At 39.1% G+C, this 279,859-nt stretch overlaps 3 protein-coding genes across 3 annotated transcripts; 2 read left to right on the top strand and 1 right to left on the bottom strand.

Moving 5' to 3' along the window:
• The first annotated feature begins 20,412 nt into the window (after nucleotides 1–20,412).
• LOC137259279 (adenosine 5'-monophosphoramidase HINT1-like) lies at nucleotides 20,413–34,701 on the top strand. Its single transcript, XM_067796913.1, has 3 exons — nucleotides 20,413–20,683; nucleotides 30,816–30,920; nucleotides 34,387–34,701. The coding sequence occupies exons 1-3, from the start codon at nucleotides 20,576–20,578 to the stop codon at nucleotides 34,549–34,551; spliced, it is 378 nt and encodes a 125-aa protein (XP_067653014.1). The 5' UTR covers nucleotides 20,413–20,575; the 3' UTR covers nucleotides 34,552–34,701.
• Nucleotides 34,702–55,042: 20,341 nt separating this feature from the next.
• Nucleotides 55,043–194,317, top strand: LOC137259814 (testis-expressed protein 9-like). Its single transcript, XM_067797431.1, has 12 exons — nucleotides 55,043–55,097; nucleotides 69,780–69,886; nucleotides 70,268–70,331; nucleotides 83,672–83,739; nucleotides 107,764–107,812; nucleotides 116,803–116,876; nucleotides 117,706–117,878; nucleotides 119,286–119,368; nucleotides 121,122–121,295; nucleotides 138,921–139,055; nucleotides 157,048–157,182; nucleotides 194,118–194,317. Exons 1-12 carry the CDS (start codon nucleotides 55,044–55,046, stop codon nucleotides 194,190–194,192), a joined length of 1,191 nt encoding a protein of 396 aa, XP_067653532.1. The 5' UTR covers nucleotide 55,043; the 3' UTR covers nucleotides 194,193–194,317.
• Nucleotides 194,221–250,208, bottom strand: LOC137259815 (uncharacterized). The gene is made up of 6 exons (XM_067797432.1): nucleotides 249,990–250,208; nucleotides 212,186–212,296; nucleotides 208,689–208,767; nucleotides 206,629–206,799; nucleotides 195,275–195,366; nucleotides 194,221–194,320 (listed from the first exon to the last, which is right to left on the bottom strand). Exons 1-6 carry the CDS (start codon nucleotides 250,137–250,139, stop codon nucleotides 194,270–194,272), a joined length of 654 nt encoding a protein of 217 aa, XP_067653533.1. The 5' UTR covers nucleotides 250,140–250,208; the 3' UTR covers nucleotides 194,221–194,269.
• Nucleotides 250,209–279,859: the final 29,651 nt, after the last annotated feature.

Below are 279,859 nucleotides of genomic sequence, written 5' to 3'. Positions count from 1 at the left end.
AAGATGATATCTTGATATCAAGATGTTCAAAGGAGGTGTAAACATTGGGAGATGTACCCGAATGCACACATGAACCGTTTCTATGGATCACAGCAACACCACCGCCCCTTCCTGTCCGGGCTACATGTTTACATGAATAGCCATTTGCTGTCATATCAGATACTAGACCCTCATCACCACTATCATACAGACATGTTTCAGTCAGAAACAGTATATCCAGATTTTCATCTAGGATCAAGTCTGCAATATCATTGGTTTTGTTTCTCACTGACTGAGAGTTCAACAGGGCATCACGAATGTGCTTACAAGCAGGCTTTGGATGAACAATTATCAAATTCGATTTGTTGACACAAAAAAACATTGAGAAATGTGTATTGTGAGCAAGTGCTTGGCAGATCAAGTGTTTTTAAAACCAATTTTTTTTAGCTTGGGTGATACTGTTTTAAGTATACATATTTTCAGATGAATCTTAATGTGAATGTTCTTATAAGGTATAAGGAATGTTCTTATAATTCTACAGGTTTCATACTTTTGTTTATCAGCAACTAATTTACTATTGTTTGTATTAAATTAGAGAGTTGTACATAAAATGGTCTGTATTCCACATGCACCTCACTTCCACCATGGATAACCAAGTAGAGCATGTTATGTCGCAGAGAGGTGTCAAGAAGGTTCATTTCAGGGGATATCGGTATATTAGACACAAAGATCTGAAGAATGGAGTTGTCAGCTACCACCAGTGTGGTCCTGCATGAACACACACACGCGCCTGACCAGATCTTATCAGAGGTGTGTTGTATTGTGTACACACATGCGTAAGTGATAAAAATAAATAAAATAAATAAATAAAATACACACATCTTCAATTTTTCATGGAATTTAGATTTATAATACAATTATACTTTATCATTTTGTTATTTTAGCTGCAGAAAACCAGGGCGTTCATCAAGGAAAAGGCAGAGACTTCAGAGGAAACTGCACAACAGATCCTGACTGCAGCAGCCATGTCAGCATCAGACGGTGCCAGTGCCATGGCGTCCGCTGTACCCAGCCTGTGTCGAAATGTACGACGTCAGAGGCGGAGAGTTGATGGATTACTTCCTGAACCTACGACTCCAGCCACTATGATCATCCCAGACAAGTACAAGTTGACTGGAGCAGGAGATACCTTCCCTCAGTTTGACGGTGGAGAAGACAATCCCAACCGCATCTTGATCTTCTCTATGGCACGAAATCTCGACCTTTTGTCAAGATCATCTCATTGGTTTGCTGATGGACCTTTTAAGACTGTACCTGACTTGTATTATCAGCTCTTCACGATCCACTACATGACAGCTGATGCTGTTGTACCATGTGTGTCTGCGCTTTTGCCAAACAAACAGGAGGTGACGTACAGGGAAGTGTTTTCCCGAGTGAAGGACCTTAGGGATTGTACTCCTGTTTCATTCTTGCTGGACTACGAGAGAGCCATCTGAATTGCAGCTGCGACAGAGTTTCCAGATGTTGACATCAAGGGATGGTTTTACCATTTGAGCCAGAATGTCTACAGGCGGATACAGTTCAGGTCTGCAAGCAGATTATTCAACATCAACTGAACTCCAAACTCTGTCAAGAATGATTCCAGCCTTAGCGTTCATTCCAGAAGACGACTCCCCCAACAGACGGTGTCTAGACTTCTTGCAAAGTGTTGCCCACAATATTTAAATGTAGAGAACTTGAGGTCACGATACATGCAAACATGGCAATATCATGGCAAACATGGCAAACATAATATCAGTATGTCAAGAAGAAGGCAATAGTTCATGTTTGTTTTATATGGAATATTGTTGGGGTACATATGTTAAAATAAATAAATGTTGAAACTGAACTATGTTCTTCATGCTACTTTTATTCATCGAATATAGTACTTCTATTGTACACCGGGTTTGCTATCAGTTTCCTGAGCTTATCTTCCTCATTCGACCTGACTAGCTTCACACTGACATGTTTTCGTAAATTCTCCATCGCTTTACCAAATACAGAGTTGTTCATGAGTTTGTACAGATTTTTCTCGAAGTCGTTAGTGGCCAACTTTCTCAAGTTTGTGTTCGTGTTCATCCTGATGTATGGGTCCAACCATGGGCTTTGATTGAAATTCAGTATTCTATGTACTTTAGGCAGCTTCATACCCAGCAGTGGACACACCTGTAAATTACGACAGCTAACTATACACCTGGAAATTAATCAAGCAACACCCCAATTTTTTCTATTGGAGCAACTTTGAAGTGTTCTGACAATCAAAATATGCCGGGTTGATATAGTTTGACACTTTTTTATTCAACAGACGATCTCTGACAAACAACTTAAAGGGAAAAAGTATCAAGACTTTGCTTTATTGCAACGAAATCCAAATTCTTACAACTGTCTTAAATTCATGAAAAAATGGACACAATTTACTATTCATCCACAGACGTTGTTGTCAGGTGTATTAACACAAATGTCACATGGAAAGAAAGAACAGTCATCTGAGAGTCTGCACACCGACTTTCATCAATATCTAGTGTGTCCTCCCTGCGCACGCACCACCGATTCCAGACGCCTCCTCATTCCTTGGATGAGTCTCCGGATCTGATTCTGGGGGATCCTGTTCCACTCCTCATGCAGGGCAGCCGTCAATTCGTTGAGATTATGGACTGGTGGGTCTCTCTGCCTCACACGACGGCCAATAAAGTCCCACAAATGTTCAATGGGGTTGAGGTCAGGGCTCATGGCAGGCCATGGAATTCTGTCAATTGCATTTTGCCGCAAAAAATCATTTACAGCATGCGCCCTGTGAGGTCTAGCATTGTCGTCCATAAATATGGGTCTCGTTGCCAGAGGATGGTTCTCAAAATGAGGTACCACAGCCCTGTCAAGAACCTCCTGTTGGTAACGAACACCGTTAAGGTTGCCACGGATGGTAATGATATCCAACTTGCAGTTCATGGAAATGCACCCCCATACCATAACGGAACCTCCCCCAAAGGCCACAGTCTCCTGGATGTTCCGTGGAGCCATTGCTGTGTTCCTCTGCCTCCAGACCCGAGTACGACCGTCCACCATGTGCAGCAAGAACCGGCTCTCATCTGAGAAATGGACCTTCCTCCAAGAGGCAATGTTCCAGTGCAAACGGTCATTACACCAGGCCAGTCGGGCTGCCTTATGGGCTGGAGACAGTCTGGGTCGCTTGATTGGCCTCCTTGCCCGGTATCCTGCAGCTTTCAGACGATTCCGAACAGTCCTGTTCGAGATGGGTCTCCCTGGAAGCCACTCCTGTCTCAACCGAGAGCTCGAGTCGAAGGACCTGCGCCGTACAAGTCTCAGTAAAGCTCTGTCCTCCCGGACTGTGGTCTTCCTGGGTCTTCCTGGTCTAGGCAGGTCTTTAACTTCATTAGTGGCCCGGTATTTTTTCAAAAGTTTTGAAATTATGGAATGATGTCGTCCGATTTGAGTCCCGATTTGTCTTAGAGACATACCAGCATTCCTCATGCCGATTATTTGCCAACGAGTGGCCTCTGATAATTTCCTACGTGCCATGACATTGAAATGAATGAAAAACCGAATGCAATCGACAACCTGCGCTTGTAAACACCCCAGGGAAAAAGTGCATTTTTCGAAAGTTGAGGTTAAAGCAATGCACGTGCTCTGTGCAAGCTTCACGCGCGTCATATCAACCCATGAAAAGCTCATGCTGTATGTCAATACATCAAAATTGAATAATCAATCATCAAAATTACTTCGTTAAACTTTGTTAAGTTTTTATGTGTCTTTGAATTTGGTGTTGCTTAATTAATTTCCATATGTATATATACATTCTTTTATTCATCAAATTCAGTACCAATTTTTCTACATTTGCTGGTGGACCATACATTAGATTATCATTCAGACATCCAGTTGCGATTAACCCTCAACCGTTCGGGTGTTAGTGGGTAACTATTGTGAGACTGATGTAATTCTACTGGGTATAGTCCACTTCGAATACATAACCCTCATTTGAATCCGGAGCTATACTCATCACATCCCCCATAACTCCCGACTGGACCCATTCGAATCTCCCTGTCGGTAGATATTGACCCATAGCCCAGCCATATAGGTTGTTAGCATCCAGGTATAGTAGGTGGTTTGAAGGCTTATTAGACTTCAACATACTTGTTGTTAGCTTTAGCATAACATTTTGATACCATAGAAATACCACTGTGTAACTCTTTCTCAACAAACAGATGCATATCGTAATCCTATTTTCTTAAGGCATCCCACGATAGCCCAGGGCTGGAATAATACCATGCAGGGTCCAAACTATATTGCTTTGAACATGTTTTCCTGAATATCTCAAACACATCTGCCAGCAACAACACATCCGTTTTCAAATATAAATCATAATAATGACTTAGATTCTTACAGCCTAGTTGTTCCCACACATTTTTTGCGTGTTCGCAATCGTCTTGTGAGACAGACGTGTCTGACAGTTTGCTATAGAAGCAGTCAATGGGAGGTAACTCTGTCTCATTAAACTTATACCAGTCGTCCACATATTCATACGGGTAAATACCCTTACGTAGCAGCAAAGCTCTAGTTTTCTCTTCTGTTAGTCTTCTGAGTTATTTGCCTTGGCCAAACTGTCTAGCGATGACAACAGAAACTGAACACCATCTATAAATCCCAACCCGTTTAGCAAAAAATCATATCTCTCCATATTGTTTGGGATACAGGATATGTTGCCTTCTACCTTTGAAATAGCTTGCATAATTAAGTGTGAATCATTCCCTCATAAATTGTGAAACACCACTGGGATATGAATAAGCTTTAGATTACACTGATTGTGAGGCGCATCTCTGTATTTCCCTGTCACATGACAGGAGGACCACATACCCAAACCCACACGCCTCTTGTTCTTGATTTTTCTGAGTGAAGCTTTTATCAGGGGATGGAGCCACCGTATTGATTGGTTTAATGATAGCTTCGAAGTCGGCGTAGATAATGTATGGTACTGGCATCTGCTTTTTTTGGCTGATAAACTTCAAGATATTGTTGTTTTCAGTCAGCATATCTACCCGTATTTGCTGTCTCCCCTACACCTCAACAATCATCCCTGTGTGAATCCAGCAGATTGGCCCTAGAAAATCCGTGAAGGCACCTTTCACAAAAGTGTTTCTTTTCCCTGTGTTTTGACTGGCTGTACACCAAGCGACTGAAATGTGTTATCGGTATGTAGTGGTATTGTTCACCTTCCTGTATTAGAAATATATTAGTTGTTTTTCTACCCTCCTTATACAATAAAGGACTTATCCTGTAGACTATATGTTTATTCCCTTCATGCCCGAATAATACTTATAGCCAAATCTGGATTCTTGTTTTTCTATTTTTGTGCACTGGGAGCTTGGGGTTGGTTCATCTATACCATCCCAAATAATGTCATCATCTTCCGGATAACTGGAAAGTCAGCATGGATTTATCTTAGCTGGAAATTTTATAACCCTTAACAACATCTTCATACAATTTTCCCCTTGAATATGTGGAATATTAATCGTAGCATGTTTGTCTGTGAAATGTTTAGGAGTTGTGATTACACGATGCCATTTAGAAAGTGGTCAAATGCAACATATGTCATATTTGGGATTTCACTTTCTCAGTAAAGTACAAATTCTAGTACTTCTTTTGGTTGAGTCCCAGTACTTCTAGTCTAGTACTTCTTTTGGGTTAGGCGGCTGACTTTGTGTGCTGGCGATTAGGTGCCTGACTCTGAGGGTGCGGGTTCGAATCCCGGATGGGACTCAACCAAAAGAAGTACTAGAATTTGTACTTTACTGAGAAAGTGAAATCCCAAATATGACATATGTTGTTTAGGAGTTGGTAATGATTTCCCTCCTTTCAATGGTTTATAGTTTGCTATATCCAGGTAGATCATAATTATTATCTCAACAACCCAACCAATTAGTGTAACCTTCTAGTGTTCTCTAATTTTTTTCGATTGACCTGTCAATAGAAGAGTTGATAGTATATGGTTGTGTTGTAACTTCCTGATTACTTCTTAAGTAAACAACAGTGTAATCAGTAGCACCATCCATCTGTTGTTTCTCTAGTGTCATCTTTAATGTTAGTTAAAATTTAATACCTCTTAAATCATTAAGTTCTTCATTCACTTTACCAAATACCAATTGTTTTATATCTTGAAACTCTATGTTTCTTTGAACTTCCATCTTCCACCCTCTCAAATATTTTCCGATAGCACGCTCAGTAGGCGTGAATTGTAATTCTATAGGAGCTTGTTCCTTTAGTAATTCAATAAGCTCAGACTTCCTCCTTGAGCACTTGCCTTTTTAAATTTTTTGTAGTAGGAAGTTTTTGATAGCTTAGCCCTAATAAAGTTAGTAATTCAGACTTCCTCATATGAGAATACCACCCGTTTCAACTCACGTCTGGTAGCCATGTCACAGGGTTCATACCATATGTGAACCATTTCTCTAATTGGTTGTCACTTTATCGATTGCGCGTGCACTGTGTGACCCAGCCCTCAGCCAGACAGTATCGATTGATTCACATTTAGACATTTGTTTAGTCTAGTGAATAGGCCAGCCCACAGCGCAGTCGGCTGCTCACTGTGGGCTTGTGTGAAGGGAGACGGGTTGTGTCTTTTTGTTTCGGAGTTTTTTGAAAGGGGGTCTAGATCTATGTTATTGATAAGTATAAGGCTTATAGTTGAAGTGATTTAGAAACCCCATTGTTTATAGTACTCACTTTGACACATGGACGGATACCTCCATTGTCATCTGCAAGTTCGGCACAGTTCCGATGACAATGGACATATCCGATGTGGTCAAACATTGCATCCAATCATCCATTGATGACGTTTTGGAATGGATGCTCAGTAAACTGAAATTGAACACTGAAAAAACTGAACTTATGCCAGTTGGTGTACCTGACCGTCTAAAACTCATTAAAGATGAGTCAGCCGTGGTAGGAGAGAGTGATATTCCCTTCCAGCCTTGTGTGAAGTACCAAGGAGTGCACCTAGATCAATCACTAACTCTCCATAACCACATCACCAGTGTATCACGTGCTTGCGTCCTTGAGATGCTTCGACCATATCTCACTGAAGATTCAGCAGTCAGTCTTGTAAGTTGCTTTTGTCATTTCAAGGTTGGACTACTGCAATTCAGTTTCCTTTGGTCTCCATCTGGTCTCTTACACAATGTATATTGCTTACAAAAGATATTTGCTTGCTATAACACACTTTCACAAATCCCAATCATGAAATAGATGAGTATTGCAAATGCACTTATAATATAATCTCTGTGTTATTGCACCTGAATAGATTATGAAAGATGACCAGAAGGTGAAGAACTCGCTATTGCTACATGTAGAATATACATTGTATTTTGTGATTTCATAGTATTTTGCTATCTCCCTTCCTACATGGTTAAAATATGGGACTTGTTGTTTTGTTTTGTTTTGTGTGTATATATTGCCTGTTTCACTACAAGACATATTGCATTTGAAGAGTTATTGTTTCTTCCTTTAAACCCGAGTAGAATATTTTCTGGTGTAAACTCAGTTTTGCCGTCAGTTCCAGTCTTAAGCCAGCTGGCCAGGTTCTCCCAAATCTTTCTAACATGACAGCAACCGTAAAACAGATGGATAATTGTTTATGGTTCTTTCCAACAAAATGTACACATAGGTGTGTCATTTAGTCTAATTCTATTTAAGAAAATGTTTGTAAGTATAATATCATATAGCATCCTCATCTGTAACCATTTCAAAGTACTACATTTTGTACATCGATTTGACATAATGTATATGTTTCGTAACATTGTGTTATCATATTCTATTTCAAAGACCCTTTCCCACTTTTTATGTGCATATGATTTGTTATAGTTTGGATCTAGTAATGAGGTATACAACGTTTTGATGCCGTTAACCTTCAAATTTAATTTGGATATGTTAAAAGGTAGTATTGGAGAAAATGGTATTGTTATGGGAAGGGAAATGTGTCTTTTCTTTAAACAGGCTGTTGTGGAAGATTTGATACTGTAATATCTTAAGATATTTATTCTGACTCGATATATTTTTTGCAGCTCTTTATGAGTGTAAAATTCTCCTGTAGTGAGGTAAAATAGATCATAGATAAAGTGCATTCCTGCACTGTACCATGTTTTTTATAAAAAGTGACATGTTGCCTACTTTTAACATGTAATTAAACCAAATACTTTGACTTAATATATCCCTTAAATTTAGATTCTTGTATTGTTTTCGTAAATAAAATCCCCATGCAGAGATGACATCTCGCCAAAAGGGGTTTCTTATGTAAGGTTTTATGTGTTTTCCCATATATTCAGGGTCTGCTAACCAAAGTCTCTTGTAGGTAATTATACAATTTTCAACTAGTGCTTTCCATTTACAGGTACTTGAGTATAGTCTCTTTATCCATGATATTTTACATGCATAAATAATGTTCTTAATAAGTGGAACACTAATTCCTCCGTACTTAGGTGGTATAGCGAATACATCCCTTCTAATTTTATCAGGTTTATTTTTCCAAACAAATTTGAAACATACTTGTTGCAATTTATTTATTTATTCATCTGGGGGTGATGGAATTGAAGAAAATAAATGATTGAATTTTTCTAGTAGTAGTGACTTCAAAATAACATTTCTCCCAATGGGGGTAAGTGTTCTTGTTGACCATAACTTCATCTGTTGACCGCCAATCTAAATGCCAGTCTTTACAGAGTTTATATCCACATCTTTTTAAAGAACCTAGCCAGTTCAATCTTGGTTTGTCTTCATTAATTTTTAATCCAGAGAACCTTGCAAAGAAAGATAAAGTATTCAGTAAGGCATATAGACTACTCTCTGTGCCATCCAAAGGTAGGGAAGTATCATCGGCAAATTGTGCATGTACATATTCAATACTTCCTTTTTAAATACCTTTTATATTTTTATTGTTTCTAATAAGCATAGCCAAAATGTCTGCACATAAGATAAAAATATATGGTGATACAGGATCTCCTTGACGACAGCCCCTAGCTATAGTGAAAAAAGTGCTGACGTTTGGTCTCCATCTTGATGAGATTTCTCAACTCAAGCGAATGCAGCACAGTGCAGCTCGTCTTGTGATGAAGAGACGAAAGCATAATCATGTAACTCCCATGCTGCAGCATCTGCATTGGCTGCCTCTCGCATTTCGGTGCAAATACAAGATTGCAACACTTGTGTTTCACCATTGTAATGGTTCACTACCGCCATATCTGTCCAGAGGACTTTCTACATACAAGGCTCCACAAACTCTCCGTTCTTCCAGTGAGAAACTGTAGAAGTCCCAAAATACAACTTTAAGGCAGCATTACAGCACTCTTTCAAATACAGTACGCCGTCAGTTTCAAACGCTCTTCCAAATGAACGCAATTCCCCTTCTCTAAATTCATTCAAGACTGTTTTAAAAACATTCTTATTTAAACAGGCTTTCCCTTAATATGTACTTTTCCATCCAATCTTTGTGAGAGAAATGTGCAAAGAGTCCTTTCGGAGATTAGCGTTATATAAATGCTATCTATTTTTTTTTTCCAGATTAAGATAGAAATGCAGCAGAGAGGGTTCGAGTGATCCTGGCACAGTCAAGCTGGTAAAGATCATCATCGACTCAGGGCCCCCGCCCCATCTACACGCAGCCCAGACAGTGAATAAGACTTCTCCCAGGAAGCACTGCCTAGTCGAACCCACCAAGAACTTTTTGGAGAATATGGAGGCTGCCAACACTGCAGCCTTCTGCATTACCCAGAATGTTAGAAGGGCTGTGCTCCCAGTGGAGAACCCGGACACTCTCTTGATCTGTGCAAAGAGATCAGGAGCTACCACACCAATGGCACCGAGAACAATGGGGGGCCTGACAACAGTGTACTTGTTGTGCAAGTAAGACATTTCAAAGGCGAGATCCGCATATTTTTCGTGCTTTTTCTGAATCTTGCCAATCACAATGCTCTCAAAAGGGACAGAAAATTCAATAATATAAATAATATCATTGGCTTTATAAAAAGGGACAAGATCAGGTTTGTTGATCAGGCTGTATATAGGCCTATTCCAGAGAAGTTTGAAAGCATCATTTTCCAGGACGCCCTGGACATGTTCAGGGTCATACCATGGATGGACCTTGGGCTCAAAGCCACAGGCATGGCGGAGACGATAATAAAAGCAGAGAGATATGCCATCATGTCTCTTAAGATATGCTGTTTGTCCCAACGAAGGTCACCCACTGACAAGGTGTGAATTCATTGCATAATCGACATTTCATGTTAACATTTCGATTAAGAATCACTTTCTGGCAACTGAGAGTGGGAAATGACTGATTCTGAGCAGCAAACAGGAAGCCCTCAGTTTCACATTTGAGACCAACCGACTTCATCCAAACTGAAAGAGTTGGTTGGATTGCTGTTTTGTTCCACACACTGCTTGTACACACGATGCAATGGCTTCTCACACCGCTTCACCACAAATGACCGATTCAGGGCAGACTTGGTGAAGGACGCCATCTGGTTTACTCCCATTGGTGTACTGCCCAGCAGTACATCACCACCACCAAAATCAACCTCAAATTTCAGATTGTGCCCAACAACCTTGGCACGCTTAAAGTAGCTGTGGAATTCCTTGTTTTCATTGTGTGTCTTGACATGCATCACCAGGGGATCATTCGATAAATAAATATGTGCAAAGGTACACAATAAAATTCTATCATGAAGAGCCTCCACATTAATCAAAACCCAACCTTTAGAACTGAATGGCATATATAAACGTTTAAGGGAGGAATGAGGGTGGTGTGCTCTGTTATCAGACATGATCCACCTGGTTAGGCGGTCAAGATTCTGGATGTCTTGTTTTGTCCAGTCAACTACTCCAAATAAATAGGAGAGGACTCACACAACAAAAGTATTGGTGGCTTTGACCTTTTTTGAGCATTTAACGCTGAGCTCCAGATTTTCTTTACACGAGATTTATGCTTTGCCCGAAGTTTATCTGGAATCTGGGCATTCTGGAGCTTGTCTCGAACTTCCATTCCAAGATAGATGTAGGTCTGATCTCCCCCTCCTTGTAACCTGCCTGATTCATCATTACTTACCTTGCCACGTTTCAAAAGAAGAGTATTACATTTGTCGAGTCCAAATGTCATGCCAATATCATTAGAAAAGGACTCGACAAGGAGAACCTGTTCTTTCAAATTGGTATCTCCTTTGGCAAGGAGCTCGATGTCATCCACGTAGAGGAGATGAGTAAGAGGTGTTGGGATCTGTGCTGAGGAGTTCCTGGATGGTAACCCTCCTCCCCATTGAGCAGAAAATTCAAAGGAGACAAAAAAAGCAAGGGACTTTAGGAGTCCCCCTGAAATATTCCCGTTCTGACTGGAATAGATTCCAAAGTCTGCATCTGCCCTTGCGAGTACATCTTAAGTTGAGTCGACCAGCAACTCATTAAAACTTGAGTAAATCAAGGAATCACTCAGGGAGGTCAATACACAATACACTAAAGAGACTTCAGAATCCATTCGTGAGGGACAGAGTCGTATACTTTCTTGTCAATCTAGCACACGGAGAGGTTGCGGCGATACGTTTTAGCCTCTTCCAAAATCATTTTCTGTGCAAGATGTTGATTCCTGCACCCCCAACATCCCTTTCTCGCTCTCCTCTTCCTCCCACTTTCCTCCCCTCCTCAAACACCCTGTGAATAATTTGTATTCAAATAATAAGTATTCAAACATGTGATAGAGCGGACGTTTTTGGGATCAGTCAAGTCGCCTTTTTTGGGAAGGAGTATTGTGTGACCTTTGCAGAACCATGGAGGAACATCACCTGTGTCCACATGAGAGTTAAAACAGTGAAGTAATGGTGTTCGGACACAAGGGAACAGTTTCCAATACCTGTTTTGAATGCCATTGGGCCCTGGAGCTGTATTAGATTTGGACTTTTTAATGACAAGTTTCAGGCAATCTGGTGAGGTGTAACAGACAAACAACCTAGTTACTTTCTCATGCATTGCATGGTCATAATCACTGACCCATGGTGCCTCCAGGTTACAGTCACCGGGTACAGACCACAACTGTTTCCAGAACATTTCAATGGCATCCATGGGAAGTCGTTTATCGTTATCACCTTCGCCGCTTGTTTTAAGTTGCCTGTAGAATTGTTTTTCATTGTTTCTCAAGAGTTTACTTTGTTTTATGAATTTGTTTTTCTTTTCCCATTTGTTCTTTCTTTCAGTTCAAACTTGTAGTTTTGCCTTAAGGGAATCGACAATTTGGAGAAGTACCTTTTCTTTTGTTGGCTTGTACTGTGATTTTAATTTTCTCCAAATTTCCTTTTGTCTTTTTAACATGATCTAAATTTTAGGCACAGTTATATCCAGGAAATATATTTTCTAGTTTCTCTTAATTTTACTTGGAACCGGTTTACCTTTGGTTTATTGTTCTTAGCAGTAGAAGACTTTCCTCCAAAACTTGTGTGAAGTTCCTCCAAGGTTCGAGCGGCAGCATAGACACAGCAATTAACTTCATGTAATGAACAGTCAGCAGAAAGTTTCATAGAAATAATGTCATTTAATATACTCATGGAAAAATTTGAGGGAACGCATGTTTCTTTGGGCAATTCAATATTTCTGTTTACTAACTTCAGCGTCGTGTATTATCGTTTTCGTGAAGAGCAGTTCACTCAAACTCACCATAATGCTTTCCATGCATGTGCACTACATGCTCCTAAAGTTACATGCACTTAGATTTACACGTGACGTGTATGTGCACTGTCAAACACAACGGTTAAAAACATTGTTAACATGGCGAGACGGTACTTAACTTTGGCACAGAAATGGGAGGCAACTGGCACGGTTAATGGTGGAAGCTCATTAGGACAGGTTGCAACAACTTTTCACAAATCTGTTAGCGTGATATCCAGACTTTGGAATCTCTATAGAGCGACTGGTGACGTCAAAACGAGGCGTGGTCGGGGACGGAAAAAGAAAATCACCCCACGGGATGACCGGACTCTACTCCTTATTGCTCTGCGAGACAGGTTCAAATCCTCCTCCAAAATCAATACGGAATTCAGGCGAAGAACAAACGTCAGAATTTGTTCACGTACAGTGCGTAATCGTCTTAAATCGGCTGGTCTAAAATGCCGCAGTCCATTGGCTAGAATCAACATGACTGAGCAACACAAGCGCTTGAGACTGCAGTGGGCACGGAACCGTGGAGGAAGAACCGTACGTCAATGGAGAAACACCATGTTTAGTGATGAGAGCAGGTACACACTTGACCATAATGACGGTCGAATTCGAGTTTGGAGCCGCGTTGGGGAACGTCACAGTGCCACCATTAAACAGCATGATCATTTTGGAGGGGCTCTGTTATGGTGTGGGGCGGGTTTCCCTTTAACCACAAAACAGATCTTGTGCGTGTTGATGGCAGGATAACAGGTGTACGATATCGTGATGAGATCTTGAACCCGACTGTGATCCCTTTTGCGCGTACAGCAGGTCGAATGTTCGAGTTCCAGCATGACCATGTCCGCCCTCACATCGCTCATGTTTGTCGGGACAGACTGAGGGCTGCAGGTGTCCGGGTGTTGCAATGGCCGGGTAAAAGTCCTGATCTTAACCCCATCGAACATCTTTGGGATGTTCTTGGCCGCAATGTTCGGGACAGACCTGTTCAACCCAACAATCTAGATGAACTTTTCGTGACTCTCCAGGAAGAATGGCGTAGAATTCCGATTGGTACCATCCGTACACTCATTCGCAGCATGCCACGATGATGCCAAGCAGTTCTCCAGAGACATGGGGGACACACTCGATATTGATTTTCATCACTTGACATAAGCCTTTTCATCTGTATGAACTTTTCTCTTACTGTTTCAAAGATTAAAAGTCACGGCTATTTCATGCGTTCCCTTAAATTTTTCCATGAGTATAAATCAATTTCATTTTGAGGAAATGACAGGCTGGTTTGTTTGATTGGCCTCCGTTGTAATGATGCCATGATACTGTGCAAGAAAGCATAGAATCTTGGCATTAGTTAATCCCAACGAAAAATACATGGACACTATCCCTGCTTTGGTCCTTTGTCATCTGCAAGTTCGGCACAGTCCATGTAAAGGAAAGATTGAAATGCATACGATGAACATAGAACATTTCACTTGAATACTAATCATCTAGAACTTTCAAGATACTATATTGAATTTTCAAGGTACTAAGTTAAATGTTCAATATTCTTACTTGAATATTCAACAAAGGTAGGTTTAATTTTCAAGATAGTAAGTTGAATCTTCAAGATACCGAGTTGAATATTCAATGTATTTACTTGAATATTCAACAAAGTTAAGTTGAATATATTTTCAAGATGGGATGTTGAATTTTCAAGAGACTAGTTTGAATTTTCAAGATAGTAAGTTGAAGTTTCAAGATAGGATGTTGAATTTTCAAAATACTATTTGAATTATCAAGATAGCAAGTTGACTTTTCAACGTGCTAAGTTGAATTTTCAAGATACAAGATGCCGAATAATAGCGAAGCGTGGCCTTAATAGATTTCCGTACTTCCGTAGTGTATAAGATCGTCAGAAGTAGTCTGTACATAAACAAGTAAATAATCTATACTCGTTACAAGAACATGTTGATTGTGATAAGCAGACTCTTTCACAGAGAAAACTCAGTGTTTGCTTTATTGACACCTATATGTCTGCCTGCCTGTCTGCCAGTGACAATACGCAATGCACAACTTCAATAATTGACCATTTGCAATTTGAAATTACATGTAACACCTATCGGGCTTACAAGCCTTAAACAAAGAACCGGCTAAGCGTATCGGCAAAGGGGAGGTAAGCCCAAGTACAAAATATTGTACTTTTAATTTGCAATTGTACACTTATAATGTTTTTTTATTTGGGTTTTTTTTCCACAATCTCCAATGCATTTCATACATACTGAGTCAAAAAAGAAACTTCACAAAATGTAATTTTTATGAATAATGAATACTTTTTCCCTGATGATACATCTATGTAACCGAAATGGGATCCCTATCTTTCGACTCTAGATAAGAGGTAGCAAAACTCACTCAAATCCATTCATGCGTAGTGCCAAATTAGGTTTTGCACATGCACTCGATCACGTGATCTTCACATCGAAGTTTTCTTCATTTGTACGTGTTTGCATTGGGCTCAAGAACTGAAAAAACAACAACACTTTTTAACCACAGTTCTAACAGTACTTTAAATGCCACGATTGTCAAATGTGCAACATGCACGTGCCGTTGGCATGTTGCAAGCGGGAAGATCAGTTGTTGACGTCACAAGAGCAATGTGATGCAGCCGCCATACTGTGTATGACTTGCGAGGTCGTCTACAACAAACTAGTACCACTTCTGATCGACCATGATCGGGCCGTCCACGGTTGTGGCCTGCGAATATCCATTCTCGACGTCCATATCGTGGGCCAGTATTGACGCCGTTTTATCAACGTTAGCGTCTGCTGTGGGCCCAACGTCACCTCCGATGGACCAAGAGAGACTGCAATCGAGTCGTCTTTAGCGATGAATCCGGGTTTACCCTCTGATTCGCGGAATAGAGTCTGAAGACGACGTCGTGAACGGTATACCAAATGTTGTGTTCAGGAAGTCGACAGATTCGGGGACGGAAGTTGCATGGTGTGGGGTGCTTCCTGTGGGAACAACTGTTCCCGACTTCTGGTCACCCGTGGAAACCTCACAGCTGCTGCTTACTGTGACCAGGTGCTCACCCCTGAACTCGTTCTTTTCATGGCCCAGGTCGGCAGTCCCTGCATGATTGACACGAAATTTCCTTCAAAACGGTGGAATCAACGTCATGGACCGGCCATTGAGGTCCCCTAGCCTTAATCCAATAGAGCACGTTTGGGGTGCACTTAGGAGAAGGTCTTAGTCTTAGGAACCTACCTCAGAATTTGCAGGAACTTGTTGCTACCTTGCAAAGCAATGGCACAGAATCCCCAAGCATGTGTTCACAAGCATCAGGTAGTCGATGAGGTGACGGTCTTTGGCTGTGGTGAATGCGCGGGGCGACCTTACACAATATTGAACTGAGAAATTTCGAGCTCTTATTCTTGAGACTTGACATTCTGTATACCCATGTTTTGGAACAGCGGTGTAGCCTAAAGGAACTGATCAGTGTATCTAGTACATCACACAGATCTCAGTAATGAAATAATAACGATTCAACCATATTACCATCTCATGTTCTTTTATTGTGCCCTGAAGAAAGAATGTGAAGTTTCTTTTTAGACTCAGAATATCATGAACGAGTGATAACTGTCTTATAATTATGTCTGATTTTGGGGTTGTGACCTTTAAGCAATGTACTTTCTTCAAATACTACGTTTTGAGACTCAATAAAGAGGTATTTAGGTAGGGAGAATAGTAATTTGTGGTTGTAAACACAAAACAGTATACGTGTGTTAGGTTAAAACTGATTTTAAACCCCGGCTTAAGTCGTGCCGAATAGAGGCGACACTTTTGATTGAGGATATATTGACAGTGGAGCGAGAAAGAGGCTTTACTTTAAGGGGCCAGTTTTCTTTCCATGTTGCATTTGATAACGTTATAAAGAAGTATTTAGGTGGACATGACACCAATCTACATATGGATTTAATTACGATTTACATTTTGATGGCTTGAGCCAAGCCGGACCGAACAATTGTGGCTGAGATAATGTTGAGAGTGTGGGGTAGAGATCATACCATGTTTTATAGGTACTAGGAATAGTGAATTTATGGGGTGGTATTTGATTGAGTATAGACATAGGAAACATTTTCGGGCCGATGGAAACGTGTATCCCAATTAACTGAAATATTTATGCGTATTAAATTCGGTTTCGTTTAACAATTCCACTTTTAGACGTAACCTCGGTCAGAAAGTTCTAACTTCATGAGTTTAAACCGATTTACTCGTAATAGACTTTATATGGTGCGGCGTGTGTGGGTTCAAATTGAACACTGTTATCAAGAGTATATGTTGCATTAATCATTTGTAGGCATGGCGTTCATTAATGGTTTTGTTAGCCAATATTACATTTGGCACGCCCCGTCTATTAGGCCATCCCAGATGCCCCCCAAACAAACAAACAAACACACACGCACGCACGCACGCACGCACGCACGCGTGAATATTCATACTTGTGCGCTCAATATAGTAACTTGAGCACTCAGCATATTAACTCGTGCGCTCAAGGTAGATTTTATTTAATCAGGTCGCTTCAGCGATTCGTAACAATATGGCCACGTCTGTTAAGTAGAATGGAACGATGAAAAGTCTATAAAATGACTGAACAAATTTAAACTGTAATTCTGTTGGTTAATTTATATCATGGCCACCACTTATCATTTACTGATAAACCTGTAATTACATCGATGAAACCAAAAAGATGTGACTCTTCAAAAAAGGACCAATACAGGAGCAAAATTGATATTATCCAAATAGACGACATAAGCACATTATTAAATGAAGTGGTTGCTGACAATATGAAGGTAAATGAATTAGTGAACAAGGCAACCGTGGTTTTCTCAGATGTTCTTACAAATGCAGCTAGGAATACGTTTGGCATACGTCCTTCTCGTCCACCTAATTATACTTGTAATTATAAGAACAGTAAATGTAACAAACCCTGGTTTGGAAAAGAATGTATTCAGAAACGCAGACACTACCAAAAAGCTAGAAAGAAATATCGAAAACATAGGAATGATGCAGATCATATCTACTACCGCCATGCAGCTAAGGAGTATAAAAAATATATGAACAAACATGTGAATAGATATAAGTGTAAACTAGTCACCGAAATTCGAAATAAACAGAAGAAGAACCCAAAGGGGATAGTGGAAATTACTGCATAAACAGAAACCGACTCATAATGATTCTTCCCCTAGTATCAAGGAGTTATATGAATACTTTAAGAACAATAACGCACAAGGGTGTAATGATACAGTCTTTGAACTTATTACTGATGCGGATGTACACATAAACTGCTCAACTCTTAATGCTGCCATAACACAGAAGGAAATCTCCGATGTAGTGTCACAACTAAAAAAAAACAAAAAAAAACCCCTTAAGGTGAAGATCTTATAGAAAATGACTACATGATTGACTCCATAGATTTATTTCTCCCATTCCTAGAAAATCTTTGTAATGTTGTATTGGACACAGGAGAAGTTCCAGAATCATGGTTAATTGGAGTCGTCAAACCCATCTACAAAGGTAAAGGTGACTCACGTGATCAGAGTTCATAAAGACCTATTACAATCTTAAGTTGTCTTGGAAAACTTGTTACTATCATACTTAACTGTAGATTATCTAGATTCTTAGATATCAATTCTTTATTATCACCTTGTCAAGTCGGTTTTCGTAAAGGTTACTCTACAATCGACAATATGTTTGTTCTAAACTCAGTCAGTGAATTTCTAAAACAATAAGTACAAGCTGTACTGTGCTTTCATTGACTTTTCTAAAGCATTCGATAATGTCTGGAGAGTTGGTCAAAAATGTTATCTTATGGTATTCAGGGAAACTTTTTTCCATTAGTTCAAAATATGTACTCTAACATCAAATCAAGTATAGAGTTTAACTATGAAAAATCGGCATCGTTTCCATTTTTATCGGGGGTTCGACAGGGAGAAATTTTCTCTCCATTATTGTTCTCTGTTTTTCTTAAATGATTTAGAATTATGGTTAGAAACATTTGATTGTAATGGCGTTCATATATCCATTAATATCTATGATATGAATGTAATCTACATACAGCTTCTGGTACTTTTATATGCAGACGACACCGTACTGTTTGCTACCTCAGTAGCATCCCTGCAAAGGTCCCTGGACCAGTTTCATGGATATTGCCAGATATGGAGATTGACTGTAAATAGTGATAAAACTAAAGTTGTTATTTTTGGAATGTATGTTTTTGTTGTTGAAAATGGCAAGAAATAATGACTTACCACTAGACTGTGTACTTAAAGCGTTTGATATAATGATTTTACCTATCATGTTGTATGGATCTGAATTTTGGGGCCATGGTAAAATTGATAAACTTGAAACCGTACATATGAATTTTTTAAAATTGGCCTCGGGTCTCACAATGTCTACACCTATTACTTTTTATATGGTGAATTCGGAAGATATCCCATCAGTATCCATGTATCTAAAAGAATTATTAGTTATTGGCATAAACTTACTTCCACCATGTCCCAATCCAAATTATTGCAGGTAATCTACAATCTCATGTCACTAGATCGTGTAGTAACTAATCATTCCCATCCTTGGCTTAAACGTGTTGAAAATATCTTAAACTAATGCGGACTTAGCAATGTGTATATGTTCCTGAGTAATTTTAGTAGAACATGGTTGTTGAATATGGTAGATTGTAGATTAAGAGATCATTTTTTTTCAAGAATGGAGGAATAAAATAGAAATGAGCCTTAAGGGACATTGAAGCCTTTCTATTATTGCCCAAATATAATTATTTTCCATTTTGAAATCATTGGCTACCAATTGAAACCGGGCGCTGGAATAATATTCCAAGAGAAAATAGAACCTGTAAATTATGTGACTCCCCAGCAATTGCAGATGAGTTTCACTATATTTACGCTGTCCTGCCTTTAACGAATCTAAGAAAAAATTAATACCAACCAAATTATTGAAACACTCAAACAATGTATCGCATAAAATTGTGTTTACTTGTTTAGATTTTACTGTACAAAAAAAATCAGCAAAGTTTGTGAATGTTATCTCTTCTGCTATAACAGACATGTCATATCATCAACTGATTTGTTATAATATATTGTCATACTCTGCCGCCATTTTGACTATGTAAAGAATGATGAGTTTACCATGTACTCTCATGGTCTTTGCAGAATAAATGAAGTTGAAGTTGAAGAAGGTCCCGGAGTAGAACAGACCTTCGGTAATCCATGCTTGCAATAAAAGGCGAATATGCCATAAAATGGCGACTGTGCTTGTCGTAAGCGGCGACTAACAGATCGGGTGATCAGGCTCGCTGACTCGGTTGACACACATGTCATCGGTTCCCAATCACGCAGATTGATGCTCATGGTATTGATCACTGTATTGTTTGGTCCAGACTCGATCATTTACAGACCGCCGCCATATAGCCGGAATATTGCTGAGTGCGGCGTAAAACTAAAATCACTCACTCACGTATTATCTCTTGACCAAAACTTATTGGATTCTATTTCGTGACCACGCCTTAGTATTGATGTTTATTTTCTCATTCCATGTCCCCTCGATCTACGATTCCGTAACTTTGTCATCAGTTTGTGGCCGTTTCCGCACAGTGCTGTTTTCAACCAGTAGCACGACTGGCGCATTGCGTGTGGTTCTCTCGTGTTTATGTTTAACTTCTGCCTACCGGAAGTACTCGGGCGCGTCACGTGATCAAAACACTGACGTCACCGTGGCCTCTCCTATATTATGAACTACAAGCGTGTTTATTGAGCCGGTGGTAGCGTATCATATGCTTGTCGGAGTCTGTCCGAGCTGCATGTGAATCGACATGTCGGAAACAGAAAAAGCCCGGACCGCAACACCAGGTGGTGACACCATCTTTGGCAAGATCATACGCGGGGAGGTTCCGACCACGTTTCTCTACAAGGACGATGTGGTGAGTGTGAATGTAGCAAAGAGTTCCACCCGTACACCAATCTTTGGAAAGAATCCCTTCCATTCCCCCACATTCTTCTTCCGCAGATTAATAGAGTGGTTCAACCGTATTCGTGCACCTAGATCTAACACGTTTTGGCACGGTATGTGGAATTAACAATTAAGGACGAAGCCATCATCCACATGACAGTATCGAGGTCAACTGCGGGCAACGAGTGAACGACATCAATATTCGTGATAGCTAAAATCTGAACAAACAGCGCTGGTATGGTGGACAGTATGTGAAATTAAACTTTCTGAACTATCCAAATGTAAACTAGAATTTGAAAAATTAAAAGAAAAAGAAATAAGAGGTATACAAATAACAAATAGAATTCAGTGGTAGGAGGAAGGAGAAAAAACAACCAATTATTTCTGTCATCTCGAAAACAGAAACTATACCAGTAAGTTCATCAACAGTGTCAGCAATGAGAAAGGAGAAGTAATATCAGATGGGAAGGCTATTTTATATGAACAAAGAACATTTTATGAAAATGTATATGCATCAGGTGGTGCAATATCAGGTAAATATATTGAAATATTCCATGATATTATTACACCAAAACTAAAAACTGTTGAGGTTGAAATTCTTGAGGGTGACATTACGATAGATGAAGTAACACAAGCTGCTAAATCAATGAAAAATAACAAAAGCCCAGGAACAGATGGTTTCCCAAAAGAATTCTTTAAATTTTTCTGGAAAGATCTCCATATTTGGGTTTGTAGATATATATCGGAAACATTCAGGAAAAATATGTTAAGTCCAACAATCAACAGGGGCGTCATCACATGCATTCCAAAAGCTAACAAAAATAGACAGTTGTTAAAAAACTGGCGCCCAATTTCCCTGCTGAATTCTGTGTATAAAATACTCAGTACATGTATGGCCAATAGAATTAAAAAAAACTTTGAAGACACTTATTCACGAAACCCAGACAGGGTTTATCCCTGGAAGATGTATTAGTAAGAACATTTGACTGTTATATGGTATTATGTTTGAAGCAAAATTACAAGATGAAAAGGGACTGTTGTTACTTGTTGACTTTGAAAAAGCTTTTGACACTGTCTCTAAAGAATTTGTAATTCTAACAATAGGAAAATTTGGCTTTGGACCCAATATGGAAAAATGGATCAAAATCTTAATAAGAAATCCTACATCTTGTGTTATACAAAATAGTCATTTATCTCAAGTTTTGCAATGAAAGGGGCTGTAGACAATGCTACCCGGTCTCTCCCTAAATATTCCTTTTAGTGGCAGAAATTTTACAAATCATGATCCGTAACAACAGTGCAATAAAAGGAATTACATTGAACAATACTGAACATAAAATTGGACAATATGCAGATGATACTGAATTATTTCTTGATGGATGTGAAGAAAGCTTAAGCGTACCAATTGACACCCTCAATAATTTCTACAAAATGTCTGGTTTAAGAATAAATGTAGATAAGACTAAAGCAATATGGATAGGCTCAATGGCAGGTAGTAACATGATGTTATGTCAGGATCTTAAGCTTGATTGGCACAGTGAGGATTTTGATACACTAGGAATAAAGCTTAATCCTAACTTGAATAACCTTTGGGTAATTAATACAAGAAAAAGACTAGAAATTATTAATAGAACTCTAGGGAATTGGAGGAAAAGAAATTTGACATTAATAGGGAAAATATCGGTTGTTAAAACTTTACCACTGTCATCATTGGTGCATATATTCACTTCACTCCCAAATCCTCCAAAGGAATTCATTGATAAATTAAACGATATATTTTATAAATTCATCTGCAATGATAAGCGCGATAAGATAAAGCGAACAACACTTAATAGAAAATACGAAGAAGGGGGACTGGTTAATGTAGAGGTATTCATAAACTCCTTGAAACTGACAGTATTAAATAAATATCTCAAAAATAAAAATACTAGCCCTAATACCTTTCCATTCAAGGATATATTTCTGCTAGGAGCCAGTATTGAAAATTATGTGAATATAACAAATCCCTTTTGGAAAGATGTGTTGGCAGCATGGCGAATATTTTATAGAACACATAAAACTGATTTTACATATATTGACCAAATCCTATCTGAACCCCTTTGGTTCAACCATCAATTCCAAAATAGTAATTTTATTATAAGTCATTGGTATCTTAAAGGTATTCACGCTATAAGAGACTGTGTAATGATCAAGGTATTTTGTCATTTAATGAACTTAAGAAAACTTACAAAATCAAAGGCACAGTTCTTGAATACTACCAGGTTCTTTCAAATATACCAAGAAATTGGAAAGATACTGTTAAAAATAATCTTTTGATTGTTCATAATCACTATCTCAGCACATCACTGATATGTTTACTTTCAGCACCAAAGAGGTCAAGATATTTCTGTGATAAGCTTGTAAGTACTGAAAATTTCCCTGCTACATGTGAAAAATGGCAACAACTTTTTGACACTGTACTCCCATGGGAACGTATTTTCAGAGAATATAGAAGATGCACAAATGATACTAAATTGATTGACTTTCAATTTAAATTTATTCATAATATTATATACACAAAAAAAGAATTACTGAAAATGAAATTAGTTGATGATGAACTTTGCTCTTTTTGTAACTTAGTGTCTGAAAATTTTATACATATTTATTGGGAATGTGAATGTGTCAAAACATTCTGTCTGAAACTGAAAGAATATATTGACAATAATACAACAGAAAAATTTGCCCTGACAAAATATACAGTCTTAATTGGCGGAAATAATACAGACTTAATGAACCATATACTTCTTGCTGGTAAAAAATACATTCATGTATCAAGTATTAAAAACACCAAGTTATCACTGGATGCATTTCTAAAACTACTATGTGATATTTTCAAAACTGAAAAGTTTATTGCTTATATTAGTTATAAGAATAATAAAATATTACAATATTACAATGGCCACCACTGCTGACATACTTACAGTATGTGTAATTTCTACCCATGTGAAGTTATGTCCGATTGTGTACTTGTGCTGTTGCATCATTTATTTGTGTATCTGTCTGTCTACTGAGTTGAATGAATGAAAAAAAAGAAAAATATCAAATGTTTATAAAAACATACGTTTCAGCATTTGATACAATGTAATCCCTATTGAAGCAGGATGAAGCCATCATCCACATGACAGTATCAATGTCAACTGTCAACGACATCAATATTTGTGATAGCTAAAATCTGAACAAACAGCGCTGGTGTGGTGAACAGTTTTACGCCAACAGCTGTTACCGATGTAATATTGAATGCTGATAAGAAGGTTTTTGTCAGGAAATGTTAAGAATTTGTCTACTTTTGTCTTTTTTCATCATGTAATAGGACGAGTCTGGCCATCAGTATACTTTGCGTTGTGAATTTTTAAAAGGTGTTATATGGAAACTCCAATGGCCAAGCTTGTACTACTGACCCAGTGTTCATGATGGTGTTTCAAAGTTACAGGACATTAGGTCCTGTAAGTTTCAGATGTTTGTCTGACCCACTAAAAATTTACAGGACCCACAGAATTATGTTAAACAAACATTTTATATTTGACATTTCTTCTAACTGGCATTGAAATTATTATCATTATATGATAACAAACATTAGATTTGAAAACAGCAAACAAGTGTCACATGCCACAAATAACAACTTCTCACAAAGACATTGTGAAATATTCAGTTAGAGACTGGGACTGGCGAGTTGGTGATTTCTATCTGACCACTGGCGAATCTGCCAGATTTGTCAGAGGATCAGACGCTCTTCGTGAACACTGCTGACCCAGGTTCTTTCCACTCTTTGTTGCAGGGTGAAGGACGACTGGACACAATATAGCTTTAACAAAGATTGTTTATTATTAAATTATAAAAACACAGTGTAGATAATTGCACTTATAAGAACCTTAATGTTTTACATTATGAGTAGCACGAAAACATACACAGTAGCAAGTCAGTAAACTATTCCCACATCTAATGCCAGTCTGACTAAGTTCTGCAGTAAATACACCAATCTGCCACAATGTCTCACAGATGATATTCAAGAGTCACATCTGGTGCCAGCTTGAATAAAACGGCAACATGCATCGACAACTCGCAACTTGTACATGTCACTTATGTGTCACAACTAATGCTAACTTGTCAAGGTTCTGCAATAAACATCTAACTGCTACAATATAACGGTGGGGGTGAATTGCAAATGAAGCCTAAGAACTGTGTCTTACTCTCATGCCATCTCAACTAAATCATGTTATACTTGCAATGCACCATGTTACAAGGAATATAGGTGCATAACATCATCCCACAAAAACCCAACAAGATCGGACTCTACATGCGACTTTTATTTACTCTCTTACTTATTCTAACTCTACTGTTTTATAAACACCACGAAATGCATGGATTCACTACGCCGGCAGAAATGAATCCATTCACTCTGTTTGGACTTAACTACTTCTCACAATTACATCTTTATTGTTAAACAAACATATTAAGAGGGGGTGGAAAAAGGGTTTCGTTCTGGTACAGAACGTATGGAGTGGGGTGCTCTCACCTCCAACCAGCTACTGACAGGTGCTACAGCACTTATATACCCAGCCCGAGTGACTACCTGGATGAAGAAAGTTAGGCTATCAGTGATTGGCCCGTAATACTGATGCCTGTCCAATCAGGGCACTCCTAGTATATGCTCACCTGGATAGCTAAAACATGTGGCAATTAGCCACAACAGACGAACTGATGGACTGACTGACGGACTGAACTAGGAAGTATCCGAAGCACTCAACACTGCAACTGGAATACACACGAGCTCCAGCTCTTGTCAGCACTTGTAAGTACTGACGAGTTACAGAAGCCAAAAAACCCTGTTTTACCACAATCAAAAAGACACATTTAAACAAGTAAAAGTTCCAGTATTCTTGAATGAAACGTTAAATAATGTTCTACATCCCTTAGGAGACATTTACTGAATAAACACAGGCATATGTTCATACTTCATTAATTAGAACCATTTGATTTGATCATAAAATATCATATTCATTGCCTTTAATTAGTAACTTTTCATGATTTGTTCTGAAGTTCTAGGGACTGTGTCTGAAATGGGCTTACTTTTCCCAGTACAACAAGGTGATTGAAATAATGGCCTGCCTGACTGCCTGTGGCTGGTAAATTTTGAGTTGAGCTGCCTGGAAATTCTCTCCACCAGCCCGATTGTCTGGCTGAAATTTGTAAGGTTGTCCTACCTCACCTAATTGTCATGTCCTATTTTGATTTAAGAAAGATGATTGAAAGCTACGAGTATATTCCACAATTATACATGGACAACTCTTCAGCCAGTGAAGATGGCAATAGGATACTAAAACTGGCTGGCTTAGTAAGCTACGCTATGATTGGATATCTGTAGTCACATGGTTCAATAAGGACCAGTCTAAGAGAGGGTTACTTATTCGTTTGTACTTGTTACGAAATGGCAGCGTTTTTGTAAGTTATTGCATAAAAGTAAGTTTATAATGGTGGGCAGGCAACTTTCAAGATGGGCAGGCAACAGTTATGGGACACCAGCCCGGCTGTCAGGATGAGTTGAAAAATTATTTCAATCACTTGTACAACACCAAAACTTTTGGGGTCATGACCTTTTGACATTACCATCTACCAGTACAGACGGCTGGCAGATAGGCGATTTCATGAATGAAAACTGTTTTTTAGTATTTATTTTCTTGATGTTTTTGCATTAGTGCAGAAGATTAAAACTATGTTTGCTGGAAAACTTTGGATTAATAACTCTACAATGCTCTTGCAGTTGATCACTTTATTGTCTGGTCCACACTTGATTATCTACAGGCCATCACTGTATAGCTGGAAAACTATTGAGCATGACATAGGTCTAAACTCACTCCTTCACCGTTCAGTGGAGGGACACAAACATCTAAAAACATGCCACTCGGTCCTCTCCCAGCCATCTACACTGTGCCCTGTGTCAGCCACACATCATCACATTAAGCTGGCTTGTTTTGTTCTGGTAACTGCAACAAACTCTCACATCATCATCATTACAATATTAAAGGTTTCTGTAGAATGGAGCCTGGAATCCAGAAATGTTCGAAGCATCAAATACCACAAATTTTTTATACAGCATATAGGCATTGGCAAAGAGAACTTTTACAGTTAGCCATTTTCTGAATTTAGAATGGGCCACTGCCTTTGTAACAATAGTAAACTTCAAAACTTTAATGGGCCATTTTTCATTCTAATGTGCAAAATGGCCCCGCCTTTCCCAATGCCTGAGCATACTACAGGGGGCATGCTGTAATGGACATTATTGTTCCTATGTAAGGCGGTTTGAAATAGGATGTAGATTTGGGTTATGTCATATTTTAATTCCTTTACGTTTTCATACCTGAGCTGAGTGCTCTGGCATGTTTATGAGCAGTATGCTTCCACAATAAAATAAAAATGCTTGCCATGAAAGGTGACTGTGTTTGTTGTAAGATGCAACTAACGGGATCGGGTGGTCAGGCTCGCTGACATGGTTGACATGTCATCGATTCCCTATTGCGCAGACCGATGCTCATGTTGTTCACACTGGATTCTCTGGTCACGGGATCAAGTGGTCAGGGTTGCTGACATGATTGACACATGTCATCTGCTCCCACTTGTGCAGATTGGCGCTCATGTTGTTGACTATTGGATAGTCTGGTTCAGACTCAATTATTTACAGACCACCACCATCTGGATGGAACATTGCTAAGTGTGGCTGGAAAGACAGTCTGCAATATTATTGCGTAGTGCATTGTGCTTTCCTGATTACATATAGACATGCACCCAAAGTACCCATTATTCTGACCTAGTAGTACTGTGTTTGGATCAAAATCAAACCTAGTGTATAGATTACATCAAGTAGATGTCTCAGTCATATGAGGGGATGTCAATAAGTTTTGAGCCTTGAGCTTTTTTCATACCCAGGTGTCACAGCCTATGGTACGACATTGAACCTTGGGGTGTAGCTGATGTGATATATAAGTTTTGGTATCCTACTCTCAGAAGTTATTGAACAGCTCACATTGACAGAAAGATACTCCCTCATGGCTTTGAAAATGAATAAAATTGAGAATAGAGCAGTAATTAAGTTTTTAGTTCTTGAAGGAAACTCGGCGAAGAACATTGAAGAAAGGCTTTCAGCACTTTATGGAAAGTCTTCCCCTTCATCTGCTACCATCAAACGATGGGTCAATGAATTTAAGCATGGTAGAGAGAGTCTTGAAGATGACCCCCGTCCAGGTCGCTTAACAACAAGCACTAGTCAGGAAAACATTGACAGAGTGCATAGACTTGTGCTGGAAAATCGTCAAATCACACTCCACGAGTTAGAGGAGACCACAGGCATTTCACACGGATCCATCGAGACAATTCGTCATGAACATCTCGTCATGTCTAAGGTGTGCGCAAGATGGGTGCCAAGAATGCTTACAGATGAATGAAGCAAACAAGGGTCACCATAAGCAACTCCATGCTAACCAGATACAACAAGAATCCAGAAGATTTTCACTTTAGGCTAGTAAACTGTGATGAAACCTGGATCCACCACTATGATCCTGAGAGCAAACAGGAATCCATGGAATGGAAACACGTCACTTCTCCCAGGACCAAAAAGTTCAAAGCATCCAGATCAGTGCAGACTAATGGCGACAGTCTTCTGGGATAGCAAAGGCGTCATCCACATAGATTACTTATCAAAAGGAAGAACAATGAATGGGGAATATTACGCTAACTTGTTGCAGCAAGTGCAACAGTCAATCAAGGAGAAGCGTTGGGGCAAGATCAGATGCGGTATTCTTCTACATCAAGACAATGCTCCAGTACACACCTCTTGCGTTGCAGCCACTGCTGTCCAGGAATGCGGGTACGAAATCTTACCGCATCCCCCCTACTCTCCAGACATGGCACCAAGTGATTACCATCTGTTCCCAAATCTCAAGAAACACTTAAGTGGTCGTAGATTTCAGGATGAAAATGAGCTTATTGCTGCTACTGAGGCTTGACTTGAGGACCAAAATGGCGCCTTCTACAGAGATGGCATCAGCGCCTGGCAGAAAAGATGGAACAAGTGTCTTGACTCACAAGGGGACTATGTTGAAAAATAAATGTGGTTCATACCAATATTTTGTGTTTTTCTATGCAAGGCTCCAAACTTATTGACATCCCCTTATATCATGTTCTTGATTAGTAGCTGCATGTGCAGTTATGTTATCCATGATTTTATCCATGATGGTGTGAGCTCTGTCACAACTTGCAGAAGTTGCTGAAGTGTACTTCCTCATGCATGTAAGGTGCACATGATCAATCATATGTTGTGGCATTGGCCTTTGTGAGTGATGAAAGTGGTATGTCTCTGTATAATTATGCCAGCTCAATCAGATGACATCCCCACTTAATATCTAATCACTTCACCAATGGAATCAGGTGCCTGATCAGTGTTGGTTCAAATCCTGGATGGAACTCAACCCACAGGCAAACTGTAGGGTTGCACAGCATATAGAAAATGACCTGTCTTGTTATATGCGAGCGATGTGAGCGATGTGAGCGAAGCGAGCAAAGGTTGGCAACATACTTTCGTCGCTTCAGTTCGAAAAATATTTTTCATGTCAAAATAAAATATCGCCACCATGAAAGGTATGCACTAATTTTTTCACTCGGTTGTGCACATTAAATATATTTTATTCAACATTTTACGAACAACTCGTGGTATATCAGACCATTCTTCGACTCCATTGCAGTCCAGCTTCCGATTCAACCGAGTGAAGGAACTGGAGGGTATTATTCTATATGGAATACTTACAGTTACCTCCCCTGCTTCATTCGCCCATTAAGCCAGAAGTGTTTTTATGTAGAATAAATGTTACAAAAATTCTAAGAACAGAGACAACAGATAAGGCAAATGAACTGCAACAGGTTCATGATAAAATTAGGCACTAAGGTATTTCTTTTTATTTTCTGCTTATTCTTGTTCTGTCACTCCATTCAGCCGGAATCTGCCAGGGGTAATGGAGGCGAAGAATGATCTGAATACCACTAGGGGCGCCTAAAATGTTGAATAAAACATATTTCACGTGAGTAATTATTAAAAATGGGGTAGGAAATCTGTAAGCACAACCAAGCAAGGAAATGTGAGCGTACCTTTGATGGTGGCGATATTTTATTTTGACATGAAAAATGTTTTTCGATCGGAAGTGAGGAAAGTACGTTCCCAACCTTTGCTCACTTCGCTCACATATAAGAATACTTGTCATATTCTATATGCTGCACAACTCCATTTACGCTACATTTTGCTCAACCTGACAGAAATACTAGAATCTGCACTTTACTGGGAAAGGGTAATCCCAGATATGAGATGTGTTACATTTGATGAATTTCTGAATGGCATGAAGTATTCATAGCTTCTAACTTAGTTTCACTTGCTGTCATATGTACTTATTGTTCCTGCCGCTAAAAGTTATTTTTCGCAGTCATACAGATACAGATTCTTGGTTCCCTTCTTTTGGATGGTTCATTTTAGTCTCTTGCGGCACCAGTATCAGTAAAGCATGCATTGCGAGCATTGCAAGATTGGTTTCATTTTTATTTTTGGCACATGCTTGAATAATGCCCTCATGATAACTCAACATAGCAAGATTGTTTTCATTTTCTCATGCAGCACCAGTTTGAATAATGCTTACATCTGTGCTTGATGAATTTTCACATATTTTGATTGTTTACAGCTAGCACACAAAGAGCTTACAGAATACCATCTCTGAGTATTTGGACAAAGCCCATATTTTCTAACCATCAAAAAAAGAATCAGTTGTCTTTCCAAATTGTTGATCTGTAGGAACAGTTTACTTAAACTTGATGTTTTCTAGAGATGGGTACACCTTATGGTGGCGATGCTTGCCTTTGAGTAGAGCATGTACACATGTATAATCAACGTAGTGTCAAAATGATCACAGAAACATACAATACGTATTGATGTGAGTATGATTGTTATGTAAGGGTTAAAAATCACAGGCACTGCAATATTTTTGTCCATGTGTATACTAGGGATGCTCATGGCATAGTTCTTTGTTTTGCAGTGTGTTGTGTTTAATGACATCAGTGCTCAGGCTCCAGTCCACTTCCTTGTTGTACCTGTGAAACCCATTGAGCGGCTTGCCGTTGCTGATCAAGCAGATGAAAAGGTGAGGAACATTCCAGACACAGGGATCCTGAGATATTTAGGCTTGAATCAATACACAGAGTTGTTGAAGAGACCTAGAGTTTTCAGAGGGACACACCTCGACTTGTTCAAATGTCCAGTACACAGAAACAGATGAAATCTCAGACTGCCATTTTTAAATTGTTTTGTTAAATGAAGTTCAAAATATAAACAAATGTTTTCTTCTTACTTGCCATCTAAGGACACTTAGTTAGGAACCCTTGTTAAATGTGGTATCAGATACAATACAATCAAAGTGTAGATTGATGAAGGCTGTAGTACCTTGTGTCTACAATAATGCAGGCATTCCTTCCAAACAGTCAGAAACTCATTAAACATGCAGAAATATTCAGATATTTTCTCCCAAGCAAGTGCATTACAAATTGTATTTAAAATAGTATATACCATGATCTGGCTTGTATATGGTTTAGTACAGTTTTAAGGAACATACAATCAAGTTATTGTATCTGGCCAAGAATTTAATGCAATAGATGTTTTGGGCTCGTATTCAAAGAATCGATGTTGTTCCTTGAGTTCCACTGTTGCAGAAATACACCTGTAGTACACTGGATCTAAGGAGGGTAGTGCGTTCAAATACACAAATACACCTGTATGTGGTACGCTAGATCTAGGGTTGGTGAGGATTTCATATGCACAAATACATATTTATATTTACATTTTCATGTCAGATAATCACTGCAAGAAACATTAATCTGGAAGCTCCTGTGTATCTACAGACTTTTTGAAAGTACGGTTGTAGGATGTGTCTTCGTTAGACAGTAATGGGTAGATTCATTGCCAAATCGTACTGTGTTATAGTAATGAAACAGTTAAAGATATTACAGCCAGTGTATTGAGTCCAAAGTTAAAGAATGTTGAAACATGGTAATAGTGTACAAGAACAAAGACATAAGTTTACCCTTGTACTCTGTTTATCCCCCAGGTATGTATGTGAGGGGATATAGTCGATGCCGTCCGTCCGTCCGTCTGTAATCATTTTGTTTCCGGAGAATAACTCAAGAAATATTTTTAGACCAGAATTGATAGATACAGTAATCTGAACCAATGGTTGCGCCTTTTGCTATTTACAGATTTTTGGCATTTTTATATCCCTCCGGCATGTAATGAGGTGGGATATAGTGGACGCTTTGTCTGCCTGTCCGTCCGTCTGTCAGAAACCATAGAATATTTTTTACCAAACTTGATTAGGTATAATAAACTCAGGCTATTGTTGTGCCTTTTCCTATTTACAGACTTTTGGCATTTTTATTTTTTTATCCCCTCGGCATGTAATGTGGGGGGATATAGTGGACGCTTTGTCTGCCTGTCCGTCCGTCTGTCAGAAACCATAGAATATTTTTTACCAAACTTGATTAGATATAATAATCTCAGCCTATAGTTGTGCCTTTTCTTATTTACAGATTTTTGGCATTTTTGTTATCCCTCCGGCATGTAATGCGGTGGGACATAGTGGACGCTTTGTCTGCCTGTCCGTCCGTCTGTCAGAAACCATAGAATATTTTTTACCAAACTTGATTAGGTATAATAAACTCAGGCTATAGTTGTGCCTTTTCCTATTTACAGACTTTTGGCATTTTTATTTTTTTATCCCCCCGGCATGTAATGTGGGGGGATATAGTCAACGCCTCGTCCGTTTGTCCATCCATCCGTCCATCCGTAATCATTTTGTTTCCAGAACATAACTCAGAAGCCGTTCAATATTTTTAGACCAAACTGGATAGATATAGTAACCTCAGCCTATGGTTATGCCTTTTGCTATTTACAGATTGTTGGCATTTATATTTTTTTGTTTTTCCATGGAACATTTTGGTGTTAGTCTAATGGTGGGGTGGGCTTCGTTTCCGGAGCAGAACTCAAAAACCGTTTAATATTTTTCTGCAAAACTTGGTAGATATATCAGTCAGAACCTGAAGTGGGGCCTTTGGCTATGTACAGGATCTTTTGATATACTATTTTCTCGGTTTCTATGGAAACGTTTTGGACTTAGTCTCAAAATGGAGGGATGGGCTTCGTTCCCAGAACTCGAAAACCATTTCATATCTTTCAACAGATCTTGGCCGATATATAAGACAGATCTTGAAGTGGTGCCTTTTGCTGTTTACAGACATGTGGCATTTATATTTTTCATGATTTCCATGGAACCGATTCAAACATAGTCTGAAAAAAGCGTCAAGTAACTATCAGATGATTTGTCCTTTCAGATATGTGCGGGCTGGGGGTACATGTCATCTTTTGATGACTCTTGTTTGGGTAATTGGAGGTGTAGATGCTTTTGAGGTTAATGTATTATCAGGAGCACAATATATTTCAGACCAATGACTGATAACAAACATGTCTTGTTATATGCATTGGTATCTTTCATTGGTAACCTGCTAGTCATATCGGTTTTATGGCAGTTGTAATTTCCTTGCGCATATGATAAGGATCTTTGGTCCAAGTTTGGGGTCCTGGTGAAATCCTTTATCTAACCCTCTGCTCATCTACTTAGGGGAATTAACTCAGCAAAGAATCCAAAGTCACAAGAGTCTGATCACAATTTTATTTAATTGAATGGAATAACATGGGTGGCCACAGAGAGTCGGTACAAACCTCTAGGCTGAGGGCCAGAGCTGACCTGTGTTGGGAGAGTCTAAAAGTAAGTAACCTACAATGGCCAATGAAATACAGATGAAACAAAATGGGCGTGTCCTACAAGAACAACTTCAATGACCAGACAGGGGGAGTATTTAACCGTTTAATCCTATTCCAAGTGGCATTAATCTTGTTGGCAGATTTCTTGTATGTTTGGATGCTTGTGGTATCACAATAGGATGCTTGGATTAGAGTAGATGCGCTTCCTCGGGGCCATGTCTTAACGACCTTCTTTTGGTGCTTGCTTAATGTCATTCTAATGAGGTGATGACATGCTTACCTCATCAAAGTTGTTTATTAAACTGTCTAGACATAACCCTTGTCTTACTGAATGGTTTGTTCTGAATACCTCAGGCTAGGACTTACATAGAAGATCTGTAAAATTATGTAGTCCTAACTCATACCTTTTTCAGTAGTATGTCTGAGAGATAAGTTTTCCTACTTTTGACTGGAGTCTTTTTCTAAACTGTTACTGATACATGATGAAACTAATATTCTGTATTCATATTTTCCAAATATCCAAACACTAATGTAATGCTAGTATTGGTTGTAATTAATAATGAATTTTGGTATGAATTATTATTTCATGATACATCTCTGGGGTAGGTATGTTTATCAGGGCATTGTCATTCATTTGATAATGTACACATCCCAATGGTGACATATCACGTGGAGCAGGACTTGCTTTGATATGATGTATGTTATTTTCAGTGAGGTGGTCAGGAAATTCTGTTGCTGTATGATATAGCAGTGTCTGGGAAATGTTATGTACAAGATTGTGTTGAATTTGTTACCAGATTCTAGGGCACCTGCTTCTTGTGGCCAAGAAGATTGCTGCAGAGCAAGGTTTATCTGATGGGTATCGGGTGGTCATCAATGACGGTGAGAATGGAGGGCAGTCTGTGTACCACCTGCATGTGCATGTGCTGGGAAAACGCCAGATGGAGTGGCCACCAGGCTAGATGGACACACTGACACAGGCCAGGGTCATTTCTGTAAACACCACTTTGTCTTCAGACCTTTGTGTTGCTTTTGTCTCAATAAGTTAATGATTTCCCAAATGATGTAATTGCATTACAGATTCCTTGGCAAAAAAAAATGTGAGAATAAAATCTCTTGTTTGTTGTATCTCCAAAACAGTACTTGTTGCTTTACGCAAGTGTGATGCTGTATCATCAGTCAGTGAAGCTGGAAACTCGCTTGTTCCCTCCAAAGATAGCTTTATCAATTTCCATGGAAACAATTTGGACTTAGTCTCAAAAAAGCATAGATTTCATTTCTGGAGTACAACAAAGAAAAATGCTTAATACCCATCTACAAAACAAATGCATTAAACAGATCTGGAATTCGAAGTTGTGCCTTTTGTTTTGAGCAGAATATGGGCATTTTCATTTTCCTTGATTTTCATTGAAACAATATGGACTTGGTTTCAAGTGGGGTGGATTTCTTTTCTGGAACACAGCATGAAAATCATGAAAGATCTTTCTTCCAAACCTGATACAAGTATTAAAAAATTGATGAAGTTGTGCCTTTTTCTATTTAAGAAGGTTTCATAATTTGATTTTTTTCCCAGTATCCATGGAAACAATGCAGACAGGTGAAATTGAGGTAGTTGTCGGAGCACCACAATTCAATATTTTTCAACAAAACTTGGCAGATATATTCCGAAGTGGTGCCACGTGTTATTTGTAAATTTTGTGGAATACAACTGAGAACCCATGAGGCAATTTTCATTCAAACCAGCTACATTTATTGATCAAAGACTAAAGTAGTGCCTTTTTCAGATTTGGTATTTGTAAAAATTTGACTCTCTTCATTGTTGTGTGTTTGCCAGATCATATCTCTGAAACTAACAGGCATCCTTTCATGAAACTGTGCACACACAAAGACTAGTTTGTCAAAAGGTGCCTTGTGGTACGTTCATGTTAAGAATTAGTTTTGTTCTTTTCCGTGGCAGGAATTTTGATTTTGACTCTGTTCATAGTGTTATGTTGTGACCATACCTCAAAATAACACAACCTATTCTTTCATTAAACTGAAACAGGTGGTCAGCTGCTGCCTACTGAAACAGGTGCTGCCTTTTGCCTTGTCTTTGTCTAATGACGGGCTGGCCTTTGTTTCGGGAGCATGACTCAAAAAACGTTCAATATTTTTCTGCAAAACTTGGTACCGTTTGCTATTTACAGGTTTTTGTGATTTATTATTTGCTTGGTTTCCATGGAAATGTTTCGGACTTAGTCTCAAAAGTGAGAGTTGTGTTTCGTTTCTGGAGCACAACTTGAAAACTTCTTTAAATATCTTTCAGCAAAGCTTTGCAGATATTTGAGGCAGACCCCGAAAGTGGTGCCTTGTGCTATTTACTAATTTTTGACATTTTTATTTTTTTTCAGTTTATATGAAAACAATTCGGACTAAGATATTTCGAAAACCACTTGATATCTTTCAACAGATCTTGGCAGGTATTTTAGACATATCTTGAGGGGGTGCTTATTGCTGTTTACAGATATGGTATTTATATTTTTCATGTTTTTCACGGAAACGATTCAAACTAAATATAAAAATAAATCAGGTAACTGTCAGATGATTTGTCCTTTCAGAAATGTGGACACCGGAGGGATATGTCCTCTTCTGATGACTCTTGCATGTCTTTTGACTTTTATCAACATATACCAGACATATTGTTTTGAGAACTCAATAATCACTCTTGTAAAGTAACTGTAAGGTGATTTGTTGTTTCAAATTAGTGGGGACTTGGGGATTTGTCAACTTCTGATTACTCTTGTTAAACTTGCATATAACTGGAGTTGCAGGACAAGAACACAACATACAAGAAGAAAATTATGTATAAACCACATGAACATCAGATTTTACTAAAGGGCACCTGCTACACTCTGTGTTCAGCAGGTGAGGCATTGGCAATCAATGTCACTTACTAAGAGTGAGTTAGTATAGCTTTACACCACGCTCAGCACTATTTCAGCTATATGAGGGGTCTGTGAATGATTGAATCTGGACTGGACAATCCAGTGATCAACAACATGAGCATACGATGACATGACCTTTCAACCAAGTCAGCAAACCCGAGCCCCTGTGGGCTCTGGCTACTTTTCCAAAAACTAACTCAGCTGATGTTAGCAAATGACCTAGGCCCCCCAGTATACCTACTGCAGATACAATCACTGTAGGCTCAACAGTAATGAATAGAAGTCATTTAACTCACTCTCTGAAGGGGCACAAAGAAACAATTTCACCATGATAAAGCCAAACACTTTAGTCATATGTGACATACACAGTCTCCTATCTGGCTGATATCACTACCTCTTTCATTCATTCTTAAGTATTCATTGCACTTGTGGAGGTCGGGGGTAGAATAAGCCTTCAGCAACCCATGCTTGCCATAGAGGCGACTGAGGGTATTAGGTGGTTAGGCTTGCTGATTTGGTTGACACGTCATCAGTTCCCATTTGCAAAGACCGTTGATCATGCAGTTGATCACTGGATTGATCCAAACTCGATTATTTACAGACTGCCGCCATATAGCTGAAATATTGTTGGGTTCAACGGAAAACTAAACTCCCTCACTAACAATTCATTCAGGAGATGAAAGAGTATATATCCCCAAAACAGGTAGTGTACCTAAAACTAAGAGTTGACATACATAAAATCGTTCACTACGAAGTAGACTGTCCACTGAATAACCCTCGCACACACAACCCTCGCATAGATCCTTGCACACATTCAGTCAACTGAATATCAATACCCCCTTCCATCCCATCTGAATGCGCTTACTACACATTGAATGTCAAGGGTTAACTTTCAGCTCAATTCCCCTACTGACAGGGACAGTGCATCATAACAAGAATACAAGCAAAAACGTTTGAAGTCCTGTTCCAACAACTGGTATATTTATTCACGAGGATGCGTAAGGGTCACAGTCTGTTCACACACTGTAATGTTCCAGATGTCCAAGAGTGAGTGAGTTTAGTTTTACGCCGCACACAGCAGTATTTGAGCCAAATGGCAGCGGTATAGAAGTAATCGAGTCTGGATCAGTCAATCCAGTGATAAACAATATGATTATCAAAGTGCGCAACAGAGTACCCATGACGTGTCAATCAAGTAAGCATGCCAGACCATCCGATCCCGTAAGTCACCTCTTACAAGCATAGCTGCATTTTGGGGCAAGCATGGGTTGCTGAAGACCTATTCTACCTCGCATCTGCATGGGTCAAATATGTTGGAAGGAAGTATTACAGTAGGGGTTTTGGACCACATGCCCTTAAGTTCTTATTTGGACTTAATTTCGGCCCCATCCCACAGTGAGCCCATGGAGGGTCTGTCTGAAGCCGTCCTTGGATGTGCAGCCGAGTTAGACCGAATACTGGTATACTGTATGTTGCTGTATGTCTTGGCGACTTGTCAAGCTTGTGCCCCAGTATGAGTACTTGGGTGGGAGGGGGTAGGGGAATCCCCTTGGTGAGAAATCGCCAAGAAATATCTCCTAACACCCCATTGCTCGGGACCGACTCGGTTGCGCATTGGATAAAGCCTTTGCCGAAGTGTAGGGGAACCGGTTTTGCATACCACCCGACTTTGAGCTGCTCATGGGACACTTGCCGTTTTACCAACCCACGCTGGGTGACAGGATTATGAGCCATTTCAAAGAAACAACGATAAGCTTTTCAACCAAGAAATCACGAAAGTGGAAGTGATGGTCGAAGTTGTGCTTTGAAAGCTCATCACAACAAATTCAAAGGGGAGTTTATCCTGGATGACTGCAGCACTAATATGGGGAAAACAAAACAGAGAGATGCCCTATCTTATTTCGCGGCACACAAAACATAGACTGTTGGTGTTCATGCAAAAAATCAACTCTGTGTTAAAAGACCTCAGGGAACAGACGCGATGAGTAGCTTTATTTCACTGCAAGGATAGGAGTTCATTTAAGGAATGATTGAGAGAAAACCACGTGATTCCTGGCAAACTAGAATGGGAGCGAGTGAAAACTCTTACTGAAAACCGACCAACCCATGGCTTTTCGAGTGTTTTAACTTAGCAAAGGCTTACCAATGCTTAACAAATGTTTAGCAAATGATTTATTTTTGGGTGGCAACATTGTGTCATGATCAATAATTCCTCTCCGACAAACCGTCTGGGTGGCACGTTTTTCAGATAGTACAAAATCGGTTCATTGTCTTTGATGCCCACTTATCATGTCTTATTGGTGGCTCATTTATGAGTGTCTCCGTGTTCTCCGGCTGCTAGAGGTACCTCACGAGAACACTGTCGGGCATTAGTTTCTTTTTCCCTGTACTCGACGGCGAGTAATAGCGTCAGCTGTTTTTCTTTCTGGTAAGACAAGTGATTTCGTGATTGATGGCAGGCACCACTTGAGACAGTCATGCTAACCCATTTGCACTGTAAGCTGCGCCTCTGTACTGGCAGGTGATGTGGCAGTGATCTATCACCGAATTGCTGTTCAGTGGTTCATCGCACATTTCTTAGCGTTTTGTATGAGCTTGCATGTCATCCTTCGTCATGTGCATAGGGGTGATAGTGTGCAGTTGTTTCCTGATGGTTTTCTCTTCGTGTTGCACACCACGTGGCCTCTGTATACCATCGGAGAGTTTGCTTTCCCATCGCATCGGACAACCCTGTACCAACATCCCCAGGCCTCGTGTATGGGGGAAACTTTTATCCGTAGACTGGCTGACAGTGTCTACCGTTTTGACTAGGGTTTCAAAGTCAGCGTAAATGCTGTAAGGCACATGCATTTGATTTTTGCTGATGGTGAATTTTGAGATGTTGTTGTTGGGGTTGGGCATGTCGATTCGTTTGGCCATCTGTCCCACACCCAGACTATCCTCCAAGGGACGATTCTAACAAATCAGCTCGCGTGAAGGCACTGTTCACAAAAATGTTTTTCCATCTTCTTCTTGGTGACTTGGATCGGACCTGCTGTGTCAGTTCCAGAGTCATCTCTTCCTGGACAGCATCCATCTTGTATACTATTATTAATATCTTTTTCTTTTTTAAATTGACAGTCGTAAAGTCAATGTTCCGGTAGAATGTGAAGGAAGAACGATGCTATACTGGTGTAGATCTACGTCATAATAGACCCTATGGCCTTTGTCATCTCAGCCATGAGTTGGGAGTCCTATCTCACATACAGCTTATCGATCTCCTATTGTTTTGCTTAGCCAGCGGGACCAGTTTATCCCACTAATCATTGCTTTCATCGTTCGCCACCAATTGTTACATCTGTTGTTTGCTCTCCATTGCATAATGTAACAAACGATGTTTTGTTTTAATAAAATAATATCCAATACACGTGAAACATAGTGAGGTGAAAGTTAGGTTACACACTATGAGAATTTCAGAAATCAACATTTTATATAAAAGTATAAACTGTCATTTCTGTTGGTTTGTGACCAGGAAATTGAGGGATGACAAAGTGGTACACAGGCTAGCGGAAAGAGATAAAGGCCTGATAAAAGCTTCATTAAGTTTTGCATGTGCTTTTCCCATCATATATACTACTCACGTGGCCATCTCGGAAGCGATTTTGTTGTGTTACCAAGCCACGCTGACTAGTCGGCTGGAGTACGAAGTCATGTTTAATGATTATAGTCAGGTGATTGTGAAGGAAAACAGTGAGGAGGCTCACTACACCATTGATAATATTTCGCTGGAGTTCGACATGGCAGGAACCCAGAATTGGCTCTTCAAATTTGCAACCAGTATTCGGGCACATTAGCCATCTTGCATGATTGCATGCTGTGGCATCAGGAGATCGTCACCAACAAGAGTGACAAGCTGTGGAATATTAATCTGAACTTCAAAGTGCGATTGATGAAAGGCATTTGGATCCTGCCAGTGGAAGAATTTCAGTCGTTTCAAAGGGTCAACTTCATAGTGATGGAACCCCGAGATTCTCAAGGGCAAGGTCACCGTGGAGAACATGCCCAACCACTGTTCAGCCAAAGCGTGCGGGAAGAGATCAGTGGGACGAGATAAAAAATTACTAGACATCATGTAGTCGCCGGAAATCAATGCTAACGTCAATGAACTTGGTCTCGCCTATGTTATGCTATGAGAGGAAGACTGACATGCGATCGACGGGTGATAACTGGATGCACAGCAGCAGGCGTCACATCAACAACGGCAGTTAGGGAATCACCATTCAAATCACCTAGGAGGCTCAAATCGTTGGTAAATTACATTTACATATTTATACATGACCCCATGAAAGCGTTGAGAAGAGTTGCCCATGGATACCAAATGATAGACTGCGAACGATGGTATCCACACCTATAGCTATGGGTACCAACAGTCTGCCTAGATGCGTTGGGAGTTCCCAAGACTCCCCAATAATGGAAACTCCACGGGATGTGTATTGAATGAACAATAGTGTGTATACATCATAGTTTACTATGGCGATCGGGGGTTTTGGGAAAAGCGTCCCTGCTATCCCAAAACTGAGCATAGCCGCTTCCAGCTCCGAGGATACTACCAAAGCTTGGCATAAAAAAACATGCCATATGGTAAGTGTACCTGCCAGCTCCCTGATACATCCCGAGAAGAAGGTTCGACATTGCTGTACCCAATCGTACCTCCTGTCACTCCAACACAAAAGGGTGAGAAACAAAACATACAAGTATGCCCTGACCGCCGTGGGCGTCACCAGTCACTACAAGGAAGCCGAACCGTTAATGACATAGCTGCTTGGCCTAGCTGACTAAATTCCAAGTTGACGCCGGGCGCAAGTTCATAGGAGCCGTGTTGCAGCAGTTAGCGAAGCACGACATCTAGGTACGACATCCAGGTGACACGAGGCGAGACATCCAGGTGAGACGAGTAGGAGCTCACTGAAGCCAAGCCATCGTCGAAAGATTCAACAGGACAGCCAAGCGTTTGTTCAGTCATCAGTATGCCCGAGTGATGATCAGTCCAGAAATGGGTGGTGGGCTTACCATGCATGGCGATCAACAACGAAGTCACTCGACGCCTTGATGCATGACCCATGGGAACATGTCTTATGTTGTTGTGGATGTTACTTAACTTATTGTGTAGGTAATCATAATGTGTGTGCATATATTCTAGACAACTGATGATAGGAAAATGAGAGAACCACGCCAGCTGACGATCGTGCCGTTGTTTTGATTGGTTAATAATATCCTGTCTGATGACGTCACTCTAAAAATAGATACACGTCTGTTTCTAACAGCTGTAATAGGACTACATTCTTTCAACAAGAAGTAGGTCACATCATGATGAACTTGGAAGAGTTAACATGTCATGTGATTCCATATGGAGAGTCCATAAAGTACCTCTAGTGTTAGCTTATAAATATGGGTTTTGTGTCATTATACCTCATTAAACACATAATCATGCCAGGCCCATCAAAATTACATTACATCGTGAAGAGGGAAGGAAAATTTGATATAGGTCTACATTGCTTCAAGAAGTGGTTAGCTAATCAGGATGCTTATTCTCTACAACGTTCATTGAGATACAAGGTCAAACGCAACAGAGTGGTATCTATAGGTTTGGATTCACGTTGACACATAGACTTGGCTGATGTATCTAACACAGCCTCAGGCAATGATGTCAAATACTTGCTAATAGCTATTAATGTATTTACACGGTTTCTATGGGTGGAACCCCTTAAAAATAGAACACCAAATTCAGTCATTAAAGCACTGAAGAAAATATTTTCCAGAGCAAGTCAACCAAATATCATAAGGTCTGATAAAGGTCGAGAATCTGATAACAAGAAGTGAGATCCTTCCTAGCCAGCAAGGGAATTACCTACTATGTCACACAGAATGAAACCAAGGCATCTTATGCAGAGAGAGTCAGAAGGACTCTAAAGACTACGATGTACAGATATTTTACTTACGAGCAAACATACCGCCATATTTTACAAGATCTTGTAAGGGACTACAACTATAGACACCACAGATCACTGAATAAAAGAGCACCTGAGTTCACCTCAATGAACCTATTGTTTGGAAAGAATAGTACATTGACTCCCTCACCAAACAAGTCAAACCTAAATCAGAGAAGATGAATGAAAGCAGACGGAAAGCCTTTAAGTTTAAAATAGGAGATCAGGTGCGACTGTCACATCTAAGGCATGCCTTTCAACATGACCATCAGGAGAAATGCACAGAGGAAGTATTCATTATTAGCCGACGATACTACAGAGATGGAATGCCAGTCTATAAAGTCAAGGATATGGCTGAGGATACAATTACTTGAACCTTTTATGTGAATGAACTTCAGTAGGTCTACACAACTGCAGACACCAAATGGCGTGTAGAGACATTCTTAAAGAAGAGAAAGAGAGCTGGAAGAAAAGAGGTGTATGTTAAATGGATGGGATATCCTAATAAATTGAACAACTGGATCCCAGAGCAGGACCTCCAGAGTGTATAAATAGGGATAGATGTGATGCACTTCTCATTGGATGCAGAACCACCATGGAGGTAACATGTCCTGATCGTCAGAGACGGTTTTCAAGGAAGGACGTTATGCTGAGACACAGGAGACATAAGCACATTAATGAGTATGAAATTCCATCACCACCATCGCCGCAGCAGCAGCAACAGCAACAGCAGACACAATTGCCATCGCCGCCGCCGCTGCAATTGACACCGCCACATTTAACATTGCCGCCGCATAAGTATAACCAACAGCAAAACTACAACCAGTTCAATGACAGAGAACATTTCAAGTTAGCCATCCCCTCTTATGCAGTTGTTGGTCCTACTGGCAGTGGTAAATCTATGTTTGTTTGCAACTTTCTCATGCAAGGGTGTATACAACCAGCACCTAAATGTATTCTATGGTGCTATACCCAATGGCAACCTCCAGGTGATCAGTGAACAGTTGTGAGGCTTGTGAAAGGAATTCCTTACAATGTACTTGACCATACCAGCTTGGATGCCAGAAATAATAACATGATGATGTTGGATGACATGATGTCTGAAGCTAAGGATGACAAACGAATCTCTCAGCTGTTTACAGCTTCATCACAAAAATGTCACATTCTTACTGTTACAAAATCTGTTTCCACGTGGAAAAGAGTCACGTGATATTGCTCTGAATTCTCACCATGTGACCCTTTTTAATTCCCCAGTGGATAGGCTGCAGGTCCAGTTGTTTGCCAGGCGCATCTACCCCACCAATGTTGATTTTGGTTTTTGTCAGCCTATGAGACAGCTGTTCAAAGACCCTATGGCAATCAGACAATTGACCTACGACCCACTACTCTTGAATCAGAAAGACTACATCCTAATGTTCTCTCTCAAGTTGATGTGCATTCAACCTCAAAGATAACATCAGAGAACCTATCAAATCTCCTCCCACTGTCAGGACAAACCCTGACCGACATCGACTCTATAAAAGAGGAGCCAAATGAGTCCTTGAATCAGATGCCAACAGACACTCAAATGGTGAACATCTCTGACCCTGTTGATACAGCCTTGAAGACAACATTGAAGATGAGAGCATGCCCTCCTGTGACGAGTGTGGGATTGTATTTGAGAACAACCATGACCTCCAGCGTCATGTAAGAACTTGGTGTCCTGAGAATGATGGTGAACCTTTAAGGAAACGGACTAAAACTGAATCCCTCAATGAAAGTAAAGATGACATCCTACGTCCTATTGAAACATCTAAAGCCACTGCCATTGACAAAGAGAGAGAAGTGAAAGGTATTGAATACATGTGGGAACAGACACTGAAAATCTGTAAGGGGGGCATCTTGAGAAAGGAGGAATACAGAGATAAAGGCAAGAGTGAGAGATGGATTGAGAACAAACTGAAGAAGTGTTGGGAACAGACATTCTTGGAAAGATTTGTAAGAGCCATCAGGTTCGCCAGTTATTTTGGTTATGGATTGCTCTTCATGCCTGTTTTTGAGAAAGTGAGAGCTCTGGACCCTGACATGGACCATGCAGATATGGATGCTAAAATCAGCCAGTGGATGAAACCAATAGTAAAGGACATCCTCTCCATGTAGACACATCCATGGTTGAAGATGTAGAACTTGAAGAACAATCTGACAATGAACCTTCAGATGATGAACTTTGATAATTCATGAAAAAACACTGGTGGTTGTATATGACACATATGTACACCGAATATCTAATCACTAACAAGAATGTATTTATGTATATGCATGTTTGTATGTATCCCTCTGTGGATTAAAATGTGTAAATACCACTGCATGGTCGTTTTTATTTTTATTTATTTATTGGAACCTTTGTGATGCATACTTAGCCAAGGTTTACGTTGAGTTGTACTTAAGCATACCAAAATCTGTGTTTTATATATGGAGACCTGCGCTAGAAGTAGTAAACCTTGGATTCTATGTCACTGCTAATTTCGCTAAGATATAACAACACTCAAAAAGAATAACACAATTCTAAATAAAGGTCAAGATATTTATTTCATGATCACACACACATAATATGATAATCACAAAGTTCTACTCAAATCTACAATGTAAGTTAATAGAACTAATATCTGTATAAACTTTATAACATAGAGTTTACATAAAGGATTCAAATATATTCACAATGACACAGATATGATACAAACAACAGATCTGAAACATACATCAGAATAACGAGGATCTTATTCTTTCTTGTTAGAACAGACATGTCTTCATATTGACATTCCCCAGTGCAGGTTAAATAGCCTACACGCTGTGGTATAGTCATGTGTAAACAAATATAACAATGTACTCTACATCCAATTCAAAACAGTGAAAAGGTTATGTACTTCTGCATTTAGAAACATACATTTGTACATACATTGAATAAGCTAGGTATGAAATGGTGTAAGGATAACGTGATTATTATAAGTGATGAAAGGGCAGGTAATCACATACGTGATAAAAGGGCAGATAAATTAGGTGCCTCGTCACATGTTTTTCAAAAGTCTCGTGGCGAGATGGTCAGCAGACAAACCAGTCGTTCGTTTTCGAGAGAGTGTATAAAGCGGTAAGATTACATCGTAGATTGATATGTTTGTAACGATAAGCTAGTTATATAAGTTATTGTAAGAATTATACTCTAATAAATGAAAACTATGCGGTCCGTAACACATTATGAATTGGGTTACGTACTGTCGTAAACAGTCAACGTTATTGCAATATATGAATCTCAGTTTTGTTTGTTGTTACAGTCAATCACACACATTTCAAGTCACCCCCAGAATAAAGATATGACGTCGCTCTCATTCATCGTTTGGTCTTTCGTTCGTTAGTCATAATAAATGGCTTCCATACATCAAACAGACACACCATTGAAAGATTTAACTGATTGTATAAGACTTGATCTTATAATGACCATGGGCAAGTGTGTGGATCCCATCATCAATTACATAACTTGTTGTCATCAAAGGATGAAAGGCTGACTTTATGTTTTTTTGCCTCTTTGACTAGGGTCTTTGACTTCTTGTTCAAAAGAAAATGAATATAGTTTTGGACGTAGATCAACAAATTCCTCCATGATACAACCACCCAGCTCATCCTTGAATTTCACTAAGATTTTAGCATTAGTTTTTGAGAAAAGAGAGTGTTTTGGAGGATAGTTACTTGTATCAAACAGATGCCTATGTCCCCCTATGTCTGCATACAGATCAGGAGTTTCTATTTTGTAACACATGGAATCAGTATCCATGAAGCACAGCAATGATCTTTCCCCATATTTGTTTTTAATGAAATTGTAATGAAACTCACACATGACCAGCTTTGATAGATCTAAAATAGAAAAGCCTGCATAGACTGGCTGGTTGAGCGTCAGACTGGCTCCCTTCAAATCAACAGCTGCCAAATCTGGTTTGAAGATTATAAATGTATCACACGTAGCTGAATTCACCATTTACATGTTTCCTCACATTCATCATGGAACGGCCGAAACAAGAATTGTTCAACAGTTTGAAAAAGGCTATTTCTGTTTCACTTTTAGCTCGTTTTCTCTTCTCTGTGTTATAGTCAATGAAGGGGCGTAACCAGGCTGTCTGCCTGAATTGAACAGCTCTGTGAATTTTAGTTAGAACCATACCATGATCGAGATAGAATTGTAAATTTCTATGGTGTAACACGTAATTGTTTTGGGCAAGCAAGTTAGGCACTAGTTTTCTCACAGGTTTCCCCTTCAGGTTTAGTTTTTCCTTCAGTTGCTTCGAGTGTTTAGAAAGCATGTCATCTGTGACTGTCATGGGTTCAGGGGCTAGAGGATAGTCATTGTGAATGAGAGAGGTATTGTAGATCCACCTCTAAGATGTAACCTAACTCAGCATCAGGGGTTATACTCATCACATCAATTTCATCAATGAAAGTCTCGTTCAGCCAGGCCTTGAGACATGGCCCAACCATAAAGATTGCTTGTGGGGACTACCTCTGTCAAGAGTTCAAGCTCTACCTCACCCATTTTCAACATGGCATCCCAACCGAACCCAGGAAGTGTATAATAATGGGCACTGTCAAGTTCATAATTTTCAAGGCACATATCTCTAAATTCTTCAAACCCATCGGCCAAAAGTAAAACGTTGGTTTTCATGTACAGATCATTTTTTGTACATGAAATTTGTACCACACTTGCTGTGCGTGATCGTAATCCTCGTCGGATAACGATTTCACAGTCAGCCTATTGTAAAATTCATGTTGTTTTGGAAGATTGTTCAGCATGAATTTTGATTTGTCATTCATGAAGTCAAATGGATAAAGCCCCTTCATCAGAAGTAATTTTCTTTGTTCATCATTGACAAATTCCCAAAATAAGTGTTTGAATTTTGCACTGCATTTATCCAAATTGATAATCTTTGTCTTGTCAATTTCAACAGAACGATCATTAACCATATTGTTCACCAAAGTATCCAGGGAGGTTTGACGACATGTGAAAGAGTCAATAAATCTTAGCCTGCCTAAAGAGAAAGAAATGTATTTTTCTAAATTCTGAGCAATGCATTCAAGTTTTCCTTTGTAAGTTTTATCTAAATGTTTTAACAACAGGTGAGAATCATAATAAGACAAATTATTAAAGATGACGGGCACGTAGAATTCCTCCTTCTCCTGACTTTTTTTCTGTTTACTCTTTTTAAACTTGAGCTAAAGGTTACAACTTTGATGTGCAGCACCCCGGTAATTGTAGGTTTTCTTCAAATGATCATGATCCCTCACTTTGAAAGAATGTTTATCAAAGTATTTGTGACAGATATGACATCTATCAGCCGCCTGAAATGCCTTCTTATCAGCCTCTGTCATATCTATAGGAAATATTTCACTCAATTTTTCTCGAATAGCCTTTTCCTCTTTCAACAAACAATCAATGAAATGTCCAATGACATTTGGACCCCTGTACACTACAGCAGGTTGGAAATTGTCTGGATCAGATGAAACTACTTTGTAACAGGAGCCAGATGGTTCATGTTGCTGAGGTACAGAGAGATTTCTGTGCTTCCGGGGCACTGACTTGTTTCGTTAGGCATTCGAAGTCACAGTAGATGAGGAAGGGCACTCGGAGCTGATTTTGAATGTTTTTGAATTTAACCCATGCCTTTTCCCCCTCAGGCATTTTGATTTTCTGCATTTTATGGTCATAGCAAAGGGTGCATGGTTTTCTAACAAATCCTTTTGAGTGAAGCCGTGAAGCAATAAAAACCAGTTCCATCATGCTTTGATCGGTCTCCCATTAATCTGCTAAAGTTTCTTATCAAACAAAATTGTGTCTTTTCCTCCTGATTCAACAGTAATAGATCTACTGTTTTATCACACAAGAGCTTACCGACATGTAGAGGAAACACACCATCCTTCTCCTCATAACCACACACATTAACAGAAATATCGTTTTGTTTTTCAAATTTTGAAATTTGAGACAATGGGACAGACATGTCTGCCCCACACAGTTCTGATTCACTGGCAACATATTTTGAAACTCTGTTGGCATGATCTTTGAACGATGATGGGTGTAAAGCTGCAAGAATAGACCAAACAAAACATTTCTGATCATTGTTTTGAATATTCAAAAGAGCTGTTTCGCTTTTCAAGTAATTTGGTAAAGGAATGAAACTGGATGCCGACAGGGGAACATACTCAGCTGTGTTTACTTCCAGGTGTATGATGTGATCTAGGATCCACCCACTCCCCTCAGCCTGAAATTCCTGAGCAGAAGAGTACAACGTTTGGAAAGCCTCGACTAACTGCTCATTGACTTGAGTTTGTTACCCAAAAATTTGTTGTTCTCAGTACAACAACGGGTATTCCATGGTCACATGGGTATTGATAAAACTTATGACTCCATCAAGCAAAAATATTACTGGCCCAAGATGTACAAACATCTCTATGAATACATCAATCAGTGTGTCCCCTGTCAGGAGAGAGTAATGAGAAAACACAAGACACCCATTCAGGAAACAGACATTCCCCCTTACCCTTTTGCGAAAGTAGGATTAGACTTATCAGGACCTTGTCCCAGGTCTCTGTCGGGAAACAGATATATTTTCAGTTTTGTGGACCATTATAGTGGATGGCCAGAGGCTTTTGCCGTACCTGACAAAAGTGCAGAAAACGTAATACATCTTTTACTTGAAGAAATGTCCCCCCGATTTGGCTGCCCATTACAAATTGTCACAGATAATGGCACTGAAAATGTGATTAGAGTAATGAGAGAAACGTTGGAGACATTAAACATTGATCACATCACCACATCTTATTACCGGCCCCAGGGTAATGCTAGGGTAGAAAGGTTTCACAGAACCCTTCATGATGTACTCTCCAAGAAGTTGAGAGATGACCTCACTACATGGGACTTATATTTAAACCAAGCATTGGCTGCAGTTCGTTTTAATGTAAGTGAATCCTCCAAATTTTCCCCTTTCTTCCTACTCTACAACAGTGATGTCGTGTTACCCCTAGATAACCTTCTGAAACCCAGACGAAAATATGCAGGCGATGAACAACACAAGATAGCCTTGCAACAGCAGCACAAAGCTTTCACATTAGTGCATAGACACTTGAAGAGATCAAAGCGTAGGCAGAAACACTATGCAGACAAGGGTGCCAAGCCAGTAGAAATTAAAGTAGATGACCCCGTCTACTAACCAACGGCAAAGCAAACTTCAAAGTAAGTGGGTTCCATATTATCCAGTGGTTGAACAAAAGTCCCCTCTTACTTACCCTCGATAGAATAGCTAGGAGATACAGGAAAGAAAGGGATGACTCTTCAGAGGAAGACGATATCCCCCTCATGGAATTATCTAGACGTATGAGAAGTCGGTTACACAAAGCACATTCAGAAAGTAACTCTGAAATGATACACAAAAAGGTAAGATTGGCTGGACCCACAAAACTTGACCCGTCCGTAGCGACAATGAATGTAGTGACAGACTAACGGACTCAGATACTGAGTTGATGGAGGTCAATGTCATTGACAGTAACAGGCGAGACACAGAAGCAGTTGGTAAAAAAGAACACAACGCAAAGACAAGACGATTACTAGATGGGATTGTAAGCCTTTTGTAGTGATGAGTCATCCTAGGATGAGATGTAGAAAATATATACATATATGATAGGTTAAGTGTTGTTGTCTCTGTTCACAGGAGAATGACAACAACGGTAATCTTCTTCCTCTTAGGGTTAACCATTGTTAATTCACTATCAATACGTGAAAATGTAGTGTTCCGTAAGGTAAAAGATATTTCCATAATGAGGTCACATTGGCTGGTAACATTTGTTATAGACTTGAAACCTTATGAACGGCTTATTGACAAGTTAGAAGCAGATATAGAGGGAGTTGCATCAGTTACAAATAGCATAGTCAGTCGCAATTACAACCCAACTGAGAAGGATATTTTTGTGTTATTCAGCGGTTGAAGCAGTGATATTTCATCACTGAGAGCTACACAAGTGAAGCTAAGGGAAATGTTTGAAGACCTTCAAACATTAAGTGAATGTAGATCTAAACGATCGGTACTGCCCTTTGTAGGAAAAGCACTGAGTTTTCTGTTTGGCACAGTATCCGAGGAAGACCTGGAAGCAATACATAAGAATGTGGAAATTTTGTTTAGGAGTCAGAAAGCTCTAACGCATGTTGTGGGAGAAAGTCTCTCTATACTGAACACTTCAAGGGTTAAAATTTCAGAAATTAGGCATATGATCAATGAACTGGCAGATGATTTACACCAAGTGGACATGAAGTTCCTGAATATCACCAGAACATTAGAAGATAGAATATTAAAGTTTGAACATTATCTAATAGTGTATTTGGGATGTTCTTTGGTCGTTGGAGAAATTCGTGAAGTTATACAGAAAACAATGTTTTATCTACAACATTTACAGTTACAGTTAAACATCCTGGCACTAGGAAAATTGACACCAAGTACTATTACCCCATCTAATCTGAAGGAATTACTCATCGATATTAGTACCCACTTGCCTCGCACAGTACAGTTGCCAGAAGATCCTAGCAAAGAGTTATGGCGATTTTATAGAACTTTGCAAAGTTCTACGGTTATATATGAACATAATATCTTAGTGATTTTGAAAATTCCTTTGCTAGATGTTAGTGGAAAGTATGAAGTTTATAAAGTTTCATAATCTATCAGTACCCAGGTTTATGGAGAATCTCCAATCTAATGAATTAGATAACATGGTGGCACAATACCAGCTCGAGGCAGATTCATTTGCGGTAAATGTGGAGCGGACTAAATTTGTATTACTTACCTCCGAGGAATTAGAAAAATGTGCTAGGCCCGTGACTGGTTATTGTTCTATTAAAAGCTCTGTTTATCCTATAAACCTAAGTAAGTTGTGTATCACTACGTTATTCGTGAATAAGAAAGCTGACTTTGAAGACAAATGCAAAGCCATTTTCAGGTTGAAATCTGTCTTACCTTTAGCAGAATAGTTATCTGATGGCGTGTGGGTAGTTACAACCATGAGAAAACTAAGCTTCTCTGTTATCTGCCGCGATAATGTAGCCATAGCCTCGACAGTCATTGTTGAACCCCCATTAGGCATCGTGAGGCTAAATATGGGCTGTTATGCCTGAAATGATCACGTGACATTGCCACCACATGGCAAAGTCAATTTCGTGTAGAAGAATCTTTCTTTGAAGCTATCAAGGTATTTAATATTACAAGTCTAAAATGGTGGCAACCGGTTCATTCTACCATCAGTACGATGAACACAACGAAATTGCCAGATCAGTTAAAAGATCTCGAAACAATATCAATGGACCAGTTAGTAAATGAATTGAAGGGAATGCAGAATCAGGTTATAGAGGATAAGGATCCAAAATGGCCATATGCCATATTGGCTATAGTAATTGTAGTTAGTAGCATAGGGATAGTTTTAGGATACCACAGGTTTAAGAGACGGAGAGTGAGGGGTAGGAGAGCTGCCAGGGGCACTCCTAGTTACGAGATGGCGCCGATTAATTCGGGAGGAGAGGTTTCTTCCTTCAGACACGGTGGTTGTTCTGCGCCTCTACGTCAGGACGGAGAAGAAAACACAGGGCTGGTCGTGGGACACCAGGTGGCGACGGTTGAACCGGAGGGCAGGGTTATTGCCCACAGAGGGGGGATACCCTCTGCGCCATTTAAAGAAGAAGACGTGGAAACTGTGAACCATGCAGTGCGTCGCCTCTATCCGGCTTTGGATTCATGAGGAAAGGCGTCCAGGGAAGGCCAGAAGGGTGTGTTCGTCTGACGGTACGACGGTGTGTTTCCTAGAGCCCTAAGGGACGGGCATCATAATGTGTACATAAGTTGGGAGACCTCATCAGTGTAACCAGTGTGTGATGTGATCTTCCCGGTCTACAGTGAAGCATAAACGGACCAATTGCCGCATTTAGAAGTGAAATAAATGTACAGAAGTCCAAGGACACTTTCAATTAGTGTTGGGAGGACGGAATTCTCCACATGTGTAAATAGAAACAGTCAGTACATACATAGATTATAATGGTGACTGGAATTGCCAATAATATTGTGCAAGTTTGTGACTCTAACTCGGTTAAGAGGAAAACACGGACACCGTCAGTTATGTATATCGATTACAATGATAAATTGGTCGGCACTGGTATGGATAATGGATGTGAATTGTACATCTATAATTGTATTGATAATGAGGATATGATAGTACTTATAGTGTGAATATGGGCATTATTGTAGTAGGCTTGGTTCTGTTAAACGGCTCTGAAACTGGCTCGGTTTTAAAGAAATCTCCTCCGGATATTTCTTAGTAGATGGGGGCGAGTGTAACACAGCTATGCGGGGAAAAGCTGAAACGAGGGTCAAGCTACCTGAAGAGAGTCACGTTTGCTTGGACTGGTTACTAAATCTAACAAGTGTGTGTATGTTTTTGCTGACGATGTATAGTCTTGATAGATGACCATCGGTCATGTACTAAACTGTGGGACACTGTGACAGTTAAACAGCCTGGAACAGTAGGTGAAGGATCACGACCAGATAATTCAGCCTGAGGCTATGGACCAAGTGTCGACGACCAGGTGTGACAAACAGCTTAAAGATGTCGGTACGACATCCCACTCCGTGTGCCTGACAGAAAACTTGACGATAGGGTCACGAATTGGGTCAGGGGGCTCAAAGTAGGACGCACATTTCTGCCCATAAGAACGAAGGTTTTTCTGAGCAGGGTCAGAAGAGACAGAGACGGCAGACGGTGGCAGGCAGACGACCGAGACACAACCAACAACCTCTCCAGCAGCCCGCAGCAGAAAAGGTCCCGAGGGAGACTGGGGGTCAGAGCCAGAGCCAGAACCATCGTCCGTTTAAACCTGTACTTTCTCCTTAAAATAAAATTAGCCTGGATTGACGAAGCGTGTTGTGTTACAGTTATCATGAAAGTACTTGTGGATGAATTTGTGAGGTTCCCTGAGGACAATGCCCTTAAGGATTTAATTATAGGCTTTGGGGAAAGATGGAACTTTCCAAATTGTGCAGGTGCTGTTGGTGGCTGTCATATACCGATTATAGCTCCCCAAAACTCCTATGGCGATTACCTCAATAGAAAAGGGTTTTACTCTATAATACTACAGGATGTGTGTGATCACAACTATGTCTTTACAGATGTAAACATTGCGTGGCCAGGTAGGGTACATGATACCCGTGTCCTAGCAAATTCAGAACTGCACATGCTTGGTGATAGCGGTGACCTATTTCCAAACTGGAGGAAGAAGGTTGGAGACTCACAGATGGCTGTAGTTCTTCTTGGAGACGGTGCATACCCATTAAAGACTTGACTTTTGAAACCTTTTCTTGGCAGGGACAACCTCACACCTTCCCAGACCACATTCAACTATCGCCTAAGCAGGGCCAGAATGACAATTGAGAAAGCCTTTGGTCGTTTAAAGGGACGGTGGAGATGCTTACAAAAGAGACTAGATGTGGATGTGCGTTTTGCCTGCACTGTGATAGGCTGCTGCGTCGTCCTCCACAACATGTGTGAGAGTTTCAGGGAGGTGTTCAGGGAAGAGTGGAGGGTAGATCAGGAGGAGTATGAAGATGGCGGACAGGATATGCAAGATGCAGGACAGGAGTTACCCTGTTGCACCAGGGCTCTCCGGCATCAGATTGCACAGGCTTTCGCAGTTAACAGACCCTATAGACATACTGTAACTTTGATTTAAACCACCTCCAAATGTCTTGCCTGTAAAATGTGTATTTTGTTTCTATGAAACGTTCATGTTTGCAGGTAATGTTTAATATATGCACACATTTAGACATTACCCTCTATCATAATGTTCCATGTTCATTTCGCATATCAGCTGGCTTTTCATGGATCCCTGTGATTACATCTCTTATGTTTAATTATTCTTATTCAATGTGAAAAAAAGCAACCTTTCGTCTGTTTCTTTATTTTAATGAAAAACCCAAACATTTCCACTCTTTATGTTTACATTGTGATTTAGAAAAGAAACGAAACACAATTCTTAAAATACATGAATAGTACTGAATCACAATCAGTTGCCTAACAAAAATCGCAGATATAATCAGTCTAACCTCACAGTCTTGTGAAAATGACAATTTTAAAACCTGAAAACAAATCTACTATTTCTTCAAAGAAATAAAATCCTTTATAGTTTGCAAACACATCATGAACAAAGTATCATCCAAGTATCAATGCAGATTCGGGCTTTAACTGTAATAGTTCAGGGCGAAAGTGTGCTTTATTACACTATACATAATGGTAGAACGAACTGTATTTCTGAAATATCCACATTGCCCTCTTCTATTAGTTCACCAATAAACTGACATCTCGTAGAACCTACTTGCCTTTGTGGTGTATGCAAAACCACCCCGGTTACATTTATGAACACAATATAGACTCTCCGTTTTCACCATGACACTTGGGGCGTTTTGATCAAGTTGCCCCATCCGTTTTGGTGCAAGTGTGTTTTCACTTACACCCGTACAATACATGTTTACATTCGCAACAGCAAAGATGTCAGCGGGTAACTCAAGAATGAATTTGGTACAGTATAATTTTTCCTGATTTCAACGTGGTGTATGATTTGGAAAGACTGTATTAGTGGCATTCCCCACCAGTGTGCCTCCATGAATCTCCGAGAACAGTCCCCAGCGTCAAATAAGTAATTTTGGAGTAGATCGGAGATGAATCTGTAGCTAGCCGGGTTATGGTGTCATTTGCAATTTGATTACTGTAGCATTGTGAGGATCGACAGTAACTGTTTTACAACACTGTTTCGACATAGTATTAATAATATAGTTGCAAGCAACGATGAGGGCTTCTTGAATGTTATTCAATACAGCCATTTGCATCTGTGTCGTACTTCCAATAGTAGTCATCGCTACAGATAATATAGATAGATACTACTGCCAGTAATGGGAAATGCGTAAAACTTTATCTTTAAATTCATGTTGGGTTTGAAACACATTCTACCAGTCTTAAAACATCAAAAGAAGAAAGATAATGGTTGTCACTTTGAATTCTTTTTCGCTTTGAAAGAGATGGTACTTGTATTAGAACATCATAAGAAATAAATACTTGGTGGTTGTCCATTGAGTAATCAAAGAATGCATATGGCACAGCGATCTGTTCAAAATGTTCAAAATATTCAATGCTGGTACATTTCAAGTCGGCTTACACAGTGCACACGCTCTTTTTAAAAAAACAATTTAGTCCACACGCAATGAAAATAAATTTCAAAACATCTTGAGAAAGAATAATTACATAGATATAGCACCCATATGACTGAATAACTCAACCTATTCATGGTGTGTGATAAGTGAGTGGAAAGCTTTAATCTGGCCTCTCCAAATGAACAAATACTAGTATATTACTCCAGGACCGGTGTTGTACAAAAGATATGAAACCTATAGAATTCCACTGAAATTTCTACACCACATCTATACTAAGAAGGAATTAATGTTTATGAACCTAACTGACAATGATATTTGCTCTTTAGGAAGACTTGTTAATGTGAATATGTAAAACAATTATGGGAGAGTCTGGAACTGTTTTGAATGCCCATATTAGTATGGATATAACTTTGGATATGAATCAGTTCCTTTTGGCTATCCAGGCCAACATATCCTGCTGAATCACTTAATCCTACCGAGCAAAAGGCATATTTTTCTATGCAATCTAATAAAGGGCAACACCTTATCAATGGATAAGGTTATAAATACCACAGACAATTTTATGCCATTGAAAGGTTTATTACATGTAAGAACAACAACTATAATGCCTTTGAAAACAAATGGCCTCAGTCACACAAAGATTAATTACAGATATTACATATAGTATTGTCTTTCAGCCATAGTCACTTCTCGGTGTTAACAATGTACAATCCCTGAACTCTGCAGTTCACGCATACCTTACAACCTTAATTAGATGTATTATGTATGATTGTTGTAGACCAAACTGTCCCTGTGATGACATTATTAATTACGACGTGGAAAACGTTATAGCATAAGTAATAGGCAACTTCTCAGTTTCAAGTTAATTTATCTATGGAAAAGCAGTAAATAACCTTTGAGTTGAAAAGTACATGAACTTAGCCGCATTCATATGAAGTCTGTTGTATTTAACCAAGTGAACATACTCATTTGTGATTTTGAAGAGTTTGCAAACAGTTGCAATTATGATTCTCTAAGGAAGTTTTATATGCTTGAATTTGAAATAAATCGAGCAAGTTGGCCTAGCACACCGCTGCTTAGGGAGACGGTGCAGATTTGTTTACTCGTGACCTTGAACGAATTTCACGTGCATTTCATGCTTATGCAGAGATAATGAGGGTGAAAAGGAGAGAGATCCAAGGAAATGAATTTTTAACTAGTTATGATCTTAAAATCCATTCAAATGCAAGTAAAATTATTTATAATCTAGAGAAATATGACAACTCAACTGAAAATGTAGTATAAGTAAGTTACATTTATGGTTTCCTTGCTGCATCGGTAAGCATTTCTACTGTTTTAGACATGGAAACCCATCGGAGGCCCCAAGCCTAAAACAGAAGGAATATTGACCGATACACTTCGGCCTTTGTTTGTTGATGAAATTACTTGTGTGAATTGACGTCTGCACTACAGAACACAAAAAACCTTCAACTTTTTCGCATTTTCACTTAGTTGTCAGATACATTTATAGGCCTATAAAAGGAGTTTCAGCAAATAACTCTAATTAACTTCAATTGAAGCTCAGATCAAATGTATCTGGTACGCGCTAGCACTTTTGACATACACAAAGACACGTTATATTTATATCAACAGAACTCATACATATCGCCAACTTTGAACGGAACGACTGAAATGACAGACAAGAGTGAGTGCTGCTGTGCGGTCTTGTGAGACAGATGTTTAAAGGAGCAGCTGTAATTGTCCTCCCGCTTTCCTTCAGATTTTCGTGCTCTTTCCAATGGTTAAACGTTAAATGTTGCACCAACTTTTGACACATTCCGGCGCGTATTCATGGGCCGTCGGTGATAAAAAGTAGTGCTTATTTTCTTAATATGCAGAAACTTGGGGATTTTGATGGCTAGTATTGTTTATGGTGATGTGTACATAGAGGCAAGCACTTTCGATAGATATTTAAAGCGGTCTAAGCAGAAATATTAGAATATTTGCACCGCACTCTTTCCTTTCGTTAGGGGGCACGTCTCAAATGTTTTGTCTTCTTTTTAGCTAATGCAGTGTGTATCACCGTCAAAACAAAGCATTTTAACAATGATGTCTTTGCGTAGGGAGGTGCCTAGAGACAAAGTATGGCAAGTTTGAAAGCGGTAGCTGTTGTAGTTGTAGTGCAGCAGATTTTGGGAGCAAAGTAGTCAGAATTTGGCTGAAAAACAGCAGCAAAAACTTCAATCGCAAATAGCGGCCAAACGGTGCATTTTAGCGACTCGACCTGTCCAGGCGAAATTGTAGACATTTTGATTGCGCATCTGCTCAAGAAGTTTGGTAGTCATTGCAGCAGTAGTTTCGGAGATATTTGCATTTCAAATTGAAAATTTCGAATTAATTTTGATTTATCTGCCCTTTGCTATTGGGCCCACAGCCTAGAGATTTAAATGGGGAATATCTACACCTCGGTGCGCATCTGCCTGATTTTTTTCAAGCGATTCTGTCCACTCTTTGTAGCTCTGGTACAAAATCCGGCGGAAAAATAAATAATAATAATAATAATAATAAAAACATCAGCAATTACAATAGGTCTTCTGCCTTATGGCAAGAAGCCCTAATTAACATTTAAGTGTCTGGGACCCCCATTTTGTGGTACAGGATTCATGAAAATTAAGAGAATGAGTCCCAGGGACCTTCAAATACACGACTCAACACTCATTCTCAGTTATGAGAGACTCTTTGGCACAGTGAACAGACCATAAAACAAAATAGAACTGTAACATTGATTTCTTTTCCAAAACGTAAATAAACATTTGAACGGCAAAACTGTAAATTTTCACTAACAAATTCTGCTCGGTTTTGAAATTGTTGACATTTCAATATTTCCACCCAAAATTTATACAAAAAATGACTGATACAAACGTCACACAAATGTTTCGTGAACGTGTATCCGACAGTGAGAAATGAACAAGACAGCTAGTATAGTAGTATTCTCTCCTGACTTAGTAGTAAGGAGATCAATAACACTGCAGAGTTGAAAAGGAATATTATCCTTCCAGGTGTCATCTGAATCAATGTGTATTATAACATCTGTGCAAAACATGAATGGGCGATCTTTTTGAATTTATCTCCCTTTCACCAATCCACAAGGTGTGCTGATCTGGACGGTGTCATGTGATTAAATGATAAGCTGAGGGTCCAATACATGTTTTTTATTAATCTTCATAACCAAGCTACACTGCCATGTTTTTGTTATTCTTAGCGCCAAGCTCGTTCCAGGGAGACAACTCCTTCATCTTCAGAAGTGTTCACTTTTGCGAAATGAAATAAATCGTGTAACATGACATCTCCCCTCTTTGAAATGTTGAACGTAAACATTAGTTATGAATACTGAAAGTGTTAAACTGTAATACTGAAATTACAAGTGTCTTTGATGTGTAAGGCTAAGGTAACTGTTTGATGGGGTATCCTCCATAAGCCTTTAGATTTATGTTTGATGGTTTGAGGTGCATCTCATACTCAGCTGAGTGCTGCTCTGGTACAAATTCTTTGTGGACGCTGAGAGGAATTACATTTGACTGAACACCAGTGTCCATTTTACATTGGACTATATGCCTGATGTTGTTGAACTTAATGGCAACATTTGCAAAAGCTTGATCCCTCGGACCATCATTGTAGATTGATTCAAAGACCATGCTGTCACAAAATTGTTCATCTGTACCATGTTTCTCCGATTCTATGTCTATGGAGTCCAACACAAAATCCTTGAAATCATCTGTCACGTCATACTAATTTGTGTCCCCATTGTCGTTGTGGGTCAGTTCATGCATCTTATTATTGCCTCTGGTTTGAACTTGTATTTTGCGAAAACGTGATCGTCCTCTTGACTGAGACCTAGTGTTTGTCATGTTGTGTCCAACCTTAAACTGACAGTGCATGTCGCACGTGCGATGTGAGGCATACGTGTTACCATTACACTTAAGAGACAGTTAACCAGTATAGCCTTCACCTTCACTGGTAACATTCACGCCGGTGCATGGACAGATTATCTTTTCCCTTTTGCGATGATATGCCCTAAAATATTTATTCCATGATTCTGTGATACAGCTGGGATAGGCATGACTGCTAACTTTGCAAGTATGAATCGCAAGATGGCGGTTCAAAGCGAGGCGATGGAATCAGCTGATCGTTTTCAGGACATGTTATGTCGTTTTGTTGACGCTTTGCAATCGGTTATTTAAGTCTGGCACTAGATGTCTCAGTATCACACATTTAAAACTGTAGTGTATTTTCAGTGTATATGTACTCAAATCATCTTAGTAATACGGCAGATACGGCTGCATTCATGGAATTTACAATGCCAGGGAGCTGATGCGGTGCGCAAAATGTGAACCACTTAAAGTCTTTTCATGTAAATTTCATCAGGTCGTTCATGATGGGTTGAAGATTTTGGACAACACAGATATTTAGCAGGTACAGAGGAAAGTGAGAAACAATGGTCAAGTATTTGTAAAATAACAGTAATGGACGAATTATGTCAATCATCTCCTACATGTAGCCAACTTTCAAATGCGATAAACATGGGCATAACTAAAATCTACTTTTTTATGTCTGTAACGGTTTGTGATGAATGAAATATAAATTCACCATATAGGCAAATAATACATAAAGATATTGCAAATTTCTACAATGACTGCATTTTAATTATCATCAAGTAAGGGTATAAATTAACATGTTTTGTTTTCTTTAGTTTTAACAAAGGAAATAATATTAAAATATTAATTTATTAAATATACTATTTCAGACACAGAAGAAGCAAAACTACTATTAGGCTAAGTACATATTCAAGGGCACTTTCCAAATTCTATTTTCATTACACAACTAAACAATACATATATTCATATTTATAATAAATTTCAATCTCTAATATAATAAATGGTATTGTTAAGTGTTCTCAGCATCAAATGGTTTACAGTTTCCTGCAGTGTCTTGTCTTCACAATGATCAGATTGTTATAATAGTCATGAAAAGTTCATATTTTATTTTTAGAGCTTGCTCTTATGTTGGTTTGCATTAAAATGAGTTTTCTAATTTTAACACAAATATATCACTAAAGTAAATATCTTTTCCCACTTTACATTCTATCTGCACTATACAATGTTGTAATTCCATCTGATTTTTTGTATGCTGGTGCATGTGTACTTTTGTATTACATTACACATGCATGACTTTATTCAGTCATTGTACATTGTACTGTTAAATTTGTAATAATATATATAAATGCATAACCATATCTTCATACAATAATTGTGGGGTTAAATTGAATTCTATATCATCTAAAACATATATTTCATAATAAACACATTTTCTGTGTTAATCCCTTACAAACAGACATAACCTAAAATTTTCGTTAAGACCTGTTTAGTGAAAATCAGAAAGTTAGATAGTTAAAGTTAGATAGTAAATTGTCTCTTATGGGAAATAGTTTGTCAACTTAAGGTTATCAAAACAAGAAACATATGAAATATATTTCTATCATACACATCCGCTTGGGCGGTCAGAATTATATGTTGTTCATTGAGAGAAGTCTCTGTAAATGATTATTAAGTGGCGTTAAACTTTTGTAAGAAATTAACCAATAAATTAACATATATAACATGTTTCACAATACTGACTGGTGGACATATTTTTCAAGGGGGAAATATTTTATTTCAGGCTATGATGACTGGTGTTTCTGATGCAGCCTACTATTTGCTTGGATAATAGGTGTATGGAACTTGTATATGTAAACATAAAAATATATAGTAGTGTCAGAATTTAAAAACAAAATGGATTCAGGTGAGCGAGGAACTGCTGCTCAAAACATAATATATATGTTTCTAAGTAACTGTTACATTCTATACAGAATTTCTTCAATTGTCAGGGATGTGTAATAATCATAAATTCTCAATAAAGAACTTCCAGGGGATGCTCGTTCGCCGGAGGTGTAGCCCTGATTTTTTACGTTGAGTCGGTGGTTGTACAGGAACTATTTGTAAGATTTTAATGTGGCAATAGTTAAAGAAATACCGTTGGGAACACCATAATGGCTGATAACATATAAAAAAGAATTTTCATTACTTCACCGATGCTACGACACCCGGACTTGCTCTGTCTCGTGTTCTGTTGTAGGAAATGCCATGACAGTATACTGACTTTTCATGGTGTATTCCCTGATATCTTCTATCGTGTCAATTCGTATTGCATTTGGAAATTAAACAACGGATACCATTCTGAACTAAAAATCAAAGCAAAACATGCGGCTGTTAATGGCTTTTCATCGTAAACAATATTTTTTCAGTTAAGATGAACACGACAACGTGTATGCTTGGTTCTGTCTTTACATGTAACATGTTGACTTGGGAACCAGATCGGAAGTGAGAAGGTGGACCGTCGCTTATATCATTTTAAAAGGAGAGTTATTGCTTCTCGCAACAAAAAGATCACCCATTAAGGATTGACTGTGTGTTTCTTTCGTTGCATTGAGGTATGAAAATGGCTTAGTTTTTTAGATTCATTTGGAAATGAAATCAAAAGAAATGTTCCCAGATAACCAATCAGATTGCCTGAATTTTAATGAACACAATAAAGATTTAATTATTAAAGATTGAAGATGAATAATGAACAAACACATCTGTGAAGATGTAGTGAATTTAACACTGGCTTTCATAAATTTTCCCTCCCTCTGCAAGCTATATAGACAGATTTAAAAAAACCCCGGGTCCACGTGTATTTCATACCAAACTATAGTCAAACTTTCATCAGACAGACCTGAATGTCACAAGTGAATGAAAAAATGCCTGCTATTGCAAGTGAAAAGCAAACTGTTGGTTGCAGAAAACCACATAAATGCATTGAGCATTAACATACTTTTTTGTGAAAAAGCGTGTAGCAGGTAACATGTGAATTGTAACACAGGTATCACAACTGTACAAAGGTAGGTCAACATATTTCGTGGACACAAAAATAAATTTTTTATAAATATTATCAGTGTCCACAAGATATTCTTTGGACAATTTTAGCATTCTACCAGTTTTTCCAGTCACCACAGGAGTTTGGACTTTGCTCATGATCTGGTCTCTGGTCATCCATAAACAGTCAGCAGGAGATGGCCATCTGAAGAGAGATTTTACCCGTTCGAGGAAGCTGATCTCTCCATCATCTGGATCACTAGCTTCAGTTCTACCCACATACCAAACACCATCATAGACAACTGTGATGAAGGTTCTAATCTCCAGCTGGGCTGTGGGTTCCTGGTCTTTGTTGCTCTGTTGGTATGCACCATCAGGTTTTCTTTAAAACTCCACTCTGAAGCTTGACCTTTGTCCAGTTGTCACAGTAGTCTCCCTTGAGACAGCTATCGCAGTGACAACTTCTATCATTGACCAGCATGAAGGAAGAATCTCAACGAGATTGAAACTGTCCTCCTCATCTTTTTTTCCATCAACAATACATATGTGGAACAATATTCCCATAAAAATAAGACAAATAGATTCTTTAACAGATTTTAAATTAACAAATCAAAGCAAAATAACTGTAGTCCCATTTTTCTTTTTGTCTGGTACAAGGAAATTAAACATTCTCCACAAAAAACTAAGGTACAATACAAGTCCACTAAATTATGATTTATTCAGAATATATTTAAGATAAGATGCTTCTTGTACTTGTGGTTGTTCTTGTGAAAACTCATGGCATTACCTTTTAGAATGTTCTTTACATACAACACAGCGTAAAGAATTGTGTGTAAATGTATGTACTGTCGTTAAACATCGCATACCCATTAATTTAGGTTTACTGTTGTTTGGTCATGCTACTCTGTCACTTCATGAAAACAAATTATTATTTTTTGAACATGCACATACATATATATTAAGGTAACTGAAAGATTTTTAAAGTTTATTCTTGTATATATTATTGCTACAAATCCTTGTTGTCAATGTTTTTATATTGTAAATATGACATATGCAACTTCTCGGAGAGGGCGTTGCTAAGTTGGATAACTTATGCCCAGTCCATTTCATTTTCGAAATGCGTTTAAAACAAGAGTCTCTACACAGACCAACAGCATGTAGCGTCATAGCTTTGATACCCTTTCCAGACATCATTGAGTCATGCTTCTGTTTGACAATATCCTTAGTATATCCAATTGAGACAAAAATTGACATGGTGAAATTTACTTTGACATTCTCTTGTAAAAATGTTTTAATGTTAAACAACTAAAGTCTTATTATTCAAGCAGGAAATGGAAATTTTATGTCTAAATATTGGAATCACCTTTACTTTTCTATTGTACTGTGAATAACCTTTCATTTGGTGGTGCATTTGTTTGAATGTGGCCAATATTTTGAAAATTCAAAAAGATATTGGCAAAAATATGATTTTTTGTGTTTTTGCCCCCAAATACAGTTTTACCAGAAACAGAAAGTGTCTACACGAATATTTTGTGATCAGCCTTTTTGGTGTCATTTTTGCCAGGCTGAATTCGACTATTGTCATCTCTTCTGATGAAATTAATGACACTGTCAGCAACACTTTGGGTTAAACATTTCTGGTGTTGTGGAGATACGTTGTATGAATTTGATGTTGTCTTGAGAAGAGAATTTGACTCAAGTCTGTCTCTCTGCTAAGAGCTTTCACACACCAGTACTTCTTGGTAATTCTATCCATTACAAGACGATGCAGAATCCTTTGTTCTCTCAGCAACACTGACTGCCTGGTGTCTCCAGTTTCCGACTGCAGTATGTTTCCAAGTAGGACCTTTCTGTTCACTAGCTGTTTTCGGCGTGGTGTCAGTGACGAAGTGTCCACAAAAGTGTTGGTTCTTTTTCTTGGGGATGAGGAATGAGTCTTTTCAGTTTCTCTTATTTTTGTCAAACGTTCAATCTGTTTGCTTTTTGTGTATAGTTTTCTACTTAGTTCAGTCACCTCTCTCTTAAGTTGATAAACCATTCTTTGTGATGACATATATGCATATGTACAGGAATGACAACAGTAGGTAACAGTTAGTGGTAGCGTTGGAAGAGATATGTTTTTAATCCAGATTTAAACACAGAGAGCGAAGGTGCACTCTTGTGGTTAAATGGGAGAGAGTTCCATAATGAGGCAGCTGCATGTGAGAAGGATCGAGCCCCAAAAGATTTCAGTTTATATTTGAGTACAGTCAAGAGCAGATAATCAGCTGATCGGAGATTTCTAGAGGGCTTGTAGTTGACAAACATCTCCTGAAGATAGACAGGGGTAACGTTATGAGAATACTTGTAGACTAAAGAAAGGATCTTAAAGTCAAACCTTTCACGGATCCTGAGCCAGTGCAGTGACTTTAGAGCTGGGGAGATGTGAGAATGGAGCTTAGTCCTAGTTATGATACGGGCAGCCTTGTTCTGTATCCTCTGCAGTCTGTTTAGCTGATCTCCTGATATTCCCACGAGTAAGCTGTTAGAGTAGTCCAGATGAGAAAGAAAGGATGAGCGATCTAACCAGCGTGGCAGTAGTGTCAGCTGTAAGAAAATGACGAAATAGATCCCATGTTTCTCAAATGAAAATGACATACTTTTACATGAGATGAGAAAGGTATGAGAGACTGTCCAATTTGCAGGTGGGTTAGCCGAGATTTTTACTGTCTAGAGGATGGCCTCTGTCTTTTCATCATTTTACTTAAGCATGTTGGTTGACATCCAGGATTTGACTTTGTTAAGACAACTTTCCATGTTATCCAAAGATTCCATCTGGTTTGCTAAATTGGGTCTGAAACTGTCTACCAGCTGTGATTCATCGGCATAGAAATGATGAGCCACCTGTTGCTCTGATATCAAGTGTCCAAGTGGTCTTGTGTACGTGGTGAAAAAGATCGGACCTAGCACAGACCCTTGAGGGACAGCACATGCCAGAACTTTACTATGGGACATAGCTTTGTTAATTTGGACAATCTGTTTCCTATCTGTAAGGTATGATGAACACCATTCCAGGACTGTACCGTTCAAGCCGTAGTCATTTTCCAAACGATGCAGCAACATTGCATGATCGATGGTGTCGAAAGTGGCTGAAAGGTCTGAGAGGACTAACATGGCAATGTCTCCAGAATCAACAGATTGTTCAAGCCATAGTCATTTTCCAAACGACTCAGCAACATTGCAGACTGACAATTGTCCATCAGATTAGACTTTTGAAGATGCTCAAAGAGCTGTGCTTTAACAACATTTTCTAGAATCTTTGAATCCATGAATGTCAAGTTGGATACTGGGCAGTAGTTCAAAGTAGTTCAAAGTAGTTCAGAGTCTGAGCGTCAAGAGCTGGTTTCTTGGTTTGTGGCCTGATAGCTGCCTTCTTGAAACATGATGGCACCTTTCCGATGGACAAGCTGGTGTTTACAATCTTTGTTATCACAGGAAGAAGCACGTCCACTAATCCAAGGAGGAATTTTGTGTGTATCGGATCTAGCGAGCAAGATGTTGGTTTAGCTGAAGTGATTAGTCTCTTTAATTCCAGTTCAGAGACTGGCGTGAAAGAAACAAATTTGGTTGGAAGTTTGTATACGAATCGGTATCACATGCGGACCCCAAACCATGACGTTTCTTTGAGATTTTGTCTGAGAAATACGTACTAAAGTTGTTTGCAAGGGTTGTATCGGTACCATGTGGCAAAGTGATGTCCGCCTTCTTGCCGATCAGCTTGTTCAGAGTGGAAAACAAGAGCTTAGGATTATCACTGTTAGTGTTAATTTCTTGAATAATGTAATCTGATCTAGCATTTCTGATACATCTATTTACTTAATTCCGTTGCAGAGTTGTACATCTGGCGGTGGACTTCGAGTCGTAACTTACGTCAGCGTCGCTCCGCAACACGCCTCTTTCTCTTTGAGTTTCTTACCTCTGTACAATGCCAAGGTGCTGTTTCTTGGGGACGAATTGGTGCATGATTGATTGGTGCATGCTTATTCAGTAGCTCGTGCAATGTTTTATCAAACAATGCAGCCAGTTCATTAACATCATCAGGCGGGGAACGAAGGAGTGTTGATGCCATCAGATCATTTATGAAATCCTGAATATTGATGCTCTTCAGATTCCGGATCTGGGCTTCCATCTTGATGACGGGAGCCCTGCTAAAGTTAAGATGACACGTGATCATAAAATGGTCCGACATCTGTCGATCCTTGACTGAGATTCCAAGAATAGTATTATCATCTCTAGACACTATCCAGTCAAGGATGTGGCCAGATTTGTGTGTGGGTTCAGCAACATGTTGCTTTAAGGCATGAGAATCAAGAACTGCACATACGTTTTTTGTCAGTTTATTTTCTTTATTGTCAAACTGGACATTGAAGTCTCCCAAAATCAAGTAGGTTCCAGTCTTGCCATCTAAGTAGTCACACAGTGATGAAAACTCTGTATCAAAATCTGGATTTTTCACATTATTACCTTTTGAGGGTGGGGGTCTATATAGACAGACAGTCTTTAATGTCTTTGTCCCAGAGCTGATGACAGCCACCATGTACTCAAAAGTATCGAATCTATCAGTCACTTTAGAGAAACTGATAACCATGTCCTTCAGATATATCAAAACAATACCTCCACCTCCACCACTAAGTCTGCTGACGGGATCTTAGTCTTTCCTTTTCCCGAAATTGGGGACCCTTTCCTTTTTGACACTCCCTGTAAGCTTTCTGTATTTCTGCTCGACCTTTACCCATCCTTAAAATGAAAACAAAAGAAATGACTCCTGAACATGAAATAACTTTGGTAATGTAAGTATGATACATACGTTACCATGTGCGTAACACTGGTTAATGGTTATATACCTCCAAACGACTATTGAAATATAAGTGTAAAGTCTATTGTTTGTTTGTTAAGCTATGATGTTAAAATATTAAGACAAATGGAATTATTGGGTGGTCATTTTTTATTATATGCTATAGTAACTTGGATCTGCACAGGTCACGAGGTTACAGAATAATAAGTATTTACTACCACCTAGTCAATTAACACTTTTTGCTAAAGATTTTGTCACTTGTTTTGATTTGTCGTTTATAAGTTATTATACTGACATTTTAACATCCAACTTTAATGATACTCAGATATACATTCATTTTTTTGTATCATGTAGAGTGACCACTGTTACATTGATACATATGTTACTGGATGTAACGTGTGTATCACTGAGAAAAACAAGCACTGGAGTCTTAATACATCAAAATAAATCAACTGTGTAACTCTAGATATATCTATATAACCTTAACATATTTAAATAACCTCCATATGTGACACATGTAGTCAGCTTACCTGCACATTCAGTGCTTGTCAATACATCAGTGGAGAGCCGTGAGATTAGGGCTGTTTGAATTTCCTCCTCCTGAAACTTTGAAGCAAATGGCAGTGTCTGGGATATGTGACATATCCTTCGTCAAATATCTGCCGTAGTTTCATAGTTTTGACTGAATATCATTGCAGTTTCGTATCTTGAGTTACGTATCTATTGGTAACATATGTATCACATCAATGTTCGATGGCTTCTAGCTGTCTTAGAGAGGTTCCAATGAAGTCTTATGATTGCTGACTTTCACTTACATACAACCCTGTTTCTCATAATGAAGCCTAATAAATAGTACCTTCAACAGTATGATACTGTACTTGTAATGTTTGTATCAAGAAAAAATCATGCTTGACCCATGTATTCTTGCATCTGAAATTTCCAGCCCAATATCGTACTAGTTATTATTTTGGCAAACTAATTATGTATTTCTATTTAACATACATTATTCCTCGGCTTTACTAATCATGACTGAAATAAAACAGATATGGTAATAGGACCAATTTTGTTGTGGTAACGTACGTGTCTGATAACCTGGTGACATTTTGTAGATTGAAAAAACCTTCCTATTTTATGTTTGATGGTGATAAAGATGTATGTCATTATCAGGAGAAATGTTCATGGTTGGATATATAAAAGTAGCAATGACTTGCAGGGTAGTCCTTAGTCACAGTCAAACATTATGGTTGCCGGCGACAGGTAACTTACGTGTCATTTTACAACATGAAGCCTCTGGCATTTTCATAACGTTACCTACAGCAATGACCTTTCTAGTTTCAAAAGTTGTGAACAATGAGTCTAATAAACAAACCTCTGTATTTGATGTTTTAATCAGTTTTGAACCATGCAATCAGCTGCTACACCAAAAGTCTCTCATAACTGAGAATGTCTCGTGTCATGCTTGAAGATCATATCACAGAGTTTTTAATGTTATAATTGGATCTCAGTGTGCTGTTTATATCAGTGTTAATTCATTCTAGCCCATGCCCTTGTGCCATTCATGCACTAATATTTAACATGGTGCACTGTACAAACATGGTGGCAGTGAACATTCGAAAATCTACACACACTACAATTCACAACAAATGTTTTCCTTCGTTATTCAAAGACAAAACAACATACTGCAATACTATGAATTAATTGTGTAAAAAGAAATTAGAGTCCCTGACTATAAGTTCGGTAACTTAGTATGTTGAAAATAGAATCAACGTGTACAATTAATGACCCTTACTGTCAAACACTGTTGTTCCCAATATATCGCAATACATAACGCAATACGGGTACCAGAAGTTGCAATATATGGCAGTACATAACGCAATACGGGTACCTGAAGTTGCAATATATGGCAGTACATAATGCAATACAGGTACCTGAAGTTGCAATATTTTGCAATACATTGCCAGTTTTTGAGGCATGGTCATCTTTTTCGGATATGAATTTTAATATCTATAATCTTTACAAATCTGAATGTTTGTTTAATCTGTGTGTGGCCAAAACCAGGTTGAGGTAGTTGCCAAATATGTTTGCATCATTGATGGCCAGTGTCTGTTGCACTTTGACTTATACAGGCCAACACTTCAGAAACTGTTCAATCTTCACCAGGTGGTTTTATTGTGGACAAATTCTTCGAGTAATGTTTGTGGACCGCCAGTATATGTTTATGCAGGGAGTTTCCAGATGAATGAGATATAACTGATGTAAACTGTTACAAGTGATATCCCAATCATTCCAGGATGGTGAGCCTTCAGCTGCAGGAAGACCACGGTTAGCTGGATCTAGGACAAAGCAGTCCAAACAGACCTCTGCTGATGACATCCGCACTAAAGAAGAGCAATACAAGTACGACAACTGTCTTCTTTAAAACTCATAACAATATTGAGCTTGAATTGTGTTTTTATATATTTGTGATGGCACATTTTGTTGCAAACACCATATAATTTCAATATTTTTGTAATTTAGTGTCTACTTAAATAATATGGTTAACAGGATTATATCTTGGAACTGATATACAGGTATGAATACACATGATGCCTTTTAGATAATGGTTGACCGTAACTATGTCATATCTGGGATTACACTCTCTTAGTACCAGTTCTAGCCCCATCTGTGATTCCAACCCACAGACTTAAACTGAGGCATCACATTTTCCGCAGACAAAGTCATTAATCTAACTTAAGCACCAAGGCTTTTACAAATATGAATTTGTGAATTTTGTTGCAGGCGACTAAATGAGGAACTTGAAGCCAAGACTGCTACCCTGGTTCGTGAAGCAGAGCAAGTCATGGTGAGTATCCAGTAGGGCAGTAACGATGCATCAAAATGTCAATGGATTGCAATTAGTCAATGTCAGAAATTGAAAAACTATTGATTCATTAATAGTATGCGTGACTATCGATAGTTTATTAATTGACTTCCGTTGATAAATGTGGAGCACAAAATACAGGAAGTATCAGATGCAGAATACAGTCTAACCCCGTTTATCCGGATGTTTTGGTTTCACTCGAAAATCGTCCGGATAGCGAGATGTCTGATTAACTTGATCAAACAAGCAAATCGTGAAAATTAAGTGAAAGCAAAAAATTTTCAGTAACGCATATCAATAAATCAACAGTCAATAGAAGTAACAGTGAATCATCATAACATATAAGTGTACCAATAATACATGGAAGACAGAATTTGTTATCATTTGTGATGTTGCCTCGGATGTAATCATGTAGTGTGAGGAGCTTCAGGTGGTAAGTCAGATGGAAAACGTAAATTGATGACAAAAGTCTCTATTTTGCCAGTTGAGTATTCTTTATTTTAATTTTAAATGCCCTAAAAACATATGGAACTGCGTCAAACTTATGCTGTCTGAAGAAAGTAAACTTCCAGACGGGATCACATGACTTAGATCATGTGGCTGGCTATTTTTGACTTGCATCACTACAGATAGCAGAGGTCGATTTATAAGTGTTATATACAGTACAATTACAGTGGAGCTTACCTTAATCCTTCTTAACATGTGTTTTCATTACTGATGAGATGTCTTCACACCCACCAAATCCTAATGAACTACATGAGTGACACGCGTCCTCAGTGTTTTGATGGCTACTTAATCAATTCACATGAAATGCCTTCCGATAGATTAAAATGAAATCACACAGTCGTGCGGTAACCATGACGTGACACATGCACATGCACGTTGCACAGATCTCTCCGTCTGGATAACTGGATCATTTTTCAATGGAAATCTATGGGAATAATTTGAAAATTCGCCGTCCGGGTCCGGAAGCGCTGGGTCTGGTTAAGCGAGTAAGTTTCATTACACATATAAATCGTCCAGAAGGCGGGTTTTCCGGATATGTAGGGTCCGAGTAAACGGGGTTCGACTGTAATGTCATGGTTAATATTTGTGTTATAGGCCTCTTCAATAAGGGTTCATATCGCCCTTTACGTATTGTTGCCCTTTGTTTTTCCTACTTCCGGGGAGCAAAAGTTCGTGTAAGAATGGCAGAAAGTAAACAAAGCATTACGAGTGACCTGGATAGGCTTCTTGTATGTGACAAGGGAGGGTTTAACATTCAAGTGTGCGGGTTTGGAAAATTTGGTTTTCAGCCTCTAAGCAAGATTCAGGAAGAGTGAATTGTTACGGTTGAGAATTTGCCGTGACAAACGATGTGAGAAATCCTCTGTGAACGAGCAAAACAGAACAAAGACAAGTCTAAAACATTCAAATTTTGTATTATTAGATCTAAGCAAAAGAGCAAGTTTTACCAGGTCACAAGTCAATTTCACAATACCAGTTTCAAATACAATACACGGGAGACAAAATCTAGGGCAATGGGTCACAAAATATAATATAGCAAACTCACCAAAGTCTTATTGCGAGAGAAAAACAGTCATGCAGAATGTAACAGCTAGTGGTCTGATGGCAGCTATGAAGATCAAACGTTGGCAGCGTAATGCTACACTAGTAATATGAATGTGTGTCCCCTCCACCACGGCAGCTAGCATTTATATATACTTTCAGTCATTTTCTGAAAGTTTGAGCAAATACGACCATCGCCACTCACATTGACCTCTTCCAGAACAGTCTCCCGGAAGTAAACAAATAAAAGGCCAAGGGCAGATAATTTTCGGAAAACCTGGTGCCAAAATCCTAAAAATGCTGACCATCTATTACACAAAATGTGACCCATCATACTTATTATTCAAAACACTAAACGTTGTAACCCAATAATAATTAATTAATAACAAAATATACAGAAAATACACACTCGTAACAGAATCAAGAACGCAATGTCACCTGGTGTACTACCACACTTGGTGAAGTATCAAGTATACGAATATGGGATTCAAGTGTTGAGAACATTCCAATCATATGATTGTACCATTTGCACAACTAATTAGTCCTGAGTAGGGATAGAACTTTAGTTTCCCTCAAAACGAAAGCAAAGCAACAGTTGAAAGCTAATGTGTTTAATGAAGGTCATCACATAACCAGTATCGCATATAGTGAAATAGACACTGATCGCTCCGATTGTCAGGTACAAACTGATTCCATCGACTATGGGTGGTGCAGGCAAGACCAGGAAACTGTGATAATGTGCTATTATCTGATGTATCCATTGTTCCATAATTATCATGAAGCATACTTGAAGCATGTTGAAAAGATCCACAACACATTGCTGTCATCATTACTCAGTGTTCCCGCTGACATTTTCAACAGCCGGTCATCATGAGCGACTGTCTTTAACTTTATCGGACATTTCCATTTTTTCCCGGTCAACTAGTAATGTAATAAATAAATAAATAAAGATAACACTCTCCTAATATTTTCGTCTTTTATTTCCAAATATTTCTGTGGCACCTTTCACATGCTCCTGTTTTCTGTGGGTTTTGAGGAGCATCAGATTGTTCAATCTGTGTTCCGACAGCTGATTCCGGCTGGCTGTGTGAATCCTCTTTTGAAGACTGAAACCATGCTCGGCTGGTACACTTGATACTGGAATCACCAGTGCAGCTGAAGCAGGGCTTTTGAAGTCAGGGTAAAGATCCCCATATTCACGAGCAATTGTTTTGCATTTTTGCTCCAAAGCCATAGAGCCAAAGCGGACCATGGTACTCTTAAAATGTGGGAAATCCCTCTGCATTCTCTCGCGGTCAATTATTGCTTGAATAACTGTGACGTCACCTGCCATCTGACCAGTCTCTGGGCAGAAGTGGTCTAACAGGACGGACATGGAATCCCCTCCATGTTCAGAGAGTTCCTCTTTACCAGGGTATTTTGAGGGATTGAATATGTTGTCAAACTATCCTCTGGAAATCTATTTCTCAGTGACATGCATAATTCTGCTAAGAACTCATTTTGAGATTTCTTGAAAGCAGTGATTGACCTGTCTTCAGCATACTGTAAAGTCACATCCCAAAATACCCTACCAGTGCTAGTATCAGTTGCGCTGTGTAGAAAAATTGTTCACTTGGGCCAGGGTTTCCGTTTAACCCTTGAAGTGCATCAGTAGTGGAAATCACTATAGATATGACCATGCAGAGATTTAGAGAGTCTTTCTGAAAGACTGTAACTAATTTGTCCATGTAATACAGGATATCTGACAATGCGTACGTCATTACAACAAATCCATAGGTTTTGATTTTTTTTATAATGTTTTTTGTGACAGGGTTGTTTCGTTCACTGGCCTCCTCCTCTATCTTCACCACAAATGCCGTCCAATTTCTTTTATGTTGATTCAACCGCATGCTCTACCAACAACCATCGAACGCTACACGGCTGCTTGACACTGGAAAACTCACTCTCTTCCAAAACTTCAGACAGTTCGTGCAGTCTTTTGTACTGAACCGCTGAATATTCATAAAGTTTATAGACCCGTGAAGGTCCCGGCGTAGAATAGGCCTTCAGCAACCCATGCTTGCCATAAAAGGTGACTCAGCTTGTAAGAGGGGATCGGGATCGGGATCGGGATTGGGATCGGGATCGGGATTGGGATTGGGTGGTCAGGCTCGCTGACTTGGTTGACACATGTCATTGGTTCCCAATTGCGCAGATCGATGCTGCTGTTGTTGATCACTGGATTGTCTGGTCCAGGCTCGATTATTTACAGACCGCCTCCATATAGCTGGAAATATTGCTGAGTGCGGCGTAAAACTAAACTCACTCACTCACTCATAAAGTTTATATATCTCTTTCAAGTTTTTCTATAGTCTGCGACAGCTTTAGTTGATTTGCCACCCTATGTGCTATGAAGTGAACATGAATCAGATATGGGCAGTCACATGTTTGTAGCCTAACACCAACCCCTGTCCGGTGGCCTGTCATCACACTAGCTCCATTGGAACCAAACCCAATGACGTGATTTAACTCAATATTCCATTGTGGAAGCACTTCTTTAATTTTCTCTGTTACACATTCTGATGTACCATTGTGTACACTGAAATTTCCAAGAAACAATGTTTCTGTGTTCCCTTGATTTTCTATCCTCACGAATATAATGAGGTTTTTTTAGACAGTTACATTCACGGTTTCATCCATGATTAAGCCAACAAACTTGCTTTTTTCAATTTTTGACTTAATATCTTTGATTGTACTTGCAACTAGGGCATGGTCCATTTCTTCAATGGAATGTGAATGACTGCCCACGACACCTTTAAGTAAACTTGAACAGCCATTCTTCTGCTGAAGTTCAATCAGTTTTGAGAATTTAACAGTAGGGATATGCCCGTGCGCCATAAATGTACAGTGTTCATTTGTGCAAGTAAATTTTCATTGTTTTTCTCCTTGGCAGTTTCAGTGTTAGCAACCATGGCAGTTTCTTGATACAGAAGTTTAACAGCTTGAGTGTGTGATGCACTGTCTAAATGATCGTCTAGTTCTGATTTTCTCAAATTGATACTGCCTTCCATAACTTAAGTTTCACTTTTGCTTCCACGCATAGTTTACAAAACATTTTTCCATCCTCAAAACTGAGCCATGGAAACGCCTTGACCCAATCGTCCTTTACATGCCGAGTAACTGTACTAGATGAAGGTTTTTAACTTTAACATTGTGTTTTCAATTGAGATTTGTTGGACGTGTTGGACGGTTGCGATGTCTGGGGAAATGTATCAGATGTAGGTCTAGATTTAGTACTGGTCTCAGATTCAGTGTTCCTAACGTTCTTGCTGTTAGAAACATCAGAACTTGTACCTGTCTCATTGTCACTCTTTCATTCTCTACTGTCAGCAAGGGTACTACCTTTCTCACCAAAATGCTTCTTCATTTTTATTCAAAGCAGCCACGTGTCTGAAATCAGAAGGAATCGGTGTATATCGAGCATTTCCGTACGTAGTTAAAATAACCACTGGAACTGAGATATGTAAAATCAAGGTCAGATTTCCGAATGCAAATGACTAGTGCAGAAAATTTTTTTGAATGAATTACCCATTAAGTAATGTATGCTGAATGAAACCAATAATTTTAGAACTTGAACAGAGGCTGAAAATGAAGCAGGATTTACAATGAGTAGCTTGTCATACAGATATTTGATAATAAATTTTCACTGGATTTAGTTTGAATAAATCTATGAGAATGTTAGATGTTGGGACCCATTGATAAGATAAGATAAGATAAGATAAGATAAGATAAGATAAGATAAGATAAGATAAGATAAGATAAGATAAGATAAGATAAGATAATTCTTTGTTACCCTCCAGGGAGTTTGTTTTGCATTATATGCTGTTCTTTTCTTTCATAAAGCAGCCATACATAACATTGCAAATAGTAATCATAAACCTGTTGTGTAAAATAATCAGGATATAAATAAATCAATTTAGTACACAAACATAGATAATGACTAGAATTGTGAAAAGTGGAAGACAAGTCATTCACTGAATTTGTTGTTAGTACATCTAATACAAGCTGGAACATATGAGTGGCGAACCTTGTTTGTTCTGAAAGTCGGCATACACAGCCTGCATCCAGAATGTAATGATGAATATTCCGAAAAGAATATGTGAGTAGGATCACATTTTGTTTGCTCATAACAACTGTCGGTAATTTAGATAGGATAGATGTTTGTGGAAGGATAGCATTAGAAAGCATTTTTTTCTCACCTTGTCACTTAGTAAATCCATCTTTCAGTATAAATACTGTAGATAAACTTTTACCAGCAATGCATTTGCCATTACTGAAATGCGATGATCATGATCTGTCATTCTTTGAGCGGAACTGAAAATGTGGTGAACACTGTCCGCAAACATTTCAGATTTTGAATCCATTGTCATTGAGGACAACTTGCCAAAATGCACCAAAATCTGTTTTCCTCAAGAAATGCTTTTGTGACTGCTGACAATCTAAATTTGGTGTTGAAGTCATGCCTAGACTTGACTAGTCATGTTGGCTCAGCACAACAATGTGATTGGTCATTTGGAGGCTGGGAGTCTCTGCAATTGCAAGGCAATTGAATGTGTCACAGACTGCCATAGCAAGACTTTGGCATCACTACCAGCAGCAAGGATCAACACGTGATTGCCCCAGGTCAGGATGACAGCGAGTGACCACGCCTCGCTCAGGACAGGTTTATTTGGCTTTAACATTTGCGTAACAAGTTTACCACAGAATCCTCCACAACATCGGTAGTGCCAGGACTCAGAACAATTTCTGATCAGACTGTGAGAACTGCATACGTGGGGCTGGTATTTTGTTCCAGAAGACCTTTGCGAGGACCTGTCCTTACATGTCAATATTGGCAACAATGCAGACAGTGGTGTCACCAACATCCCCCATTCCCATTGCAAAGGTGGAGAATTGTTATCTTCAGTGATGAGTCATGTTACATGCTGCGATGTCAGAAGTGCACGTGTATATTGACGTAATGAATGCTACGCTGCAAATTGTGTACAGGAGGTGGACAGATTTGGTGGTGGAGGTGTAATGGTTTGGGCTGGAATCTCATACAGTGGCAGGACAGATCTCATTTAGGTCCAGGGTAATTTGACAGATCGACGTTACTGTGTTGAAATGATCAGGCCTTCCTTTCTTCCAGAACGTCATTTTTCAGCATAACATTTGGCCGCATACAGCAAGAACAACCAGGGATTTCCTTGCCCAGAACAACTTTCAGGTTCTTGATTGGCCCTCACGATCACTGGATCTTAACTGTATTGAACATTTGTGGGACAAATTGGATTGTCGTTTGCAACAGCGTGACCCTCAACCACGAACATTACCTGCTCTGTTTGTGGCCTTGAGGGAAGAGTTCCAACTCATTCCCAGGCACTTTGTTCGGAATCTGGTCCAGTCTATAGGACGCCGATGCCAAACAACCATTGATGCCAATGGTGGCCACACAAGATAGTAGATACTGACTGCTCTGTGACCTTGACCTTGGAACACTTGTCATTTGTGACATGCAGTTTCTTGCAGCATTGGACCGTTAATGTTCATTCAGGTGTTCTTCATGACTGCACTGTATTACAGAACCTTAAGTGTATAAATTGATAACAATTTTCAGCTATGCCAGGGCTCTGTGGACATAATTTTATTTAGTAGGCCTTTGACTAGCAAATATTTTCTTTCACTAGCCAAATAAAAAATTTACTAGCCAGACACATGTAGTGGTATTACACCTAGTATTTTGTGAATGAACTACTACAATTCCAACCAACATTTTGTTTTATTTCCTCACTCTGTCCAGTGATTCAAAAACAAACTATTTCAAAAGAAATATGCGATCTGGAAGCTACTTTATGAGGTATCAACACATATAGTAACTGGCTTACTTTGAGCTAACTATTAACATTGAACATATTACATCATAATGATAAGAAAAATGATTACTTTTGCAGGACTGGGTATTCCGGATCTTAAGCTACAGAATGACATCCTGTCTCAGAAGAATTTTAATCTTGTCAAGTGTCACTGTATCAAAGAAACTTCAATTAAATGGAGACATATTTAACTACTGACTAAAGTTTCCTGCTTTTTTGTAACTGCCACTGAGAGCTCAGATTTTGTCTTTAAATTTTGGTTTCACAGTCACAATGTTCTTTGACCAATCTGTTTGTCCAGGGCCACCAGCAATCCTTCTCTTGCCATTAGACATCCATTTATTAACTGACTTCTCTGGGTTAAACTCAGCAAGTTTGGGACCTTCTGATGAAATCAAAATCAAATCAGACAGTCTTTGCACAAACAAGAAGCTCCTAACATCACTTTTAATTCTTTTCTGGACTGAGAAAGCCCGTTCACATTCAGCAGAGCTAATCGGCAGGGTTAACATGATCCTCACAAGATGACGTATATTGCTGAAATCTGTTTTGTATGGATCCTTGCTGAGTAGGATTTGCCAGAGATCAGAGTAAGATTTATCCTTGAAGGTGTTTGCCACAAAAACTTTCATCTGCCTCCACTCTGTCTGAACTGCCTCCACATTGCATCCAGCAGAGACAAGAGGTATTCTTAACCAATCGCACAGAACATCTATTTCATGATTTCCAAAGTGTTCCCTTTTACGCTCTGGCCAGGTGTCATGATTAAACACCTGGAAGCTCTTCACAGCACCTTGGGCCCCTTCATTTGTATTTGAACCAAGCATTCTCTAACCTGGACTCCAACTCCATGATGGTGATGTCAACGGTAGATGCCACATGTTTCTTCAGTTCTTCTTTGGCCAAACCAACACTACCAGTCATTTCAATGCCTTGAAATTTGATTGGGCTCGGGAGATTTTCTTTGCTTTCAATACACAGCCCAAATTTCTCGTGCAGTCCCCCTTGAATGTAATCCTGTTTCATGCTTGTGATAGTTTCCAGACAATCCTGGATGGATGCAACTGCTGCAGGAAGAATACTAGACTGTAGTTTCAGGCTTAACAAAGCCACCTCACCAAAGAGATCAGACATGAAAGGACAAAACCCTGTGAACGCCAAATCTTTCATTTGCTTGTGTATTTTCTTTCCTCTTCCTGCAATGTCTGCATTAGATGATGATGCTACCAGACTTTCCGTATGTGTATAGGCTGCTGCATACAGTCCGTCACCTGTGACCAAATCTTCATCCTTCCTTCCTCAATTTTTGGGTACTCTTTTTATCACTGCATATGAAGACTTTTGGTTAGTCATAAACAAAACAACAATTTTTTTTTAAAAAAACTTGTGGTTAATTAATACCAAGCGTTTAAAAGTTGCTAAAAAGCCGTCTGCTTCTCTCTCGCCCGCAAACGAAACCGCAGACAGGTTACGTAACTCTGTCGCCAGAGCCCTACAGTGACGTCATAGAAGGAACGGTTTCCCGTTAAATGTATAGAAAATGTGTAGGACGCTTGTCATTTTGCTGATTTCTCAACGTCACCAAAGACATGCCGAATTGTTGTGTTGCCATCAATTGTTCCTTGGGTTGGGTGATGGTGTTACTATGCACAGATTTCCACCAGAGTCCGTAGTTTGTGCTTAAATTGGTTGTTAGTGTGTGCGAAGTGAGCTTTGTAGAAGCCTGTGGTATATACTAAATCGGATGGTTCACCCTCTACCACGCTTCCAGGATAGAAAATGGAATTCAAGTTTCATCGAGTTTATAAAATCAAGACTGCTTACTACACATTGCTGACCAAAAGGATTTTGCATGGATATATCGCTTTCTTCCTCGGAAACGGGGTTGTGGTCGAAGTGACAATATTATCATAAGTAATCTTATATTGACCCCCTATATTGACCGATTCCAAGAGTGAAATTGTTATGTTATAATGTCATGTCATGTAAAATGTCATGTAAAATCCTAATGTCCATCAATAAAATACATATATTTCTACCAGTAGAAAGTAATTTTGATTTTGGAACTCGGTGAAAATAAACTTAAATAGCATTCATCCCAAGACAGGGTGCCGCCATTTTTGAAAATCCTGAAGTCACGGGCTAAAGTATGTTAGAATTATCGAGATTATGATTTGTTCTCATCAAGTTAGAAAATCAAAACTACTTTTTACTGGTAGTTAAATATGCATTTGAATCATAGCCAAAAGGATTTTGCATGACACAACTTTTAACATAAGGACTTCTTCCAAGGAAGCAAGGTAGGGGTCAGCGTGACATTTATATTGCAAGCAATGTTATATTGACCTCCACCTCACTTCCAAGAGTGAAATTGTTATGTTATAAGCAATATCATGTAAAATCCTACTGTTCATCAATAAAATACATATTTTACTACTAGTAGAAAGTAATTGTCCTTTTGTAAGTCGGTGAAAACAAACTTAAATAGCATCCATCCCAAGACAGGGAGCCGCCATTTTTTAAAATCATGAAGTCAAATCCATTTGAATGAATGAGATTATGTATGGTTTGTTCTCATCACGTTAGGAAATCTACATAAATATGTATTTGAATCATTACCACAAGGAGTTTGCATGACACAACCTGTAACTTAACCTAAGCGAGGTTGGGGTCGAATTGAAAATACAGCGCGATAAATTTCTTCACTTGCTAAATTTACTTGGTTTGTAACCTTCACTCACCAGTATGTAGACACTTGTCAGTATACGTCTTTATACTTGGTCTCATAATCCTAATTACTTTATAATCATACTTGTATGTATTTTGAAACTTAATAAAAAGAAACGATCTGCGAATGTGTAACAGGAATGCAATCTGTAGACATTTCATAGTTTTCCACACACTCTAGTGCATGTCATCTGCATCATTACACTTAACGACGAAAACAATGATTCTGTTGAAAGCTACGACAATTAAAAACAATCCATCAATATCCACAAAAACAAGTGATATATAATTTGTCTGCAGATTTCCCGAGTGATGTGTCTTTTAACAGTCTAATATACGAAAACGTGATGTATCGTTTCAGGTTTTTCACATTGCTATATATAATGTAGTTTCATTGGTTACCCAAGATAACACATCTGGCAACTAATTGTATAATGTGCGTCATTCTTTATAAAAAGTTATTTAGTTAGCCAATAATGAGCAATCACTCAATGTATTGGCGGTCAATCCTTTGAAAGAAGGGTGTTGTTTTACTTAGACACAGACACGACAGAGTGTATTCAGTATAGATTAGTAAATGTACATACATAAACACAATCTTTTGACCAATCCCCCATTTAAATCCCCATAAAAGTAATTAATCAATCAGGGTGTTATCGGTCAATCCTTTGATCGATCCAGACAAAAGAAATGCCAGATGGGGGTCTTTGTCGGGTAATCTAAGTGGCGTTACCACTAATTATACCTGTTATAAATTCATTAACTGAGCATCAAGTGAATGATAACAAATAACGTGTAGGTTTATACCACCTAACATGGATTACAACCTAGTGACACTAAGTTATTTTGACATAATCGTCTATGAAAACAAGGGTTGTAACTCGAAAACTAGGCAAAGCAGGAGACAATACTAAATGGTAGTAGATTGTGAGAACATATAGCTTTCATTTTTCACAACAGCTTTCGTGATTTCAGGTTTGTACAAATAAACTAACTACTCTTAGTGCACACAGTAAAAGGGATGTTGTACAGATGCCAAAAGAAATTTGACAGTAAACCATGTCAAGATTAATTATGATATTTAATGCTATGATTGTTCCTATAGTGTGTAAGTATGCAGAAGTATAGGGGACCTCAAACTGTAAAATTATTGAAGGCGTACAGCAAAAAAGAGTAAACGGTTTCTTAAAACTGCAAACAGTGCTATGGTTTGGGGAGAATGTGCACACCACAAGGGCGTATGAGGTATTGGTGTTGGCTTATGTGTTTGGATGAACGCAAACTGTCTTGTCTTTGCTGTACAGAATGGACTGCTCATTAAGAATATTCTGTTTTGATTTCAATTTGAACATATATGATTAGCACAAGATAAAGGGATGTCGTAATGGGCTCTATCTGCTGGTTTTCCATGGTTCTTTTCAGATGTAGCAGGTATAAACTTCCAGTCGACTTTGGAAGATACACAAATGTCCCACTGAATGACTGTAATTTTAATTATATTGTATATTAAGTGGATGATCTTTTGTTGAATATGAATTTCATATGCATATATTGGCTGTAAGTAACCATTGCTCAGCCATAAGAATTTGTATGTATCTTAAACAATTATATGGACAGTCCCACATAATGACATTTTTTATTTGATGAATGCTTAGGCTGTTGATCTCTGGACTGCCTGGGCCAGACACGATTATGTATTTATTTACAGACCACTGCCATATAGCTGGAAAAGTGCTGAGTGCAGCCTTAAACAACAAGCCAACCAACATCTTTTATCTGAAAACTTTGACAGACAGACAAGACAACTTTGATGCTGTATATAAATCATATCCATATTTATATTAAACAGCAAAGAGTAGTCTTGTACAGACCCTGAAGCAAATAAAACTAAGAAAGCCCACACAAGTCTAGAAAACGAGGCAAGTCTAGACTGCCACAGCTTCAGGAAAATGAAGAAAGTCTCAGGACTCCTTTTCATTTCATTTTAGTTTCTTTCACAGTGAACGATTTTCAGTCTAGTATGTTCTTTTCAGAGACTAGTTGTCTGACTAGTCTAAGCATGCTTCACTGGCATGCGTGTATCATGCAATCCAACATTGTCTGTATTAAATTGTTTTTTTATTCTGATTGTTATAGCAAGAGGTTTCAAAACTGAATATACCTCATTCCCCACCCCTCTCCAGCCCCAGATATAGCTACAGTGTTTTTATGTAATAGGAAATGGACACATTATGAAATATTAATAACTGTATCAATTTAACTGTTTTATGTGTATGATTTTTTGGTAATAGCAAGCTGACACGAAATATCAAAGTGCATGTCTTTGATGAAAAAGGAAGTGTGTGTCATTGTTTGCGTGTTGCCCATGTAATGACGAATTTTGTTTATTGAAACTGCTTAATAATGTTTTCCAACACTGAAAGTAATGATGGCTGTTGTTCTGGTGGAGTATGAAAAACTTCTAACCACCTATTCTACGATTTTACTATAGCAAATGTATGGTGCGTCTCCCTGCAGTGAAGCCGCCATTTGGCAGTGTTTGCCTGGGTCAGTATTAGCGTTAGCGCATGCGCAACAGACCCAGGGAGCCAGGCTGACCTATTACATACATCTCAGTTCATACTGTCTCCTTACAGACAGCCACAGTTCCTGTATCAGTCATATCCAGCCTTATATTTTTATAGAAACAAGAATACCAGGCTGCTTCCTGTGACCAACAGTCAATTTTCTGGGCTTGGCTTTGCCTCCCTGGTGCTCAGTGCCATATCCATTTGCAGTATTTTTCAGTATACGATAAACAATGGACATTGGGATGCCTGTGCTACTTGAAATCACTTAAGCTGATCTGATGTCCATGTAATAATGTCCTAAAATCAACTTCCTCTTCTCTAAATCATCCATACTGAGGACCACTTAAAATGTCTTCTGTTAGCAAGTAAACAAAGGGTTATAACTCTTCACAAACTAATGAAAAAGGATTAACGAAGTTGTTTCTCTTGAATGAAACCAAGCACTTGATAGCTGGTCAAGGTTGTTTATTCTAGAGTTTCCAATTAGACATATTCCTAAAATTCTCAATAATTTCTGGTCATACTAGAAATGGCAAGCAGATGTGTGTTTTAAATTGAACTGATGGTGTTGTTTTGGTTGCAGCGGGAGCAGGAAGCTGCACTGTCCAAGTCACGTCTGCTGGACAACATCAACACAGACGATTTTCTCAAGTAAGATACTTGCATGAATACATCACCAGAATGCATAGGCTAGTTGTATCATATCTATAGTACCGGACTACTCCTCATGGTGACAGGTAAGCTGGTGGTTGACAGTGTGCGCAATAACCCATCAGCAATGAAAACTCAGGAGGCAATACATGTCGGTTACACAAAATGAAACCTAACAGTGATGAAGTTTGACTGTTGATAATCTGAAGATTATAAATTTATATTTTGCAAATTTTGTGTTTCTCTTCTCCTTGCCAAAAATACTTGGCGTAATAATATTACTCTCATCTCTTCCAACAGCAGCTCAACCAGATGCATTTACTTATTATGAAAGACCCATGAATGTCCGGGGTAGAATAGGCCTTCAGCTACCCATGCTTGCCATAAAAGGCAACAATGCTTGTCGTTAGAGGTGACTAATGGGGTCTGGTGGTCAGGCTTGCTGACTTTGTGGACACATGTCATCGGTTCCCACTTGCACAGATCGTTGCCCATGTTGTTGATCACTGGATTGGCTTTAGGTACGTGATTGGTCAGAATCATGCACTTGTCCTTAGGAAGCCAATCAAATTACAGCAATGGACTCTGACAAAGGTTTTGGGTAAAATCATGCTTTTCTGAATGTTTTACACAAAAAATCACCACCTGTATGTATTTTAAGGAACCCAGTGGACGTATCGTGCTAGGTTATGTCCTGTGACAAAAATGCTTCATGTTGTATTTTAACATTAAACATTGTGTCCGAATGTGAAGTTAGAGGCAACGAAAGCTGAAATGTCACTTGAATTACATTAACCCCCTGGATGCCACAGGGACATATATGTCCTTCCTCTTCACCCCTCACTTTGAAGTCCAATAAACTTCTAGATATACCACGCACATATATATACTTCACAGTTTTGAATTTTGTGGACACTTCCCTGTTTCTTGATACCATCCACTATCATCTCAGACCAAGCTAAAGTACTTAAAATTGCTTTTCAAAATAAGCTTCATCGTAAATGTCGGCATTTTTCACCTTATTGAAAAACGCGATTCAGAGCGTTATTAGTTGTATGTTTTGAAATGTGTAAATCGGATAAATACTGTGAGTATTGAATCTCAAAAATAGCATATTATTGATCACTGATATCAAGTTTACATGTAACCCGTAATGATAATTCTGAAATGTCGCCGATGAACCCAGAATCGGTTGGGATGATTTCGAAAATGCACTTACACAAATGCCGAAGTGCACTTTCCGCCATATTGGATGGTCGGTATTGCAATACCTATTACGTCCCTTATATTTCATAGTCAGCTGCGACAAATGCATCATGGAATTCCCCACACATCTTAGAATCAAATTACAAATGGTCTTTGTCACCAATACCAACTGTCTAGCTAAAAGCAAACGAAAGATACTAGGTATGAAACGAACGCTGTGCTCGAAAGACAGCACTTGTTTGAAATGTAAACAAAAAAAAATCCGATTTTACACTGTGTAGCATTTTCGGAAATTTTCCAGCATCCAGCCGTGTAATGAACGCTTACAATGGCTCACTACGCTTAGAATATTGAGCGGAAGAATATCGTAGCAAGAAATAGTAAATTAAAAATAGATACAGTGCAATCATTTGATAATTCATATGAAACTGTCAAACTTTTGGTGCAGCGTGACGCCATGACTGACGCAAAAATCACGTAGAACGACAACGGTACTTGTTGGCATTTCTGGCTTCTTTCGTCATTTACAATGTAAGCTATAAAATCAGATAACAATACACAGATAGACGGAATAATTCTGATTACTTACATCTCTCATTTATGTACAAAAGATCCCTGCATCAAGGAAAAAGTCCTCATAAAATCCTGTGTACCCTTGTCAGCGAAACCGCCATTTTGAAAGAAATTGGTCATAGGTAGTGATGTCACACATCAACATTGTTGAACATATTAGGCAGTTTCTTTGAGGTGAAGGTCAGTTGAACAAGAGAAAACACAATGGCCATATCAGTCCGGTTGCACTTTTAGTGTTGTGATGCATATTTTGAGTATCGTTCAGACATTTTTTCATGAAACTGATTTCAGTATCTGCATATATCCGTGTTCAACATCATACCATATGTGGATATAGGGTATGCGTTTTTATTCTTTGAAAGCTTTTGATTGTTTGAATAATATTTACATGGGAAATTGACTCAGTAAGTGTACTTTACCACATTTCAAGCCTTTACACAAGTGTTAGAAGATCACACGTAGCCATTACTGCAACATGTGCTTTAGTTCCTGTGATGTACAATATTCAATACGTTGGGACAAATATTGCAGTGTCATATGAACAGGTTAATAAACAGCGATTTAATTCAACCTTACAAGTAAAACTGTTAGTATTAATGAAAATGATTTGTACCTTGTATGAAATGTATAGGTACACATATTCAAAAGACTTGTCTTCTTCTTTGCATTGGTTTGTGTCGTTTTTATAGACAAACAGTTATGAAAATTGACTGACCAGGTGCGAGTTTGTCAAAATCGTTTTATGATTCATTACCATTGTTTTAGATAATAAAGTCAGTTCAAATTAAAACTTACTTTAATGGCAGAATATCTAACTCAAACAATATTTATACGAAAATTGTTTAAAAATATATACACCAGGTCATGTCTTAATTTGGACAAACCTTACGTCCATATTCTAATAGTTCCATACTGAAAAAGCGATCTCTTTGTACCTTTCATTTCATACTTATGAAGTGAAATAATTACATAATCATAAGAAGAAAAGCGTATATCTTAAATGAATATTCAATGAATATTTAGGTGTTATGAAATTTTAATTTATGCTAAATTGATGCCTGACAGGTGCGCATGTTGCTCACAATAAGATATGTAGTAAAACCGTGTAATTGTTGATATATTCAGGACACTATTTCAGTGGTAAAGCCATTCATTTTATGTTTTGTCTAGAAAGTGTTGAATTCTGACACAGAAGCCGAGATCTTTTACACACTGAGTGGAAATTAGGTTAGATATATACTAATCAGCATACCAGTGTCGTCTTTTTCCGACGTCACAAAATACACAAAACATGCCATGACGTCAACTAAAATGTCGCATTATTTTCAGTTATTTCATTACATTTGAAGATGTGTCTGTTACTCCTTTAATAATGATGCAAAATTAATCAAAATACATCCACGCAAACAGGAGAGTATGGGAATCTAAGAACTAAATTATGTATTGGATTGGACCATCTGAATTGCTACTACCTGCTTTCTGATGTAGTACATTGGCATCTTTTCTTATAAATTGTAAAACTCCCAGATGGTATCCGCTCACACTGGGGAACTTTGTAGTGGAATAGTTTGGTTCACTGTGAACAAAACATAACGAAAATATGCTGTCCTTATCCACAGCAAATTCTCTCCATGTGAACTGAGTTACATTGACTTAATGTAAAGCATAGCGGAGTTATGCCCCCTTATCTATATAAGTGCATGACCTCTCTGTCGACTTTTGACGTCATAGAAGAAAATCGATTTATTGCGGGTCATCTTTTATTTTGTGCGTATGACGTTATGCATTAGCACATAAATCCATTTCATATACACTTATGTCGTTCAGATATCAAGCTATATTTTCTTCGCTCACACTTAAATTGAAGATGACAAATTTAAAAAATCATAGCAGAGTGCTTTTATCGGTGCACGATAAAAAACGGAGAAATGTACTGTTTTTTAACGTACACAAAGGTTTTGGACAACATTTAGCAGTGTCTATTTCTCAAACCTCTGAGGTAGTCGCAGTTATATTTATACCAACGGATAGGAAATTAAATATTCTACATTTGTGTGTAATTTTATAGCCGTACGCAGATCCAGGACCACGCGAGTGCCTTTCTCACACAACGCTCACTTTTCAAACCTTATGAAAATGTGCGCCTGAAAAAAAACTCGGCATCCAGGGGGTTAAACCATTGCACTAAAAAGATGGGAACAGTAAGTTGTGATGTACATTTGAAAACTAAATTATCATATCAAGACATTGTTACTTCATTCTTTGATGTCTTTCATGTGGACCCGCTACCAAAAGAAATGTCCAAAATTTTTCAATAACACTGGGAGACTAAGTTTATGATTCTAATTCTGTAAATAATATATAGTCATCTGAAATGCGATCAGTGTTCTCAGACATTGTGAAAAGTGATAGATTAGGTATCCTTTGATGAAAGAAACAGTGTAGATTTAGTTAACAGTACAGCTTTGGTTAACTTTTAGCCTGGTGAATTAATTTCAGCATAAGGCGTTGATAAGAGGGTGGGTGATTTCAAACAGTCGGTGTGTCACTAAATAAGGAACAACTGAAAAAATGTTCGCCTTATTAATACTAGATAGAAAAATCAACATTATTATAAAAAGATATCCAGATAATTTCATGCGTACAGAAGTTAATTACAAGACAAACATAATAAAGTAAATTTTCCTGAATTTACCTGATTTACTTGATTGACAGCTGGTTACGTTTTATATTAGGAACCAAATAACTTGTCCAATTAGTGCAAACCGATTTCAATATTCTTATTACTGATGTGTCATAAGTCTCTGACTTTAATTTCGTATATTTGTATGCAATGTGTATTTTTGTCAGAAGAAAGTTTACAGAACTCTTCCGTGTAAGACCTGGCAAAAGAGGGAGATTTTCTCATTCTACAAGTGTTTCATTTATAATTTTCTGAAAATTAAGATTGTGAAATTTAACTTGTTTTCTAGTAAGTGCAATTTAGGCCACCGGATGTGATGTCACAGACAGGGATTGCCTGATGAAATTCATTCGTTATTGAATGTTAACAGAAAAGTTGTAGATATTTCATCTGTCAAACCCATATTTTGCACAAATAACTGTTTAAAATGAATGATCAGAGCTCATAGCAGTTTCTTGGTGTAATTTTGTCTATATAATTTGCACATAGCTGAACCAGTTTGACCTTGTATGCTCCCCTGATCCGGAAACCGTAGTCGATCAACACTACAGCTGCAAGTTTTTCAGTATCTTTCATTTGAATTTTTGTTCATATTAGGCACATTACATTATTGGCCACTGAATATAAAGATAGCAAAGAAGCAAAGTGTGATGCATGTTGGTCCTAGCTTGTTCTTTTTTTTCCCATGGTCCGACACAAAAAAGGTTCACAAACATCAGCCTCAACAACAGGCTATGGGCGTGGCATTTGTGCTTCAAAATACCACTCATGCTTTTCTTTTTGTGACGATGTAGCGTAGTATCATCTGCAAGGTACGTGTTTCATAATCTAAAATATAATTTCAGTTATAGTTTCTCATGAAATAGGGGATGATTTAATAAATGTTGCGTTCATATTACATGTATACAAAAATTGTATACAGTGTCTCACTTCAGAACAACTTGAATTGCATTAATAATTTTATACAATAAATTAACGTTCTTGCTGAATAATTACGATAGATTTGTCAATGTTTTATGTTTTATAGCTGGTTACAACTTTAAATCTTTTTATATATTTTTATATGTTAATTGATATTAATAATATGACTAGTATTTTTCTCGCCCAATAGACACTCAGGATCTGTCAGTGCATTAGCAATGTGTAAATAACCAAATTGTAATTAATGTCTTTCATTGATGTGGAAAACTGACACAATTTTACACAGTTCTTTAATACAACTACATGTATACCATAAAATATATGCATAGATGTTTCATATTATTTTGTGTATTTTATTTCTTTATAATATCTCGCTAAAATGTACATCAAATACAAATGGGTGATGAACTATTTTTTGTTTTCAACAGTATCTCTTTGGTGAATTATTTTGAATCACACATGATTAATGTCATTTATGTTGTTGCAGTAACAGTATATTTATCAGAAAATGTTATCATTTGATGAAAAAAGAAACCATGTACATGTAATCAGTTATATTGTCTCTGGTGAAAGTAAACAGGCCTCATATTCTGTAAACAGAAATTATCCTACCTTATTATCCTTTCCTGGGTTGAGGAGCAATGTCACCATATGAAATGATCTATTAAACTTTCAAGGATTGTTAATGATATACTCCAATTATTTAGTGTTCAATGGCCTAAACCCAGTGTTCACGATGGTGTTTCAAAGTAACAGGACATTGGGTCCTGTAAGTTTCAGATGTCCGTCTGACCCACTGAAAATTCAAAGGACCCACAGAATAACATTAAGCAAACATTTCAGATTTGACATTTCTTATAATTGGCATTGAAATTATTAACATTATATGATAACAACATAAGATTTTTAACTCACTAAGCCCGAGAGCCACTTCACTGCTCAACACCTGGAACCCCGTGCTGATTGCCTGGCTGACTGTGGCGAGACTAATTAGGGCTATTCACGCTTGATATCCCTGGCAGGTTTCAGAGATTACAGGAAACTGTCTCGTCATTCGAGCAAGTCCCGATTGTTTAATTCTTTAATTGCGTTGTAAAGGTATATGTTGAAAGAAAGCCTTGTAGACTTTTGGTGGCGTGTGCGTGTGTATGTTCTTAACACATGTTTGTATTCTTTGTATGTAAGACAAACTTAAACAAATTGTCCCTCTCATATCATTGTGTGAGGTTAAATTGTTCAAAACATCTATATCAGTTGCAGTAAAGAAGACTTTACGCACATGCCTGATAATCTTATATGAAAGAAGCATTTTCTCTGATACGTTGCTAGTGTATACTAAATATTTTAAGGTAAGTACTATTAAGCTAGTATGTGACTTACATGGAACAGATTCACAGTTTGTCACAGTTTGTCATGAATGGTTCATCTAGATTTAACACAGAAAATATACGTTATCACACGAACATGTATGTATACATATCGTATAATACTATTCCTTGCACATACATAAGATAAAGGGTCATGGGCTGGGCGTCATCAAAGTTCCCAAATAGGACGATTTGTATCTCAACAGTTCAATATAGTGGCTGATTTCTTATCTGTGACCAATTGTATCATGAGATACCTTTCACATAGGAAATGACAAGTGATGGGGCGTGGGCTAAATTTCTGAAGAGCAGGTTCGGTCACTAGACAACTTGGATACAGATTGACTATTGGTTAGATCGTTGACCAATCGATATGCTGGATTTCAGCTTTATCAACTCTAGCTATCATGAAAAAGTTTATGTATCGTGAACATACATAATCGTAAGGATGCCTGAAATGTACACGTAGGACTAACAAGCACTTTGACGAGTTTATTTTTCTTTAAAGCGCTCAAAGCGCTCAAAGCGCTACAGTCCTATTATTTCTACCCCCGATAACCCAATCCAACCATTGAGACAGTATTTATTTGCATATACATTTTGCGCACACTACTTGTACATCAAAGATAATGGCTTGTAGACATGTCAATATAATCTGCACATTGTTACAAATAAATATCATAATTCAAGTACATGTGTTATAGAATTCAAAATTTACACGATGCTGATTTATTGTGATGTATACACTTGCAGTTGAATCTCCCCAAATATTTATGAAGATAGGCTTACTTATATTTATTTTGAAAGCAAACAAGGTTCAGAAGATTGACAATGGGCGTGACTCTACAAAACAGGTTGTTCAATGATATAACAGCGCATTAGTTTGTTTTACACTTGTCACTGGACAAAAGTTTACAAGTTTACCTGGACATGCATTCGGCCAGAGGCTGTTATTTTTTGAGGTTGAAAGAGGTGTTCATATATCTCATTTAGTGTTGTCTGATTGAATGATTATACATATTAGTTCAGTAACTGATTTATTATCCTCCTTTTATTGACGGCACCCGTGGCGAGCCACCTCCTCGTGGTGGGTGCTGGGTAACGCCAAGAGCTCGCCGACATCCCCGTAGTGGACCCGGGGGGATATTTGGTCCACCAACCCGTTTGCCGTGGGTTGCAGCCCTGTGTCGGCGGAGGAGGGGATCCTGGTGGTTGAGAGTAATAGGAGCTTGCAACCGTGTTCCTGTTGCTCAATACACCACTTCGGCCCTGACTTCGCCTAGACGGGTGGTCGAATAGGCCCGGTTCGACCAATCGGCTGGTCATGCCAAGCCCTGTGCATGGAGCATTATTATATTTATCAATGCACATATATCATTTGGAATCGTTGTAAATTTGGACTTGGCTTTATAATCTAAAACATGTTGAATTTGAAGTATGTTGTTCTGTAATTTGCCTAGAGTCCTATGCCAGAAGGCGGTGGCTCATGGGCCAATCTGGTAGAATTATTAATCTCTTAATTCTTCTGCTGAAGTATATCATCCGGGTATCCTTGGTGCTGCAAGCTGGAGGCCCGCTTGCTTTAGCATTGTCCTTGTGATACTCCGTGGTGGGTGGGGAGCTCGGATGATGAATCATATGACACAAAACAAATACCTATCTGTTTTCTTTTTCATTGCCAAATGCTCCCAAATCAGTAAAGGCGGGTTACTGCAATATCCAAGTTGAAACCTACATCCCCAACCCGCTCAGGTGTTTTAAATGTCAGAAATATGGACACGGTGTATCTACCTGCACATTGTCTGTTGTGTGTGCTCACTGTGGTGAGAAGACACACACAACAGAAGATTGTGACAGTGACTTTAAAAAATGCACTAACTGCTCTGGCGACCATTCATCTTCGTCAAAACAGTGTCCAATATGGAAAGAGCAAATGGCGATTAACAAAATAAAGTTCACCCAAAATATCTCTTTTTCTGAGGCAAAGAAACTGGTGAAGAGATCTGACCTTCTAGAAAGTTATGCTACAGTAGCAAAATCATCATCTGAATTCAGCTCTAAAATAACAAAATCATCCACAGGATGCCAAACTACCTTGACTTGGGTCAGTTCCGACTCCCCACAGGTTTTATACCCTGCTATATCATCCCAGACTGAGGAATCACTTCCTACTACATCAAAGTCCTCTGATCATAAGTCATCTTCACAGTCACGCTCTGAGTCTCATTCAACAGCTGATAGACAACAAATTGTTAAAACTAAACCCAAACCTAAGTCAGATGCTTCAAAACAACAAAGTGGCAGAGCTCCTAAGGGGTCACAAAATAAAATTCAATTGTTTAATAAATATGGGTCTCTTGAAGATATGGACGTTTCTGAAAACGTCCATTCTAGGGCACATAGCTTGTCGCCCTCCAAAAGAGTGCGGGGTAGATCCCCAAAAAATCCCCCCAAAAGATAGTTTATTCCAATAATATTGTACAATGGAACTGCAGAGGTTTGAGGACTAATTTACATGAATTACAGCTATTAGTCCAAGATTTCACACCTTCAGCGTTATGTCTCCAAGAGACATATTTAAAACAAACAGATGCATTTGACCTTCGCCATTTTAATGCATATCATTGTTTTTCACCTCTGGGTGATAGGGCCACTGGCGGATCATCCATTCTAGTCAAACAAAATGTTATTCAAAGCCCTGTTTCACTTAATACTAATATGCAGGCTGTTGCAGTGAGCATTATTTTACATGTAGCGTTTACGCTATGCTCTCTTTATATTCCCACATCTTCGGCTTTTGCCAAAACCGATCTTCAAGCTCTATATGATCAGCTCCCGAAGCCCTGTATTATAATGGGAGATTTAAATGGCCACAACCCGCTCTGGGGTAGTGTAAATACAAACACTAGAGGTAAATTGTTGGAGGACTTTTGTTCTGACAATGATTTATGTATTTATGATGATGGTTCCAACACATATTTACACCCTGGTACAGGGACTTATTCTGCTCTCGACTTGTCACTTACAAATTCAGAACTATTAAATGAATTTGAATGGTCAGTCAACGATGACCTCTGTGGAAGTGACCATTTTCCTACTATATTAAAAGCTGGAACTCCATCTGATGTTCCTCCATCATCAAGGCGGAATTTTACAAAGGCTAACTGGACTTTATATGAAACACTGTGTGCTGAAAAACTTAAACCCGAACTTTTTATTGACGTTCCTGATGCTATTAAATGTTTTACTGATGAACTGAATTCCATAGCTGATGAGTGTATACCAAATTCCTCTGTAGTTCCACACATAAGAAAACTATGGTTCAACGATGAGTGCAAACAAGCTAGGAAGGCAAGGAAAAAGGCAGAACATTATTTCCGTCGCCATCCTATGGTACATAATTTAAATAAATTTAAAATTTTAAATGCTAAAGCGCGGCGTACTTTTAAACAAAACAAACGCCAATCTTGGCAAAATTATGTGTCCAAAATAAATTCTCGGACACCCATGTCCAAGGTATGGAACATGGTCCAGAAAATCAAAGGTAAAGGTACTAAATCTACTGTCCATCATCTCAAACATGGAGATCAATTGCTTACTGATAAATCAGATATTGCTAATAAACTAGGTGAAACCCTTGCTAAACACTCTTCCTCTTCAAATTATGTACCAAAATTCCAGCAATATCAAAAACAACAAGAAAAGAAAACTATTAATTTCAATTCTGATAATGGGGAAGATTATAATGAAACGTTTTCTATTCATGAACTCCATACTGCTCTTGATCAAGCTCATGACACTGCTACTGGAGCTGATAACATACATTATCAACTCCTGAAGCACTTACCAGAATCCTGCCTAGAAACTCTTCTCAATATTTTTGATGATATTTGGACATCGGGTAACTTTCCTCCCTCATGGCGTGACGCCATAGTAGTACCCATACCTAAACCTGGACGTGATCATACGGATCCATCCAATTATCGTCCGATTTCATTAACTAGCTGTGTTTGCAAGACCATGGAACGCATGATAAACAATCGACTAGTTTGGTACTTGGAAACAAATAACCTTATAACTGATATACAGTGTGGTTTCCGTAAAAACAGAAGTACTGTCGATCACTTAGTGCGTTTAGAATCATTTGTTAAAAATGCACTAATTAATAAACAACATACTGTGTCTATCTTTTTTGATCTAGAAAAAGCATATGACACAACCTGGAAATATGGTATTTTAAGAGACCTACATGACTACGGCTTGCAAGGTCGTTTACCTCAATTTATAGCAAATTTTTTAAAGGACAGACAGTTTCAAGTTCGAGTGGGTTCTACCCTGTCTGATCATTACAATCAGGATCAGGGTGTTCCACAAGGCAGTATTTTGTCTGTCACACTTTTTAGCATAAAGATAAACAGTTTATCAAAAGTTTTAAACGATTCAATTGATGGATCATTATTTGTGGATGATTTTAATATTTCTTGTCGTGGGAAAAATATGCATACTATTGAACGACAACTGCAGTTGTGTTTAAACAAAATAAATAAATGGTGTCTTGAAAACGGCTTTAAATTTTCTAAATCCAAAACTAACTGTATACATTTTTGCAGAAAATATAAACCACATAAGGAACCTGAACTATCTCTAGATGGCACTCCCATCAAAGTTGTAAAGGAGGCCAAGTTCTTGGGCCTAATCTTTGACTCCCATTTAACATTTCTGCCTCATATCAAGTCCCTTAAAACTAAATTCTTGAAGGCTCTTGACTTGTTGAAAGTTGTTTCCAACACAAAGTGGGGAGGAGATCAAGCAACCCTCTTACACCTGTATCGATCACTCATACGTTCGAAACTCGATTATGGTTCCATCGTATATGGTGGAGCCTGCAACAGCAACCTTAAACTTCTTGATTCTGTCCACCATCAAGGCTTAAGACTTTGCCTTGGGTCTTTCAGAACTTCACCTATTGATAGTCTCTACGTTGAGGCCGATGAACCATCTCTTACTCAACGTCGTATAAAATTGTCTTTACAATACACTACTAAATTATATTCTGATGAATCTAACCCTGCCTATAACTGTGTGTTCAATCCCCTTTATGAAGATTTGTATAACAAAAAGTCTTCTCTTGTTCCACCTCTTGGGCACAGAATTAAACCATTTATTTCTTCTGCCGGTATTGAGCTGGAAAGTATATCGCCTTCCCGTCTTCTTTCTTCTCCTCCTTGGCAGTTGGTTAGGCCACAAGTTGACCTAACATTAACATTTTTAAAAAAAATCAGAAACAAATGACTTACAATATAAACAAGAATATCATCAATTAAAGCATAAATATAGCAATTACAAACCTTTATTTACAGATGGGTCCAAGGACGGTGGCGCAGTGGCTTGTGCCACTGTCATTGGATCCAGAACAATATCTTCTAGATTACCAGATAATAGTTCTATTTTTACAGCTGAAGCTAACGCCATATTAACAGCTCTCAAATATATTCAAAGACACCCGAAACGTAAACAATATATAATCTATTCCGATTCTCTTTCTTGCCTTCAGGCTATTAAAAATATTTCTTGCAAACATCCACTTTTAATAGAAATTATTGAATTGTATAATGATCTTGCTACTGGCCAATACGACATTGTCTTTTGTTGGTTACCCAGCCATGTAGGCATTTCTGGTAACACACTGGCTGACCTTGCTGCTAAAGCAGCACTCAACAAATCTGTGACACCACTTCTTATTCCTTATAGTGATTACAAAGCCACCATTAGATCTTATATCCGTGATCTGATGCAAAAGAAGTGGGACACCCAAGTGGGTATCAATAAATTACATGAGACAAAACCTTACATTGGTTATACCCACTTGGGTTGTCAGTCCAGATTTGAAGAGGTTATTTTGCGACGATGTCGTGTTGGCCACACTAGATACACTCATGCGTACCTGTTAAAAGGTGAAGATCCTCCATTTTGTATCCCTTGTGATGAGAGAGTCACGGTCAAGCATATTCTGCTTGACTTTGTTGAATTCTCCATCACAAGGGATAAGTATTTTACAGTTAAAACAATTAAGGATCTTTTTACCAGCGTTAATTCTCATTTAATTATAGGTTTTTTAAAAGAAATTGATTTTTTGGTTGAATTTTGAATAATATGTTTCTGTAAATAGATGTATTTTAATGACTGGTAGTTTGAATTAGTAACTTGAATTGTTGGTGGCTGTACCCTCAAAGGGGGTTGAAGTATTGTAAAATTATTGTCCTCCTGAGAGGGTACGTAAGTCCACAAACATGCAAAGTAAATTCTAAATTTCCACGTTTTTAATGGTAGTATAAGTGTATTTTTATTGTATGGCTAGATTTCCGAAATTGCTGATGGCTGAGTTGATGATGTAAATCCAGCTAGGGTCCATGCAGGTAGCAAAAGTACTGTAAGTCCCCATGGTCCCTAGAATGGTGATCTACCTTCAGTTGTTGGCAATCTATAGCCCGGTTTTATATTGTATTGTCCTCTATAGATAAATTGTTTTAGGCATAGCTACTAGTTTTACATTCATTTCTGTGATGTTCTAGTTTTTTACTGTCCTTCGTCGACTGATTGTTATAATACTCATATATTCCATTTTAATATTCCGTTCCCGTCACGATATGGCTGAAATATTGCCGATGTGACATTAAATTTTAACTCACTCACTCACTCACTCACCCTTTTATTGACGATGGATCTGATACATGTGATCATTACACTGGATAAGATAATTACAGAGATCAAATACAAATGTTTCTTTACACAATGCTTATGTAAATTACACTGAAAAATCACATTTCAGATCAACTTGAAACAGCTTGCAAAAAATGCTCCAGTTACCTTAGTATGGTGTATGTGTACTATATAAGTATATTATGAGTAGATGCAAGAGTTATCACTTCATATTCGATTATGTATTATTGTCAACTTTAAAAATCAATAGTCGTAAATGAGTTAGGTCTAAATTAGTAACTTGGTTTATTTCAAATCTACATGAACATGTGCGTAATACAGTATTGCTGTTTATGTCTACGTTTCATTATATGAACTATTATAACGAATGAATGAATCATTTAATTTAGAAGAAGGTTTTCGTCACCATTAATTCAATCAATGTGCAAACATAGTATCTTAGTGTTCACTCCCAGTGACGAGTAACAAACACTTACCTCCTGTAACAACATCTCATAATCATTTTTCTTGCAGACGTGTTCATTTGCCCCCGACATTGCAAGCAATTGTTATGAAAACACATTATCAGTTCTTCTGATTAACACAGAAGGTAACCTCTCTCATAAGAAAAGCTAATCTTTGATCATTACTGCTAAATTGATTGAAATAATAGGTACAGTACGAATTTAAAATGTAAAACACATATGCGAGTCTCTCGCTGAATGAGAGGTGCTTGTTATTACCCACAATACGCAACTCTCGCTGTGCGAAGCTAATGAATTTGCTGCAAATACGCGTCTCTCGGCCTTAGTGAGTTAAACAGCTAACAAGGGGCACATGCCAAAAATAATAACTTCACACAAAGACATTGTGAAATATTCAGTCAGACACTGGGGCTTTTGGGTTGGTGATTTCTATCTGAACACTGGTGAATCTGCCAGATTTGTCAGAGGGTCAGATGCTATTCGTGAACACTGTAAACCAGCATAAAACAACAGTCTTCTTTGAATAACATAATGCCAAGGACTGAGCAGTCTTTCGTTTATGATCTGGAAACATTTGATATATGTCTTTACCACATACATATGGCAATGAAAAATTCCAAATTGAAATCTTAATGAAATAGCTCCAAACAGGACAACAAAAGACACTCACTGCAGAGCTCAATATAAGGAATAAGAGATCTGTTTGCCCCTGGTGCCACCTTACTTGATTACCTTGATGTCACAGACTAACACAGGTTGCACCTCCTGCTCAACAATCAATTATCTGTCATTTGTAGTTTTGATATTCCATATTCACAACATCACTACAACAAAATTATTCTAGGTCTGGTATGATAATTTCATATTACTTCATAAAACTTCATCACATGAAAAAAATGAGTCTCTCTTTCAGTCACTGTCAGTGAAATCATTGCTCCAAGCATTTGGATCATCAGTCTGTTTCCCAGATGAAGTAAACAGTAAAATATGAACATAGACAGTGTGCAAGTAGGTAAAAGTATGGCCATAAATATGAGGTACATTTTGCAGTTCAGGTTGCTCTAGTGCAATATCTTAAAGCTGTATGGAGCCACGGGCTAAATCAAATGACATGATTTTTCATACAAATATGCACACATGTCAAACAATTTGATCTGAAACATTAACTGCAGTAGGTAGAATTTAGCTCAGAAAGCTCTGCTTTTTGAAGTGACAGAATAATTTCAATTTTGCTCCAAATTCGTGAACAAAAGATGTGATGTTTAGCTGTTTTAATGTTTAAAATAAATACTGATTCACAAAGACCATGGGAGTTGTTTTCTAAGCAGTCATTAATTTTTATGAAATCCATTTACGTTACATTCTCACACTAGCTCTGGTTTCGTTGGTTTCTGCGAAAGGCAAAAAAGATTTCATTCATGACATCTTCAATCATAAAAATTGTACTTCTTGTGATGATATACACAAAACAATATAATGTTATTGTTATGACACACTGACAATTTATAAGTCTCCCTGTGTCAGAACATTCTTTGAAAATACTCGAAAATCATCGACTTCGGATTTGCTAAACTAAAGATCAATGCATCGGCAGCCAACTTGAGGAGGAAAAATACTACAACACAAGCAACAAATGACAACTGCTATTGAACACAACTAACAGTAAACAATTGAAGATGATTGAAAGGTAATTCTGGTGTATAGTATGGATCTTACGGGAATTTGAATCAGTTTAGAAAATGTATGAATGGTCGTTTTCCAACTTGTTTGTATTTTACCTCTACGAGTGCCATGCCGTGTTCGTGCTTCCGGTTTCATCAAGGATGGGTACAATTACAAACATTGTGATATTGTTTAATGATCTTCATTATATAGATATTTAGTCATTTTCTTTCAATGTATATGAGTTCAGATTCTGTTTGTGAACACGTATTTTCTAACATCCTTTGTGTCTCTTAGAAAAAACGCGAGTTTGGCCCTTTCAGGTCACCTACGGCTGTCAACATTGTGAATGTTGGAAGGTTTATCAAACAAAATAAACTCACTAAATATGGTAATTTCTGTGCAGAGACGATAACATTTACCTATTCACACCATGTAATTAATTCCAGGTAAAATAGTTGGATATATCAAAGGGATGGCACATATTCTTCGGCATCACGATGCATGTGAACTTGTTTGTATACAGCCGTTGTCATGATCATTCCTTTGCATCCGATTGATGATGTAACATTCAGATTGGTTTTGTTTATAATTATTTAAGCCGTAAGTAACAAAGTTTTAGAAATTCAGAAACTTAGGAGCTCTCTCTTTGTCAAAGAACAAAAATATTGATTAAACTATCAAAAAAATATTTCATTATGAAGAAAATATTAGATTGGGTACCACTCGATGTGGTGTGCTTGAAGTCAACAGTGGCCATTATTTTCGACTGTGTGCAGAGAAATTTGGAGGTCACATTTCTAATTCACAGGCATTTCGTTTTAAGGTATATAAACGTATTGAAGATTATATAAAACTGAGAACTAGTGCATTCCATACAAAATTCATATGACACATAAATCCGACTCATTGAATAATTATTGCAGGTTTTATTTGGAGATGTCATTGTCCTGCACTCCTGTCACATGGGTTCGACAGTAGCATTGAGAGGATTAACAATGTTGTTTTTGCAAAGCCTTCTACTCTCGCAAAAATAATACTGGGGATATGTTGACGCAAAACGTTTTAGGAGCAGAATATTTCGGGTTAACAGCAGACCATTTTTGGAAGAATATATTGTGTTAGTTTAAGAGCAAATATTTCATGTAATTTCAATGCTTAAAAGATGAAAATTCAATTCATGCTCAGTTCATCACCTCTGTTTCTGCGATGGCCAACTGTGAACGTGTCTGAGGTGTGTTTTGAAATTAGAATACATGACGATTGAGTTCATCCCATAGCTGACCAGCAAGTCATTGATGTTACATTTGGTAAGATAAAGGACAGTGATGCATTCTGTATGTGAGGTAGCATTATTATGCTAAAACAGCTCAATTAGTCTTTTGCGTTGAATCCCCACTTCATGTAGTCGATACCTGACTTGAAATTCTTCTCAACCCAGGGACGCATTTATGCAGTCTCCATGGCTGTAGCAAGACGATGACACAAACGAGCAGCCTAGATGCGGCAGTCTTAGGCTTGATATCCACACATGAAACAAATGGTGATTTCCAAAAACTTCCAAAATTGGAAAGATGATATTTACAAGGCTTCTAAATTTTTTAAATTTAGAATGAATTTTATTGCTGCTTCATTCATTTTCTCCTTTAGCCAATGATACCCATGAGCGTACAGACTTAACTACTAGTATTCTACTCATCATTTGTTCAGTTAGAGTCTTTACAGGTTAATGCATTTGACACATATATTCATGAGAACTGCAGGAATAAGTCATATTTTGATAGAATGGTTTTGTGATTTAAATTAATGTAACTACATCTGACGTGTGAAGAGACACATTTTAAAAGTTTTGATCATGTTTAAAGTACATATAAGTTTTTCCCATTTGTCATCCTATGCGATCAACTAGGAATTAATTGTATATAAACTACTCAAAAAAAGAAATGCATAGGTAGTGTTTTTCCCTGTAACTTTTCGAATTTGAATCATTGGTGTCTATGTAATCAGTATATCTGTGGTGAACGCTGTGTTCAAACATCTCTGAGTTTGAATCCATTGTCATTGACGACAACTCGCCAAAACACACCAAAATATGTTTTCCTCAAGACATGCAATAAATTGTTTCCTTTTGCACACGCATTCCATGCATCATTTCCAAAAAACGTCGGAGGGGTGGGGGGTGTTCAATGATCTTGCGACAGTTGACAATCTTAAATTTGGTCTTGAGTCATGCCTAGACTTGCTGAGGCTCAGCGCAGCAATGTGATTGGTCATATGGAGGCTGGGAAGTCTCAGGCAGCGATTGCAAGGCAATTGAATGTGTCATAGAGTACCATAGCAAGACTTTGGCATCACTACTAACAGCAAGGATCAACATCTGATCGCCCCAGGTCAGGTCAACCCCCGTATGACCACGCCCGCTCAGGACAGGTTTATTCGGCTTTGACTTTTGCAGAACAGGTTTACCACAGCATCCTCCACAACATCGGTAGTGCCAGAACAATTTCTGATCAGACTGTGAGGAACTGCTTACGTGAGGCTGGTGTTCATTCCAGAAGACCTTTGTGAGGACCTGTCCTTACATGTCAGCAACAGCAACAACGCAGACAATGGTGTTGCCAACATCTCCCATGACCATTGCAAAGGTGGAGAACTGTTATCTTCAGTGATGAGTCATGTTACATGCTGTGACGTCCTGACGGGAGAGCAGTATATTGACGTCGTAACGAACACTACACTGCAAATTGTGTACAGGAAGTGGACTTGGTGGTGGAATTGTCCTCATGGCTTGGGATATTTGGCAAAGGACAAACTGAATTAACATTAGATATTATAGTATTTGGTTTTAAGGCGAAAAATAATAACCCTGTAAACATTTTCTGCCTGATAATAATGAATATTTATGCTATAAGAAGATGAGAAGAAAAGGAGTAAACCTTACAACTTTCACCAGATCAGAAGTGAGATAAAAAAAAAATAATGCAAATCATTTATTACATAAATGTATTGTCTTTGCACACGGCAACCAAGCAAACATGTATCTCTTGGAAGTGAAAACTTGAAAAAAAAGTTACTAATGTTATGACATGCTAGGCCATTTATAAAAATAATCACTACTAAAAAGAGAACATCCATTCGCCAGTGTTTTGCATCTAAATAAATAATGGAATTCAAACTGGATATGCATATCTTCCTACACCACTAAATATTCTTATAACAACAGTCAATCAAGGTCACTATTAGCCCTGGGCAGGTGGTTTCATGATAAGAGTAGAAGTGCATTTTTTTCATCCTAAATAGTCAGCTTTCACTTTGTTGGCGATTGACAAATCCACTGTGCAAGATAAAAGTAGTTAATCAATCAACATGTTATCCATTAATCCTTTGATAGATGCTTGTTTTTGTAACTTAGTTGATAATTCCTGGACTTATGTTTATTTGATTTAACAGGTTTAGGAGAGTGTTCAAATCTGCAGTTGCCTGCTGTTTAAGGCTATTCTTACAAGGCTTGAAGAAACATCTGCATGTTCACCTTTTGATGTATTGGTATAAAATTATGTCTCTGTCATGACACCCACGACAAAGGAACTTTCATTTGTTTAGATAATGTTAAAACCTGCATTGAGAATAATGCAATGCCAAACATAATCCAATGCTTGTTTCATTGGCATTTGTACAGTACAACTTTACAGATACCGATTTCTTGTTAATGCATAGAGGGGACTTTCCATGTTTATTCCAATGACATTGTCCAGTGAAAGGAAGTATACATGCAGAGTATCATTCCAAATTCATGTAATCCTGTTTCAGGTACTAAGAAATGATGATGTTTTACATATTAGATAAAAACAATCTATCAGTACCACTTTGACATGTTTGGTTAACTAACATTGTGATTATACACTGGATAAACTAAGTTAGGGATATTAGTATTTTTATAATCGATATTTTATCAGTGTGTCAATGAATAAAGAGATCATTATTCAAAATTACGTATACATTACATGAGTCATTCAAGCGTAGTTTATGCCATTATAATGTACTTTGATCCATTTCATCATTCAGTATTTATTTCATTCAGTGTGTGGAAGCTCATATGATAACATGGAAAATGTTACTGTTCCAGTTTGTTTTGTAGTGAAACATTACTTTTGTTCTTCTAGTGGTTCAACCAATATAGTCATGGCTGCAAATGGTCTGATTTTTAATGCTTATCAAGTTGAATATTATGTATGAGTGTAGGGGCATGCAAGCACACACACTCAAATATCTGTAATTAGTGATTTCTGTTTGAACGAAAAAGAATTATCTAATTTGATAAGAATCACAATATAAGTAGTCTTCCCTCACTCTGAGAGAAACATGACATTATTTGTTCATTTTTGGAAATTTTTATCTGCTCAAAAGAAAGGATTATAAAAAATATGAAACAAACTTTCGAGTACTACCATTGCACCAACATTGCGATATTGACCATGGAATAATGTTGATTTCAGTCTGTTTTCGATGTCATAATATGTGAGGTTCCTCACTGGTTTAAATATATTTATATTTATGAAAGTGAATTTGGATTGGTGAACACGCATTACTGCTTATGTTTACGCTGCTCTATGCAACATAATGTACAACATGAAGTGGAGGATTCCGTATCATAGATATTGACTATTGCATAAATATAATAAATAAATACATAAATACTTTAAGTATGTATAAATATATACAGATACCATCAAACAGACTTATCCTCTAAGTAGACATGGGTTAGAGAGTTACAGTTGCATGTGTCTAATGATCCTCATTCACATATACATAAAAACTGACAGCTTAACACAAACCAATATGCGATCATCCAAATTCAATACAATACAACTTTCACCGCCTGTACATACCACACTATTGACAAATCTCTCAGGTGTATTAGAGTCATATTCACATCGCCACATGTTGACCAAGCCTGCAGCTCAGATGATAACTAGATGACTTTCTGTTTTAATAAGAAAAGGAAGATTTATGGATGTCAACTTCTTTTTGCCTACTCTTTCATCAGTTGACTTTGATAAATCTTGCTTTGCATCTGAAAGTTTTATCTGAAGTAAATCCAATCACATATTAAAGTTTGCCCCTAATCTTGAACACCATTCAGTGGAGTACGTCCGCATGTATGCAATCAGTGATGTTTTCCTAAAAACAACACTTGCTGCATAGGCCATATAAGCTTAAAACTGTTCAAAGGGATTAAATTAAATGGAGTGACTCTAATAAATTGGCACTGATGAAGGACCAGTTTAGTCAGTGTCAGCGAGGCTGCTGATCTCCAGATAAGTGTCATGAAATCTATCCACGCCAGCTGGATGGTCTCGGCCTTTCAAACAGTCTCTAAGAAATGTGTGTTGTGTGGTTGGCGCCTGTCTGGACTATCAGACGTACTGATTGAATGACTTTTGTTCAGGTATCCATTGCTTGACATGTGACACATGAGTATGAGTAATGCACTGAATGGTGTTCAAGATTAGTCATTCTTCGCGTTGTTGTCATTGCTTAATATATGTATTGTCTAGATCTATTGTTAATTATATGAACTGGTGAATAATAAAGCAAAGATAGGACAGGTTGTTTGCTGATTATTCATTGCATTCTACCAGCAAATTGTCATGATATTTTTGCGAGCTCAAGTCATTCGCAGTTTTCGCAAAAATATCATGCTCGCAAAAATTTAATGATGTACAGTAATTGTTGTTCCATTCATTTGTTCTGAGGTAATGATACCTCATACCTTTGTAACCCCAATCTATCTCCATATCTTTGCTGGCTTTCGCGAGAGGCTCAATGTGAATGATAGGAATGCCCAAATCGTGGTTTTACTCAGCAAAGGCCAATCCGTTTTCATATCGAGGTCGAATTCATGGCAGTTTTTATGCACGCTGATCATGTGGCTTGTTGGTCACGTTCCATTCCTTGTCCTGTGGAAGCGGTGCGCCGATTTCTTTCAGGATACGTCTGATCTGGAAGTATGCGTGAAAATAGAACACCGACTGATCAGCAGATCAGTGTCATGCCGCAACTGGTCGTCATGCACCACACAGTGAAATTGAACTGATTCTGCCAGAATTGCATTGGGTTGTCGAACCAAGTGAGCACCGTTTCGAGGTTCATGACTGAAAACCTATACTTTTGAAAGACGTCGATGAGTCATGCTTGAATGTTCATCTGGGCGAGATCATTGACGTCGTTTTTAGAGTAAAACAATCCTGGTGCATACATATTGAATGTGTACGATAGTGTCTTACATATATGTAACATGTACATCACACTCCCGGGGAATCGCGAGCTGCAAACCTGTGCCACTGCTGCACGCGATTGATAATGCATCAGGACAGCTCAAAGTCACACTCTGCGACATCACCTACTACCTGCGATGGTCAAACATTATTACAACGTGTGCATGCTAAACAACGAAACCGTTTGGAGCCAGCCTCAAATTCAACAGCCAGATGTCACACTCAAGCTAATGAACAGAGAGCGACCCATCAAACTAGGCAGATCATCGCACCCCGACAAACCATTATGGGACTGAATTTGCTCAGCCTTGTCCCTTACAGTGAGCTGTGCATTCATCTCAGTGAGCGAGCACAACAGGCCTTCCACGCTACTGAGAACTTTGCTAGTGAAAACAGAAAAATTCAACAACAGTTGCACCATATCATTTTTATCACTGCAGTACAAAACATTGACACGAGGAAACATCACGGAATTAAAAATATCAGTTTTAGACATAAAACACTAACTTATCTGTTTTGGATATCTCAGCTTCAGGCTGCACGTCAAGCAACGTCAGTGACCGAAGCTTTGGGTTTGGGAACCAATTGCAACTGAGAAAATGCGCCAACATAACTCTCTCCAACCTCAGGGACATGCATGGATTTGACGAATCGTCATCAGTCTGTTGGCATACACGTCTTGAAATCAAAGGTGTTGTATTTACATATGACCAGGAACAGTCCCCAACACTCCACTTTGATGGAGTCGAGGGTATCCAAATTCATCCCATCATCGCATTCAATGCCATTTTTTTATCCGAACAATTTTGATTTTATTAATCTCAAGTCTATTCACCGACGATTGACCGAGGACCAATTGAATGTCATATCGTGAAAAAGTATATTTTCACAAACAAAGAATGGGACTGTAACCAGTTGTGGAAAATGTGGCAAAAGCTTGTAGAGGGGTTTCGTTTTCAGCAGTTATGTGAAATCAAGCAACAAATCGAACTAGAATGGGATACGCGTAGAGAGTTGTAAAGAAAATATCGCAGGGTCATCATGTATCGTCATAGCCAAGCCAACAGACACACACGCATGCTGATACTCGTCACGACGCTTGCTTAGAGCAAAAAGAGATGGTAGCAAGGCGATGACTGCTGAGACCTGTGTTTTCATTCGTCTTCAGACAGCTCTCACCTTGCGACAAGTACGTCCTAACGAGAAGGTGGCAAGATACCTGGGGGAACTGCTGAGAGCTGCATTTCATTCGCTTGAAAACACCTATCGCCTCGCTAATATATAACAAGTATGACAATATGTTGGATTGTTAGCCTTCTACCACACCGACCCTATGCTCACTAAAAAGTGATTATTTGACCAATTTTCATGAAATTTTGCATGTATCTCGGCAGATGGTTATGCTGTAAGGAAGTGGTATTGGGAACACTCTCGGTAACTTCATTTGATTAATTAAGACTTACTTACGACAAACCCTACTTGCCCCATGCTCACTTGAAAGGCAATATTTCAGAAACTATTTTACTGAAATTTTGCTTGCTTCTTGGTAAGTAGTGTACACAATGGGGGCATGGAATATGGGGCTTCTCAAGGGCCCAGTTTTTATTGGGTAAACTACTCAACGGAAACAGTTTGGTACTGAAGCTGTTTACAGTCATACATGGGTGACGTTCTGGAAAGAAATGGTGTATTTGTATTTTTTGAGGTGCAGCAATGTGAGTCCAGTATTCTCAAAATCATCTATGTCTTTCTATGACTGTAGTTTGATGCCAGCCAAGATACAGGATCTAGGGCAATGGTGGAATATTCTTAGATTGTTCAATGACAACAGTAACTAGTTTTTGAATTTGATGGGACATGTTTAAAGTTGTTTCAGTAAGCACATTTACTAAGTCTGTGAAGAAACTATGGCATTAAAGGTCTAGTGTACGAGTAAAATCCAGTTTCTGTTTAGAACTGAGGAACTGGTCTGTTTTTGTGGTGCAAGTTGAAACATGAATCCCATGATTTGACCAGTTTAAGTCAATGATAACAGATGTGTGAAGTTCAACAGAAACTAGATTGATCTGCAAAAGAATGTAAGTTCGATATTTTATTTACAATATATCGTTTTTTATTGTATATTCTTGATGATTTTCTTCCTTTTACAGGGAATTTGATGAAGACCTAACCAGCCCAAATGAAGATACACAGAGGAAGGTAGGTGCTAACGTAATCTGACATGATGTCTCCACCAGTGTCCTCTTAAACTCTAACAAATACCACCATGTACAAAGAGTTGAAGGAAGGGTCATATAGGATAAAGCACGACTCCGAGGTTATGGTTGGGAAAGTAAGACCCCTTTATTACTTTATTATACAAGTAACGAATCAATTAAATGAACATATAAGCTACATAATAATAACTGAAGTGCTAGTAAAATCAATTTAATGACAGTGACTATAAATAGGTAATTCAGACCCCAGTGTTTTTGTCGTCTAGGTGACAATGAGGTAGGGCGTCTGCTTATCAACCTAACAAATGCCGTTACATTCCCGCTGGAGAAAACATTTGCAGTTTGAAATTGATCTTATCATCTGAATATGAATGTGAATGTTGATGTTAATTTAGAGTTAGGTAAAATAAAATCTAGGAGCAAACAGAAACCTCACATACGTTTTCTTTTTTGAGAAAAGAAGTTATGCTTAATATGTAGTTCGGGTTTATATTTGCTAATCTAGTTAGGCATGATATCTACACCACACATCTCCCCACACATTGCTAATTTATATACCCCACATCATCAGAACATGCACTATCCCTAGAATGATTTTTCCTTACTGACTTATTATTATGCTTATTTCCTTCGTCTGTGTGAATGATATTTGAACACTTGAATCCTCGTAGTTCTGTTTGAAATGTTCACTCACTCGTGAGTTGCCTTCTTTGAAAACTTTCCTGCCAAAACAGTCACATAACTGACAAAGCTTGTCACTCTCTCCTTCATCGCCCTAGTGGATGTTTGGAGGAGCACAGGCGTCCCCATATGGCACTATATCTTTTTAATTTCGATCCCTATATCCAAATTTTTGTGGTATAGTTTCTGGTTTGTAATTACTGTTATTGTATAAATATTGTCAACATTTTGTTTATTTTGTGACTCTTTTCCATCTTTTGTAGTTTGTTTACAACTGATGAAATCGTGTTCTCTTTGTATGTACTGACTGTTTTGTAGGTACCGACTGTCTTCAGCTGATCTGCACTCCCTGTGTCCTTCATTAACTTGTCAATGTTCCTCCAACGTTCACTGTGACTGTTGTGTGAATTTATCAACTTCTCAATTTATTACTTATTTCCTTAGATGTAGGATGGACAGGGTAAGGAGGTTTTCACAAGTCATGGCTGATACATCAGGACATAGTTTTCACAAGTCATGGCCTATAAATCTAGAGATAGTGTTGGCAACTGAGTGTTGCTAACTACTGCTGAAATTCATGTTTCTAGTGAATTGCCAAGTCCATTGCAGGGGCATGCCTCTGTTCCGCCTAGGATTTAGCCCCATTGAAAAAGAGCTACATCTTCACAGATGAAGAAACAGAAATCATCTTCATCTGCTGTACAGAAGAAATCATCATCATCCAGGACCTCGTTGAAGTTGCATGTCTCACTTCAGTAAGACAACATGCCAGGGGTGCCTTAACGAAAACGTTGTGCCTCCTGCTGAAGCAAATGTGTTTGCTGATCAACTGGTTTTGCAGCCTGAATTTACAGTTACCAGTAAAGCATCACAGCATCCCTCTACAGTGAGACCAGCGTCTTAGGTAACTTTATTTGAAGACCGACTGTCATCAGTACAGACATCAGGTACAGCAGAGACAGCAGCAGTGTAACCTCATCACAGCTGCACAGAAGTACAGAGGAAGGCTCAGTGCTTTCGATGCTGCTTCATCCACTCCACATCAGTTCCTCTCTACATTGCAGAACTTCGACCTTGGGGTTTTCATGAAGCAGTTTATAGAACATGTAATAACTATGATGGAATGTTGGTGTATCGAAGAAAGGACTGCACAACAGAACACTAGTCAACATTTGTGAACCTGCTTCTGAGAAATCAATGCCCACATTCACTGCTTAACAGATAAAGATGATGTACACGAACATCAGAATTTGAGGAGGTCCTCACAGACAGAAGACTGTGCTGTCTTGGAAAATGGAACGTCCTCGGATCTGCTACAATCCATGAACAGGCATTCACAAATCCTCATCGTTCCAAAATGTCAAGCAGGATGGAATCCCCACCGAGTTACTCTGTTTCAGAATCCCCCAACTCGGAGATCATTGTTGTTTACAGACAGATTTACAGGCGGATTTACGAATGGAGCATTCGCAGAACGAACATTTGTGAAAGGAGGACAATACATGTAAGGGATATACATGAAGTCACAGTTCATTTGCGTAGGAAGTCTTGGACTGATACTTTACAATGAACCCCTTTGAAGCTGAGATTGCATTGTAGATCGCGAATGGATTGGACTTGGCATCCCTTTCCTAAGGAGTTGAATGAAGCACTCACTTATATAATGACAGATGAAGATTTTGACTCTTATGATACTGCAAGTCTCAGTACAGCATTCAATGAAGCAGCCAGAAACCAGAATCAACGTGTACCATCCTTTAATGCAAAGATATTGCCCCTGGGATCCTTTATGAGAAGACAAGTCCTACACGGTGGGAGATAACAACATTGCTCAACTGAATACTACAACCAGAAGGACGTTTCTCGGCTTGGTGAGGTCTAGAGCAATTAATGACCCACTGATATCAAGGTTCCAGAACCCCTGTACAGACGAAGATAGTAGGATCCCCTCAACCATACTTACATAGAAGGATCATCTCGGAACACCTAGCTTCGACATCAGCCGGTCATGGAGACAAGGACCGCTGTCATCATGCTCATAGAATGACGGATTCTGACCCCCCTACTGAGAGCTCCATGGTCAGTGCGTACTATATTTTGGAATTTAGGAAGTTGCAAAGGAAGTCATGAGGTCACTTGATACTTTAGCCAACATCATCAGACAAACCTCACAGAGATGCTTTAACAAGTCGAGTCTCTGGTGTACAGAAGAACTGGGCACTACCACCCCCAGCCTTTCTATACATGATCATCTATAAAGGTATTGGGAAAATATGGGATCTTGGAGGATGACTACATGTCACAGGTGCTGCCACACCACCGCTGATGTGCAACCCGCTAATCTTCAACTTGGCAACCAAACAGAGAAGTTAGAAGAAGCCACTAACTGTTAGCCAGGATTCACGTGAGATTTACAATTACTTGGAAGAAAATTATATTAGATATTATGGTCCCAGAAGATACTTTTCATCAAGATCCAAACGATTTAAGAAGCAGTCATCTTTCCATTAACACTATGACCACGGGCAATGTCTCCTTGGTCTGCTTACCTTTTAGGATTTTGACTCTTTCAGGAAGACTACAGTTATGGCTACTACAGCAATTCCTGACAACTTGCCTGCACAGTACAGATCTGATAATCCTGCCAGTATATCTAACGATGCACTTGTTATGGTGGCCTCACAAGTTTGCAACACACACCTCCGGTTTGCAACACACACCTCCATGTGATTGCGTCGCTGCAAGGTTGGGGAACCCACCTCGACAACAGAGGTGCAGCAGGAAAGTAGACATGCCAAAAATAACTTTTCAGATCAGTCAGTTGAAGATGAAAAGCTGTATTATAACACCTTTCTCCACTGTTCGAGCATACTGAGAAACGAAATGTTGATGGCATTCCACATTAACAGATAAGGATCAACAAGATTGATCAATCTACTAATCCTCACCTTCCACTTTTTCAGCATCATTGGCGACCTGAACATCTACGAAAAGGCATTATGGGACCTGTCTTGGCAGGTATATCTCATCAGAGAAGTGGCCAAGACAAAAACAGCATCTTCACACCAACCAGCTGGAGATGAAATGCGTGATCAACACCTTACAGCACTGGCTGAGCTCACTGATTAACAGAATACTGACAGTTCATACAGACAACACAACAGTAGCATTCTGCATGAACAGACAATGATCAGCAAGATCACCAAGCCAGTTACAGCTCATATTCATGTTGTTCAGCATGGTAAACAACCTAAACATCTGGATAAAGATGTGTCACATATTGGTAGCCAAAATTAGCAGATGCTCTATCTCATCCACTTCAGCTGTCTGCTACAGAATGGATGCTCCACCCAGAAGCATTTTGGCTTATCATAAATACAGTAGCATTTCCGCACAATGTTCAACAAACAGATACAGATGTTTGTCTCACCAGTATCAGATCTGCAGGTTTGGGCAACAAATGCTTTGAGCCTGTCATGGGAAGGATTAAATGCATATGTATTCCTGCGTCCGGTTCTACTCCCACAAGTATTACAGAAGTTCAAGCAGATGAGAGTGCTGCAGCTAACTTTGGTTGCGCCCTACTATCCAGTGAGAGTCTGGTTCCCCAATTTTATCGAGGAAGTTGGAAATACAACCCTGAAACTACCAGAGTGGCTGAACCTGCTAGTCCATTTGCACACCTGGCAAGCTCACAGAAATGTTTTGACATTCCAGTTACACTTCCAGGAAAAGTATTGTTATTTACGAGACTGTTTTGGTGGGAAGTACTCAAGGTAGGCAACTTGTAGGTGAGTGAACTTTTACATCCTCTTCAAAGGGAACCACAAGGGATTCAAGTGTTCCACATTAACTTGCATAGAAGGAGATAAGCATGAGTCATGATAAGTTTAAAAAATCAATTTTACTATTCAAAATTGACATATTCACGCTATTCAGATAGGGATAGGGTCAGCTCAGTTTACACTTGCCTTGCTAAGAAGGCAACTTTTTAAAAGGGGTGTTGAATGATCAGCACTTCTTGCTAAGATAGACACATGTTATAAGGGGTATTGCATGATCAGCCCTTGCTAAGATAGACACATGTTATAAGGGGTATTGAAAGGTCAGCCCTTGCTAAGATAGGCACAGTGTTGTAAGGTGTATTGAAAGGTCAGCCCTTGCTAAGATAGGCACAGTGTTGTAAGGTGTATTGAAAGGTCAGCCCTTGCTAAGATAGGCACAGTGTTGTAAGGTGTATTGAAAGGTCAGCCGTTGCTAAGATAGGCACATGTTATAAGGGGTATTGCATGATCAGCCCTTGCTATGATGGTAGTGTTCAAAATTGGTTGAAACCTCACAATTGATGATTGCTTCATTACTAATGAACAATCATGAAAAAAATTGGTTAGCATATTTCAGATTTTCCAGTCCAGGTTGATATTGCAGATACGTATAACATGATGCAACTTGACACTTCAAAGTAATGACCAATATATCATGAACATAAACTTCATGGAGTCTTCAAGAAGTATTCAGTCAAGACATTTCTGTTAGGGAAGTATGTTTTCTAAGAAAGGAACAGGTTTTCAGACCATTGTTTGATTATTTCAAATAATCAGAAAACCACCATAAGATAGGCATATTGTTACAGGCGACATTGATAAGATCAGCTCTTGCTAAGATGGACACAGTGTTATAAGGGTATCATCAGTCCTCGCTATGATGGGCATAGTGTCAAAAGGGTATGATCAGTCCTTACTGTGATGGGCACAGTGATATGAGGGTATGATCAGTGGAAGGTATGATGAGTTCTTTATGGGCACAGTGATACAAGGGTATGATCAATGCTTGCTATTATAGGCACAGTGTTAGGGATGAGTCACATTTTTTTTCAAACTACATGGTATACATATTTATTTGTTGATATATATGCATGTTTTCATGATTTTAATTCCATCAGATTTTAAAAGTTGTTTTCCACAATTAGATTGTTTTTGTTTTTTTCATATTTTCAATCGATAGAATAGAGCTTTTTTGTGATAAAGTAGTGAGTAAGATTGCCTTTGTGTGAGCATTTATGGTATTCTCCAAGGTGTGTGGAATCAGGTCGGTTAGCTGCCAGATAGATGACGTTTACCTGGTCGAATCCCGTACCTGCGATGGACGGGCCCTTACCCGAACTACGGTATACCCCCGTACTTCGGTCCTGACGATAGGGGATGTGCGAGAGGTACAATGTCAGTACCCGGGGGCCCTTGGAGCTTTACCGTAGTTCCTCCAGCAACCACAAGACGATGATCTTCGTTCAATAGTTTATTTGGAACAGTGTTGCTGGACAACCCACTCTATGGTCACTCTATAAGACTTCAGCCGCAAAGCTTCCGTCTTATGCCAAATGCTGGTGCCTTTTAAGATAGTTCTTCCGACGATTCCTTGTGACCAAACACCAAGAGTGGGAGCGCACCAGACTCCCGACCCTGGGCTTTGCTACCGCTTAAAGCTGGGTCCCTACGTCACAGCCAACACCCTCTTCTTTTTGCCCATTGGTCAAAAACCCCTAACCCTGCATACTTTTTCACTCCCCCATCCTTATTCCGTACCCCCAATACCATATTTGTAAAGCTGTGAGGTGGATTCCAAGAAACCCAAAGTATCTACCTCCTAACCATATATGTCCCGTGGAATACTACGAACTGCTGCCGAGGTCCCCGGACAAGTTGCTCCATCTTGATAGCACCGTCCCTATCCTTTTTCCTAACCTATGAGTCATCTCGCCTTGCCCCCACTAAGTTCTAACGACCTACTTTCATGCTTATTTCCTCCGCAGCCGATTACCTACCTCTCCTACATTGTATATGTTTTCTACCTCACTGGCCTTTATCTATTATTTCCCATTCTAAATATACTATTAGTACCCCTTGATCACTTATTATTAATAACATCATTCCTAGATCTAAATATTATAACCACAATAATAATTCCTCGCCCATGATTCGCTATTATCATAATAATCATAATTCCATGCCTCTGATACGATCCCTCCTCTGCTGAAGAGTGTGTCCCCACACTCTGAAGGACTGTGACGCCGAGACCCAGGCTTTTGTCAGCGATCCTGTTAGTTTGGCTTTCTGCCTATTCTTGTTGTGACCATAGAGTTAATTGTTCGCAACCATCTAATACAGGTTACAACAGTATACATGACAGCGGATATATATACAGGTTAATTCGAGACAATAATTTAGGGTACAATATGAGAAACTAACAATTGATACATGGAGATAGGTACATAGTATAAACCAACAAGTCATGATGGATATATATTTATATACATATATATATATAGAATACTGCCGTCAGGTTAACAAAATATATATATATTTTTTTTTTTTTTTTTTTTAACGGGCTTCCCTCGACGCAGCGGTTGGGTGGGCGGATTATGGGGTTTGTGTCTCTTATTTTGTATTGATGGCCCAGCGTCCCTAATTTGCCGATGCCCCCCACTCAGTCCCCGAGATCTGTCCACACTTGTGTAAATGACAGTCGGTCCCAGAAGGCTTGACTTTGTGGGGGGTTAAATAATTTTAATTTTGTTGTCAGCCGGTCAATGGCATACGGAGCCATCCACCCCTTGATCTTTGCGACGAGACCTTCGGTCAGGTCGGGTGATGCTGACAGCCTTCCTAAAAACAAATAAATAGCTGACTCTTCATCGACAATTTTAACCCTTTGTGGGCGGAAGTAATGTATTGACGTTATGACGTCATACCGGTCAAGAAAGTTGCTGGGTGGGAACAACACCGGATGCTGTTTCAGGATGGGCGGAATGGCGCCCGATACCGTAATGATCGAGCCCTCATATGGAACTTTGCAATCGGGGCACTGTTTTGTATCCAGCCAACATTGTAGTCGGGAGAGTGGCGGACCCCCGTCCAGGTAGGTTTCCAATCCGTTGTTTCGAGGTACATCCAGGCGTACGCATGTGTGCTCCCCTGGTTCCATGTCCCCGCGAGATACCTGGCGGAATCCACACCCTGTGATTTTCAGAAGTGTGGCCGCACACTTGCGTGTTGAATACGACGACACCATTTACAGAAGGTTACAAGCGAGGATTTCCTACTGCCATCACGGATTGGGAATATTCTCTGGGTGCAAAGGGCACAGTAGCCCAGAGTCTCCTCCGCGAACACGAATCCCGTCCTAGTAGGTTGGAATCGGGATGCCGCTTGATTCACAAAAGCCCTTACCTCCTCCGATTGTGTATGGTAGAGGGCTGACCAAACCCTAGACCTCGGAATCGGTAGGAGCTGCCAAAGTATTTCTGCGTAACCTCGAAGTTCCGCACCCATGTCAGTGTGAAGTGTAGTCAGCTGAAACAAGATAGTCACGTCTCTATCTCTAATTGCCGCTTTGACGCCAAGGCCCACGAGGAGAGGAAAATCAAAGTACAGGCCGTACATTAGGAGTACCGCCGCCCCGATATCCAATGCCTGATCTATGTTTTTCTGATGGGACGGGTTCCTCGCGGCCAGGCGTGATGGCCTTGCGGCCACGAATAGCGCCTGCCTTATCCTGTCAGCCAAATCAGGGGGGCTGGGCGTGAACAAAATAGCTGGCTGCCATGAAAAGACGCCTCTTTTTAATTTTCTGCCTGCTCGTTGGATAGTTGCATTCCGCGGGTCCCCCATATTATAAACGTACGAAAACAGGCATTGAAGGACAAGCGAGAGGCGACACAATTTACCCTATACTTTATAGGGAATACTAACCGTCGGGGATGTTTGGGTGAATGCGTCGTCGAGGATATCAACCACGCGGTGGGTGTTAGCTGAAGCCATGATACAGTAAATGGTTCTGAGGGGTTACCAAATTGAAGTATACAATATAATGTAACAAAGGGAAATAATTGGATAATTAAGGAGAATAATTATACTCTCTAACTACGCAAACCACACGTAAACACCTCTCTAAAGTCCTAGTGACAGTGGTAGTTCCAGGGGTAACACCCCTGCCGAACTGTGGAATAGTGGATTGCTGGCTTGTGTGAATCAATTGAGACTCAACCACGATCAGCGATCAATGCAATTCACTATGACTTGTGAGAACAATTGAGACAATTGATATTGCGTCACGATCAGCGGCCAATGCAATACCCTATGACTTGTGGGAACAATTGAGACCCAACCACGATATTTCGTCACGCCTCTGATAGTATGACTGCAGACCTATATGATTATGAGGGAACATATATAATCATGACTTTGTTGTTTTAAAGTTTTTAATTAGATACTTCTTTTTATGTCAATGAATCAGTCTTCAAGCCGTCCAGATTCGAAGTTGAGCATTAAAGACAGTCGACCAGCATCACGGAACAAGTCCTCAGCCAGGTATGAGAACAATGTTCCAGTGTGTTGACTCAGTTGTTTTTGTCAAACCATGAGACATGCCACATGCTTTTGTACCTTCATGTCTTCACCCTTTTCATCCCATACAATAACTGCCTGTCCCAGATCATGCAATTTTGCTGAAATTGTCATCACTTGCTTAATTGTTTTCATATTCATTGATTGGTTGAATCATAGAGGTGACATGGCAAGTAAATGTGTGGTGGTAAACAAAAACATTCCCCAAACTTTTTTCAGTCCTCATCTAAGCATCATTGTTGTCAAGCCTGCATCAATGCCATTGGCTGGAGATTCAGGAGATAAAACATAATGTGTTGGAAAATCAGGCGTATATAACAAAATTGTAATAGCGCTAACTTTAATTTAAAACTGAATGCATACCATGAGGTTTTAGATGAAAAATTTACAGCTGTTATAATTTCATTATATACCTCTTGACTTTAAACACAGTATCTTCTGTATCTGTGAGGAGAAAATAAACTCATAATTTGTCTTTAATGTATATGGTCAATCATAAGTCGATAAGCTGACATTTAGATTAACAAGATGTGTCATGTTACTGGAGAAAAAGTTTGTCATGTAAGCTTTGTTTTCCAACAATATATGTTTCTTTATCACTTCTGTTCATCTGTGACTGACATCCACATTATCCATTTTTGCCACTAGGCTGCAGACAACCTTAACATAATTCAGAAAAGGACTGGCTTAAAATCAATGTCTAAAATTATGTTGTACAGATAGACACAGGAAGTCAGTGATTTTTTTTTTTTCCTGAGAAGTAATCCTTAAAATTACTTTTAATCTGATTCAGATCAAAGTCAAAGGAATCCAGCAAATCAAACACTGTGGAGGATAATGCTTTCCTGACAGACTTTGTGAACTTGTCTCTCACAGAGCGAATCCACCAGATGGAACAAACACTAACAGAAGATGATGACAATGACAATGATATCCTGCCACACACTGCTGCAGACATGGGGACAGGTATGTGACCTGAACTTTGCCCCACACTGCTGCAGACATGGGGACAGGTATGTGACCTGAATTTTGCCCCACACTGCTGCAGACATGGGGACAGGTATGTGACCTGAACTTTGCCCCACACTGCTGCAGACATGGGGACAGGTATGTGACCTGAACTTTGCCCCACACTGCTGCAGACATGGGGACAGGTATGTGACCTGAACTTTGCCACACACTGCTGCAGACATGGGGACAGGTATGTGACCTGAACTTTGCCCCACACTGCTGCAGACATGGGGACAGGTATGTGACCTGAACTTTGCCCCACACTGCTGCAGACATGGGGTGAGGTATGTGACCTGAATTTTGCCCCACACTGCTGCAGACATGGGGACAGGTATGTGACCTGAATTTTGCCACACACTGCTGCAGACATGGGGACAGGTATGTGACCTGAACTTTGCCCCACACTGCTGCAGACATGGGGACAGGTATGTGACCTGAACTTTGCCACACACTGCTGCAGACATGGGGACAGGTATGTGACATGTATTTTGCCACACACTGCTGCAGATGAGGGGACAGGTATGTGACCTGAATCCTGCCACACACTGCTGCAGACATGGGGACAGGTATGTGACCTGAATCTTTCCACACACTGACACAGACAAGGGGACAGGTATGTGACCTGAATCTTGCCACACACTGACACAGACAAAGGGACAGGTATGTTACCTGAATCTTGCCACACACTGCTGCAGACATGGGGACAGGTATGTGACCTGAATCTTGCCACACACTGCTGCAGACATGGGGACAGGTATGTGACCTGAATCTTTCCACACACTGACACAGACAAGGGGACAGGTATGTGACCTGAATCTTGCCCCACACTGCTGCAGACATGGGGACAGGTATGTGACATGAATTTTGCCCCACACTGCTGCAGACGTGGGGACAGGTATGTGACCTGAATCTTGCCACACACTGCTGCAGATGAGAGGACAGGTATGTGACCTGAATCTTGCCACACACTGACACAGACAAAGGGACAGGTATGTTACCTGAATCTTGCCACACACTGCTGCAGACATGGGGACAGGTATGTGACCTCAGTCTTGCAGCACACTGACACAGACAAAGGGACAGGTATGTTACCTGAATCTTGCAACATACTGCTGTAGATGTGGGGATAGGAATGACCTGTGAGTGGGTGTGTTTATATCTTACATTGACTTTCACTCAGTTACCGAACATTTCTCTTTGGTATGAAGTTCAAATGCGTTCAGACACTGCCTGAAATAAGGTTTTGAATTGTGAGAATATCAATATCTTTATTTGTTAAGTTTTCTTTCTATGAAATCTGTTAAGATTAACATTTGTTATTCTGATTTGTTCTGTGCTTCCCCTGATTTGCTCACAATGCAGAAGCCACTATCCGCTTCCTGAAAGCCAAGCTGAGGGTAATGCAAGAAGAGCTGGACCGATTGTCTCAGGAGACACGAAACAAAGTGAGTCTGGACCAGTATTGTGGTGGGTAGTATTGAACAGGCGGAGAGGATGTAATATTCTGAACAGGCTGAGAGGATGTAAAAAATATGGTCTAAACTGGTAGTGCGGATGTAATATTATGAGCAGGTGGAGAGAATGTAACAATCAGAACTGGTGGAGAGGATGTAAGATTCTGGATAAAGATGTGAATGTTTGTGTGATGCAGGATGAAGAGCTGTGTGTTTGTGTGATTCAGGATGAAGAGTTGCAGCAGTTTAGCAGCTGATGTAATGTTCTGAAGTGGTGAAGCTGATGTTTAGACAGCTGATTTGTGTGTATGAGTGTTTCTTGATGAAGAGTTCTACCGTGTATACCCATGTATAATGCAACCCCCCTCTACACCCCTTCAAAACTGAGGATAAATCATATACCCTGTGTATAATGCGACCAAGGATGAAGCACATCACCAGCGCCAATAAAAAAGTGTTTTGTCATGCGTTGTTGTTTTTATACGAAGCTGTGTGGAGCTTATTACTCCAAAACGACCTGGAATGAAGCACATTACCAGCACACATCCAGTAAATACATGTTTTTCTTGCGTTGTTTTTTTATCTACAAGGCTTTGTCGAGTGTATAACTCCAAAACAGTCGCTAGGTCACGTGTGCTGTAGAAACCATCTCCAGCAAGCGTATTTTCGTTACTGGTTATATGTTTGTCTATTTTGCCGTGTATTTCAGTATAGACATGTAACCACATACTTTTCTGTAGGAAAGTGATTGCAGTGATAATTCAAGTTAAATATATAAAAATATGGAAATAATATGCTAAAAAGATAAATGAAATATGAGAGGATCCCACTCATGAAACATGACAGTGTTTGCTAACTGTGTGCAGAGTTTATATTTCTAACGCGGAGAGCCAACCAGCGAAACCTATGTGATGTGTCAAGTTTCTGAACCCCAGTTCTTTGTATACGGCACAATGAGTAACCTATTCTAGTGGTAATGTATAAGGAGTGAACTGATGTACCTTTGTGTCCGTGATAAACTGGATTTCGCGGGAAAATGGCTACCATGATCAAGTGAGTTGAAAATGACGATCGTCTAAAAGACCTTGACTTGTCTGTAAAGAACAGAATTCGTTGGGAATGGCTGGAAAGAGCGCCCCCCATGACCTTGCAGGATTTTTCAGTGTTTTTTACAATTTGTCATTCTCATAGCTGTTTACCGTGTCAACTGGCTTGTAAATCTGGATCGATGGTCATTGCAACTGTATTTACAGAGAATATGTTAAAAACAAGGAAACGAGATACAAATGGTCTTTATTTAGGATATTAACAGTTATTTCGGGCAAAATGCGAAGTTTTCTTGTGAAGTGCTGGGATGGCTATCAAACGCAGTTTGACGTCGTCAGTGAAAACTGAAAGTGAAACAGCTGGGAAAAAATGTAAGATCTTATATCCTGTGTATAATGCGCCCCCCCCCCCTTTCCGACCCCCTCATTCTAGGTACGAAAAACTTGCATTATACGTGGGTATATACGGTATGTTTGTGTGATACATGATGAAGAGTTGTGTGATTGTGTGATTGAGGATGAAGAGTTGAAGCAGGTGAGCAGATGATGTAATGTTTTGAACTGGTGAAGCTGATTGTTGATTAGCTTTGTGTGCATGAGGGATTCGGGATGAAGATTTGTATGTTTTTGTGATGCAGGATGAGCAGCCATGTGTTTGTGTGATTCATGATGAAGAGTTGTATGTTTGTGTGATTCAGGATGAAGAGTTAAGGCAGGTGAGCAGCCGAATGCGGGATGTGGAGGAGGAACGTGGCCGACACCTGAGGACAGTTGCCACACAACAGACACAGATTGACAAGTACAAGAAATTAGCAGAGGATGCCCGAAGCAAATCTGACAGCATGGAAAATCTGCTTAGTACACTGCGGAAGGTAGAGTAATACATGTTTGTACTCTAATAAATATCATGAGTGGAGTTAGAGGGATTTTTGTTTATGATATCTACTCAGCTGTCATCAGTAAATGTTTTGATCCTTGCTTAAGTGAATCCAGTGAGGTCTGCTTATCTAAGTTGACATGTCTTGCTGATGAAGTTGAAATATCTCAATGTTGTCATGAAATCACTACACCACAGCCACCTAAATCTAAATCTGGATCTTGGTGCCCATATATAAAATCAAGGTAAATGTACTTATTGTGGTGCATGCTGCAGAAATGTGTAATGTGAGTATGATACAGTTTTACCATGGCATAACGTGCTTTGGGGTAATAACACAAAATATGGCCATGTAAATTATTGAGCATCAGTAATATATCAAAACTGTAATTCCATAATTAAATATCATCTCATCTTTCATAAAGTTATTGTCAGAATGTTCTGCTGTCTGCTAGTTTCCACTGCAGCAAGTATTTTGTCAGTCCACTAGTACAAGTGAGAGAAGTGACGTACTATGTTTTCGGGTTACTCGTTATATCACTATCCTGTATGGGAACCCAGGTGAAGTCAATGATTTACAACATGACATTTATTATAAAACATCAAGCAAACTGGTCATTTTTGTGAAAATTGTTTAAAGTACACATATTTACTGCAAGTTTTTCAATCATGTGCACATTCTGTCTTCCTGTCTGCATGGCACTCCATGGCTGGGATAAAATAAACGTGTCATATCTGTGCGGTCCAGTGACATCGCAGCAGTATTGAAATGAATCCAATGGCCTTGGCCTGAGTACGAATTATGCAACAGGAAAAATAAATATGTAAGAGATGACCAATTTGGTTTTCCATAGTCTGTTTATTTCTGTTGGCAACATTCTATTAGATAAGACAAGGTACAGAGTTGACAAACTTATCAGTTGAAGGATTCTTCTGACCTCAGCGTGCATTATTGCTACTGACTAGACTTTTCTTGATTTTCAGTCAGTCCCTGATTGTGAAAACTACCTCAGTATGCAACTATTAAAGCATGAGAATTTGTAATGCCATTTTGACGAATCTTTGGATACACACATCTACTCGTAGTTTAGGCCTCCAAAACATGTTTTGTTTTCCATGTCAGCTGGTCAATTACTTGGGAGTCTCGGGGGGAAAACACACTTCTTCACAAGCAACTTCTGAAAAATATGTGTATTATATAGGTCAATGAGATTTGTTCTTTCATGTCATTGTTTAGTGTCAGTAAGAGGAATTTGTGTCCTTGTTTGGTTTTAAACATTCTTCTTAAGAACCTCAGTAGATAATAACCTCCTAATAAATTGCCATGGTTTGATGTTTTAGAAATAAGCCTATTATTTTTTTAATCAGTTATCATGTCTGATGCTGCATGCAGTCTTCAGGAAGGTGGTAGATCAATCCCATTAGACCAATCCCCTTAGACCAATCCCATAATTTGTCTCAGTAGTTCTGTAACTTATCAGTGTATGATCAAATGGTGCATACGGTGGTGGGGTAAAGTGCTTGCATATCAAAGACCCAGGTTCACGTCCCCCCTTGGGTACAATATGTGAAGCTGCCACCTCCCCAAGCATGCACTTGTCGGATATTTGTTACAAAAACCTGTATTTTTTAAAGTTGTCAATAAACTGAATTTGAAAATTGGAACATACTGCACCAACTATAGTCACTGCTTGTGTGAGATCGGAATACTTATAGCACTTGAGGCCAAAACACCACTTAAACATATTGAAAGTATAATTTAGCTCCTGAGAATAAAAATTATGCAGTCTGTTCAGTTACTTCCTTTAAAATGATAACATATCTGGTACAGACTTACCAAGTACACTTGGGTTAGAGAAATGTTTCTCAACACATTAATACTAGATCACAGTTACCTCCACCTTGATCAAATTAACACAACAGAAAATATTCACCGTGAAAGGCCTGTTAAGAGACATTCCAGTCAAAAATACAAATGGCTTACAAAGGAATTTTCCCCATTATTACAGGATAAGAAGTTAAAGCATAGTATTAGTACACTGCTGAAAGTGTGTGTTTTAGATATAAAATATCCTATTTTTTGCACGAGTAGCCACACTGATTATTACCTGCACCCCAGTTTTGTACTTACTCCACTACTCAGTCTACGTACAACCTTCACCTTACCTGCAACCTTTTGTGCCATTCAGTGTAGTGTTACCACATCAGCATGTTTTAAATAAACATGTATATATTTGATGAAATGATGTTTTATAGTCATGAAGATCCACATTTAATCTAATCACTACTTTATATATTTTAGACCTTTTGAACATTTTCATAACAGTTACAAGAAGTTTTGTTGTTTATTCATAAATCAAATCTACTGCTTGTTTCGTCTATACTTGAAACTGAAATTCACATTTTAAATAGTACATACAATGACTGCATTCTTGGAGTATTTTATAACACTTTCGTAAAAACCCTTGCTTCTTGTTTCTCTATATAAAATTCATACATAACCTGCTCTGGGATATATCCCAGAGGAAAAAAGATGTGAGTAATAGTGCAGAAAATACAGTACCAGCCCATGCATATTGGATATTTAAGTATGACACTGGATATTAAGAATAATAGTTGCTTCTGTACCTGGGACACATCATCTTAACCAGTGTGTCACGGTTGTGCTTTCCCATCTAAGTGACACACAGCGATTGTATAAACTTAATACAGATGTCAAATTATATGCCTAACAATTGCAAATGTTGTATACAAACGAAAAGAAGTTACACTTATAGCACCTAGCGTTTTGGCACCATTTAGTCAAGAAGACTGATGTTGAAATTGTAGCCAGCTTTAAAACTACATTGTACAATATCGTCCAGACTGATAAGGATAAATGGACAGTACTCAAAACATGAATTGACGGGATAAAACATGTCACCCTTCATATGTGATGATGAGGGTAAGGGACGTCTTTAGCCTAAAAGAATAAATACTCACGGCTTATGTCCCATAAAAAAACAGTGTTGTGGTTGCACCAATACTGGGTGAACCAGGCCATATGCCAGTCAGCTGTTCATTATTTATAAATATTAGTTCAAATCTGGTGGTGTTAAATAATTGAACACAGTGGGTCATCATGATGCTACACTTCATATCAAAGTCATGCTAGGGGATGCTCCAATGGAAGACGCTCCACTTTTAGCAGCGATAAATCTTTGATGGCTGAAAAAACCATGAATGTGCCTTGAGCTTGTACTAGTGTGCATATGTGCGCTATCTAAATATCCTGTAATAAAATCTGCGTCAACATGTGCGCTATGTAAGTTTTATATTTTAAGATATATGTCAACATTACTGGATTTACATACAGCTAGGAACACATCGCTTTATTAGTCTCAAGGATTTGCATAGGATGATGACATTTAACTCACCAAGATGATATGATTTGATTTATGATATATATCTGATAAGCTTGAAGTATATTCTGAAGAGATTGTTGGAGAATCATTTGAACAAAATATATCATGACATGGGATAATACCCAGCAATAATTGAAGTGTCTGAAAAGTTGGAAAGTGGGGTGACCGGATTTCATTCATCAAATAAGTGAAATATAACACCACTAACAAAAGGAGCATGATTCACATATTGGCTTATGTAACAAGTACCAGAGAGTTGTGAATACTTTTGATGGAGTTGAACCTACACTTTCAGCTGCTTGCATGGGGCTTGGTGCAGCAGGTGTTATGTTGATTGTCAACTATCATGATTGCACCTATCGTACCTGTTTATGGAAATAGCGCTAGGGGTCACTGGGAATAACTGATATATATATTTCCCACAAAGAAAAGCATTAAAACATGATAGTATTTGTATTCTAGCATTGATGGCCATGTCTCGACAGCACTGTCCAATGGAAAGATATCAGAAGAAGAGTTTTGTTTAGTGATCTCAGAACTCACAAAATACAGCGCAGTGAAACAAGAGTTTCTCGAATGACCAAGGACATTAGTGAAGATGAGTAAAAGATTTTCATGGAACACGGAAGGCAAGAAGCCTGTGAAGCATTGCTTAGCGAAACCAAATAGGCAACTAGTAGGAGATAATTAATGAACTGTTTCCCTGATATAAATTGCTGTTGAAGTAGCAATGACCATAAAAAAACAAGAACCACTCACCATTATTCAGCTGAATTTTGTTCTTCAGACACCACTACAGAGGGTTCATCTTGTTGTTTGTCTATTAGAAAAGGCAATGAGTGCAATGTCTCTAAAGTTAAATGAAATCATGATATTGGTGTAAATGAATGGCAAGTTAAGTTTCAAAGGTGTGGCTGGTCCTTATAATCCAATAAAGATACATAAAGAAATATACAATAAGTCTGCTCAGTTAATTAACTCATTAAGGCTGAGAGACGTGTATGTGCGGCAAATTAATTAGCTTCTCACAGTGAGAGCCGCGTATTGGGGGTAATAAAAAGCACCTCTCATTCAGCGAGAGCCACGTATTGGGGGTAATAAAAGCACCTCTCATTCAGCGAGAGCCACGTAGTGGGGGTAATAAAAAGCACCTCTCATTCAGCGAGAGCTGCGTATTGGGGGTAATAAAAAGCACCTCATTCAGTGAGAGCTGCGTATTGGGGGTAATAAAAAAATAAAAAGCACCTCTTATTCAGCGAGAGCTGCATATTGGGGGTAATAAAATGAACCTCTTATTCAGCGAGAGCTTCGTATTGGAGGTAATAAAAAGCACCTCTTATTCAGCGAGAGCTGTGTATTGGGGGTAATAAAAAGCACCTCTTATTCAGTGAGAGCTGCATATTGGGGGTAATAAAAAGCACTTCTCATTCAGCGACAGCCGCGTATTGAGGGTAGTAAAAATCACCTCATTCAGCGAGAGACTTGCATATGCGTTTTACATTTTAAATTCGTACTGTACCTATTTTTCAATCAATTTAGCAGTAATGATCAAAGATTAGCTTTTCTTATGAGGGAGGTTACTTTCTGTGTTAATCAGAAGACCTGTTAATGTGTTTTGAAAACAATTGCTTGCAATGTCGGGGGCTTATACAGGTAAATGAACATATGTCTGCTAGAAAGGGAATTATGAGATGTTACAGGAGGTAAGTGTTTGTTACTCATCACTGGGAGTGAAAACTAAGATACTTTGTTTGCACATTGATTGGATTAATGGTGACAAGGTTTCAAAACCTTCTTCTAAATTAAATGATTCATTCATTCATTGTAATGGCTCATATAATGAATCGTAGACATAAATAGCAATACTGTATTACACACATGTTCGTGTGGATTTGAAATAAACCAAGTTACTAATTTAGACCTAACTCATTTACGACTATTGATTTTTAAAGTTGACAATAATACATAATCGAATATGAAGTGATAACTCTTGCATCTACTCATAATATACAAATATAGTACACATAAACCATACAAAGGTAACTGGGGTATTTTGTTCAAGCTGTTTCATGTTGATTTGAAAGGTAATTTTTCAATGCAGTTTACATAATTGTGTAGGAAACGTTTGTATTTGATCTCTGTAATTATCTTATCCAGTGAAATGATCACATGTATCAGATCCATCGTCAGTAAAAGGAGGATAATAAATCAGTTACAGAACTGATGCGTATAATCATTCAATCAGACAACACTAAATGAGATATATGAACACCTCTCTAAACCTCAAAATAGCAGCCTCTGGTCGAATGCATGTCCAGGTAAACTTTTGTCCCGTGACAAGTGTAAAACAAACTAATGCGCTGTTATATCATTGAACAACCTGTTTTGTGGTGTCACGCCCATTGTCAATCTTCTGAACCTCGTTTGCTTTCAAAATAAATATAAGTAAGCCCATCTTCATAAATATTTGGGGAGATTCAACTGCAAGTGTATACATCACAATAAATTAGTATAATGTAAATTTTGAATTCTATAATACATGTACTTGAATTATGATATTTATTTGTAACAATGTGCAGGTTATATTGACATGTTCAGCAAGCCATTATTTTTTATGTACAAGTAGTGTGCGCAAAATGTATATGCAAATAAATACTACCTCTACTCAATGGTTGGATTGGGTTATCCGGGGTAAAAATAATCGGATTGTAGTGTTTAGAGCACTTTGAAGAAAAATAAATTTGTCAAAGTGCTTGTTAGTCCTACGTGTACATTTCAGGCATCCTTATGATTATGTATGTTCATGATACATAAACTTTTTCATGATAGCTAGAGTTGATAAAGCTGAAATCCAGCATATCGATTGGTCAACGATCTAACCAATAGTCAATCTGTATCCAAGCTGTCTAGTGACCAAACATGCTCTTCAGAAATTTAGCCCACGCCCCATCACTTGTCATTTCCTATGTGAAAGGTATCTCATGATACGCTTGGTCACAGATAACAAATCGGCCACTATGTTGAACTGTTGAGATACAAGATGTCCTATTTGGGAACTTTGATAACGCCCAGCCCATGACCCTTTGTCTTATGTATGTGCAAGGAATAGCATAATACAATATGTATACATGTATGTTCATGTGATAACGTATATTTTCTGCGTTAAATCTAGATGAACCAAAGTGACAAACTGTGAATCTGTTCCATGTAAGTCACACACTAGCTTATTAGTACTTACCTTAAAATATTCAGTATACACTAGCAACGTATCAGAGAAAACGCTTCTTTCATAGAAGATTATCAGGCGTGTGCTTAAATTCTTCTTTACTGCCACTGACATAGATGTTTTGAACAATTTAACCTCATACAATGATATGAGAGGGACAATTTGTTTAAGTATGTCTTACATACAAAGAATACAAACGTGTGTTAAGAAACTACGCATGCACACGCCACCAAAAGTCTACAAGAGAAGTGCAGTAAAATTACGTAAAACGTTACATATATGACATGTATTCACACCTGCTTTCTTTTCACATATACCTTTACAATGTAATTAAACAATTAAACAATCAGGACTTGCTCGAATGACGAGACACTTTCCTGTAATCTCTGAACCTGCCAGGGATATCGTGAATAGCCCTAATTAGTCTCGCCACAGCCAGCCAGGCAATCAGCACGGGGTTCCAGGTGTTGAGCAGTGACGTGTTTCTCAGGTTTAATGAGTTAACTACTAATAAAATAGAATAGGAACTAAATGCACCCATCACACAATTGTGTGAAATACATAACTTTAGACTACAAGTCATTCTAAAATGACTTCATTAAATACTGTATATTGGAAGTGTGTGCATTCTGCATGCAAAGGCTGCTGTTCCACAACTCGAGGCCCCATTGCAATGACTTCAATGACTTCTGTGACTTCAATGACTACATGACAAGCACATGGGCTTGCTATGAGGCACGCTTTCCTGGAGGAATATGGACACAGTTCGGTAATATTTGGCCTAGGACAAATAACCATCTTGAAGGGTGTCATCATAAACTGAAGAATTATGTTCCATAACATTTTGTCAGTTCTGACAAATGAAATGCATGCTGGATGACTAAAGATACCTTATAGCTCAAAACCTTGTTTTAGTCATTTTCCCCTGTATTGCCAACATTCGACTTTTGGTCCACTTAATTTTTGTAAGGATAGAATAGGTCAGCTCATTAACCTTACTTCCAGATCACTAGCATGTTGTCTTAACATAAATGAAGAATGGAACTAAAACAGACACCACCAAAACTGTACATATTTAGTTACATTATTTGGTGTTCCACTTAATTTGACCTTTCTAAGCATGCGCTCTATTAGCAGAATTGAGAGTGGGCCTCCGGATCACTCATTGTCTGTACTACTAGCAAAACAAATTCATTACAACTGATAATAATCAGTTAACTTACTGCTACACTTACTGTGTACAATATATGTCAACCATGATTAGTTTTCAGGAAATACTATTTTTTTCTATACAGAGTAACTAAAACTAGAGGTGAAAGTGTTGGCAGGTCAGCTTAGGTGTTTATCACTTTCAGATGGTGAATTCTGAATCTGATCACATACTGAAGGGCTTACAGTCAGACAATAGTTTACTAATGTCTCATCTCTGTACAAAGCTAAAGTCTCCATGCAATTATACATATACACCAAATCAAATCTTTGACAAGAGTTGATCTATTACATGTTACATCATATTAGACATCTACAATACTTTTGCAACTCTTATCAATTCAACAATCTTTAATGAATGCACGAAAATAATGACACCAGTGTGCACAGAGGGACTGCAAGGTCCCTTCAGTCATTTTTCCAAGATTTTCTTGATCCTCTTACTTTTTGAGAGTATGTTTAACTGACTCAAAGCATCGATGGTACTGTCAGATATTTCTAGCTGTTATTCGCTGCTGCTGTAGTGAGTTAGTGAGTTTAGTTTTACGTCGCACTTAGCAATAGTCCAGCTATATGGCGACGGTCTGTAAATAATCGAGTCTGGACCAGACAATCCAGTGATCAACAACATGAGCATCGATCTGCGCAATGGGGAACCGATGACATGTGTCAACCAAGTCAGCTAGTCTGACCACCCGATCCCGTTAGTCGCCTCTTACGACAAGCATAGTCACCTTTTATGGCAAGCATGGGTTGCTGAAGGCCTATTCTACCCCCGGGACCTTCACGGGTCCTGCTGCTGTAGAATTGAGAAATAGCCATGCACTCACTCAAGTTAGCTTTGTAAAAGTTCTCTCCTAAGATTTTGGCATTACATTGCTGTGCAGAGTAAGGACAGAATGGCCAAGGAGATATATCCTGTGGTGCATCTCAGCTTGTCTGTTTAATGTAAGTTGTTCATCGGTCACAAGGGGAGGGTATGGGTTGATATATCCTCAGTGTTTCTTTATGTTCCCTCAACAGCGGGGATTCATCAACCCATGATCCCGGAAGGACCAGTGAACAATATATTTATCTCACCGAACACCTCAAAGTTAATTTTAAACTGTTTAAAGCATGGGTGTCAGATTGTACACTTAGGCCAACCTGTGTGAATCAAATGATTCAAATCTTGCATCTTGGTGTTTCTTCCCGCATGCATCTCTGTAAAATGTCTTAGTGTAATTGTTCAATAGCCAGTCGGGCCAGTAAATCTACAAGTCACTAGTGTCTTTTCATGGTGGTCATTTTTTAAATAAATCATTCTCTCTGATTTTTAAATTAGATTATGGCCTGATAAACATACAGGGGCCAACTGCAACTTCTCCCTCTTCTGATGTTTTTGTGCCCGTATATGTGGAACGACATTCCCAGGCTTCCAGTGTCCAACTACGACATGCTCTTTGTTGGCAGCTTGATGAACTGAATGTTTGCATTGGAGTCTCTATGGTGCGCTTCACATTCACTCGTCACCTGTTTATCAACGCACTCCTCGAGACATTGGGCGCCCACTTTCTTTATCATCAAGTGGTCATCTACAAGCTCTTCACATCAACAAGTTGGAATTCAGTACTGTCATTCGCGACCATTTAGCATTGGTCGGCAGAACTCTGGTCGTCCCATCAGCTGATTCAATCAGACAACTTGACAGTAGTATGGTACATCAATCATGACAGATTGATTGATTGAGTGATTGATTGATCGAGTGATTGATCGAGTGATTGATTGATTGATTGATTGATTGATTGATTGATTGATTGATTGATTGATTGATTGATTGATTGATTGATTGATTGATTGATTGATTGATTGGCTTGACAGATTCTGCAGCTCTTCTTCAGTAGACGTTGCAATTTTTTTGACTATCAAATCGATTCTCTCAACATTATGGCCAGAGAGAACATTCCTGGGGCGAGGAAAATCAAAGCTGACACCCTGTCACGACCCAAACTGCCTTCACCAATAGAGTGGATGTTACTGCCCCTGTTATTCAAGTCAACGATCTATCTGGTATCTCGACCAGACGTAGATCTATTCGCCACTCAGTACAGCCATCAGCTTCCATGTTTCGTGTCCCCAATTCTGGATCCGCAGGCTTGGGACCATGATGTGATAGTCATGTCATGGGAGGGTCTAAACGCTTATACGCTTCCTCCCCTAGCTCTGCCACCCAAGGTGGTTCAAAATTTCTTGCAACCAACAAGATTCATCTGCTTTTGGTTGCTTCTTTTTGGCCATCAAACAGCTGGTTTGTCAGCTTTAAAAAGCTAGCAGAACCGAATCCAGTACTGCTACCAAAATGAAACGACCTACTTCATGATCACCATTCGGACGAGAAACCATGGGTCATCACAAACCCTAAATCTACATATATGGCGCATTTACAGAAATCTTTGATAGCCAAGGGTTACTCTCTCAAAATAGCTGCAGCTGTAACATCTATGCATAGGACATTGACCCGATCATGTAAATGAGAGAAATTTGAACATTGCTGTAGAATTAGTAGAATCAATTCTCCCACCACTGCCTCACATCCGGTTGTAGCAGAATTTCTACAGCATTTGCGGGCTACAAAGAAACTCAGAGGTTGAGTTGTCTACAATGTCTACATTGTCAACCTATATGGATGGCTGCCAGTAATTCAGTTTGTACCACAACTACTGGAACCAAGGTGTCTACCACACATCCAAGGCTGAGGTCTCATGGACAACTTTATCTGGGTATGCCTTTGCTGAATTGCCAACCCCAGCAGCATCCAATCAACATGAGACCCTGGTGTTAGCCTCTACCATGACTATACACAGCAAATGTTCCTTGATGGCCATCATGGAGGGTTGTATTTTGTGCTTGGATACAGTGTTTTCCTCACATTATCTGAGGGATGTATACATCTGTCACTGACCTCCAGGGTTTGCACCAGTTTGGACCCCAGCAGCTAGCAGATGAGTACAGTGTGTGTCTTAATGCGTTAGCTCTTGTGTATATGCTGAATAAAATTCTGAATTTTATTTTTGAATTTTGTTCTCAATTCTTCTGGGATTAGAACACTTTGCTCAACATTATTGGGTTATTGCAGTTAGTTTCTATGTAGATCCTCTGTGGTTAGTTCTCACATTTGCAATGTAGAAGTGTTTGACACTTTTCTGATCTCTACTCCACGGAGCAATAACGTTCGTGTAGTGAGTCCTCCTTGATCTCTTTTGTTGATTTCGTAGCGTTGTAGCTCCTTAGCACACTGTTGTGGTCTAACTGCGGTGAGTAGTGGAAGCCATTTAGTGTTGTTCTGGTACTGCTAATTCCGTTCCTTTTCCCGTCTTTGCGATGGGGTCTGGGGGGCCTGTCTGGAAGCAGGTAGGGGGGGCCTGATTACTAGTTGCAAGACTTAAATTATGTGGGCCGATAAATCATGACAAAGTGAGGTGACTCTCGTAGTTGCATCCTCTTGCATTTGTGAGCATTGCATCTGAACACCACATCGCTCGGGAGCACCCACTCCCTGGGAGTGATCGTGCCTAGTTAGCCAAGGGGTTCAGTGGAACCCACTCCCTGGGAGTGATTGTGCCTAGTTAGCCAAGGGGTTCAGTGGAACCCACTCCCTGGGAGTGATTGTGTGTGGTGAACCAAGCGGTTCAGTGGAACCCACTCCCTGGGAGTGATTGTGCCTAGTTAGCCAAGGGGTTCAGGAGCACCCACTCCCTGGGAGTGATTCAGGAGCACCCAATCCCTGGGAGTGATTGTGTGTGGTTAGCCAAGTGGTTCAGTGGAACCCACTCCCTGGGAGTGATTGTGTGTGGTTAGCCAAGTGGTTCAGTGGAACCCACTCCCTGGGAGTGATTGTACCTAGTTAGCCAAGTGGTTCAGTGGAACCCACTCCCTGGGAGTGATTATGCCTAGTGAGCCAAGGGGTTCAGGAGCACCCACTCCCTGGGAGTGATTCAGGAGCACCCACTCCCTGGGAGTGATTCAGGAGCACCCACTCCCTGGGAGTGATTCAGGAGCACCCACTCCCTGGGAGTGATTGTGCCTAGTTAGCCAAGGGGTTCAGGAGCACCCACTCCCTGGGAGTGATTATGCCTAGTTAGCCAAGGGGTTCAGTGGAACCCACTCCCTGAGAGTGATTGTGCCTAGTTAACCAAGGGGTTCAGTGGAACCCACTCCCTGGGAGTGATTATGCCTAGTTAGCCAAGGGGTTCAGGAGCACCCACTCCCTGGGAGTGATTGTGCCTAGTTAGCCAAGTGGTTCAGTGGAACCCACTCCCTGGGAGTGATTGTGTGTGGTTAGCCAAGTGGTTCAGTGGAACCCACTCCCTGGGAGTGATTGTGCCTAGTTAGCCAAGTGGTTCAGGAGCACCCACTCCCTGGGAGTGATTATGCCTAGTGAGCCAAGGGGTTCAGGAGCAACCACTCCCTGGGAGTGATTCAGGAAAACCCACTCCCTGGGAGTGATTGTGTGTGGTTAGCCAAGCGGTTCAGTGGAACCCACTCCCTGGGAGTGATTGTGCCTAGTTAGCCAAGGGGTTCAGTGGAACCCACTCCCTGGGAGTTTTATGCCTAGTGAGCCAAGGGGTTCAGGAGCACCCACTCCCTGGGAGTGATTCAGGAGCACCCACTCCCTGGGAGTGATTGTGTGTGGTTAGCCAAGCGGTTCAGTGGAACCCACTCCCTGGGAGTGATTGTGCCTAGTTAGCCAAGTGGTTCAGTGGAACCCACTCCCTGGGAGTGATTGTGTGTGGTTAGCCAAGTGGTTCAGTGGAACCCACTCCCTGGGAGTGATTGTGCCTAGTTAGCCAAGGGGTTCAGTGGAACCCACTCCCTGGGAGTGATTGTGTGTGGTTAGCCAAGTGGTTCAGGAGCACCCACTCCCTGGGAGTGATTCAGGAGCACCCACTCCCTGGGAGTGATTGTGTGTGGTTAGCCAAGCGGTTCAGTGGAACCCACTCCCTGGGAGTGATTGTGCCTAGTGAGCCAAGGGGTTCAGTGTAACCCATCACTAGTATAGGTACTATGCTAGTTGGATCTGGCTTCCCTTGCTCAGTGCTATTTACAGTTGTCATTAGCCTATTCAGTGTATACTATCAGTGCATTTTGACTTAGGGTAATCTGCGACTGTGGGATAAGTGCGAATTGTCAGGATAAGTTTAAAAATGTGGAAATTTTAGCTATAAACTGTATGTTGATATACTTATCCTATCTCACGCAATGTATGCCCACCCAGCATCTCAGATAATGGCTGTGGCTCCAAGGAGAAAATGATCACTCTGAGGTAGTCATGTAGGTAGATAGGGGAGCATCCTCTATGCTCTGCATAAGACTAGGGACTTGTCCTATAAGAGAGCAGCCTGGAGAACATGGAGTACCGGGGTAGATGTTAAATGGCGGTTTTGCATCATGTTCCCTTATGGACTTCTTTAGGCTTAATTTTGGTCCCATTCCCCTATGGAGGGTGTGTACCTCGAGCCATCCTTCGATGTGCCACTGATCCAGACCTGTTAGTTTAAAGGTAACTGTAATATTCGGGGGCAACTTGATGGAGTGGGTTTACAATGGATTCCTCGGGGCATCATGTTCTTGGGTCTCAAAGCTGTAATTGGTTAACAGATCTGTCAGATGTTGTAACTGTTCGGTGCCCACGAGACCTAAACCATTCTACAGGCTAGTGAATTTCCCTCGATTGATGACGTGATATAGGGCGGCGTAAATATGAGTCCATGGCCATCCACCCCTGTCTGAACAATTTTCTCGATCAGTCACCACATGTCAATAATGAGAGACAGAGACCCATGTTTAATCAGAAGGAGACAAAACTGTGTCGTGAGTTATGATCTGTAATTCCTCTTGGACGAATTCCCTACCGCGGCCGTCTTGCAAGATAAACAAATTCAGTTTGCTGTTTTTGATGTTCACTCTTGCAACATTTATCCCCTCCTTTAAAGTTTCCTTTATTGGGGGTCTTGGGAACCCGCAACGTGTTTAGGCAGATTGTTGGTACCCATAGCTGTAGGCATGGATGCCAATATTCGCAATCGATTGTTTGGTGTGTCCTTTTGCTTTTCGATTTTCACCATCCTTGGCTTTCTTGATGGAGTACATCTTGGGTCTCAAACAGTACAATGACATCAGAACCGAATTATTTTCATCATGACAGTAGAAGAAAATAGGCAACATCATGAAATGGAAACTCTCAATTGAATACCTTGGCATCGTGCCGCACCTCAAGCAACCATGACTCAAGCTTCAGGTCTGGAAACAGCCATGCAAGTGAGAAAATTCTTTACCAGCACGATCTGTGACCTCGAAGACACTCACACTTTTGAAGAACCCAGGGTTGAAGCCAGAATATACAGTTTAGAATTTAGAAACAATGCTTATAGGCGAGCAGAAGTTGTCCAAGTTGGTGGTGGGGTTAACCTAGGAGGTTTAGACGACGTTGTGGCTGGAGGTCTCTTAAACAACACATTGTACCAGCTCATCCTCACTGATGAAAACCACTGGATGTTGATCTGACCCCAAATAAATTGCCTACTTGATATCACCCTGGTTTCTCCCTACTTGTTTGTGGAGTCAATGGATCATAATATGACATAAGTCCTTAAAGGTCATATATACTCTAATAGAGTACAAATGCAAAATCAGTTGCTGACATTGTTATAAATGAAACCCCGTGATTAAAACTGCTCATTTCGATCTTTAATTGCCTTAAATCGACCTTTTTGTCAACAGTGCACAATTCTCAACCGCAAACAAAATTTCAACCAATCAGAGCGGCGCGTCTCAGTGATGTAACAGTGGGTATAGAAATGAGGGTCTGTGGAGTATTTATCTACATTTCAGGGGTTAAACTATTTCGTTTACAGGTTTGTACAAACCTGAAATCGCGAAAGCTGTTGAGAATAATGAAAGCTATATGTTCTCTTAATCTACTATCATTTAGTTTTGTCTCCTGCTTTGCCTAGTTTTTGAGTTACAACCTTCGTTTTCATAGACGATTCTGTCAAAATCACTTAGTGTCGCTAGGTTGTAATCCGTGTTAGGTGGTATAAACCTACATGTTATTTGTCATTATTCACTTGATGCACAGTTAGTGAATTTATAACAGGTATAATTAGTGGTAACGCCACTTAGATTACCCGACAAAGGCCCCCATTTGGCATTTCTTTTGTCTGGATTGATCAAAGGATTAACCGATAACACGCTGATTGATTAATTAGTTTTATGGGGATGAAAATGAGGGATTTGTCAAAAGGTAGTGTTTATGTATGTACATTTACTAATCTATACTGAATACACTATGTCATGTCTGTGTGTATGTAAAACAACACCCTTCTTTCAAAGGATTAACCGCCAATACATTGAGTGATTGCTCATTATTGGCTAACTAAATAACTTTTTAAAAAGAATGACGCACATTATGCAATTAGTTGCCAGGTGTGCTATCTTTGGTAACCAATGAAACTATACAGCAATGTGAAAAACCTGAAACGATACATCACGTTTTCGTATATTAGACTGTTAAAAGACACATCACTTGGAAAATCTGCAGATGAATTATATATCACTTGTTTTTGTGGATATTGATGGATACATTCCTCGAAGAAGGTAATAGCCTGACATTGCTCCTATAACTTTAATTTTAATATTTGCATTTTTGTTTTTAATAAGTTGTCATAGTTTTCAACAGAATCATTGTTTTCGTCGTTAAGTGTAATGATGCAGACGACATACACTAGAGCGTGTGTGCGAATTATGATTCATATAAGAAAACTATGAAATGTCTACATATTACATTTCTGTTATACATTCGCAGATCGCTTCTTTTAATTAAGTTTCAAAATGCATGCAAGTATGATTATAAAGTAATTAGGATTATGAGACCAAGTATATTGACAAGTGTCTACATACTGGTGAGTGAAGGTTACAAACCAAGTAAATTTAGCAAGTGAAGAAATTTACCGCGCAGTATTTTCACTTTGACCCCGACCTCGCTTATATATATATAATTAGGTTATGTTACAGGTTGTGTCATGCAAACTCCTTTTGGTAATGATTCAAATACATATTTATGTAGTTTTGATTTTTTAACTTGATGGATTTGACTTCACGATTTTCAAACATGGCGGCACCCTGTCTTGGGATGAATGCTATTTAAGTTTGTTTTCACCGACTTACAAAGGGACAATTACTTTCTGCTGGTAGTAAAATATGTATTTTATTGATGGAGTATAGGATTTTGCATGACATTGCTTATAACATAAGAATTTCACTCTTGGAAGTGAGGTGGAGGTCAATATAACATTGCTTGCAATATACATGTAAATGTCACTTCGACCCCCACCTTGCTTCCTGTGAAGAAGTCCTTATGTTAAAAGTTGTGTCATGCAAAATCCTTTTGGCCATGATTCAAATGCATATTTAACTTCCAGTAAAAAGTAGTTTTGATTTTCTAACTTGATGAGAACAAATCATAATCTCAATAATTCTAACGGACTTTAGCCTGTGACTTCACGATTTTCAAAAATGGCGGTGCCGTGTCTGAGGATGAATGCTATTTAAGTTTGTTTTCACCGACTTACAAAATTAAAATTACTTTCTACTGCTAGTAAAATATGTATTTTATTGATGGACACTAGGATTTTACATGACATTGCTTATAACATAACAATTTCAGTCTTGGAATCGGTCAATATATGGGGTCAGTATAATATTACTTACGATAATATTGTCACTTTGACCACAACCTCGTTTCCGAGGAAGAAAGCGATATATCCATGCAAAATCCTTTTGGTCAGCAATGTGTAGTAAGCAGTCTTGATTTTATAAACTCGATGAAACTAGTACTCCATTTTCTATCCTGGAAGTGTGTTTTGGGGCGAAGCATCCGATTTAGTATATACCACAGACTTCCACAAAGCTCACTTCGCACACACTAAAACCAATTTAAGCACAAACTACGGAGTCTGGTGGAAATCTGTGCATAGTGACACCATCACCCGACCCCAAGGAACAATTGACGGCAACACAACAATTCGGCATGTCTTTGGTGACGTCAAGAAATCAGCAAAATGACGAGCTTCCTACACATTTTCTATACATTTAACTGGAAATCATTCCTTCTATGACGTCACTGTAGGGCTCTGGCGGCAGAGTTAAGTAGCCAGTCTGCAGTTTCGTTTGCGGGTGAGAGAGAAGCAGACGGCTTTTTAAGCAACTTTTAAGCGCTTGGTATTAATTAACCACAAGTTTTTTTAAAAAATAAAAATGGTGTTTCGTTTATGACTAACCAAAAGTCTTTCATATGCAGTGATAAAAAGAGTACCAAAAAACTGAGTTTAGTGGTCCCTTAATAAGGGGATTCTCACTGTTTCTTACATCCCCAAGCAACGAAGGAATGTGCTCCTGAGCCTTATCCCAAATAAAACAGGTCATTTGCTAACAAGTTGATTGGATAGTCAAAATATGAGTTTACAGTTGATGCTTGAATTTGAACACAGTAGGTCCAGTTTGAGGTTGGGATTCCAGACAATTCCATGCTTTATATTGAAGTCTTTGTCGGGGAGGCATCAGCCAAGCAAAGTATTCATAATTATACCAGGTGTTAACCTCTGTTGGCCTCGAAAAAACTTTGATTTTAGCACTGACTTATGACTATATTTTATTTTCATTTTGTGGCATTGACAGTGTATTGTGACATTGAGGATTACATTATGAAAACTCTGATATGCTGTATGGCCTCTGTGTGTGACAGGAGGTCGAGCAGTTGAAGCGCAATGAGAAGCAAGCAGCCACACGCCACAATGCCACTGAGGTGCGTCTCAACCGGGCTCTTGAGGAAGTGGAGAGATATAAGGAGCAGCTGCAAAAATCTAAGTCCACCTCTAAGGTAATTTTACATTTCTCACACACCAATACACTAAATATTGTGTGCATGCTGTGAAGAATCAAAACCGACTTCAATCAAAACATTGAAGTAGTGTTTGATCCTACTTGTAAACTAACCGAAAATATACTTGACATGTAATTTTTATATTTGTCATTTACTATTGAAATGAACAGATTTGCTGGCAGCCAGCACCTTGCCTTGCATGCTCAATACACATGCTTTGAAAGCACTACCCGTGTCTTGCATGTGTGCTGCCCGCACTGTCTGTCTTTGGAGGAAGACATGTTGACACACAATCTCATTCTTCACAGCAATCTTCCATAGACAAGGGGATAAAACTGCCAAGCTAATAAACGCAACCATGCAACACAATATATTGGAAGTCTTTAAAAATGTAAAAAGTTACAACTGTATTCGAAACAAGATTAAAATAATTCAAAGTCAAGGGCCATTCCTTGGGCAGTTCTGTAGAAAATCCTCAGGATTTCTTGATGAGTGCCAATGAAAGTGCCAGTAGAGGTTTATTCAGTAAGAGGAGAACCAGCAAGATGAAAGAGTGACGTTACTGGAGGTTCATAAGAAGGATTCAGTCACCACAGTTACTCTACTCTTGTTGCTCCTCTTTCCCTATATTGGTTAGGTAATTGTGACTTTAATGAGTAGTCAAGTGACATCCTAGTTAGCTTATGACTGTTTGTTTACCATGGTGCCCTTATTGAAAACCCCTTTTTACCATCATTTGAGCCATTGTTTATAATGTAAACCTGGTATCGGCCAAGTGAGTGTATATGGTCAGCTGTTTGTATTGTCAGTGTGACCACTCTCTAACCACTCAGTTTCAGCTTTGTAAACATGCTCATTAGAAATATGTCTTTGCCAATGTTGGTTCAAAGTACAGGAAAATGGTTTGTTGAAATATCAGTATTGTAAATGTTGAAGAAAATTATTTCAGTTACTGTTACTGTTACAGAAGATCAGTTGTTTCAGTCCTCATTAATGTTTCTTTTTCTTGTCAAAAGAAGAACATGTGGCAGAGTCACCTTTGTATATAGCAACTGTTGTAAATATAAGAAACATGTGAATCTTTTAGATTAGTGTGTCATAATACTATTTTGATGAGATATACAATGTCATTAATTAGCCTAAATCTAACCATTTTGTCATTTATTTTATATTCAACATTTGATATTATAACCTTAGCTCTCTAAACATCAATCCAGTCTTGATGTCCTCTATTTCAACAGTACTCATTCGCACTGCATGCTTTTCTCCTTTCAATCTCTTTCATAAAGCATGTCGCTGGCTGAGACTAGTATGTATATTCTATTGTTCTGTGTTCATTCAAGTGTATAAGGCATTTAAAGGTTAATTTGATCTAGTTCTTTGTCAGTCTCTTATGTACTCATCATCGCACAGATTGTGGTACGCTTCTACACATACTGTAGAGGCTCTTATGACATCAGATTTTCCCTTGTACGTACAAGCAGTTCATCAATGAGTTTAAAAATTATGGGTTTTCAATGGCGAGTGTAAAAACAGTGCACAACTGGTTTAACAACCCGTTGTAGTTCTGGCAGAATCAACTAAACTTCACTCTGTGGATGTGCAACAACAGGGTGCGGCTTGACGTTGAGTGGTAGAAATAATGGTGGTTCTGGACCACCCCATATAACCCCACAATATAACAACCTATCCTTCCCTCACTCATCTTTATTTATAAACCCCATAACATGACCACTTTTCATCTTCCATGTAAAAGTTTACGATTAGTGATAAAAATGCAATATATGCGATGGGACCACCCCATATAACCCATGATACGATAACGTATCCTTCCCTCACTTAATTTATAAACCCCATAATATGACCACTTTTTATCTCCCCTGTGAAAAGTACCCAACAGTCTTCCTAGTGAGATGAAGACTGTTTGGCATAGGGGACTAGTATACATAAGATCAATTTGAATATTCATTTTCAGTGACCTACTCTTCTGTTTCATCATTTAGTAATTCATTTGAGGTATCTTTATGTTTATCTTCACTCTTTTCTATAATTGCAGTTTGTAATTTAACACCAAGTGAAGTACCAATACTACTAATACATAAAGAACTAACATCAACAACCCTTGAATATTTTGATCCTTTAACGAGAAGTCTATGAACACTATTCTGATCAGTTTCTCTGTTCTGTTTCTCATTTTCTGTTAATGGATAATAACCAGATATTTTACCATTTATAATAATTGGTCTAGTTTTATCGTATAATTACCCAATCAGCAAATTGAGAAGAATTAGGCAATTCATATGTTTTAAATCTTAGAATAGGATTATCTAAAGGGGTGTTATTTTTTTCATTTTTAACAGTTGTTTGAATTTGTGTGAAAAGTTGGCCATTATAAATTTTTATTCCATTCTGTGGTAAAACAGTATCTTTTTCTTTGTATGGAAAATATAAAGTTTTATCTCTCAATCTGTTTGCAAGTTCTTAATTGAGTGCCCTAGAAATATATGAAATAGCTTTAAATAATGAAGACTCCTGTGTACTTTCATCAGAATCTGGTATTGTGTATGTTTTTGTTATTGAAATAGTTAAACCATAAGGTCAATGGTAAAATTCTGTTTGCTTGAATTTCATTTTTGAACCTGAGTCTAAGTAGTTTCTTTTCAAAATAAATTTTTACATAACTTCTATCATGTTTTGTTTTTACCCTATCCCAGTCAAACGTTAACAAGTCAGTTTAAGTATTATTTTCAATTGGTTTTTCACGAGCGGTAATAAAATAGTCTACTTCTGTTGTCATGGTATACTAATTAAAACATGAAAGTCTAAATGTGAATTTCTATACCGCAAGCTCGTGCTGTGAAAGGGTACAGTATCAGATTACACAATCAATCATTTAGAGAATTGTTTCACGCATAGTATAATCACTGTGCAGTATGTTTACAGTGAATGAATTGAAAAAACAAGCACGTGAACATGGCCTTCGTGGTTATTCTCGCATGAGGAAACCTGAGTTATTAGATTTGTTAGATTTCAAGTATCAGAAAACACTGACTTGGAGAGAGCTTATAAAAAATGCTCGTGAGCGTGGAATGCAAGGTTATTCTTGTATGAGGAAATCTGAGCTCATCGAATTATTAAAGGAACAAAAACCTATAGAATTACAATTCACGCCTACTGAGCATGCTGCAACATATGTCATATTTGGGATTTCACTTTCTTAGTAAAGTACAAATTCTAGTACTTTTTTTCGGTTGTGTCCCATCCGGGATTCGAACCCGCACCCTCAGAGTCAGGCACCTAATCGCCAGCACACAAAGTCAGCCGCCTAGCCCGCTCAGCCACCGCGACTTCCACCTATGCTGTAGGTAAATATTTGAGAGGTTGGAAGATGGAAGCTCAAAGAAATATATACGTTGAAGATATAAAACAATTGGTATTTGATAAAGTAAACCAAGAAATGAAAGATTTAAGAGGTATTAATTTTAACTCACAATAAAGATGGCATTAGAGAAACAACAGGCAAATGAAGCAATTGATTACACCAATGTTTACTTCAGAGGTAATCAGGAAGTTACAACGGAACCTGACACTATCAGCTCTTCTATAGACAGATCATTTGAAAAAATTCGAGAACACTAGAACGTTACACTAATAGGGGGTCTGGGTGGGTTGTTGACTAGATTAACATGGTTTATCTGGATAAAGCAAATTATGTACCATTAAGAGGTGGAAAGTACTTACCATTGCCTGAGTATTTGAAGAAAAAAACATGCTATGGTTAATGTTAAAAACCCTGGTGATAACTGTATGAGGATAGCGATAAGATCTGCTAAATTTCCAGCTGAAAAACAATCTGAAAGACTTTACAGTTATCCAGAAGATGATGGGATCAATTGGGAAGGTATAGATGAACCCACCCCCATCTCTCAGGTCACAAAAATAGAAAAACAAAATCCAGACTTAGTTATAAACGTATTCGGACATGAAGGTAAAAATGTAGTGGTACACAGGATAAGTCCTTTAATGTATAAGGATGATCGTAAAATTATCAATATATTTATGGTACAACAAGGGGAAAAATATCACTAAACATGGATAAAGCATTTTAGCCGACTGTTGTATAATCAATCAAAACACAGGGGAAAATTACACTTTTGTGAAAGGTGTCTTCACAGGTTTTCTAGGCCAGATCTACTCGATTCACACAGGGATGATTGCCTAGGTGTAGGGGAGACAGCCGTACGAATAGAAGAAAACACTAATATCTTAAAAAAATCATATGCCAGCACCATACATTATCTACGCTGATTTCGAAGCTATCATTAAACCAATTGATACGGTAACACAATCCCCCAATCAAAGTTTCACACAAAGAGTACAGGAACATGAAGCATGTGGGTTTGGATATGTGGTTGTACGTTGCAATGGTCAAACTGACCCTCCCGTTATTTATGGAGGTCCATGTGCAGCTGAAGAATTGCTGAAATGTTGAACTAGATCTTTGCTGTTACATAAGGGTATCTACCCATATGAATATATGGATGACTGGTCTAAGTTTAATGAGACACAATTACCTCCAAATGACCGATTCTACAGAAAGCTTTCTGATGCATCAGTTTCACAAGATGATTATGAACACGCTAAAATGGTATGGGAAAAATTTGAGTGTAAGAATCTGGGTGATTACCATGATTTACATTTAAAAACGGATGTGTTACTGTTAGCTGATTTTTTTTAGATATTTAGAAAAACATGTTCAAATCAATATGGATTGGACCCTGCATAGTATTATTCAAGTCCTGGAGTCTCGTGGGATGCATTACTGAAGAAAACCGCTATTGAATTAGAATCATTCACAGATTGCGATATGCATCTGTTTATAGAGAAAGGGTTACGCGGTGGTATTTCCATGGTATCAAAATGTTATGCTAAAGCTAATAACAAGTATGTGACAGGTTACAATCCTAGGAAACTTTCGAACCACCTACTCTACCTGGATGCCAACAATCTGTACATCTGGGCCATGAGTCAATATTTACCTACAGGTGGATTCGAAAGGTTGACTGACCCGCAGATGGATGTCATTAGTATTGCACTGGATTCAAACAAGGGTTATATACTCAAAGAGAAATTACATAGATCTCACAACAGTTACCCCCTAGCACCTGAACGGTTGAGGGTTAACCAAGAATGGATGCACCAACATAGCCTGATGAATGGGCTGCTAGCAAATGTAGAAAAACTGGTACCTAATTTGATGAAAAAAACTAAGTATATCATTCACTACCTTAACTTACAGCTGTATTTATCACTTGGCATGAAGCTTACTAAAGTACATAGAATACTTATGTTTGACCAGAGCCCCTAGATGGAACCCTATATCAGGATGAACATGGACTTGAGAAAGCTGGCCACAAATGACTTTGAGAAAAACTTATACAAACTCATGAACAACTCTGTATTTGGAAAAAAGATGGAGAATTTAAGAAAACGAGTTAATGTGAAGCTAGTCCGGTCAAGCGAGGAAGACAAGCTCAGGAAACTGACAGCTACGAGGGTTGGCTGAAAAGTTCTAAGCCTCACTGTGAAAAAAAGTTACAAAGTCCACGTTTGTAATTTATTTTTCTACATAGTCCCCTTCCAAGTTCACACACTTTTGCCAGCGATGCTGCAAGGCCCGAATCCCGGCCAGGAAGAAATCTTCTTCAGCTACCCTAAAAACATCAATCACAGCGGAAATGACGTCATCATTACTTGCAAAATGGCGACCGGCGAGTTCCTTTTTCATTTTGGGGAACAGGTGGAAGTCAGAAGGAGCCAAATCAGGTGAATAAGGAGGATGGTCAATGAGTTCAAAGCCACAATCGCGGATTGTTGACATGGCCACCACCGATTTGTGAACAGGCGCATTGTCTTTGTGGAAGAGGACACCTTTAGTGATCATCCCTCGTCGTTTGGCTTTGATTGCTTCTCGCAACTGGTTCAGTAGATCAGCATAGTATCTGCCGTTGATAGTTTGACCTTTTTCAAGATAATCAATGAGCAGAATACCCCTGGAATCCCAAAAGACTGATGCTATCACCTTTCCAGCTGAAGGAACAGACTTGGCTTTCTTCGGAGCTGGTGAATCAGGATGCTTCCACTGTTTTGACTGTAGTTTTGTTTCTGGTTGAAAGTGATGTATCCAGGTCTCATCCATGGTTACAAATTGTGCCACATAATCATCGGGATCTGCTTCAAAACGACACAAATTGTCAAGGGACGTCTGGAACCTGACACGTTTCTGTTCTGCTGTCAAGAGCTTTGGCACCCATCTTGCAGAAACTTTCGTCATTCCTAATTCGTTGGTGATAATATGCTCAACCCTCTCATGAGAAATGCCCACTACACTAGCAATATGTCAAGTAGTCAATCGTTGATCATCCATCAACATATCGAGCACTTGCGTGATGTTTTCTGGAGTGGTTGCTGTTGAAGGCCTTCCTGAGCGTGGGTCATCATCAAGGCTTTGCCTGCCACGCTTAAATTCTGCAGCCCACTTCTTTACTGTGGAAAATGAAGGAGCATCATCCCCTAGAGTGGAGACCATGTCAGCATGTATCTGTGTTGGGGACATCCCTTTCTTTTGCAAGTACTTGATGACTGCCCTGTATTCAGTTTTGTCCATTTCTGATGATTTCAGAGGGTGGGCTTACCAAAAGAGCTGTAGTTGAGATAAAACTATTAGTACGTTTGTAGTTCTTGTGTCTATGATTCACTAAATGATTGTCCTCATTGGTGGCAAACACCTGTCTCTACCTGGTGGGGAAAAACCACTCAGGCTGAGAACTTTTCAGCGAACCCTCGTAGCCCTGCGTACAATAGAAGCACTATTTTCGATGATGACTTGACAGCTGTACATATGAAAAAGAGTCACATTAAACTTAATCTCATAAACTATATGGTCTCTGAAAACGTACAATATCGACAGAAAGGATATCAAAGATGGCAAACCTAACCTGTATTTCTTGGAAAATGGACCACGTAGAGGATTTATTTGTGAGGAATTACAAATCATCCCACAGGGATAAAAAAATATATCTTTTATACTTTTATCTTTAACAAACGTTTAACTTCACTGATGTAGTCTTTTTTCTTCTCGTAAATAAGCTGAAATCGTTTTCTGTCCATGACATGTGCTTTACATAATCGGTAATGATCTTTAACTCTACACACAGTTTATATAACCTTTACGGTGAAAACAACAATAACCCTCAATTTTGCTTCCTTTACCACAAAAGTCAGTTTTTCCCATAAGCACCTGGTGAAAAGTATACGGTGCTGTTCTCATTTTTTATTTATATAATATTTTGTGTAATTAGTCTAATTGTTTAACAATTCACACTGTCGCTGCTACCCCCAGTACCACTAAGACCAACTCACGATCTTTCTGCCCCTCTGAAGGAGGTGAATACTGAGAAATCGTTGGTTCATTACCTAATGGTTCTAGTTGTTTACCTGTTAACACATAGTATTCTTTCATAGCTTCATGTACGTCCTCAAAAGTTCTAACGGAATGATTTTCACGCTGGAGTTGAGTACTGATAAAATCTAGTCTCTTCATTCGTCTCATAGCGTATTCAGCCTGTGTGGCCTGTAGTTTTTCTACAGCTATACTGTGTTGTTTTTGTTCCGCTCCTACCTCAGACGCGTTTGACCCTCCAAATTGTGAAAATAGAAAATTACTTCTGGAAAATGCTAATGCATTCACAAGAGCCCCACCAGCTATCATTGCTACTGTGGCCATATTATATTTAATACTTTAATACTTTAAATATTTTCAGGTATAATACCTTGCTTTATCAAAACATCCTTAATGGCCATCGCTATACCAATATTCATAGTAAGCATAAAAATATCTTGCAGGTCGAAGTTGAGTTTTATGGTCGGTTGTTTTATAATCATTTTAGTCAACTGAGCGTATCTTACTGCTAATTCGGAAACCACTAATACATGGTATGCATTGTTAACAAATGATATTTCCCTCAGACATAATATATTATTAATGGAAATATAATTTTAATTAAAACATAATATGAGGGTTGATTTCCTCTTGGGGTGTAGGGGAACTCCCACTGGTTGTGGTTGGGGGCGTGGGGGTTTCCCCCATGACGTATATAATGAAAAAACAGCAGTGCCTACTACACCACCTACTGTCACCCATAATTTGTAATCATGTTTATTGTGCCTGGCTAAGGCATTTTTTCTACCAGCTACAACTCTTTTTTTGGTTCATCTTCTTGGTGACTTGTGTCACTGGTTCCTGGAGGTTGTCAAAAAGACTCGACTTCAGTGTTTTCTCCTTGGTTATCTCTTCTTGAGCAGCATCCATCTTGTATAATATTATTGTTATGTTTTGTTTTATCAAAGGACAAGGTATGATAGAGGCCCTTATTGGCCCACAACATGTCATGATTATCAAAATTTTACAACATGATAATTTTAACATAAAAAGGGCTAAATTAGTTGTTGAAGTTACCTCCAATTGCATTTCTATGTTTTTAGTGTTGTTAGTATTCCTCTTTGAAGACCTCAAAGTTAACATATTTTACAATATCTTCTAGAAACCTTCATTTTCTGATATTCAGAGTGATAGAAAAGTGTGAGCATATCATCATAAGGCACTCACAAGGCTGATGTATGAGAGGTAAGCATTGGTTTTTGGTTGTTGGTCTCTGCTAGAAAAGTTAACAAGATGTATCAAAATATGATCAAGCAGCACTGTAAAGGTGAGAATCTTTAGTATAATGTCAGAATATGATCATGGTTTTTCGATCATCTGTTTATCAAACAAATTTGAGTCACCTGTCACTGTCAAAATAACACTGTCATTCAGCAGGATTGCCATGTATAAATATATGCATTTTCCAAGAACTTATGTACCTTGATGTTTCCAATGAAATATTAGAATGAAGATTTTTTATGGATATCAACTTCTTTATGAGAGAACACAACGTTTCGGAGTTAATGCTTACTCCTTCATCAGGTGATTGAGAAAGGGATACAGAGGTGTATTTATATGTACAGGTAAAACAATAACAAAGTAACAAGTGACATTCAAAGACCTAATGAAATATTAGATTTCATTTAACCAAAATGACAACACTTAAGTGTATGAAAAGGATTTTTTTAGCTAGAATAAAAACATTGTATCAAGGTCTAGCAGATGATGAACACAAGCAGACGTCAAGTCATACATAGTTGAAAAGTGTAATATATAAGCTTAAATTCACATTGTGAGGTAAAAAAACATGTAGCCTAAAGGTTGCAATAGTGGACTGTTGGTGTTTTTAGTTATCAGACATGTAGGTTCAAATCCATGTAACTTTTCTTTCTTTTTTTCAAAGTTTGTTTATTAAGCCTACAGTGGTGATGAAAGAGTAAGCATTAACTCCGAAACGTTGTGTTCTCATATAAAGAAGTTGATATCCATAAAAATCTTCATTCTTTGGTAATCTATGTTGCAACACTGTTGAAACAAGTTTTAATTAACATCATGTACATCTTTTCTTAAAACACTGACCATTTACCTTTTCAAGTCGATCTAGTTGCCTTTGTTCCCAATATTTTAAAATTCATATTTTATATATTTTGATCTACTTTAGGTTTATACACTCTTGAAAACTGCAGTTCTTCACAGTGAATCAGAAACTGAGATTGATGACTGTGTAAATGAAGAGTAATAGTGGATGTTTTATATCTTTAAAGTGGATAAGTTGTGAATAATTACTCTATGAAGTCTTTTGAATACTGACTTTAACACTTGTATGGTGTTAATATGAATCTGCGCTGACAATGAAATTTCACCCGAAATGGGCCCCTTTGAGGTCAAGACCTGTGATTTTTAGTGCAACATGATTGGTTATTGTAATAACATATGATGATTGAGATGTTAACTGTATATTTGCTAAAACTGGTTGTAAATGCTCACTTGTAACATGTACTAGTTAAAATGAAGCTGTGCCCAAAATGTAGCTTTACCCTGTGATTCTTAGTACGACATGATTGGTTATCATGCTTACATGATGTAAAATTGACCCATGGATTACATTTGCAAAGAATGCTGTGAATAATGACTGAGTTTGGGAGTCAAAATTGGCAAGTATTTGAATTAACAATGTTTTGCAACCCTATTTGGGCCTCTTGAGGTTAAAACAATATGATTGACACTGACATGTTTTTCAGCATGAGTACCTGTCGTAAAACTGCTGTAATTTGTATGTAAATAAAATGACAATTGTAAATAAGTCATTTTGGCACGCTGATATTTCAGACTTCTTGTTATTTTTGGACCCCTCTGCATTGAAATTACACCTCAGAGCATATAAAATATAGCATTTTCATGCAAAACAAACTTGTCTCTAAACAAATAACATGTTTTCAGCCAATTCTGTTACAATTCTGTTATAATAGTAACTCAAAGTCAAGCGGGATACAAAACCTGTTCCCATACATTTCATAGATTGCTTGTTCACTAACCGATATTTTTTCTAACTCTTCTGAAGTGAAAATATACCCGATACGTAATCTCTTCGATGTTTTATTACCGAGTCCCTGATACGCACCGTTTTCGCGTTCACCCTTACATTTCCATAGGTCTGTGAAACAGTAATACACATTGCTATCGTCTATACTAAGCACCGCGTTACCACTAATTTTTATGGTGGTCTTCTTGACTATAGCACGACCCACATTATTCACGAGCTCACGTTTGTTGATGTTCGAAGACAACGTGATATTAAACGCCAATCATGCTGTACCTGGAACTATAATGTTGTTCTCACCCAAGTTTGGGATCTAACCACAAGTAATTGGCTCTGGTCTATCTTACTAGGATTATTTATAATAGCAACCGATTGACGCACGGCTTTGATGCCTAGTGGTTCTCTTAATCTTCGAAAAGGATTTAGCTTTCTACCATACGACATTATTATATATTTATATTAATATAATATAATTAAAAAAATATGAATGATTTTGAGATGGATAAGTTTTGAGCTACAATCCCTCCTGATTTTGATTATGATAAAGATACTTCGTTTACTAATTCATTATTGAGTAATCAAATATCAAAAACAACAGTAGATGATTATTACGACAGATTAAAAAGTAATAAAAACTACATAGAGCCTCGAGTCGAGACTATTCTAATTTTACCATAAATAATAAGGGTATCCTACGTCTTAAGGAGGTTGACCTCATTGACAGACGTACTAGAAAACCACTTATCAACTCTAGCCAGTCGTCACAGTACCAATTTTATCCGCGATAAACTAAACATGCAGGATTACGGTGGTACAAAACCTAAGATGGGGGTTCCCCCGAAGGTTGTTCAAGATCTGCAAACTGCCAGATCCGAACTGAGTAGTAGTGGTGACATAACACATCATGCTACAGAAGTGTCGGACAGAATAAAAAAAACTGTTGATTAAACACTGGGATAAACCATTACCAGAATTTGAATTTCCAATGAGGGAACTGTGTGGTCTAGATGAAGCCTTGAAACACATACGTGGAGAACTTGTGAACAACATGGGGAAACTGAACGAATTCAACGAGCACATTGTTAGTGAAAAAAACAAACTCAGGGAAACAGAAGATGATGATATAAAGCGCCATATCACAAAACAGCTACGCAATTTATAAGATGAGAGTTGGAATCCGCTTCCTCAAATCATGAACAGCTAGGATCCTAGATCAGCCGCAATCGGGAAACCATCGATAGAATACTAAATGAGGACATTAGCTGACAGGATTAGTATATTGTTCCGTGTACAAGGTATCACTATTGTTAGCAGCATTCTGACAGCATTAGGTTTCATTATATCAACTATTGTAGTATCAGTTACTGGAGGGGGTTCCCCCAGTGGGACTACCCCACACCCAACACTGAGTGGTGGTGATGTCAGAGACTGGATAAAAAACCATCTCAAATCGCTTGGGGAATCCCTGGCTAAACTCGCTGGTAAGGTCACAGAGGCTCTGCCCGGTATACTAGGAAGTATTGTATAATGGCTGCTCCCACACTGTTTAAAACCGTCACGTGGCTTAGTCAAAATCTGTGGGCATTCAAAGTCACCATGGCTGGACTGGTGTACATTTCAGCTAAGGAATTTTTAACCAAATAAGAAACAAGCTGACAGAGATACCTCCGACAACTAATGCTGTTTTACTATCTATATATTGCTGATTGGACGCCTGCACGGTAGGGGATACTGTGTGGGATACCCATGGTTTAACCCTTGGCTCTGGTGGTGATGTCACTGTACCAGTTTCACCAGTATGCATTGATGGTTGTACGTGGGAGACGCTGATGTCGGTGTTAATACCCAATTTTTTATCAACTGTGGCGATGATTATTTCATTGTTGTATCCCGTTATTTTATTGATTCTCAGACGCATATCACTCGGAGCCATACATAATCCCACACCGAACACGTGGTCGACTTTGGACCTGGCATATTGCAACGTGTCCAGGTATCGTTTTATAGCACAAGGTCGATCTACTGGTGATGCAATAGCATCCTCAATATTAGCCACTAGCCACAAACTGTTTCTGCGCATCGGAAGCGGTTCCACTACCTGTGATACTGGAGTGCGCCTGTGATTGAGCCCCGAAAATAGCCCACACGAATGTTCTAATCAAATCGTTTAAAGGAATAATACCAGCGCGAGTGTATCCTTTCGATGTATCCAGCATAAATATTTTCCAATCATCTTCCGAACTGGGAGGCAGCTCCACTTTTTGGACGGTGAAAACAACATCACCTTTAAAATTCATATGATCATCTCTCCATTTATTACTCGACAGAGCAAAGTCCTGCCTAAGTATGCCTCGTCTAACTAAATCATCACTGGCATCTTTCACTGGTTTTGGTCCATATTTGGTGGGCTTAGGAACAATATCATCTAATGCATGGAAAAAATTTTCCGTACTAAACATTTTTCGTTTCATAAAGTTTGTTAGTAAATCTTTTTCAAATGCTTTTCCCGAGATCCCATCCCTGTAAGGAATTCCTAAACCATGGTTTAGACCTGGTAAACGCCAATCGGTCTTAGGGTCAGTTCCGAATTCATTACAAATTCTTTCGTAAGCATGTCTATCATATCAGTTGTTCATTACATTCCACGCCTTGTCCTGTGGAAGTGGAGGGCTGATCACTTTGAGAATACGCCTGATCTGATAGTATGCGTGAAACATGAAAACTGATTTACTCAAGGCATCAGGCCTAGTGTCTGTCAACGTCAGACCTCACTCAGTCATAGCGCACCATATCGCGAAATTGAGTTGGTTCTGCATCAGGTTACTAAATGAAGCGTGGACAGATTTCTCATCAGTGACTAATAGCTTATACTTTCCAAAACATCTACAAACTGGGTTTTAAAATACCAACCATCCACATCAACTAAGATTTTCATGTGTGTGAGGCAGTCAGAGGCATTTATGTTATCGTTTTTTGGATTACGTACTACGGGTTTATATGCATATTATTATTATATGATATATAAATATAAGAATATGAACATTACTCTTCTGGATATAAAGAGTGATTAGGCCGTTCAACTTACACACACTATTGATAACACGTCTGGTCAACTCGAAGTAGCACTATGTGATATAACCTACTACCCACGATGGACAAACATTTATAAAAATAAAAATAAGATGTTTTTTAGTGGACCCAAACACCTGTTAACTGATGGATACTACAGCATATGTTCTCTCAACGATGAAATTTTTAAACCCTTAGGAGCTGAACTTAAAATAAATGAGTCAAACGGAACAGTGGTGTTGATTAACAACAGTCCAACAACACTGAGACTAGGCCGACCGTTGGCGAATATACTAGGGTTACCATCAGAAGAAATAAAACCTAATATTACCGTCACTGGTAGGAAATTACCAGAGCTAGTTCCATACTGTGAGCTATATGTTCATCTAGATCAGCTTAGCACAACGTATAACATAAAACGTGAAAACCCTTCCACATTGTTGAGGGTTGTCACGGTTAAAACAGAAAAATACAATGATGGACAAACTGAGTCATTTTCATCGAGACAGTATAAAAATTAACAAATTGTAATATTTCTGAATTAAAAATTTCAATTTTAGATACAAAAAATAATGATATAAATATAGGATACTTAAGTGTAACACTACATATACACTAATGGCTAGTAATCAAGGTCCAGGAATGCGAATAAAAAAATGCATTAATGTTGGTTTATCAGAGCTAGGTGATACTAGAGGGTTTGGTGACTCAGGAATAGATGGCAAAATATACGCTTTTAAGCTTATTAACAGCATTTACAGACGCATTGAAGTTCCCACAGTTGGTGGTGATTCGGGTAGTACCATTAACCTAGATACATCAAGATCTATCAGCAACACACGATACGATATATTTTGCAACGATGAGGATGAATGGAGAATATACCCATCTTTTGGTGGTAAATTATTCGATTTAGAAGACTTTGAAAGAATAAAACAAACCATACTATCTACTGCTCACTGACGACGTCGACAACAAGTGGGTGTTGTTACCATCTCGATCTGATTGGCTTCTCAACATAACACTAACTTCACCATTTGTTTTCATAGAAAGCAAAGACCACTATGTAAACAAAGGCGTAAATAACAGAACCCTGCTCGTAGCTTACATCCCATTAAATAGACATAATGTAGTATCAAACTATGGCAGCCCACATGATAACGAGTAAACCTGGAGTGACCGCGGCATCGCAGTTGATTAGTGAATTCGACGGTGTGTCCACCCTCCTGGAAAAATTTCCGGAGAATTCAACTCTGGCCATTCAAGTCTACCTAGGTGAATCAAGAACTGAACCTGTTCCACTCATGAAGGGAATCACTCTCACTTGGGTTTAAAAACACAAGAATCAGGTTTGCTCTATTTAAATTTATATTCGTTAACTTTCAAGATACTATATCTGTAGTCGATATTTATAACTCTGATCACATAAGTTTTTTTGGTTTGAAAATAGCACCTGCAACATTATCAGAAAAACAATTTGAAACTATTTTCTAACTGTTATATAAACAATGGTAAGCAATCACTCTAATGTAACACTCGGTGATCTAGGAGACACAAAGCAATTCAATCACCTGGTGAAGAAGGCTCCCCATACCTCCTATACTTTAAAGACGACGCATACGAATGAATGCCACTAGCAGATTTTACAGAGCTTGAATGCTGAATTAAAATAACACTAACCAACCCTTACATCTATTTCAATCAAAATGATTTTGTTTTGAAAATTATTAACAACGGGATACTTCTCACTTCCTTTAATCCCATAAAAGATAATACTACACAAGAATTACGAATACCAGGTTATACTGGTAACATGTTAGCTCCAGTCGACTTGAATACCAGTTTAGTCATTCGCAGTATTTACGATTACCAATGTGATTTTTTTTTTATTCAAATAATAGAATGAAACCAAGTACCACATTAATTATAGACGTATATCTTGCAGAAATTTCTGAGCCAAGAATACTTTTAGATGGCCTGAGAATAATTTTGTTTAAAAGACATGAGAATAAACGTTGCCAAATCATAATAAGACAAGGCTTTGAATCATTAATAAGCCCCGATAGAGTTTGTATTATAGATAAAAACATACCTATTAATATTTCACCCATTTACCTGTACAATAATCTGAACTTTATAAATCTCAAATATATCAATCAAAAATTAAATGACGGATAATTAAAAAATAATACTTAAAATATATTATAGACACACAGAATGGGGCTGTATCGAGCCCTAGATGAAATAGGAAGTGTAAAGGGCAGTGTAGAGGGGTTTTGACTTAAACAGATATGTGAAATAAAACGACAGCTAGAACAAGAGCATGATATTTGAGCATCACTACATAAAAAATACAATAGAGCTTTAAACTATATAGATGGACCTGATACCACACTAATGACAACTAGTATGGAATTAGGAGCAGTAGGAGTTGGATTGTTGACAACAATCGTAGCCGCACCTGTGGTGTTAGGTCTTGAATTAGCAGCTGTAGTGACAGGAACAGCTGGGATGGTGTTTAAATTTGTATCCTGCAAATTGAATTGTAAAGCAAAGAAACAGGATGAAATTAGAATCCTTGCTGAGCCAAAGTTAAACACTATCGAAGATCATATTTCCCCTGCACTCAATGATAATAAAATCTCAGAAGAGTTTTATTTAATACTATGTGAACAATACAATACAATACAATAAAATGAAAGAAGAGATTCGTCATAAAAAGAGTTCTGCAGTAAGCGAGGACGAGAAAAAAATATATATAAAACAAGGGATACAACAAGCCCAACAAACTTTTATTACAAAAATAGACAGAATAGAAGACACACGTTATACTGTTTCTCTGAAGTTAGTATTTTAAATTGATGTTATATAAACTAGTCCCGTGCCCACTAACTAGGAAGACTGTTGGGTACATGGGAGATGAAAAGTGGTCATATTATGGGGTTTATAAATTAAGTGAGGGAAGGATAGGTTGTTGTATCATGGGTTATGTGGGGTTTTCCCGTCACTCATATTGCATTTTTATCACTAATCGTAAACTTTTACATGGAAGATGAAAAGTGGTCATGTTATGGGGTTTATAAATTAAAATGAGTGAGGGAAGGATAGGTTGTTATATTATGGGGGTTATATGGGGTGGTCCAGATTTATACTATTCATTGACAGACACTAGGCTTGATGCACTGAGTAGGTCTGTGCTCAACACACATGAAACACAGGGAGAGGAAGGCTAAGTTACACATGGTGAGGATCTCAAAATTTGACATTGTATATACCCCGTTAACAGTGACTGGTTTTAAAACAGGTTCCAGACATCCTCTGCGGTAATGTAGCAAGTATAGACGGGACCGAGCTCAGTTAAACTGGTTCCAAACTTCCTTTGCGCTATTATGGACAGAGCCCAGCTTTGGAGTATGATACAATCTCAGGATAGACCCATTAAACTGAGTACATTGCTATCAGTCCTCAGTAGTGCAGTCGATAGCTGTGCGGGCTTATGATGTTCAGTTGCGAGTTCATATCCTGCGGTTGCCTGTGTAGATCACTTGCAACTTTTGTCAAGCAAGGGCACTTGATGGTCCTTGCACCTTTCGTGAAGCAAAGGATCATGTTCATATCAGTTGGGTCTCTGAAAAGGGCCTCGCTGAGCGGGGCACTCTCAAAGCGAGAGAAGGCACCGATGCAGTCCCCCTTAGGACAAATGCACAACATCTTTCTAATTCTCACATGGGGCACTGTGGCTATAAGTGGACCCTTTTAATAATTTTTTTAATCTTTCTATCTTTGGCCAGTAAATTTGGGGGGCTTACGAAAAGTAGCCGATAGTAGCGATCGAAAGGAAAAGGGGGCAACAAAGACTTCACTTGATAGATAGCTGCTTATATCAGATGTGGTCCAAAACCTGTTCCCTATACTACTCCTGTTCATCACCTTGATAGTAGTGGATATCTCTGTACGTGGTAATTAAGTTGTAGTGGGTGTTGATGGTTGCTGAAAAACTAGTTCCAGCAGTGGTGACAATGGACTTTTGTATTCTTCCTGGTATTAATACAAAATCTGTGTTGAGAGTTGGCACCAAATCTCATGTTGAACACTGGCTATTTCAATGAAAATCAGTTGTATGGACTGTATGTTAGCCAGTGTATGTATATGTCAAACATGTGACACAACTCAAGCACAGGTTAAATTCACAGCAGAGCTTGGCCCACAACTCGTCTATCATGAACAGACTACAACTGAAAACAACTCATGGGCAACCATTCCTCCCTTGTTAACTCCTTAAGGCAACATTCAAGGAGTATGCACAGTGAGGTTAACCCAGATGTCACCAAACACACAACAACCATTGCTGTGGCAGCATATATTTCATCATTTTTTGTTGGGTTGTTTTTTGTCAGGATGTCAGTGACAGTGAAAAGAAGCGTGTTGAGAACCTGTTGGCTGAGAAGAAGAAGCTGGAGAAACAAAAGAATGAATTGATGGCAGGATTCAAGAAGCAGCTGAAGCTCATAGACATACTGAAGAGACAGAAGGTACTGCAAATAGATCTGATTTGTCGAAATATGAGAGTGTCACTGCTCCAACAACTTGTATGGATGCTCAATAACAAATACTTTGTCAAGTCAGTTATGATAGCAATGTCAATACAGTCCTTTGTAATTATATACCAGTGCTGTTCAGTTTCAGATACAATTTTGACATTAGAGCTTTTCTATATTTGAGGCGTCGGTGTACACTATTTCAATAAGCATTCTGGCAAGTACTTTTGTGCCATGACCCAGTTTTTCCTCGTGGGATTTTCATTACTGTAAAACTTATTTCTTTTCAGATGGATGTTCACATACATAACTGGATAATAAAGAAATTATTACACTTGCAAGTGTGTCATATGACTTATTAGAAACTTGTGCAAAATTATGTATTTTCCTTTGTCTTGTCAGAGCAATTCAAAACTTCACACTCGTTGCTAGTGTAATAATGTCTCTTATATCATCATCATGTTTTGAGGTCCATCCAGCTTTACTAGTCTTTGGGACTTAGGAATATTTGAGGCATCCCAGATCTCTATGAGGATTTTATGGTTTGCCTGTGATTCACACGGCTCAGATAACTTTCCAGCATCAGCATTCTCTCATTTTGTCAATGCAGGAGTACTGGATATACAGTATCATGAGAGTGCAATATCTTGTGTCCAGTTGTGACTTCCTGGATGTTTTCTGGGATGTGTGTACAGGTTTATTGTTAGGATAGCTTGAAGTTCTCTCTTCAAGCTGTTATGAATTTATCAAGTTAGTTCACATACAGAAAATGATACCATTTGTTTCGAATACTGCTGCTGCTGCTGCTGCTGCTGCTACTACTACTACTACTACTACTACTACTACTACTACTACTACTACTACTACTACTACTACTACTACTACTATGCATAAGAGGTGACTATATCAGGTTGGGGTGGTCAAGCTTGCTGACTTAGCTGACACATGTTATCAGTTCCCAGTTGCGCAGATCGATGCTCATGCTGTTGATGTCTTGTCTGGTCCAGACTTAATTATTTACAGACCAGCTGACTTTCAAGACCTAAAACTGAAGGTTGATCATTACTATTATGAGTACTGAATTGACCGTGTAAATTGTCACAAGATGGCATAGTCTGTGTCGCTAATCTTTTTGTCAACAACATATGGACCTTGATATCTTGCTCTCAATGGCTGACCAGGAATGGGAAGCAAAACAAACACATTCTCACCACAAGTAAAATTTCTCACTTTTGAGTTTCTGTCATTGTTTAGCTTCATTTTTTTCTTGTGAAACTTTCAAGTTTTTTCTGGCCAACTCACTTGCTTTTGATAGTCTGTCCCTAAATGTAGACACAAAGTCTAAGAGATTGATCTCAGGTCTGTCATTGAGCCATTGTTCTTTTAAGTGTTGTAGTGCCCCAACCAACACTGTGAGCAGTGATTGGATAGAGTGTGTTACCTAGAAGTGATAAGACAGTTGGGCTGTCTGGTTTATAAGGGGAGACCTTTAAATAAAGAAAAAGGGATGAAAAATGTGTGGGGTGGGTGGTGGGAGAAGGGGGGTAGGAGCGAGAGAGTAGGTAAGGCAAAGGCCGGTGACAGAGCTGTGTTGTTAGTTAGCGGCAAGCGGCTGGCTGGGGGTGGTGGCCTTGACCTTGACTGTCGAGTTTGTGGTTGTTGATGTGGTAGACTAGGAGCCAATGTGAGCTGTATGGGTAATTGGGGTCTTTAAGATAGTAGAGGTAATGGGCGGCCTTAACTCATTAAGCCCGAGCGCCACTTCACTGCTCAACTCCTGGACTCCCGTGCTGATTGCATGGCCGGCTGTGGCGAGACTAAGTAGGGCTAATCACGCCTGATATCCCTGGCTGGTTTCGTAGATTACAGGAAACTGTCTCGTCATACGAGCAAGTCCTAATTGTTTAATTGTTTAATTGCGTTGTAAAGGTATATGTTGAAAGAAAGCAGGAGTGAATACATGTCATATATGGAACGCTTTACGTAATTTTATTACACTTTCTCTTGTAGACTTTTGGTGGCGTGTGTATTTTCTTAACACATGTTTGTAGTCTTTGTATGTAAGACACACTTAAACAAATAGTTACTCTCATATCATTGTGTGAGGTTAAATTGTTGAAAACATCTCTGTCAATGACAGTAAAGAAAAATTTACGCTCATGCCTAATAATCTTGGTGCATGTGTTTTTCTTAACACATGTTTGTAGTCTTTGTATATAAGACACATTTAAACAAATTGTCCCTCTCATATCATTGTGTGAGGTTAAATTGTTAAAAACATCTATGTCAATGGCAGTAAAGAAGAATTTACGCACATGCCTAATAATCTTCTATGACAGAAGCATTTTCCCTGATGCGTTGCTAGTATATACTGAATATTTTAAGGTAAGTACTTATAAGCTAATGTGTGTCTTACATGGAACAGATTCACAGTTTGTCATTTTGGTTCATCGAGATTTAACACAGAAAATATACGTTATCACACGAACATACATGTATGCATATTGTATAATGCTATTCCTTGCACATACATAAGACAAAGGGTCACGGGATGCGCGTCATCAAAGTTCTCGAATAGGACATTTTGTATCTCAACAATATAGTGGCTGATTTTTTTTCTATGACCAATCGTATCATGAGATACCTGTCACAGAGGAAATGACAGGTGGTGATGGGGCGTGGGCTAAATTTCTGAAGAGCACGTTCGGTCACTGGACAGCTTGGATGCAGATTGACTATTGGTTTGATCGTTGACCAATCGATATGCTGGATTTCGGTTTTATCAACTCTAGTGTATCGTGAACATACATAATGGTAAGGATGCCTGAAATGTACACGTAGGACTAAGAAGCACTTTGACTAGTTTATTTTTCTTTAAAGCGCTCAAATCGCTACAATCCAATTGTTTTTACCCCGGATAACCCAATCCAACCATTGAGTAGGGATAGTTTTTATTTGAATATGCATTTTGTGCGCACTACTTGTACATCAAACATAATGGCTTGCTGAACATTTCAATATAATCTGCACATTGTTACGAATAAATATCACAATTCAAGTACATGTATTATAGAATTAAAATAAGTTACACGATACTGATTTATTGTGATGTATACACTTGCAGTTGTATCTCCCCAAATATTTAATATATTTAGGGAGGTGCCATTCCTTGTTCCAAGGGCTAATGTAAGGGCTTGATATTGTACTGAGTTTAATTTCTGAATGTTGGCGGGGGCTGGGGGGAGATTGAGTGGAGGACCGGAGCAGCGTAGTCCAGTCTCAACAGAATAAGAGTTTTGTATATGTTTAGTAGTGTGCGTTTGTCGACACCCCAGTAGTTTGTCCCGCTGATTAAGTTGACATCTTTTAGACAGGAGTTGACCAAATTATGAATGTGGGGTGCCCATGTTAGGCGTTGGTCCAAGGTTACGATTACAAATTTTGCTTTTTTTCTTAATTCAATTTTTTTTTTGTTAAGGTGTAGTTTGGATGAACAATTTTCCATATATTTAGTTTTGAAAAGTATGCCCACAGTCTTTTTGACATTTATATGGAACCTCCACTTTTGGGCCCAATTTTGAATATGGTTTAGCATTTGTTTGTAGCTTGTTTGATCTAGGTGGAGGAAGTCCAAAAGGAAATGTTGTCGGCAAATTTTGCTCTAGAAATTTCAGGCCAGGAGTCAGGAAAAATGTTGTTAATCATGAAGTTGAAAAGTGTGGGAGTTAATATGCTACCTTGGGGAGTCCCGTAATCTGATGGAAAGTGGTCCGAAATGGTGTCGTGGGATTTGAGCGTTAATTGTCTATTATTAAGGAAAGAGTGAATGAAATTTAGAATACGTCCGTGTATGGCATGATCTTGAAGCTTTTAAGTAGGCTGTTGTGCCAAGCCATGTCGAAAGCTTTGCTGAAATCAATGAAAATGGCCATAGTGCATTGTTTTTGTGCATGGGCTACTTTGTCGTCTTGCTCCAAATGCAAAATGTGGTCTAAACATTGTCGATTTGGAGTAAAGCCACTCTGGTCCTGCTTGATAAGGTTTTTGGAATTGATAAGATGTTTGAACCTGTTGTTTGCTATAGTTTCTACGGTTTTACATTAGGTGTGAGGTGAGAGAAATGGGGCGGTAGGAATCAGGCTCATGGCTGGGCTTCCCCGGTTTGAGGATTGGCACCACCCTAGCTGTATTTCCATGTGTTGGGGTAGATCCTGTGGTCCAGATTGTATTAAAGAGTGAGTGTTATGTGGTGCATGTTTGGTGGTAGCTTGTTGAGTATGGTGTATGTGAGTGAATCTTGACAAGGGGCTAAGGCTGTTTTTTTTGTTTTTAAGTGCAAATTTTAGCTCATGTATGTTAATGTTTTCATTTATCGGGAGTTCAGTGTAGGGTGGTTGCTGTGTGTTTGGTGGGTGTGACTTAATAATGTCTTGAAACGCGGGTGGGTGGTTGGTGGAGCTACTGGTGGCCGAAAAGTGGGCAGCAAACTTGTTTGCCTTAGCTTTGTTTGTGGGTTACAATAGTTCCGGAAAGTTGGGTGATATCGAGTTTTTTAAAATACCCTTTATGGCTTTAGATTTGTTCCACAAATGTCGAGAGTTTTGATTGGGGAGCCTGAGGGTGGAGCAGAATTTTTTCCAGTGATAGGATTTTGCTGCCCTGATTAATCTTTAGTTTGATTTCTTAGTTTTCTTGCAAAAGTTAGATTCAAACTGTCCCTTTTAGATTGGTTAAGGGCCTTTTTTCATGCCTTTCTGGCATTGATTATGTCAGAGCTCCACCAGGGGACTGTTTTTCATGCAGGGTTAAGTCGAAAGGTAGGGATGCATGTTTCTGTTATGTTTAGAATAGTGTTGGTGTCGGTTTCATTAAAGATGTTAATGTCTAGGTCTTGTATGGTGTTAATGTTAATTTGTTTACATAATGCGTTGAATTTGTGCCAGTCTGCTTTGTGTAAGCTGAATCGGATGTCTGTGGTGGTAGTGGGTGGGCTGTTGGTGGGTGATGTGGGAGTGGGGATGTGTGAGTGTACTGTTATTTTGATGGGGCAGTGGTCACTGCCCCATGTGTCGTCATGAGTAACTATTGGACCGAGGTCTGTCTTTCCGAATAAAAAGTAGCCTGGTATTTTGAAGGCTTTTTTGGGAGAGAGTTTTGTTTCTTGCAGAGCAGTAAGATCAGGGGTAATTTTGTTTTGGGCGATGAGTGTCTTAAGTTCATGCCCATGTGCTCGGAGACTGTTGCAGTTCTACTGTATAAGTGCCATGGTTACTGTAATTTGAAAGAAAAGTTTAATAAAGACCATGGGATGGGGCTTAATTTGGAAAAGGTTGAGAGAGGGTGACTGCTAGGGTAGCTTAGAGGTGGATTGAACTTTAATAAGGGTTTTTTAGGGCCATTAAGAGACTAGCTAGGCTCTTATGGTATAATAGTTTGGTTTTGTGGGCAAGTGTATGCATAAGGGTGGCTGCGATGATAAATTCTACTAGTTTGTTAAGATTTTGGTTTAGTTTCTGTGGTGTGAGAGGGAGGGTGGGTTGTTGGGTGTTTATGGTTTGTTTTGTGGGTTGGGATGGTTGGGTTTTGTTTTTAGGTTGTGGTGGTGTTGGAGTTTGGATGTTATGGGTGGGAGCTAGAGAGGAGGGGTGCGGTTTAGAGGAGGGGTGGGTGGTTTGTGGTGGGATGGTTTGTGGGGAACGGTTGGGAGTGTGAGGAGGGTTTTTTGGGGGGTGGCTTGGTGCGGAATGGGGGTGGCTTGGCGTGGGGTGGGTTGTGGGTTTGACTTGGATTGTTGGTGAGCGGGATGTTTTAGGGGGTGGTGGTGGGGGTTGTTTGCGGGATGGGGGAGGGGGGAGAGATGAGAGGGAGGTGTTTGGGGTGGAGGAGGTGTAGGGTGAGGAGGAGGAAGCAGAGAGGATTGATTTGTATGATATGTGTGGACGTGCAGGTTTAGGCAGGTCAGTGTGTTTAATGTGTTTATATAAGGTGAGTATGTGTTTTTGTTTGATGGGGCATGTGTTTTGTGTGGCTGTGTGTCTGTGTGTGTGGCAATGGATGCAATATCTGTCCTATGTACATTCGTCACTTGTGTGTGTGTCCAACCCGCATTTTGGACAAAGTATTGGTGACTTGCATGTGTTTGTGGTGTGGGTGTAAGAGAAACAGTATTTACATTTGTTGGGTTGTTTTTCTGATGGGATGTACTTTGTATGTGAGGGCTCCAAATGTTATGTGTGAGGGTAGTGTGGTGGTATTGAAGGTGAGGAATGTTGTTTGTGATTTTGGGTTGTGTGGTGATTGTGTTTGCAATGTCGATGTAGCTTTGAATGTCTGTTGGTGTTTTCCTGCAATTTATTTTGATGACCCCTAGTATTTGTGTTTCCCATCTAGGTGCCTACCAACTGATTTGTTTACCATCAATGAGTGTTTGTGTGAGCGTATTGTTTAGTGCTTGTTTGTCAGTTAATGTAACTTTAAAACCTCGGCCGCAATTGTTTATGTATTTGTATTGTATATTGTGTTTTTTGAGGCAAAGTGTAAATTTATTTATGGAATAGGTGAGGTTGAGTGGAGTGTTTTCTGTGGGTGATGTGTGGTGTCGTTTTGTTGTTTTGGTGGAGTTTGTAGGCTTGTTGGGGAGGCAGTGGGTTCTGGAGTTTGAATAATGGGTTGGAATAATGGTTGGGATGGGTTGGCTACTTTTGGATGATAGGATGGTCGGTTGGGAGACAGGTTCGGTGATAATAAGTGAGTCAAGGTCAAGGCCAAAATTTATGGGGATTGGGTTGGTTTGATGGGGGGATGTAAGGGGAGGAAAGTCTTTGTTTGGGGTGGAGAAGAGTGGAGTTGTTGACAAGGTATGGTAATGAGCCAAATTATATAGTATGTGCAGGAAGCCAGTGAGATAGTATTTACAGATGAGATGTGCAGAGATGAAGAGGATTAACTGAAGTGATGATATACAGGATGTACTGAGTGTTTACACAACTAGAAGGACAGGATTAACTTGATGGGATGATTGGGAGCCAGTTATAAAAACAATGATAGGAAAAGTCACGATGGGATAGAAACCACTTATATAAACAATATTAGGAATAACACGTGAAGGCATGTACAGTAATAGTGGAAAAACAAAGAGATACATGTTCATTGATGGCTATACTCTGTGCACCATGCATTTGGTAGGAAGACACCCTGATCTCTGTTAATTTCCGGTTTGGAGCGGTGGATCCAGATGACCTCCGTCAGTTTCCTTTTTTGCCAGTTGTTGATGTTGACTTCCAATTTGTCAATGTCAATGTCCTCCCAATTTATGGTGTGACTGGGATTTTTGATGACATGTTCTGATAGTGCTGATTTCATACCCGAGTTTTTGACCGATACTTTGTGCTCTTTGAAGCGAATGCAAAGGGGTCTGTCTGTTTCACCTATGTAGCTGCTGTCACATGAACATTTCACTTTGTATACACATTGTCTTGGATGTGGGTTAGTTTGGCTGCTACCTTTACCACTGGTTCTTAATAAGGGTTTTTCCTTATGAGAAAGTAGTGTCTATTCTGGCACTTTTCTTTAGAAGTCTACTGATGTGATGACTGATGGGTCCAACATAGGGAATATTCACACAGACAGGGGATGGTTCGCGTTTAGCAGGAGGTTGGTCACTATGTTCTAAGGTCGTGTTGTTGGTCGTTTCTACTAGGTGTCTTGGGTAGCCATTCAGGGTGATGAAGGTAGATTTGAGGTGGGCTATTTCTTGTTGAAGGTTGGAGGGGCTGCATATATTCTTGGCGTGTCTGGTTTAAACATATTTTTATTTCCAAATTGAAATGTGGATTGGCAAACAAGCCATGTGGCTTACATTAACGCTGCTCCAAAACACCTTTTACAAACAGAAGTGAAATATGATGTAGTGAACATTCTTAGTCAGTGTGTGTTAACATCAATAAAGCGTTAAATGTTGTCACAGTCTGGTGTGTCTTACGAGCCATAATAGATGTGGATCATTATGTATTCAGGGAAAGTTTGAAGTGTTGTGATGAGAAGATATAGTTGTGAACAGATTCTAATATTTTTTGGTTTTCGAACGATGATAGTTCCTGCTTGCCATTCATAATGGTATTGAGATTATAGCCCGCCAAATAAAAGTATGTAATAGGTCTTAATTGTGAATAATTAACATATATGAAAAAGAAGTGCAGAGAAGTTTCATGCCTGTATCCACTTGAACAGTGAGGACTGTTGATTATATGTCGATTGAACATATCAGCGTTCAGATCACTACATCTGAGTCTGAGACGTGAGTGGGTGATTTGTGACAAGCGATATCTGTAGCTGAGGTCAAAGTAAACATTATTTTCTCTTTTTGGGAGTAGTTTCTTAAATTCAGATAGACTGCATGTTTCTTTTGAGTTTGGCAGAGCGTTCCAAAGACTAATCGTGTCGGGTAGGAACAAACTGGCATAGGAATGAGATCCACAGTAAATGCCTTGAATTACAGAATTATTTCTTAGATCATTCGGAGTGTTTCCAGAGACGGTTTGAGGGATTAATTCGCATAGATAGTCCGGTAATTTGTTATTGTACATTCTAAAGAAAAACGTTAGTTTCTTATAATGTCTTCTATCTTTCAGAGAGTGAAATTCAGTTTCACTATAAATCTTATGGGTTCTGATAGGGTTATATAGCTTCTGAGTTTATAGATAATCCCTTTGTGCCATACTTTGTCAAAGGCTTTACTGATATCAGAAAATACTGCCCTTACTTCTTTACCGTCATCGATGGCTTTAGCTATGAAATTATACAGATACATTAATTGATTAGACGTTGAATCTCCGGGCATGAATCCTGACTGTAAAAACCGTTAGAAAATTATTGTCTCTAAGGAAATTAAATATGTATTTAAATACACATTTTTCAAAAACTTTAGGTGAACAAGGAGTTCATCAAGGAGGACTGGATGGTAATTCGAGCATTCAAGGACACTATCTTTTTTATGAATAGGGATAACAGAAGCTTCTTTCCACATCAAGGGAAATACTGACTGACTCAACGATAGGTTATAATTTCATGAGTATGGGACTTAGACTTTTGGCAGTATATTTCAATACTTTGTTGCCTATTCCGTCTGGACCAGTCGCTTTTGATGTATCTAAAGACAATGTGATATCTTTAACATTATTACAGGTTAGTGTAATTCTTGATAATGTTGAATTGCAATTGAATTGGGTATCAGTCGACTGAGAAGTAAAATAATCATATAGGATGTTCGCAATTTCTTCGGGATCGTTGTATTCAATATCGTTTGATATAAGTGTTGGAAATTGACTTTCACTGTTTTGTTATTTCAAAAATGCTTTAGTCAGGCGCCACCATGTTTTAGCACCGATTGAGCTATTTACAGTTCTAATAGCAGAAGTAACCTTATTTCTTGCTGATCTGAAATTTGCCCAATTTGATGGGACGTTGAATATTTTTGCAATTTTGTGTAAATGGTTACGATTCCGAATCAGTGCTCATATTTCACTTGTGATCCAGGGCTGATCTAAAGGTCTGATTGTGACGATCTTGTTAGGTATATGCTCGTTGCAGATATTACCCATTATAGGTGGTAGTTGTGTGGTGATGTCATCTACATTGTTGGCAGGAAATAAACCGTCACAATCAATGTTGTCTATGCATTTGTTTATACTTTCTCTATTGGCTAGTGATTAGTTGTAAACTCTTCTTTTGTCGGTCGGAATGGAAGGGATTGATTCTTTTATTGTTACATATATGGGACAGTGGTCACTAAAGATAGGATCCAGAACACCCGATTCCTTCACACTATCGACATTCGATGCAAAAAATCATATCAATCAGGGTGCTTGAGTGAGGTATTATCCTAGTGGGTTCAGAGATTTTTTGTTCCAGTCTGTACAGCAATTCGAGATTTTCGTTTTTGGTTTTATTTTCCCGAAGGACGTCAATGTTGAAATCGCCGGCAACGATAGTGTACATATTTTGATCAATGGCTTTACAAATGGCGTCTTCGATGAGCTTCCAATATGCCGCTCTCTTGTCTGCGCAATAGATACAGCCAACAAGATAAAGACAGGTTTTGCATTTAATCGTCACCCACACCGCCTCAAGCCCAGGGGTGTCAAGACCCGTCATATGTTGGAGGTATAGATTACGTTTGACATAGATGACGACACCACCAGCACCACGACTGGGCCTGTCTTTCCGGATTGCAAGGTGATAACCTGGCATTTCTATGTCAGTATTATAGATCTTGGCATGTAACCAGGTTTCTGTTAAGCATATAATATCATATGAGCGAAATTCAGCGTCAGTTAGATCAATTTTGTCTTTCAAGCTTCATATGTTTAAATGTATAATTTTAAGATCACGGAAATGGCGCGGTCCTGGGTAAGGATGAACATCTCCACAACACAGAAGGATAAGAGCAGTTGATATAGAAACAAGATGATAATAGAGGCAAAGGAACTTACATCTGTATACGTATTTCATAAGACAAGCCAGTAATTTGAAGTGTAATCTTGAAGCAAAGGAACCCACTGCCTGTCTGTATTGTTCAATGTCAATCATTCAAGAACGGATAACACAAAAGTAGGGAGACAGTGGGTTCCAGTGGGTAATAGGTTGGAGGCACACACAAACTGGACTTATGTAGCTGATACACCCCATGGAGTTTCTTGCAGATTGATAAGTACATGTTGAATGTTCATTTGGTACAATGAGGAATGATTTTAACACAGACGAGAAAAGCAAAAGACAAACATGGGTAGCGTAGGTCAAAGTCATGACCAAGTGGTATTAGTACAAATTTGCATTCACATACATTCGTACCACACTTAGTTGGTAAGACTTAATGACACTAGCACAAATTAGTATCTACATTCATTCACACAGGTACAAAGTTCGATTTGGTCTAAGGGGGAAAATACTAAGTGGCATTCGCACAACTTAACATCCACAAGCATTCATACCACTCGTGCACGCACTTGCACAAAGCAACAAACTTAAAATACAACTTGTTCTATAGAAGGAACTACTTGATGGCAAAAGAAGAAATTAAAATCCACATACATTCGAACCACTTACGCTTTAATTGCACTAGGCAACGAAAACGAAGTACATATTGTTCCATGGAGTAATGCTAAATTATATTACCATGAGTCAGCAATCACATGCATCCGTGCCACGTGTGCTCGTACTTAAACTAAGCAGCGAATGCAAAGTGTAGCTTGTTCTAAGGGAAATACTAAGTAGCAACAATGCAAATGTACGTATGCTTCAATTGCACAAGGCAACAGTCACAAAATACAGTGATACTGTGAGAAGAAATACTAGACGGTAGTCGCACAAATAAAAATCATCATGCATTCGTACCATGTGTGCACGTAAGTGCACTTAGCAACAAACACAAAGAACAACTTATTCTATAGGAGGAAATAATAAATGTTAATAACACAAACTGAATGTACATGTACAATGTGTGCATCAACTGCACTAAGCAACAAACACAGTACAGTTTAATCTGTGGGGGGATAATACTAAATAGCATGAGGTTAGATCCGCACGTATTCATACCACCAGTGCACATACTTGCAATAAACAACAGATATTAAGTGCAACTTCCCTGATGAAGAAAATACTGGATGGCTATAGCACACGTTAACATCCACATGCGATCCTACCATGTATGTTTCAGCTGCATTAGGCAACAAACACAACATACAACTTGTTCTGTGGGAAGAGATACTAAAAAATATTAGTACCGATTTAGATTAACACACATTCGTATCACACGCGCATGCACTTGCACTAAGTGCATGTACATATGATTGAGCAGATCAGTTGGACTAGTTCATTCATACGGCCAGTATTAGGCAGAACAGTTACATAGCATGTAGAGGACGCTCATGCTCATGCACATCGGACATGCACGTGTTTCATTATATTCTTAGTGTCAGCCTAGCCATAGACCCCGTCTGGTGAAATGTCAGTAGATCGACAGTCAGTATGTAGTGGAATAATGTAACTGATGAAAAATGAACATCTGTGCAATATTAAGAAACACCTTACTCTTAAAGGTCACATATACTCTAATAGGGTACAAATGCAAAATCAGTTGCTGACATCGTTATAAATGAAACCCTGTCATTAAAACTGCTCATTTCGATCTTTAATTACCTTAAATCGACCTTTTTTTCAACAGTGCACAATTCTCAACCGCAAACGAAATTTCAACCAATCAGGGTGGCTCATCACCGTGACGTAATAGTGGGTATAGAAATGAGGGTCTGTGCAGTATTCATCTACATTTCAGGGGTTAAACTATTTCGTTTACAGATTTGTACAAACCTGAAATCGCGAAAGCTGTTGAGAAAAATGAAAGCTATATGTTCTCACAATCTACTATCATTTAGTTTTGTCTCCTGCTTTGCCTGGTTTTCGAATTATAACCTTGTTTTCATAGAAGATTCTGTCAAAATCACTTGGTGTCGCTAGGTTGTAATCTGTGTTAGATGGTATAAACCTACACGTTATTTGTTATTATTCACTTGATGCTTAGTTAATGAATTTATAACAGGTATAATAAGTGATAACGCCACTTAGATTACCCGACAAAGGCCCCCATTTGGCATTTCTTTTGTCTTGATCAATCAAAGGATTAACCGATAACATGCTGATTGATTAATTAGTTTTATGGGGATTTAAATGGGGGATTTGTCAAAAGGTAGTGTTTATGTATGTACATTTACCAATCTATACTGAATACACTCTGTTGTGTCTGTGTCTATGTAAAACAACACCCTTCTTTCGAAGGGTTAACCGCCAATACATAGATTGATTGCTCATTATTGGCTAACTAAATAACTTTTTAAAAAGAACAGAACAGAACTTTATTACGCTCAGGCCGATATCCTCGGCATATGAGGTACAAATGGCATTAAAATGTCAACATAGCGGAATAGTGGTTAGCTGGAAGTTTTTACAGTTTGCATAATACATTTGCAAAATTTGCTTAGGTTTCTCAGGACAGATATCTTTTTACACGTAAATAGTGATCTAAATTTTAACATGTTTGGTCTTTTTACAAAGTTACTGGGTATATACATTGATCTTTCTTTTCTAAAATGTATACATTTAAAAATATAATGAAATTCATCACCAACGTCATTTAAACAACATAATTTACATTTTCTCTCATCTCTTGGTATCCTATTCCATCTTCCTTTTTCAACTGGTAAATGGTGGCAGGAACTACGAAAGTGAAGTAAAGGAATAGCTTTATTAAAGGGTAGGGACGTTAGGTATCTTTCAAATTCAAACTGGGGTTTCATGAGGGAATATGTTTGACCTTTGGGGGAACTGTCCACCTCTGAGCTCCAAAGTTGAATAGCATTGTCAATTAAGATTGAGTGAGCTGTATTTTTAATCCAGGAAGTTGAAATAGGAGACTGTGATAACCATACATACCTCAGACCAATATTATTAAGAATAGTCTCTATACACGGTACCCAGCTACAACCATGGGTGCCTTCATTGTGGAGATTATACACGATAGAATACAGGATTGAAGACAACTTAGGAGAATTCTTTGTACATAGTTTAGACCAAAACGTTACCATGCGGGTTTTAACATCAACAGAGAGTGGGACTCTACCGAGTTCACCATAAAGCATGAAAAGTGGAGTACTTTTTTTAACAGGTAGTAGTTTTCTCATGAAACATATATGTACATTTTCAATCTGTTTTAGTTGAACGTATCCCCAGATTTCACAACCGTACATTAAAATTGGTTTTACCATAGAATCGAAGAGATATAATTGGCATTGTATTGATAAGTTAAGCGTTCTACTTCTGCGTAAGGCGAAATGCATGGCTTTAGTAGCTTGTTGGCAGAGATGTGATATACCTGATTTGAAAGAGCATTTTTTATCAAAAATAATTCCAAGATATTTATATTCATTAACATGTTCTAAGGGGATTTTGTGTAGAAGAATATCTTTACGCATATCATTTTTATTACCACCAAATACAAGAATTTTTGTCTTTTTTATATTTATAGTTAATTTCCAATTTTTGCAATAAACTTCAAAGTGATTAATAGCTTTTTGGAGATAATCTCTTGAAGAAGCTAGGAGGACAGTGTCGTCTGCATATAGAAGAACGAAAAGCTTGAGGGAGAAATCTATCATGGTATTGAATGTTTCTGAGTTGATAATTACACTTGGACATTCACTGGACATTAGAAAGGCTTCTAGGTCATTTAAAAACAAAGAAAACAAAACTGGAGATAAATTTTCACCCTGCCTAACGCCAACTAAACAAGGGAAATAATCTGATTCCGCACCTTGTACACTAACGCACGATTTTATACCATTATACATAGATTTTATAATTTTTAGGCATTTGCCGTCTATACCTTGTTCAAGTAATTTACTCCATAGTGCTGCCCTCCACACACTATCAAAGGCCTTTTTGAAATCAATGAAACAACAAAACAATTTCTTCTTTCTATATCTAAATAAATCTATTAAACAGTAGAGAGTAAATATATGATCATTTGTAGAATACGATTTTCGAAATCCAGCTTGTGCTTGTGATAAGATATTTTGATCTTCTATAAAGTTTTGAATTCTGTTACTAAGGATACTTGTAAATAGCTTACCAAAACAACTTATGAGACTAACTGGTCTGTAGTTTTCTGGGTTATCTTTATCACCTTTACCTTTATAGATAGGGCGAATTATTCCACTGAGCCACTGCTCAGGGTAGACACCATCATCTAAAATTTTATTAAACAGTTTGACGTAAACAGGTAATAATACCCCTTGAGTGGTTTTAATGTATTCATTTATTATAGCATCAGGACCGCAGGCTCTATTATTTTTCAGATTGGAAATAGCAAGCAAAATTTCTTCACATGAAATTGCCCTATTAAGAAATGAATTACTTTCTTCAGTGTTGACATCGAAGTGATCAGCTAAAACCGTCAGGTATTTCAGCAGTCAAATCAGAATTTAAATCTTTGAAATATGAATAAAGTTTCTTAAGTGGAGGTACATCTTTATTGTTGTTGCTTATTCGCAGTAGTTTCCAAAACGATTTTGAATCATCTTTTCGTAATTTTGACAGTTTGCCCTGTAAATTATTTCTGTGTAGGTTATGGAATTTTGTCAATGTTTTTTTGTATGATTTACTTGCGTTGATAAGTCTTAAGAATGACGCACATTATGCAATTAGTTGCCAGGTGTGCTATCTTGGGTAACCAATGAAACCATACAGCAGTGTGAAAAACCTGAAACGATGCATCACGTTTTCGGATATTAGACTGTTAAAAGACGCATCACTTGGGAAATCTGCAAATGAATTATATATCACTTGTTTTTGTGGATATTGATGGATACATTCCTCGAACAAGGCAATAGCCTGACATTGCTCCTATAACTTTAATTTTAATATTTGCATTTTTGCTTTTAATAAGTTGTCGTATCTTTCAACAGAATCATTGTTTTCGTTGTTAAGTGTAATGATGCAGACAACATACACTAGGGTGTGCGTGCGAATTATGATTCATATAAGAAAACTATGAAATGTCTACATATTACATTCCTGTTATACATTCGCAGATCGCTTCTTTTTATCAAGTTGCAAGCAAATGCATGCAAGTTTGATTATAAAGTAATTAGGATTATGAGACCAAATATAAAGACGTATATTGACAAGTGTCTACATACTGGTGAGTGAAGGTTACAAACCAAGTAAATTTAGCAAGTGAAGAAATTTATCGCGCAGTATTTTCACTTCGACCCCGACCTCGCTTAGGTTATGTTACAGGTTGTGTCATGCAAACTCCTTTTGGTAATGATTCAAATACATATTTATGTAGTTTTGATTTTCTAACTTGATGAGAACAAACCATACATAATCTCATTAATTCAAATGGATTTGACTTCATGATTTTCAAAAATGGCGGCTCCCTGTCTTGGGATGAATGCTATTTAAGTCTGTTTTCACCGACTTACAAAGGGACAATTACTTTCTACTGGTAGTAAAATATGTATTGTATTGATGGACAATAGAATTTTGCATGACATTGCTTATAACATAACAATTTCACTCTTGGAAGTGAGGTGGAGGTCAATATAACATTGCTTGCTATATAAATGTCACTTCTACCCCCACCTTGCTTCCTTGGAAGAAGTCCTTATGTTAAAAGTTGTGTCATGCAAAATCCTTTTTTCCATGATTCAAATGCATATTTAACTACCAGCAAAAAGTAGTTTTGATTTTCTAACTTGATGAGAACAAATCATAATCTCAATAATTCTAACGGACTTTAGCCCGTGACTTCATGATTTGAGGCTGAATGCTATTTAAGTTTGTTTTCACTGACTTACAAAATCAAAATTACTGTCTACTGGTAGTAAAATATGTATTTTATTGATGGACATTAGGATTTTACATGCAATTGCTTATAACATAACAATTTCAGTCTTGGAATCGGTCAATATGAGGGGTCAATATAATATTACTTACGATAATATTGTCACTTTGACCACAACCTCGTTTCCGAGGAAGAAAGCGATATATCCATGCAAAATCCTTTTGGTCAGCAATGTGTAGTAAGCAGTCTTGATTTTATAAACTCGATGAAACTTGTACTCCATTTTCTATCCTGGAAGCGTGGTAAGGGGTGAACCATCCGGTTTAGTATATACCACAGGCTTCCACATAGCTCACTTCACGCACACTAACAACCAATTTAAGCACAAACTACGGAGTCTGGCTTTTTAGCAACTTTTAAGCGCTTGGTATTAATTAACCAAAAGGTTTTGTTTTTTTTAAAAAATGGTGTTTCGTTTATGACTAACCAAAAGTCTTTCATATGCAGTGATAAAAAGAGTACCAAAAATTTAGTGTTTAGTGGTCCTTTAAGCCCATAGATGGCAACATTCAACAAATCACGAGTGATATATGTTAAGCGATTAGAAGCATGGGTCAGGTGTATACACAGTGTTTCTGAACCTTTTGTGCGTGACTTAATAACACTATACAGAAGCCATCATAACTACTACTTGCACGGTCGCATACATTCTTGTTGTAAATGGTAGAATACATCTTTTCCATCTCACTCAGTAGTTCAAGATATTTAGATTATTAATATCACATGCCTTGCGCTCTGGTTGATAATGATTCCTAAGGTCGTTGATAATCTACAGTTAATACTTTATACCGAGCTGTGTATGAGGTTTAATTGTCCTGAGTTAAGCTGATTACCATCTTCAACTTGTTTGTCTCGCACACCTCGTCAAAGTGCGTACTGTTGGCAACCTTCTTTAACGTTCCATCAAGCATCTTAATGAGAATAACGCCGTTAGTTACCCAAGTTTTTTCAGCCTTCTTGCCTGAGACAAGCTGGCGAGCTCTTTAGGCCAGTGCTGCTCTGGGACCTGTAAGATCTTCGTTGATTTAGACTTTATGAGGACCCAGTGTCGTCACAAGCTTGAGTTTGAATCTAGATTTGAGAACCACACGCATAGAAGCGTTATTTACAAACCGAATGATTATCAGCCTGGGGTTCTTTTGTGGAGTGGAGGGGTGTTTAGGGATTAGATGACTAATGTCAATGTTGGTAGGTTTAAGTTCTACCTCAATAGATTCAGCCACCTCTAGGACTAACTTGACTAACTTCTATCTAACTTGGAAGAAAGTGTTTCCATCACTTGCTTTTGTTCAGCAAGTTGTTCAGACATAGTTGACACCTTCTCCTCAAGCAACTTGTTCTGAGTAGTTAGCCCGTCCATTTCCTAACGGAATAATGGTAATATCACCTCAGCGACCTTAGCACTATTAGCTGTGAGTACTTCTGGGTCTTTGAAAGCTTTTACTATATCTAAGACAAGGGTTCAGAGGGTGGAGTGTTGATGGACGTATCTAGACTCTCGTCGCTAATCATGGCTGAAGCGTTAGTAATATCTAATTTGTTCAAGTTGTCAGGACACTTGTGTTTTACATCAAAATCAGTCTCCGAGTCAGGGGACCTAAATACGTCTTCTCTGTTGCGTTTAGTATTTACTGGTGTACTAGTGCTGGAATTCTCCATGCAATGTATATTATATATAATACATGGATACCAAATATTTTAGTACTCGGGATTGTCGTTGTAAGACCTTGTTTTGTCTAATAATATCCAAGAATTCCCATGAAAATATATACAGCACTGACCATGGCACTGAACACAAGTCACAACACAGGAAACAAGAAGGAGCACAGTGTAAGTTGGGACTCACACCCGATATGCACGTGGTGATGACATGGACACGATTTGCACTGTTGAGTTACTGAACACAATCCATCAGATATCGTATTAACTACAAACCATCTGGTTGCAAATTTTATCATGTTGGAACTGAAGCATGTTCGGATGTTGAAGACCGAATTTTATGAAGGGAAGATCACTTCCTAACCATAAAACATGTTTGAACAGAGTCAGCTCGCCATTTCACGTCCTGTCACTGTCGTGACGTTACATAATTTAGCGCGTCTTGCGAGGGTTGAAACAAAGGCTCTCTTGATCTGGGGATGATGGTTGTACTGATGATGGTATGCTTGTGGTAGACGGAAGTGATGTGTTGGTTGTTGGAGTTCTGGACGGTGATGTCTAGGAAAGGGATTTGATGTAGTTCCTCAGTTTCCATGGTGAACTGTATGCGCTGGTGTTGTTTGTTCAGACAGTCGAGCACGATGGAGGGGTCGTGATGGCACCAGATGGCACCATGGTCAGCTATGATGTCGTAGATCTGTTTACTATCATCCCACTTGATGAAGCCCTAAACATTCTGCATACCAGGTTACAAACCCGCATTAATGATATAGACACCAAATTATCTGTAGACAGCATCATCAATCTTGTGCACAGTTGTTTTGAGACTTCTTATTTCAATTGGGAGAACCAAACATTCCAGCAAATACATGGCCTACCCATGGGTTCTCCTCTGTCACCTCTCATAACAGAGATCTACATGACTAACTTTGAAGAAGCTGCTCTCTCCACCTCCCCCCATCACCACCCTTGAAAAGAATCACAACCCCACCATCCTGCTTGACCATCTGAACATGATTATGTTTTCTTCAACTTCCTAATAAATAGGAAACAATATACAAAGTTTCACTGACATTCAAAGAACACATACAAGGACATACAATAAAAGGGTTTGAATATACTTCTTTATCATTATTACATTATAATAATTGATTTACATTAGACATGAATTAACTTACCAATTTAAAGCTTACTGAATTGTAACTAACCGGTAGTTATTTTCCATAGTTAAAAGTTGAGAATGTTACGTAATCAAATGTAACATGATAAGTCGCACCCTGCATCGAATATATAAATGTACATGTCAGTGTTATTACAACAATGAAATCTTTTCTACATTTGTAACAAAACACAGTAAGTTGGCAATTCAGAAACTTCTTAGACACAGACAGAGGTAATATCATGTAAAAGCTGGATCTAATAGTATATCAGTCACTGTATTCATATAGTCATTCAATCAGATTACAGTAATGAGATAACTGAACACCTTCTTCAACTTTGAAATAACAGCCTCCAGTAGAATGCATATGTAGTTACGTCCTTGCTGAAAGGTTTGTCCTGTGACACGTGTAAAATAAACAGATGATCTGTTATAACATTGGACAACTTGCTTAATGGAGTCACACCCCTCTGTGCAATGTTTATGCATACATGCACGTCTCTAATCACATGAATCTCATTTGCATTCAGAATATAAGCATGCCCATGTTCATAAATAATTGGCTGGATTCAACTGCAAGGTTATTCAATATAGAAATTCACCATTGTGTCACTTCGTGAATTCTGTAATGTGTTTAGTTTAGATATTCTTACGTATCAAAGTGTCACCTAAGTGTCTGTCTATTCCTTTTTGTCTGTGGTAGTAGTGGGTGGGCTGTTGGTGGGTGATGTGGGAGTGGGGATGTGTGAGTGTACTGTTATTTTGATGGGGCAGTGGTCACTGCCCCATGTGTGGTCATGAGTAACTATTGGACCGAGGTCTGTCTTTCCGAATAAAAAGTAGCCTGGTATTTTGAAGGCTTTTTTGGGAGAGAGTTTTGTTTCTTGCAGAGCAATAAGATCAGGGGTAATTTTGTTTTGGGCAATGAGTGCCTAAAGTTCATGCCCATGTGCTCGGAGACTGTTGCAGTTCTACTGTATAAGTGCCATGGTTACTGAAATTTGAAAGAAAAGTTTAATAAAGACCATGGGATGGGGCTTAATTTGGAAAAGGTTGAGAGAGGGTGACTGCTAGGGTAGCTTAGAGGTGGATTGAACTTTAATAAGGGTTTTTTAGGGCCATTAAGAGACTAGCTAGGCTCTTATGGTATAGTTTGGTTTTTTGGGCAACTGTATGCAGCTTCTTGGCTGTAGGTGTTTCCATAAGGGTGATGTTATGATATGGATCTCGGGTCCAAGTGAGGGTACCAGTGAAATCCCTTATTTAACTGGCGTGCTGGTTTGCTTGGGGGAATTAACTCAGCAAAGAGTCCGAAGTCACAAGAAGTTAATTACAATTTTATTTACAAGAGATGGAGTAACAAGGGTGGCCACAGAGAGTCGGTACAACCCTCTGGGCTGAGGGCTAGAGCTGACCTGTGTTGGGAGTCTAAACCCTACTGATGGACAAATGAAGTTGGAGACTATTTAACTACAATTTAAACAATACAAAGATTCTGATTTGCTGACTGATACAAAAATGGGTGTAACCTACAATAGCCAATGAAATACAGAATAAACAAAATGGTGTGTGTCTTACCATTACAACTTCAGTGACCAGACAGGGGGAGTACTTAATCTTTTAATCCTATTATCTAAGTGACATTAATCTTGTTGGCACATTTACTGGATGCTTGATTGCTTACTCTGGGCTAGATCTTTAACGACCCTTAACTGGTGTTTGCATAATGTTATTTTACTGTAGGTGATAGCATGTTTACCTCATCAAAGCAGTTTATTAACCTGTCTAGACATAACCCTTGTCTTAGTGAATGGTTTGTCTTACAGTGGTGTTCTGATTACCTCAGGCTAGGATTTTAACTATGAAATTGTGTGGTCATAACTTATACCTTTTTCAATAGAATGTCTGTGAGATAAGCTTTACTACTTTTGAGAGGAGTCTTGTCTAAGCTATTACTGATACATGATGAAACTAATATTCTATATTCATATTTTCCTAATATTTGAATGCTAATATATTGCTTGTACTGGTTACAATTTATAATGAATTTTGGTATGAATTATCATTTCATGATAACTTCCCCTCTGTCTGAAAAAGTTTGGTCCCCAAACTTGTACAAAAAAAATGTGGACAATGGTAAAAATTTAGTTGATGGACACATGCATCATAATGTTAGAATAATAAATGACAGTTAAATATATTATTGTCTCTCTCTGATATAGGGGCACAGGTTCTTTTTGCTGTCGTCAGGGTGTCAGGATGTGGAATCTGGCTTGTCTTGGCTAGGTGTGCTGGTTCTTGATGTTTCCAAGAGGCCTTGTGATGGTTCCACATCCTAATTTTTGGAGTTGACTTGTCCGTTATCCCATGCAGACAGATGATTTGTATGAAAAATACAAAACAAATGAGAGTTAGTTAGTGGCAACGATATACATGTAAATTATTTCGATTTGTGCAGAATATGTACATAAGGATATTTTGCCCTGAAAATAAATTGTCTATTAGTAAAATGTCTCTTATATGAAGTCAAGACCTGGAATCAGGCATGGGCAATGTACATGGATTAGTAAGTATCTCATGTTAGGAGAGAAATGTTATGGAGAAGCAAACATATATACATGTGCTTGTGCATTTAACAAGTGTATTTGTTCTTTGAGCTCATACAAGTACATTTTGTTTAGAACTATTAGTTCTAACACCTTTAATTTGTTTAGTGATTTTTAGTTCTGTTTTATTTTATTTTATTTTGGCTTTGATTTACTTAACTGAGTTTATTTCGCTCAATTTTTTGTTCACTTAGTATCAGTCCAAGCTGTATACTTGGCTCATTTTCGGTCTATTCCCTTTTCGCATTGGTTTTGTTCATTCCGTTTTTGGCACGCTGTATTTCATTTCAAGGTTTGTTCCATTATGGTACGACATATTTCGCTGTCGTTTCGCAATAGGTTTGTTTCGTTTCAGTACGGTGTACTTTGCTTTCATTTCGCGATAAATTTGTTTTGTTTTAGTACAGTGTACTTTGTTTTCGTTTCGCGATAAGTTTGTTTTGTTTCAGTACAGTGTACTTTGTTTTCATTTCGCGATAAGTTTGTTGTGTTTCCGTACGGTGTACTTCGTTTTCGTTTCGCGATAGGTTTGTTTCGTTTCTGCACTCCAGTACTTCATTTCACCTCATTTCACGTTTGAGATTGGTTGATCAGAACAATGCTCAAAACTTTGTTGTGATGCAAATAACTCAGGTGATCAGGCTGATGTCATTTGTTCCCAACTAGTGTCTTCAGGTAACACAATGTGAAATGACACGACAACAAACCTTAATATTATTAACAAGGAATTAGCTCTTATTTGAGATGGTACTGTAAAAGAATATCCTGTACTCTTCGCAGAAATATTGATATCTCACGAAAAGATGTGCATGTCGCGCACACTCCTTGGAATGGTCGGGATATTCTATCATCTGTTGTTGAATAATAAAGAAAGTCTGCGCTTCTAGCAAAATTTCCGTAGAAAGTTGGATCTTGGCAGGGGTGGTACGATATAGTCCTTCGGCTGGATTTGAAAATTGGAGAGTCATCATCTTGATAATGTTCTTCAGGGGTGGCGGTTTTGAGCATAAATTTGACATCTTCGTAGCTCTCATTGAGGTAGTCCTGCATGAGATGGAGAGGAACACAATCAAAATGAACTGTATCATAAGTATAATCATCATCATGGACATTATCAGGCTCATTACAAGAACAATAATAGTTGTTGTCAATAGTGACTGAGACAAAGCACTCTCCTTGACTTATTTCAATAGCCGAAACTTCCGTTATTGCCTCATTGACTTGGCGTGTGTGTTTTGGATATGGGTCTGTATTCAATCCTGGAGCTGTTATGGTCGATTGCTGTTTGGCTATGGTTGAGTGCCGTTTGAAGTTCTGTGACAGAACATTCACTGATTGATTTTCTTCTGCTGCTTCTTTTTGATTGAAGAATTTGTGATTTTTCAGTGGCCGTTTTCGCCGTTTTCCTGACATGTTTTTCTTCGCGTGAAATTCTCTTCGAATTGCATCTGGAATGCTGCTGCCATATTCCCATGTATTTCCTCTTTCTGGATCCTTCCATTTCACCCTGTAGTAGATTTTTTGTTTGCTCTCTTGGAAGTAAGAATTGAATGAATGTCATCAGGATTGAAAACCTTGTCTTCTTTGCTTGACATTGGTTGTTGGGTTGGTTGTTCAATCTGACTTGATTCTGATTTTGGCCTTGATTTGGGCTGATGATGTTTCCTGTTTACTCCTCGTTTTCCCTTGTTTGTATTTCCTTTTCCCTTGGTGGATTTACTTGGGCCTGGTTTGTTCTGCTCCTGGTTTGAAACTGTTGTACTAGGTCCTGCTTTGCTTTCCTGTATGCCTGTCTTCTTTTTGGTTCTAGACCTTGGATTGCCTGCCTTAGTTTTAGAACTGAGTTCTGCACCTGTAGATGATTGATCATTGGTTGAACGTGTTGACTGGGAATCCTTGCTGTTGAGCTGTGGGTTGTTGACTTGTCCCTCGTTGTCATCTATGACGTCTGAATCCATATTATTGTTGTTGTTCAGGTATGGTTCTGGTGGATACTGTGGTCGATCAGCTGGATCGAAATATGGCTTCAAACGATTGGCATGGACCAGTGGTTTGTGTAATTTGTCGTCAGAACTTCGGCGCAGTTTGTACGTGAAATTTGGACCTACATGAACAATGTAATAACTGCCATACCACTTTTTGGTTAATTTGTTGCAAAGGCCTTTTTCTACTTTTTGACAGTATAGCCAAACTCTTTGACCGGGGGAGAAATCTGGTTCTTTGGCCTTACGATTATATTGTTCAGAATACACCTCCTTTGCTCTAGCTGTGTTTTCTGCTGCAATTGTCCTTGTAATTTCTAGCTCCTCAAGCAAATTTGAAAGATAACTTTTGTTGTTGTGGCCTAAATTTTCCTTTGGAATTAACAATACATCTTGTGGAGCTCTCATTTCTCGGCCGAAAAGCATAACGAAAGGGGACTTTTGAGTGGATGAATTTGGAGCCATCCGATAGGCCATCATAATGCCTGGAAGAAACCGGGGCCAATCATTTTGAGTTTTGTTACAATAGGCTCTTAGTGACTGATTGATGTAGGAATTGAGCCTCTCTACACAGCTATTTGTTTGGGGATGGTATGGGCTAGTATGAGTGAATTTGATAGCCAAAAGTTCACAAATAGCTTTGATTAATTTTGACATGAAGTTCTGACCTCTGTCTGAAATTAAGGTCCTTGGAGCGCCATAACGACAAAATATTTCTCTCACAAGAACATCTGCTACCTCTGTGGCTTCTTGGGTTCTAAGGGGAAAGGCTTCACACCATCTTGATGCTGCATCGGTGATGACCAGAATGAACTTGTACTTGTCAGGTGTAGTTGGCAAGGGACCAAGGATGTCAACATGCCATCGGGTGAAGACTTCTTCTACAGGTAGTGGCCGTAGGGGTGCCTTCTTGCTGTGATAGTGCCTCTTGGTTTGTTGACATACCTCACATGTCTGGACATATGTAGCGATGTCGCTGTACATCTTGGGCCAGTAGTATTTTGGTCTCATGGTGTTGTGCATCCTTTCCTTCCCATGGTGACAACCGCCAAACTCAGAATCGTGGTAGGATCTCAGGACCTGGTTCCTGAGAGTTCTTGGAACTGCCAGCTGTTTAATAAACTTATCTGCATGACCCTTCTGTCTCTGTGGGACAAGTCTCTGTGGGACAAATCTATAAAGTATTCCATCATCAATTTCAAAGGTAGTGGCTTCAAGTAGAATCTTTTGGCGATCTTTTTCATCTTCTGGAAGGACATCATCTTCTTTGTAGTAAAAAATCTGGGTGAAGTCTGGACAGATCCTTTGTAGGTGACGTAAGTTGGGATGAGAGTTAATATTTGCCTCGATCATTGTAGCTTGTGTGACATCATCACTGGTGGCATGTAATGCTGCAACAACGTTTGCCGGTACCGTTTGGTAGTCCTCCTCGTATTCAAAGGTGACAGACCAATGGGATGTCTTTGATTCAGAATCCACGTGATTAATACTTACTATGCTATCCTTCTCAGTCTGAGTGGATTGAGTGACCTGTGAGGATAAATGTGGGCTTGCCGACGTTGTGGTATGGTTTCTTTGCCCAAGTGAAGTTGCTGTAAAGACTGTTTTCTCGGCATCTTCTTCTGTTTGATTCTGGCAGTTAATGTTGTGCTCATATTCCCTGCGTGAAAGTGCATCGGCATTTGCGTTAGCTTTGCCGCTGCGATGAGCAATATCGAAAGTATAGGTAGATAGTTCTAGCGACCATCGACCTAACCTACCTGTGGCATCCTTGATGGATTTGAGCCATTTCAAAGCGATGTGGTCTGTGTAGACAGTGAATTTGGAATTTGCAAGGTATGGACGAAATGATCTGATGGCTTCAACCAGAGCTAGGCCTTCTTTTTCCGTAATGCTCCAGTTCTTCTCGCTGCCATGAAGGGCTCTTCCTCCAAAAGCTATAGGATGATCATTATTCTTTTCATCTTTTTGACTTAATACAAATCCTATGCTCAAATCGCTGGCATCGGTTGCGAGGAAAAATTCTTTGTCAAAGTCTGGATAAGCTAGAACAGGTGTGTTAAACATAGCATGTTTGAGTGTGTTAAATGCCTGATCACACTCGAGAGACCACTGGAATTTTGGTTTCTTCCCAGTTTCTGCCTCTGAATGCTTCTTTAACAATGCATTCAGTGGCAATGCTATTTTAGCATAATCTTTCACATACTTTCTGTAAAAGTTTGTGAGGCCTAAAAACGAACGAACCTGTTTTTGTGATTTGGGTACTGGGAAGGACTTAATTGCTTCGACCTTTTTGTCATCAACTTGGACACCTCCACATGATAAGACATGACCGAGAAATGAAACCTTGTCTGTTGCAAAATTGCATTTTGATGGCTTCAGTGTTAAATTTGCCTGTTTGAGATAGTAGAAGACTTGCTCCAAATGTTGGAGATGTTCCTCAAAGTTTTTGCTGTAAAATATCAAATCATCAATGTAAATCAGTGCTACTTTAAAAAGCAATTTCCTAAGCACTTTGCTCATGAGTTGCTGAAAACAAAGTGGAGAATTAGACAAACCCTGCGGCAAACGTTTGAACTGATAGAGGCCTTGATGGGTGACAAAAGCAGTTTTATGCTTAGAATCTTCGTGTAATGGCACTTGGAAAAAGCCATTGGCAAGATCTAAAGTGGAGAAAATTGTAGCTTGGCCATTGCCGATGTGGTCAACAACATCGTCAAAAACAGGGAGTGGCCATGACATTGGTAAGGTGACAGAATTCAACTTTCTGTAGTCACAAACAAATCTGTATGAGCCGTCACGCTTTTTAACTAAGATGATGGGGGCTGAATACATTGAAGTGGATTCCTCAATTAAATGATATTTGAGAAACTCTTCTACCAGTTCTTCAGTGACTCTCTGGAGATGGGGCGATTGCCTGTAAGGCCTACACTTGACAGGGGGATGGTTGCCCGTGTCAATGACATGCTCATGCATATCAGTCTTGCCTAAGTCTGCAAGGCTTGTGGAAAACATGTCTCTATTTTGTCCTAAAAACCTGAGTAGTCTTTGTTGCTGGTCAGGCGTCAGTTGTGTCTTGGTTAGATCAAACCCTAAATCTTGAGCAACTTTGACATAATCCCTAGAGTCATTGTCAGTCTTCTTATTGTCTGTCCTAACTATACTTACAAATGGCTGGTCACCGTCAATTTCAAAGATAGAGTGTCTGTCAATATAACTAAATTTCCCTACGACTGTGCCTTTGTCTAAAACTTTTTCTTCTTGGGAAGGATTCATTAGCCTAAATGTAGCAGTTTTCTTGTGTGCTTTCGAGAGGGTCCTACCACCTGCTACTTCAGAATGAGCAGTGAGGGAGGCAATTGGTTCAATGAGAACGAGGGAATTATCTTTTGCCTCAGGCAGTCTTACCTTGAAGTGAATTTCACTCTGAGGAGGGATATAAATTTGGTCTATTGTTTTTGCTAATCCACTAATTTCTTGATCTTGATTGGTAATGAAGTTAATATACTGCCCATCTGAAGTGCTGTTGCCTATTATGAGGGAATGGCAGCTATAATCTATGACTGCATCGTTGTCATTGAGGAAGTTTTCACCCAGCAGGACTGACTGTGGTAATGAGGGCAGGACATGGAATTCTTCTGAAAATTCCTGATCTTCAATGACAAAATCTAACACAACTGAACCCAACACTTTGTGCAATTCACCGCCAACACCCTGAATGTGTGGAAAGGATGAGTTTCCAAGTACAGGGTTGTTGAAAGCTTTGTTTAGAAAAACAGATGAAATGCAACAAATGGATGCCCCTGTATCTATTAAACAAGTTGTTGTTTCAGTGCCAAGTGTTACCTGAATTACACTCTTGGCAAGGGGCGTAACTAAGGACACCGTAGGAATTTCACTTCCAAAGTTATTTTCCATACCTGACTCCATATTGGCCATGACACCTTATAGTATGTACCGTACTATAATGAAGAAAGACAAGAAATCAACAATGTAAACTTGTACTTACAATTTTTGACGACTTTTTCTTCCTTGCTTGGTGTCTTTACAGGAGTTGGTGGTCCTTAATCCAGTGCTGAGATCAGAGGTGGATGCAGTCGCTTGTTATTCCATTTGTTCTTGTAGCTGGTTGTAGTTAGTTCCTGGGCTCCGAGGTTCCGAAAATCGTTGATTCTCCGCCAACTGTTATGATATGGATCTCGGGTCCAAGTGAGGGTACCAGTGAAATCCCTTATTTAACTGGCGTGCTGGTTTGCTTGGGGGAATTAACTCAGCAAAGAGTCCGAAGTCACAAGAAGTTAATTACAATTTTATTTACAAGAGATGGAGTAACAAGGGTGGCCACAGAGAGTCGGTACAACCCTCTGGGCTGAGGGCTAGAGCTGACCTGTGTTGGGAGTCTAAACCCTACTGATGGACAAATGAAGTTGGAGACTATTTAACTACAATTTAAACAATACAAAGATTCTGATTTGCTGACTGATACAAAAATGGGTGTAACCTACAATAGCCAATGAAATACAGAATAAACAAAATGGTGTGTGTCCTACCATTACAACTTCAGTGACCAGACAGGGGGAGTACTTAATCTTTTAATCCTATTATCTAAGTGACATTAATCTTGTTGGCACATTTACTGGATGCTTGATTGCTTACTCTGGGCTAGATCTTTAACGACCCTTAACTGGTGTTTGCATAATGTTATTTTACTGTAGGTGATAGCATGTTTACTTCATCAAAGCAGTTTATTAACCTGTCTAGACATAACCCTTGTCTTAGTGAATGGTTTGTCTTACAGTGGTGTTCTGATTACCTCAGGCTAGGATTTTAACTATGAAATTGTGTGGTCATAACTTATACCTTTTTCAATAGAATGTCTGTGAGATAAGCTTTACTACTTTTGAGAGGAGTCTTGTCTAAGCTATTACTGATACATGATGAAACTAATATTCTATATTCATATTTTCCTAATATTTGAATGCTAATATATTGCTTGTACTGGTTACAATTTATAATGAATTTTGGTATGAATTATCATTTCATGATAGTGACTGCGATGATGAATTCTACTAGTTTGTTAAGATTTTGGTTTAGTTTCTGTGGTGTGAGAGGGAGGGTGGGTTGGTGGGTGTTTGGATTGATTTGTATGATATGTGTGGACGTGCAGGTTTTTCAGGTCAGTGTGTTTATGTGTTTATTTAAGGTGAGCATGCATTTTTGTTTGCTGGGGCATGTGTTTTGTGTGGCTGTGTGTCTGTGTGTGTGGCAATGGATGCAATATCTGTCCCATGTACATTCGTCACTTGTGTGTGTGTCCAACCCGCATTTTGGACAAAATATTGATGACTTGCATGTGTTTGTGGTGTGGGTGTAAGAGAAACAGTATTTACATTTGTTGGGTTGTTTTTCTGATGGGATGTACTTTGTATGTGAGGGCTCCAAATGTTATGTGTGAGGGTAGTGTGGTGGTATTGAAGGTGAGGAATGTTGTTTGTGATTTTGGGTTGTGTGGTGATTGTGTTTGCAATGTCGATGTAGTTTTGAATGTCTGTTGGTGTTTCCCTGCAATCTATTTTGATGACCCCTAGTATTTGTGTTTCCCATCTAGGTGCCTACCAACTGATTTGTTTACCATCAATGAGTGTTTGTGTGAGCGCATTGTTTAGTGCTTGTTTGTCAGTTAATGTAACTTTAAAACCTCGGCCGCAATTTTTTATGTATTTGTATTGTATATTGTGTTTTTTTGAGGCAAAGTGCAAATTTGTTTATGGAATAGGTGTGGTTGAGTGGAGTGTTTGTGTTTGAGGCGAATGTAAGGAGTATGTACTATTTTGGTTGTTGGGGGTGGGGTGGGTTGGGCACATTGTTTTTTGTGGGTTTGGGTGTTTTCTATGGGTGATCTGTGGTGTTGTTTTGTTGTTTTGGTGGAGTTTGTAGGCTTGTTGGGGGAGTGGGTTGGCAGTGGGATCTGGAGTTTGATCTGTTGGGCTCTGGGATTGGGTGTGGGGGTGTGTGGGACGATTGCAATGAGGGTGAGGATGAGATGAATGGAGTTAAGTTTGTGTGACATACAAAAGGATGAAAAACATGGGCAATACGAGTACTATATATACAAAAGAGAATAAACAAGGTACATACACTGACAAAAAGTTGGGTAATAGCGAGGTATTTACAAAAGGTGAAGTGATGGGAGGAGGGAAGATTTGTTTGGTATTTGATTTATGGATATAAGAACAATATGAGTAAATGCAAAAGGCGGGAGTGATTTACTTTGTTGGTGGGCTTGCGCCCAGAAAGCCATGGGGCAAGGGCTCACCTGGATCTGTATCACGTGTCTTTTTGAGGAGGAGGAGCTAAGATGGCGGATGAGGGTATGGGGTAGTATCTGGGCTGTCACTGTACATCCTTGCTCTATGCTTTCTGATATAAGAATGAGAATGGGGTACAGAGCTATATTTATACGTACAGGTAAACAATAACAAAGTAACAAGTGGAATGAGTTAACAAAAGCTGGAAGCCAGTATAAATATAGCTCTGTACCCCATTCTCATTACCCCCAACTCCGAAACGTTGTGTTCTCATAATAAAGAAGTTGATATCCATAAAAATCTTCATTCTTATGTATTTCTCTTCTGAATGCCCTTCAAAGACTTGAAACGATATAACCAATAATCAGTCTGTATGTAAGGGTGTTGGGTGATGAAACAAGCCACCAAATGTTTATAAGATAAACTTGCAATAAAATTTATATAATGGTGGCTATACATGATATGTATTCACACCTGTTTTCTTTCAACGGATATCTTTACAACACAATTAAACAATGAGGACTTGTTTGTACTTGTTTGTATGACTAGACACCCTTGCAAAAAGATCATGAATTCTTCATGAATTCTTCATGAAAACGTCATGAAGAATTCATGAACATTAAATGAGACATCTCCTTCATGAAGAGTTCATGAAGATACTTCATGAAGAGTTCTTGAAGAATTGATGGAGAGAGTTCATGAAGAGTTCATGAAGAATTCATGAACATTAAATGAGAAATCTACTTCATGAAGACTTCCTGAAGAGTTCATGAAGATACTTCCTGAAGAGTTCATGAAGACCCCCCTGAACTGTTCATGAAGACTTCCTGAAGAGCCTTTTTCTGCAACACAAGTCACATAATCTGACCATGCCATGCAAGCTGGCAGGCAACATATAAATTCATCACCAATAGATGTAACATAGATTAAATATCAAGCAGCAAAGAGGACACACAGAAAACTAGATTTTGATGGGTTTTCCTTTTTATTCAAATCTTCAGCAGACAATTCTGATTAATTATTTAAAAACAACACAAGAACCTGTATCCAAACATTGTGCTCTAGAATTACAGAAGCTGTCATCCATATATACTTGTTCTATCTTTACTACAGCTTGGATGTCAATCAGTCTGTATCCAGGAAAATGAACTCATTAGGAACACCATTTCATGCAGTAGATTGTCATATACAATTTCAGAAAGTGTAATCCCTTCAGACTATATGTTTTTTAAGTAGACAATGAGAGTCACAACCAACAGAGAATTTAAAACAGGGCCTATAATCATCTACCTGGAAGTTGTACATGAGGCATCACAATTAATCTCAGAAGAAACAGAATGGAAGAACCTTCAGGAAGAGTAGTGGTAACATCACTGAAGATGCCCACATTGGCTTAAGAATGGTTAGTGTCTGAGTGAGTTGAGTTCCAGCAATATCACGACAAGGAACCCAAGAGAAGGGCTACATACATTGTACTCATGTTACGAATCAAACCCAAGTCTTCAGTGCGAAGAGTGAACACTTTGGCTCAGGAATATAATCATCGAGCAGAACTTCATCTTTGTGTTTCAACATTTGCATGATTAGGACTATTTCCTCAGAATCGCCCCCATTTCCTCAGAATCGCCCAGTGGAAATCTGAAAAACATTGCAACCAACAACATTTAATCATAGTCTTTCCATTTCAAAGAGTCTAAAGCAAATACTGAAACTTTGTTGTTTAAAAAAAAATAATTGCTCAAAATGTTAAGTATATATAACTTCTTTCAGATAATTTTTCACCTGATTAATTAAACAATTTTAAATAATTCAATAATTTAATTTTACACTGATGACCTTAAATTATTTTTTTAATACAAAGAGTGCATATCCAGTAACAAAACTGACTTCTAAATCACTAGTCTACATTCATAATCAAATATATTCTGAAATATCTGCATTTCCCAACCCTTAAAATAATCAGCATATCATGAAATAGAAAAAACGTATCTTCATGTAACTGAACCTATTTCCAACTCAAATAGATGACTAAACATTGCGGCACATTCACTTTTAATTTACAATCGGTAATTATTCCAAAACTGAATACAAAAACGACAGAGAGAAAATGAAACATCCCTGAAAGTGCCTATAGCAATTATCTCCCTTTTCATTTGAATTTATTTTGTTGTTTAAAATCTAAGCCAAACAAACTTAGCACCAAACTAGCACCTTGAACTCTGACACCATCTGCATGTGCTCAGATTTAAGTCACCAGCGTTACATGCCCCTGTGTAAGTCCCATCGTACACAAAGTTCACATTATCATTCCGTACACATTACTGATTTTCCCTTCTGAGACTAAGAAACATACACTGTGTAAAAACAACACTTGTTACACTGCTATATGTTTAAAAAATGTTTCTGTCATTCTCCTCAAAGAGAGTTGCTTATCCCTTCACCAAAGTTTGTATATGCATATTCCGGCACTCAAAATAATTTCAAAATTGTTGTTATTTACGTACCGCTCATGGAAATCACCTTGGGATGCATCCATAGGCAGTTAATCTAGTCGATTCTTTTATCTTGAGTCAGTTCTTGACATATCCATCGTTGTATTCTCCACGAAATGCGCGAATCGCAAATTCATTAGTGATATTCATCGCCTGAATCGTTTTCTTTTGGCGAAGTTGCATTTGGCGCCTTCTGCCTCGCTCTCGCGCTCGAAGACAGCAGCAATGGTGTCATGCCGGGAAACAGTCGCGTTTTTCCGTGTCGAATGTTGCAAGTTTGAAGTAAAGACATTTTTTGATAGAAAAGAAAAAATTAAGTGTAAATATAAACCTTAGATCGGGAATAAATCGTGTCTATAAATAAAATAAGCTGTATGATTATTGGTATCCGTTCTTAAAGTCGCAATAGATTTCAGAGGAACGAAGGGCGGGGCAGTTTTGGCGCGAAAGTTACTCCATCATACCAACAGTGTATAATTTCTCATCTTATGAACAATTAATGGCAAGAATTACAATATTTAGGTATCAATATCGAAATTAGAACTTGTCAATATACATGTCGTATTATTGTCAATGGCGGGGATCCCGTAAAAACATGTTCTGAGTTCACGTTCCATTGTCGATCATAACTTGGAAGAATAGTTTATGATGCACATGTCCCTGGTCGTAAATTTTATTTCATTAGTCTAAACTGACGTAGTTTTAGGGTCATATCATGCTGGACAGGGTGTGACAGTGGAATGTGTCCTGAAAATGAGAGCATTGAATGTTTTCAACGAGAAGATCAACTTGCGGGTTAAGAAAGCTGTCAGAAGCATGGCGATATCAAAATATTTTTCCACATTTTATTTTTTTTAGTACCGAGTCGACTGTTAATGTTTTTGACAGTTTTATGTTTTTGCTTCGTTATGGACTTTGCGGAAGACGTTCTTGTGATAGTAAAGTATCTGCATGCATGTCCGATTGTGAGCAATCACGGGAGAAATTCAAAGAAATGAGACGATTTTGACAGGAAAACTTTACTTTATGGAGTAAATATGAATAAGGAAGACAAGTAGAATAGAAAACTTCCACAGTACCAACTGGTTACGCAGCTATTTTAAGAAGGTAAGTTTTAACTTGAACTGTCCCTATGTTACTAAAACAACTCCTGTTAGGCACAGAATCGTTTAGCGTTCTTTCATGCATTGTTTGTTGTATAAATTATGAAACAACAACAAAAGTTACTAGACAAACACTAGTAATGCCACGAGAGATATGATTTACAGATAATTTAAACATAATTAAATATGTGGAAAGTATGTTTATGCCTCATCTGTAATTGTTTACATAACAACTTATCTAACATGAATAAAAGTATTGTAGCTTGTAATATTTATTCTGTATTTTCTTTTTAATGTAGTTTACTCTGGAAATTTGTAGTGAATAAGATTAGACTTACTTCATGAACAAAAACTTCATGAAGTAACATATAACTTCATGAAGTGTGAAATTACTTCATGAAGTTGACGAAGTCTTCATGAAGTGTGTCTTCATGAAGTAAGTTCATGAAGATTTAAGCTAAAGTTGATGAACACTTCATGAACTCTTCATGAACTCTGCATGAACTTCATGAAGACTTCATGAACTCATGAACTGAGTTTCGCAGGGGCAGTTTCCTGTCATCCCCAAAACCTACCAGGGAAATCAGGTGTGATTACACTAATTAGTCTCTGCTAATTAGAGTCGGGCAATCAGTGAGGGATTCCAGGTGTTGAGGGGTGAAGTGGTTCTTGGGCCTAATGAGTTAAAATGTGGTTTCTGTTTGCATATTTGATGTCTGTTATAGTTTGTTGTACTGATCCACCCTCTGTCAGTGAAGCCCAGCATAGTCATATGGTGACTTTGACATATAAAGATTTGGCTAATTACAACTAACTCAATCGCTGTATTTACATGGGCGATTGTCTTATTATGAGCACACCAGTATTCGTTGTCAGTGCCTCTCGTACTTAGGATGTCTTGTGTTTTTAGGGTTGTGGAGATCAGGGTTATCAATTGTGTTCAGTAATCGAGTGGTTCTGCTCACTGACTTGGTGGACACACATCATCATATCCCATTTGTGTAGATCAGGGGTCCTGCTGTTGATCACTGACTTGTCTGTTCCAGGTTCATTTATGTACAGACCACTGCCATATACCTGGAATACTGCAGCATGGTGTTAAACACCAACCAAACTATTCTTGTCTTTCTAGTAATATCTGAACTGAAACTGCACCAATGTGCCATTTCTCCTCCACGGGATATTAAGATGACAGACATTGTAACAGATGCTGCATATCTCACCAGCACAAAGGTGGATGCCCTCTTGTGTCTTCTCACATCATAGACACAGAAGAAGGCTTGGTTTGTGTCCTCTGCAGAATCCCCAGAGATTGGATGATCTGGGCAAAATGATATTACCTCTAGCCTCACACCCATCATATTCCACAGATCCGGAAGGGGAGTGACTAGAGCATAGAATTTACTGAAGCAGTTTACAAAATTATTTAACTTGGCCGTCTATCTTACCAAGAGGTATTTCAGTTGATTACATCAATTTGGAAGGCCTTGTGCACTGAGCTGCTTGTGACATATTGGCACAGAAAGCATCTGGGTCATGTCAGTCTGGCACCAAGACTGTGTGTTTTCATGCTTCATTTGAGAATGTTAGAATACTCTCTCAGCGATGAGTTAGCATATCATCACTGCCAAAGGCTAATTTGCACATCACATGACAGGACATTTCTCTTGTTTGTACACAAATGCACATCTTCTTGAATAAGAAGAGACTGGTCCAGCACAAGCTGTTTGGCTCAGTCTTCATAATGTTTTACATAGTTTCATAGTTATTCATCTTCAACTGTGACAGTAAGGTTTATAACAATACATATTTATATATCAAAGGATTAGGATGATTTACTCTTCATCATCTTTGATGACAGGTAATAGTGCTATACAGCCCATGTAAACAAATGATTGCTACGCAAATTGACATAGTGTTGTTAGGATATTTTCTTAGTGAAACTAAACCATTCTATTAATTATGTTTAATTAGATGTGTAGATTCGTCAAAAATAAAAGTTAAGAAATCTGTACATGAAACATGTGATACATGAAACACTGGGTAGGAGGGAGTAATCAAAAGTGATATCATCACAACCATATCTAAGATCACCGTAAGTCTTCAGATACATACAGCTGCCTTGATAACTTGGTGTGATGTCATGAGGAATGTGTACATCAGAATTTATGGCAGTGATGGAACTTAACTATTATTATCTGATTTATACACAATAACATGTTCTTGTTTTTGGTTTCTTTCAAAGAGCTGTCCACTTTATGATCATGTCCAGTGTTATTTAGGAGGTATGCATGATGGGCTCAGTCTTCTGTCCATCGGTTTGTGCAAATTCGGTGAACATACTTTAAAACTGTTCAATATTTCTTCATCTAACTTTACACATAGAGTGTGGATGTAAACTGGTGCCTTTTGGTAGTTTTGGGTTTCTGAATAAAATAAATTTTTCATTTCCTTGGATAAAGTTTGACGTTGACAGAGATTGGAGGCAGTGCTCTTTTCCAGAGGAGAAGTTTAAAACCTTTCAATAGTCTCCTTGCCCTTTGTTGGTATTTAGGAACTTCATGACATAATCGAACCCTGCCACATTATTTCATGTATCTTCAAAGTTTATCAAACCATGGAAGCACTCACACAATCTGCTGTTGATACAAAAATGTTAGTATAGTTTACAACTGAATGTTTGTTTAGATCTATGTGAAGAACAATATTTATATTACCTTAAAGTTCAGGATTTATCTGAATATGATGGCAATATTTATATTTTCAAATTTGTTATTCAACATTCTTCTGATAAAAGCAGAATATTTGTCATGTTTGTTTTTCCAAAAGTGTGTCTTTTGAATTTATGTGAAAGTTTCAAGATGCCCTGCAAAGATATTTCAGAATGCCTTTTGCGCTGATGAAGATTGTCTACCATACATTGTATACATAGTGTGCTGGCATAGACATCACCATTGTAGGGGATGTTGATGACTTTGTCTTCTTTTCTATTTATTGACATAGTCCAAATTATATGTTAGACAGTGCATAAAGTGATATAAAACAGCTGAATCATCAGACAGCTTAATATGAATATACACCCTGTGAGTATTTGTCAATATAGGTAACTGCCATGTAAATTAGACCTGAGGTGTGAGAAAAATAGATGTTGTCTTTTTCAGATGCACATTGAGGCAGCAAAGATGCTACAGTTCTCTGAAGAAGAATTTGTGAAGGCTCTTGAATGGGGAAACTGAACGTCGAATGAGTCTATTAACAATCTGCTGATATGGGAAAGCTTTTATTTCTCAAAGGGTGCACAGTGCCTCGTCACCTACCAGTTCATGAAGCTGAGTTCAGACCAGGGAGCAACCAGGGGCAGCCTCTGAAACAAAAGCACTTGTTATCAACTAACCCGGTCAAAGACATCCCTGCAATGTATGTAAGTTTTCAGAATAAACTCTGTACAGTTTTTGACTAGTACTTAGTTTTTGTCAAAGCAAACAAGTTTTTGCAAGGACAAACTGCATGTTCAGCAGGCATGATATAAATCTGAACAGGTATGAACTAACTGGATACATAATGTCATTCAGACAGGGGGCAGATGTAACATATGTTACATTTGGGATTACACTTTCTTAGTAAAATACATATTCTAGTACTTTTGTTGGGTCCCATCCGGGATTCGAACCCACACCCTCAGGGGCTTCTATTCACCAGCACACAAAGTCAGCTGCCCTGACCACTCAGCCACTGTGACTTTCAGTAAAGTGTAAGTGTGACAGCTGGTAGCCTAGACTGCAATCTTTGTGTATAAATCTGATATGTGTATATTGGCAGCATCTGAGTGGAAGTTGGGGTGGCTCATTGTCACATTTGACCCCTTTGTGAATGGAACTCTTCATCATAATTTGGTGATAATGCTGTGGTTGTAAATGTTTGAGATTTGCATCACATTAGACATATTCCCTCAACATCCTGCAGATTTCCTATGAAATACAGTTCAAAGCACACCATTGTGTAACATGCTGTAGGTAGCCAACCATTGTGTAACACACTCCAGGTAGTCAACCTCTGTGTAACATGCTGCAGGTAGCCAACCATTGTCTGACATAACACAATCCAGGTAGGCAACCATTGTGTAACACACTTCAGGTAGCCATCCCAAGTGTAACATGCTCCAGCTAGCTAACCATTGTGTAACTCACTCTCTCTTCTGTTCATCACTGGATTGTTTGGTCCAGAGAAGACTTAAATTCACTCACTCTCTCTCTCTTTGGGTCACTTCCTCTTATCTGGTGATCTCAACCTCCCAGTCTCAACCGTCAAAAGTACTCACAGGTTTAAAAATGCAACTTTCCGGAACATTGAAGAAGGTCGGATCCACCCAGTTTGTTTGATTTACCAGCACAGTGGATCGCATCGTCGGCACTGAAAACAACAGGTTTAAACTGCATGATTTGTATTGAATGTGGATTTCTACATAACTCGTGTATCCTATGAATATAAACTCATTTGACAATTTAATTATTCTTGGTTACGAATTTCCAAGTTCCTCCACTACCGTTCCTGTAGTTTTGTTATCAACTTTTCTCCTGCTTGAGAAAAGAGCGATGGTACAGGGAATATCAAATAATACAGACACATGTCAGTTCATTAACTATCAGGTCAAGAAAACCTGTATGTGCCCATGGGGCATACAGTATATGAACGGGATTGGGTGGTCAGACTCGCTGACTGGGTTGACACATGTCATCTGTTCCCAATTGTGCAGATCGATGCTCATGTTGTTGATCACTGGATTGTCTGGTCCAGACTCGATTATTTTACAGACTGCTGCCATATAGCTGGAATATTGCTGAGTGAGGCGTAAAACTAACCTCACTCACTCACCCATACGGTTTATGAAGACGCTCATAAATGAGTTGGAATGGTCGGACTCTGTCTTCACATGGAATTTTACATGTGGAATTTGTGCCTTGACGTTTGTTTTACTCGCTTATTCAGTTCAATGATCTGACCTAGGCACGTCACTATGTCTTTTGCTTTAATGGGCAAATTTTTTAAACGGAAAATATCTTTAAAACGAGAACATGTATTCAGTGTAGATCTGAGTACAACCGCTGTCTGTCCGTCATATGTAATTCCTGCAATGTGTATTCTTGATCCAGGATCAGTGCGCGGCTTGCGTTATTACAGTAATTATATACACACTGACCACTGGTCATAGTAAGCTTCTTGATCATTTCCGCAATGCTGTAATCAGGTACCTGATAATTTCCCCCTAAAAGTCATAACTGGCCACCTGTGAATGATTCTTGGTAATTAGTTTGGATCAACTGCAACAGTTTTATGAAAATATCACAACACTTCAGTTTGTATGTTTGTCTGTTGACTCCTGCATTCCGTGTCCCTCGTATTTGACCGGTTTTACGCACACCCAGGGAGATCGACAGGTTTTGGTTTGTACATAGTTTATTTCTCTGTAAACGTTCAGACCCCACACAGAGGCACTGTAATTAAGGCCAGGTTGAATGAAGCTGTCAAAAAATTGGTTAACACAAGGTGACTTACTACCCTGAACTACTGAACATGGCAGTCCCTAGGGCTTTGAACACTTTCCTGTAATTGCAGTGTTCACACTGCTCATGAAGTACGTCCACAAATCTTTTTGACAGCATGATATTCCACGACTCTACTATATATCTATATGGGAATCCCCGTCCTGTCACCAGGAAAAAATATAGTGTGGTATGAGACAACCTTCTGGAAAGGCAGCTGAAACTAAGCATTTGCAAACATTTGTAAGCAATTCAATCATCCAGCACTCCTACTATCGTCTGTGGAAGATTGAGACTCGTTCGGAGCAAAACATGAAGATGGTGTCAGCTCTTGTGGAGCAAACTGCGTCGATGTTGTCAGCTCAGGTAGAGCAACCAATGGATATGTTGGTCGACATCTTGTCTAAGGTGGTCAAAGATAAGGAGGAACTCCAAGAGGCAAGAGGATATGGAAGAAGTCGAGGAGAAGAAGACATCGAGGAGGCGGTCCATTTTGATATGCAGAAGGTTGGGCTGATGGTAGAATGGACCAAAAATGTTGCATATATTTTGATGACTGCCTTTGCTCTGTGGAAGGTCTTGTGCATGACCTGGAAGCACTGCAACATCAACCAAACAAGATAATTCCTAGTTTGTGCTCCCCATTGTGGCCACAAACAGGATGAAGAATAAAACACCTTCAAGAGGCCCCTTGTACATGAGCTAAAAAATGTATGAATCTCGAAAGTGTAGACCTTGCAGTTTCTAGAGCCTACAAACGATGTATGTTTTTTGTTTACATGTCTTCAAACTACAAACAATGTATGTTTTTGTTTGCATGCCTTCAAACTACAAATGATGTATGTATTTGGTTTGCATGCATCTTGTACCTTGCATCATCTTTCCTTTTCGATATGGTCAAGTATCAGATTTGGCCAAGTCTGCACAGAAATTGTTCCCCCGCCAACCACCTATACCACCGGCATCTCAAATTGTCTCTTGTATCTTGTAGCCATAGACTAGAACCATTTCTCCACTCGATGAATCGAGAAGCAGCAACAGTCTATTCTCCCTTCATATTTGGCTATGGCAAACTTTTTGCACATGTAGACTCCTTCCGGAACTTCGGTAGCTTTTCAATGTTCGCTGCATGGGGGGGCTGCTACTTCCATGTCCTTGGGCCCGCCATAGTTGGGTAATGGTGTGTGTCGAATATTGTCCCGATTTCTGTGTGGTGTCTTCTTTTCCCCGCTAGCTGCCGGAAGCTACAAGAATCTTTCTCCTTGCATGGACAATTACCCACCAATTTGTTGAGGACTGTGTATTGAATACTCCACTGGAGGCAGCCGTGGTTGAACAGTAGTATTATTAATGGGGGTTTTAAATCACTCTCAATATAAGCCCTATACTTATCAATAACATGGATCTAGACCCCCATATTCACAAACTCTGGAAAAACAGACACAACCTGTCTGCATTCACACAAGCCCACTGTGTGGGCTGCCTCCACTGTGGATTGGCCTATTTCCTTTACTACTCAAATGTTTAAATGCGTACCTGCTCAGAGCTGGGTCACAGTGTGCGTGGTCGTGCTGGCTGAGAACCTCATCAGTAATCATGTGCGATATTCAGAGTAACTATACCCATGGAAAAATTTAAGGGAATGCAATTGTTTCTTAGGGCGTTTCAGAATTTCTGTTTAACTTCAGCGCTGTGTATTTTCGTTTTCGTGAAGAGCAGTTCACTCAAACTCACCATACTGCTTTCCATGCACATGCACTACATGCTCCTGAAGTTACATTCACTTAGATTTACACGTTACATGTATGCGCACTGTCAAACACAATGGTTAAAACATTCACTTTGGCACAGAAATGGGAGGCAGTTGGCATGGTTAATGGTGGAAGCTCGTTACGACAAGTTGCAACAACTTTTCACAAGTCTGTTAACGTGATATCCAGACTTTGGAATCTCTATAGAGCGACTGGTGACGTCAAAATGAGGCATGGTCGGGGACGGAAAAAGAAAACCACCCCACAGGATGACCGGACCCTACGCCTTATTGCTCTGCGAGACAGGTTCAAATCCTCCTCCAAAATCAATACTGTTCACGTACAGTGCTTAAATCGTCTTAAATCGGCTGGTCTAAAAAGCCGCCGTCCTTTAGTTGGAATCAACATGACTGAGCAACACAAGTGCTTGAGACTGCAGTGGGCACAGAACCATGGAGGAAGAACCGTACGTCAATGGAGAAACACCATGTTTAGTGATGAGAGCAGGTACAAACTAGACCATAATGACGAATTCGAGTTTGGAGACGCATTGGGGAACGTCACAGCGCCTGCACCATCAACAGCATGATCGTTATGGAAGGGGCTATGTTATGGTGTGGTGAGGGTTTACCTTTAACCACAAAACAGATCTTGTGGGTGTTTATGGCAGAATAACAGGTGTACAATATCGTGACGAGATCTTGAACCTGATTGTGACCCCCTTTGCGCGTACAGCAGGTTGAATGTTCGAGTTCCAGCGTGACAATGCCCGCCTTCACATCACTCATGTTTGTCGGGACAGACTGAGGGCTGCAGGTGTCCGGGTGCTGCAATGGCCGGCTATAAGTCCTGACCTTAACCCCATTGAGCATCTTTGGGATGTTCTTGGCTGCAATGTTCGGGACAGACCTGCTCAACCCAACAATTTGGATGAACTTTTCGTGGCTCTCAAAGGAAGAATGGCGTAGATTTCCAATTGGTACCATCTGTACACTCATTCGCAGCATGCTACAACGATGCCAAGCAGTTCTCCAGAGACATGGGGACACACCCAATATTGATTTTCATCACTTGACATAAGCCTTTTGATCTGCATGAACTTTTCTCTTACTGATTCAAAGATTCAAAGTCACAGCTATTTCATGTGTTCTCTTAAATTCTGCGCTAGGCTGGGGTCTCTACCATGACGTGCAGTCGGCTGTCCACAGGGGTGTGGGGTGTTCCCACCACAGGACCCCCTATATTGACTACAGCGAAACAGTTTAATGTGTATCTTCTTTCATGCCGTTGGTTTTCATAATAAATGCCTTTTGGACTTGTTGTAGCCCTTGTTTTATATACTGTTTTTTCTCGTCCTCACTTACAGAATTTGTTATAGGAACCTTCAATCTAATCTCAAGGAACCTTCAATCTAATCTCATTCTTCATTTTGTTGTATTTTTCTGGTTCACCTGTGATCAAACGAAACTCCTCTTCTGAGATTACATTGTCATTGAGTGCAGTCATGTTTAACTTTGATACAGCAAGTATTCTAATTTCATCGTGTTTCTTTGCTTTACGATTCAATTTGCAGGATACAAATTTAAACACCGACCCAACTGTTCCTGCCACTACGGCTGCTAATATAAGTCCTAACACCACCGGTGAAGAAACAGCTCGCTGAAACTAAACATGCCAAGCTCGTGTTGAAAACTGACCAGCCAGTGGATTACCAAGTGGCCTGCCAAGTGGCCTGCGTCTGGCCTTCATTTTAGTAATGTTTTAGTAATGTTTTTAGGAATGTTTTAGTAATGTTTTTAGTAATGTTTTTAGTAATGTTTTAGTAATGTTTTTAGTAATGTTTTTAGTAATGTTTTAGTAATTTTTAGTAAAATGTCTGTCTGTCTGCAACAAACAGTGAGAAAGATATAACACTAGTCGTGGGTGGTAAGGGAAAACAATATTTAGGAGAAAACATAACTGCTGATAAGATTCAGAAAATGTCGGACGAATAGTCAATAAATTATACGCAAGGTATGAGGCACAAGTCGGGGCCGAGATGACAAAAGTGATAGGTTCTACTATTACCCAGATTTACACAGGCATAGCATCGCACTTTTTACTGATCCCACCGGAACGTCGACTCTATTTGTGGGAGGACTTAGAGAAGGACCTGTTTATCAATAATGCCATGAGCTATCAGTTGTGCTTTGTATCACAAATACGGTATGTATGTAGCCCCGGTGACAGCAGCGATCATCACAGCAAAGCATTGTAAATTTAATGAAACAAACAATAACAATAATATTGTAAAAGATGGATGCTGCCCAGAGTCCAGTGGACAGCCTAGTGGAGAGACCTGAAGTGGGGAGTCCTGTGGAGCCAGTGATGCAAGTCACCAAGAAGAAGAACCAAAAAAGGAGTGGAAGCTGGTAGTGAAAATGCCTTTTCAAGGGATAAAAAAAATAATTACGCATTGTGGGTAGCTGTAGGTGGTGAAGTAGTCACTGCTGCTGTTTCATTATGTATGGTCCTGCCAACAGCTGACTGCAAGAGACCTGCAATTTCCATGCCCCAACAGTCAGTTGTGTACAGCCGAGTGGGGACACCCCACACCCCGACGATGCCAGAAATAGACCCTCATATTATGTTATAATTAAAATTATATATTTCCTTAAGATATATTATGTCTGAGGGGAAAACATTTGTTAACGACTCATACCACGCATTGGTGGTTCCCGGATTAGCAGTAGGATACACTCGGTTGACTAAAATGATTATAATACAACTGACTATAAAACTCGACTTCGACCTGCAAGATATTTTTATGCTTATTGTGAATATTGGTATGACGATGGCCACCAAGGATGTTTTGATAAAGCAAGGTATTATACTTGAAAATATTTTAAAGTAATGTATATAATATGGTCATGGTAGCAATTATGGTTGGTTGAGCTCTTGTGAATGCTCTATCATTTTCTGGGAGTAATTTTTTGTTTTCTCAATTGAGAGAGTCAAATGCGGCTGAGATAGAAGCAGTGCGAAAACGACACAATATAGCTGTCGAAAAGCTACATGCCGCACAGGCTGAATACGCTAAGAGGCCTTTGAAGCTCCCCGGCTTTTATATCCACTCGATCGATATTATTTTGGGTGTCTCCCTCGTATTCACCTGGTTGATATAAGTATCTAACGAGTGAGCCATCTGTATTTTTTTTACCCTTTTTCGATGGGGTGCTGCTGCCTCTTATACAACGGATTTCATACGGATTGCGTCTACAGGCCTAGTGGAGGGTTCCCCCACACCCCCTAGTGGTCTAGTTACTTTGTGATTAAAAAAGTCAACCACCCAAGGAAGTCATACTACCCATTCAGTGTTGGGGGTCCTGCAGGCAACTGAGTTGCGGGGCCCAACAGCCGAACGCAGGTACGTGAATATTGGTGTGCAAATGTTCAACTATGGAATGATTAAATCTCTGTACTGGGTCTGCTTGCAAGATGGAAGGCCAAGTCAGCGGACTGCGTTTGTATATGTGCTCGAACCATGTGCTACTTGTGTCGCGTCCTTTGCGGTCAAGGGTTCGGCTTCCTTGTGGCGACTGGCTACGTCTACAACTGTCAGTATGTACTTGTGGGTTTTACCTCTGACGGTGTCATGTGGAAGAAACAACAGGTTGGCCTGGTGAACTTGATTAGGGATATGAATACCGAATTTTCTCCTGGGTATATATCTTGGTGCAGGTAAGTATACTTGTCATATTGCGTTTTTTCGTAACCAGGCCATGGTTTTTCTTCTGAAACACGTGCGGCTTTAGCTAATTTTGTAATGGCGTTCTCCCCCTTTCCAATATCCCCGATGGCTGTAGTAAACTTTTTTACATTATACATATGTTACTTAAATACCTTTAGTGGGGCTTCCTGCGGACAGCTGACTGCATTTCATGGTGGAGACCCCCATACCCCTCAGCTGACCACAAGTCACCCCCAGAGATCAAGGAGTGACTGTAAGCGTAGTTATTGACACCATCCGAGGCTATCCATCGTTTTGTATCCATCGGTGATAGAGACGTCTTATTCAAAGTCAACCCATATATCTTATGCCCGTCACTACGAAGAGTGTTCATATGGTGTTTGAATGTTTTTTTCTTGAATAGGGCCTGTTTGTAGAGTGTATGCTTGATATGTCTTTTCACCACATCCTTCTTCACACCTTTAGCCTTTCCTATTTCAGCGTCGTCTGCTTTCTTGATAGAATACATCTTAGGTCTCAACCCAACTTATTCAGCGATTGGTGTGCCTGCACATTCATCTTACCTAATACTTTCTTGTTGACTTGACTGTGCATGTGGTGATCTGTCAGGTAATCTCTGATGTTGTACATGTGTATATTGTTCATATCCTCGTATACGTCCGCAGTTTGAATCTCCATCAACAGTGAATCCGCATCCGTGTACAACACCTCACTCTTGGGGGTACCCCACACACCCCTATCCGGATACTGCTTCTTGAGCTCATTGTAGTAGAAGTCATATATCAGGTTTAGAAAGGTCTAGAATGCTCATACCAACATAGACCGACAAATTAAGTTTAATGTGATTCTTTTTCATATGTATGGCTGCCAAGTCATCATCGAATATAATACATCTATTGTACGCCGGGCTCGCTATCAGTGTCCTGATCCTGTCTTCCTCGTTCAACTGGACTACCTTCACGTTGACGCATTTTTGTAAATTCTCCATCATTTTACCAAATACGGAGTTGTTCATTAGTTTGTACAGGTTTTTCTTGAAGTCGTTGGTGGCCAGCTTTCACAGGTCTGTGTTTATCCTGATGTAGGGTTCCATCCATGGGTTTTGAGTGAACTTCAGTACTCAATGAACTTTAGTTAGCTTCATACCAAGTGATAGATACAGCTGTAAATTATGATAGTGAATCATATACTTTGTTTTAATCATCAAATTTGGTACCAGTTTTTCAACATTTCCTAGCGGCCCATTCATCAGGTTACTTTGATACTCAGACATCCAGTCTTGGTTAACCCTCAACCATTCGGGTGCTAGGGGGTAACTGTTATGAGACTGATGCAATTCCACCGGGTATTCTAAGTCCACTTCGAGTATACAACCCTTGTTTGAATCCGGAGCTATACTCATCACATCCCTGCGGGGTAAAGCCCCACACCATTCGAATCCCCGTGTTGGTAGATATTGACTCATAATGACTCATAGCCCAGCCATATAGGTTGTTAGTATCTAGGTAGAGTAGGTGGTTCGAAGGCCTATTAAGGTTGTATCCTTCAACATACTTGTTAGCTTTGGAATAACGTTTTGATACCATAGAAATACCCCTGTGTAACCCTTTCCCAATAAACAGATGTATATCGTAATCTGTGAATGATTCTAATTCAATACTGGTTTTCTTTAGTAAGGCATCCCATGATAGCCCTGGACTTGAATAATACCATGTGGGGCCCAACCCATATTGTTTCGAACACATTATTCTGAATATCTCAAACACATCTGCCAGCAACAACACATCCATTTTCAAATATATATAAATCTTGGTAATCACCTAGAATCTTGCAGCCTAGTTTTTCCCATACATTTTTCACGTGTACGTAATCGTCTTGTGAGTCAGATGCGTCAGTCAGCTGGCTATAGAAGCAGTCAATGGGAGGTAACTCTGTCTTATTAAACTTGGACCAATCATTCATATATTCAAATACCCTTACGTAGCAGGAAAGCTCTAGTTTTCTCTTCTGTGTATCGATTAGTTATAGCCAAGTCGTCTGGGTTATTAGCCTTGACCAAACTGTCTAGAGACGAAAGTGAACACTAACAGAAACTGAACAGCATCTATGAATCTCAACCTGTTTAACGAAAAGGATATATATCTTTCCATATTGTTTGGGACAAAGGTCATGTTGTTTTTTACCTTTGAAATAGCTTGCATAATCAAGTGTGAATCGTCGACTGTATCGACTGGTTTAATAATAGCTTCAAAATCTGCGCAGATAATGTATTGTACTGGCATCTGATTTTTATAATTGATAAATTACAAGATATTGTTGTTTTTGGTCGGCATATCTACCCGTATGGCTGTCTCCCCTACACCTAGGCAATCACCCCTGTGTGAATCCAGCAGATTGGCCCTAGAAAATCCGTGAAGGCACCTTTCAGAAAAGTGTTTGTTTTCCTTGTGTTTCGACTGGCAGTACACCAAGCGACTGAAACATGTTATCGATAGGTAGTGATATTGTTCACCTTCTTGTATTAGAAATATATTAGCTGTTTTTCTACCCTCCTTGTACAATAAAGGACTTATCCTGTGGACTATGAGTCTATTCCCTCCATGCCCAAATACGTTTATATGGATTCTGTTTTTCTATTTTTGTGCATTGAGAGATAGGAGCTGGTTCCTCTATACCATTCCAAATGATGCCATCATCTACCGGACAACTGGAAAGTCTACTGGGATTGCTTTTAGTTGGAAATTTAATGATTCTTAACGATATCCTCATGCAATTTTCCCTCATGCAATCAGTATTTCTTCTGGAACCTCGAGTGGTGTGTAGTCCATGTCTTTGTTTCTCCACAGAATGCATTTCTTGCTGCTGATGCAGTGGTCGATGGCACCACACTTGCAAGTCAAGTTGTCACTGTCTAAGTTGGTGGGTTATTTTTTCTAGGATGGCGAGACAGTCGTTGCATTCGTTATGTCTGTCCTTGGGTTCTGGGCAGTCTGCGAGTATAATTTGTAGTTTGCCTGGTACAGGTCGAAATTGGTGTGGTGGGTAGAGGTACATGAAATCGACTATTTTGCCATCTTCTACTAACTCATGAAAGAGCAGCAAATAGAGTTCAAGAAATTGTCTGGTATCGCTTGAAGAAGGTGTAGCCCGATTGCTCCTGGATTCTCTTTGTCAGAGAGGAAAACAAGTGAATTATCCAGCAGGGTTTTGAAGACAGAAGTTGTCTCATCTCGGATTCTCGTATATCTGGCTTGCAATATCTGTTTCCTCTTCACTTCCCGAAGGAACAAACGACCCGATCGGATCCCGCCATAGGCTTCATGTGATATTTTGGTTTCTGGCATTTGGGTAATTCCATACACCTACAATATGTCTATTTCGGGTGCACTTTCTATGTATCTTTTTTGGTCTCCAAATTTGTGTGCAATATTCAACATAAATCTAGGAAAAAAATTACTGCAAATTTGCAGGCGATTTTGGCTTGCGGTCCCGTACCACCATTTTATATGCTACTCTAAACCTACGTTGTAGTCTCTGATAGTGCTTGGTCTTCACACCGAACCTACGTGTATGCTGTGGTTGTCCTTGTTCGTCACACTGACGGGGAGACGCACGGAACCTACGTGTTTCTGTTTCTCCATTTCCAGACTTCAACGTCTTGACTTTGAACGTTTTTATCTCAAATGTACTTTGTTCACAGACTATTGATTGAGTACACATTTACTCCTAATACATGCTCATAAGAGGTGACTAATGGGATCCGGTGGTCAGGCTGACTGACAAAGTAAACGCTACGTCATTGTATCCCAACTGCGTATATTGATGTTGATAAGGGTGATCGCTGGATTGTCTGGTCCAGATCCCATTATCTACTGGCCGCCATCATATAGTTGGAATATTGTTGAGTGCGGCGTAAAACTATACTCACTCCTAGCACACGTATTGTGTACCTCTTAATGAATCTACACCAACAGACCCACACAGTGTCCCGTGCCTACTTTGTCATTTTATTGTACAGCTGTTACACCATACGTAAATTTTCTGCATTGTAATGACTTGTTAAAATTCCAAACTTCCAATCATTTCCTACCAGTCGAGACAGGAAGATGTCGATGAATCCCGGCAAATGATAGGTTACACAAAGTACACTTTCTAACTGACATTGGGGATGAATTTCATTATATGTCCCAATTTGAATTTGAAAGAGAAATATACATATTCAGAAGTATTATTATATCAGACCAAATATTAAATGAATATCTTTTTTGGCACCAATAAGCTATGAACTTTAAGAAAACTTTCAATTTTCTGTAAAATGTTTTGGATTTATTTCAGAAATAACTTCAACGACTTAATATGTAACTTCTCTAAATGTACATTGTATCTATCATAGTGTGTATTTAGGTTTTTATGTTGTATAAATGTAAACACTATTTAACTCTCATGCTGCAGTCTGCAGTCTGAGTGAAAATAAAAGTTCAGTTCAGTAATGACTGAGATCCACCTTGTCACATAACTGATTGTTATCGCGCTCGACAGCTGTTCACGGATCTTCATCAGCAGAGCAGCACAATATCACATGCCTGCTTTGTCATCGTATGATACAGCTATTAAAGAACCCACACCAAGAGACCCACACAGTGTCACATACCTGCATTTACAGAGCCATAAACTGTTTCTGATACCAAGGCACAGTCCTTCTCTGTGACTGACAGAAATCCCATGAGACCCTGATCAGTAATCTGGTACGACTTTGCAAACATGTGTTCCCCATACTTCTCCATAGAGCCAAACCAGTAATGAGACATCAGAGTTGAGTTAGCTGAAACAATAAACCTAAACTTCATGGTGTTTTTCTGGCATCCGGATCTGCTCATAGTGAAAAGGTCTTGCACAGCAACACAGGTGCAAATAAGACTGACATCAAAGAATGGAAGAACGTTTGCGACCCTTTCGAATGGTCTGGCATTGGTGTAGCTTATTAAATTAAAGGCACTGTTTCAAACCACCTCTCTTAAAATTAACTAATGCATTTCTTTCAATAATACTATCATCCATTAAGGAAAGTACCACATAATTAATTCCATAAATGCGAAGTTATATTGCAGTCATAGATAACATAAGTCGAATGGATTTGACTTGATTCTCGTGCCCAAAACATTATTTCAAACGAGGCCCTTAGGGTTAAGTCCTTTGGAATGCCCTTTACACACATCCTTCGCAGAACTTGTAATTGAAGCCAATTCGGCAAAAAACGACAACATCGTGTACGTCAGTTTTCGATGTACAGAGGAATGGTATAGGGGCAGGGGCATAGCACTTCAGTTTTTTCGTGTAAGCCCTTCAGGTTGCAAAGCTATATATTTAGGTAGTATTGAGGGCTTACCAACCCTTTCTTGCAACAGTCATGTGTTAACCCGGGCTTTCTTGTATAATGGTAGATTCACCCCTGACGTTTCATATTTAGTGTGATGGTGACGGTCCATCTATACAGTCTTATTTTTCGGAAGATGATGGGAATACATATGGTAATGTTGCTTTTTCATGAACAATAAATTACCGAAGTCCGGACTTCGCCCAGCCTTGTGATTACAATAGGAATTGGAGGTTGTATAATGCGCTTGGGGATTTTTTGTGTCAGTGGCACAAGTAGTTTCTGAAATAATTACATGACAAGAATCGTCCCTATGTTTCAATTTTATCTTCAGGGAGAAGTCTTCAGGAAGATAAAAGAAAGATAAAAAGTTAAAAGTGAAACATGAAGATAAAAGTGAAACATGTGGGAGGAGATTCGTGTCGTGTAATTATTTCGGTATTCTCATCACTTTTGAACGTTTTGTCAAAACATATTTATTGGAAAGAGTCCAATGTTTTCGTAGCCATCCGTAGATATTGCGGACGACACAAGAGAAAGAGATTTAGAGTTATCTCCGTTCCATCAATTTCCATTTGCCAAACATCGGTAATTTCGGTGTATCACGCTCTATTTAATGTTATTCGAAATAAAACAAAAACAAACAAAAAATGCCCCCAAAACTACCGAATACCGAATGTGTTGCTTTTGCAGCAGGGTATATTGCAATATACAACGCTTGTAAGCAGGGTGCATTTAAAATAACAGAATAGCTCTCAGCCAATCAGGAAACGACATTAATGTGTGAGGTAAGATACATGAAATACTTAGAAAAAAAAGCAATGTTACATTTTTTTTTACTTTTTTGCACAGAGTAATAAGCAGTAGACTGGGCAGGTTGCAGGAAGGGTTAGAGGGAGTGACGAGGGAGTTAAGTTATCAATATCAGTGTATATCATGTGTTGACTTTCAGTGCTGTTAATGCAATGTTTCATAAAGCAATACTTTTGCGTTCACTCTACTTTTTTGTATTAGATTATGTGACAGCTAGGAGGGGCCACCCTGTAGCTTATCTGTCGTCAACTGTCTAAAATGTCAAGCCGGCTTCAGTTGTATCAGTACCTTATGAGAAGGGCTCAACAATTACATCCGAAGGGTGTTTGTCCTTAATACATATTGAACTCATGTTGTTTCTTACGATTATGGGAAATGCCCTGTTGTGTGTATTTAGTGAATTTAGAAATATTCAAGGGTCATGAAATGACAGGATCCATGCATTTTAACCTTGTGATAAATTGCTATCTATAATGTATTTTAGCTATATCTAATTTGGCAACAGATGTACAGAGTACCCTTGCCTGGTACACAGCCGATCTTGTCCTTCTGCTGAAGGGTAGACTTAATGCACTCTCTGCCCTTTATAAGATACTGGACACCCTGCAATGCAAATACAAGTGAGTATTTCATGTGCCAGTAGCCTCGCCACAAAACAAACACATACACTTTACTTGCAGCTAAGTTACACACAGTAAATATTTAGGTTATCACTAATATGTCAGTAAATTGTTTGTCCCTCAATCAGCGTTAATTCAGATCATCAGATCATCCACTCGGCATGAATGGAAAATAAAGATTTGTCCACCCGCCCCGGAATGCGCGGAACAACTTCCAAAAGGTCAGGGTTCGAGACGGATGTTGACGCCAGTGTATCGATATAATTCCACAAACGTTCCTGGGGATAACATCTGACGACTTACAAGTATCTGTATTATGCAGGCAGTGAAGAGTAACATGGCGCACTCATGCTTGAAATATGTCGTTTGACAGTCAGTAAAAAGAATGTGAGTGATTTGTGTTCTGTTCTGTTCTGTTCTGTTGTGTGCATTACCCAAGAGACAGAGACAACCATGACCAGCTAACGCAACTTTACTGTCAGAACCGACTTTCAGCACATCGAATGGCCAGTGCGCATGTCACTTGGCGATGGGGCTAAACTAATAATGATACAATCAATCATTACAGTTTGTTTGTTAGTTTGTTGTATTCCGCTGGTATAGCTCTCTTAATAGCAATAGCAAATTCCTTCTTAACAAAACAGTTTTAGTTGCAAGCAAAATCTCGTGGATGTCTGTTTCCGATTTATCATGTCTAGTTTTTAACTCCCGTCTTTTTAACCATGCTGTGAGAACTATATCTAAACCCAGCCATGTTTTATTTTCTGAATACCATCTTTTACCTTTGGTCGCCGATACCAAATGCCACGTTAAAACAGGAAACGTCCACAGTTCTTTTATTTCAGCACATATTCGTCTTTTAATGACTGTTAAATTTGTGTGTCTGTTATTTTGTGTTTTATTAACATATATGTCGTTTAATATGTAACCATGTGATCACTTTCAAATGTAAGGAGAACTCTCATTGTGGTAAGTATTGTCATGGCCATACCGCCGTACTCGACAGTTTCCACTTATTGTTTATTAGTCGAGTATATATACCAGATAATCCGTTCATGATTACTGACATCATGTGCATCACTCTACGATGACAAACATCAACCAAGTCAGAAATATGACTACGTTTCACACCCAAGTTTCATATCCAAAGAGAACCTGGTCTTACAGAACAAAAACAATATTTATTTAAGACGACCAGGGACATTCTCATCACTAGATTGTAAATTTATCTATAAACTGATTCTTAATGATGACGGTATTTGGTCTCTTCAAGGCCCTACTTCTAAATGAAACACACGGATGGATGCACATAAAACAGAAGATTACCTGTCACAATGTTTTAAAACAATACGAAACTGTGTGGAGGACAGCAAGTCACGGAATTTCCAGTATAAACTTATCCATCGTATCATACCATCGAAATCATTTCTGTACAACATTGGATTGATAGAGGATAACCTTGGTACTTTGTGCCAATCAGAAAGTGAAACACTTTAACATTCTCTTTTTTTCTGTGGAAAGTTCAAACTATGATAAATGAGTTCAACTAATGATATGGAAGTAGAACTTACTTAAAATTAGACCTAAATGGGAGTTATTTTCTTCTTGGCGATCCAAAGTTAAATACTCTTGAAAACACATTTTTTAAAAAAAAACCAAGCGTTATATTCAAAATTGTCACTACAATGAGATTGTTCCCATATTTTCCCAGCTATATCCAGTTTATAATCACAACATAGAAAAAATCATTTCTGGAGACAAGGCCAAATTTACAGAAGAATGAGCCCTCTTACTACTGTAGATGGACGCAAAGCAATGTTTGATCATATATTGATCTCCCCTCTTACTTTTCTAAATCCCCAGTACTTTTTCTTTATACTTTATTCATACAGTCATTTAACATATGTGTTGTTTCCCATTTTTCCCGTAGTATAATTATATGCATTCATTATTTTACGCAGCCGTATGAATATTGTATTACTTGCTATCATAATGATAGAGAGAGAGAAACAAAAACCAACCAACAAACAAACAATACAAGAAACAAAACCATCAACCAAGTCAGCGAGCCTGTCTACCTGATCCCCTTATTCACCTTCTTTGACAAACATGGTGTAATATAGGCCTATCTCACCCCGTTATACACCAACAGTGACGTCACTCTATTGTTTGCAGGCGACAGGTTTTCCCTCCATATCCCTCAACTCTGATATAATACCGCTTCCTACAGGCAGTTATCTAAATTATATCCCTCTACACCGGAACTTAGAATTAGTTCTTGTTTTGAAGATTGATACGACTTTGTCTTGTGATCACTGAATAAGATCGTGAAATAAGACATTATTGACAATTTCCAACACAAAGCGCCGACTCCCAGTTACGAACCCGCAACCTTTTGTCTACAAGCTTAGTGTTTTTTTATCCACTCGGCTACGAAGGATCGCAGTGAAAAATTAGATTGTTTTTCGGTATGAACCATGTGCTCCTCGCAAGACGGGTAGCACGAGCAAGGCGCGGCGTCGGAGGCCAGTCTTATCCCAAATGACTTCAGTAAATATTGAAATGAGATCTCAAGTATATCTTCAGTTGATTTATCAATCGGATATAGCATGACCCGTGGGCGTTATTGAAAAGTAAGCCCTTTTTCTAGGGAAATGATCGCAGGTCATGTTATATACTGCGCTTGTCGTAAGAGGCGACTAACGGGATCGGGTGGTCAGGCTCTCTGACTTGGTTGACACATTTCATCGGTTCCCAATTGCGCAGATCGATGCTCATGTTGTTGATCACTGGATTGCCTGGTCCAGCCTCGATTATTTACAGGCCGAAGCCATATAGCTGGAATATTGCTGAGTGAGGCGTAAAACTAAACTCACGCACTCATTAGGTGCACAAGTTCTGATGTCTGCGTGCATCTCTGTCGGCTCTGGTGCAGACACTAGATTCTTTTTATGGCTTCTTTAGTCCAAATCTACCACAAACACCTGGCATTTCGAACAGTTGGTCTTCTACGTGCAGCACTTGCACCTGTACCTGAGTGTGTAGTTTGCGCGTAGCTGCTTTCTAACGAACGTTACTCTTTTTAATCAAGCATGTGCTTGTGGATACGTTTTGTAGGTTGAAAGAAAATAAAATTGACTAACGTCACATATGCGGAACTACTTGGTCCATTATTTGGACTTCATTTTACATTTCACCCCTTTTGTGTCAATTTTGAAGTAGAATATCTCTCTGACTATAGCAAATATGTTCCAGACTTTAGGAGACGTTTATGAGTGTACAAAGGGTTGTGATTGTCTCGTTTACTTCAAGTCGTTATTTCCTACGACTCTTCTAATAAATTGGTGACTCAGTTTAATGATTTACAGTATTTGTTGACATTTGAGACCGTTCAGTCTTACCTTGCGATAATCCAGTATCAGTTTGTAGTTTGAAATATGGTCTCCATCCTGGACAGCATTCTCAGTTCCAACAAGTCTGTTAAGACTGTCAAACTGAAGCTCAAAGTTCACCTGTGAAGCAAAGAAAATCACGTTGGGTCATGACAAAACCCTATGGAACTCTGTTTACTGGTTATGTATTAGATTTACATATATTTCTCCACACAAGTTTCCTTTTATACCTTAAAAACATTGAAACCATTTCATAACGCAATTTTTCCTTTATCTAAGAAGCGAATTACTCATTTAACACACCATTTCTCTAACACCTTTCACAAACAAATGGCAGCAGGAAGATATGTAATTACCCTTATCATCATTACTAGAACCTTTGGGAATTTTGCCTTCCTTACATCACATCTCATGTCATAGAAATATGAACTGACGGGCAAAAGAAGCCACACAGGTGTAAATGGTGCTGTCATCCGACCTAGTAAAATTCTAACTAATAAAATTATTGATTGTGTAGAATGCAACAATCTTGTTTCAGTTACCAAATTGCAACCATGAATATTTGTTAGTGTTTTGCACGAGAGTTCGAAAAATTGTGATTATTGTCCCATGCACATGTAGTTTCGTACAGAGGGTACAAAACCTGTTTCTCGTGAAGACTGAACAATTACTCGACAAAAATCTCACGAGAAAATTCCAAATTGAAGTAGGCGCAATGAGAACGGGTCACAGTTATCTCACAAAGGAGTACTTTCAACAGATATATTGCAAGGATATTGGGTTACTCAAGACGTTTGGCTGTTTGATGGGTTCAGCATGACAGGCCAGACATGTGATCGACCCAGAAATGGACGCCCCGGAGTCACAACACCCAAAGAGGGTCGCTATCAACGGGTTATGTACCTACACAACCGGTGGTTAAGGGTGACATTCATCAGCTGCTGCCATTGGGTCATCGCGTGAGCGGATTCAGTGACCAGACGACATCGTTCTGTTAGACATGGGCCATGACCTTCCAGCATGGTACGTACCATCTGCAGTGATCATCACTATGTCGCTGTTTATCATTACAATGTCATTCTGTTAATGCAACACGTATATTGCAGTGTGCTTCAACTTACAATTTCCATTTTATGAAAAGGTTTTGTTACTTTTATCTTATTGGAAGAAACACAACTTGTGCGCTCGTCAGTTTGAAAACATATACAGATATTTCTTCTTGCAAAAACTCTATTATATCTGCACAAGACCTTTCACTGTTCAACGGTGCACAGTGAAAACTAATTGACGTCGCAGGCGAAGCACACCTGTAATAGCAATATAGTCATCATATGTATGACGTCAGTTAGTGAAATAGCGGAAGATGTAAAACACGTCATGGCTGACAGTAAGGAGTTATTCTTGTGACGTCATTATGTTTTGACTCAAATCTTCCATATTGAAATCAAGTATTCCATATACAATGTCAGGAAGTGTGTGTACCATTGTTTCAAATGTTCACACAAGAAAATGAAGGATTAAAAGAACTGAAGGCATACATGATATCTTCAGCTACAAGGATATCCACTTGGGGTATTTGAAGATATTGTTCATAAAGCAGTAAAACCAGCAAGAGAGACACTTTGAAAACAAAAGCAACAAATGCAGAGATGAAAATTCTTACATTTGCGTGTACCCACAATCCTAATAACAATTATGCCCATTATAAAAGCAAATCTTCCAATTTTGTATAAAAGTGATACTATAAAAAAAGGTTTATCCAAGACAAAATTATATTTAGCGCAAGGCAGGCTAAAACTCTAAAACAAATCCTTTGCCCATCTAAATATTAACTAGATACAAGCACTGTCAGTGTAACAAAATGTTACATACCTCGATGTGGAACTTGTTCAGTCATAACCGAAGACAGCAAATTTGCATTTTGTGAAAACAAATTATTTACTATCAATACCCACATAAACTGCAGAAGTAAACATGTTGTATATGTTTTAAAATGTGCGGAATGTGGTGCACATTATATTGGATGAACTGGAATGTAACAATAGGAAGGAGTCTCTACATACAGACAGGAAATGCGAGATCCTCATGTGCAATGTATAAATGTTGCTTTCTATGATTACTTTGATCCTTCTAGCACAGCATACGGGTTCAATGATCAAGGCGATCCGTCATTAGTATCCGTCTGATATACAGGTGACAACGCAATATTTTGAGACAGGTACCGTTTGATGGTGATTGATGTTATGGAGTTGCCTCTCACTTGACTCTAAAATAGACCTAGTGTCCTTAAGCATTATCCAATGTTCAATGCATTGGGGTTTTTTTAGCTCGTGATATAGATGTATCTAGTAGCTGCAGAGGAGTATGACTGGCGAACTTTAGTCTGGCATCAATACCCAATACCAGGAGAAAATTAATAACTAACCAACCTCATTGAGGAGGTTCAGGTCACATGACCAGACATCTGATGAAGTCACTATCTACCGAAAATGTACCAAGGACAAAGCTAAGAATGAATTTGATAGACAGCAATGTTTGCTCCTTTTGTAAGTCTGAAGCTGAGAATGTAATCCATGTCTTTATTGCCTTACATGTTTGAAAGCGTAAAATTGATGTAATTTTTTGTTGTTGAAAAACTATTATTAGTAGAAAATTAATAAACAACCAACCTCATTGAGGAGGTTCAGGTCACGTAACAGGAAGTCTGACGTCATCAGACATGAACGATGACATCATCAAGGGCAAGTTTTATAGGCAAAGGTGATGAACCCTCACAGGTGTGTACGGCATCACAGGTCAGAAAGGTCAAAGGGTATTCTGTAATTACGTTGCACCTGTGCAATTCATTAACGGAGCCCTAACGAAACCGAAGTTTGAAGTAGTACGTTATCCATATAAGGTTCCCAAGAAACGCGAGTGGCAAGCGCTGTACTCGGCCGTGTCCAATTTCTAAGTCTGCTTACGGTTCAGTTTAAGATGTCTTACCTATGTGACGCATGTTCTGGCCTGCTGCCCGTAGAATCCAGTGGTGAGGACCATCAAGGATTACTTACCTGTGTGCATTGTAAGACCAAATAAGCATACACATATCATCGCTCTTTAACGCACAGCCACAAGTGTGCTGTAAAGAAAAGAGTGTCTCCTAAGATTCCATCCTTCACCTGTAAGACAGTATAAACTTTATGGTAGTGTAGCCTGACAAACACTTTAACGTTCACCACTTGACCTTATAGATATATTCAGGAAGACCACGTTAAGAAAATCACAAAAGAGAAAGAAACCAGACGCACTCAAGAAGTCGATGCTGAAGACAAAGAAGGGACAGGTAACATCCAAAATCAAAACAGTAACAACTCAGAAGGGACAGAAGACAACACCCCAACCCATGAAAATATAATACATGTCAGAGATGCAAGCTGTAGTGAAACGGGCAAAAGCTGCTATGAAACGAGCTGAAGCTGACTTGAAACGTCAACAGTATAAAAGAAAGCTTGAACCCTTGTAATCTGAACACTTGTGTAGGATCATGATGGGAGTGACTACCTTTCTGGGTTCTGGGAAGAGGTTCACATGAAACAATAATCTGCGAAGACATTGGAAGCAGATGCACGCTCCAAACGTACCACCTCCTCTAGATACTGACACTCCTCCTGTAGGTAGTGACCCTCCACAAGAGACTTACCTCCTCCTCCTCCTCCTCCTCCTCCTCATGAGATACACCCTCCACAAGAGAGACACCTACCACCTCCTCAGGAGAGACACCCTCCTCCTCCTCCTCGCCAAGAGGACAGGCAGCAAGAACAGTTTAGGTTCCTGATTCCGTCCAATGCTCTCGTGGTCGGACCAAGTAGCTATGGAAAGTCCGTGTTTACCTCTCACGTGCTCTAACATGGCCTGATCCAACCCCAGCCTACCTGTATTGTTTGGTGTTGTACTGAATGGTAAACCTTATATCAGGATATCAGCGAGCAGCTGCCTCAAGTGACCTTTGTAAAAGGAATTCCTTACAATATCTTGGACGATCACAAAGTACGACAAGCATATTTCACGGCTGTTTACTCAAACCTCCCATCACAAGAATGTATTGATCTTTCTCTTGATACAAAATCTGTTTCCGACAGGTAAAAAGTCGAGAGGCATTGCTTTGAAAGCACATTATATCAGCCTGTTCCATTTTCACATAGATAAACAGCAATTCAAACTCTTTGCCCGTAGAAATTTCCCCAAACATATGGACCACTTTATGGCTATTATCAAAAGGTTGCTGAAACACCCTATGGACATCTAAAACCTACCACCAAGGAATAGGATCGACTGCAGGCCAATCTCATAAACAAGGAAAACGGGCAAGTCAAAGTTCAGTCTAAACCTGATTCGCTTAGGGAGAAGTTGACCACAACAGAATCTCTGGATAGTCCTCTGACTAAAGAAGAGAGACTGAACCAACATCATCTCACTCAAACTGAGACTGATTCAGACGCGAGTAGAGAGACATAATTGACTAAAGCCATGGCTTGCACAAATTGTGGGGTGCTGATAGATAACATGCAAATCTGCAGCGACATATCAAACATTGGTGTCCGGCCTATAGCCTACAACCCAAGAGAAAATGCTCCAAACTCGAGAGTGATGACAATGACAGTGACTATGATGACCCATCATCTTCCCAGAAAGGCATCAGTCTTGCCATCCAACCTCCTCTTGGGAAGCCAACATTCACTGATATGGAAGTCGACGAGTGGCGAAATGTAGGCTTACAATGCAAGCAGGTGCACCACATGTCACATATTGTATTGTCAAAACTGACAATTAAACTTGTGTGTACTGTCTTGATTTCAGATTCGCACTGGAAGCCTCCGTAATATATACATGATGGTTGCACACCTGCCTGAGATCCATCTCTGCTGAAGGTAAGTCGCTTTTACTTTGCCATATTTGTCAGACTCTTGTACTCTGCTTGAACAATGAATTTAAGCTACATTTAGTAAAAATTGATAATGATTGCATGTTATTGGAAGGTGCACCAAGTGATCTATCATCAGCAAACATAGGTGTATGGCCAAACCCGAGAGAGATGGCAATGATCACCTATCCTCTTCCCAGAAAGGCAGTGGTTTTGTCGTCAAAACTCCTCCAGGGAAGTCAACTATCACTGATATGGAAGCCGAGAAGTGACGAAATGTAGGCTTACAACACATCTGCAAGCAGGTGTACCAAATATTTCAAGATGAAAGTGCAGAGGAAATACAGTGCACGCGACAGGACAAATGCAAGAATGGGCTGGGAGAAGACTGGAACTGAGGTGGGAAGATCTACTGAGTAATACTCTCACATTTGCAGTGGAATATACCAAGTACTTAATTTAAAGAGGCACCTCTGCTTCAAAACATGCTATACAGCCTACAAGCTTTGAATCCATCCAGGGAGCAATCCTTTCTCAAAAATATAATCAAATCACTCCTGAACCTCAAGATGAAAACGATCCTGCCTTTGACAGATATGCGGGAAATAGAAAGTGACATTAAATCTAATAGCATCGCAGAGGATAACAAGGCTGATGATGATGCAGATTTCAAACTGGGCTGACAGGTACTGTCTGACTGTCTGTTCAGGGTACAGCTCGTTCAGCTTGACCTGATCAAGTGAATACTGATGCATTGCATGCCCGTGTCACAAGAGTCGCGAAATTGTCAGAAATGCCCCAAGTTTCCATAGAAAATAAACTACAGTTGGTGTAATGTTCCGATCAGGGCTTTTAGTGAGCAAGCAACATCATTAATAGCATTCTCAGCTCCCCTATTTAAAGACGTTACTTTGACCTTCTGTCAGTGCCATATGGCCTCATGGGTCATGCATATGTAGAGTAGCTCAGGTCAAGTTGAACAACCTGTAGCACACTATACATTCATTAATTCATCACGCTTCACTTTTTGTTTCCTTATGAGAGGTTATCTGCATTAAAACACCCACTTTTCATTTCCCTCACCTTTGACGTCCCAACTATGCACTATCTGAGGGTGCTCACGTAGCTTGGTGAGGTGAATGGATGAACTGGATCAACCAAGACTGGTGTTTGCTGACTCTTTATATATTACTACCAGTATATCTATTTCACATTTTTGTTTTACAAGGATGAATGCATTCATTCCACACAAACCCTATCCCTTCCATGTGTAACAGTGTGATGGACCGAAAATATGTCAACCCTAGACATGCGTGTTCATTGGTTAGAAATCTGTTACTGACTTATAACTACCAACTGCTAACTCTAATTACTTCATGAAATGATTAGAACCATAATTCATTTGAAAGGTGTCATGTATTCATGTTCAGATATATGTTTAAAATATACATGCACATACATTCCCACATCACTTACATTTAATAAACAAGAAGAAAACAAGTTTGATGAGGGGAATACCCATGACCTCTTTGAAATAACTACTTGTCCAAATACCAAATGTACACTACATATTCCTTAACATATACAGCATAACATACACTCCTGTCACATTTTGTGAATGGGAATAAGTAGTATAAACAATGGGGTTTCTAAATCACTTCAAATATAAGCCTTATTCTTATCAATAATATAGATCTAGACCCCTTTAAAAAACTCCAAAACAAAAAGACACAACCGGTCTCCCTTCATACAAGACCACAGCAGACAGCAGACTGTGCTGTGGGCTGGTCTATTCACTAGAATAAACAAATGTCTAAATGTGAATCGATCGATACTGTTTGGGTGAGAGCTGGGTCACACAGTGGGTGCGCGATCAATAAAGTGACAACCAATTAGAGAAATGTTTCACATATGGTATGAACCCTGTATCATGGCTACAGTGAGTGAGTTAAAAGGCTGGCGCGTGGGTGTGGTATGATAGGATATTCTGGTATGAGGAAGTCTGAATTACGAACTTTATTAGGGATAAGATATCAAAGATCTCCTACTATGAAAGATTTAAAAAAGGCAAGCGTGCGGTATGAGAGGCTATTCACGTATGAGGAAGTCTGAGCTTATTGAATTACTAAGGGAACAAGCTCCCATAGAATCACAATTCAAGACTACTGAGGAAGTCTGAGCTTATTGAATTACTAAGGGAACAAGCTCCCATAGAATCACAATTCAAGACTACTGAGCGTGCTATAGGAAAGTATTTGAGAGAGTGGAAGCAGGAAGTTCAAAGAAACATAGGGTTTCAAAATGTAAAACAATTGGTATTTGGTAAAGTGAGTGAAGAACAGAATGATTTCAGCTCACATTAAATATGACACTAGAGAAACAACAGGCGGATGGCGCTACTGAATACACTATTGTTTACTTAAGAGGTAATCTGGAAGTTACAATGCAATATGGATACTATCAACTCTTCTATTGACAGGTCATTCGAAACAATTCGAGGAGCACTAGAACGTTACACTAATATGGGGTCCGGTTAGGTTGTTGAGATGATAAATATGATCTACCTGAAAATAGCAAACTGAAAGGATGGAAATCATTACCAACTAGTAAACATGTCACAGACAAATGTGCTACGATTAATATTCCAAATATTGAAGAGGAAAATAATAAAATTTCCAGCTAAGATAAATCCATGCAGACTTTCCAGTTATCTGGAATATGATGACATTATTTGAGATGGTATAGATGCACCAACCCATATCTCCCAGTGCACAAAAATAGAAAACCAGAATTCAGATTTGGCTATAATTGTATTCGGGCATTTCAGTCGCTTGGTGTACAGTCAGTCGAAACACAAGGAAAAGAAACATGTTTGTGAAAAGTGCCTTCACGGCTTTTCTAGAGCCGATCTGTTCAGTTCACACAGGGATGGTTGTCGAGGTGTAGGGGAGACAGCAATACAGATAGATATGCCGAGAGAAAATAACAATATCTTGAAGTTTATCAACCACAAAAATCAGATGCCAGTACCATACATTATCTACTCTGACTTCGAAGCTATCATTAAACCAATAGATACGGTGGCTCCATCCCCTGATAAAAGTTTCACTCAGAAAAATCAAGCACACAAGGCATGTGGATTTGAGTATGTGATGGTCAAACTAACCCTCTCGTCATTTATAGAGGTCCAGGCACAGCTGAGAAATTTCTACAGTGTTTACAACACGAGGAGGGAGAGACCAAGAGAAAATTACACAACATGACCCCAATGCATATGACCAAAGCTGATCATCACATCAGAAGCACACATGGTCATGTATGCTGTAAACCTCTGAATGGTGATTCAGTGCAACACCACTGTCATGTAAAAGTGAAATACAGAAGTGCGCCTCACAATCAGTGTTGAGAATAAATCCTAAGCTTATTCACATCCCGGTGGTGTTTCACAATTTACGAGGATATGATTCACACTTGATTATGCAAGCTATTTCAAAGGTAGAAGGCAACTTATACTGCATCCTGAACAATATGGAGATATATATATCCTTTTTGCTAAACAGGTTAAGATTCATAGATAGTGTTCAGTTTCTGTTGTCGTCTCTAGACAGTTTGGTCAAGGCTAATAACCCAGGTGACTTAGCTATAACTAATCGATACACAGAAGAGAAAACTGGAGCTTTGTGGCTACGTAAGAGTATTTACCCGTTTGAATATATGGAAGATTGATCTAAGTTTAATGAGACAGAGTTACCTCCCATTGACTGCTTCTCACAAGACGATTACGAACACGCAAAAAAAAGGATGGGAACAACTAGGCTGTAAGAATCTGGGTGATTATCACGATATATATTTGAAAATGGATGTGTTGTTGCTGACAGATGTGTTTGAGATATTCATCAAAACATTTTCAAAGAAATATGGGTTGGACCCCACATGGTACTATTCAAGTCCTCGGCTATTGTGGGATGCCTTACTAAAGAAAACAGGTGTGGAGTTAGAATTATTCACAGATTATGATATGCATCTGTTTGTTGAGAAAGGGTTACACAGGAGTATTTCCATGTATCAAAACATTATGCTAAACCTAACAACAAGTATGTGGAAGGTTATAACCCTAATAAGCCTTCGAACCACCTACTATACCTAGATGCTAACAACCTATCTGCCTGGGCTATGAGTCAATATCTACCAACAGGGAGATTCGAATGTGTCCAGTGGGGGGTGTTGGGGGATGTGATGAGTATAGCTCCGGATTCAAACAAGGGTTATGTATGCAAAGTGGACTTACAACACCCCATAGAATTACATCAGTCTCACAATAGTTACCCACTATCACCTGAACAGTTGAGGGTTAATCGCAACTGGATGTCTGAATGCCAACACAATCTAATGAATGGACTGCTAACAAATGTAGAAAAATTGGTACCGAATTTGATGACTAAAACAAAGTATATAGTTCACTATCATAATTTACAGCTGTATCTATCGCTGAGTATGAAGCTGACTAAAGTACATAGAATACTGAAGTTCAATCAAAGCCCATGGATGGAACCATACATCAGGATGAACAGGGACTTGAGAAAGCTGGCCACTAACGACTTCGAGAAAAACCTATACAAACTAATGAACAACTCTGTATTCAGTAAAACGATGGAGAATTTATGAAAACGTGTCTATGTGAAGCTAGTCAGACAAGCTCAGGAAACTGATAGCGAGCCTGGCATACAATAGAAGTATTATATTCGATGATGACTTGACAGCCATACATATGAAAAAGAGTCACATTAAACTTAATCGACTGGTCTATGTTGGTATGAGCATTCTAGACCTGATGTATGACTTCAACGAGCTAAAGTAATGAGCTCAAGGAAACAATACAACGGCAGGTGTGGTGTATTATACACGGATACTGACTCCAACTGAGTACGTGTACGAGGATATGAAAAATGATATACATATGTACGACACCAGTGACTACCCGAGAGACAAGCTATGCACAACCAAGACAATATGAAAGTCTTAAGAAAGATGAAAGACGAATGTTCAGGCACACCAACTGCTGCATAAATGGGGTTGAGACCTAAGATGTATTCTATCAAGAAAGCAGATGAAATAAGACAGGCTAAGGGTATGAAAAAGTAGCACGTGGTTTCGAGCGCATAGACAAACGCAGTCCGCTGACGTGGCCTTCCCAGTTGCAAGTCGACTTGGGTAGGGAATTCATGGGTGCCATGTCACAACTGCTAGCCAAACACAATGTTGAGATAAGGCGTGGCGTGGCAGGAGAACATCGAAGCCAAGCCACAGTGAAGAGATTCAATCGTTCCTTAGCTGAACGTTTGTTTGCACACCAATATTCATGTGACCTGCAGTCTTCTGGCCACAATAGAGAATGGCGACTTCCATTGATTTTATGAATCACCAAGTAACAAGACTACTAGGGGGTGACTTGCAGTCAGCTGCCCGAAGGCCCCCCACTGGACCGGTTGACGCAATCCATATGAAATCCATTGTAACAGAGGTAGCAGCAACCCATTGAAAAAGAAACAAAAAAATTTTCCAGATTTTGCATTTGTTAGGTATTTATATCAATCTGGTGAATACGAGGGAGACACACGCAAATGTGCTACAGATCCTGTCAGGTCTATGAAAATGTATAATATCGAATGAGCAGGTATAAAAGAAAGCGAACCTAACCTGTACTTCCATGTAAATGGGCCGCACAGAGGATTCGTACTTGAGGAATTACAAATCATACCTTGATCTTTAACAGGCATTTTACTTCCCTGATGTAGTGTTTTTTCTTCTTGTAAATAAGCTGAAATCGTTTTTACATAAACGATAATGACCTTTCACCCCTATACCGCACATTGAGCACGTGTAGTTGATGTTATCTTTACGGTCATAAGAACAATGACCTATGCTGTGGTTTATTTTACCACAAATTTCGTTTTTCCCCATAAGTACCCATTAACACTGCCACCACTAAACCAAGTATGACGAATACCAATTTACGATCTTGTGTCCCTCTGAAGGGGTATAATACCGAGACATTGTTGGTTCATTTAATGGCTCCAGTTGTTTACCCATTAATACCTAGTATTTTTTCATAACTTCATCGACGTCCATGAAAGTTCTAACGGCATGATTTTCACGCTGGAGTTGATCATTGATAAAATCTTGTCTCTTTAAACTTCTCTTAGCATATTGAGCCTGTGCGGCCTGTAGCTTTTCTGCTGTTATATTGTGTCGTTTTCGTTCCTCCTCTGTCTCAGCCTCGTTTGACTCTCTTAATTGAGGAAACAGGAAATTACTCCCGGAAAATGCTAGGGCATTCAAAAGAGCCCCACCAACCATCATTGCTACTGTATCCATTTTAAATATATTGCTTTAAAATATTTTCGGGTATAATACCTTGCTTTACCAGAACGTCCTTGGTGGCCATCGCCATACCAATATTCATAGTAAGCATAAAAATATCTTGCATGTCAAAGTCGAGTTTTATAGTCGGTTGTTTTATGATCATTTCATATTTAGTCAACCCAGCATATCCTACTGCTAACCCGGAAACCACCAATGCGTGGCATGCGTCGTTAACGAACGTTTTCCCCCATCAATGGAAGTATACAATTTTAATTATAACATAATATGAGGGTCGATAGTAGGGGGACATACAGTCAGCTGTCCGCAACTAGGGGCATGGAAATTACAGGTCTCTTGCAGTCTACTGTCCACAACTGGCTGTGTTTGTTGTGACTTGCTGTCGGCTGTCCGTAGGACCATATATAATGATAATTTAATTTAATTTATAATTTTTTTTATTGTGCGTGGCTAAGGCATTTTTCCTACCAGCTCTCTTTTTTGGTTCTTCTTCTTGGTGACTTGCATCACTGGCTCTGCAGGGGTGACTTGCAGTCAGCTGTCCGCAGGACTCTCCACTGTCTGGCTGTCCACTGAGCTGTCCTGTCCATCTTTCATAATATTATTATTATTATTTGTTTTATTAAATTTACAATGCTTTGCTGTGATGATCACTGCCGTCATCGGGGCTAGATACATGCCGTATTTGTGGTATAAAGCACAAATCAAGGCATTATCGATAAACAGGTCCTTCTTTAAATCCTCCCACAAATAGAGACGATGTTCCGGTGGGATCGGTAAAAAGTGCGACGCTATACCTGTGTAAATCTGGGTAATAGTAGAACCTATCACTTTTGCCATCTCAGGCCCGAGTTGTTCCTCATACCTAGCGTATAATTTATTGATTTCCTCATCCAACATTTTCTGAATCTTATCAGCAATTATGTTTTATCCTAAATACTGTTTCCCTTACCACCCATGACTAGTGTTGTCAGTCTATTACACTGCTTGTTGTCCTTTTTTTCCTCTGCAACTAACATCTGCTCTAGTAATTCATCACACTCCATTTTATAATATAGTACTCTAGTTTGTATTTTTGAAAAATAATAACCAAACAAACACTAACCACATAGAGATAAAGGTTAGATTACACACGACTAGAACTTCAAAAACAGACATTTTACTAAAACATCACTAAACTATTACTAAAAATTACTAAAACATTACGGAACATTACTAACTAAGCCGACCGCAGGTCATTACTAAAACATTAATAAACTATTACTAACATTTACTAGGTCATTGCTAACATTTTATTAAAAACTATGGCCACCGCAGGTCACCGCTGGACTCCCCAATCCACTGGCTGGTCGGTTTTCAATACGAGCTTGGCATGTTTAGTTTCAGCGAGCTGTTTCTTCACCCATTCCCATTCTGATTTACTCATGACATTGTTCTCTCTCAAACACTCCTCAAACGAATCCCTGTCCTTGCAGTAAAATAATGTCACCCAACGCGTCTTCTCTCACAAGTCTTTCAACACCGACTTGAAACTTTGCGTCAACACCCATATGCTGTGGTTTGCGTGTCGGCAACTAAGAAGGCTAAATACGACAACATGTCTCTTTTTGGTTATCTCTCTGTTAGCGCTACAGTCATCCAGGATGAACAACGTCGGCTTTCCTTTAAATTGGTTGTGAAACAATGTTAAATACTCTTGTAGACGTGTCCCCGGGTCAAATTTGTGTACGTCCGAGTCCGTCATCACCCAAGTTCTTTCCTTGTACGTTTTATTCATGTTTATAGTAGGGCACATGATAACGATTCTTTCAAAAACTTCCTTATAACATCCCTCCAACAAATCCAGCACAAAAACGGTCTTCCCACAACCCGTCTGTACGCATATAATAGCACAGTGTGGAGAGTGGTGCAGTGTGGTGGGCACCCCAACACTCCCGGCCGCAGGTCAGTAGATGGCTTGCACGAATCTCCCATTGTCTATATTAAGTTGCGCATCCATAATTACATATATATATAAATACAATTTACCGGGTGATTGAGCCTTCTTCGTTATTTGAATGGTCATCTCCTCACTTCCATTTTCAATGCGGTGCCCACTACCGTGTAGATTGTTATCATCCGTCGGTCTCATATTCAACCATAATGCATACTTTGTTGTTAAGTACTCACTGATATTCACAGAGTATAGATCCAGTCCACTGACTACGTTGTTGAGTTTCGTCTGATCGCCGGTAGCTTCTTTATTTCATCCCACTGTTGGTACGCTCCCGTTCCATGGATAAATAACTGATTAGGTACTCCCTCTATGGTCTTTTCTACTTTGGTGATTTCTGGATTTCTTGCTGTCTCTCTCGAAAGTGATGTATTCCTTCACAGGTATGATCAATATACCTTTCATCGGTCGCGCCGGCACATTCATGTTGATATTCCATATGGTGTCGCTCTTGTCACACATTATCATTCTATGTCTCAGTATCCTATCGTATAAGATGGTCATTTTCCCAGAGTATCGATTTCGAATCTGCTTGACAAGATCCAGACTAGTCACCGTGTCAAACTCTAATAAGATGTTGTCTATCTCATAACTACCAGGGAGACCGCCTGTCGTATGCACGACTTTACTGTAATCATTGAACGTGAGTTCGTATTCCAGGCTATCACCCAATGCAGCTTGGTAAAACGGTGCGTGACAAATTAGTAACTCAAAGTCAAGCAGGATACAAAACCTGTTCCCATATGATTCAGCGATTGTTTTTTTCTCTATCTGATACTTTAGCTCATCTGGTGTGAAGTCATGACCAACACTTTACTTATTCAATTTTTCTGCCGCTGATTCCCTGGTATGCACTATTATCGCATTCTCCCTCACTTTCCCACATGTCTGTGTAACAGTAATACACATCGCTGTCGTCTATGCTAAGCAATTCGTTGCCGCTAATTTTATAGTGACCTTCTTGACTATAGCATGACCCACATTATGCACGATATCAGTTTTATCGCCTTCTACATCTAACTTGATGCTAAATGCTAATCGCACCATCCCTGGCACTTTGACGTCTTTCACACCCAAGTTTGGGAATCTAACCAACAGTGTTTGGTTCTGGTCTGTCTTGCTGGGGTTGTTTGCAATAGCAACCAACTGGCGCATGGCTTTGACGCCTCGTGGTTCTCTTATTCTTCGAAATGGATTTAGCTTTCTAGCGTAAGACATTATACATATTAATATTTAATATAATATAATTTCAGAATATGGATGATATTGAGATGGACGATTTTGGAGCTGCTGCTGCTCCACATGTTGTTGACGACGAAGATACTTCATTCACTACTCCATTCGTGAGAACACTACTACTAAACCAAGCAGTAGACGATTATTATGATGGATTAAAAAGAGATAAAAACTACGTCGAGCCTGTAAGTCGAGACTATTCAAAGTTTACCTTAGATGATTATGGTGTTCTATGTCTTAAGGATAACCCACAGGTTGACCTCGTTAACAAACGCATTAGAAAACCACTCGCCTTGCCAACTCTAGCAAGTTGCCAATTTATACGTGAAAAACCAAACGTGCTGGACTACGGTGGCGCAAAACCAAAATTTGGGGTTCCCCTCACACCCCCTAGCCGACTGCAAGCCAGTGCGGACAGGCGAGTGTGAGCTCGACACCCCTTACCTCCCACGGTAGTTCAAGATCTGCAAACCTTATGATCAGAACTTGTGGCAGGTCCTGCGGATGGTCGACTGCAAGTCACCTCCACTGACATTACACAGCGTGCTACAGAAGCATCTGACAGCGTCGTAAAACTGTTGAGTAGGTACTGGGATAAACCATTACCAGGATTTGAAGTTCCAATGAGGGAGCTGTACGGCCTAGATGAAGCTTTGAAACACGTACGCAGCGAACTCATGAACAACATGGGAAAACTGAACAAACTCGATGAGCACGTAACTCGTGAAAAAACCAAACCCAGCGAAACGGAAGACGAGGATATTAATCGTTGTATCCCGAAACGAATTAGGAATTTAGAAGACGAGGGGCGTGCATGATTGGAATCTGCATCCTTGAATCATGAACAACTTCGAACTCAGATCAGCCGCATTCAGGAAACAATCGATAGAATACTGAACGAGGATACAACTTTAGCCAACAAGCAACATATTTGGGATTTCACTTTCTTAGTAAAGTATGTTGCAGGTTGGCTGCCTGCACGGTGGGTGGGGGGACCTGCCAGTCGGGTTAATTTCTGTACCCTTGGCTCTGGTGGTGATGTCACTATACCCGTTTCAGCGGCTGTGGATAGTGGGGTGTGGGGGTCCCCCCCGTTGACGTCGGTATTAACACCCAATTTCAGATTGGTCGTGGAGATGATTATTTCATTGTTGTAGCCCGTTATTTTATTGATTCTCTGCTCCTGTAGCACTAGGCAGATCTACCGGTGATGCAATAGCATCCTCAATGTTAACCACGAACTATTTCTGCACGTCGTAAGCAGTTCCCTTACCTATGATACCGGAATGCGTCTGCGTCTGTGAGCCGAGAATAGCTCACACGCACGTTCGAATAGAGTCGTTCAAAACGGGTGATACCAGCGCAAGTGAATCCTTTCAATGTTTTTGAGATCATGTTAGTGCAGGCTGTGGCTGCCCAAGGATCGATCTGCTTTATGCGGCTGACATGGATCTGTTCATTCGTTGTGGGGCCTGTAAATGTATGACGGTGGGGGTTATAGGTACCATTTATAGAACCGAGCCTATACGTTCTTAACATGTAGAAGAACATGTATACTTTACCGAGACCGTGGTTCAAACCGGGAAGGCGAAAGTCTTTATTCGTTGGAATCATAAACTCTCCACAAATACGTTCGTAAACGCGTTTGTCGTATGGGTTATTAATCATACTCCACGCTTTATCTTGGGGAAGAGGAGCACTTATTTCCTTCAAGATCCGTCTTGTTTGATAATAAACATGAAACAAGATGACTGCCTGAGTTGAGTTGGTTTTGCCAAAACAGCATTGGGTTTTGAATGCCAGTTAAGTCATTCACAGTATACTAGTTTACGATTACCAAATTTCTGGATTCATATGGTATGAAAACACATACAACACTAATTATAGACGTAATTTCCGAGGCAAGAATACTTTTAGGTGGTCTTTAGAATATTTTGGTTTAAAAAGCATGAGAATAAACGATGCCGAATCATAATAAGGCAAGGTTACCCACCATCAATAACCACTGTATGGAGAGGGCACGATATGACTCAAAGGTACATTTGACCACTTACTAAATGGCATTTTGTAGTCACACTCCTACATGGACTAATCAGCTTTTTTAAAAAAATAAAACGCTTTGTAGTAGAACTATACATCATGTGACACCAGCTTAACTCAAACTGTATAGGTTTATGTTTTCATCACGTTACATTTTTCAGAAAAAAGCTAGAACGACATATCATTGAAAAATCAACTTTCGCCGTCATGACAGAAACTGAATTATATTCAGCGCTTTTCTTTACAAAGGGTTAACAAAGGCATTTTGAAAGGACGGGGACTTAGAGTTTTTCAAGAGCACTCAAACTGGGCTGCAGGGTAGCATGCTACACATAGTTCTATTCATAACACTGCTTTTTTTCACGTCTGATGAAAGGCATTCTACAGGATTGCGATAAAACACCTTTCATCCCCCTTTCCACGCCTGGACTGTTGACGATAATTACGTGACTTGGATGAATATATATAAGAAGTCGTTTAGTTTCCGAAATAATAACACAACACAGATCTTCTCCTACATGTGTCAATCGTGTATCATCAGGTTGAAGTGATTTCAGTTTAACAGACTGTTATGACGTCACTTTTGTCTTGACGTCACAATACAACTGTATACAAATGTTATGACGCGGCGTTGCCATGACGTCACATTGCGGCTTTAACATTGACACTAATAGAACAGAAGCATAAGAAAAACTAGTATAATTTCAATACATTGTGTTACTGATTTAACGATGGACACAATTCTTTTATGAATTCTTTTCTTTAGCTTTATGAAGCATGGCATCAGCAGTATTCATCTTGTAAAAAGGGAATATTTTAAATTTTATTTCCTTTCCTGCTGCGCATTTGTCGATGTGAGCATTAAGGGGATGCACCTGTTGTTTGGGTCCTTAATCTGCTGTTTATGGACGCGCATTCTGTCTCCCACATGTTTTGCGGAGCAGTCCATGTTAGAGCGTACATGAAACATTTGTTTCCTGTTTTTGAATGAAATATATGAGCTTTCAAGTTTATACTCACAAGTTCCACATTTCCCCGTTTACATTTTGAGAGTCTGCATTCTGTAGGTTTAATACATGCGTCGAATTTGGCACGTGTCAGTATATGTTTTAAGTTACGGCTTTGGAGTTTACTTTTTATCATAGTTACATTTGCCATAATTCGTTTCATTTTAATATCAGCATTTAAGACTGGAACATTTGGTCTTATGATATGAAAAAGTTCCGGATTCCTGGGGTTGTGTGTTGACACATAGGCCGGACTGACAAGGCTATTTATTTGTTTATCACGAACCCTCAACAGTGTCTTTCTGTCTATGTTCATTCCTTCCTGTGGTCCATCTTCCAGGAAAACTGGGTACCAACGACACTGTAGATATGATTTTAATTCTTCCTTATCGGTATTTGAGACACAATCACGCAGATTCGTCTTGCTAAATTATATGGAATGCTTCTCTTTATATGACTAGGATGGCAAGGTGAAAAATGTAGATATTGATTAGTATCTGTAGGTTTATAATATATATCTGTTACACACAGTTTTACCATGGTGTCTAAAAATGGAATTTCAGAGTAATTTGAGTCCATGGTAAAATGTAAATGTTTGTTCAAGTTATTTAGGATGTTATGAACCAAAGTTACCTTTTCATCTCCAAAGGGCCATAACATGAAGTAATCGTCACGGAAACGTCGCCAAATTGTTCTGAAGTATTCAACGACTTTAGGTCCTAACTGTTCTTTCACTTTGGTTTCCAGAGTTCGTTCCAAATATCCTAAAACTACCGTGGCATACGCGGGTGTCATTTTAGTTCCCATTGCTGTACCCTTTATTTGTCTATACTGTTCTCCATCAAAATTAAATGTATTATTATTCAATATGAATTTAACACTTTCTATGACGAATTCCTTTGAGAATCGTGTTGGGAGTAATGCTGGATGTTCGTGTAACCAGAATGATATAGCCTCAGTTCCTAAATTGTGTGGGATATTAGAATATAAATTTTTCATATCAAAAGTAACGAGTTTGTTTTATTCTTGCGTTTGTTGGGGTAGGTAGTTCAGGAAATCCATTGTATCTCTAGTATGACTGTGAACGTTTGTAATAAAAGGTTTAAGCAGTATGTCAATAAAATTACTCAACCGATGTGTAGCACAGCTAGGCCTAAATGTCAAATCATTAGGATGTTCTGTTTCACTGTAGTTCTCAGTAGCATTTTCACATTTACCTTTAATATCCCGACATTTGTGTACTTTGGGTAATCCATAGACGTTGCTTTCTTTGCAAATGAAATTTGTTAGGTAATCTAACACCTTTGTGTTGTGTTATTATTTTGGAAACTACTTCTTATATATCTACAACTGTGCGCTTGGTATTCTCATCACTTTCTTTATATATAAAGTAGTTTCCGAAATAATAACACAACACAGATCTTCTCCAACATGTTTCTATCGTGTATCTTCAGGGAGAAGTGATTTCAGTTAAACAGGCTGTTATGACACCTTTGTCTTGACGTCACAGTCAATACAGTTGTGTAGTTATATATGTGTGTGTATATATATATATATATGTGTGTGTGTGTGTGTGTGTGTGTGTGTGTGTGTGTGTGTGTGTGTGTGTATATATATACTTTTATAACTATATTTTCCTACCTACCTTCTACCCAACCTCCACCAAAACTGGTGTTTGCGGACCCTGGTTCGACACGTCAGTCAATGATATATTTTCAACACACCACAATTCCATTCTTATACATAGGTGTGAACAAATCTCTAATAGTGTGAATAAGCAGGTGGTGGTGTGGTGGCTTGCAGCCGGCTATCGAGCACTCCCATTATATTGATTTATATATATAGTCAACATGTATCTCCTATTATGCTGTTGGTTTCCATGATAAATGCCTTTGAGCTTGTTGTATCCCTTGTTGTATGTACTTTTTTTTCCTTGCTTATAGAATATGTTTTATGAACCTTTGATCTAATTAAATTTTTCATTTTGTTGTATTTTTGTACTTCATCTAGGATCAAACGAAACTCCCCTTCTGAGATGTTGTTATCATTGAGTCATTGAGTGCGGTGGAAACATGATCTTCTGTTGTGTTTAACTTTGATACAGCAAGCATTCTAATTTCATCGTGTTTCTTTGCTTTATAATTCAATTTTCGGGATACAAATTTAAACACCGACCCAAATGTTCCTGCCACTACGGCTGCTAATTCAAGTCCTAACACCACTGGCGTGTCTACGACTGTTGTCAACAGCCCAACTCCTACTGCTCCTAGTCCCACGCTAGCTGCCATTAGTGTGGTATCAGTGCAAACTATGTAGGTTAAAGCTCTATTGTATTTTTACGTAGTGAAGCCCGGGTATCACGCTCTTGTTCTACCTGGTGTTTGATTTCGCCTGCACTTCCTTTAATTTTTCCTTCATCATCTACGATCGGACACAGCCCCATTCTGTTTGTCTATTATATAGTCTATAAATTATTTTTAATTATATGTCATCTTGGAAGAAAGTGCTTTAAGCCTATAAGGTTTACATTATCATACAGGCAAATGGGTGAGAGATGAACATCTCCACCATCAAAATACGAACCCCATAGAGGCTTGTTGATGGTGGATAACCTTTATAATGTTTATTCTCATGTCTTTTATCCCAAGATGTGTTAATACCAATTAAAAGTTTTCTTGGATTGGTGGGACTGTTTGTGAGATATGGTTTAATACAAAATGGACTCAACTCACAAGCTGAAAAATAATAATTACGTTGGAATTCATTTAGAGGGTAAATGGTCAAACTGGTATCCGAGTTGACTGGGGCTAACATGTTGCCACCAGTGTAATCTGGTATTCGTAACACTTGTATATAAAAGTTCACACTGGGACGAAAGTATGTGAGAAGGATGCCCTTGTTAATAACTTTGGAAACTTTTAGAAACGATGTAAGGGTTGGTTAGTGTTATTTTAATCCATTCAAGCTCTGTAAAAATCTGGTCGTGGCATTCGTTTGTATACTCCGTCTTTAAAGTAAAAGATGTATGGCGTGTCTTCCTCACCAGGTAAAGTGAAATCCACTGTGTCTCCTAGATCACTGACTGTTACATTGGTGACCATTATCTATATAATACTGTCAGAAAATAGTTTCAGATTGTTTTTCTGATAATGTCTCGTGTATGAACTTCAAACCAATAAAACTGATGTGCTCAGTTAGAAAAATCTTGGTGTCTTCCACTGTAACTGTGACATCTCGCAAATTGGTGTGTGGAACACCTCCCGCCCGTACGTAAACTGAGCAAGCGCGGCCCTGGTGTTTTTAGCCTACAAGAGTTTGATTCCTTTCATGATCTCAATAATGCTCTGTGGTGGCTCACCTAGGGAAACTTGTATTGCCAAAGTGGAATTCTTCGAGAGACTTCCTAGGAGGGTGGTTACAACATCGAATTCAGTAACCAACTATAATACTGCGTTCTCTCCGGGTTTACACTTCTATGTGGGCTGCTCTACTGGAGACTGTTGTGATGATTACACTACGTCTCTGTGATGGGACGTAAGCCACGAGCAGGGTTCCGTTGTTTACGACTTTGTTTAGGTAGTGGTCTTTGTTTTCCATGAAAACGTATGGGGAGATTAGTGTTATGTTGAGAAGCCAGTTGATTGAGATCATCGTCCACTTGTTGTAATCAGTGCGTATTAGATGGTATGGTTTGTTTTGCTAAGTATCTGTAGGCCTATCAAAGTCTTCTAAATCAAACAATTTACCACCGAACGATTAATCATATTAACCATTCATCTGCGTCGTTGCTCATACTGAAGTATCTAGGTTAAAATTACCACCATATCCACCAGCGGCTGGGACTTCAACTCGTTTGTAAATGTTGTTCATTAAAAGCGTATATTTCACCATCTATTCCTGCATCATCAAACCCTCTAGTATCACCTAGATCTGATAAACAACATTAATACATCTTTTCATTCACACTCCTGGTCCTTGATTACTAGCTATTATTGTATATGTAGTGTTATGCTTAGGTAACCTATATTTACAGCATTATTTCTTGTGTCTAAAATTGATACCTTGAATTCGGAAATATTACCACTTGTCAATTTTTTATACTGACGCGATGAAAATGATTCGGTGCGACCCTCATTATATTTTTCTGTTTTAACCGGGACAGCCCTAAACAACGTGGAAGGACGTTCATTTTGTATATAATCAGTTGTGTTAAGTTGGTTGAGATGAACGCATAGCTTGTGGTATAGAATTAGATCTGGTAATTTAGAGCCACTGATGCTCTGGCCAGGGGTATTGCAAGTGAAGACAGCCCTAGCGTATGGCAAGCCGTTTTCACATTTATTCAGGAATTACAGGTATCTTCAATTGTTTTACAGATATCTGTATTATATTTAAAGATATCAATAATGATTTAAAGATATCTGTAAATAATTGAAGATATCTCTTATTAATTTCACATGTCCAAAATAGAATTACTGATATCTCAAAATGTTATAGAGATATCAAGATAATATTTCGTGATATCTCTAAATGTTTTAAAGATATCTGCAAAACAATTACGATCATAGTGTACACAATTGTATTAGAATTAATTCAAGATATCTTGAATTCAATTCAACATATCTGGAATTCAGTTCTAGATATCTTGAAATGATCGGTACATATCCACAAATGTATTACAGATATCTTCAATTCAATTAGAGATATCTCTAATTCAATTATTGATATCTTCAGTTCTTGCTATTACTGATATCTAACATTGTTTTACAGATATCTTGAATTGATTTGAAGATATCTTGAACTGAATTAGAGATATCTTGAAATGAATTAAAGATATCTTGAATATCGGTTTCAAGGTATCTTCAAATACTTCCGGCTACATATCCGTAAATACTTCCGGTTGGAAATGGTTGGTGACCATGTATGTACAGCTCTTACATGCCGAGAGCCGAGATGCGGTCAAGACATGATCCTGTATCGCGGCCGAAAACACCGCCTGTATGAATTCTACCCACATTCTCGTGGTCTATTACCCCTCGTAATTTTTTGAGTCAGTTCCTGTATCATCGCTAGCGAGCTAACACATGTGGCAATGCGCCGCATTTTCATAGTCTGTTTCTGATAGTGTTCTACAGTGGCGGTGCGCAATGTTCATTCGAGCTTTCATTTTCGCCCTTTTTCACTTTTAAAGAACGAATAAACTTCTGGGGTTTTCTGGGGTTTTCATACACTTTTAACCATTAACATATAAAAGACTGCTGGTTAGTTTTGTGCGGAACACCAAATTCATTCTTTGAAAAGCTTGTGGTTAGTTAATACCGAGTGATTAAAAGTGTCCAAAAAGTCGTCTGCTTCCCTCTTGCTCGTTATGACGAAACCACAAACAGGTTACATACATCCGTCGCCAGAACACTCCAGCGAACCGCTGTGACGTCATGTAAGGAAGGGTTTTCGGTTAGCTTGACACACGTATATAAAATGTGTAACAAGTCCGTACTTTTGCTGATTTCTCGACATCAACAAAAACATGCAATCTTTGTTTTGCCCTCAAGCCAGGGGTCGGGTGACGGTGTCACCATGCACAAACATCCGTCGGACCCGCCGTTCCTGCTTAATTGGTTGTTTGTGAAGCGAGCATTGAAGAAGCCCGTGGTATATTTTAAATCCGATGGCTGGACCCTCCCTTGCTTAAAGATAGAAAATGCCGTTTAAGATTTGTTTTGATCATGACAAAAAAAACCAACTTTACTTTAGATTTTGTTACTTTTTATTATTTTTTCAAAAATCGTGGCGTCAGGGGTTAAATTCAATTTGAGAAATTGTGTTTAGACAAACCAGTAAACAAGACAAATTATCCTCAGAAATGTACATGAATTCTACAGTGCCCCACATAGGTATAAATCACATAAATTCACGGAGTCCGCCCCTCCGATTGGTTGAATCGCAAGTTAAAATTTGTCAAAAAGGTCGATTTAAGGCATTTAAATGTCGAAATGAGTAGTTTTAATGACGGGTTTCATTTGTAACGATGCCAATAAATGATTTATACAATTGTAACACTCCCCACACACAACACACAACACACACACACACACACTATAGAGTATATGTTTAAGTTAATATATTTGCCTTTTTCTGACGCATATTTTCATAAGATCGTTGTATATGTATGTTGATTAGTATACATCTAACCCGATTCCTGTTAAAGGTATAAACATATTGATATTAGAGATAAAGCTAATGGATTCCTAGGTTCTTATTGTCTAAACAGCTTTGATTTAAATGTACAAATTTGAATATACAAATATTGTCTCGCAACCACAGCTCTTTAGACCATTGCCCTGTGATTTGGCACATGGGTCAGTGAAACTGTAATGTAAACACCCGGTGAGTCTGTCCAGAGAAATGCACTTCATGGCTGTAATAACAGTTACTATTGAATTGCTTATCGTGAATTTAAGTTTGCTTGGATTTTGAAATCTAACTTTGGGGAATATTTAATTGCTAGCACTGCGTGCCGCCTATGCTGAACACATACAGAAACGGACTATAGAAACTTGGCGCATGCACACAACATGTCAGCAAGCCACCTCGCTACCGTTGATACAAGAATTGAACAGTTTACCGCCCTATTATTATCTAAATTCATGGTCATAAAATATGATATCTGGGAGTACATCGATATCAACGTTTTAGTCAAAACCCTACGTGAAATATTTCTAGAACGTCACGAGAAAATATGAGGGGTAGTCGGCCACGAGAATCTGAAGAGGGTTTTGGTGACTTTTTACGTCGCATTGGCATTATTTCGGTCATATAGCGACGAATCTGTGTAGGATGTACAAAAGCGGTGTTCACGACCGCGATGCAGGATCATGTCTTGACAGTACAGGACCGCCTCTCGGCACTCGGCATGTGCGAGGTGTACATGCATGGTCACCAGCCTTTTTCCAAACCAGAAGTATTTAAGGATATGTAGCCGGAAGAATTTGAAGATATCTTGAAATTGAATCTATTCAAGATATCTTTAAATTATTTCAAGATATCTCTTATGCAATTTAAGATATCTTCAATTCGATTCGAGATATCTTTAAAACAATTTCAGATATCAGTAATTCCTTCATATATTTTCTCTGTTTGAGATATCTTTAATCAATTTCAAGATATCTCTAATTCAATGCAAGATATCATTAATTCTTTTTAAGATGTCATTAATATGATTCAACATATCCTTAATTCAATTCGCGATATCTTTAATTTCATTGGAGATATCAATAATTATCTCAATTCGAGATATCTTCAATTCAATTCAAGATATCTTCAATTCAATTCAAGATATCTTCAGTTCAGTTTAAGATATCGTTAAAACAATTCAAGATATCTTTAATACCTTAATAAAAGTGAAAATGGCTTGCCATACTAGCGTCTCCGGTTGACTAACACTACTGTTCCGTTTGAGTCACTTACTTTAAACTCGGCTCCTAAGAACACATGCTGTAGTAACCATCTTCTATTGCGTTTTGCGAACCACTAGCGTTCAACACATTATCATTTTTATTTCTGATGTTTATCCATTGTGGGTAGTAGGTGATATCACACAGGTCTATTTCGAGTTGGCCAGACGTGTTATCAATGGCACGCATAAGTTGAAAGGTCTCACCGTTCTTTATATCCGGAAGCGTAAGATGCAGTTCATAATATAAATGATATGTCATAATAATATGCATAAACCCGAAGTACATTACCCTAAAAAGGATCACATAAATCTGTGTAGAAATAAACGCACCAATACCTCAGGATAAGGCATGGAATGCAATAAACATTCCGTACGATAGACGGGCATATTAACGAGTTTCTAATGAATTTGGTGTTGATCCGAATATGGACTGGCGTTTGCCAGGACCAAAACTTGGATTAGGAATTCCTATCGCTCACAATCAATCTCTCGTGGAAGCCAGCTACGATGTGGTTAAATAATCGGGTTACAAGTCGCATCACTATTTTAAAGCAAACGAGTGGGATGACCGTTACTTGGCTTTTGACGACAACAAGGATTAACGCGTTTGGAGGTTTAAACAGGGGCCAGGTGATGATTGCAAAAAAAAAAAATATGCTGGATACATCAAAAGGATACACACGCGCCGGCGTTATCTGTTTAAACGATTCTATTAGAACGTACGTGTGGGCCATTCTTGGCGCTCACTCACAGACACACTCTGGCATCATGGGTAAGGGAACCGCTTACGACGCTCAGAAACAGTTTGTGGCTAATATTGAGGATGCAATAGCATCACCGGTAGATCTACCCAGTTCTATAGAACGATACCAGGACACGTTACAATACGCCAGCTCAACAGTAGACTATGTGTTCGAAATAATCATCGCCACAGCGGGCCACAATTAGGTGTTAATGCTGACATAAACGTCTCCCACATACCCCCACATACCACCATACTGGTGAAACTGGCATAGTGCAACCACCACCGGAGCCAAGGGTACAAACATTGCCTGACCGGCAGGTGCACCCCTTTGTGCAGGCAGTCAACCAGCAACATATCGATCGTAAAACAGCTCTGGCCATTTGATGTGTTGCAGTCGGTTTGTGCCTTATTTGGCTAAGTGGGGTTCCCCCACACTTCTAAGCTGTCCGCAGTACCTTCCTATCTGCAACGTACACCAGTTCAGCCACGGCGACGATGAATGCCCACAGATTTTGACCAAGCCACGCGACAGATTTACCAAACGTGCTGAGCAGCCACAATACAATACTTCCTGGGATACCAGGCAGGGCTTCTGCGGCCTTTCCAGCTAGTTTAGCTAGGGCTTCACTGAGCGATTTGAGATGGTTTTTTACCCAGCCTGTGACGTCACCACCCGGTGTGGGGTGACGGGTAGCCCCACTTGGTGAGCCCCCCGTCAGCGATACAGCCAACCCCAATGCCGTCAGAACGCTGGCAATGATTCTCTCAGAACAATATTCGTATCCTGTTGGCTAAAGTTGTTTCCTCGTTCAGTATTCTATCGTTTGTTTCCTGAATGTGTCTGATCTAAGTTCGAAGTTGTTCACGGTTCGAGGAAGCAGATTCTAATTGGGTATGCCTCTCGCCTCTCGTCTTCTAAATTGCATGGTCGTTCCGTGACATGGCGCTTATCACCCTCATCATCCGTTTCCTTAAGTTTGTTATTTTCAAAAGCTATGTGCTCGTCAAGTTCGTTCAGTTTTCCCATGTTGTTCACGAGTTATCCTCTTACGCGTTTCAAAGCTTCATCTAGGCCGTACATTTCCCTCATTGGAAATTTAAACCCTGGCAACGGTTTTTCCTAGTACGCTGTCAGACACTTCTGTAGCACACTGTGTAATGTCACCGTGGGGTTCCCCCACATCCACAGGATCCGCAACAAGTTCGGATCTGGTAGCTTGCAGATCTAGAACGTCCCTTGGGGGTAAGCCGTTCACAGGGACTTGAAGTTGGCTGGCGGGTATGGGGCAACCCCCATTATCTTAGGTTTTGCCACCGTAATCTGGCATGTTTAGTTTTTTATGGATAAATTCAGTACCAATGGCGACTGGTTAAAGTTGGCAAGGCGAGTGGTTTTCTAGAGCGTTTGTTAACGAGGTCAACCTGCGGGTTATCCTTAAGACGTAGAACACCATAATCATCTAAGGTAGACTTCGAATAGTCACCACCTTGAGGCTGAACGTAGTTTCTATCGTTTTTTTATCCGTTGTAATAATCGTTTATGGTTGTTTTCAAAAGTTGGTTGCTCAATAACGAACTAGTAAGTGAAGTAATCAACATCACGAGGAGCAGTAGCCCCAAGATCATCCATCTCAAAATCGTCCATAGTTTTGAAATGATATTTTATTAAATATTAATAATATATAACACGGTAGAAAGCACGGTCACACGGTAGAAAGCTAATTCCTTTTCGAAGATTTATAGAGTCACTAGGCGTCAAAGCTGTGCGCAAGTCGCTTACTATTATGAACAACCCCAGCAAGACAGACCAGAACCAAACACTGTTGGTTAGCTGGTTGGGTGAGAAGGACATCGTAGTTCCTGGTACGGCACAATTGGCGTTTAACATCACTTTGACTTCAGGTAACGACAAACGTGAGCTAGTGAATAATGTGGGTCGTGCTATAATCAAGAAGGTCATTATAAAAATTAGCGGCAACGAGGTGCTTAGCATAGATGACAGCGATATATATTACTGTTATGTAGACCTGTGGTAAAGTGAGGTAGAACACAAAACAGCGTATACCAGGGACTCGGCAGCAAAAGATCGAATAGTTTATGTATCGGGTACGCATTCACACCAGATAAAACAACCATACTGCCGAATAGTGTAAAAGCAATTGTCGAAGCGTATGGGAACAGGTTTTGTATCCGACTTGACTCTGAGTTGCTAAACTCACATGCGCCATCAAGCCGCATTGGGTGACGAACTGGAATACGAACTCACGTTCAATGATTACAGCAAAGTTGTGCGTACGCCAAACGGTGATGAGATAGGCAACATATTGTTGGAGTTTGACATGGGGACTAGTCCGGACTTTGCCAGGCAGATTCAAAATCAGTACTTTGGGAATATGACCTTTCTCTACGATAGGATACTGCGTCACAGTATGGTACCACATGACAAAAGCGACACCATTTGGAATATCAATATGAATGTGCCCGCGCGATCGATGAAAGGTAAATTGATCATACCCGTGGAGGAATATGATCCATTCGAAAGAGACAGCGAGAAATGTTTCAATCCAGAAATCACCAAAGTAGAAGTAACCATAGAGGGAGTGCCTAATCAATTATTTAGCCATGGAATGAAAACATACTAGCAGTGTAATGAAATAAAGGAACTGCCGGCGATCAGATGAAACGTGGCCAGTGACCTTGATCTATACTCCGTGAATATCGGTGGTTACTTAACTACAAAGTACGCGTTATGGTTGGATATGAGATCGACGGATGACAGCAGTCTACACGGTAGTGGACACCGCATCGAAATTGGAGTCAAAGGGATAACCATTCAATTAATGAAGAAGGCTCAATCACGTGGGAAACTGAAACTATATTTATATGTAATTATGGATGCGCATCTTAATATAGACAATGGGAGATTCGTACAAGCCATCTATTAGTGGGGGGACACCCACATCCCCGGAAAGCTGACCGCAAGTAACCACAGTAAGTCTACTGGCGGGTATGGGGGGTCTCCCCCATGATCCACACTGCATTATTATATGCGGGCAGACGGGTTGTGTTAAGACCATTTTCATGCTGAATTTGTTGGAGGGATATTATAAGGGAGTATTTGAAAAAATCGTTATCTTGTGTCCTAAGATAAACATGAACAAGACCGACACGCAAATCACAGTATCTGGGTGCTAACTCAGAAATTCAACTCGGTGTTGAGTTGAGAGAGCAGACGCGTTGGGTGGCATTATTTCACTGCAAGGACAGGGATTCGTTTGAGGAGTGTTTGAGAGAGAACGATGTCATGAGTAAATCAGAACGGGAACGGGTGAAGAAACAGCTTGCTGAAACTAAACATGCCAAGCCCGTATTGAAAACCGACCTAGCCAGTGGATTAGCACGTGGTGGGGTGACCCCACACCCCTGATAGCTGACTGCAAGTCCCTAGCGCTCGGCTTTTATTTTCATAAAATGTTAGTAATGGCCTAGTAAATGTTAGTAATGACCTGCTGTCGGCCTAGTAATTATCTGGTAATTTTTAGTAATGTTTTAGTAATTTTTAGTAATGTTTTAATATTGACCTAGTAAATGTTAATAATCTTTGTCTCTATGTATTTAGCGTATGTTGGATATCATTCTTTAAAAATAAAAACTAGAGTACTATATTATAAAATGGAGTGTGATGAATTACTAGAGCAGACGGTTCCTGAGGAAAACAAGCAGCGAGACAGACTGATAACGCTAGTCGTGGGTGGTAAGGGAAAGCAATATTTAGGCGACACCATCACTACTGACAAAATTCAGAACATGTTGGATGAGGAAATCAATAAATTATACGCTAGATACGAGGCACAACTCGGGGCTGAGATGACAAAAGTGATAGGTTCTACTATTACCCAGATTTACACCGGCATAGTGTCGCACCTTGTACCGATCCTACTGGAACGTCGTCTCTAGTTGTGGGAGGACTTAGAGAACGACCCGTTTATCGATAATGCCTTGAGTTATATAAGTTGTGCTTTATACCACAAATATGGCATGTATCTGGCCCTGATGACGGCAGCGATCATCACAGCAAAGCATTGTAAATATAATAAAATAAATAATAACAATAATATACTGAACATCATTGAAAACGCACCACCTGTAAATTTTGAAATAAGGCAATAGAATCTTTTGGAAATGGAAAATTAATGGTGGGAATTTTGATAATAACACACTAGATCGTAAATAACGCTCTACAGTAAAAAAACGGATCGTTCGAACACATCATCGAACACATCACATGAAAACAACAAAATTCATGCACATCACACACGAAGGGCACAAATTGCATGCAGAAAGCATGCTGTTCAGGGGTATAAATGACCTTCGGCACAAAACCGTTCTCATTTTCGCAGTACTTTCGTAAGTAAAGTTTTTTCGCCATGCCAAGATTGTCACCAGAGGAACGAGAACAGGCCTTGGGTATGTTGCAGGTCGGCGCTTCAAGCAGAAACATTGCACGACGATTTGGGTGTCATCATTCGACCATTCTGAGGCTTGCTAACAGATACCAGCAAACAGGAACCAGCAGGGACCGGCAACGCCCAGGTCAGGCACGTGTTACCACCCCTCGTCAAGATCGAGACATTGTACGGCGCCATATTCGGGATCGAACCTTGCCCGCTGCCAGAACCGCCAAGGCTGTCCAGGGTCGACGTGGTTTGATCAGCGCTTCCACCGTCCGACGCCGTCTCCGTGCGGCAGGGTTACGTTGTCGACGCCCTTACGTTGGACCCATCCTGACTGACAGGCATCGCCGTGAACGCCGACAATGGGCTGAACAGCATCGTGTGTGGTTGTTACGACGTTGGCATGGTGTGGTGTTCTCCGACGAGTCGCGTTTTCACTCGCGAAATGCTGACGGGCGTCTACGGGTATGGCGTCGACGGGGTGAACGTTATTATCAGGATTGTGTTGTGCAAACCGATCGGTGGGGTGGAGGCAGCATTATGGTGTGGGGAGGGATAAGTTATCACCACAGAACCGCTCTGATTGTTTGTCGTGGCAGAGTGAATGCCGTTTACTACCGTGACAACATTCTTCAGAACAACGTCGTTCCCTTCTTTCACCAGCATCAAGATCTGCACACATTTCAACATGACAATGCACGAGCCCACACCGCACGTGTTTCGATACAGTATCTGGCTAACAACAACATTCCTCTACTTCATTGGCCTGCATTGTCACCAGATTTGTCACCCATCGAACACTTGTGGGATTACATCGGCCAACGCCTCGCACGTCGTCCGCAGATCAACAACCTTGGGGAACTCGACAATGCCTTGCAGCAAGAGTGGAATGCAGTGCCTCAGGACTTTATTCAGAGACTTATCCGTTCAATGAGGAGACGTTGCACAGCTTGTGTTGCTGCTAACGGGGGTCATACACGCTACTGACTTTCCATTTTGACCCCATCTTTATTTCATTGTCAGCTGCATTAAATCTTCACTGTTTTGCTTGATTGTTTTTTGCTTCTTTTCTTTATCAAACATTGGTCTACACAAATATGTAAAATTTACATAGATTGCTCACTTCTGCTTTTAGAAATCCACAATTTTAGGGGTGGTGCGTTTTCAATGATGTTCAGTATATTATAAAAGATGGAAGGTCCTGCGGACAGCAAAGTAAGGACACCCAACACATAATCGGTGGACAACAGCTCAGTGGAGAGCCCGGTGGATACAGCCCAAGTGGGGACCCCCCACACCCCTGTAACACAAGTCACCAAGAAGAAGAACCCAAAAGGAATTGAGCCGGGACAGCCGACAACAAGAGACCACAACCAGGGCTGCAAGTCAACACAACCAGAGCTGTAAGTCCCCCATTTGGGGTGTGTGGGTCTCCCCCACTATCGACCCTCATTTTATGTTATAATCAAAATTATATCCCTATTATTATATATTATGTCTGAGGGAAAAACGTTCGTTAACAACGCACATCACGCATTGGTGGTTTCAGGGTTACTTCATCACATCTTGAGTGACAGCCCAAGTAAGTAAGCCAATTGTTGGCTTCAGTTCATGAAGTTTATTCCTTCCTACATGGGTGACCCTGGAATATTAATTAAAATCGTGTTGATGGGTTTGGTTCCGATGGAGCCAGTGTCATGACAGTCCGCTGGACAGGGGTTGGTGTTAGTCTACAGACATCTGCCTGCATGTATCTGATTCATGTGCATTGCATAGCACATAGGGTGGCACTTGCATCGGCAGATGTGTCCAAAACAACTAACGTTGTCGCAGACAATAGAAAAACTTGAATGAGTTATATCAACTTTATGAATATTCAGTGGTTTGGTACAATAGACTGCACGAACTTTCTGAAGTTTTGGAAGAGAGTGAGTTTTCCAGTGTCAAGCAACCCTGTTGCGTTCAATGGTTGTCGGTAGGGTGTGCGGTTGAATCAACAAAAAAGAAATTGTCCGGCACTTGTGATGGAGATAGAGGCGCAGGCTAGTGAACGAAACAACCCTGTCGCGAAAAACATTAACAAAGGAATCAAAACGTATGGATTTGTTGCAATGACGTATGCATCGTCAGATATCCAGTATTACATGGACAAATTAGTTACACTCTTTCAGAAAGACTCTCTAAATCTTGGCATGGTCATGCCTATAGTGAATTCCACTATTGATGCACTTCAAAGGTTAAACAAAACCCTGGCCCGAGGGAACAGGTTTTCTTCACAACGCAGCTGGTACTGACACTGGTAGGGTATTTAGGGGTGTGACTTTACAGTACGCTGATGACAGGTCAATCACTGTTTCCAAGAAATCTCGAAGCGAGGTAGCAGAATTATGCACGTCACTGAGAAATAGATTTCCAGAGGATAGTTTGACAACATATTCAATTCCTCAAAATACCCTAGTAAAGAGGACCTATCTGAACATGGAGGGGATTCCATGACCGTCCTGTTAGACCACTTCTGCCCAGAGATTGGCCAGGTGGCAGGTGACATAACAGTTATTCAACCAATAAATAGACCGCAAGCGAATGCAGGGGGATTTCCCACACTTTAAGAGTACCATGGTCCGCTTTGGCTCTATGACTTTGGAGCAAACATGCAAAACAATTGCTCGTGAATATGGTGATGTTTACCCTGACTTCAAAACCCTTGCTTCAGCTGCACTGGTGATTCCAGTATCAAGCGTACGAGCCGAGCGTGGTTTCAGTCTTCAAAAGAGGATTCACACAGCCATCTGGAATCAGCTGTCAGAACACAGATTGAACAATCTGATGCTCCTCAACACCCACAGAAAACAGGAGCATGTGAAACGTGCCACAGAAATATTTGGAAGTAAAAGACGAAAATATTAGGAGAGTGTTATCTTTATTTATTTATTACATGATTAGTTGACCGGGAAAAAAATGGGAATGTTAGATAAAGTTAAAGACAGTCGGTCATGATGACTGGCTGTTGAAAATGTCAGTGGAAACACTGGTGCTGCACTTGCAAGTCAAGGTGTCCAAATCAAATATTGGTGAGTTCAAATATGGCAGCGAGGCAGTCCATGCAGTTTTTGTGTCTGTCCTTGGATTCTGGTCAGATTTGGAGTTTGCACGATGAGGGTTGAAACTGGTTTGCAGGGTAGCCATAGAAGAATTGATTTTTTTTGTCATCTACGTACTCGTGAAAGCACAGCAAACAGAGTTCCAGAAATTGTCGAGGGATCTGGTAGCGATAGTAGAAGGTGTAGTCTGATCGCTCTGGGACCCACTGGGACACTTCTCCAGCAGGGTCTGGATTTCGGCCATTTTGAAGCTGCCCCGATTTCGCATACATCGTGCTTGCAATGTGTAGTATTTCTTCTTCGCTTCCCAAAAGCACAAACAACCCAATCAGATCTCGGCGTAGGCTTTGTGCAATAGCTTGGTTCCCAGCATTGTTCTATATCCATGGGTACCTGTACGTCTCTAATTGGGGTGCACCTCCTCCAGTGGTTTTCCTTGATCCATCAACAGCTGTTTTTCTTCTGGATTCCATTTTGTTTTTCGTATACCTGCCTTGGTGTTGTGTCCAAAACTATCCGTGGTAAAAGAGTGTCTCTAGATGTACTCAAATGCACTTTGCATTTTGGGAAATCCCTATGTACTTAACATTTTGCTTTTTGCTTTGCGGTCTTGCACCATCATTATACATACTACTCGGCACCATCATGCACAAAACCTGCTTCTGTTCAAAGGTGAGAATGTGCATGAAAATTGATAACATCCTGAAAATGAGTGACAATTTTAAGAATATGTAAGAGTGATGGCAAGAGTATCCGCCATATTGCTCTTTAATGTAACAAGCTTTGCTATTTTGGTAGTCCTTAACTGAACTCATTGTCAGATTTGTTCACAGCGTGTCATGGCTTAATTGCCAGTCTCATTTCAGCTTTCTGGCCTAGCAACAAAATATCCAGTGTTGACTAAAACCGTTCAATGAGAACAATTTTGTAGTAACAATAATTGTCCCTGTTATTAAACCTTAAACTATTAGTTGCTATCTAAACCAGTTGTCATCTAAATGGTAATGGTTTTACACATGTGCAAAAGTGTGGAAATTCATGCATATTCTCAAATTCGAGCAGAAGTTTGGAGAATAATGATGTCAATATTTAAATGATCGTGAGGCCTATCGCATTCCCTGATCCACCTTACCATATGTCTATGTATCCCATACTTTCCAAATGTCTATATATCCCAACCCTCTTCAAAGAAAAAAATGCCAGGCTTATTGCTTTCCTTGCTCCGCGTCAGTTTTCTTGGTCTTGACCATAATGGTTTTGTTAAAGATAATCATCAAATCGCAGCAATGTATGGTAGGTATAGCAAGTGTGAAGGGCATGATTCGAAGCACATGTCTTCGGAGGCATCGTTTGACCCCAGAAATAAGTTGGACAAATCCACAATGCACGCCTGGCCTGCGGTTTGGGTGAAATTGATGCAGACATGATCGGTCTATTGACATCGGATATCGAAAGGTCGTGTCAGATCCGTTACAGCTCAGATCAGTCCAGTTCAGCTCACACACTGAACCTAAAGTCAACGTGTTCTTTTATCCGATCGTTTAAAAACATAATTGCGTGGCTATTTATGCTGGCGCAGGAGGAGAGCTGGATAAAGGCTAAGCTAGTTACCCAGCGAGGTTGAGGTGTTGGGGTGAAACCTTAGAGTCAACTTTGTGTGCAGACTTTTGCCTGACACAATTGTATTGTTGCGCCGTCAGCAGTCGTGACATCATTCAAATCATATTGTGACGTAAAGTCAGAATGACGTCTAAAATGAACTGTCCCAGATGCTGCTATTTGAACCAGCTGAAAACGGCAAGGTGATCAGATTTTACTGCTGTAAAATGGATGTCAGTGAGTGCAAACAGTGTGTTTGCAGTGTCGATTACACCCGGAAATTGGCCAACACCTAATGTTTATCTCCTAAATATCTCCCTAGAGTCCATAAGACAACGTGGCCATGCTCTGGTGCTAATCTGGTACACAGTGTGTAGCCGTGTGTTTATGGTGCGGCTCAGGAAATAAGAAAAATTCTATTTCCAAATGGAAACCCCTGAAATAGTACCTCCTACAAATACCCTGGTGTTCATTTATCAGGGTCATGGGACAGGACAGGATGCACCCCGCCAAACACACACCACACACGCACTCCTCCCAAAACATTTACCTACCAGTTTGCTTACTTGGGGCTTTTATGTATCACATGATATTGAAATTATATATAGGTGAACAGATCAACTCTAAATTTACTTGTGCGGGGTGAGCTTGGATTTTATTCCATAAAAGCAAACCATTACATAAAAATCAAGCATTGGGTAAGATTCCTCTGTCAGGATAGCAATATTATTTTGAAACATGCTCATTGCATGAAAAGGGCCTTGCAAATAGAGATATTTAGAAGTGGAATGTGAACCTTTTTTCTTATGCCATCGGCTTAGTATGGATCAGCCAGGACACTATAAATACCCAGTTATTTCTTCAGATATTTAAACAAAGATGTATGTAAATAAACAGATATATAATTCATAAACAGATGTGGTGTGATAACCTAAACCTCACCTGGGGTGGTGAGACATATTGTTAACCTTTTGCAGTTTTTGTGCGCTTTCCGAAAAGAGATTCGCAGTTCCCAAATTGGATACTAGCTGTATAGAAATATCTAATAATTATTGGTATGAATTGTAGTTATATAAACATGACACGAACAAGTTTTCTATGTCCGCCAGGATCACATGACTAAATCGTCAGAAGTCCTAATGGCGATGTCATTGACTCTATGCGTTGTTTATTTTCGTTTAATGAAGGGTTTAATTAAAGATAGCATTAGCGGACAAGACACTTTCACTATGTCTTGACCTTTCTGACCTCTGACGTCATACATACATTTGCATATTAATGAGTTATCATGCATATGAATTTCCCTTTCCCATTCACTCTCCAAATGGAGACCATGTGGACCAGTCCTGTAGAACTGACAATACCTTTCTTGCTAATCGTTTATAACCACCTTATTATATTGTATCTTCGTCAAATAGTCACATGTAAACAAAGACCCCTGACATATCTCACTGCTGAATGAACCCCGATCTTAACCTTGGGACATGATTGGTCGTCGCGTGCCACAAAGGGAGCCTCCCGTATGGAACATGACCCAATCGGAAGTTGCTTTGCGTGAGGAATGGCGTAAATTGCCCATTCAGAGGAACAGGAGGCTATGAGGAGGAGAGTGTTGGCTGCCATCTAGTCACGTTGAGGTCACACTCGACATTAACCTTGAAGGGCACGGAAAATGACATTTTGAATGTTCAGATTCACCAATAAATTCACCATTAAACATTCCACTGGCATACATTTACTTGTACATAGTTTTGTATGAAAATCAGTAATTTTTAGAATGACCAATTGTCATCATAAAGTCAACAGGGACTGTCTCGGGGTGTATTATTCAGATTATGTGTGTAGCGTAAGTGTTCTACAGCTAGTATCTATCAACCTGATGTAGTGCTATTTGTTTGACTGCCCTTGGTGGTTTCTGTTATACCGTGGGGCGGTGATATAACCTACTGACTATAGCGTTTGCACGTTATGCCAAAGACCCTAGTTCGATCCCCACATGGCCACTATTTGTTAAGCTACTTTCTGGTGTCATTTTAAACTACTTCTTGACGCGTATTAGATTAGCTTGCGCCGTAAACGCGTTCGTGACAAGTAGACGGGGCAGGGAATGTAGACGAATACACTTGGTTTACATGAGGTAGGTCGGGGATTAAACGTGTGCAATACACGCTGACCATGGCGTGAACTCAGTGCCGCTTCTGTTTAGCAGGTGGCCAGTAGTATGATACAACATTCGAAACACGATTCGCACGAGGAAACTGAACTTTTCAAAACTAACACGACAACCTGATTCCCCCTTGTTTCAAATAGACTGTTCTCGAGGGCGTTCCCATATATGAAAAAAGGGGTCAAATTGTCAGGTCGTGGCTCATCTAATACTAGTCAACAGTAAACGCAATCACTCAATGTTGTACATTATAACTGTAGCTTGATCCATTCATTGATCCTGTGGCTGATCTGATACGGCTATACCGGATAGCTAATCATTACATTCAAAGTTAGACGGAAGGGCCGTGTGATCAACGACTTTACCCTCAATGATAAAATATGCGTGGTTCTTATTTCCAGGGGAACACATTTGTGCTTACAGCGAAATCTGTTCAATCCCGACAATTGCGACATTTACGTTAATACGTGGTAAAACCAGGTTTTGAGATTTGCGGTAAGCCATACGCCAGATGAGAAAATATTCGAAAACTTTTCTGTGTTCCAGTAGATCAAGCTGTGTATGTACCCACTAAAGACTTGCTGAAATGATCCTACCTTTTTCATCAATATCTGATAAGTGGTCAATATTCGATCATATGTGTCACAATGCTGAAGTTATTTTTTACACATGAACAGATGTGTCTTCAGCAGAACTGAATTCCTGATAAGATCAGAGTTGCGACTGCTCACCTCCGTGTTGTGGTCTTTTTGTGTGTTGATTGACCCTGTCAGGATCCTCCCCACGCCGGAAAACTGAGGTGGAGTGCAGCATGGTGTATCTCCTTGTGCTGTCGTCACGAACGTGACTACAGCTAACGCATAGATGTGGGCATGAAACATGATTAACGATACAGATTTTCACAGCTCCATGAAGTCACTCTTATCTATCTATCTTATCAGTAACCGTCTGTTATCCCAACAATTTTCACAAAACATTTTATCAGCAGACAGGTTTATGCCTCAGAACATGCACTTGTGTAGAACCCAGTAGTATTCCATTCCCTGGTGGTGGGGCAGTGCTGTAACCCTGGTAGCCTTGTGGTTCAAGGGCTTCCTATGCCTGGTGCCCCTGCTATCATATTGGTGCAAAATGAAATAAAAAACAACGTACAAACATAATCGCCCATTCACTGGCCGACGCCGGTCTTTCCAACAACTTGTAGATAGTAATAAACGCCTCCATTAGTTCAGGCAAATTCTGCAAAACACTTTAAAAATGCAAGTATGAAGTATTCATCAAAGCGTTTTGAATTGTTACAAATACATACAGCAGGCGGTAAAGGATACACATAAAGACTTCGACCCACCGGAAATCGGTGTGGTTTAACAGTCTGGTTTCTTGTTCAGGGTACAGTGTACACCTGGATCAAAACTGTCATATTTTACTTCTAGCTTTTACTAAAATTAAAACAAAACTTATTCTACAGTGTATATTTGACTTTATTTACTCTAACTAACTATACTTGCTCCTGGCAGCTGGCAGCTGGTTACCTCAGGATACAAGCTGTCACAACTGGTCAAGCAACACTACATGCAATTAAATGTTAGATCACTTTAATGATCTATACAGATGATACAGGGCTTTGTTAACACAGGCAGCCTGATAGTGACCAAGTCAGCTGACCAAGTCAGACATAACCCATCAAAGGAACCAGCACAAACTGTGGCATTAACTTTGATTATCTAACTTTCACTATTTCCGTATTCAGAGCTGAGCATCTGTCCTCCAAAACTTGCGTCAGGTTACCAGCATGTCACATATTATATTGTCGAAACTGAGAATTAAACTTGCGCGTTCCGCATTTATTTCAAATTCGGACAGGAAGCCTCCGGTATATACACAGGGTGGTTGCACACCTGCCTGAGACCCCTCTCTGCTTGTTTTTGAAGGTAAGTCGCTTTTACTTTGCCACATGTGTCAGACTCTGTTTATGAGTCTTGTACTCTGCTTGAACAATGAATTAAAGTTGCATTTAGTAAAAATTGATAATGATTGCATGTTATTGGAAGGTGCACCGAGTGATCTATCATCAGCAAACATAGGTGCATGGCCAAACCCGAGAGAGATGGCAATGATCACCTATCCTCTTCCCAGAAAGCTATTGGTCTTGCCGTCAAACCTCCTCCAGGGAAGCCAACTGTCACTGATATGGAAGCCGAGCAGTGACGAAATGTAGGCTTACAACGCATCTGCAAGCAGGTGTACCACATGTTTCAAGACAAGATGAAACTGCAGAGGAAACAGTGCAAGCAACAGGGATAAACGCAAGAACTGATTGAGAGAAGACTGCAACTGAGATGGGAAGATCTACTGCGTAATGCTCTCACCTTTGCAGTGAAATATACCAAGTACTTTAAAGAGGCACCTCTGCTTCAAAACATGCTATACAGCCTACACGATCTGAATCCACCCAGGGAGCAATCCTTTCTCAAAAATATAATCAAATCCCTCCTGAACCCAAGATGAAAGCGATCCTGCCTTTGATAGATATGCCGGAAGTAGAAAGTGACATTGAATCTGATAGCGTTGCAGAGGATAACGACGCTGATGATGATGAGGATGACATGGATGAGAAAGTTTGAGGATGTAAATACCAGTCATTAGTATGTCAGTCTAACAGTCAGAAGAGAATACCGGGACAACACCGCACATCTACTTTATAACAGACCCGTGAAGGTCCCGGGGTCCCAGCAACCCATGCCTGCCATAAAAGGCGACTAACGGGATCGGGTGGTCAGGCTCGCTAACTTGGTTGACACATGTCATCAATTGAAAATTGTGCAGATCGATGATCATGTTGTTGATCACTGGATTGTCTGGTCCACTGACTCACTACTTTATAACATCTAACTTATAAACTCATGCGTTTGAATGATGAGAAAGACCAAATTTCCCTCTACGTGAGAAGAGTTCTGAAACTGGGACCCCCGCGTGGAAATCGTTAATAACAATGGATAAAGCATAGACGATAGATAACCATTCAGCCTCATAAAGCATAGGGAAGGTGCACTGAATATTCAACAGTGGGAAATGTGTTACAAAACATGGACTTTGAACACTCACGCCTTGAAGCAGCAGCATGTGTATATAAAGTGACTGTGCTGGTGACTTTCATCTTCCAGAGTGAACCCTATGTATCACACCTTTGTATTGAACCAATTGAATCAATAAATGATGTGACTGATTTGCTTGTTTTGTCAGTTTTTGCTTATTGAAAATGGGCGAGTCACAGCTCAGTCTGAACCTGATCTGCCTAGGGACCAGGGGCCCGTTTAACAAAGCCATGTTACCGGTCCCACCTCGTAAAGCAGGTTGTAGACCACCTCTTACGTTTTAACCCCGTTCCGCAAAGACCACCTACATTTACTCTGTGTCGTAAACAGCCCAAAATTTAGGACCCCGATTGACCTTTAAGAGGTCCTAAACACTACTAGTACAAAGATGGCGTCAACGACTATGGAACAGAGAGTGATTAAAACATGCTAATAAGGCCTGAGAAATTGTGAGACAGGTCGAACGTGCGCGAGACTCTGGATGATCTTGGCATGTTGTTTTCTAACTGTGCAGAACATTCCAAGAGACCCACCATTTTTGACACAATACGAAATCATGATTCACAGCATTATTTTGTGTACAGTATGAGTACAAATGCGAAAATCGGATAATTAGTATGATTATTTAATCTAAAAAATAACATGCTAACGATCACTGATATCAGTTTTTCATGTTATTACCAATGATAACTCTGAAACGCAGCCCATGAAACTAGAATAGTTTGGGATACTCTCGAAACTATACTCACACGGACGCCTAAGTGCGTTTTCCGCCATATTGGATATTGTTTACAAAATCTCGTTTGGCGAGGGCCTGTATTGAGACGTGTAACAAAGCTATGTGGTGAAAAACTGTAACGAGGGTCAAGCTACCTGAAGAGAGTCGCGTATGCTTGGACGGGTTACTGAAGCTAACAAGTGTGTGTGTGTGTGTTTTTCCTGACGATGTATAGGCTTGATAGATGACCATCGGTCCAAAGAACAACCTCTCCAGCAGCCCGTTTGATCTACTAACACCTGCGTAAAGGTTTAAATATGGTCCGCTACTGTCAATGAGTCAACTTCTTTCGTAACTTTTATTCAATCAATCAAAAACTTTCAAAACGTATACCCTATATCCACGTTGGATGTGACATTGAACAAGGCTAAAGGTAGATACTGAAATTGGTTTCATGAAAATATATCTGGACCACACGCAAAATATACATCATAGTACTGAAAGTGTTATTACTTTAGTTCCTCTGATATACAATATTCAATACATTGGGACTAATATTGCCGTTTTATATGAACAGATCAATGGACAGCGATGAATTCGAACCATATACATAAACTGATAATATTAATGGAAAAGATTTATACATTTTATCTTGTAATTTTCAATGGAATTTAGTGACAACCCGTACCTTCCATTAAGAACATGACATCTACGTTGTTACTGAAACCGTGTTTCTATTTTGAAATACTTTGGGAATAACAAGACACGCAGGCGCCTATTTGCTCTCGCTGTATGTGTTGCTATGCAACAAAGTACATCTTAAACGATGTGCGACATGGATTTAGAAACCCCTGGTACGACATGTATACGACGTCCTTGTGAAACGGTCGTAAGGGAGGTCGGAAGAGGGTCGTAAGCAAGGTCATATGGGCTACGACCTCCTAAATTTATGAGGCTTTTGTGAAACGCAGCCCAGTTGGCTACAACAGAATCTCTGGATAGTTCTCTGACTCAAGAAGAGACACTACCTCAACATAACTCACTCAAGTTCAAACCAATTCGGACACAGGTAGTGAGGAATCCTTTACTATGGCCACGGCTTGATCAGACTTGCAAAATGTTCAGCAACATACATATCTGTTGTATCCAGGCTACTTGAAGAAATTATCCGCCATATTGGATTCATGACGTCATTAACACCTGGACACCTGGTGTATGTATTTTTAGAAAATGAGTCACTCCTCTCTACTCTCTATTGTATATGGAAATCTATTGTGTGAAAACCTGGTGTGTCTATATTTAGACCATGAGTCACTCCTCTCTATTGTATATGGAGATCTATTGTGTCAACACCTGGTGTGTCTATATTTAGAGTATGAGTCACATGGAATTCCCCACAACTTATTTTTAGATTCAGCTGGGTAATATAAGGTCCCCCAAACAGCCCTCCATATCAGTCCGACTTCACTTGCCAAAGAGAACACAACCTCTCCAGTCTATGTTCTTGACTCTACTGGTTCTGGTAGCTGTTTACTTTGAAGACAGAAAATGGAAACGGTTCACCGGGAGATCCTAAGGAAGAATTATTCTGGCCTCGTGCAGGCCATACAGCGTGTAGAAGAGGTGGTCGACAAACTCGTGCAGTTTAACGTCCTTACCTGCCTCATGAAAGCGGACATTATGGAGAAACTGTCCTTTGACAGGGTCAGAGAGTTACTCAACATGTTACCTAGATGAGGACCTCAGGCTTATACCCTCTTCTGCAAAGCACTGGAGGAATGCGGAGAGACAGAGGTCATAACATTGCTGGGACTTGAGACAGACAAGACCGAATATGATGATGGGTACCTATGTATGGACAGTATCCCTCTCAAACCTCAGTTCCAAGAACGGCTGAATTCTTTTCAGTCTTGGCCAGTGCAGATGAAACAGAGTCCTAGTCACATGGTCCAGGCAGGATTTGTATACTTGCTCAGAGGAGACGCTTGCAAGTGTGTTCAGTGTGGTGTCATTCTCAAGAACTGGGAAGTCGATGATGATCCCTGGGTCGAACATGAAAAGTGGTCTCCAGACTGTCCCTATTTGACCCTGGTGGGAGTCCCTCGGACAGAGTTGGCCTGTTGGGGTAGTCATGTGGATTTGTAATGTAAAATACTGTCTGAGAATAAATGAATATGAGAGTATATTTGTTGTCTGTGTATAAATAGAGGTTCACTCATTGAGATCAGACATCAGACTAGAATGATGGCCAGGTACGTGTTGAAACATTACGCATTTTTAAGGGACATATTAATATTTCAAGACGTTGAGGAAATTCGACAAGACATCTTAGACATGAACAGAGAACAGATTCTTGCCGTCAATGGTATTATGAATAGGTTATTAAACGGAAGATTACCCGTGACTCGATATGAAAGACGTCGTTTCCTGAGGAAAAATGACAGAAATAACTATCTAGCCGTGTCACGAAGATTAGTTCACCCTCTATGGACGACACACAGCTTTTGGAAGAATCTTTTCTCCAGTAACATGCCTATCGTAGCATTTGTTTTGAAACCACAGTTTGTCAATGCACTTAGAGATGAGGCCATTCAAAATGCCTGGTTATTCAATAGAGCATTGGCTTAGAGCTATGACTAACAATGATACCATACCAAGCCATGGATATAAATCACCAGGAGGACAATCTTGCTTCATTTAGTCATGGACCAGTGACAGTGACACATCACCTCAAGTTGCTGCCGTTTTGGTGTTCATCATGAATAATCCACGATACAAACTCTTCGTACCTGATGCCGAAAAATGCAGCCGATTTTACATGCTCAGGGCTGAAGGGAAAGGAGATCCTTATCACTCCAAATCTGCCATGATGTCTGTGGATCGCTTTTTGGAACTGTACGATCCAGAGTGGAAGAAAGATAAACCAAAAGAAACCTCAAAACAACAACCTAAAATTAATTTCGTGACCCCAACTCAGCAAGTGGTAGAACAGGCAAAAGCAAAGTTGAAGAGAGAAAGGCAAAGCTTCATACAGCCAGGGGAAACTACCACGGAAGCAGTGTCAAGAAAGAAAATGAAAATAGATTTTTAAATAGAGACAAAAGGGTAAATGTGTCATTTGTAGTAGGACTGTGAACATGTATTCCTGTCCCGTATGCTCCAAACAATATTTTTGGGCTCATGACTTGTCCCGCCATATTCGAAACATGCTGGAGAGGATCTCAAGCAGCAGCAGCAACAGCAACAGCAGCAGCAGCATCAACAGCAGCAGCAGCAGCAACAACAGCAGCAGCAGCAATTGCCACCACCAGTGCAACCACATTCATCGGAAAGTAATACCCAGGAAGAATTTAGACTCTTACACCCCTTTACCATGATTGTTTCTGGGCCAACCTCCTGTGGAAAAACCTACTTGGTGAAGCAGCTTCTAGAAAGACTGAACATTAAACCTTATCCCGAACGTATTTTATGGCTCTACAAACGTTGGCAGCCCTTGTATAATATCATTCAAAGTCGTGTTTATCCCTACGTTGAATTCTATCAAGGCATTCCTACTGACCTGGAAAGGGATGAGTTTCTGAGCCCTCATGTGGTGAATGTCGTTGTGCTTGACGATTTAATGTCCACAGCGAGTAAAGATCCACACGTTACCGATCTGTTTATGGAAGGAAGTCATCATCGTAACCTCTCAGTCATTGCCTTGAACCAAAACTTGTATTACAGTAAGGATCCCACACAACGAAGAAATTGTCATTATCTGCTATTGTACAAATACAAGGCTTGGGTGGAAGGGTTGACTGAGGATGATGATGATACAGACACCCTATCTGAGACAGAGAGCGAAGGACAGGGAAATGATGATGAAGGACACTGACATGTACAGTAGACTATTGGGCGTGCTCGTATACCATAGCTTTGAAAACGGAGCTAATAAACCATGAAATCTATATATCTTGTGTGTTTCTTAATGTATTGCTCTAATACAATATTATATTTGAAGGTTAGAATGAATGAATGAATCCATGCATGCTTGTCACAAGAGGCATCCCATGGGATTATTGGCTTGGCTGACAGTTTCCAGTTCGATGCTCATACTGCTGGATTGTCTGCTTCAGACAAAATCTGCAATATTGCTGAGTGCAGCATAAAACTCACTCACTTCTTAATACCAATGTGAACCCTATGTTCTCAACCTCCTCATACAACTGCATACTATAACCAGTCATAAAAGTTAAAACTTAACGTCATTACTGTTTCAGTTCATTTTTGCTCTGTAATGATCTGTAAATATTATATTCATTCACTTAAAATATCGCATCATTTAGACATGTGGGCAACTGTTTGGGAAAGGTAGCCTTTTTGGTTATGTGGCCGTTTTGAGTCAGGGGCGTATGCGCATAGGTTTGACAGAACTGGTTTGACACAGAACCGGTTTTTAGGCTGAGACACGTGCGTCCCTAAAACGGCTCGAAAATGTCTTTGTTTGACTGTAAGCGTCTTTGTCTACATACCCTGAGAGTGAGAGGGCAGAGGCGTGGGTTGTGCGACGTGTTACTCTGCGGCTTCATGGATTAAAATGTACAAATGTGATGGATGTATTGTGGATTTTTTAACTCTGGACTGGTAAGTCGATCTATGCATTGTCTAACAGTATTACAAGCACGTTGTTTTCATGGTCTGCATGCCTTTAATGACGTTGTTATATAGCACCAAGGACGACTGTAAAAGTATTAGTTAGAGAATAATTTTCGCATGAATAGTGTATATCATGTACATATGTATGTGTTTATTTAAGCTGGGAGTATTTTGTATTTCCCTAGTGTTTACTAATGAGTGTATGTTGTTTGGTGTCGGATTGCACAGGTAAAGTTATTGTGTATTCCCAATGCACTGAGTTTGGGTTGTTTTTGACTGATTGTACAGGTAGTTTGTGTAAAGTTATTGAGTATTCCCAATGTACTGAGCTCGAATTCATGTTAAAAAATACTAACATTTTATTGTGTAAGTCTTAACATTCAATATGACAGCCTGGGACACAATAGTGATATACATTCATCCAGATATTGTAAGCATGTTGTTGCCATTGTTTTGAATGCAAACGTTGAACATAGTACACAGAACGAATTGTAAAAGTATTAGTAAAGAGCATAATTTTTGCATAAATAGTACATATCATGTACATATGTATGACACACCAAAGTGTATTCACATCATTGTGTTGCATTGATATAACACATGTGGCTCATTCTACAGGGATTCTAATATTCTATATGCATAGCGATTCTACAGGGATTCTAATAAACAGTATTCTGCATTCATAACGATAATAACTATGATTTTCAAAATTTTCATTTTTATAATATGAACAGTGTCATTGGGTTTCAACATGGCGGCTGGGGGACGCGATCTATGACCTGGTTTCACGTTGGACACGAGGGCCGTCATGCTTCACGGTTCATTGAGCATAGGTACTTGAAATTCAATGTTATGGGCGAATGTCGCACATTAAAAGAAAGATACCAAGATTAACACGGATACTCGGGAACATGTATGTGAAGTTTATGTTTTCATGTTTTCTTAATCTTCATGCTTGGGCGTGAGAGGGGATTCCCGTCAGTGGATCGTAAACATAACTTTACATGGATGTTGATCGGACTTACGGGTGGGTAAATGAGTCATTCATTGTTGGAGTACAGTCATACCTAATCTGTTTCTTCACATGAATGGGTTACTTGTCCCAACCCCTCTAAACATCTAGACATGCTGGATATATTCTCAATATTGGATCTATCCATTCATGGACATACCTGGATATTTCATGGAACTATTCTAAGTGAAACTGTGCTGCTGGATACAATGAATATATGTGTGGATCTGTTCATGGACATATCTGTGTTGAGGAATTTCTTATAGATGTCATGAGGTAAGTTATTCTTCCTTAGATGTTTTTTGCACCAATGTGTGGAGGTATATCATGTTCTAAATACAGGCACACCAAGCGATGGTGTTGATATAATGGATCTCCATATACAATAGAGAGGAGTGACTCATTTTCTAAAAATACATACAACGGGTGTCCGGGTGTTGATGACATCATGAATCCAATATGGCGGATAATTTCTTCAAGTAACCTGGATACAACACATATCAAACATTGGTGTCCGGCAATGAGTTGAAACCAAAGAGAAAATACCCCAGGTATGAGAGTGACGAGGAGGACAGTGGAGATGGTATTAACCTACCCGCTTAAACAGATGGCAAACACATCCATGGGAGAATCCGACAGCTGAGGAGTGGCAAAACATGGGCTTACAGCGATTCTGGAACCGGGTGTATGGCGCAAGGCATTTGTTTCTCTCGATCACTGGATATCGATCCCAACATCACTTTTCCGAGACATATCTTAAAGCCTCAATGGATAACACAACATTTTACAATATGTCTAGTATACATATCAAAATGAAAAGCAAAAGCAATCTGGATAGATGAAATGAGTGGCAGCAATATCATATTATTTCTACAGTTAACTTTAGATTGCTATGACGGCAACTTTTAAGTATCAGATATAAACTTCAATGTTAGGCTAAAAAGTGTGTGGATCATCAACTGTTACACAAAGAACAAATGTAAACAGTTTGGAATCTAGCAGGAAATTGGGGAAAGATGCATTTAACAAGATTTGGCAAAATTACTAATGTAAAAACCTTTGGTACATGAATTCTCGAGTTTAAGGTACCCTCCCAAATAATTTATTAAGGATAAAGAGAGACTCTAATGATTTTATCTACTGAAAGAAGCTATCGTACAATAAAGTTAAGTAACCCAAGCAACGTACCTGTTCAAGATGAAATATGTGCAGTGTCTGAACTGCTGTCAAACGTTCTACGATGTAGTGTCCAACTGCCAAAGAAACATTTGCACGAACCGTTTTTAGTGGGAAAATCATATTAACATAGACTGAAACTTTACTCATCATCTACGATACAAATGTGGAACACTATTCCCACAGAAATAAGACAAATACATTCTTTAACAGGTTTTAAATTGAAAATTCAAAGTGAAATAACTCTAGCTCCGTCTTTCTTCTTGTCTACTACAAGGAAATTAAACATTCTCCACACAAAACTAAGGTACAATACAAGTCCTCTAAATTACGATTTATTCTGAATTGACCCGTGAAGGTCCCGGGGTAGAATAGGCCTTCAGCAACCCATGCTTGCCATAAAAGGCGACTCAGCTTGTCGTAAGAGGCGACTAACGGGATCGGGTGGTCAGGCTGGCTGACTTGGTTGACGCATGTCATCGGTTCCCAATTGCGCAGATCGATGCTCATGTTGTTGATCACTGGATTGTCTGGTCCAGACCCGATTATTTACAGACCGCCGCCATATAGCTGTAATATTGCTGAGTGCGGCGTAAAACTAAACTCACTCACTCACTTTATTCTGAATTAATTTAAGATCAGATGCTAATTGCACTTATGGTTGTTCTTGTGAAAACTCATGGCATTATCTTTCAGAATGTTCATTATATACAATGTAGCATAAAAAATTGTTTGTAAATGTCAATAATGGCATTAAACATCGCATACCCATTAATTTAAATTTATTGTTGTGTCTCAGGTTTGTTACAACAGGACCACGTCAAAAGACGTGCCACAAATCTGTAATTAGCGAAATTACAAGGTATAGTTGTGAGCTGCCACTGCCAGCATGGTGTGTGATGGGCACATGGCACATGCAGCTTTTATATAACCTCAGTGCACACATTGCAGGAGCAGCATGTTCCAGAGCCCAGGGTGTACCAAGACAAAGGACCTAGCAGTTCGGGCTGTGTCTACAGAAGCCACAAGACTGCCTCCACAACAGCAGCAACAGTTCCAGCTACAACGTCCTCAGCGATACCAACCCAGACGGCACCAGCGTCATGATGCCCAATTCAGGAGACAACCACCACCTCCTCCACTGCCTCAAGGTCGACCTCAGCTAAGGAATCAGGCCCCGCCAAGACAGTCCAGGATCAAAGATGTATTGGATGTGATATGTACTGTTCAAACAGATTATATTGCCCACATTTTAATACCCAGTGTACTTTCTGTCATAACGTAGGTCACCATTCCAGTGTGTACATAAGGGCATATCATTCTCAGAATGAATGTCCAAGGCAAGAGGGACTCGCGCCTGATTCTCAGAGATTGGGGGCCAGGCATGATGAACCCTTGGCCTCACTTGTGACTCCCTTACTTAAGAACACTGTTCTAGTTAAGGTGAAGCAAATGAAGACAACAGCACTAGTTGATACAGTTGTCTCTGTGTCCTGTGTCAGCACGAGCTACCTTCAAAAACTAGGCTACACATAACATCACTTGCAAGACTCTGACCTTCATGAAGTCATTGGTGTAGGTGGCAAAGTTCAAAAGATCTTAGGTTCAATTTCTCAGGATATCTGCATAGGCTATCTCCTTCTTCTTGCTCAATCATTCTATGCTTTTCAATCTCTACATTACTCTCTGATATTCAGCATGGACTTCCTTTCAGAATACAAGACTGTCATCTCCCTAGCTGACAGGTGCCTGATTATCCAGGAAGGCCTGATTACTGTTCGCCGAGTAGAATCTAGTGCAGACTATTCTAAGGCCAAGAAACCTATCACCATTCCACCTTCTTGCCAGATGGACATTCCTGTCCAAATCTCTCGCCATATTAGAACCTGTTCCTGAGCTTGCACGAGCTAAACTGCAGGGCGGCAGATGTTTAGTGACAAAATCCAAGAAAGATGTCTAAATGTGCTTCTTTAAAGATCACATATACTCAAGGGGGTGCAAATACATAAATCACTCATTGGCACTCATAAATAAAACTACTCATTTTGATCTTTAATTACCAATTTAATTACAGTGCCCAATTCTCAGACGCGAGCGAAATTTCAAACAATCAGAGCGTCGCGTCTCCGTGACGTAATATGAGGCATAGATATGAGGGCCTACGCAGATCTCGTCTGCATTTCAGGGGTTAAACTATTTCGTTTACAGGTGAAATCGCGACAGCTATTGTGAAAAATGAAAGTTATGTGTTAACACAATCTACTATCATTTAGCGTTGTCTCCTGCTTTGCCTAGTTTTCGAGTTACATTCCGAGTGTTTTCATAGAATCCGTATTAGGCTGCATAAGCTTACACGTTATTTGTCATCATTCATGTGATGCTCAGTTAATGAATTTATAACAGGTATAATTAGTGGTAACACCACTTAGATTACCCGGCAAAGGTCCCCATTTGGCATTTCTTTTGTCTGGATCGATCACAAAGTGCTAGCTGTAGCATGTGAAGTGCTTCCATCCAGTGTCTCAGTTTTGCGAGATTCACCTGAACCAAAACCCAACCATCCCATGACACATCTCGGCCTCATTCTCAGGTTACTGCTGCATACCTTACACGAGGTCAGATTAACTCTGTATGTACACCGTCCTAATCTCATCACCAACACACTCCTCCTTTAGAACTATCCTTTTACCTTTCCGATTCAGACCTGTCTCCTGACCAAAAACGACAACTCCTTTCCATCCTCCACTCTCAGCATGCTGCTTTTGCACACAGTTGGTCTGAATTTGGTCAAACACATGTTCACAAACATAGACAGGTGATGCCAGACCTGTTAGGCGTCCCTTTTGCCGTCAAAGTGCTGAATTTAGAAAAGAGTGCTCAAAACAAATCAAAGAAATGCTAGATGCACAATTATTCAACCTAGTTCATGAGCGTGCACTCCCCAGTCAGTATGGTAAAGAAACATGACAACACTTTTGCCTTGGATTACAGCCCCATGAATGCTGTCACCAAGCCAATTTTCTTTTTACTAATTAAGTTTGAAGATATCATTTATGCAGTGGGAGAAAATCATGCAAAGATGTTCAGCGTTTTGGATTGCGCTAGTGGCAGAAACAAAACATAAATCTGCTTTCATTACTCCTGATGGTGTTTTTGAATGGAACTGTCTGCCATTTGGCCTAAAAAATACTCCCGTAGCACTTCAGAGGATTATTTCAGAAGCTCTGAACGAAATGAAGTGGAAATAGATTCTTATTTATGTGGATGACATCATTCTCTACTCCAAAACATATTCAGATTTTTTTCATCTGAATCACCTAAAATGTGTTTTTCAAAAGATAAAGCAGGCTGGCTTGACTCTGACACGAAGCAAATTTTGCATCAAAACAAGTCCAACATCTACGGCACGTTTTCACCAAAAAGGGTATTGAAGTTGATCAATCTAAAATAGAAGCAGTCACACAAATTCCCCCGCCCAAAAATGTTCATGACATTCAACATTATCTGGGTCTTTGCAGTTACTACAGAAAATGCAGTCCCAATTTCTCAGGCATAGCAGCACCTCTCTGTGACACTCTCAAGAAAGATGTTAAATTTTCTTGGACAGACAAATGCCAATGGGCTTTCTTGCTTTTAAAGCAGAAACTGACAACATCTCCTATTGTTGCCTATCTTGATCCTACAAAACCTTTCATTCTCACGACAGATTCTTCCACCACATCACCTGGGTATATTTTAGGGCAGATTGATGATAAGGAACATGTCAACTGCTATAGGGGATGATCATTTCAGTCTTCGAAAAAGAATTCGGGAGTTGCACAGATTGAATGTTTGGCAGTTGTAGAGGACATAAAAACTTTTAGAGTCGATTTGGCTGGAAACAAATTCAAAATTTACACTGATCACCACGCACTTACTTGGCTCAAAAACATTAAAGAAGGAACTGACAGCCTTGGGCAATGGTCAGTCATGTTACAAGACTATAATTTTGAAATCATCCACAGGCCTGGGAAATCCAACACCAATGCAGGTGCTTTGTCTTGCACAAAATACCCACAGCCTTTTCCGAATTTTATCAACAGTTATGTTATCTATTAAATATTGTTTTGCCTTACCACCTACAACTAGTGATACCAGTCCATCTCGCTGCTTGTTGTCCTCTGAAACTAATATCTGTTCCAGTAATTCATCACGCTCCATTTTATATAATTACTAAAATTTAATAAATTATTAATAAAATTTTCTAAACTATTGCTTGATAATCCACTGGCTGCTCGGTTTTTAACACAAGCTTCGTATGCTTAGTTTCAGCAAGTCATTTTTCACCCGTTCACGGTCTGGTTGACTCATCACATCGTTCTCTCTCAAACACTCCTCAAACGAATCCCTGTCCTTGCAGTGAAATAATGCCACCCATCGCGTCTGCTCCCCAAAATCTTTCAACACCAAGTTGAATTTTTGTGTCAGCACCCAGATGCTGTGATTTGCGTGTCGACCTGAAAACGCTAAATACGACAGCATGTGTCTCTTTTTTGTTATCTTTCTATTAGTGCTACAGTCATCCAGGATGAACAGCGTCGGTTTTACTTTCCTTTAAATTGGTTGTGAAAAGATTTTAAATACTCTTGTAGGCATGTACCCAGGTCGACTCTGTATACCTACGGGTCCGTCATCACCCAGGATCTATCCTTGTAAGTCTTGTTCATGCCTATAGTAGGACATAAGATAATGATTTTGTCAAATACGTATTTATAGTAGACCTACAACAAATCCAGTACAAAACCGGTCTTGCCACAACCCGTCTCCTCACATATTATGGCACAGTGCGGATTGCATGGTAAATTAATAGATAGCTTCCACGAATCTCCCATTGTCTGTATTAAGTTGCACGTCCATAATGACATATAAATAAAAATTTGATTTGCCAGATGGTTGAGCCTTCTTTGCTACTTGAATGGTTATACCCTTGCTTCTGTTGTTGATACGATGGCCACTACCGTGTAGAGTGTTATCATCTGTCGATCTCAAATCCAACCATAACACGTACTTCGTGGTTAAGTAATCACCGATAGGAACGGAGGATAGACCCAGGTCACTCACCACGTTGTTGACGATTAAGTTTTGTCTGATCGCTGGTAGCTTCAGTATTTCATCCCACTGTTGGTATGCTCTCGTTCCATGACTAAATAAGTGATTAGACATTCCCTCTGTGGTCACTTCTACTGGGTTAAAAATTTCTCACTGTCTCTTTTGAATGGACTGTATTCCTCCACAGGTATGGTCAATATACCTTTCATTGGTCTCATTGGTTCATGTTGATATTCCATACCATGTGGCTCTTGTCACGCACTATCATTCTGTGTTGCAGTATCCTATCGTACAGGATGGTCATTTTCCAGAGTACTGATTTCGAATCTGGCAGGCAAGATCCGGACTAGTCACCGTGTCTGAACTCCAATGATATGTTGTCGATTTCGTAACTACCCTCTTCACCATTTGGCGTACGCACGACTTAACAGTAATCATTGAACGTGAGTTTGTATTCCAGCCTGTCACTCAATGCTGTTTGGTAAAACGGTGCATGCCCAGTTAGAAACTCAAAGTCTAGAGGGATACAGAACCTATTCCCATACGCACTAGTCTGTGTTCTGGTCTATCATGCTGGGGTTGTTCATAATAGTAAGTGCCTGACGCACGACTTTGACGCGTAGTGGTTCTCTTAATTTTCAAAAAGGATTTAGTTTTTTACCATATGACAATATTATATATTAATATAAATATAATATGATTTAAAAAATATGGATGTTATCCAGATGGATGATATTTAGAGCTACTGTCCCTCCTGGTGTTGATTATGATGAAGACACTTCGTTTACTAGTTTATCATTGAGCAACCAACTTGTGAAAACAACAGTCGATGATTATTACGATGGGTTGAAAAGCGATAAAAACTACGCCGAGCCTCAGGGTCAAGACTATTTGATGTATACCATAGATGATAAGGGCATTCTATGCCTTAAGGATAACCCAGAGTCTGACATCAGTAACAGGCGCACTAGAAAACCACTTTCCTTGTCAACTCTAGCCAGTCGCCATGGTACCAATTTCCGTGAAAAACTAAAAATGCAGGATTATGGTGGTGCAAAACGTAAGATTCCTCCGAAGGTCATTCAAGATCTCCAAGCTACCAGATCCGAACTAAGTAGTAGTGGTGACATTACACAGTGTGCTACAGAAGCGTCGGACAGCATCGGAAAACGGTTGGACATGTACTGGGACAAACCATTGCCTTGCTTTAAATTTCCAGTAAGGGAACTGTACAGCGTAGATGAAACCTTGAAACATGTATGCGGAGAACTCGTGAACAACATGGGGAAACGAACTCAACGGGGACATCGCTAGTGAAAAAAACGAAATGCAAGACGATGATATTAAGCGTCATATCACGGAACGACTACGCAATTTAGAGGATGAGAGACTTACATGATTGGAATCTGCTTCTTCGAATCGTGAACAGCTTCGATCCCAGATCAGCCACATTTGGGAAACAATCGATAGAATGCTGAATGAGGAAACCATGTTGGCTGACAAGATCGGAATAGTGTTCTGAGAGCAAGTGATCACCATTGCCAGCATTCTGAGACACCAGCATATTGTAACATGTCCTGTATCATTTTATAGAACTAGGTAGATCTACTGGTGATGCAATAGCATCCTCAATATTAACCACGAACTGTTTCTGCGTGTCGTAAGCTGTTCCATTACCTATGATGCTGGAGTGCGTCTGTGATTGAGCACCGTGTATATCATCACTGACCTCTTTCACTGATCTCACACCATCGTATGAAATATCCAAACCATGACTTGGACCAGACAAACACCAATCTGTCTTCGGGTCAACACCGAATTCATTATAAATCCTTTCATAAGCTCTTCTAAAATACGGGTTGTTAGTTACATTCTACGTCTAATCCTGCGGAAGAGGGGCTCTGATCTCTTCGAGGATATGTCTGATTTGGTAGCATAAGTGAAATGTGAAAATGGATTTACTCAAGTCATCACCCCTAGTGTCTGTCAGCGTCAGGCCGCAGCCAGTCGTAGTGCACAATATACCGAAATTGAGATGGTTCTACCAAAACTGCATTGGTTTATTGAAACACGCGTGGACACATTTCATATCCATGACCAATAGCTTGTACTTTTCAAACATGTCGATGAATTGGGCTCTGAAGTTTAAAACATCCACATCAACCAAGATATTTATGTGTGTGAAGGCATTTTTGTTGTCGTTTTGTGGTCATGCTCTACGGGTTTATATTATATTCGTTTTTTTATTATTATATATAAATGTAATTTATGTAATAATCTGTACATCACGCTTCCTTATATGATGAGTGGTGAGACTGTTGAGCTTATACACACTATTGATAACACGTCTGGTCAACTCGAAGTAGCACTATGTGATATCACCTACTACCTGCTATGGACAAACATCAACAAAAAAAAAATACGTTCTTCGTCAAAGGAATAACATGCAAAATAACAGATAGTTACTACAGCGTGTGTTCTCTCAATGACAACATTTCCCCATCGTTGCTGGATCTTGTAGTACTTTTAACCTAGATACATCAAGATCTGTCAGCAACACATGATATGATATAGTTTGCAACAACGTGAACGGAGAATATACCCATCGTTCGATGGTAAATTGTTTGATTTAGAAGACTTCGACAGAACAACAAACGTTGATCAAAACAAACCATAGAATCTAATACTCACTGACGACAACAGGTGGATGATGTTACCATCTCATATCAACTGGCTTCTTAACATAACACTAATTTCCCCATACGTATTCATGGAAAACAAAGACCAATACCTAAACAAAGTCGTAAACAACGTCACCCTGCTCGTGGCTTACATACCATTACACCAGTCTCGTGTATAGCAACCCACGTGCTATCGAGTAAACCCTGGGAGAACGCAGCATTGCAGTTGGTTACTGATTTCAGTGGTGTGATGGCCACTGTGGACAGGCTACCAGAGAATTCCATGCTGGTCATCCAAGTCTACCTAGGTGAACCACCGCAGAGCGATGTTGAGATCGTAAAAGGAATCAAACCACCAGGATCGCGTTTGCTCAATTTACGTGCGGGTGGGGGGTGATTTACACACCAGTCTGCAAGGTGTCACAGTGATAGTGGAAGACACTTTATCTCTAACCAAGATTTGTCTATCCGAGGACATAAATTTTAGTGGTTTGAAGTTCACGCCTGAGACATTATCAGAAAAAATAACTTGAAACTATCTCTTTTGAAGCCGTTACTCTAAGGTAACACTCAGTGATCAAGGAGACACAAAGCAATTCTATTTACCTGGTAAGGAAGGCACCCCATACCTTTTACACTCTAAAAACGATGTATACGAACGAATGCCACCAGCAGATTTTAGAGCTTGAATGGTTAATTAAAATAACACTAACCAACCCTTCCATCATTTTTAATCAAAATGATTTCGTTTTCAAAATTACTAACATGTCCTTTAATTCCTTTAAATATAATTCTATACAAGTATTACGAATACCAGGTCACACTGGCAACATGTTAGCTCCAGCCAACTTGAATGCCAGTTTAGTCTTTTCGCTGCATACACGATTACCAACATGATTTTTTTCAGATTCAAATTTTAGTGTGAAACCATATGGGGTGGGGGGAAACCCCACACAGCACTAATTATAGACATTTATCTCGCAGAGATTTCCGAGCCAAGAATACTTTTAGATGCTCGTAGAATATTTTGTTTTAAAAGGCACCAGAATAAACGTTGCAGAATTATAATAAGACAAGGCTATGAGCCTAATATCTTACCCATTTACCTGTACGATAATCTAAACCTTACAAACTTTACATATATCAATCAAAATTTAAATGATATATAATTAATAAATAATGTATAAACTATATTACACACAAGCAGAATGGGACTATATCCAGCCATAGATGAAGAAGGAAATATAAAGGGAAGTGTACACGGATTTCGTCTGAAAAGGATATGTGAAATAAAACATCGGGTACAACACGAGTGTGATATTTGGGCATCACTACATATAAAATACAATACAGCTTTAAGCTATATAGATGGTGGTGACACCATCATAATGGTGACTAGGATGGGATTAGGGAACAGTAGGAGTTGGTTTGTTGACAACCTTCCTTGCCACACTGGTGGTAATAGGACTTGAATTAGCAGCTGTAGTGACAGAAACAGTTGGGTCAGTGTTTAAATTTGTATCCAGCAAATTGAATTGTAAAGCAAAGAAACAAGATGATATTAAAATTCCTGCTGACGCAAAGTGAAACATAACACAAAATCATATTTCCACCGCACTCAATGACAACAAAATCTAAGAATCTACATACGAATTTTGACCATTTTCGGGTAGTACTTGAAAGAAGCAGACAGCAGTGGAACCAGGGCTATGTGCCATATTGGAACGTAGTTTCTACAATACAGAGTTTGAGAAGGTTTTGGCCCAGATTACGGGACGGTGTAAATCCACTTAAACTGTTCGAAATTCAAACAATGTGAATGTATGGATAGACTATGATATTCCAGTATTGGACAAAGCCCTGGGTTCGGTGCTACCTGGTTCATTCAAATACCACCCGAAAGTGGTCAAAATTTCCATGTAGGTAGAGAACATTGTAGTCTTTAATTTTCTGTAATTTAGGGGGATTTACACGGTCTTGTAATCTGGGTCAAAACCTTCTCAACGCCTGTAATGTAGAAACCACGTTCTAATATTGGACAAACCCCTGGGTTCTGTGATACCTGGTTCATTCAAACACTACCCGAAAGTGGAAATTGTATGCAGGTAGACAGCAATGTAGTGTATCGATACATTCACAGTTTATCCAATTTTGAACAATTTAAGTGAATTTACACCGTCCTGTAATGTGGTCCAGAACCGTCTTGTAGGTCTTTTCTACATTAAAGGCGTTAAGGTTTTGGCCCAGATTACTTCACTTTGTACACCCACGTAAATTGTTCAAAATTCAAAATTCTTGATCTGTCTTCTTGTTCTTGTCTTGATGCACTACAAAGGTCTCCACTGACATGCAAACTTTGGCCACCTTCGAGTAGTTTTTAAAAGAACCAGGTAGCTGCGATTCGGAAATCTCCTCAGCTGATCTGCTAGCCACAACACAGTCAGCAACATTGCCTGTGGTGGAACCTATGACACCAACAACAGAACCTACATTTGATGAATTAAGGTCAAATTACACTCAAGCCATCGAAGACATTGCACAACAAGAGAAACAGATGGAATCTCTTTCACAGCCTACTTTGGATGGTATGTGGTAAGATGATACCCAAGCCAATGTAGACATTGATATGTAGACATTGATTTTCAGGACTGGGTGGTGAACAATACAAATGATTTACAGAGTCAGGTTACTGATTCTTTAGTGGTGGAAGATCTTTCTGGAGAAGAGAAACTTACCCCTATTCAAAAAGAATGTAGCATATGTAGACACAATAATATGCTGAGTTATGTGAGGTGTAACAGTGGTCAAGTCAATTGTCACGTTTGTTGTAATGACATAATAAACTGTTTGTGTTAATATGATCCAGAGGGGATGGTGCAAGACATGGCATCTCAAGATTTTGAAGGTCGTATCCTATCAGTGTAAAATTCAGAAGTGCTTTATTGATATGCTGCAACATGAGCATTATGAATTGTAACAAACTTTTGTAAATTGTAATAGGGAAAGTAATGGAATGAATAAACACAATGATATACCACATATTCTTATGTTATATTGCTGAGTAAGTTACATTTTCCTCAGTTCGTCATGAGTTCGCAGAAGAAGAGCAATGTGTTGAAGCATTAGAAAAGTATTATTATAACCCACACAATCCAGCTGCTTATTTTGATCCAGCAAAACTACAAGATGAATTGAAGAACAGAAAGCAACGCAATTTCAAGTTGTGGAAGGTGAAATGATTTGTGAATAGTCAAGATGGTTGCAGTTTACATCAGCCTGTCAAACACAGGTTTAAAAACTGGGGTGAATTCCATTAATGAGTTGTTTGATATGGTCTTGTGGATCTTTCGTGTTACAGCAGAGAAAATCGAGATAAACGCTATTTGCTTGTAGCTATTGATATACTGAGTAGGTTTGCTTTTGCCTTCCCTTTACAAAATAAGAAACCAGAGACAGTTTTGTAAGCCTTCAAAAAATGCAGTTGAAACGAAAACCAAGGAAAGTTCGTGTAGATGCAGGAAGTGAGTTTAAGGGTACATTCAAGTCATATTTAGAACAAGAAAATACTACAGTCACCATGGCACGAATGAAAACATCAAAAGTAATTATGTGGACCGTTTCAACAGAACACTAAAATTTTTGATCACACAGTATGTGACACACAGCAATACCAAACATTACCTTGGTGTTGTTCATAAACTGCTACACAAAGACAACTACAATCATGCTTTGCATTCCTCCATACCCAGTTTATCACCAGTTCAAGTGAATAAAGACAATGAATTGAAAGTATGGGAACATTTGCATGTAAAAGCGTTGCTGAAACCATTTAAAGATGAACGTTGACTGTGAACAATGTTTTTTTGAAAAAAACAGGAGACATTGTAACCATTCCATATCTTGAGGAAACCTTTCAGCATAGAACTTGATTTTCACTGGACAGTACAGCTGTTTAAAACAGCTCATTGGTTTAAAATACAGGACATTCCACTATACAAACTCAATTTCTTGATGAAATCATCAAAGGTACTTTTTACACCAGTGAATTGCAGAAGGTCAATAATGAGAGGATATTGAACGGCAAGTAGAAAAGATTTTAAAGAAGAAATGTATTGATGGAAAAACTTTGGTTGCTTTGGTTCGATGGTTAGGTTGGCCCAGTTCCTGAGGTTCATATGTGGAAGAAAGCGAAATAAAAAATTATATTGGAGAAATATGTGTTCCTCATGTGTTCAGATTCAAAAAGTGATTATTCTATAGACAACACTCCCTATCACTTCCGTGTGAAACTTAGTCAAAGACTTGTGTTTGATGGATTCTGGGTGGTCGCTTTGACCGATCTAAACTTTGGAAAATTAGATCTCATTCTCATCAATAATCCTTATGTAGATGTACTGTGTAACCTGTGCAACAGTTCATTGGTGGGTGGCATACAATTACCTTTGTTAAGGCACATTGACTTGAGGGATGAACCTAATTTTACCTTTGCTAATGAATACAATATCCATGTAATGGTGAAAGAAATCTGCATAAAAGTAAGTGACGGATTTGCACCAACATTCTTGAAAGAGGAGACACACTTAACACCTCACTTGAGGCGTTATCCATTCACTTACTGATCATGGATTCCTTACCTCTGTACATGCCAGACTACAGCAAATGGCAGAATTACTTTAAGAAACACATACCAGGCAGCTCCCGTATTGTGACTGGATAAACTCAACCTAAGATTACTGAAACACATAAACCTGTGGATCAATCAAAAGAAATTCAAAATCAAACTACAGATGACTTCAGAACCTCAAAGTGTTGTAGAGAGGGCAGATGTAAAGGAGAAGCGTCAGCAGTCATTAAAAAGAGCTGCAGGTAAACATGTCACAACAACCAAGAAGATACGTTAGACAAGCAACATCTCCTCAAAGACATCTAGTGTGCTCAAGTGCATGCCAGGACAAAGAACCGATATCTTTAGTTAACATTATGTCACTGTGGACAGGTAAAGATTTTGAAGAGTTGTGGCCTGAATATTTGAACCTGCTTACTCTACCGCCGTACCAGACCAGCATTCACAAAGATATGTGCTCACTGAGTCAAATTAATGATTCATGTCGGTTGGAATTTCATGTATCTTATTCAGGCAGTAACTACATTGATTTAAAAAGAACAAGACTAGTACTACATGTGAAGTTGAAGGTTATCCATTTAGATGGAACATCATTGGTTGCCAAAGATTATGTGGCTCCTGTCGGCTTGTTTCTGCAGTCACTGTTTTCACAGGTCTCTGTATATCTGCATGATCAAATAGTATCTTCCACCAACAGTCATTATGCTTACAAGAGTATGATGAAAACATTGTTGAAGTATGGAGAAGATGCAAAAAGACACAACTGTCATTTCAATTGTACTACAGACAAGAGGCTTTCAGCAAACATTGTTGACGAAAGGAGTGGGTTTCATTATCAATACAGTCAGCAGACAAATGAGTGTCCATCACTTGGTTGCTATGTATCTCACAGGAAATAGGACAGAATTGTTTGACAGCCTATAAGAACCATTTAATGTCGTATTTGACAGTTATGTGTGCAATGATAGATGGTTACAATCTGTAGATTCAAATGTATGTGGGATGTATTGGTTGTATTATGTCTTATGCAAATGTAAAACTAACCGAAGTTTCCATCATATTCTTCCTCAATTTGATATAAGGAACTTCTTAAAGAATGACACTGTTGTATCTCAATATATATGTAACTATTTCAGATACTGTACTCCTTCCTGTTTTAGTTGTCAATAACATCATTTATGTATGGCTTTTACATACATACTGGAGAAAAAATAAAAAATAAAATAAAAATGTAGTTTAGATCAGATGATGTTTTGTTGTACATAAATATCCTTAGTATTAGTTATTGTGTTCTAATTTTCGCACTGAGCAGACGACCAACATACATTATGTAAAAATGTACTCGTGTGTTGCCTGTGCAATATCAATACCAAGTTGATTATTTACTGTTATGATGTGTGGCAGGATGTGTATACTGAACACGGAAAATGATTCCCAACATTCGTTTTCAAAATGTCCTTCCTACAGAGGAGACGTTAAATTCATATTCGTTAGCATCAGATAAACGATATCCACTGGTAGTAGATGACTTCATGTAACAAGTATGTAAAAGTTATTAACATCCAACAATCGGCCTATCCAAAAGGAGAATGTAACAGAACTATGTCACTGAACACACATAATTATGTGTTATTGTCCAACCCTCGTTCAGCACGAGTATAAAATTTTAGGATCTCAAATATTTCCAGGACAGATGAAATATTTTACTGAATCATTTCAAGACGATGTTTTGGATGTGTCACCCTGTGCTGATAAACTGTATGGTCGTATGTACACAGGGATATTCCCTGATTAGGTGTGCACAGTCTATCTGCCACAGATATAGCGTAATCGACATTTTAATATATACACCAATATACAGTCATGTCTCATACAACTGAACAGAACCATGGATGAGTGTGGATGGTTTGATAACATGATAGCAGTCTGAATTGAAATACCACGCAATAATACTATGTTTGGGCAAAAGTGACAGACAATCTTTCAACAGTTGGTCTGTAAAAATGAAGCAGTCACCAAAAGTCATGGCAGAAGCAGGATTTATCTATACAGGACAAAGGTCTACTATTTCAAATGTAGAATGCGAGCACATTTGTGGATACCTGAAGATGATCCACTGGCAGAGCATTTAGACTGTCTCCACACTGCACCTATATTCACATGGTGTCCGAACCCCAAACCAACATAAAATGTTAGAACACAACTTTTCATAACCGTAGATTTTCATAACCATCTATACAACAGACAACTCACTTCTTTCAGTCATTCTGCAGACAGCTCTCCTTCACCAAACAGAATGTATGCAGTAAAAGAAAGGAACAATTTGATGAAAGTTATCGAAAAATCACACAACGAATGATGAAACATTGACATAAAAAACATTTTATAGAATGTTGTTTACAGTGTCTGTGTGGGGAGACAATTATGCTGCCTTACAATTAGAACATAACTATGATGCATGGGCTGAAGTGATTAAAGACATTCTGTGCAATAACAGACTGTGCATTAGCACATTGGAGGAAGAAATATGGACAGATGGAGGGATAGTCTACATATGCCTCATTAGTGAAAACAAACGAGTGACTGCTAATACTATTTTTTGAAAGGCTGACTGAATTTTGAGCTACTTAAATGGATTTACATTCCCACCTTTTGCAATGCCTGTAATGTAGAAACCAAGATCCAGTATTGGACAAACCCCTTTTTTCGATGCTACTGCACATGGTTCATTCAAATACTACTCGTAAGTGGTTTAAATGTTTTTTTAGGGAATGTACCTATACATTTACAACTTTCGGAATGCCTGGAATGGTTAAAAATGCGTATATATGTAGTGTATCTATGCATTCAAAAACTCTCACAATGCCTGTAATGTAGAAAAAACGTTCCAGTATTGGAGAAAGCGCTGTGTTCGATGCTACTGCACATGGTACATTCAAATACAACCCTTAAATGGTTAAAAATACGTATTCAGTTAATTTATCTATACATTTACAACTTTCGCAATGCCTGTAATGTAGAAACCACGTTCCAGTATTGGAAAAAGACCTGTGTTCGATGCTACTGGTCATGGTTCATTCAAATACTTCAATTAAATGGTTAAAAATACGTATTTAGTTAATGTATCTATACATTCCCAACTTTCAGAATGCCTGTAATGGAGAAACTACATTCCGGTATTGGATAAAGCCCTGTGTTCGATGCTACTGCACATGGTTGACTCAAATACTACCCTTAACGTGTGCAAACTGGGTATTTAGGTAATGTATCTATACATTTACAACTTTCGCAATGCCTGTAATGGTTAAAAATGCGTATATATGTAGTGTATCTATACATTCAAAACTTTCGCAATGCCTGTAATGTAGAAACAACATTCCAATATTGGTTAAAGCTGGTGAGAAATGCGTATTTAGGTAATGTATCTATACATTCACAACTTTCGCAATGCCTGTAAAGGAGAAGCCAAGTTCCCATATTGGACAAAGCCCTGTGTTCGATGCTACTGCACATGGTTCATTCAAATACTACCCTTAAATGGTTAAAAATACGTATTTAGTTAATGTATCTATACATTTACAACTTTCGCAATGCCTGTAATGTAGAAACCACGTTCCAGTATTGGACAAAGCCCTGTGTTCGATGCTACTGCACATGGTTCATTCAAATACTACCCTTAAATGGTTAAAAATACGTATTTAGTTAATGTATCTATACATTTACAACTTTCGCAATGCCTGTAATGTAGAAACCACGTTCCAGTATTGGACAAAGCCCTGTGTTCGATGCTACTGCACATGGTTGACTCAAATACTACCCTTAAATGGTTAAAAATACGTATTTAGTTAATGTATCTATACATTCCCAACTTTCGCAATTTCTGTAATGGAGATACTACATTCCAGTATTGGACAAAGCCCTGTGTTGGATGCTACTGCACATGGTTCATTCAAATACTACCCTTTAGTAGTTTAAATGCGTGTATTTGTAGTGTATCTATACATTCAGAAATTTGGCAATGCCTGTAATGTAGAAACCAGGTTCCAATATTGGACCAAGCCCAGTGTTCGGTCCTACTGCACATGGTTCATTGAAATACTACCCTTAACTGGTTAAAAATGCTTATTAAGGTAATGTATCTATACATTTAGAACTTTCGGAATGCCTGGAATGGTTAAAAATGCGTATATATGTAGTGTATCTATGTATTCAAAACTTTCACAATGCCTGTAATGTAGAAAAAACGTTCCAGTATTGGCCAAAGCCCTGTGTTCGATGCTACTGCACATGGTTCATTCAAATACTACCCTTAACTAGTTTCAATACGTATGTAGGTGATGTAGCTATGCATTCACAATTTTCACAATGCCTGTAATGTAGAAACCACGTTCCAGTATTGGACAAAGCCCTGTGTTCGATGCTACTGCACATGGTTCATTCAAATACTACCCTTGAATGGTTAAAAATACGTATTTAGTTAATGTATCTATACATTCCCAACTTTCGCAATTTCTGTAATGGAGAAACTACATTCCAGTATTGGACAAAGCCCTGTGTTGGATGCTACTGCACATGGTTCATTCAAATACTACCCTTTAGTAGTTTAAATGCGTGTATTTGTAGTGTATCTATACATTCAGAAATTTGGCAATGCCTGTAATGTAGAAACCAGGTTCCAATATTGGACCAAGCCCAGTGTTCGGTCCTACTGCACATGGTTCATTGAAATACTTCCCTTGACTGGTTAAAAATGCTTATTAAGGTAATGTATCTATACATATAGAACTTTCGGAATGCCTGGAATGGTTAAAAATGCGTATACATGTAGTGTATCTATGTATTGAAAACTTTCACAATGCCTGTAATGTAGAAAAATCGTTGCAGTATTGGACAAAGCCCTGTGTGCGATGCTACTGCACATGGTTCATTCAAATACAACCCTTAACTTGTGCAAAATGGGTATTTAGGGAATGTATATATACATTTTCAACTTTCGCAATGAATGTAATGGTTGAAAATGGGTATATATGTAGTGTATCTATACATTTACAACTTTCGCAGTGAATGTAATGTCGAAACCACGTTCCAGTATTGGCCAAAGCCCTGTGTTCGATGCTACTGCACATGGTTCATTCAAATACTACCCTTAACTTGTGCAAAATGGGTATTTAGGGAATGTATCTATACATTTACAACTTTCTCAAAGCCTGTAATGGTTCAAAATGCGTATATATGTAGTGTACCTATACATTTACAACTTGCTCATTGCCTTTAATGTAGAAACCTCGATCCAGTGTTGGACAGAGCCCTGTGTTCGATGCTACTGCACATGGTTCATTCAAATACTACCCTTAACTTCAACAAAATAGGTATTTAGGGAATGTATCTACACATGTTCAACTTTTGCAATGCTTGTAATGGTTAAAAATGCGTATATATGTACAGTATCTATATATTAGAAACTTTGGTAATGCCTGTAATGTAGAAACCACGTTCCAATATTGGACAATGCCCTGTGTTCGATGCTACTGCACATGGTTCATTGAAATACTACCCTTAAGTGGTTTAAATTCGTCCTTATGGAATATTTCTATATATTTTCAACTTTCCCAATGAATGTAATGGTTAAAAATGAGTGTATATGTAGTGTATCTATACATTCACAACTTTTGCAATGCCTGTAATGTAGAATCAACGTTAAATATTGCACAAAGAACTGTGTTCGATGCTACTGCACATGGTTCATTTAAGTACTACCCTTAAGTGTTTTAAACACGTATGTAGGTAACGTATCTCTACATTCACAACTTTTTGCAATGCCTGTAATGGTTAAAAATGCGCATATATGTAGTTTATCTATACATTCATAATTTTCGCAATGCCTGTAATGTAGAAACCACGTTCCAATATTGTATAAAGCTCCGTGTTCGATGCTACTGCACATCGTTCATTCAAATACTACACTTAAATGGTTTAAATGCGCTTTTAAGGAATGTACCTATACATTTACAACTTTCGCAATGCATGTAATGTAGAAACCACGTTCCAGTTTTGGACAATGCCCTGTGTTCGATCCTACTGCACATGGTTCATTCAAATACTACCCTTAACTAGTTTAAATACCTATGTAGGTGATGTATCTATTCATTCACAACTCTCGCAATGCCTGTATTGGTTAAAAATGCGTAGATATGTAGTGTATCTATCCATTCACAACTTTGTCAATGCCTGTAATGTAGAATCAACGTTAAATATTGGACAAAGAACTGTGTTCGATGCTACTACACATGGTTCATTCAAGTAATACACTTAAGTGTTTTAAACACGTATGTAGGTAATGTATCTCTACATTCACAACTTTTTGCAATGCCTGGAATGGTTAAAAATGCGCATATATGTAGTGTATCTATACATTCATAACTTTCGCAATGCCTGTAATGTAGAAACCACGTTCCAGTATTGGCCAAAGCCCTGTGTTCGATGCTACTGCACATGGTTCATTCAAATACTACCCTTACCTAGTTTAAATACGTATTTAGTTAATGTATCTATACATTCCCAACTTTCGCAATGCTTGTAATGGAGAAACTACATTCCGGTGTTGTATGAAGCCCTTTGTTCGATGCTACTGCACATGGTTGACTCAAATACTACCCTTAACTTGTGCAAAATGGGTATTTAGGGAATGTATGTATACTTTCACAAATTTTGCAATGCCTCTAATGGTTAACAATGCGTATATATGTAGTGTACCTATACATTTACAACTTCCGCATTGCCTTTAATGTAGAAACCACGATCCAGTATTGGACAAAGCCCTGTGTTCGATACTACTGCACATGGTTCATTCAAATACTACAACTAACTGGCTACAAATACGTATGTAGGTGATGTATCTATACATTCACAACTCTCGCAATGCCTGTAATGTAGAAAGCACGTTCCAGTGTTGCTCAAAGCCCTGTTTTCGATTCTACTGCACATGGTTGACTCAAATACTACCCTTAACTTGTGCAAACTGGGTATTTAGGTAATGTATCTATACATTTACAACTTTCGCAATGCCTGTAATGGTTACAAATGCGTATATATGTAGAGTATCTATACATTCAAAACATTGGCAATGCCTGTAGTGTAGAAACCAGGTTCCAGTATTGGACAAAGCCCTGTGTTCGATGCTACTGCACATGGTTCATGCAAATACTACAATAAACTGGTTACAAATATGTATTTAGTTAATAAATCTATATATTCCCAACTTTCGCAATGCCTGTAATGTAGAAACCACGTTCCGGTATTGGCCAAAGCCCTGTGTTCGATGCTACCGCACATGGTTCATTCAAAAACTACCCTTAACTTGTGAAAAATGGGTATTTAGGGAATGTATCTATACATTCAGAACTTTGGCAATGCCTGTAATGTAGAAACCACGTTCCAGTATTGGCCAATGCCCTGTGTTCGATGCTACTGCACATGGTTCATTCAAATACTACAATTGACTGGTTACAAATACGTATGTAGGTGATGTATCTATACATTCACAATTTTCGCAATGCCTTTAATGTAGAAACC

The sequence above is a fragment of the Haliotis asinina genome, chromosome 13, assembly GCF_037392515.1.
Source record: "Haliotis asinina isolate JCU_RB_2024 chromosome 13, JCU_Hal_asi_v2, whole genome shotgun sequence".
NCBI lineage: Eukaryota > Metazoa > Mollusca > Gastropoda > Lepetellida > Haliotidae > Haliotis > Haliotis asinina.
This window is presented reverse-complemented; position numbering and strand designations above follow the sequence as displayed.

Bases quoted from the DNA above. Each gene is read 5' to 3' on its own strand.
- LOC137259279 (XM_067796913.1), top strand. From the start codon at position 20,576: ATGTCGGAAACAGAAAAAGCCCGGACCGCAACACCAGGTGGTGACACC. The intron at 20,684-30,815 runs GTGAGTGTGAAT...TTTGTTTTGCAG, and splicing joins TTCTCTACAAGGACGATGTG to TGTGTTGTGTTTAATGACAT. The intron at 30,921-34,386 runs GTGAGGAACATT...ATTTGTTACCAG, and splicing joins CTGATCAAGCAGATGAAAAG to ATTCTAGGGCACCTGCTTCT.
- LOC137259814 (XM_067797431.1), top strand. From the start codon at position 55,044: ATGTTTACATTCGCAACAGCAAAGATGTCAGCGGGTAACTCAAGAATG. The intron at 55,098-69,779 runs GTACAGTATAAT...CAATCATTCCAG, and splicing joins GTAACTCAAGAATGAATTTG to GATGGTGAGCCTTCAGCTGC. The intron at 117,879-119,285 runs GTATGTGACCTG...CTCACAATGCAG, and splicing joins TGCTGCAGACATGGGGACAG to AAGCCACTATCCGCTTCCTG.
- LOC137259815 (XM_067797432.1), bottom strand. From the start codon at position 250,139: ATGTTTCATGCCCACATCTATGCGTTAGCTGTAGTCACGTTCGTGACG. The intron at 195,367-206,628 runs GTATGTGACACT...TGTTGTTTTCAG, and splicing joins TTATGGCTCTGTAAATGCAG to TGCCGACGATGCGATCCACT. The intron at 194,321-195,274 runs GTGAGTACTTTT...CTTTTGTTTCAG, and splicing joins AAAGTTGCATTTTTAAACCT to AGGCTGCCCCTGGTTGCTCC.